This window comes from Cyclopterus lumpus, chromosome 25 (assembly GCF_009769545.1).
Source record: "Cyclopterus lumpus isolate fCycLum1 chromosome 25, fCycLum1.pri, whole genome shotgun sequence".
NCBI classification, from domain to species: domain Eukaryota; kingdom Metazoa; phylum Chordata; class Actinopteri; order Perciformes; family Cyclopteridae; genus Cyclopterus; species Cyclopterus lumpus.
Window position 1 is genome coordinate 9,603,569 of NC_046990.1, and position 240,000 is coordinate 9,843,568.

Here is a 240,000-nt window from a genome sequence, read left to right on the forward strand (position 1 = left end):
CTCTGTTTTAATGCACGTTTTCAATTAGTATTTTTACAAAAAGACGCCATCAGCTCTTGGTGGATCTATGAGGAGACTTGGAACATAAATGCCACACTTGCATCATGTCTTCTTCATTATGTTGTGTTACTTTTTAGGTTTGATAGGTCATCTCTTTGTGTGCACCACACTGTCATATTCATTGAATGTGTTGTAACTCTGTAACGCTGTGCATCTGTACACATGACATCTATTGCTTCTCTCCATCTGGGGAGAGGGATCCTCCTCTGTGAGTTTTTTCCTGATCCGATGTGGGGTCAAAGGTCAGGGATGTCGCATGTGTACAGATTGTAAAGCCCTCTGAGGCAAATTTGTGATTTTTGGGCTATACAAAATAAACTGATTTGAATTGGGTCCAGCAGCTGTTTATCTCGATGTGCTCCACGCCGTCGCATAAGAGCTTTGGATGACAATTTCCTAGTTCAGAATTTCATGAATAAGAAAAAAAGAAAGGATGGAAACTCAGCGATTATTAATGTTTCTATTGTTCTTCACACAAAATGTTCAAACTGGCCTTTACATATCAGGTAGCAGCAGCCTAGCATGCCGCTCAAGGATCAGGCCTCGACCTGTACGCCGCTGTACGCCTGTGACTGCCTGTACGCTCTGTATTTGTGGATGCTGTGTTTCTGACGATTCGGCTGCTCAGAATGAACAAGAGCGCTTCATTAGAGCGGTAAATGGGGGAAAGTGAGTGTTTATGATCCCAATTACCACCTTTTGCTTTAGTGCCTACTTTAACCATAAGCCATATCCCATATTTTCTTTCTCACTCTCCGATCACCACACAATAAAAACTGAAGAAGTTAATTTGTTCCCAACTGCCATGCAACGTGGAGATAGAGAGAGAGGGAACCACGTTTGTCACACGTTCACGGAATCTTGTGTCTGAGCTATTGTCCTTTTTTTTTCTTCTTTCTTTCTTTTTTTTTTTCTCAATTCAATACGACACAAGTTTATCTGCGGACAATATTTGGCGAGCTGTAATCGTTTCAAGGGGCTTTCCTTTTCTGAGGGCGACTCTCCGCGGACCGGCTCACACGGTCAAATAAACCTGTGGCACAAAAACCTTTCACCATGATGATCATCATTATAGTTAATCACCATTCATTTCCAGTTTCACAAGAGCCCACAAGATCAAACATGGAGTAATTTTGAGCATTTTTTTTTTCTTCTTTCTCTTCTTCTATGGCAACAAACAGTTTTGGAGTAATTGAAACAATATGCAGCCACATCAACACTCGCAGTTACCGAACCATCACCGCAGTTTTGGAGATATCGTGATAATGATGCGAACGATGTTTCCCTCCTTTGTTTTCGCTGCCACAATAGCTGGCGCCCGCAGCTAGGCCCCCCGAGTCTTATACGACACGCCGGCGACGCCATCTTGTGGCCCGGAACAGGTCGAAGCCACTCCACGGCAAACCTGAGAAATGAAGCAGGGTCAATCCCAGTGCAGTCGAACCCGTGGTAAACAAAACAGTGTTGCCCATAATAATGAAAAAAAACAAACAAAAAAAGAGTTTAAACCCTCAGATATAAATCAACAAGCAGCTAAACTACAGTTTCCACTGAAACGTTGGCTGCGATCTGATTCTGAGGTCGCATCGAATCCGACATGAAGACGTTTGCGGCCGGAGAAACCAGGAAACACTTGCTTGGACACAACAAGAGCACGGGGGCTGCCCCAGTCACTCGGAACGTCCACAATGCGTTAGCCGAAAGACGTTTCCTCTCGTCCGTGGCCAACATTTGATTTGCGGCTTTTCTCTCGGGAGACAGCGTTTTTCGCTGGATTTGCCCACATGTTCAGGTTTTCTTCTTTTTTCCTCTTTTCTTTCTTTTTCTTTCTTCTTTCTTCTTTTCCTTTTTCCTATTTCACTAACCTTTTTCATGTTGAGCGGCATGGACTGCTTGCATGGTGAGATGCGACAGTTCAAACACAACTGTGGTTCATTAAAGACATCCTGTTGGCTTCGAGGTCCCCCGAACCAGCCTCCTGCTGCTGCTCCGGTCTGCCCTCTGAACCCACACGGGGGGCCAGACCACATCAGGGCCGAAGCTGGAAATCACAGGACGGCGAGCCGCGGTCGACCCAAAACACACACAATACCATTTCCATTTGTCATGGCCTTCCTGCGCCGTTCGAATAGCCGGTACAACAGGAGCGTGGCCCCTTGCTCCGGGGGACGCCGGTGAGCCGTGCACATGGCGCCCTCTGTGATGTTTATTGTCACGTTTGTAGTGGCATGAATGTCACGGCGATACTGAATTTTGTTATTTAATGAGACAGATCGTGTTCAAAGTGAATGTAATAAGAGGGCGCAACCGCTGGCTGTAGCTAATGGCGTCAGGCAGAGGAAACGTGCATCGGAGGGAGAGTTTTTGGTTTCAATAAGTCATGTCGTAATGAGCTTGGAGGAGTCGCCACCTCGGCTGACTCATCGGAAGAAAGTTGATAGCTGAGGTCGGTGAAGAAATTGCTGGGTTCAGGGAGGAAGAGAGAGAATCCGGAGGGATCAGCGGATCAGCATCCTCGTCGTGGACAGTTAACTCTGACCTCCAACTCGGGAGCAGTGGTCACAGCTGTTGAGAAAACAAACAAACGTCTAAAGATCAATTAAATTCACATCCTTAATATATACATACATATATATATATGTATGTATATATATAAACTGTAACTCCCTTCATGTGTTGTTCAGAATCCATAGTATTTCAACACACAGTATACACTTAAATAGTCGAATCTGTAAGTATTTTAATTGTGTGGCCTTTGTTGGCTTGAATGATTAAGCCCCCCCTCTTTAATAAAATGTATTTATTTCTTATTGTTTTTTTTATATTAATATGTTCTAGTTATATTAATAGTTTAGTTCAATTTGATGTTGTGTCTCTTAGTTGTTTTTATTTATTAAAGTATTAAAGTATACAAATGCAATGGACTTTGAACTGATCAATTGTCGGGAAGATGTTTAAAGAAACGTATTAGGATACAAAAAGAAACGTTCAGTTTCAGGGTGTTTACGTCAAACTAATTATATGAGGATTTGAAGCCCCCCCCCCCCCAATGTCAGTGGTCCATTAGTAATGAACTTATTTAAAGTCTTTTTTTTTTTTCATTTCAAAATGACACTTCCACTGACGTTGGGCCCAGCAGTTGAGAAGCAACATTAACATTCATGCGGAACCGTGTTTTTCCTCCACCGTACAAATAAATCCAATATCATATAACCTCGTAGTTACTCCTTCATCCCAAATGCAATGTGCTGGTCTGCCAAATCGCTGCCAATCCTCCAACCCAATGGCTTTCTTCTGGGGTTTTTTCTTGCCTTTGCAACTTGCGCGTCCTTATTTGTTCATCATACTCTCTTCTCTGTATCTTCCATCTTCCTTTTTTCTCTCTTGTCCCTGTCCAACCACTGACAGACTGCACTGTCCAGTCCCGTGCGATGCCCATTTACAGTAAATCTGTCCGGTAGCAGCAGTCGATTGTTACCTCACATCCTCGACGCATCACCTGTCAGCGCTGTGTGAGTAAACACCAGATACGCAGCGGCGCACTCAAACAACATGAATGAGTTTGTGCTCATGCATGCATCTATGTGTGTGTGTGTGTGTGTGTGTGTGTGTGGGTTGCAATACAGTAGCTGTGTACCCGAGGCTCCCATCCAAACAGCTGGTGCCCATCTGTTTCTTCTTCTACTCCTGCGGCCTGCGGCTCGGGGAGCGAGGTGCACTGGCATGCGGTGTCTGGGTCTGGACCAGTAGTGGGGAGGTATGCGCTGCAGGAGTGTGCGTGTGTGTATGAATGTGGTTTAAGGCGAGCGAGTGCTCCTGTGTGTCTGTGTGTGTGTGTGTGTGTGTGTGTGTATGTGTGGTTTCTCACTCGACTTGTCTGTGTGTGTGTGTACTGCCATGTGTGTGGATTCTGCATGTTTGTGTGGCGCTGCATCCTGCACGCCTGCGTGGTGTGACTGTGTGTGTGTGTGTGTCTGTGTGTGTGTGTGCTTTTGGCGGTGAGTAATATCCACGTTGTGTATCCACTTTGACATTGTTGACACACAGTCGTGCGCGACAGCCAACACAAAGCGCTCTGCGGCCTGCGCAAAACTCTCCCATGATGCCGTCTGTTCCAGAGGTGACTCATTGCGGACAAGCGTTTCACTCTTTCCATTTATTGTTTATGTAAATCATATGGTGTGAACGTCACGTGTACCCCGTGGCGTGTCAGATTTCCGCCATTTACTTTATGGCTTCATTGGCGTGACGCTCGCCGAAAACTATGCGCCTTCCATCACACAAACAGATTAAAAAGAATACGAGTCGTGTGATGCCTTAAGCAGAAAGAAGGCTCCCAGTGGCTAAGGTGGTATTTCCGCTGGGTAATGGAGTAGATGCCTGGTGAATGTTAAGTGCTTGAGGGATAGGATGGACTTTAATGATTTGGCCAATGTTATGTGTGAGGCTTTGTGGATGAAACAACGTTCCTTCCAACTTGGTTTAATAAGTCTGTACTCATGAAGAATTGGTCAAATAATCAATGGCCTGCCCTGAACTCAATCCCACTTTTCAATAGAATGTTCAATATATAGAGATATAGTTTCTTTCCACTGGAGGGCAGTGTTGGTTCAGTCATAACTCGTGGTTGCTGCAGGTTCGTTTGTGTGTGTGTGTGTGTGTGTGTGTGTGTGTGTTGTCTTTGGAGATGGCAGACAGGTCACGCATCGACACACACAAAAACCGAGGTGGAGGAATTCCAATCACGTGCCTTAATTTAGACGTAGTGCACAGACTCTCAAATAAAGTATTAAGGGACTGTAGTTTATGTCTTTTTGCTGCCCCGGGACACGAGGACAGGGCCCCTGTCTGTGTGATGGACGCTCCTGGAGTTCAGATGCAGTTACAGAAGAAACGTCATCATAAGAAAGCGTTTGTACTTTCTGCAGCTCTCTGTGTGACTGCAGGCTCAAGCCACATAAACTGGTCCCACCTCAGGCCTCCACATACAATGGTTTACCATATTCTGTAAGTAAGCATTAAAGTATAAAAAGTAAAACAAATGTATAAAACTTACCCACAGTTATTTAGGATCTATATAGTTTGCCTTTCTGATTATACTGCACTCAATAATAGAATAAAATAATACACATTATACATTCATTTTAGGTTGAAAATTGCTATTATTCCCTACTATATTGTTTACAAATATGTATGTGTCAGTATCGACCCTATTGTACTGTACCGGTACATTAAATATCATCCTACTTTGAGACAAATATCACATTCAAACCTATGAAGAGGTCAACTCATGTGAAAACAAAAGTATACGAAATATTAAATAGCAGTTAATTTGCAGTGATGCACCTTGATTCACAATAACCCTAATTTATATTTCATACTGAGCGGTTCCAAAAGGCTTCTGACTGGTCAGCTGCGGAGGCTTAACATTGGCTCCACTTTGATGCTGCCAGCCGTAACTTCACACACACACACACACACACACAGTGTCATATTGCCGCATTTATGATTCAAGCAGACAGCTGACAGCGGTAAGTACAGCTGCCGCGTGAGAAAGTAGGCCATTATTTCATTCATAACCACACTTGCAGTGGCCTCTCAGCTCTGCAGTCTCTTGAGTCTCAAACCCGTGCGGCCCGTCCTGTTCCAGCTGGGTCTGTGCATGTGTGATCCCATTTTAAAAGATGCTGTCGGAGAAGGATTTATCTAAACCGCCCATACATGTATGAAGTCAGGACCACCCCCCTCCCTCCCTCCCTCCCCTCGGGCCCCTGGACGTCTGGCTGTACATGTGCTGTGTAAGCTGCACACACACCTGGCCGCGAGGGAAGAGTGAGCCATTTGTCACTGACAAGATAATTGAGTTCAGCCTGCTCGAGAGCAGAATGGTGATCCTTAAACAAGCCGGGGCTGCACGCGTGACCCTCAGCCAAATAGTTTTTTTTTTTTTTTCATGTGAATAGATGGAACAGTTAGTATTTTTTGGAGACAGGCGCATTTTTGGAAAAGAGGCATTCGCTGACGGCGTGATGTGATATCTGCAATTAAGCGTAAATGTCAAATACCTGACCTTTGCATTCGGGGTTTGATTATGATCTATGTATGACTTCCCAGGCTGCACTATTGTGCTTTATTATAATGTGCTGAGGAGGTTGTGACATTATAAGTAGCGACATCCCAGAAAGGAGTACATCACAACCCCATTCATGCAAAGAACATATATAATATATTTCATCAGTGAAGGTGATAACTAGTCACAACGGGTCGACCAATACATACTCATATTTTCTTGATGTAGATTGCATAATACAGAGCAGTCTTGGCCTTTGACCCTTTAAAACGAGGCAGCGTCAGAGTTGAGATCAGATTCGTCAAAACAGTGATTATTCCTCTGATTGTTTTTTATTATTTGCTTTTTTTAAGGATTTAAAGAGGCCTGAAGATCGTCTTAAATGTGCTATTGGTCTTTTGCTGACCACATAAGTCCATATTTACAAATGCTCCCATGAGCTCTGCAGACACCACAACGCTCAGCCCGGGACACGTACGCGCACACATAGACACACACACGGCCAGCCAGCCGGCCGGCCATCCAGCCCGGGACACACACACACAGGTACACACGGCCAGCCCAGGACACACACACACACACACGCACACACAGCCAGCCCGGCACACACACATGCATAGCCATCCCGGCACACACACATAAACACACAGCCAGCCCGGGACACACACACAGAGCCAGGCCGGCACACACACACACACACACACACACACACACACACACACACACACACACACAGCCAGCCCGGGACACACACACAGAGCCAGGCCGGCACACACAGCCAGCCCGACACACACACACATGCACACACACACAGCGATCCTGGCACACACACAGAGCCAGGCCGGGACACTCACGCGCACACACACACACACACACACACACACAGCCAGCTCGGGACACACACACAGAGCCAGGCCGGGACACACACACACGCACACAGCCAGCCCGGGACACACACACAGAGCCAGGCCGGCACATACAGTCAGCCCGACACACACACACACACACACACACACACACAGCGATCCTGGCACACACACAGAGCCAGGCCGGCACATACAGTCAGCCCGACACACACACACACACACACACACACACACACAGCGATCCTGGCACACACACAGAGCCAGGCCGGGACACACACACACGCACACACACAGCGATCCTGGCACACACACAGAGCCAGGCCGGGACACACACACACGCACACACACACACACACACACAGCGATCCTGGCACACACACACAGCCAGGCCGGCACACACACGCACACACACGGCTAGCCCGGGACACACACACACGCACATATACACGCGCGCGCGCACACACGCGCGCAGCTAGCCAGGCAAACCAATCGAGCAGCGAGCCTTGCAGCTTTTCCCCGCAGCACAAGACCCTGCTGGTGGCGTTAATTGCTCTGGATCGGTCCCGGATCAGGTCCAAGGACGCACGCTCGCCTCTTGTTGTTTTTATCGAGCAGCAAATCATGACGATCAGAAGCTTTACGTTTGTTGAGCCGGTGATTCATCTGTAAAAGGGTCGAGAAGAGAAGGAGCTGAACATCGCAGCTGACTGCGGATTCTGCGCGACGGGTCGTCTCTCCAGCCTCCTCCTCCTCCTCCTCCTCCTCCTCCTCCTCCTCCTCCAGCAGCAGCAGCAGCCCTGCATCCTGTAAAAGGAGTGGCTTACCTTGACATTACCGGCACCCGCATGCAATGCACGACTTTTATTTGTTTTCGCTGGCGATGACCTGCAGGACACGGACCGAACCGCCGGCTTTGATGGCTGTTTGACGGGCTCTTACGCACTGATCCAGCACAGCAGTAAGGTGAGCCCATACTGCTACTGTGTGTGTGTGTGTGTGCGTGTGTGTGTGTGCGCATTGGTTTGAGTCAACAGTTCAGGTAAAACTGGGTAGCTACAAACAGAAGAGTAGTGTAGTGTTAACTTGCCTTATCCCATTATTTATAGTTATATAGTGTGTGTGTGTGTGTGTCTGTGTGCGTGCATGTGCGTGTGGTTTAAGTCCTGAAAGGGGCCCCATCAACATTATGCCTCATATCAACTGCACCATAAGCCTGAATCAAAAACTGTCTCTCTTAGAGAATGTTAATCAGACTGTAGATGGCACCTTGGAATTCATAAACACACAGATTGTTAAATTGGGAATATTTTCACAACGGAGAGCGAGCTAAGGAGATCTCAAACACTCAATTAGTTGACTTGCTTTTACTGTAATCCTGCAGCACCGGTTATGAATGTGTGTGTTACCAGTGTGTGCTCTATAATGCAGCGTAATCAACAAGAACGAGTCCCAGCACCTACAGTTGCTATGGAGCCTGTTAAGTGATGACATCACGACCAAAAAACACTTAGATTTCCAAGCGTGATAACTCACACAAAAGGACTGAACTCTGGACCCGGGTCGGCTGAGACGCCATCGACACATGTCACAGGGGTGTCATGGGGTGACAGAAAGTGTCAAGAGGTGTCACCTAGAGAGAGATAGAGAGAGAGAGAGAGAGAGAGAGAGAGAGAGGTGTAAAAGTATGCTTGTGCTGTACTTTCACTATGACAATAACATTGTCAGGGTGTGTGCATCACCCCGGGCCGTGTTGGGCCTGGTCTCCACACGTGTGTTCTCTCACACACGCCTTGATGCAGGGTTGACTTAAAGGGGGAACTCAGATATTCATATGGGAAGAAAAAATGAGGTAGAGCTAACTGTGTGAATTCTGATAATTTGTGATGTCACTTGAGGCAACAAAGAAACTGGGGGCGTGGAGTTAGAAAGACGTGAGCTCACCAGACCTCTGTCGCCGTCTCCTCGTCCCTGACTGAGGTTATAGGGGCCACTGGCATAACACACCTGCGTCTGGAACTGTTGGCAGCAGTCTATAGATGCATTGTGGGTACTGTAGGTGCCATGTTTTGACATTAGACACAATATTATCACTGGTTCTGCAGCACCCCCTTCCCCCCAAAAAAACAAAGTCAGTGGAGTTATCATCTAATAATGTATCCATGCTCTCTAGAAATGTTTGACTTTTCTCTCGACTCCGGATCAAAGTCCACATGTGAGGAGCGAACTCAGCCATCTTGTGTTTTGCATGAGCGGGCGAAGGTCCACGCGGTGCTGTTATCGTGGTCGTGGAGCCCCGCCCTGCTGCGGTCAATCGCCGCGCACCGCAGAGGACAGCTCACAGGACATCGTGTGTCTCTGCCCTCCAGCAGTTTGCATTTTATGGCGCTCTGTTGTGAGTTTTATCTGGTCACACATGTCAATGGCAAACATTAACAGAGTGAGGTCACAGCAGAATCGAGATACCTGACACAACGGCTGACCCCTCCACGGCGGCTTTAGTAGAGCTTGAACGTCTCCCCCATTAGATTCACAGCTACTGCTCCACCTCCTCCGGTCTTTTTCTCAAACTCTCATCTTTTTTCATGCCAGCGGTAGGAAGGCGATGGCGAGCTGTAAAGACAGACGCAGGGACCAACCCCCGGTGGAGGAAAGCCACGGCGAGAGGAGCGGCGCGCCCTGTCCTGGAGACACCCTGCCCTGGAACCTGTCCAAGCACCAGAGGGTCAAACGCTCCAAGTCGTCCTCGGGGGAGGTCCTGGATCCCGCGGAGAGGGCTGTCATTCGTATCGCAGGTGGGACGAACACGGTGGTACTCTCACACGCGTTGTGCCATTGACCCTCATAACTGTCACACCACCCCTCTTTTGCGGAGCAGGTAATATTCAGACGGACGGACGTTTTATATTAGCGGAAAAAAAAACTACAAAGTTCATCCATCAAATGTTAACACTCGCACTTGCTGTTGCTCAATGGCTTCATCTGCGGCCCCGGAAACGATGCTTTTTTTTTTTTTCCAATTTGAATTCATGTTGACACAGGGTATGTTGGGAAATGTGTTCCCTTTTTGAAAATCAACCTTCATAATCAGAGCAGAAAGATCATTCATAATGTTGACTTTTCCACTTGCTGAAAAAGCAATTGTTGACGCATTAATTACGTCGGTGTCACCGCCTTGTTTGCATTCTGGGTAGAACTTGTCAGACAAAATGACACCAATTGGGAGCGGGCTAATTGTGCTGTGTCTTTACAATAGCAGCGAGAAGTACCTGGGTTTTGTGTACGTCAGTATTGTAAAGTAATAATTCCTGAACTTCTTTGTGGGGGTGTTGAGGACAGATTTATAGCAGGATGCTCTCTTTCTATTGTTGCCCTACTTTACATGTCGAGCCGCCTCGACGTGTCCCTCAACTTAAAAAAATGAGAGCTCACCGAGGGAACAGTTGACCTCGTCCTGAAATACTGTCGGCAGAAAGGAAGCAGAACGTTTGTGGGCAATTAACCCCCCCTGCAGACCGGGGTGTGGGTTTTTTCAGGCCCAACAGGATACACCCTTTATACATTAAGACGGGGGCCATAGTAGTAGCAGAAAGACTGTAGCGTTCCAAGTGTGAGGCGCGGTTCGTTTTGCTCAAACAATAGGCACCCTGGCCACGTCGATACATTTCATTTTCATTTTGTTACTTTATGGGTTGGCGCTGCCATGTGTTCGATCGTCAGTGAAGAGCCTCACGCATAGCTGACTGCAGCACTCCATCAAGCTTATTAGAAAGGCCTCGTCATCAGTGTGCCATAATAGTACACAAGTCCCCTTTTTAATAACTGAAATCAACCCCCGACTGATATAAACGTCACGATGGTGTCAATGCTATTAACTGTAATGGCCTATACTTCATCGCATGGCAATGCGGTGCAGTGGAGCTCAACTCAGCAGGCTGATATCATCAGGCTTTTCTCACACACACACACACACACATGCACACGCACACACACATATATATTTGCATTACATAAATTCTGTTGACGTCATTTCAAGATGGTGTTGCCATCACTGTCATAAAGGTCAGTGTAGAAAGATAGAGAAGAGATGACTGGACCATTATGATGGACATAATGCACATCGTCAGTCACTGAGACAAACATGCCCCGACACACGTCCATTTGTATGACTTCTCTCTCATTGTAATGCGCAGTACTCCCCTTTTTTTATGTTTTTTATTTTGAATAGGCCAGATTTAGCACAATAAGTCTTTTGATCGAGTTTGTTTTGGAACGCCGGGCGAAGAGGAAGTTTGGATAACTTCAGCACCTACAATAGGCCTGCGTCCACATCCTGCACTGCTCTTCCTCTATCCATCAGAAGGCCAGGTCAGGCTGTGTCAGCACCCGTGGGCGAGGCTGAGCTTTTGTTGTGGGCTCTGCTGACTGACTGACTCTTTATAGATGAGCGTGTGCTCGACGGGCATCGCAAGAGGACCGTGTGCACAGTTCTGCTGAGTGATTAGCCGCCGTGTGGCTGAGGCAGCACTCGCTGCTTCTTTAAGAGCCTTACATCCTCCCGTACGGGTCGAGAAATCCAACAGTTCTGCCATTTATCAAACGGCGTGAGCATCAACTGGACACCCGCTGAACGTCATAGACGTCGTAGTAATAAAAAAAGAAAAAGAAAAAGGCATGGCCTCTTTTGTTCTGGCTGCCATTTTGGAAACACATCCACGGCGACCACACAGGCTGATAGTTGTATGTGTTAAGGAGTCTGAAACGACTCCTCGTGGAATTCAGATGCGAAGGTAACCGTTTCGACATTGTAGGAAAAAGGCTTATTCGCTCTCTTGCCCGAGAGTTAGACGAGAAGATGTCACGCTGGTATCCACAAGGTCAATAAGAAGATAACGCCTGTAGCCGGTTAGCTTAGCTTAAAGACCTGAACGAGGGCTAAACAGCTAGCCTGGCTCCGACCGAACAGAGGTAAGAAAATCCACCTTCTAAGTTCACTAACTAATCTTATCTCCTTATGGTGGCGTTAGAAAGTTATAAATAGCAATGAGGAGACACCCTTGACGTGAGGCCTTGACAGGACCATCCAACGTAAGCATCTATATAACAAGTCTGTCTCTCACTACTCCGCTGATGAATTCCTGCTTTCTCTCTTGGGACAGGGTAGATGATTTAAAAGTGGTCAGTCGCGTTATGTTTTAACAGCCTGATTACCATATTATTAGGTTAGCTCACCACCCCATGTACCACCCCATGTACCAAGGCTGAGCACTTACAGCATCAACCCGGGTTTGAATATGACCCACGGCCTTCTCTCTCTCTCTCTCTCTCTCTCTCTCTCTCTCTCTCTCTCCCCTTTCCATTCTCTCTCTTATATAATTGAATTAATGCAAAAAGGTCAAAGATCATTTTTTATGGTTCGTCACTTTAGAGGGCATACAAGAGAGGGGTACCCAAGGACTTGCACCATGCTCTGCAAAATAACTCAACAACAAGGTCAACCACCCCACCCTGCCACCTTGTGGTTAAGTTGTACCTTTCACTGGAGGGGTACGGTACACAGAGTGTGTCAGATCTTAAAAGGGGCTGTTTGTTGTACGTTTTCATAGTTTATTCTGATCTCATCCATGGCTTTATTTTATTCAGTGATAGTGTCCCAAATAGTTTAACTTTCGTCTTCAACATACAGGGAAGAGAGCGGCAGTCTTCCACTTTGAAGTAAGGCATTGACTGATGCTCTTGTGTGTGTGTTGCGGTTACAATATTTGAAGAGTGCACCTCTGAAATGATCCAATGACGTCATCAGTGGCAATCTGTAGGTATTGAATTAGTCTGCAGGATTTGGGAATGATTCCATTATCTCCCACAGGCAATCATAATTTGTAATGCAAGTACTGAACAGCAAATAATGATGGTGCCATCATCATCATTATTTGCATTAGGCATTAGATGTAACCATTTTAAAGGCTAAAAAAAAAAAAAAAAAAGAAGTAAAATCTCATGTGGCCTTTGGGTTAATTGCGGTATTATTTCATAACCGTTCCCTAACAGTCGTGGTGTGTGTGTGTGTGTGTGTGTGCTCCAGTGTTGACCTTGACAGTCATTCTTAAACTCCTCCTAGCACCCCTGCAAAACACTCCTCAATTATTCATGATGAGGAGGCTATGATCTGATGCCGAGACGCCGCCACACAGAGGCTCTCTCACACACTGTGAGGTTTACTGTGGAAAAGAGATTAGTGGAGAGGAACAGGGGCCCTAAGTATCTCGTTTATTACACGCCGTATGGGGAATTATGCGAGTCTCTTCCTGATGTTATCAGTGCCACTGTGACAGGACCAGAGAAAGGATGCCCCCCTTTTAAGTACCACCGACGGTCACTCCTTAGACGCAGACTAAGGCACTTGCCTTGAGTGCAATAAAACACATTTAATGGAAGCATTAAAGCTGAATGCCTTCATAATGATATGCGTCGCTGTTTCTGTCTGCTGATGTGATTCACTTGCAGTGTGAAAGCCTCTCTGTGTTTCTCGTGGTACACCGGGACTGTGCTCTTTCGTTACAAACGCTGGCCTCCACCTATTCTTGGCTCTCAGCCGCAGTTCAACTACAATAGCGTATTAAGTTTTCATCTCATCGTCAACGGAGCTCCTCGCTGTCAATTTGGCCTCCAGCGGTTAGTCCAACCTTCAAACGGCAATACGCCGTTTGCCCACTAGGTGGCACCTTCCGTCAAAGAGGCCCGCAGCCTGGAAGCGTTGGTCCTCACAGCTTCTGGAAAATGTGCCTCATTTCTCGTACCCGACTCAAACTGCATTGACTGCACAGTGTGTTCCTTGTGTGCTACACTCATTAAAGGGCTCTATCAGACAGAACAGCTTTTTCTTTTCTTTTCTTTTTACAGATTTGACCTTTGCACCTTTTCTCATTACACGCTAAATCGGGGGGGGGGGGGGGGGGGGGGGGGGGGGGGAGGGATGCTGAACCTCACCTCCAGCTTTGATATTCTGTTAATGAGCCGTAGCGAAATGGGCAGACAAAAAAAAAGAAAAGAAAAGAGGAAAAGCCTCACTACTGTGCGTCTCAGTTAGACACTGTTGTGGACATCCAGTAGAGGGAGCCAGGTCTGTTTAGGGTTAGGATGACAGAATCCAGTGAGCCCCAGGCCTGGCTAACTGGTCTCAGACTGGTGATGATGAGTTGATACACTGACAAAAAAGGAATTAATGTGTTTTTAATGCAAACACACTGATTCTGGACTTTTAATGCATTTGCAATGCTATAAATCATCATCTAATGTCTGCTATTCACAATGTGTATTACAGTTTTAGTTGATTTATAGCAAGGAGAGCTTCAGTTGAAAATACAAACCATGTCTCCACGGACAAAATCACTTCCATTCCATCAAAAGGATAAGTGTTTACATGTGTGTGTGTGTGTGTGTGTGTGTGTTCACAACGTTTGTTTTCCCCCCATGTCTTTTTCCATTAGCGGTGGGCTGTGCACCAGTGACCCCCTTGACACTTTAAGCATAAAAGATGTCATGTGATCTGTGAAGACTGCGCGTCTCCTTCTCAGAACCGAACGGCGTGGAAAAACAACATTAATAACGGTAATGATGTGTCTTCCCTCGTCTTGAGAGTCGGCCCCACTAGAATATCAAACAGAGGCTGTTTACTGTAGCTTCTGTAACTGCAGGTGAATGCAATCAATGGTATGGAGGTTGCACAATGGATTTTTATAGATTGAAAATGGTAAAAGAGGGGCGACTGTGGCTCAGTGGTGAGCGGGGTCGTCCTTCAATCAGAGGATCGGTGGTTCGATCCCCGGCTCCGCTAGCCCATGTCGATGTGTCCTTGGACAAGACACTTAACCCCAAAATTGCTCCCATAGCTGTGTCTACGGTTTATGAATGTTAGTTACTGCTGATGGACAAGGTGGCACCTTAGCTCCTCCCATCAGGGTATGAATATGGGTGAATGATGTCATGCAGTGTTACAAGTACAGGTCCATTAATATATTGGAATATCCCCAAATTACATTTTTACAATGTATATTAAAGTTTTGAGAAAAAAAGGTATGTAGTATTCAAGGAAAGAAATATTGTAATAAGGCAAATTACATTATTGTTATTCCAATTAATTGCAAGATTCTTGCTATATGCTAACTAGACAAACTAGACTTAAACCAAAGGCCGTAAATATAAGAAAGCATACGTGGTTGCCGTGGCGTTTCCCATTGGTTTGTGGACTGCAGTTGTGAAGCCTCAAGTTCGCCATCTTGGTTTTTTCGGCCGTCACCATCTTTTTCTTGCAACCAGAAGTGACACGTTAAGTACAGGCATTTTTAGGCGACCAAACATTTTTTTTTTTACAATTAACTTCCAGGAGTGAAAACGCACTGTGAAAGGCTGAGGTACGAAAAAACACCGGATCGCAGATTGGACAACGCCGTTTCAGCGACCTGTCAATCACAAGGTAGCCCGTGCCCTAAAGCATACCCTGCTTTATGGTCTTTATGGGCCATAATTTACTATGTGAACATCGTGCTGTATTGAAGAAGAAACTAGCGATAATAAATCAAGTGAGAAGTAGAGTAATCTTCTCATAGATTTTTTTTTTCGCTACCGGAGGAGTCGCCCCCTGCTGGCCACGAGAAAAGATGCAACGCATCGGCTTCATTGTTTGCCGCTTGACGTTAAGTAGACAACGTTAACCGGTTAGTGGTTTCCACACACTGTATTTTATTTGTACATGCCTGGTATACAGGATGTTGAGGACATCTTTACTTTCACAACTTAAACACACACACACACACACACACTCTTTCACATACTCGTTCAGATCACGGGATCAGGCTCCGTTTGAAGCAGCAGCTTAATCCGGCTATTTCGGAGTGCGCATGAGGCTGGACCTTCGTGCCACCGCTGTGTGTGTGTGTGTGTGTGTGTGTGTGTGTGCCGAGCGTGACATGACGTGACGTGACGATGAGCTCCCGTGCGAGTGAGTGTTAACGGTAACGGCAGGGTGAGTTTTTAAAAATATCTCCCCGCTTGCATGTATCAGCCAGCAGTTTGAGACGAACTTCACACCCCACCAGGAAATGTGAGCGTGGCCTCACGTGGAATAAACCTCTGACGAGCACATCTCGCCGACGTCGTGTTCTGGTTCCAGGACACGACGGATGAGGAGTCCATTCCTCTTCGTGTACGACCGGCTTCTGTTTATAGTTCCGAGCAGTTTTTATCTGACAAGCCCGAGTCGACGCGGTGATGTCATTCTTCCGTCAGGCCTCAACCCCATTTAAAGGGACACGTAAGCATTTAGCTGATTTGACTGCAAACATGAATCACTATATGAGATTCATACATTAGCACCTCACCCTGCCGTTGACCCTCTGTGGCATTAAAAGATGATTAATAACCGTCGAGTGTGTCAACAAACAGAGACGTATATTCTGGCTTTTAAAGGATGTACAGCCGCCCACCCTTTTTTTAATAAGAGGAGGGAGCCCCAGCGTTTTATGGTGGACATGCACTGTGTCTTTTAAAAAGAATAATGTGAACAATTTGGGATGCTGAACATATATTTTATATATACACTGAATGGTGTTCCTTAGCTCTTGCGTCAAGTATTGCATCAAGTATTATTATATACTATAAAATAAAATAATAGTTATCAAATCAATATAGGAAGTAGGGCTGTCCTCAACCAAATCAATTATTGGTTGATTGCTTTGACTTGTTGATTTGAGAGACAGATATGTACAACTGAGTTTCTTCTCTATAAATCTTGTTTACTGGAGATGTAATCAGAAGTTCTTTAGGAAGTCATTCAGCATTGAAAAAAAAAAAGTCCAATCAACAATCTGAGTCGACGAAGAGGAGGAAGCCTTTCTTGTATGGAGTAAGATGTCAAAACATCTAATTACATGTAATTGAAATTGTGTCTGAACTTTGCAATTAAGAAAACATGCTTTGAGTGCCTAATTCGGTTTTTGCTTTCTAAAATGTCCTGTTGGAAGATTGTGTGTATACACACACACACACACACACACACACACACACACATACACACACACTGGAGTGGCCTTATCACGCTTCCTCTCAGGAAAGAGTCCGGGCTGATGTCAGTTCGGCCCGTGGCCAAAGACGTGTCTGATATCGGGCGGAGCTGCAGTGATTTTCCTTTTTCCTTCATCAAATCTCCGATAATTGTGCTGCGGCGGACTCTCCTCCGCAAACCAGCATTCCCACTCAGTCTCGCCGGCTTCAGCCATCAACTATGCAACAGTACGTCTCTGTTTGTTCACACACTCGACGCTCACTGTTCATTAATCGACTTTTCATGCCACAACTTGCATTGGTATTACGTTTTGACACGGCAAGAAAGCCCCTAAATTAAGATGGCCACTGACGTCTTGGCTTGTAATTCTTCTTTCAGGGCATCTGTTGAATATTCAGCGGCTCGCTACCCCAACGGTCCACGTTCCCGCAGGATGTCAAGGTCATATCTGCACTTTGAATGGATTCATCGCGCCGCATGCATCAACTTTCTCTGTGGTTGGCTGAAAAAAAACAAAAAAAACACACACAGCCACCATCTGGAGTTTGTCACTGCGGCACAGACAGGTTGGACATCTTCTTTGTTATTAGATCATGTCCCGCAGCGACTCGCTGCTTCCTTTTTAAGAACCTGATTAAATTAAGGCGTTATAACTTGGCCATAGCATCTTTTGAAATAATAAGGGACGGCTGAGTAGCCCGATTTCATTTCGCAGCGATATTATGTGTGAGTGATATTATTTCTGACAGAAACAATCCTGGGGTTCTTAGCTTTTATATATGGACGGGTTCTCTTTTTTTCATTTTTATTTTTGATATATGGCAACTTGACAGAAACGAGTAAAATCGAGGGTCAAATTGTTTTTTGCGTCTCATTCGGGGAAAATTTCCCAAAACATTTCTCGCTCTACGGGACGTGAGAAATTAATTGTCACACGGGTTAAAAGCGCCGAAGCCTTCAAACGGGTCACGATGACAAATACAAATAAAAAAAAAGTCACTTGCTGGCACCAATCAAACTTCATGTAGAGCAACTCTCATACACTTCAAAGTGCTCCACAGGGGGCTGACGAGCCAAAAATCAGACCAAACGAGTGAGGATCGTGAACTAATGGCGAATAAGATGGACGGGCTGGTACTGAGAGGGACTTCCGTACACGTAGCCTCATGACGGACTGCATCACAGAATACATCAAATTCTGTGTACGCTGCTTCCCAAACAACAACAAGCCGTGGATCTCCAGTGACCTGGAAGCACTTCTTCATAAGAAGAAAGCAGCTTTCAGGTCTGGAGACTGGGGGACGAGCTCAGTCCAGGGCAACTTGAAGTTGAAGCTCAGAGAGCTCCTAAAGGAGCTGGAGGCCAAACTCCAGCAGAACAATGTGAGGGAGGTGTGGACCGGGATGAAGCTAATAACTGGCTTCAAGGTTGCAGAGGGCCAACGAGCTAAACTGTTACAATAGGAGGACACTGAAGACATTATTGTCCATATTGTACTCTTGTTTGCTACAGCTACAAAGAAATTTCCCCCTGGGGATGAATAAAGTATATATCTATGTATCTATTTATATAATCACCCCCCCCAAAAATGTTTTCAGACAAATAATGCACACGAGATGTATAGAATTGAAATAAAAGTAGTGAAAGTAACAATCAAACAGTATAACATTTTAAGACTTAAATTCAGCAAAATGGTGAATAGTTAAAATTGTATTAGTAACTTTAACGTGTATGAAAGTTCTCACAAGGAATTGTTTTAGAGTTTTAATACGTTTTATCAATCAGCCCCACAAAAAGTACTGGACTGCCGTCATTCATTTCTTTTTTTTTTTCTATGTAGATTTATGATGGTATATTTCTGTCTTGAGCACATTGCAGGGGCACACCCAGTTGAATTGAATCTGTATTGTTTGTCTGACAGTAAGAGCAGTGTGTCTGTGCTTCGGCGGCCCGACAATCTGCTCTCCATCCATCACAGTCTAATCCAGTTGTCGCGCTACCGGAGAGCTCGACGGCACGCTGCTGCTCCGCTCGTGTCTGGCAAGCAGGCCCAGTCTGTGTATCTTTAAGAGGAGGGGCCTGACATTTATATTATTATTTCTGAGCCGGGCTATGGGAGGTTATGCGAGAGAGGAGGAGGAGATGGAGGAGGAGGAGGAGGAGGAGGCGGAGGAGGTGGAGGCGCCGGGGCTGTGGAATGAAGTTTGGAGCTGTGGAACGTTCACACACAGCTGAGAGAGAGAGAGAGAGAGAGAGTAGACGGAGGACGGCACAGGCTGCCTCGCACACATCCAGACGCATCAAGAGCTGACCCCGAAGGAGAAGAGGGAAGAGGCAGACAGGAGGAGGAGGAGGAGGAGGAGAAGAAGAAGAAGAAGACGAAGAAGAAGACGAAGAAGAAGAGGGTGAGAGCGCCAGCATGGCCACGTACGAGCCCGCCTTCCTGCCTCCGAACGCCGAGGAGCAGGACTTCATCCAGGCCTACGAGAACGTCCGAGAGAAGTACAGAGGTGGGTGAGCCTGGCGCTCACGTTACAGTGATGACAGCCACCGCACGACTCCATGTGATGAGAGGCGTCCTCTGCATGTTCGCCGGGCGGACAGGCGTTTTATTCGTCCGTCTATTTTGTGTTTTATGGACTCTGCACAGGTGCAGACACGTGACCGCCTTGTGTGTGTGTGTGTGTGTTTGTGTGTGTGTGTGGAAACGTGTGCGTCCTCTCGACTGCTGAGTGTTTTATTGACCGGCGCACATGTTCGCTGTCACTCTTCCAACGCCGCCTCCCTCGGTGTCGGAAGCTCTTCTCTTTGATATGTGCACCGCGCAAACAAAAAACGGTGACCTCTGACCCCCGGCGAGACGAACAGAGGGGTTAAGTTAAAGTCTGATTGTTATCCAGTCACAACAGAGGGGGAACAGATGACGCTGCGCGGCGGGGAAATTCATTAATTTGATGCAGGGAGCTTTCCTCAGAAAACATTCATCTCAAGGCATCCCTTTATGCGCTTGCTTGCGCTGGATTATCTTACATACTTTACTTTTTTTCGAGGGGGGGGGGGGGGGGGGGGGGGGGTCTTTGTGCAGTGCAGAAATGAATCCAGAGAGAAAGAGAGAGAGAGAGAGATGGCAATTTTGAAGGATGAGGACGAGTTAGGGGGTGAAAGCAAATCCACATCCATAGCAGAGCCAATCCATCCCATAACACATCCCTGCCCTCACTTTTGCCAGCAGCATCCTCCAGGAGCTTTCATTTCAAAGTTTTGGTTTATGTTTCATCCCCTTGTCCATATCTGGTGTTAATATTCTCTCACTCTTCCCTCCGCTAGATACCATTTTTTTTTTCCTCTTTCATGTTGCATGTGTTCTGTCGGGAAGAGGAAGAGCTCCTCTATAAATATTGCCCCAGTTTTCTGTCGTCCCCCCCCCCCTCCAGGCTCTCTCTCTCGTTGAGGATCTGGGCTTTTGCTGAATCACTGTTGCTTATTTTTCTCAGTATCAGCATGTCTGCATGGTTTTTCTTTGTCGGCGGGTCCAGCTAGTCGTGTGGATGTCTCAAATCTTTTTTTTCCTTGTCGAAGTGGATCGATTTTTTTTTTTTAAACGTCAGTTTAATGAGTGTAAACAAACAGCGCCATTGCCAGAGAGGCGGCCTCCACTGGTCTTTGCATTGCGTGGGTTGCATTTCATAGGAAATCCCGATTGTAGTAGATTGCTCTGGGACACAAACCAGGAAGAAGGCGCCCGTTATCATGTGCAAATAGCGCTTGAAGGCTTTTGGGAGGGGGAGGGGAGGGGGGGGGGGGGGGGTTTGGAGGTCGTATTGTGGAAAGACTGATAGGAAACTGCCTTCCAACACGTAGTGCAGAGGAAGGCAATCGGCAACCGGGTTTCATGGGAAATGCCATCTCGATATTTGCGATATTGATAAAACATCAGAACGCATTTGCCAGAAGTGTGCATGCTTTTCTGTTTGTGAGCGAGTGTGTGTGTGTGTGTGTGTGTGTGTGTGTGTGCGTCAGATGTCTTTGCAATGCTGTTTCTGTACCAGGAGGTAATAGGAAGCAGGAGCCGGCTCTGTGGCAGGTGTTTATGTTCCAGACGTTCTGCTGGGTTCCTCGTGTGCTCCACTGAGGTTCCGCTCTCCTTATTAAGGCACATCGATGACACAGCCAATCAGAGGGCTCATTGTACCTTTTGACTTTGTTTCTCATATATACACAAAAACATATTCCGCAGCATCCCTCTAAACCATGACACATAATCTCAGCTATATTTCTGTAGAGCATTGGACACTGTAGGTGAGTCTTATTCCTACTGTTCGGACTCTGAAGGTCTGAGTATCCATCATAATAGGCTGTGAGTGTGTGTGTGTGTGTGTGTGTGTGTGTGGATATACCTCCTGATGCTTCATAATGGAAAGCATTTGGTTCGTAAACATTCTCAAGGTGCCCAGCGGTACCAATGTCTCTGTGTTGCTCATTTGTATCCCTCCAGAATACAACCAGACTATCCTGAATACCGTGTCCTCCACATATTGCCACATACTGACAGGCAGATCGGTCAAGTTCATAACTGTTGAAGAAGTACATGTATCACATACTGGTTCAGATACAAAAACTAATATTTCTTGCTGCCGTCAGATGGCCACAGCCACTCGACTGGCTCCAGCTGCAAGCTAATATTATGTAAAACCTTTTTACTGGATGTCAGAAAGATGTCTCATGATATCTTCAACGTGCCTCAAAGTAAAGAAATCTGAAATATCTGAACAACTATCGGAGCTATTGGACCCTGGACCTTTCTCAATAATGCCACCATGAGGCTAACAATTTGTGGTTTGGAAGGAACCATTTGATGGATTTCTGCGGCGTCGATGCTGGTGATGACTTTTCATCCATCATCGGGTCAAAATGTAGATTTGTCCAATACTCAAAACAATATTTATGACCAAAAATGCTGAATCGCACATGTTTGCATGCCAACACGCTAAACTAAAGACTGTGAGCGTGAACATTGTGCTTGGGAAACATCAGCAGCGTTAGCGTTGTCATTGTGAGCATGTTAGCATGCTGACGTTAGCATTTAGCTCAACATGCTGCCTCTTTTAACCTGCTAGCATGGCGTAGTTAGCCAAGCGCACGTCAGAGTCCCGAGCTTGGGAAGTACGTATGCTTGCCACAGCCACGAGGGTTCGGTGCGGCGAGTTTTTTATCGCCTCATCCAACATCTTCCCATACATTTCTCGCAAAACAAAACATCCAACCGTTTCCTCGCCAACAGTCCGCTTCAGCTCGTGTCCGTCCTTGCGGAAGGTATAACCAAGGCTGTAAAAAAGGTTGTGAAAGGGCATTACGCAACAATTTTAAGACGACTGTAAACACAAGAAGATAAATATCATATTAGATTTAACATCAATAATTCTTTCCAAATGGGTTCAAATGCAATTATTGTCTGCTGCCCTCTAATGTTCCTCACGGCTGTTTCATTGTAGCCGGCTGGTCGCTAAAAGCCTGGCTGTCTTCCCACTGTCCTTTAGTGCAATTTGTGCAAGCAGCTGATGTCGATGTTGCCGGGCGGCCTGAGCGGGGGGGGGGATTGCCCGGCTCATGACGGGTAGACTGCTGAGGGTGCACAGACACGGCTGGAATCCATATCCCCCCCCCCCCCCCCCCCCCCCCTGCCCCCGCAGTGCTTAAAATAACCCATAAATGTAGCCGTGGCCATGTTCAGCTGGCCAATTAAAGGGTTATTTTTGTGAGGCTTAATTGCCTGCTCTCAGGGTAATTTAAATTCCAGTTTCTTCTAAGCGAGGGGAAACAAAATATATCAAACATTTGTGAATTATTAAGCTAAACCGAGCTTTGATGTGCTTAAAAGAAACTGGAGCGCATCTTTATATTTTTGCCAATGATGACTGTAAATAATAGTTTTTTCTATCGTCACCGACAGTGTATCTATATCTCTATGAATGACTGCAGTGGATTGTGTTTAACAGTAGCCTGTGTGTCATTGTGTGAGAAGTGGCGTGGGAAGCGACTCATCACACAGACTTGTGAATGAATAAATCTTTAAAAAGCCGAGAGGCGACTGAGAGTGCGTGTGTGTGTGTGTGTGTGTGTGTGATGGCATGCTTGAGCAATGTGTATTTTAAAACCGAGGTTTGTGTGTGTGTGTCTGTTTTAAAGCAGCTGGGTGAGGTTCCCATCACACGCCTGTGACTGGTCAGTGAGGTCTTTTTTCTTTTTCCCTGTCCTGCTGCTGTGCCACGAAGAATGATTACAAGTCAATAAGTCGATGTTGGCCCCCGAGCGGGCGACAGACATCTTTTAGAAGTGTGAACAGAGAGGTCGGAGAAAACGATAGAGGAGCGCCCTCGAGAAAAGCACTTGACCCGCAATAAATGTCACTCGCTCATTTTCTTATCTAGTTTCTGTTTCATCGGGATGTCAAACACAGCGTTCCCCCTCAAGTCTCCCTCACACCACTTTGAGTCCTTTCCTTACTGATAATAACAGCAGCAGGGCATTGACAACAAGAAAGAACGGGACGAAGGTACATATCTAACCAGTCTCGTGGCCGCATTGCATTATGGGTCCATAATGAGTTATCTTTGCCTGCGGCCAACCGTGCTGGATTTTGCATCCCCACTAACTGTCATTTAATGTGTAAGCTTGAGTTTAGCTCCGGCCACGAGAAGATAAACTAGACTGGGAGTCAACCGCCACGCCGGCCGCTCTGTGAGCTCTGAGCTGACGTCATTTATCGAGTTATTCAATCACCTAACACACCAACACACCTATAAGACCCTCACATAAATATGATGAGTGTTTCACTGCTGCCAGTAACATCAATACAACGCGTGCAGCTTATTTTCCTTTCCGAGCCCACTCTGCTGCTCCAAACACACAAAGTGCTGAATTCATACCGAGGTCGGGCGCACACGGACGTCGGCGCCAGGTGAAACGCTCATGGAAAGTAGGCCGTTGGTAGACAACCTGTAGATTTGTGTGGTGGTATATATGTGTGTGTGGGGGTGTGCGTGAGTGAGTCTTTATACAGTTGCAGGACATTTTTAAGACATTTCCCCCAACTGCAGGGCAGCCAAACGGTGGCCTTTTTTAGCCCGCCAGTGCAAACCCGAACAGGAAAATCTCTGCAATGGAACTTTACTGTTATTGTATCTCCATTAAATATACCAGCCCAAGTGAAGTGTTAAGCTCGTCCCTGCGTAGCATGCGTTTGTGCCTCAGAAAGTGCTTTAGCTTTGTCCTTTTTTTTTTTTTTTTTTTTGCCGTGAGCGTTTTGTTACATTTGTGTAGCCGAAAAAGGACAGTGGGTTGTTCCTGTTTCTTTATTTTGTCCGTTTTATTTAGTTTTTCACGTGTGTCAGCATCCTGCTGCCTGTGATAGATCACGGCTCAGCCCAAAGGTCACTGATAAGCCCGAGTATGCTGGGATTCCTTAGCATCCTTTTGAAAGAGAGAGAGAGAGGGAGGGGGAGAGAGGAAGAATGAAGCTCCGGTGGGATGCTCCCCCATTCTGTCGGCCTTCCCGTCAAATGCTCGACATTTTTCACAGAGCTGCAGTTCTTTTATGCTTGAATCTCTGGTGTTTTGTGACTATGTTAGTGTGTGAGTGGTGGAATGTGAGAGAAAGAGAGAGAGAGAGGAGGTGAATAAAAGGAAGGACGAGAGAATGTTAACAAGAGACAGGGAGTGACGTTGGATGCTGTTGTGTACACTACGCGATGAATACTGAGATACATAAAACGATACAAACTATACACAGAGAAGTTGTGACACTAAACCCGATTTTTAGAATACAGAAACCAAATGGAGCCTTTTTTCGTCGGTATCGGACCGACGGGGGGGCGGGGGGTGGGGTGTGTGTGTGTGGGGGGGGGGGGGGTTGGAGTTGGAGGGCGTGGCAAAGCGGAGGTATTTGATGCCCTGGGAATGAGAACGGACTGGTTTTAAACTAACTTAAAAAGAAAACAAACACTAAAATGATTACCAGCCATAGACATGTCTTCTATAACCGACTGTACCATGCTCTTATGGGCTTACGCGGTTTCTCTCTGCGATGGGGGCTTATTACCAATATTTTGGGTATGTTCATTCTCTGCTTGACCTCCAAATAAAATGATTTAGATAAGCCGACTGTTGGTCGTGCATACATCGTTTCTTCCTTCTTGCTTCATGTAGTCCTGAACCTGTACTATGGGGTTACTTCTGTGTCTTTAAAACATGTTTAATGTAAATTGAGAATCTGAAAGTGTTGCTAGCTGTTTTTATTAAAAAAATAAACGTACAAACTGAAACTCGGACCCTCTGGCTCAGATACGGCGTCACCTTCAACCTTCACGAGCTAACGTGACGCTAAAGTACTCTCGCACACATTCTGTTGGACCCTATTTTGGCTCTGACTCAGTCTTTCAGAGTCACGCTCCGGCCTGAGTGGGATGACATCGCTGAGTCAGACGCATGCATGTCTGCTCTCTCGCTGCCCATTGCCGCGCAGCGAGTCCCCTCGATGATGACGCCCGCTACCGACGGCACTGATGATCCCAGTTAATCTGACATCTTGTCTCCTTTGAACTGCAAAATAACTGCTTAACAAGCAGACTGAGTGGCAGCTTTCATTTCATTAGGCCATCGCGCATCACATTGGGCCACCAAACCTTTCAGTCTCCCAACTTGCCAGGGTCGCCCCCCCCCCACACACACACACACACACCCCTAAGGGCTGAAACATATGGCCTTGTGGTTTGAGAGGGGAAAAAAAAGTGTGGAAAATACATTTGTGTGGAAAATACTTGGGTTGTAGCACCTGGTTTGTTTCTGACACAAAGACCCTCTGTGTCTCTGCTTTGTACTGCAGGGTGCTTTATAAAGTCCAGTACTAGTCTGGCATGGTAGCTTCAAGGCTCCGTGAGCTATGACAAAGTTAATGGGGAAAACAAAAACGTCCCTACACACATAGTACAGCCACACGCACACAACTACGCACACACACACACACACACACACACTGTTGGTGCAGCATACTACTGTAGATGGAAAGGTCTTTTTAAAAGCCACCGCCTCCAAAGCTCGGAGAACATTCCCTCCTCCTCGTTTCCCACCCCAATTGGACCAAAGTGCCTGCATATGTGTGTGTGTGTGTGTGATGGGTAGATAAGGGGAGCAAGCGAGGTCATTATGTGTCAACCAAAAAGGCCGAAAGATGCCATGTGTGTGTGTGTGTTTTTTTTTTTAATGGAACAGTTTTTCATTTCGGGAAAAACTACCATGAGACGAGCAGATGGGTACCACTGTCATGCCAGACCGGTATACGCAAAGGTAGCAGGCCATTAGCTTAGCCTAGCATAAAGACTGGAGGCAGAGGGCAACAGCTAGCCTGCTTCTTTTCAAAGTAAAATAATAATAATATTCTCCCAATGAGCATCTTCAAGCTCACCTGTTAACCTGTTAAATCTCCGTTGTTTCCTCCACTGGTTCGCCTGGAAACCTCCCAGTGGCGACAGGACTCCTGAAACTCACTTAAATAACTTAAAACCATAATTCTGTTTGTATGCAGATTAAAGCAGATTATATGTGTTTAATTAGTACAATTTGAGGTACTTGTATCGGTTGGACAGAGCCAGGGGCAGCTGTGTCCCCATGCCTCCATTTGTTATGCTAAGCTAAGCTAACTTGTATATTGACCCTACACAGGCAAGTGCTAAAATATGCTGTGGTTTACACAGAACAAGATAATGTTTGCACAGTTGTTGGTGAGTTTGCAAAGATCTTACCATGGTCTGAAAAAAAATGTGACTGTAGGTGCTATTCCGATGGGTGTGACGGGCTTTATCCTGAGACTTTTGGATTCAGGAATTGAAAAAGGCATGTTTGATTCTAAACAAAAGCTGTTTTGCCAACATTTGATCCTTTTGAAAAATGTGTTTTTAAAAGTGACCTTGAATTTAATTCCGTGCCATGCCCGTATTTTGGAAATGGTGACAGTCGAGTGTTGCCTGTCACAGGGACGGTCCTGAATCCGCCTCGCCAATTTTCACGGACAAGTTTTTGAAAAGGGAGCGAGACAAAACGAGAGACGGGGTTTCTGTGAAAGCGGACAGTGCGCGGGCTGTCTGGCACTCTCGACCCAGCAATTGAAGTGTGTTCTGTTCCACAGCTCCGTCTCCGGCTGTGAAGGAGCAGCTCTGTTGAGGGGAAGACAAGAACTTATTTGATAGCCGGAGTCATTTCATTCCAATTGAAACGCGTCCATATTCTGGAAGCCGGAGCAAGTGGAAACATTTCCGCTTTATTGCCAACGGTACTGAAATAGACTTCGGAGTAATTACCATCAAAGTGAGCGACGATGGAAACACACCCCCTCCGAGGGCGCACGTTCCGACGCGGGGTGATGTGCAGTACCTGGTGACTTATTTCTTTGTCGGCCCTGTCATTTCCTGGCACCTGACGGGCAATGAGTTTATTGCTGGTCAGTGGCATTCAGGGCGACCGGGGAATGTCACAGCAGGTCACCCCACACAGCTGACAGGGAGGGGGGGGGGGGAGAATGTGCCCCACAAACACACACACACACACATAAACACACAGACAGACCCTCGGGGACTGCAAACACGCCACAAGGCTTGTTACATTCTGCTCTGTTAGCAGATCACTTAATCTCTTTGGGTCTGAGATACCAAAGACGGAGGAGTAAAGCTTGTTAGCAGCTCCGAATACCTTCCGCAGACGCATTCGCTCCGGCTTTGACGCAGTTAGTTTAAAAAAAAAAAAAACTACCCTAGATGGCGTTGCTGACTCCGTGGGTTTCCCCAAAAAGGGTTTGCGCACACCGGCGTTACATAAAGGGGATGATCTGATTGAGAAATGAAGCAGCTTCCGAGACGACGGAACAGTAAACGGGGGGGGAGGGGGGGCCCTGTCGGTGCGTTCGTGTGTCTGCTGTACGACGGGGTTCCACGGGGTTCAAACAACAAGCCTTTAAAAACTGCCTGTTGTTTGCTTTCTTATCTCGAAGTTCAAATCGGTGCTAACTCTGGCCTTCCTGTGGAGCCGTGGAGCGGCGCTGGGACACGGTCAAGCCTCGTCGCGTCGGGACATTAAGCACGAGAGCTCCAGTTGCTCCCCCGAAAACCCTTTCATCCCGTCAAGGTTGTGCGCTTTGAAAAATGAACTGGAATGAAACCAGTGTGCAATATATTACCTTGCTCTCACTTGTTACAGCTGTTATCACAGCGGAGGCCCTAATCGTTGGACTTTACATTTATTCCATGAGTTCACAGCTGAAGGCCAGGAGTGATGGATCTTGACCACGATATGAACCTACGTGGATACTGTGCCAAGAGCAATGTTGCACCGCTGAAGTACGGTGCAATCTGTCACATGTTGACACATGGGGGTTTCTAATAACCTTCACCTCCTAATAAGTGTTTTTATATCTTCTACTATAAACGAAGGATTACAGACCAAATACTTCAATCTTAACAGCAGCTCAAATTTAGAATCCGAAGCGCCAGCCCCCCCCTTCTGAGTCTTGGGCCAAGGGGCCCAGTTTAAAGAGACTTAACCTTCCTCCTCGAGTCTGACAGGCCTCAAGATCTGCTGTGGCGATATCTGCAATGTGTCAACCAGCCGTCCGGTGGAAACTCACCGTCGTGCATAGCGGAGACCGAAGAAAAAAAAGATGACGAGGCACCTCGGAGAGTGTGGGAGAGGAGGCGGACGGGATGTAGGCGGACCGGGTGCTGAAATGAAAGCGAAACGAACGAGATGTTAATTAAGAGGAGGAAAAAGCAGCGCACGTTGGAGCATCGGTCGGGGGCGTGGTTTGCAGTTTGTTTGAGACGAAGGGCCGGAGAGCTTTTATGTTTGCTTTCCAAACCTGTCAAATATATATATACTTAGTTATTAGTGGATTGAAAAGAAAATTATCAATTGATCATTTCAGTATTTTGTCAAGCAAAAACAAACAAAAACAAAAAACACTGGTTCTAGCTTCTCAAATGTGAATATGTTCCTGGTTTTCTTAGTCCTCCATGGTGGTAAGCTGAAAAAGTGACACCTTCAACTTCTTCCAGGTACGACAAAGAAAGGCCACAAATCTTCACATTCGAGAAGCTGGAGCCAGACGATGTTTTTTGCTTGGCCAAAGCAAGTAGATAATTATCAAAATAGTTGATAATTAAGTGTCTACTTGTGGCGATGGGTTTTGAAGGGGTGGGTCGTAAACTTTGGCTTTTCTTCTATTTACTGACATCCTATAAAATTGATTCATCAATACTAAAAATAATCACCTGGAGTACACCTTTTACATATTATTACTTTGTATGTATCTGCAAATATTTGCTTTAATGTCAAGATTTAAATAATTGAACATTCAATAAAAAAAAAAAGGTCCCCATTTTGGTTCTCTTCCCTCCCGGATACAGTATGAGTTTCGGGTCTCGAGGTCTCTCTCCGCCCATGCTGTCATCTTCCCATGCTGTGCCTCCAACAGTGAACACAGCCCCAGTGGCGTGCCCCACCACCAGTGTAATCCTACTGGTTTGAATGGTGACGAGAGCCCCGCGGCAGCGTCACGCCTTCCCATCCGCGCACACTGCCTGTACTTTCCCCTCCGGGCCCCACGGGAGGCATCGCTTCCAGCTTCGCGAGAGCATCCAGCTTCCAGCCCTCTGTAAGGTTCCTGCCTCTCCCTGTGGAGAGAGTATCTGATTGAACGGAAGCATTTATTAGGTATGCGTAGTATTCATAATTGATGGATGTGTATAACTACTCTTAACATTTACCGCTGCTCTTGAGGGTACTCTTGTTTGAATGAGGCATGATTAAACATTTAGTTTTCATACATTCATGATCTTTTGCGTCCAGCATCATAATATTTGGTTTTTCGTCGGCTCCTCTCAGCTCTTGAGCGTATTTGGGCTTCACATGGACCAGCACAGCCCCCAGTGGATCATTGTCCAGCAACAGACCAACACAATTAGTATTTTAAGGTAAACCTGAGGGGATAAAAAGCTTTCCAGGACATCGAGAACAGGAGTTGAAATGGATGACTATCATGTTCCGTTGCATCGCAGGCACCTTCGAGGTCTTCTCAGATCATCGTTTCATCAGAGCCTGGATTAACCTCCTCTCTTCTCCCTCAGTAGCCACGTCTAAATAAAGATGAAATGACAGCCTCTCTCCAGTGATGGTGTTGGTCCAGCTCCAAGCAACTGATTCTCAGCGAAAGCCAATAAGTCAGAGCGTGGGGTGGATGTGAGGGGGGGTGGAGGGGGACCTTTGGGGGGGGGGCTTGCTCCTTGTCCACTGGAGAAAATCTCTAAATCGCACCCTCCATATCTCCTTTCTGTGAATTGGATGTGATTCGGAGCAGAACCTTCCAGTGTCCGCCTCTCTGCTGTGATTCATAGGGAGCGACCTCACACGCAACTTAAAAAGCCCCCATGGGACCTGGTCTTGGGTCTTTTTAAGGGTAGAGCATGGGAGGAAAACCCACAGGGGTCATCTGCTCCATGCCTCGCTTCCCCTCCGTCTCAATTCCCAGAATTCCTCAGCAGTCACACTGAAAGTCAGCTCCCTGTCTGGGCTCTAAACAGCTGGATGTTAACGTGGATACATTCTTTTTCAGCTTTTGTGTACACTTAACATTACAAATAAACTGTAAAATTCCAGCGGAAATAGCTGAAACGACAACGTCTAACAAAATAGATCCACTTTCCCTTCACGGTGCACCACGTCCCTGACTGACCTATGATCTGTTGTATTCAGTCCGTCGGCTTGAATATCGTATCGCAGGCTGACACAGAGGCCGTCTCTCTCGGCGCGGAGAGGCTGGTCTCCTGCTGACTGCTGCCCGGGGCTCTAAGCCGGCCCACTGGACCCGGAGCATTGAGGAGCCGGGTGACCTCAGACAGGAGGAATGTTTCGTCTGGATGTCCACGGCGGGGCTGCCAGTCTGACGCGGACACGTAGGTGAAGATTATCAAAAAGAAGGTTTAGTATCTTTGTCCTGAACAAGAAAGAAACGGATAAAATAGAGCCAAAGTCTGAGAGGCAGCTTGTGTCCCTCGACACGCGCTATTGGTACGCTTTTAATGTTGTAGCCACTTGTAACGATTGTAAATGGACATCAAGAAAGCTTTTTGAAGTGTGTTTCATGGAGACAAATGCTGCTCTTATCTCCACCTATTCAACACAGAAACGGCCCACTCCATTTATGTGGAATGAAAGACTCTATTTGCCAGAGAAGTTAGTCGTACAGAGTGTTACAGCCAAACTGACCCGTCTGTGTAAGAGGGTTTAACTTGGTTCCCAATGACTGACTATTAAAAGTAGCTGCCAGGCTTTTACTCTGCGACTCGTTCAAAGAGTCGTCGCCAATTTGATTTTTGATGGGGACCGAAGCTGCACGTGAAAATCTTTAAAAAGTTACATTGATCACTTTGATGCTCCGTGGTGTATAGTATTTGGATTTAGCTCAGACATTAATTTGTCGAGCAAAATCCAATTGTCGATGCATCGCCGGCGCTGAGTTTTTGGATAGTCGTCTTCTTCTTCTTCTTCACGGCCTTTCCGTTGGCGCGTTGCATTTCTTGGCACGTTGCCACCACCAGCTGTTTATCAGCGGGGTAGCGTGAAACCATTAGCAGGTCAACAGTATGTGTCACGTTGTCAAGTACGCGCCGTTTGTCTACGTGAGATACTAAAGTTTACCACCTGTGATTATGCAACGTGGGTCCCATGGAAACGCCTGCTTCCCCCCCCCCCCCCCCCCCCCTGTGTTTTCTGTGAAGGTAATAAAGTACTGATTCTGGTAGTCTAGCTGTTGCGTGCTCCGCACTGATGCACTAATCACGGATGAGGCGCAAGGAGGCTTAGTCAGAAGCTGGGAGAAGATTTACCATCGCGGGCCTTAACAAATAAACCCTCAGCAACCTACTGCCCGTAAACTCTTGTGTAGATTGGCAAGTTCCACGACAAAAGCCCCCCCCCCCCCTTGCTCCTCATAACACTCATTCCTCACAAGACCCGCTTAAGAAAACGCCCCCCCCCCCCCCCCCCCGGGAGACGGAGCCTCGTAAACCTTGACCGGCCGGAGAGTTGCCGCTTGACATTGTTTGTTACGGTTGTGAGCATCTGCAGGCCTCCGGGGTTCCTTCGACACCCCCGAGGGATGTTGAGAAAAGACATCATTTCCCACATTATGTCATAGATCTGCAACAAATGTGGAGAAATCGGACCCAAAATCTGCAACCAAGACCTCCTTCTGGCTGTGCGGCAGACACAACTTGCTCACAGGTTTATTTTTTTTATTGCATCCAGCAATTATCGGTAAATCCCACGATTAGATTTCCAGTCTTCGCTGTAATGGAGGAATTTACTCGTGCAAATCGGAGGCTTTATCTGCGATTGAATATCCAGCTGCAGGCGATTACACACGAGTCGTGTTGGCAAACACGCACGCACGTTGCTCACTTCCTCGATCCATAAGAGAGTATTGTTCCCCCCTCTTTTTCAGGAGCTTAATGCTGATCGCCATCGTCACAAATACCCGCTACGTTTTTTTAAAATGTAGTTTTCTATACGCGGTGTCGTTCTTTTGTCGTTTGAGTGTGTTTTGACAAAAATGAAATCCACACACACACACACACACACACACACACAAACACACACACACACTGTCTGGCTGGCATTAATGGTACTTGTTCCAGTGACAAGAGTTGGGCACAGGTCCAGAGGGCTGCTGATGTCGGCCAAAGCAGAGCCGAGTCCATCTCTACGTGTGTGTGTGTTTGTGTGTTTGTGTGTCTTTGTGTGTGCGTGTGTCATTATGTTGTATAAGTATTGCCTGTTGTATAACAAATCCTCAAGAAGTACTTGGAATGCTCTCACAAGCAGCACTACACACACGCACACGCACACGCACGCACACACACAATGGAATTCTCCTTGATTATTTTAAGGGCCGTGCGAGAGCGCAATGATAAATAACCGCTCCGCTAACACCGAGGAGGAAGCTAACCGACTATGAGGGCGCGCATTGATTTGCCATAATGTAGCCTACGTTGTTCGATGTTGATTTCTGGCTTTGACTGCAGCCTGTGCTACTGGCCACAAGCAGGTGTGTGTGTGTGTGTGTGTGTGTGTGTGTGTGTGGGGGGGGGCTGATGTTAATGCTTAGCCAGCCACTCGCTACAAAGGGAGTAGTTTATTGACGAAGGGTAGTTTGGGATTTGTTCACACTCGGCACAGACGCGTCATTCCCTCAATTCATTCAAATAAAAGGGACGTTTTGAGCGAGCACAAGGAGGCTCGGGGCCCCCGGCAGTTTAAGCACTTCTTTAATAAATTTTGAGCGTGCCTGTGGATATGAAAATGTAAAGCCATGTTTTCATCCCCCCCCTCCGTTGGCGCTTCAGGCTTTTTGTTGCTCTTATATTTCTGATGCTTGTTTGCACAGTTGTTGTTTTTTTTCCATTTGTTCCTACTAACCCAGCGGCCGCTGTGTGGGTCTGCACTTTGTTATAGGACGGCATCAGTTATTGCAGACATATTGTGTTAAACATGTAGGGCTGGGCGATACATCCATATTACATCAATATTGTGATATGAGACTAGATATTGTTTTAGATTTTTGGATATTGTAATAAGTGTCATCTCGTGGTTTGAAAGGCTGATTTACAGTTAACTCCTATCACCTTACTCATCATTATATCCACATTATCGACGATTATTCTTCAAAACGTGTGTATGTAACGACATTCGTGTCATTTGTGTAAATATTTTAGGGAGAGCACCAACAGTCGAGTATTGTTGATTAATCAGCGCTCAGCTAGTTTGGTCTGGACTCCCTTGGATCTGGGTGTGGCACACACACATATATACAGACTCTCTCCTAATGTCATGATTGATTGACAGGTGATCCACTCATACTGTATCCTGATTGGCGGGTTTGTGTGTTTGCAACGGCAGTTTTTAGGTGGGAGAGGAGGTGGAGGGAGAACAGGAGGGGACAAGGGAGGAGCTTAGCGCTGGTCTGATGCTTGCGCACACAAAATGTTTGTGTGTGTGTGTGTGTGTGTGTGTGTGTGTGCACATGGTGTAGCACAGGAACCAAAACAGAGCAGAGTGCCGGTCAGCAGAGGAGGAAAGTGACCAAGGAGAGACTGAAAAAGAGACACAGGCATCTACTGAGACCAGTCACACATTCTGGAAGGAGACAGTGAAACATTTGTACATCCTTCACTGTCATCGTTCTTCACAAGGGGGGCCAGGAAGTGACCATGGACTACGGCAGGTCCATCCAAAACGAGATCGCGTCCCTCAAAGGTATTTCCACGTTATGAATCAAACATTTGGTGTACTTTTACTGTCTAATGGAATGAACGGGGAGGCACATTTTTGATTGTGCCTTTATAGGAAAGCAGACGGGGAGGGGTGTCCGACACAGGCATTGTTTGAAAAGCAGCGGAAGCCCCCCCCACCCCCCTCCCAAATGCTTTCACTGAGACATTTTTAAACTGGAAAACAAGGATTTGAGGTAGATACAACGAGCTGCTGCTGTCGTGTCCGTGTTGAATCCCCCGTCGACCCCCCCTTTTTGTGCTGTTGACACAGCAGAGTGTGTCACGGCCTCCCGGCTCGGAGTCGAGCGTCGCCCGGCCTTTGACCGACGCTGACGTAGGACCCCAGCCGGCCGCACATTTGTCATGCAAAACCCGCCGTGCAAATCTCAACATCATGTGACATCAGCGGTGGGGCGTCTCAGCGCCGCCGTCACTCTCCTGTACGTCTGTTTCTGCGTGACGGACGATGGGGAGGCGGGGCTCTCTTTGATGATCACATAAGACGTGGAGTAGAAGACGTTTGCACTTTTTTTTTTTGTTGCAATCTGGTTGATTCTATGTTTTTTTTGCTTTCTTCTTCTTGTTTCATCACACTCACCCCCCCAGATTGAGGTTCTACCCCACTTTCTGCCCTCTTAACGGGGGGGAATGCTAGGAGTTGCATCATCGCTGTGAACTGGCCTTGTGCTTTGCTACACTGATGCTGATGATGATGATGATGATGATGGGGGAAGAAGAGAAGAGGTGATGGGCTGAGGTTCACGTACGTTGTTCACACAACCAGGCGAATGGGCAAAGAAGCTGAAGTCAGTTTGGGGCGTGAGGAAGAGAGAGCGGAACCTCGGGAAGAGTCCATTTGAACAGAGGTGTTGCCTTCTCGGTCAGCCCGTGGTACGATACAGCAGTCCAGTGTTAGGGTGATGAGCTGAGCCCGACGTTTGTATAACAAATTGAATACAAGACCTCCCAATGAAGTCTGGAATGCTGTCGAACCAAAGCAAGATGGAATGTGATCTGATGCCACTCCCCAGCTCACAGAGGCTTGGGAGGCTTCCAGGGAGACGTAACGGTGGAGGATGGAGGTGGTTGTATTGATTTTCTTTCTTCCTGTGGCTAAATTAATGCCGACTTAGCAACGCAAGGGAGCGTGCTCGGATATGCCGGTGATATTGAGTCGCAGGAATGAATTAATCGAGAGCCGGACGGTATTGTTTACGACGGCGACGTCAGAGGAATCCGCACTAAGCGAACTCGTCAGGTCCACAATAAATCTTTCTGTAATTACAGCGCTGTCGGACGCTCTGGTCCTCTCTCTGTGTGTGTGTGTGTGTGTGTGTGTGTCTTCACGCAGTCACGCTAATAGGAAACTATTTATTGGATCCCACTACGGTGTAAAAGCTGGACATGGATCCCAGACAACAGGCCCCTTCATGTGCACTGTCAATCAACATGAAGGGGCTTTGATTGACTGTCTGTCAATCAAAGTGTGTGTAATTAAGGTGATCTCTCTCTCGCTCTCTCTCTCTCTCTCCCTCTCTCTCTGTGTGTGTGTGTGTCTCGTCCTCGGATCGATTTCAGTCTGGGTTGCACTTCCTGTGGGGGGGGGAGGGGATCTGCAGACAGATATTAAAAAGTCCCTGTGGCCTTTCCTTGTTTTACCTCCAGACAGCTCGTGTCCATCTATGCATCCGGGTGGGGGGGGGGGCAGATGTAGTTCAACAGCTGCCTGTTGATGGGAGACATTTTTTTAAGATATTGAAATAGGGACCTTTTTACTTTGTTCACAAACGGTGGCAGTAGCTGCTCTCTGCTCTTTGAATCTCTCAAGGGGGGTTTATAGTTCTGGGTTTAAGGGGTTACAGCGTAGTCACAGTTTCAGGCAAGATTGGCGTTGGTTATTAACGAGAAGCCACCTGGAGGCTCCGAGGACTGTGATTGGTCAGCTTGTGGTTTTCTTTTTGTCCTGCGAGCTTCTGATGCCCGGAAAAGAAGGAACATGGAGGAAGGGCTCAGGAATCGTCTCCTTTTTCAGCAACATCCACGAACCATCATCTGCAGGAAATCACTTTTATTATGCAGGAAATGTTCTTCGGGTTGTTTTGGAAAGAAATTGGCACCTTAAGTCAGACTTCTATTTGACCATTTGTCATCCGGCTGCTAAAACACTGCAACCATATTGTTTTTCTGAGATGAAATCATAATCACACAAATCCCCCACCGTTATCCAATGTTTCCCCTACAGTGTCGTCTTAAACCCTGATCTCTGAGTCTCTTATGCTCAATCATGTTCACTGCACACACACACACACATGCAGCATGCTTCGTACCATGCACACACACACACACACACACACACACACACTCGTCAGAGGGAATTCCCTTACCCGTGTTTAGGTATTTGGGGGAGTTCCTGTCTCCTTTCCCATGTTTCTGAGCCAGACCATTGCCTGACGGACTGCATCCCCATTTCCCACTTACGTAGATATATATATATATATTATATATATATATATATATATATATATATATATATATATATACACACAAGGAAACAAAGTCTACGTAAGTGGGAAATGGGGATGCAGTCCGTCAGGCAATGGTCTGGCTCAGAAACATGGGAAAGGAGACAGGAACTCCCCCAAATACCTAAACACGGGTAAGGGAATTCCCTCTGACGAGTGTGTGTGTGTGTGTGTGTGTGTGTGTGTGTGCATGGTACGAAGCATGCTGCATGTGTGTGTGTGTGTGCAGTGAACATGATTGAGCATAAGAGACTCAGAGATCAGGGTTTAAGACGACACTGTAGGGGAAAACATTGGATAACGGTGGGGGATTAGTGTGATTATGATTTCATATATATATATATATATATATATATATATATATATATATATATATATATATATATATATATATATATATATATATATATATATATATATATATATATATATATATATATATATATATATATATATATATATATATATATATATATATATATATATATATATATATATATATATATATATATGGGCTGCACGGTGGGTGTTAGTGGCTAGCACTGTCCTCACAGCAAGAGGGCCGCGGGGTTCGATTCCCGGTCGGAGCGGTCCTTCTGTGTGGGAGTTTGCATGTTCTCCCCGTGCAGCGTGGGTTCTCTCCGGGCTCTCCGTCTTCCTCCCACAGTCCAAAGACATGCTGCACGTTAATTGATCTCTAAATTGGCCCATAAGGTGTGAATGTGAGAGTGAATGGTTGTATGTCCCTACATGTGCCCTCGATGGACTGGCGGCCTGTCCAGGGTGTCCCCTGCCTTCGCCCTATGTCAGCTGGGATAAGCTCCAGTGCCCCCGCGACCCTAATGAGGATAAGCGGTAATTGAAAATGGATGGATGGATGGATGGATGGATGGATATATATATATATATATATATATATATATATATAAATTTATATATATACATTTTATATACATTTATTTATATATATATATATACATTTTATATACATTGATTTATATATATATATATACATTTTATATACATTGATTTATTTATATATATATATATATATATATATACATTTTATATACATTATTTTAATTAGCTGTTGGCCGAGCAGCTATTTAAGAATGACTGAGGGAGTTGCTGCTTATTAATAATGGACCAAATCTATGCTCCATGTTATTAACTGTCATTTACAGTAGCGCTTCATGTGCATTGATGAAAACAGCGCCCTCTTCCTGTTTTGCGCTGTACTGCATCCATCACATCTGAGCCGGTAACTCGAGGCTGCAGTGGGGAGATGGCTGCACGCTGCCACGGATCAATTTACGATGGATTCATGCTTCTGACTGAATGCAGTCGCAATTAAAATATGGTACTTAATTGAGTACTCACTAGTACTGTGTGAATGACGTCATACAAACTGCAGTCCAGATTGACCTCTTTACGAGCAACTGTTTCTTGTAAGCGCTGCTATGTTGGATTCACGTCTGTCGTCTAGGAAGCAGGGAGCACAAAGGAAGGAAGCAGGGAGCAAAAAGGAAGGAAGGACAAGTTGCAAGAGGTTTTTGAAGACTCAGGAGGTAAAACGTGTTATTTACCTCTAAATCTCTCTGCAGTCTTTGCAGTGGTAGAAGGAGTACTTAGAAGTAAAATAACTAAAATATGAGCATAATATTTTTTTAAAAAAGTGAATATTATTCATTACGTAGAATGGCCCAAATCAGAATAATGTACAATTTATATGATTATAAGTATGCATGCATTTATGTTCGTCTGACTTGTTGATGTTGTGGCTGTTAAATGAAAATGCATTGAAATATATTTTGTTGATTTATATTTTGTATGAATAATCTGAATCCGCCAAAGTAGCTAATCTAAAGCTTTGAAATAGTTTTAGTGGAGTCGTATGAAGTAGCACACAATGGAAATACTCAAGTGAGACATCTAAGTCATACTACCGTGTGCGTGTGTGTGTGTGTGTGTGTGTGTGTGTGTGTGTGTGTGTGTGTGTGTGTGCTCGCTCGCTCGGTGTTACAGCAGCCTGGATAACATCGAAATAATCCACCTTGGCTGCGGTTCCAAAGTGAGACGTGATGTTACTCTTTGATCGAGAGACAACCAGCTGCCAAAAATGCCAAAAAAGGCAACAAGCTGTTTGACACAAAGCTGCATGTCAGAGGAACGGAATGAGACTGGAGTTTATGAAAGCTCGGATGAGAATAAGATAAGAATGTTGGGAGGACGGTTCATTATTTGACTCTTGAAGGACCTCAAAGGAATGAAGTGTGAAGAAAAGTCAATATTATACACGTCGTTGTTTATTTACATTTTCTGATCAAAAACAGTGCCAAAACCAGCTCCCCAACTCTCCCCGATTACCAAACCCAAGATTGCAAAGTTGAATTCCCTTCAGTTAATGTCAAACATGGCTGTAGGGTCATAAACACAGAGACACAGAGGCATGTGTGATGTAGCAGAACTCGCTAAAAACTGTAAAGATGTGGATATAGGTTAGCAATCATCTTCTTTCTACGTATCTGTTCCCTAACTAATCTAACTGAATAATATCTGTAAATTCTGAGGCATTTCCTCCTGATTGGCAGTAGCCTCAAGGACTTCAGGCGATTTTATATATATATATAATAAGTGTGATGTAGTTAAAATAACTGTATTAAAGTTTCAGCCAGTGAAAAAGCAACTACACCAGAGAAGCATTAGTACCTTTTTTAAGCTGATTTCACAAACACGTGATCAAAGAGCAACATTTGAAGCTGGTTTCTGGCCACCTTTACGAATATAATTCACTCTGATTTTAGCTCTATTTTTTTTTGTCTCCTCCAACTCCCTGAGGGAAATATCTGGCTGTATGCTGCAGCATGTTCACCAATCCAAACGTTTTCGGGGTCGGGGAAAAAAAACTAAACCAAAGTCAAAGACGCTGCAAGTCTCCGTCGAAGCTGAGAGGAACTGCAGAGTCGCGTGGACCTGTGATCCAGTTCTATCGTATACATATTAATTGTTGTCGTTTTAACTAAACAAAACCATCCGTGCGAGGCCCAAGTCTGATCGTCATCCAGCTGTTGGCGTCCGTGAGGTCTGGACATTGTGGTCTGTGCTGATGGAGACATGAAGATAAGGCGCGGCATTGGATTGAACTCCCTTTTTCTCTCTCCTGGTAGTCCACCACATGGGAATTACATTTAACTTCCTGTGCTTGTTTGTTACAGCTGTCCTTCCGGTCCATTTTTATTATGGGGAAAAGTTCCACATTGTTATTCTCACTTCTGCACGAGCTCTCTATGGATCCCCGTTTCACACCCTCTGTCCCGGAGACCCTCAAGCAAGTCGTACACAATTCAGGACATTCCTGTGTGACACGGTTATCCCTACAGCCCTGAAAGGAAATGCATCATGGGTAGTTTCCCCTCTCTGTTGTTGAGCTATTTCTGGTGGTAGTGGGACCCCGGAGGGGGGGTGGGGGGGGACCTCCTCACATTAGGGTTTGGCTGACCCACAGCTGTGAGTCGACCTGTTGCGGGCGTGACCAGACGGACGCCGAGAGAAAGCCTGCCCTGTTTCACTTCCTCATATTGACTTATTTGCACAAGAAGTGAAAACTGTGTGTGTGTGTGTGTGTGTGAGAGCCTGCTGCAGCTTCGGGGGTCCTGAGCCGGTGGTGTACATTAGAATCACAGGAGCGAGCGGTGTGGAAAACGTGTTTTCACAAAGGGCAGAATCCGTTTGCCAAGTCCGAGGGCGGCACAACAAGCCGTAAAAAAAACATTATGAGGCAAACGTTCTGGCGATGCACACGTCGGTAGCCTCGCGGCGACCACCGCATTCATTTGGAGGAGCTCGTTCCCGGGGCCCTGGATGTAATTAGAATGTCCTCTCTCCTTTTCTTTTTTGTTCTCCACCGACTCCCGAGGGAGGGGGGGGGGGGATGTGGCTCCATAGCAGCTTTAGCTTCGTCGACCACCTCTGGAGAGTGCCTGCTGGGGAGGTGGCGTTACGGTGGGTTTATCTTAAAGAGTGAACCAAAGCAGGGAGCTGAGAGATGATCAAATACTTAAGTTGCACTTACCCTCAGGGCTAAAAGAACTGCAAAGTGGGGCGGATGATTCTGTGGGCTCATCATTACAATTTCATAAAACACGGCCATTTGTTACAGCTTTGAATAATGGAGCGCTTTGTCTTCTTGAAATGACAACTTGTTTCCACTTGTAATGGTATCACAGTTCCACTTGAATAGGAAGCACGGAGCTGCAGAAAAGAACTGGAGGGAGCCCAGAGACCTCCCTCGTGTTATAATAAAGGAGGACAGGTATCAAGCAATCAAGTTTGTAAGCCGTCTGTACAAAGCATCACAGTTACAGTTCAACAGAATGTGCGTCAATGTTGTATAAACCTTGTAAATGCTTGTATATGTGATATTATCTCTGTTTTTAGGTTTGTTTTGTGACATCAGGGACTGCAGATGAAAAATAGCCTCTTGGCTAACTGTTTTTATTAATGCACACTGTCCCTTATCAATTAAACCAAAGTAAAAAAAAAAAGAAAAGTAAAATGCATGTAAATATATGGTAGAACAACTAGAATGAATATTAGCCAAACACACACATAAACTCAAACTGTGCTTTACAGTCGAAATGTTTCCAGCACAAACAATGTCAAACAGGCAGGGCAGTAACAAGAACAACAAAGTCATTTACCCAAGAAGAATAAATAGCAAGAAAGTAAAAGAAAAGTAAAATGAGAAAAAAAAAACAGCTTAAAAAGAGCAAAGGGTGAAAGGGATAAAAAGGGATAAGGATAAGTAAGGGTTAGGGTTGTGTAAGAGACGGTTTGGGTGAGGTAAGAGATAAATAAGAATAAATAAGTTTAGTAAAGTGTCTTACTGAATGGACAAAACACTTAGGAAATGTTCTCAGGGACTTCACCGTACACTGTATTGTTTTCAGTGCAGCTGACACGGCTCATTAATATCCACCCTTTCAAGGTACAATGAAATCATCAAAAGCAAACATGTACGACTGGCTGTTAATGCAAAAAAATGCATTAGAGACGAGGACCGTTTCCTCTCACGCAGTACACCGTCGAAGGGACCCAAATGAAACCTTCGGAGTCAAAGAAAGGCTCCACTAGTTTTAGAACTACACCTTTTACATCCCCCCCCCCTCTCTCTCTCTCTCTCTCTCCTGGGTCCACTGGATATCTCCACGTTGGGTTAATGTGTGCGGCGCTCTGCTGCAATTTAAGAATCGTTGCTAATCATTAACCCACACATTCAGACAAACACCTGCTTGACTGGTGTTTGTACACCGCTGCCATTTACTCGGCCCGCAGGTTTATACATTATTTAGCATGTTGGACTCTCGGCGGCCGTGGAGCATCATCACTTAACGACGACCTTTAGGGAGAGACCCAGTAGGACGGCCTGATGCATTCACTATATATATATATAGAACGTTGACACTCCTCTCTGTCCAGTACATTACACAATGCTACAGTGTGTGGCACTGCAGTTAAATCTGTGATGCTTTTGTCCCTCTCTCTGTCTGAATGTCACCCAGTCCTTTTTCTCTCTCTCTGCATAGTAGGGTGAATTTGATGGTGGACATGTCTTCCTCCCACGTTGAAGCTGCACGGAACAAACCCCCGTTAACACTGAATCAAACGCCTCGTCGGCCGTTTGCAGCGGCGACACGTTTGAATTAAATTCCCTATTCGACGCCCGCGTTTGCCTTTTGTTGCAGCTTCGAAATGCGAGCTCTTTTTTTTTTTCTTCCTCTTTTTTCTTCGTCAAACACTTCAACGCTGTGCACACACACGTGCACGCACGCACGCACGCACGCACACACACACAGAAGTATTATCACGGAGGGCGGCTCTGACCTGTGAAGGCGGAGAGGGTGCGGTGGGGTGGGGTGGGGGGGGATCTGTTGATCTACCCAGTGGGATGTGTTTGAAAGAGAGAGAGAGAGAGAGTTGAGAAGGAACACAGAGAAGAGAGGGAGAGTAAGAGAGTAAGAGAGTAAAAGAGAGAGAGAGTCAGAGATCCGGCGTGACACACTTGGGAAATCAAAAAGAAGAGTGTTGGGGGTGGGGGTGGGGGGGGGGGGGGGGGGCAAAGTCGCAGCAGCAACTCTTCAGGGCTCCAAAGTTCTTCCCCGACAACGTCCAGCATGGAGACCTTCTGCTCGAGCAAAGGTAAGCCAGCCTTTGTGTGTCGCCTCGCGAGGGAACAGCAACGAAGCAGCTGAAAAGGAGAGAAAGGAGACAGGTAAAGTGATACAGGTGGAGGGGGGGGAGGGAGGGGAGGGAGGGAGGGAGGGAGGGAGGGAGGGGAGAGAGAGGGAGAGGGAGGGAGCTTTTCTCCTTTTTTCCCAGGCTGCTCAGACTGTGAAGCAGCAGCAGCAGCAAACGGGGTCGGATAACGTGACGAGTAACGGCACGTTATCCGACCCCGTGACACCGAGGGGAAGGGTCCTGGTCCCTGCGTCGGGACCAGGATGTGTTGCTCGTCAATGAGCCGGACTGGACCCCTTTTGATTCATCACGTATTCATGTTTCTGAATAAGCCATTTGGTTTATTTGGACACATGAATCTCGATTCGCCTTAAATGTCACATGCACTCAAACAGATTTTATACAGAAACGGAGGTTAAAAATGCGTAATGCGTAATGCATATATGCATATATGTGCATGTGATGGAGAATATCGGGGAAAGACGCATTTCATTAGTCACTTGGACGTTTACGTGGCTGCTAATGTCACTTTATCAGAATACAAGTCGACATAGATTATGACCTCATCAGTTGAGGGTATGTTTGAATATGATACATGCCATTATGCAACCATGCAACAATGAAGTATGTGTATCTCTTTACCGGATGGGTACGTGTGTTCAGCGGGCTCTGTCCGAGAATATATAAATAGTATAACTAGTGCTGAAACGCTTTTGCAGATCTATTTTATACCGTTAGAAATTGAATACCTCGGGTTTTAGACGGCCGGTCGGAATAAAACGAGCCATTTGACTATTTATTATCTTGGTTCTCTGAGAAGTACAAATCATAAGCCAACAAGCTACACACTAATTGATAATGAAAGTAATTGTTGCAGCCCTAAATATAACTGAATCCACCAACAAGTAGTAAGTAACATGGTAGTGAGGTCAACAAAGACCCCCGATGGAAAGAATACCATCAGAAGTGGCCAATACAGTTCTGCTCTGTATTAAGATGACTAATGGTCACACCTCTTAATTAGCATTAAGAGGTGGGTGGGGGGGGGACGACACAGGTCACATGGCCCTCGCAAACCGGGTCGTGTTTGTGTGCGGCCCGGAGGAGGCCGGTCCGTCTGGTAGTGACCGGTGATCCCAACACCGCAGAGCCGTGAGGAAAAGCCGTGGGCAGATTTGTGGGGCTGTATTGACTGGTGTCAGGTTGTTGATGGACAGGGGGTCGATTGCAGTCTGCACCCACCAGTGGGCAACCAAACTGACTATTTTACAAATACACATTCTTTTGACTTTCTGTAGTTCTATTCGGTCTGTGACGATAATCTTTTCTGAGGACTTTTGTTGTGTTTGAGAAAACTACCCTCGTGATGTCATAAGGGTTTGTTCTTCCGGATGATGTCGTCGGCGCATCTCGAGTTCCGTTTGAAACGTCGAACAAACATTTATTAGAAATCCTGAATTATACGTTGAGTGTGGGGATGGGAAGTATGATCTATTGACTGACTCTCCTGTTGAGTTGCATTGTTGGAATAGTAGTTTTTAAGCATGACACCAGGGACTAACAGTCCGGATATCTTGGCATTTGCTTCTGTGATTTGAGCGTGGAGCAGAATCCCTAAAGAATCACATCACTGAACAGAGGTCTACTTTGCACATAATGAACTGACAGCTGAATGCCAACCCGTGACAAAATACATATCTCTCTCCTGACAAAAAATAATGCTTCCCTGTCCCATGATTTTTGTCCTTGATAAATTGGTAAATGCGACCATGGGATGTTGTCCAGAGGAGAGTCTGACAGCTCTTTCAGGATGCTTCCTCTCACCTTCTTGTACTATTTTATTTTTCATTTGATGAGTCCCCCCGAGCGACACATGGCGACTTTGTTGCCTCAAAATAACGTGACATGATGTCTGTCACTACTGCCGGTTGATTGAATGAAAAGAGTTGTATGTTGCAACCCTAAGCCTCATTATGGGCTGTGAGTTCAACAGATAAACTAGTCCTGCATAGTTTTAAATATCCCTATCCGAAATACTTGTATTGGACATATAGTATGTCTGGAATGAAGGTAATTGGATTCTTGTTTATTGAGGTGTGAAATCCTGAAGACAAGACATAAAAATAAGCTGTGAAGCATGTTTTAATTCATAAAACCTTTAAAGCTGCCCACAAAAATGTCATCGTCCTCGCCATAACATAATAATTTACGACGTCAAATATTGACCACATGGATTCGCCATAAACACTCGGGACAGTCAGCTGTTCGCACAACTTCCTTTTTTTAGACCGTCAAAGTCATAAGGTGGTGATTTAAAACAGTGTTGGTTACTTAAAAGAAACCCTAGCAGGGCTGCCGGTTGGTAGCCGGTACTCATACGGGACAGGAAGCTCGTGTGGGGGATGTCCCACACGGTAGCGGGCCGCTGTGGGTGGTCCGGGTGGAATGACCCCCAGTGTGAAGGGCGGCTGTAAAATTTAAGTGTACAGTTTATTTTTCAAATGTGGTTTACCGGGTTGCATTTCTCATTTTTTCTCTCGCATTTCTCATTTTTTCTCCTCCTTTTCTCATTTCATTTTTTCTCTTGTGTAGAACATATATATATATATCTCATCGTACAGATAAAAACTTAGTCATGGAAGTATTCAGATCCTTCCCTTGTGGAAATACTCCAAACCCTTATTTAAGTAAAAGTGTTAAAGTAATATTAGCAAAAGTATTACAAATTATTTTAAATCCACAGCAATGCATCATATTCTATAATAAGTTGGTATAGCGTTGCTGTCCTGTGAGAACCACCGATCTGTAGAAAACATTCATGTTTTAAGCTAAATAAAACACTTCAAAAAGGAGGTTTTTTTCAACACACATAAAGGAACACGTCATCCACCAATTTTATCACAAATATTCATATTCATAATCACTTAATGTGGAGATTTTGCACGTTTTTCACGGAAGGGGGTGAAAAATCCTCTGAAAAGTGACTAAAGTAAACTAAAGGCCAGTATTTGGCTCTGAGATGTAGAGGAGTAAAAAGGTACCCAGGTACATTACTAGTAAATACGTACAGTATAGTATTAGTACATGTTCTTAGTTACATTCCTCTATTATAATTGATTTGTGAATATTCCGGGCTAATGTTCCTGTTACACATGTAGCAAGCCTGTGCTTGACGAATTATTATATTTTATCAATGTCTTTTTTTCCCCACGTGAATTATTCTGCAGACCATAATATTAATAGTTAATTAGTTAATTTACCATCATGCTTTGCAGCACCAAACTTGCTTTTAGTCTTTCTGTCCAGCAGATGGTGCTATTAGCCAGTTAACGGAGGTTTTTAATTCACAGCCCCAGATCTCTCCTCTCCTTTTTGTGCACACATCCCATCGACTGACGTGAACCCCTCAAGCGTGATGAATCTGTAACTCGACTCTTTGTCGGACAGCTCCGACAAAGCTGGAGCGTTCCGGAGAAAAAAATAATGCACCCATTTGACTGAAATCTTTGCAATTGTCTCCGCTGATGCAACACACTTGGACGTTTCTGCCTTGTCTAGTATTCAACCCCGCTGGCTACAGTTTAACAGATGTGTGCATGAGAGATGGAGTAACTTCACCCATATCTGTTTTCTTATATAACATATAGCGTGCGCGTATCTTTATTTACCACAGGTGTGATTGTACTAAATATGTTGTTTCTCTGTCTGTTTCTTTTCTTCTTCAGGTGAGTGCCTCTTCGTCTGTCGTTACATTAATGTCGCCGGATGGTTCCGGAACATCTGAAAATCAGCACCAATAAGTACCCGCATGAGTTTATGAAAGAGATGCTTGTTTGAGCTTTTGAGTGTCACATTTTCAGTGCGACATGGCTTCAGTTTCATAGATATTCTGTGCACCCCCCCCCCCCCCCATACACTCACAGCTCATTCTTCTTTTTTTTGTACATCTGGAAGTCTTCCTGCCCACTTTGATAAACCAGCGGACACCTGGGTGTAGCCTGTCCCCCACAACAAAGCATTAGGCCAAAGGGCAAAAGTATGTTTTCTATTATGTGTGTGTGGGGGGGGGGGGGGGGGGGGGGGGGGAGGGGGGGAGGTGTGTGCTTACATGGATATCTGCGGCGCAGTGAACGTACATACCATCAAATGTTGCTGACACCAATGTGTGGGTGTGTGATGGAGGAGTGGTGGCAAACAATGCCGGCCCAGTAACTCATCAGTTTACTCATCAAGCAAAAATGCCAAGAACGCGTGTGTGTGCGTGTGTGTGCGTGTGTGTGCGCTCGTGTGTGCGCGTGATAGGATAGTACTACATATCTCTCTGCCCTCGGGCTTCACATTTCCCCCCCCCCCCCCTCCCCTCGAGGGTGAAACTACTCGCGTCAGAACCTTGTCACACCTCAGAGTGCTCTTTAGAAAGCGTGATGGATCAAGCTGATCCAACTGGTGTGCATTTCACTTCAAAGGGCACGCCACCATTGAATCCTTTTTGGCACTCGCATCGTATCTAAAGCACGCGCGGGCCGCTGTCCGTACCTGTGTCCTGTGTCCTGTCCGTACCTGTGTCCTGTCCGTACCTGTGTACTGTCCGTACCTGTGTCCTGCGTACTGTCCATACCTGTGTCCTGTGTACTGTCCGTACCTGTGTCCTGTGTACTGTCCGTACCTGTGTCCTGTGTCCTGTCCGTACCTGTGTACTGTTTACCTCACAGCAGAAACTGTGTACCTGTTTCTGCTGTGATAGGTGTGGGGGCCGACACGACGGCCCCCACACCTATCTTTTTTTTATCGGGGCATTCGTCCGTGGATTCATTTCGGTAAAGCCTTTGAAAGCTCACACTGTAAGCATGAGAGGAGGCTGGAAAAACATCAAGCAATTGTCAGATTAGTCAGGGGAGTAATCTGATAGGCTGTTGGCTTTAGTCACTCTGCTGTGTAGTCCCCCATATGCCCTCAAGGACAAACTGTTAATGTTACCCCTCTGGGCTTTCATATAGGAGTTCATTTCGGCCTTATTTTTTTAGTAGTGCTAAATGTCTCCCCTGTATTGTTCAGTGTTGGCGCAGCTCCCGCTCACTGGCTTTCATTACAGTTCAGAAAGCCCCATAGTTTGGACTGCTATTCTCTCTGGAAGGAAGGAGTTTCATTTGGAGGTGTCACGGTGTAAAAACAGGATGCGGACTCGGCTCCGCCCGTCAGGACGAGCAAAGAGGGACAGCAAAACGCCGTCTCCTGCGGCAGCGAGGACGCTTGAACTGTCACCCGGCACACGAATAGAACAAGTCAAGTGGAACCTCGACCATGTGTCTTAGTGTAGGTGTTCTCATTGGCTCCAGGTTATCGCTCTTTGTACGCGCACTCCATAACCTGCTATTTCCTTAATCCAGCAGCAGAGCAGCTTTGGGTGTGGCGTATTCTCTCCCAGCCTGTTTGCCCTGGACCCTCGCCAGGCTCACAGACAATGCTGTGTGGAAGACAAAAGCATTCAACCTTTACGGTTATAACTGGAAATTATAATACCTCAAAGTAATCCATTGTAATCTCTCACTCCACCCACTGGGCTCCTGCATGATAAACTACCTCCTTATTGGGGTTCAGTGATGGGCACAGGCTCACACAGGGGCCATGGGGTGCATGTTTGCAGGAAATGACACGTCGGGTTCCAGCTTTCTTCGTTTCAGTACCTATACTCATTCAGACGACCGTCAGCGCTCCTGTAGTTCATGGAGTACGCGACTGTTTAGTTAAAAAGAGCAAATAATGTGTGTGTCCTTTCTGCACACGGACACTTTCTTTTCCTCGTACGGGTCTGCTATTGCATCCCTCAGGCGACAGGATTCCAGGAAGTGGGATGTCTTGCGTTTTGGCCTTGTCCTTGATGACTTTCTTGCACGTGGAAAATATTGTCAAAAGAGCAGCAGTAGTGGCATGCCGTGAGTCTTTCCCACCCGATGGAGTTACAAGAGCCCTCTTGTGGGTGGTTCGGCTCCAGTTTATGAATGTCACAGAGATTATGACGACGGTGAGTCACCGCTGTCTGAAACTGGACTCTGGAAAAAGAACATTTTTAAAAAGCATGTGGGAGAAAAGAACCTTTTCTCTTCTTAGCCACAAACAGACCAAGTGGGTTCACTGCTTCAGTCTTTCTTTAGTGAGAGGAGCAGCTCGTGCAGTCGCTTTTTACCCCCTCCCCTCTCTCCACTCTGGAGGAGAGAAAGAATGCAACGGATTCATTCCCTCCAGATGGAGCCGTTTTATGGTAGTGAGGATAATAAATCACCTATCCTGTGTGTGTGTGTGTGTGTGTGTGTGTGTGTGAACTGTATTGTGTTTGTCTGGGTGGTGCAATTAGAGGCTGATGAGCAGGATGTCTTTCTAAAAATACAGCTCATCCTCTTCAGGTTAGAAATGCAAATCCTCTCATTGTGGCAGCAATGAGGAAAGCCAAAGCCTGGATCCTGTGTCAAGTTTTGTTGTTTGATAGCTGGTTGCCCGTGGCAGCAGCAGCAGCCCACATCACCCCCTCCCCCCTGAAACCTCAACCGTGGACGGGCACATGGTATTTGACTAACCTGTGGGCTGCGTTGCTACAGCAACCAACGCCCAGCATGGCCACACCCATCATGTGTGGTTCGCAGACGCTGAGTCACCGTGCAAATAATCTTTTTTTTTTTTTCTTTCTTTCTTTTTACTCCTAAAATGTGACTTTGTTACATTGTTTTGGGACATGTTTTCGTACACAGATGTTTCCTCTATTTTCCTCTCATACGAACGCCGTTTAAAGGAAGCGTGAGCGAGCTCGCCTCCTCATGGCATACTCTGTCTGTGTGGCACTGCCAGGCCTGTTGCTCCCTTCAGCCATTTTATACCCTCCTCACCTCACTGGAGCTCCATTTTATGAAGGTCAACCTCCATCGGAGTTTGTCTTCATACAACACTCACATGTCTCTATTTGTGTCTGTTTCGGGATTATTTTGTAAACATTCTAATTCTAATAATAATAATAATTCTTCTTCTTCTTATTTTCAATCACTATTATTGATTTTAGGGACGCACTATTTTTTTGATCGCACTTTCACAAAACAGCGCACTGCTTCCAATAAGGTTCCTCTTCACCTGAATTCAGTGCATTTTACTTTTGCAAATAAATATACAGTAAATTAGTTTCCCAGTATGCATTGCAACATCGAGAATGTTTTTTGACTGGCAGCCGCTGTGTGAAAGCGCACAGCAGCATGACGCCTCCCCAACAGCGAAACCAAAACAGTTTTCCATGAGCGGAGCAGGCATTTCAAAAGTCAATATCGCTGTTGATTGTGTACCTTTTATATTAGCCGAGTCATTTTTTTTACAAAACTTTATTTTCTGTGCCTAATCTATTCTTTAAGACACTTGTGTGTGTGAAGTAACGCGTCCGTGTTTAAAATCCTCCCTCAAGTCAAGGGCCGAGGAAGGGGCCACATTGTCATTTTTGGCATAACCAGGATAATTATGCTTCTTTGACGGGGTTCAGCGCAAATTAGCTCTGAACAAAGTGTTGCAGTGTATCCTGTCAGACTTTATCTCTTGGTCGTATCCTTCAGGGTCTTTGGAACCATTGGAAACAAGCCAGCACTGATAACGACTCCGCAGTATTAGCTTTTACCTGTGATCTTGAATTATGGTTACATACATTTGCACATCGAAAGGAAATGTGCACTCGAGCTCTGCATGTTCTTTGTGGTTCCCCAATACTTGTCTCCAGTTCTGAGATTAACTCTTTAGAGTCTTTAGAGACTGGCAAAAAGCTTAATTTCTCCCCATAAACCACGGAATAAGACAAAGCCAGAGTTGTTGTTGGGTTTCTTGTGGATTTCTGAAGTCCGGCTATTTGTTCTCTGTCTTCTGTGTTTCTCCATCTAGTGTTCTTCTCCTCTCTTTTTCTCCTCTGTCCACACTTCATGTTTAATGTCAGGGGCTATAATTTGCACGGTTTTCTCGAACAAGGGGCCCAGTGTGTATCTCCCAGTTAGCCGTTGTCGGAATAATGTGTGGGCGCCTTGGGATTTATGGGACATGGGTATCCAGGGCAGCAGAGAGGATGTGTCCAGGCTGGCAGGGCCTTTTTTAAAATTGATGGTGTAGATGTTCCTCTGTATTTATGGGTCGCAGATGAAAAGATTCCCTTGTTCTTTTTCTCACAAACACCCTCCCTACCCTGAACGTACCCCCCCCACCACCATTCCTCCTCTCACTTAGACCCATCTTGCGTGCCCCGTTGTTCCGCCGGATGGGCAGCGGTTCTCACAAGGGTGGAAATAAGGAGTAGCAGTGTGGCGTTGGCCGGGGGTGGTGGATGCAGAAAGCAAGGTGTTGTGTTGTTTTATTGGAGCCACTGAGGCCTTTGTGCCATCAGATCCAAGCAGCATGGACAGAGGAGATTACCTTGGAGATCGGTTCTGGCTCAGCCCGAAGAAAGGTAAGTGGCAACCGTCGATCGGTACGGGAAAAGGAGGCCGGGTGCAGTGAGTGCGTGGTTGTCAGCATTGGTCGGATGAAGGTTTATGTCATGAAGAGGTGTGGCCACAGGCAGAAACTCATTTTTCCCACTGTGCAATCTAAATTGTGAGTTGCGGATGTCGAAGGATCCGTCTGGTTCAACAATAATTAAGCCTTTTCTAGCCCCTAAATGGTGTAATGCATCTCCTGCATGCTGATTGTGATCCCTGGCCACCGTTTAGCTGAGCTGGCGTACAGCTCTCGCCGAGGAGAAAGAACAAGAGGGTCGAGGGCTGGTTTGAATTTTCTGTGCAGATCCCACGGCTGGAACTGGTTTGCAACACAGAGCGTTTTTTGTAGTCTTGTGGTTGTTTTGCAGAAATCCCCCCCCCCCCCCCCCCCAAAAAAGAGCTGATTTCTATTACAGAAGCAAAAGAAGCGCATTTTATGTGCGGTATAAAAGATGTAGAATGTCGGGGGCGAGGAATACTTTGACATCCTCTGCATCAATCATAAGGGAACATTATCCATTATTATCCACGGACGATGCAGTTCCCAAGTGTTAGACATGGTCCATCTGTCATGTTCCTGCTCCTGCTTCAAGTCCCCCCCCTGCAGGGGGCGTCGTGAGGCTGGACACATGGAGACCCCATGCTAGCACATGACATGACAGCTTGTTAGAGAGAGAGAGAGAGAGAGAGACTTGGCAGTCCTTTTGGGTGCCCCTGCTTATTTGTGGTCGGCAAAGAGGGTGAAGGGACGCATAATCTGTGACTGCATTTCTTTCCACTCTGGAAAAGGAGAAGTCGGTGTGACCCGTGACTCGAAAGGAGTTGAGAACACAAGCGGGGTCCTGTCATATTTACCTCAAGCGCATATCAGTTTATAGATTTTCCATGTGCACTTATTGCTTATTGCTGGTGAGAGAAAAGCCAAGCGTTGGCTTCATTTTCCTCCGCTCACACAGTGGGCTGTTCTACTTGCGACGTCAATACAGCTTTATATTGCTCAGACTTTTTTTTAAAAAACTTTTACACACTTACACATACTTTGCTTTTAACGAGTCACTTATATGACTCCAAATATATTTATGGGGCAAGAAAAGAAGAAGAAAAAAAGCAGCAGGAACAGTTCCTTTAGCGCCTTGACTGATTTTAGACCATTACATTGTTTATTGTTCTTGCCCGCCCCCCCCCCCCCCCCCCCCCCCCCCCCCGCCCCTTCTACTGTAACTGGCCCCTTGTTTTTATTATCCAAGAAAGTTTATTATTTACTTTCGCAGCAGTGTGAGGAATGCCAAAGACACCTCTCAGTCTCCTTTCATGCTTTCCAGCCTCGAACACACAGTGCTTCTTTGTCTGAAGCCATTCTGTGGTGTGACACACTTCTGTGGGTTTGTGTTTGGTGAAACGGGATGAAAAGTTCTTTTCTTATTTTTTGTACTGGCCAGCCCTCAAAATGATCTCTAGTCCCTTTTGGCTATGCATGCGACTCACGGGTCCCTACAAATCACTAATGTTTAACCACTTGATCGATCCAATTACACACAGAGTGGCAAAGGACCCGACCCGTCAGTGCCGTGGGGTTAATCCCTGCAGTGGCCATCTTGCATTTCAAAGGCTACTTTCTCTGCTTGTACAAGCACTTATTGGCACTGTTGGGATTAAGGTCTCAACAAGTCACATTTATATATATATAGCTCCAAATCACATACTTGTCCCAGAGGGGTTTTTGAAACTGTACAATATGCAACAACTTAAATCTGTAGGCCTTGGACAACTCCCCAAAAAAATATTTTGTGTAAATAATATGAGAAACGTTATGAAAAATGTTGTGGATTTAGTTTTTTTTACACTGCCGACGCATTTATGAACTATGTTAGCAGCTCCTTGAGGTCCTGTACTAAATGCTAATGTCAGCATGCTTCAGTAATATTCTCCCGGACCCAAGCTGCTGCGGTTATACAATGTCAGTTATGACAGTTTAGCGTGTTAGCATGCTCTCACGTTAGCGCTAAACGTCAAGTACAGCTGAGGCTGATGGGAAATGTCTTTAGAGCTCCCAGTCAATGTTATGGTGGCACTGGAGGAAAGGCCAGGACACCAACATCAGTCCACTTCATCCTCTTGGGACCATGAATGTCTTGCAGAATGAATGACATTTTAATTATGGCATAACCAGGATGATTATGCTTTGAAGGGTTCAGTGTATCCTATCGGAGCTTTATCCCTTATTCAGGGTCATTGGAATCAAGCCAGCACTGATAACGACTCCGCAGTATTAGCTTTTACTTTTTTATCTTGAATTATGGTTCCACCATTTGCACATTGAAAGGAAAGTGCAAATGGAGCGCTACATGGCGGGACTGTTCTTTTTGGTTTCCCAATACTTATTAACTCACTGGTCTTTACTGATTTACAAAAAGCTTAATTGCTCCCCATAAAGCAAGAATATGACAAAGTCAGAGTTGTTGTTGGGTTTCTTGGAGATGCCTTGGTAGTTCTTGGCGCTCCTTGATGCTGCACAGTGGTCCTTCGAGCTAAATGCTAATGTCAGCATGCTTCAGTCTCCTATTTATACCATGTCAGTTATTTTAGTTTAGCATGTTAGCATGCTCACATTAGCGCTAAATAGTCAGCCCAACAGATGACTGGCATTGCTAAAAAAAGACTGTGTGTGTCTTACTGTGTGTTTACTCCTTGTGATATCAGTAAACAACAGTATAGATTTATTTTCTTTACATCTATCTTTTATTCAAAGCAAAAAGACAAAATGTAAATCCTCTCTTGCATATTATTTTCCACCATAGAGCTCGTTTTCTTTTATTGCCACAGTTACAGTTTATTATTGCTTCATAATTTGGTTAAAGCATCAAATTGACTATAGTCAGACAGCCGATAAAAACTGTGGTGTCGACCCGCGCCTCCATATAAAGCTGTTTACAACAATGTCTAACTTTAGCAGGTTCCTGAGGTGTTTGTGGTCCGCCCTGTGAAGGGCCACAGCTGTCTGATAGCCGCGCTATAGCCAGCCTCAAATGAATATGCTTATTGTCCAGATAAAAAGGGAACTTTCATGCATTGCAGAATGACTCGTCACTAACACAAACATGCAAGTCATGATTTGGGGGCCACCCTTCCAAAAAAAAAGATGTTAAAATCCCTTCCTGTGTTTTTACCTCATAACATGTGCCTCACTTTTTAAACCGTATTTCCAGGGCAGCGCGCAGTGCTCCAAAGCACCGTGCTAGAATCAGTTCCTCCTGCTCAGCTAGAAAGTTTCAGTGTGTCATCCGTGGCTTTAAAGGCTCACTTAAACCTCACTGTAAACCGTAACAACTTGATAGTCGTGTATGAAGCTTGAATTACACGTGTCGTTCATTAGGAGGACCCATCGTTCTGACATGGCCTTCAGGTGCGACACCCCTGGTAATGTCAGCGCACACGTTGGTGGGCAAGAAAGGCTCTGCTGACCTTTGCTTTCCCTGGAAGTGGCAGGGGGAGGGAGGGGGGGGGGGTGTCTTGGATCTGATATCAGAATGGAGGGCACAGGGTGCAAGACCAATAGACCCCGGAGCAGCAGGCCTTTACCGTGGGCCAGTCGCCAGCCACCCATCAGTGTGGTGGTGACAAGTCTATTCTGGGACTTGTGGAGGTCTGAATCATAACAGCAAAAGTGGACTCCTGACCAGGAAACTATTCTTCCCTAAAGTCTTATTACTACTTTATCTGCTTCAATCCATCAAATCATGTTTCCATTTGCAGCTGTCGGCTGCCGTTTATAGACTGAATGAAATCAGACCGTGTTGGCTCTAAAGTGAGCGTTCCCTCTTGAGAGTCTATTTCTAACGGTTTATACTATGCTGCTACCGCCAGCCTCAAACCTTCACACAGCCATTGTAACCAACCAGGTCGCTGTGAAAGGCAGCGGCACCGTGTTCAGAGCCGAGGTTCGTCAGGCCCGGGCAATACCGTATTCCTCTTGAAGCCGGGCATATTTAATATTTGGACGGCTGAAGGGGACTGGGCCTCGAGCCAGAATGCGGGTCACTGTGGGAAGTTTGGAGTTCACTGAACACTTTGTGCATAAACAGTGCATGAAATCACTCTGATATGGGGCCAGGAGATCAGAGCACCATGCATGGTGATGCAGAGTACCCCCAATTGTAACACGTCGTATCATTGGGACTGATGTATTTGGTTATTTTTCCATTTGAACAAGTTCATTATATTGTTTTGCATGACCTCTATAACTGCCAGCTATAAACATTCAGCAGTATACCAAATAGGTTGAGTAGTAAAATGCTTCAAAATCCTCCTGTCACTTCTACACACTTATTTTAGCCCAAACTTGCAGATTCACACACAGCCAGCTTGAACCAGCTGCCACCGTTGCTTCGGAATACAGAGGAATGCTTGTCTTGTACAATGCACCTGTGGACACCTTTTGTTCCCCTTCTGAATGATTGACTTCCCGGGCACCGCCACAGAAGATGTTACACCTTGGGGGATGTTTCAGAGCATTTCTGCTTTAGGTGGAGTACTCACAGGGCCCGAGGCATCACCTCACAGATGCTCAAGAACTATTGAATGACAGGACTTGTTTTTAATGACTATATTAGTAGGCTTAAGTGTCACCACAGTCCTGCCAGAAACTATTTTTCAAATATTTCATGTTTGTTTGTGGTTTTAAGCGCATACTGTGAGACTGTAATTTTGCCCTCACAACTTTTAGAATTGTCCTAGTTGCTATTGAAAGCTCGCCGATGTGCTAAATGGTTTGTTTCAGATCGCGACGTCTTTGCAAATAGCTCTGTATAGTCGGTCTGCTTATTGACGGTTTAGTCTAGCAGTCCGGGGGAGGCCTATTCGGGAACTGGCTCCCTTGCTTTGACCGTTGCCATGGCAAGCAAAAAATTTAAACAGTTTTTAGACCGGGTTTTGGATGTGTAATAGCGTGTGTGGTTTCAACCAACATGCGGAAGGCATCATTCCTTCGCCGCCACAGTTTCCCAACTGGATCGCTGTGTTCCAGCACGGCACCGTGCGCTCGCTCTACTCCTCCAGTAGTCGTTCTCCCTCTTTTCAACGGGATGAGTGGACATGTAGTCCTCCGCTCGGTCCAACAGTGCTCAGTTTTTCCCTTCCAGTTTTTGGCTTGGACACGAGAGGGCTCACTCACTGACACAGAGAGACGAACGGGAGACAGATGTACAGAAGGGAGAAGTGATCTCGGGATAGAAATCTGATATCATGTTCCTGGGAGCGCTGGAAAGGTTAGCTGTAATGTGCACCTCTTTATATAGTTGTGCAAGACACAATCTTGGTTACCAGCCGAGGCATGAAGCCTGAATGTGAGGCAGCAACACAACTTTAGGGTGCTTTACAGCCTGTTGCATCACTTTAATGAGCTGCAATGGGAAACACTTATAAGTCTATGTCATTTCCTATTCTTGGTGAATCCCCAACAAACACAGACCTGAATAGAATCTCTCTCTCTCTCTCTTTCTCTGTTAAGACTACATTTGCATGGGTCGTATCAAACTACCACTGTGAAGTTTTTTCCTGATCCCAAAATACGCTGATGATGATTTATGCTTTTTCTCTTCAAATGTCATCTTTCCCTTTGCACTTTTCAAAAGGCTCATGTGACATGGGCGCCCAAAGCCACACCTTGTGCGTAGAGTGAAAGCTCCCCGAGTGATAACTGAGCAAGGAATGTGTAAAACGACACGACACATTGGACTTGATAACCGACATAGATGCTCAGGGATAGATGCATGCCAAGTGGATGACTATCTTTTCTCTTCACTAATCCGCGTTTAGAACAGCCCATTACTGGGCGTGTGTGTGTGCGCGTGTGTGTGTGTGTCTGTGTGTCCCGGTCGTAGTGTGTGTTTAGAGGTGTGTGTACATTACGAAGGAGGCGTGTGCTCTTCGTGTGTGGTTGTGCGTCTCAGTAAAAGTCACAGAGCTACACTCAAACACACTTCATGGGTGTGTTGCTCCATTCATTTGACTTTGTGCTGATTGATTTCAAACAATTTATTGCGTACAGATTTATTTTTTTCCTTCGCTTCCTGCTGTACTATTTACTTTAGTGAAAAAATTTTTCCACGACAGTTTTTTCCTAAGAAATAGAGAGCGAAGGTAGGAGGAGCCCGACTGAGAAGTGTGTCTCTCTCTCTCTCTCTCTCTCGCTCTCTCTCTCTCTCACTCTCTCACACACACGCTCCCTCTTCCATTCTGTCATTGCCATCTCGGCAGAACGGAGTCTGTTCATTCCCAGCCACGCTGAATGTGAGGGGAGGGACAGCACACGTTTGACTTTGTTTAAGTCCAATTTCACAGAGGAATATTCTTTTTTTTCTTCACCACATCCAAAGGATCGGCAAGAACGAGGAAAACGAAAGTAAGATAAAACGATTTCAAGGATTCTTTTTCTCCAATTGAATTGAGAAGCATGTGACAGCCGGTTTTGCCGCTGGATTCTTTTAAACTATAGGACGTAAGATTGTCTTATTTATGTTCCTTTCATGTTGTGATTTTCAGTTTTGCTTTGAGAGAGCACACTGACATAAAACACAATGGTCGCTGGAATGCTGATGCCCATGCGGGAACTGAGGGCCATCTATGAGATCCTGTTTAAAGATGGTGTCATGGTGGCCAAGAAGGACAAGAGGCCTCAGACCATGCACCCTGAACTTGAAGGTGTGAGAAACCTACAAGTAATCCGTGCCATGGGGTCTCTCAAGTCTCGGGGCTATGTGAAGGAGACATTTGCCTGGAGACATTTCTACTGGTACCTGACCAATGAGGGCATTGTTCACCTGCGTGACTACCTCCGCCTGCCCCCTGAGATTGTCCCTGCATCCTTGCAAAGGATCAGGAAGCCAGCCGCCACCATGGCCATTGGCTACCGGGCTGCACAGGTCCAAACTGTGGAAGGTCCTACATCTTATGTTCCCAAGCCAGGACGCAGGGGAGAGGCAGAGAGCCAAGAGTCTCTGACTGAGCGTCACGGCTACCGCCATTCGATGATGGGTCCCGGAGAAAAAGAGAGCTCCTCTGATAGGACCCCCAGGTTTAGGGGTCGCCCGCTGGCTGCAGAACCAGTCAGGCCCAAAGCATCATGGGAGGTGGAGGACCAGCCTCAACCTCTGTTTGGTCGGGGGAACAGCTTCAGAAGTGAGGCAGCGGTGATGGAGGAGAGCAAGGTAAGAAGAGTCTCTCGTCAGCATCCTGATGTGAGCAGTGAGAAGCCAGCAGCAACATCACAGGAGAGAAGAGTGTCTGAAGTCCAAAAGGAGAGGGCACCAATGTCTGTCCAGGTTCAGAGAGCAGCTTTGAAACAGGATGCGCCGCAGACCACTCCATCATCAGTGTCCTCCAAGACAGCTCTACCATTTACCAGGGCTTCAGGTGCTGTAACATCAAAGATTCCAGCTGAACCCTGGTCTCCTAAAACAAATAAAGAGAAGCTCAAGATCGCTGATGAAAAAGCTTCCATGAAGGCGGGTTATGTTGTAACAAGCAATTCAACTACCACAACTCTTGCTGTTACAGAGATCAAAGAGGAGAAGACAAAAAAGGTGGCCATGGATCCAATTAGACCTGCAGAGGTCAAGGCGACAGCTGAAACAGCAAATTATAAAGCAAAGCCCCAAACAGTTATTACAATGGCTGCTGCTGAGAAAACCACCAGTCTCCTTACTGCCACAACACCTGCCAATAAAGATGTGAAGGAAGAGACAACTAAAAAGGTGATTGTTGATCCAGTTAAATCTGATTCAGAGATCAAAGAGGAGAAGACAAAAAAGGTGGCCATGGAGGTGGCCATGGATCCAATTAGACCTGCAGAGGTCAAGGCTTCAGCTAAAACAGCAACTGATAACATTAATGCCCAGACAGTTATCGCAATGGCTTCTGGCCCTGTCATCACAAAACTAGTCAATAAAGATTTAAATGAAGAGAAGACAAAAAAGGTGATTGCTGGTCCAGTTACATCTTCAGAGGTCAAGGCTTCAGCTAAAACAGCACCTGATGACATGAATACCAAGCCAGGTATTCCAGTGTCTGCTGCTCAGGAAACCTCCAAACTCCCTGCTGCCAATGCCACTCCCGTCCCTGTCATCACAACACTAATTGATGAAGAGAAGCCTAGAAGAGCAAAGGTTAATGAGAAACCAGTTAAACCGGCAGAACTGAAGGCCCCAGTTGAATTCAAAATGGATGTTGAGAAGGCCAAGAAAACTGTCACTCAGGAGACCACCAAACCACAGCCCAACAGTACCACCAGCAAGCCAGTAAAGGAGATGTCTAAAGTAAAGGTCACCCAGGAGCCCATTGATACCAAAGTGACTTCAGTGAATCTCTCATCAAAGCCCAAAACTGATGAAGCTCCCCAGAAAACTACTAAGGTGACTGAGTCCTCAATAATTGAAGTTAAAACTACCATTACTACCACGACTCTCTCAGCAACAATGGTCTGTTCTGAAGACGCAAAACCCGTCAAGGGGAGAGCTACAGAAACGGAGATCATTACAAAACATGAGAAAACTGATGTAAAGGTGACTCCTCATGTCCAGAAAGATGTCAAAATAGTGCCAGAAGAGGTGCTTAAAGTCTCAGTACAGGGTGTCACATCCCCTCAACACAGTCAAAATGTTGCCACCACGGAGGTGGTTATGGAAACCAAACAAATGGTTGAGGCAAGTTCTAAATCAAAAAGGAAGAAAAAGAAATCTCCAGGTGAGAGTTCCAAGATCGTCAATGCTGAGGAGCTGTCGGCCGTTAAGTTGGAGAAGGAAAAACCCTGTATAGACAAGACGCCTGAGGAGGTGGCTGAAAATACCCTCCAACCCCAACCACTTACCTCAGAGCCACTGAGCATGTGTACCAGCACAAAGACTCAGGGACCTGTAGAGGAATATACGGCTCAGGCTAAAATAGATAGCAATGGGGGGGAAATAAAGGAAGACCCTAAACAAATTCCAGGGAAGCCAATAATGGAAGTCCCAAAACAAACTGAGGACCAAAGTATTTTTGAAGTGGCGTCCCTGCCATTAGATCAGACTCCATTAGTGCCCCCAGTGGAGCGTCCCGACGGTGCACTAGTAAAAGTCAAGGTTGAGGGAAGCAGTGTCAGGAAAATAACACATGGACCGTCATGCTCCGAGGACGAGTCAAAAGCTAAATTGCCTCACATGGAGACAGTGAAATCTGAGGGAATGACTGTGACTAAAGTGGAAACTGTGACCGTGCAGAAAATAACTCAAGTGGAGCTCGTACAAGCAAGTCCCAAACCTGAGGGCAAAAGCCCTGCAACAGCGTCAGAATCTCAGAAACCCACAGTTGACACTAAGTCTCTTTTAACTACAGGGAAAGCTGAGGAATCTTCAAAGGGTAAAAAGAAAGGCAAAGGGAAGAAGCAGGCTCAGGCAACAGTATCAGACACCATGAACACAAAGCCTGTGTTTTTGCCTGAAGCCGAGGCATTAGCGTCCACTGACGTCTCATTATTGCCCAAGGGTACAGTGAAAGACAGCCGTGTCACGACCTCTGAAGTGACTGAACTGAGCGTTTCTCCAAAGAAGACCCCCGAAAGAATGTGCAATGTGCAGGAAGCCAGGCAGGCAGCAGCTGTGCTCTGTGAGGCCCCGGCAGACAAAGGGGAGGTGGAGCCATCGGGGCTCTGTGCAGAAAAAATCAAGCGGGAGGTTCCGAAACCAAAAACATCCTCCACTGCGAGGGAAGCACCCGCAGCCGGAGAATTTGAGTCAGCAGCACCAGCGGCGAGAGCAGAGGCAGCTGCAGCTCAGGCACAGGCCAGCCCCTTTGGCAAGCAAGAGGAGCCTCCCAGAGTTGCACAACGTTCAGCCCGTCAGGCAGCAGAGCGCAGCACAGAGAAAAGGCTCTCTTTCGGCGAGGCCTCGAAGCAGAAGGAAGAGAAGAAGAAGGACTTGGCGGAGGACACACCCTCTGCCACTGCCACACCCGCAGCTGCCAAGCTTGACCAGGTGCACCTAGGGGACACCTGCGAGTCCGTCAGCCCTGACGCAGACGAAGCAGCCATGAAGAGAAAAATCGTAGTGGTTGAGGAGATAGTTGAGGTGAAGCAGGTCATCAGTCCAGAGGACACTGGGGAGCAGCCCCCTCCTCCACCTGTGCAACCCGAGGAGGAGGACGAGGACGAGGAACTGGACCTGGATGTCCTGGAAGAGATTGCCATAGAGCGGGCACTTTTATCGGCGCCGCCGCCGGGGGCCTGGATGCGAGGAGCCTCACCTGAGGGAACCTGGGACCACTCACTGGACGAGCCAGAGGAGAAGACATGGCCACACTTCATTGAAGGTTTGTGTGAATGCGTGCCAATTGACCTGCTTCCTACCTGGTCCGACTCTCACTTTGCATGTGATGTAATTGCTCTTGCAGCTGGGATCCCACCTTTCTTTGAGGTGTGGGAGGTCTTAGGTTAGGTGCTTGCTGAGGGCTCTTCTGTTGCCCCTCTACATTGTTGTGTACTTAAAGCAGTTCATACTCTGAAGAACATAATTGTCTGTCTCTGACTTCTCTTCCAAAGTCTTATTTGGGGGGGATTTGATCACACTTTATGGCTTAAAGTTACACGCTACAGAGCCCAGCCTCTACTTTTGTGATGTGGACGAGAGGCTTTCTCTCTTGAGCGGTGGTTTCAGTGAGCTGGTGAGAACAGTCAGTTGAGATGTGGCTGGGATTTAATTATCCGTGTGTTTTAAAATAGACGGGGTATCGGTAACACAGCGTGTTCGAGACGCTGTCAGATTTCACACAGGCATTATCACATAATCACAGGTGAAAGTCATACTTAAAAGCCGTGTATAAAACTATACTTGGGCGCTATAAGTAACTGAATCGTACCTATAATTTACCACACCGTTTACGTGTTAAAGTGGCACCCATAATTTAACAAACTTTAACAAACCCCGGAAAATAACACTTTTTTTCCGGGTGTGGTACTGGTGATATATTGCACTCTGCACATGTGTCGGTAATCTCTGGAGCTATCCCTGACTGTTTGTCCAATGAGATTATGCAGACCTGCAGTCATTCCAACAAGGTGGGGCTGTTTGCTGAGATTCAGCCTCGCCTGTTCCCTGCAGAGAGAGTTGTGTGTGAGCTAAAGCCAGAGGCAGGGAGGCAGGAAGACAGGGAGGCAGGGAGTTGTGGTGCTTTTGGGACCATTTGTCCCCTTTGCTCCAGTAACACTGTGCTCCTGTTTTTTTCCAGGCTTGTTGCTCTTTTCAGCCTGTCTTGTGTATAGGAGATAGGCCTTGCATACCGTTATGCAATGGCATGCGTAGGATATGGGAGTCATGTAGACAATGTGATAACAGGAGCATATGATAGCCTCCTTCGCTGCATCTGGAAAATAACAGTTCCACGACTCCCTGGAAAGCGGTGCCATTTGATGCCGCGGTTGGTTCTGCTGAAGTGAAACTCGTGAATCGCGTTTCTGAATCGTTGTTCATGTGACTCTGGGGTTTTGGATGACGCCTAATATTTCCTAACTTTCTTAATAGTGATATTGCAGGGTTGTGTTGCCCAGCACGTGCATTTGGGGTGAGTGACAGGGACTTCGCATGGGCGTTGTCTTTTGTGGGTGTGACCAACGGGACAAAGAGTCAGGAAGTTTGTAAGAGCTCGCTCACAGCTCTCAGGGTGCGTTTGTTTGGTTCCACACGTGACAGAAAGATCTGGACTGAATTAGCAGCCCGGACCCCTCGGTTCAGTCTGTGGTAGGCCCCTACTCGTCAGGGAAATGCGTCCCGTCTGCACTTCGATGAAGCTTGACTCACGTGTACAGAAAAGAGCATATGCAACTAATCATATACAGAACTTCAATTAGTTGCTTCAACATAAAATAATAATAAAAAAAAAAAAACAGAATAAACAGAGCATTCACAAAGATTCAGATGTGGACACAGCAGTGCCAGTCTATCAGATGACCACAGTGTTCAGTGACCCACTGCTGACATCTGCTGTCCATTACCAACCATTGTCATCCGTCACATAGACCAAATGCTACAGCAATAATCCGTTTTCATAACGCATATTTCACATCACGTAGTGGACAAGCCTCGTTTTGCCTCTGCTTGGTTATGGAGCTTTGCATTAGCCAGCTTTTTGCATGGTTTCCTTCTGATTTGACCTCAGATATGACATTAGTCACTCCTCCTGTGTGTGGTATTCTTGGTATGTTAGCTAATCGAATAGCTGTCAGCAGACGCTGCTACACCCTGGGATATAGTCGCAGTTAGGCATGTCTGCTTTTGTCTTGCTGCAGTCCGTCTTTCTTTGCATTGGTGATGTGGAAACCAGCGAAAGAAAAGGCCAACATTTGAAAAAGCCTTGCACAGCCAAAAATATGTTTCTTTCTGTACGTGCTTTGTATAACATGGACATGGCATGAGAGGCTGTTTAAACTCCGCCCACACATGGCACCGGGGGCAATTATACTAAATCACATCCCAGACATGGCAGTGAGGCCCTCCGTGTTGTGTGTTTTCTTCTTCTTTTTTTACTCTGAAATCATGCCTGATGCATACTTGTGTGATTGGTTAAATGAGGAGCTCTAGCCTCGTGCCTTTCATTATGGCGGCTCTTCATTTTGATGTCATGACTCACCCGCATCGTTCTCTCAAATCCGAGAGCTTGTCTTATGACATTTTTGAGTTAAGAAAAAAAAAAAGAATGAATGGGGGACATAATTCATGTGCTATCTATCAATAGCCTGCGTTGTGAGTCGAGTCCGCTGCTGCCGTCTCTGCTTTTGCTGTTGACCACCAGCGATGTTTTGCTCAAAACAAAGTGAATGACCTCAGCTGCTGCTGACTCACTTAAGACGCTGTTGCTCCCACAATAGTTGGAACATATCGGCCTACCTTTCATCAACTGAGAAGGAAGCACAGCAAGCGAACTGGTTTCCAATGGAAGAGATGACGTCTGTGTGCCAGGACAGTGAGAAGGAGACGTGAGCGGGCGGCTGCATCGCTTCACTGCGTAGAAACCAAGAATCAGTCATCGGTACCTTTTTGTGATGTCGGTCTAAAAAAAAATATATAGAGATTTTTAAAGAAGCAAATGATGTAAAGTGTGCCGACATCACTGGATGGTGTAATGAGGAAGAACCAAAGCGCCGGTTGTTTGTGAGCCTTTAACTCCGGCTTTCAAGCTCCGGGCTTTAACGCCGATTGAATTGTGGTCCATGGCAACATAATGACTATAGAGGCTGGACATGACGCGGGATCAGGAATCTGCTGAAGCAATACAAACTATCTGCCGACCGAACCCTGGAAATGATATAGGGCTCGATAACATGTGGAATATATTGAGGGTTTGGTCAAGATGGTTAGGATGTTAGTCATTTCCCAGAAGACATGGTTGGCCCCATTACAGGCGCTGACAAACTCGATTTTGAGTTGGAGGAATAGCTGCAGTTCAGAATTCTGTAATCCAATTTGACTTTGATTTTTTCTCAAGAGAGACCCCGCCACCTGTTTTAGTCAAGACTGTGTTTACACCAATGGCGCCCTAGCAGTGTCATGGGTATGGATTGAGATGAGAGGTATATATTCCTCCCCCCCCCCCCCCCCCCCCCCCCCCCCCCTTTCTGGATGCAAGCTTCGAATAGCTTTTGGCTAAGTGCCTTAACGTGAATGTTGTGAGCGTGAGGCTCAGTTGGCTTCAGCAGTCTGTGAAGGCACACGAGGAGCTTCACGGGAGGAATTCCCCACGATCCTCCGTAAAGCCCCCCCTGTGTGAGTTCTCGGTACAGCCGGGCGTCCGTCTATATAGTATCCGTGTTTCATGAGGAGGAGACAATCCGAACCTCTTACTCTCCAGACACTTGGGTGGAATTGCTTTTAGCATGACTGAGCCTATATGCATGTATTAGTAAAGCCACTATATTTATATAATGTCGTGCATTGCTGTGATCCCAAAAGCAATCGGGGATGAACATTGAGAGCTGAACTCTCTTCAATCTGTCAATCACTAAACTGTGTGTGTGTGTGTGTGTGTTCCTTCAGTCCTATTTCACATTTTTTATATTTACCGGCTTCTTCGCTATTCCTAATAAACACTCTTGTTGTATGCGATGCATCGTGAGAGGACAAGTAGAACGGGATGAAACTCCTTCCTCACCAAACAAGAACCAACGTTATCAAAAATGATGGAAATCAGAAATGTATGCTACGTCACATTTCATATGCAGTTTTATCATCGAGAATATAATGCTCCGGCATATGCTGAGAATAATTAGTTTTTTTTCTGGCTGAGAGCTGTGACTTAATTTCACAGAATTAACCGCCCGTCATCATCATCCTCAAAGAGAAACGGGGGAAGGGGGGGGGATGGAGGCTTGAGTTTTGTGGAGGTTGTCTCTAGGGGGAGCGGGTGCAGCCAGAGCTCTTCCATCAGTTTCTAACTGTGACACCGTGTGATCATCTGGCTTTGGTGGGTATTTATAACCCCCAGGCAGCTCCAGCCGGCCCCCCACCCCACCCTGCCTCCCACCCCTCCCCGTGCCCGAGCCCCCGAGCCCCCCCGTGTGTCGTCCCTCCTCCCCTGGCCACGGGAGAGCGCAGGCTGACAGATCCAAGCAGCAGGCAGCAGCCTGTCAGAATCCAACACAAGGGAGAAACGAGGCGCTTCAGAGCAAACAAACAGCAGCGTCTCCCGTCCTCTTCGCTCCCCCTGCGTAAAGCTCTCCTCTTTCTTCGCCCTCGTCCTCCTCTTCCTCCCCGTGCCGCCTCTTAGATGAAGATCATACCTGGTAGGTCCACCGAGTGGGGTTGCTGTGTGTCTGTCTGTGTCGAACTGTGTGTGTCCGTCCGAGGATTTTTTAAATTTTTTTTTTTATTGGCAGAAGGCCCCCGTGTGAAGTCTTGTTGTTGTGCGTCGGGTGGGCAGACGCACACTTTTAATGACGAGCAACCTTCAGCACAGATTCTGTTCCACACTATAACATGTCTCCAACGTGACTGACTTGAATCATGGGCTCGGCTGGCTCCTATATGTTCCTTTATTTGATGGTATGTAGGTAGAAGTGGGAAAGGGCACCCCCACCCGCTTACACTCTTCAGGAGGTGTCTTTCCTGTCAATCATGACACCTGACGGGCGTCAACACCCTGGGGTGATTTACAGAGGCTTTTTTTCGACCCGCTGCGTCATCGCTTGCTGCTTCACGATATTCACTCGCGATACCGTTGGAGGGTGTTGCAATAATCCCAAAAGTCCTCGTGGGTGGACTGTATCAATACCTGTCATTGTTCCGATTGGGCTTGACCCCACTCTCCAGACGGGATGACCTGAAGTAGCTGTTGCAAGATTGAGTGAGTCACTGAGCTGCATCTGATAAGCAACACGAATACACCATGCGGGTTCTTTGTCTTCATTGATACAGAAACTAACTGAATCATTGAGAAGAGATGATAATGGCAAAGCGTGGCTCCAGATTGCTCTTTTAACGCTGTGCTTTGGAAAAGAAACCACGTATGTCCTAATGTGGGAAGTTGCTCTGAACATGAAAACAGCCATTTAGTAATACATGTAAACTTTAAATATCCCTGCTACTAAAACTCTTTCTAGTCACCCTAGTCACACGCCCACTAGTGACTAGGGTGTGGTTGAAAACAGCTGAACAATCAGGAAAAACAGACCAGACCTTCAGTAATAGCCCTGCAGACCGGAGCAGCAGGAATGCGTCCTTTATTATTATTTATTTTTTTAAATGTCCCTGCCACACCCACACGGACCCCCTCCTCGCTCCCAGTAAAGGCCCACCTGTCACCACAGCAAGGGCTCATCGCCTGATCCCCTCTTATTTAGCTCTATCTGTCCCGACAAATGCCTTCAAGCCCCCCAGGACCCACTTTCCTTGCCCTGGTGGTTCTGGGGCACTTAGTCACCCTGATTCTATTCTGGCGCTTGAGACAACACAAGAGTAAAGGTAAGAGAGGGGATTTTGTAAAGCTCCAAAAAGCAATATTTGCTTCTTCTCCCTGTCCAAACAAAGTTTGAAATGCTGATTTTGGCTCTAATACTGTGTCAGCAGGATGTCATTGTGTCCTTTTTATCAAGTTTTACGCCTGTTTCTTTATTTTAAAATTTCTTTTCATCTGTAAAGGTCATATTTCTAACGCCGAGAGGTCACACGTGGTACGTTTACCCTGTGCATCAGTCACGCTCGTGGGGGTAACCTTGAGACCGGTTCGGAGGTGCCACCGGGCCTTCTCCGCGCCACTTGTCGCAAAGTGGCTGCTCCTTTCTGGCGACTCGAGATTAGCCCCTCCATTAACGCTCGGACCGCATCGGAGGCCCTTGTCTATTTGGCCCCGGTACCGGCGGCCTGACGTGTCACAGCGCTTTGACACAAACCAGTCCAGACTCCAGCTGCACTCGGCTCAACTTTCCCATGTTGTGCTGCAGACCGGTATAGATGAGCGCTGCATGGTGTAACAATTCCTACCAAACCTGTCGAGTCAAGTTAGGTTACGGATCAAAGGCGTGTGTGTGTGTGTAGGTATGTATATGTGTAGGTATGTGTAGGTATGTGTAGGTATGTGTAGGTGTGTGTAGGTGTGTGCTTGCGGGTTGGAGTCATACAGATGGATGTCTCTCTTAGTATTGGTTTAGGACACAATCCCCAAACTGGCGGCCAGCCTTTGAACCGACAGACTTACAAAAAGAAAACAATAAGCTGTTTGATCCTTTGCATTAGTCATTGATTGCAACAGTGTTGATGTACCCAAAAGTTACTCAATGACTCACCTTGAGTGTTTTGAGTCTGCCTGCTTCTGCCTTGCTTTCGAATGAACCGTAGGAGCCATTGCCACGGGATTGTGTACAGATATTCGTGGTCCCCACAGGATGAATACTGGCTTTGGTGATCCCGTGACCAACCCTGTTAAAGTAATTACATTCCCATCAGATTTGGCGGTGTGTTTTGTGCTAATTAGCAAATGGTAGTATGCCAGTGCATTGAACTAAGATGCTGAATGTGTTTTACAGCCTCAGAACGTCATATCAAAAGAGCAGGGGAGTCACTAAGCGTTGGTATAATCTTATCTAATCTGAGATGGCCGTAAATAAGAATGAAGGCGGCTGTGGAGAAACTGGGCTGAGATCAAGTTTGTGTGACTCAACTTCCATCGTCATAATAGGATCATTGCTCACCGAGAATAGGAAGACACTACTTTAAATGTGCTATTACTAAACTACATATTCATAAAGATGCATTTTGGTTGTGCCGCTTGACGTTTTGCACACCCGTTCTTCCTAACGTGATATACTCGACATCCAAACCTGGCTGTTTCCCCGTTGGTTCCACGACCCCTGACATTACCGTGCTCTATGCGCTAATGTTTTATTCTCTTTGGATGCAGCTGCTGCTTCTGGTAATCTGTGCCTTCGGGGGCTCTTTCTGGTCTTAGCTGTCCCCTTTTCACTGGCATCCATTCAGCACAATGACAAAAACTCTGTCCTCTAGTCAACCCCTCGGCTCGGGCTATCGCATGTTACAGCGGTGAGAGAGAGAGGCGTCGGCTTCCAGTCAGATGCACCGCTCCGTGCTGTGCGTGCAGAGGTGAGAACACCCATCTGAGCATGGACCCCCGACCATGCTGGAGTCAGCTGAAAGGTCACGAGGAAGGGGGGGGGGGGGGGGGGCACAGCTGAGTTGGACTGTAAATACTCGTTGTGTCACACACAGACAAAGTGCATCACTCGGCATTCTCACGTTGAACTTTGACCTCTCTCCTGTTTGTTGTTTTGTTTGTTTGTTTGTTTGTTTTCCCTTCGTCGGGAGGGTCCAGGGGGAGGTACCAAAGGAGATTCTCTCACTCAAACTCACATTTTGTCAATTCAGGCGTTGCGGCGACATCATATACGACGTTACGTCCGCATTGAATGATCGATTTTATATTTTCGTTTTTTAGACTCTCTCTTGAGTTTTTCACACACACACGTACACGGCTGTGGAGACACACACACACACACACACACACACACACACACACACACACACACACACACACACACACACAGTGGTGGTTGGGCTCTGGCTTTGGCCTGGTTTGTGGAAAAGTCTGCATTATTCCTGGAAACAACCGCGACTCCTACTCTGGAGCAACCCAGCCACTTTATTGTACACCAGTGTTTGTGTGTGTGTGTGTGTGTGTGTGTTTTTCCAGTACTCATGAGTGTATTTGAAACAGCCTGGATGGCCTACACCACTGTGACTGGTGCTAACGGACCTATTTGTCATGAGTCACAAGATAAACAGTGAACTTATGCCCCCTAGGAACCCAAACGGGTTGTGGATACACGCCGTTTGTCCTCTGGGAATAGCCAACAAACCCAGATGAGACACATGGAGCACACATGCGTGTATTATTCATGAGCAGCACTGGGACCGTGGACACACATCCGGTCCATGTGCTGGGAGGCTGTTTAGACCTCTGGTGACCTCCATCTGGGATTTCTCAGGACTCCTTGGGGCATATGGTGCAGTACACAGTGACATCACCAGCAGTTTACTTTAAGGTGACGATGTCACTCAATGATAGTGATTAATGTACGAGTCAAATAAACAAAGCGTGATTGCAGCTACATGTTACAAGTTTCTCGAGTCATTTCTAATGACTTTGCCTCAATCCAGTGCCCCTTTCTGGAGATTTCCAATTTGGTCTGCTCACAAAACCAAAATTCTGACCTTGTTACGGTACAAAACTTTAATGCGCTCATCTTAATTTAAAGTAATAGTCTATGACATTTGCTGATTCGCTCTCTTGCTGAGAGTTAGAAGAGAAACGATTGATACCACTCTCATGTCTGCTTGTTCAATATGACGCGACAGCCAGTTAGCTTGTTAGCATACAGACTCGAAGCTGCTACCTCGCTAGTCCAAAGGAAGTAAACTGTGGGCCGGAGTCTGTGTTCTTCTTAAGTGTCGTCACCACGAAGTTTCAATCAACCGAGACTCTGCAGTCAAGAAATAGTCCTGCACATGTAGGACAGGCTAGCCGTTTCCCTCAGCCTCTATGCTAAGCTAAGCTAAGCTAAGCGGCTGCTGGCAGTATATCTTCCCTTTGAACAACAATAGTTAAGGAGTGTTGTGTCAGTCTTCTTGTCTCGCTACCAGCAAGAAGGCAAGTTAGTGTATTTATTATTATCAACATGTGAGGAGATCAGAGAGCATCCCGTAGGGTCCTGGGTCAGAGGTCAGCGTCCTGTAAGAAGAGATCAGGTCACTTTCACTTTTCAATGTAACCTAGGAAGAGCTCGGCCGTTTCCTGTCGTAAATTGCCACATGCTGGAGTTGACAGCTAGCGACACGAGGGACTGCACCTTTGACCCCACGCAAAACCCTGACTTTCTGATCGTAACGGTCAGGGTTTATTGTTTTGTGTTTCTATAAAAATACTGATACTCTAATATCAGTAGAGAATTGTATCTGTTGCTACAGGGCTCCATCGAAACCTGCCAAGTCAAATACGCCAACACACCCTGAGGATTTACATAAACTCCTTTTTACTGCCAGTGTATGCAAAAATCATAAACATTGATTAGAGGTTAAAACAGTACAACATTTTTTTTTTTTGTATAATAGTAATTATTGTAAGTATCCATCAATGGATAACTGCAATGTTGCTGTTGTTTATTCCACAGCCTGTGAATATGCAACACGCTTCCTGTTTATGGAGGATGCCACTTTTACCGTAAGCGTATCAAAGGACACAGAACATTAGCAATGGGAAACTAATGTGGAGAACCTGCGGGGCCGAGCCCACGTCTGTTAGAAAGTGGTTCCTGTTTCTTTGTTAAGTCCCACAACACCAACTGGCACAGTGCGTCTGGATCTCCTGTCGGAGCCCTAAATGGCCACATTTTGGGATTGTGAGCGAGGGAATTACCTGCATGAAGGAAGCAGATATTTGTACAGCAAGATGTGTTGTGCAGGTGAGTGGAGAGGCCTGACGTACGTTATTAACTGGAGAGGTTAAACGATTTTTGGGTGAATCTACTTTATTGTATTCTAGTATTTCAGTTGTATTATACTTGTATAGTTGTTAACTTGTATAATATTACTACTACTACTACTAACTAACTACTGCTAATTATAATAATAATAGTAATAATGTATTATTATTGAAACCATTTTTTATTTTTTATTATTATCATCATTACTAGTATAATTATAATATAAGCTATACTTACACTCGGGGTATTTCCTGTATTTAAATGCAATTATATCGGCCTCATAACGATATTTGTGAAATTATTTATTCATATTTACAAAAAGTCACAAATATGTCACAAAAGAATAAGACATGCTCTGTAAATCGCTGTATCATTGGAAGACTAAAGACTAAAACGCTTGCAAACGTGGGTGTTTGGATTCAGAGAACACACACCAGTGTTTTTAGACTCCACACTGACGGCCTTGAGGGCTCTTTATTTTTCTCACGTTTCCATTGTGGACACAACACAATGTCTGTGTGTCACCCGAGATATGAAAAAATGAATTAAAATAATGGGTACATAAAATCAAACATACATAAGTGGTACCTTTCTTTTTTTAATGGCACATTTTAGAACAACAAAAAAAGAAGAAATAAAAGGATGAGGGAGCTAATTGTTAATTTGAAAGAAGAAGGGCCATCAAATATACTTTTGTACACACACATACACATAAACACAAATATGGAGAGCAGCCTCTTTTTCAAATACAATATAAAGGAATATTTTTCCTGTGTTTTCAGATGAAAATAAAAGCCACATAACTCTTTTCTTTTCTCATAAAATGAGATTTGCCTCCGGCTGCTGCTGCTGCAGTAAATCCCACAGTATATTTAAACTGCATCTCCCTCAATGTTATCATAACACAGGTGTCACTTTGGCACACCTGTGTTATGATGGTGGGGTGGCGACATACCTTTTCACAACTGCCTCTCTAAAGCCCCACTTTGAGGTGTGGTAACACGTCTGAAGATAACAAAGTGGGTGTGTAACGCCAAAGAAATTCAGTCATTTTAATGGCTCATATCTTGTTGTCAATGAGTAACTGGAATAGATATGAAGAGGTTGTTATGGTCAGCATTATCTTTATTAACTAGATAAAAAGCGGCATGCCCAACACGCAGGATGGCGACGGCTTTTATCTTGAGAACAATGCGTTCATCTGCTGCATAACCAACAGTCAAATTATGACTGATAATAATAATAATAATGCATTTAATTTACATAGTGCTTTTCGTGATACTCAAAGACACTTTAAATAACATAATTATAACATCCTAAAAGCAAAAAAAATAAGAATAACTAAAATTACAGGTAAAACAAATAGGGACTTTCTCAGTTGCTCGGACCCTAATAAATAAAAATAACAAGAACATAGAGCAAACAATCACACATTAAAAGCAGTTCTGAACAGGTGGGTTTTGATTTGCGATTTAAATATGGAAAGATCAGTACAGTCCCGGATGAGTTTGGGGATCATGATAACATAAACACTATCTTTCTTACATCTATATTTCAGACTTATATTATGCTACTATAGGGAGTGACAGGACATCAGTGTGTGAGTAATTCATTACTTTTTTAATCAGAAAGTCCTCCTGAAAGCCAATTGTTGCGTGGCTGGTTAACATAATGTCCTATTTATTTTATTTCTGAAGGTTTTGCTATATTTTGATCATTTAATTGATATAGTACAGACCTTTTTTTTCCTCTTAGTTCATAGCTTCATTGTTGCAGGGTCTACTGGGGAAGAACTTGGGGTTTGTGCTCTGGCGCCATCCAGTGGTCAGAACCATGTATTGCCTCGTGCCAGTCGGGTGGAAGATGGTGTTTCCCTTTCCACGTTAAATCGGTCGGTTACGGGAGACTCCCGTGTCTAAAAATACAGCTCTGAGTCAGAGTCAGTCACAGCTCCCCCTGCACATGCTTCTGTGTGTTTATAGCTGTTGTCATAGAAACAGGCTCAAGTTCCCCCTTTTTTTTCACAGTAAAATGGCATATGGAAATACCGCGTGTCATAATGATGGATTCATTCCACACAGGAGAAAAGGGGAACCTGCAATATTCAGCTTTCAGTTCGTTAAACGGTCTCCGAGCTTCTTTTAATTCAACAGTTATACATGAAAACGAATAAATAAGTTGCCTTTTTTCACGTATTATTTGAAGTCTGCAACTTTGCCTCTCTCACCAGCAGAGGGAGACACATGCAGCTGTAAAGGTTTCCCTCTGAGCCACCTCGGCTATTTCCCCCATCACTTTGCCCAACTTTAACATTTCCCACTGACACGAACCCGAGATGTTCGGTCTTTCCACAGAGGCCTCCAAAAGGGCAGCGCTGAGCTATTTTGAACCTCGGCTGATCCGGAGGCCTGTTTCAGGTCCTACTTCAGCTGGGTTTGCAGCTTCTTAGCTCGTAGATCGAACTCTGGCAACATTATCTAGAGTCCGCTGACAGGCGGGGAGATCCTTCTGGATAATAACTGGACATCGCATCATGACCCCAGTTATGACACGCATCCCATTACAGAACAGGATGAGAAATGCATTTGACCCGATGCATTAAACATTAGCGTATGTAATGGCTCATTAGCTTAGCACGACCGAAAAACAGAGGCCTTGTGGTTTTCAATATAATCAATTATTTCTTGCACATTTTTTTTTTTAAAAAGGGCTTTAAAAACATTTTTTGAATTCGGTGCGCCACATGCCAGAGTGTTTGAGTCACATCGCAGCGTTTGATTTTGATCTTTACGAACCCTCACTTATAAAAAGACAGTGGCCAAGGACCGGTTTGTGCTCAGCTGACTTTGTATTGAAAGCGTAGCAGAAATTCGATCCGGGCGTGCATTGTGATTCAGGTGGCAGCTATCCTGCCCCTCCTCCTGCCCCTCCTCCTGCCCCCCCCCCCTCCTCCAGAACAACTGAGGTGATAATCCAGGGTGTGTTTAGGCTGCTCCTAGTTTTATTAACATTCTGTTCCCTGCGGGGTGTGGCGGCCCGATATCGCGGTAAATACTCACACTTTCACCTGGATTGACCAAGAGAGAGAGAGAGACTGTGAGATTAAAGGGAGGAATAGGGGGGGGAAAAAAAAGAAGAGAGGTCGAGCAAATCCTTTCTCCGCTGAAAGGTGTTGTCCATCCTCCCTCTGTCTAAAGCCATGATGACATACTCGTAGAATTCTTTTGTCCTGTAACGTGTTTTTGCTCAGTTTGGGAATCGAGTCCCCGGTTCTTAAATGCAGGTTGCCGGCTCAGCCCTGTGTTGGTCAGTATGAGAGACACAATGCACTTACTGTTTCATGTAGATCGATGCTAAAGGTTAGTTAAATAAAGTGACTTCAGACGCATGTGAGGTTACTTTTACACAAAACAAAAATGGCGACACCAAAATGGCTCACGGGGAACTGTGGCTTTCTGGAATTGTGGATAGAACCAACCCGTTTATCTGTTTATGCTAATTAAACCGAACCATTTCCCCAACGGTACGCTACCCCGTTTGGTAACGAGAGCCGGCGGCGGTCTCTGCAGCGGCATAGTTCATGCACAGCGGCGCTCTGAGCTAACGAGCTAAATGCTAACGTCTGCGAGCTAACGTGCTCACAAAGACACACGGTGTGATGCAGGGTTTCGGTTGCTAGTCCGCACAAAGTAGAGCCGTTCTGCAGGTGTTGAACCAAAGTAGTAGACAAATAGACTTTTTGACCTGATGACCTGTATCAAAGAAGTCTCTTTGATACAGATCCATCTGTGGAGCTCGGTAAATTAGACTTATAAAAACATTAAAGTCCCCATTTAGCCGACCTTCGGAGCCAGCGAGCATGTAAATAGACAGTGCGGGACGAGGGAAACCCAACTTCCACGTCACTTCCATCAAACCTCAAACTCGTCATCGAGAAAGGAAAATACGTTCTCCTCTTAGGCTACTTTCACCGAGCTCATCTAATAAAAAAAACAAAACATAAAAAGCCCAAAGGGTTCCATCTGGTTTTGATGAAGCCGTCGGAGGCAGCAGTGCAACAAGCATGGCGAGACCTTAATGATATGCCTCCGTTTTCGGTGGAAACATCTCTTGACTAAGATGTTCCACACTTCTTTCCTTCTCGCCTGTTTCCCAGTGAGGTTTAGAGAGCTCGAGCTTGTGTTTCGGTTACCGTCTATTCTGTTGCCCCCCCCCCCTGCATCTCAGATAACCCGGGATAACACGTGGCGTTCTTTCCACGACCTCCTATCCTATTCTCCGCTCTACGTCGTTAATGAAGAAGAGCCTTTAATCGACCTTTCGCTGCTCTCATCCCTCAAAGCCTGATCTGCTACAACCTTTTTCCGATTTTCAAATCGCGTGTACAGTTTCAGGCTGCGAAGGATAAATGAAAGTTTCGCCAATGAATTGTGTGTCTGGGTTCGAGTCCTTTCCTTTTTTTTTAATTGCGTACCGACATACCGCTCCTTCATTCCTCAGCCTGCCTGGACATCGTATGGGGCTACAAAAGGCGTGTCTCCGAAATCTGCTAACGTGGCGCTGAAATGACTCACACAACCCACACGGGCACGTGAAGCACCTTCGTGCTCCGACAGGTCGCGTTCAGCAAGCGCCCGGTCGAAGAAAGAGTGGTTTTGGATGCCTGATGAGGCGATGTCAGTCAGGGGAGGGGGGGGAATGGGATATAGTATTATTAGTGCCAGAGGGGCGGGACACACCCCTGCCCTCAAGCTTGAGCTGTCAGCACGAGCCATACAGGGGACCATTATGGAAACCGCACCCCAAACCTTTAAAGTGAGGAAAAAATGTTTGAAAATGAGAAACTTCTACTATATGTACGCATACATTGCTGTGTGTAATGTGGCATCGCTGACTCACTGCCAACAAAACGTCTAGTCAGGCTGAGGAACAATGAGCTGTAAGGAGCTGCAGGGACCACAACTTCATTCAAAGGGCAAAACACACCTTACAGAGATGGAGATGCACTTCTATGAAGACGTGAGAAATGCTTTACAAGGACAACTCTACCGTGTGTGTGTGTGTGTTGATTTATGAGAACAGTCTTTATGCACATTCATAAGCGTGCTCAAACACTGAACTATAAGCTGCTGTATTTCTCTGTAAATCAGTGATGTTCTGGGTGTGGTCATTCATCCAAATCAGCCCTTCCCAGAACTATCTCATCCCGCATCTCTTCACTTCTCCTTTTTTTTTTTTGTCTACTTCATTTTCGTTTCCCTGGTCACAGGGATTAACTCCTGATGTGAGACGCCGGAGGAATGCTGTGAATAAGACACGATGTGCGTTTGTGCGCAATTAACTTGTGACTTTTTCAGGCTCTTGTTTTATGTCTTTCTGGCAGTCGATTGTATATTATTCATCAATGCGCTATTTAGTGCAATATAAATTCAGAAAAAAGCAGTTAGCACAGACTTTTATGATTTTTTTATTTTTTATTACACCTTGAGACTGTGTGTGTGTGTGTGTGTGTGCGTGTGTGTGCGCAAATAAAAGTGATTAGGTGTCCACGCAGCTAGGTTACCACACCTCGTCCTTGTCCTCAGTGAGGCAAGAGGAAGGGGCGTGTTTAGAGCCCTGCCCACCGTGTCCTACACACACACACACACACACACACTAAATACACACTCACCGCACACAAGGACAGGCCCAGACATCATAGCCCACAGGCACAGTTTGCTATGAAAGGGATAGAGTGAGTGGTAGGAAAAAAAAAAGGAAAGGAGGAGGAGAGAGAGAGAAAAAAGAAAAGAAGGGCAGAGTCAAACCCAATGAGGGAGTGAGGAGTTTGAGAGGCAAGACTGGGAGAGAAATCCTCGGTTAGTGGAGTGCTGAGTGGATTGTGGCCACAGGACCGTGTACTCTGGGACGAACCCGCCAGCCAGAGGGACAGAGAGACGCGAGATAAGCAGGAGTCAAGGGGGGGGAAAAGCCGGCGAGGATATTTTATCGTTAGGAATATTGTTGCCAAACCGTGACAATGAACTCTCAGCAGCAGAGGTACAGGAATTTCTCTTCTGACAGCGCGGGCAGGGAGAGGGTGGCCTCTGACGATGGCTATAACCGGGCGATGCTGAAGGCCACGGACGGCAGGAAAGGTACCAGTGTGGTGGCAGTTGATGGGGGATCTTGATCGTGACGTATCTCTTCCTGTGTGTGTGTGTGTGTGTGAGATGTGAAGTGTGTGTTTTTTTCTTCTTCCGTGAAGAGGTGAAAGGGTTGTGGTGTTCAGGTTTTAGGCGTTTCTGTCTGTCAGGGCCACGTGATGCGGCTTCGATTGAGCTGGCGTGCTGTTTGTTGGATGGTTTTGGGACATGGAGCTCATCGGTCAAAGGCACGTTTGGATGTCAAAGCCGTGAATGCGGCCAGCGTTTCTCCATCCCTGTGACTGTGCAGGAGGAGAGTCCCCTTCTCTAATGCATCAGCCCCTTCACAAGTTGTGTTGTGAAGCATGCAGGTGTTTTGAGGGGCAATGAGTCTTAACTTGTGCCGGAGACAAGATGAATGGTGTGTTACATTAGTTTCCCTTTTTTTCCGCCCCATCAGTTTGTTCCTTTTTCTTTCTTCCCCCACCCAAAAAAAAAGAAAGCCCTGTTTAACCATGCAGTGGAATACATACGTTCTCCTAATCGAGACACTTTGATTCTGCCATTAGCAGTGGTGGACAACGTGTTTTGGGTTTTAGTAGGAATCAAACCATAAAAAAATACTCTGTTTCAATTAAAAGTGGTAAATACGTCCTCCTCACACAGGGAAAATGGACTTGTGCTCTATTGTGGTTGACCGCATTACTATGACAACGGTGTTGGGTCAAGGTGGAGCTAACTTGATTCCATTGATAACATTCAATTGTGCTTCACACGTTTATTGCGCGGCGTGTTCGACGTGTACAATCTCAATCTGCGTGGCCAGCTAAGCCGAGTGTAAAAACTTGCCACTGACCCTTTTTTTTTTTTCCTCTCGCTGTTTTGGGCCGTCGACTCCACACCTCACCGAAAACTGTGTGTGTGTGTGTGTGTCTGGTCACACGCGATCCTTGAAGTTCACTCAGCCCCTATCCGCTCGCTAATACCCTTCACAAAGAGTAGTTTGAACCAGGATTAGGTGAACAGAACGCAGAGTTCAAAGGTGCAAAGTGTGTCACCAATCGCCACTCTCCCACCGTGACAGGAAGTAGAACCTCGGAGGTCACGCAGTTCATAAGCTCAGCTTTGGTTTGAGTGATAAATTAGGTGGTTAAAGGGCTGCGGTGTATATACGCACGGTTGCCCTGGAAACGTAGTTCCATAACACTCTTGCCGAAGTCATGCTGTCCTGAGAAAGCAAAACGCAGCAAAAGGTTGCTGGGCGTGTCGCTGTACGGTCGACCGTTCGCTGATAAGAGACGGAGGACTTTGTGTCGGTGTGCACAGTTCATTCCGGCTCAATGTGGATGGCATTATTGGCTGTGTGAGTCAGTGATGGGGGGGGGGGGGGGGGGGGGGGGGGGGGGGTGGAGGGGTCAGAGAGAATGCATGGCTGAAATTCCTAAATGTCTCCGATTGGCGCCTTTTTTAAACTGGTCATCCCGTGACCCGTTAAGATCAACTGGCTTCACGTGGCCGATCCATCCACCGTGTCCACACAAGGAATGTGTTGCCTGAACTCCAATAGGAATTGGGTGGACGCAGGGCTCGGTTGTCTCAGTGGGCGTGTGCTCCCTCGCCAAGATCTTGTCGTTTCTTGTCGGAACATTGCACTCTCTAATAGCTAAAGACATGTCACGGTGGAATCACGCAAAACACTATCTCGACACATCCGTCCTTTTAGCAGTGGAACCCTTTCATGAACGTTTGTGTCCAAGAGCACAGCTGGCGGCGTTGTCATAGTGACCGATGTGACCCCCGCAAATACAAAGTTTCCCCAGACAATAGGGGGGTGGGGCAGGGCGGGGGTTCTGCCGACAATGACTGCGATCTGACGCGGTCTGACTCAGGTGCAGGCGTGCAGAGTCAAGTTTTTTTTTTTTTTTTTTTTTTTTACCTGGTGATGAATTTTTTGTCATGCAGATCCAACCAGTCGGGTATTTTGGGTATTTCCTCTTTCCCTTTGCTGCTTTTTCTGCCAACTAAATGGAGCGTCGGACCGCTGTCCGTCCGTCATCACAAAGCTACAGCACGCGTTTGAGGCTACATTCACAAAAAGTACATTTTTATTGCTTTCCACGCGGTGACTAACGCCGCGGTCGTCTCTGTTTTGCAGATGAACGAGATCGAGTGCAGAAAAAGACCTTCACGAAATGGGTGAACAAGCACCTGATGAAGGTAAGGACCCGTCCTCGACTCTCACTCAAAGCTCTCTCTACGATGCCACGATGTCACTGTTGCAAAGCATATGGCCACCAAAGTTAAAGTTAAAACACCCATGCACTTTAATTACAGGTAAAGGCGTTTCAGTATAAAAGCAGACCGACATTCACTTCATGCAAACGTTTCACGACTGCATCATATTCCCCAGATTTCTTTTGCAATGGTTATCCTGATCTGTGCATTACCTGTGCATTGGAACTGACAGTGTGGAAATGATTACCACACACACACACACACACACCCTCATTAGCCTGGCAGTTGTTCTCTCACACTTTGTCTTTAACGTTGCGCCGCAATGGGGGGGGGGAGGCGGGCCAGACGTCCTGTCCGTCATCAGCCGGGAGACTGTGTAAACCGTCCACGTTATTTGAACATTCACATTACCCAGTACCAGGGGCCATTCTTTTATTTATTTATTTTTAATGGAAAGAAAGAGGGGAGGGGGGGGGGGGGGCGCCCAAGAGAGTGTTTTCCTTTCCGTGAATGTGCAGTGTGAGAACATTGTGTCGTTCCTCCTGAGGAGCAGACATCTGGACTCACTTAGCTCCTTCTGAAAAAAGGCAAATGCTGGTTCTCGACCCAGAGCCCACGGTGGTTAGGGCCAACCGGTAGCACATGTGCTGCACGTACATACCTGCGTTCATGCCCGGACGCTGCATGGATTACACGTATTCGCATCAATAAGAATATATCCGCTTTGAGAACCAACTAACGTAAAGCGCGAGATTTGTTTTGTTCTCAAAAAAGTCGAAAAAGGATTGAAAAAATGTCACTTTTAACTTAAAAAATGTCACTTTTAACTTAAGAAGAGCAACGGGGTAACAAGAAAAAAGGATCATCATCTCCTTTGGTGAAGAAAGACTTCTCCTCTGAGGTTAATGGCTCAAGGGTTGGCTTGACAAGGGCAGACTAGAGGGAGGGCGCAGCAGTGAAGGGCCACCGGGTGGTTTCCCCAGCGCGGTAAATCTTTTAATCCTGTGGAACGTCACGCCAGCTGCAGAGCAGGAATCTGCCTCCAGCGTGATCTTACATCTGATTAGGTAAAAAGAAGAAAAATGAACCTTTTCCCTCGCTGTTATTGAAAGTATCACCTTGGGAGTTTAGAGGAAACATTCAGAGTTCATTACGTTGAAGCCGAAGCGCGCTAAGTGCTTGTTTCCACGCGGAGGGACCAGGACGAGATGCTGTCTGCCATGTGCACTAATGATAATCACCGTGACAAGTTTACAGAGCAGCTTTTTTTCTGTCTTTCTTTTTCATCCGAGAGGGCAGATTTGGAGGATAACACCCGCACCTTTTCAGCTGCAGCGGTGTGTGCGGACCACACCAATTGAAGGGGCGCTGACAGCTGGCTCTTGAATACACACTAGATAAAAATACGCCGCCAAGATAATCCCCAACACATTCTCTATCATTTGAAACAAAGAATTTGGAAACGGTACTGTTTGATTTTAAAGATGCTCAAAGTCTTATATAATCGTGTGCAGCTCACGATTATATAAGACTTAATAAGGATATTTCTGCCACAGCAAGTTGACCAAACAGTGCTTTTAAAAGCGTAGACAGTGACCCCTAGTGGCGGCAGTGATGGCTGCCTTCACCTTCACACTCGTATCCAGATGGGTTCATCTCGGCTCTGCCGGAAGGGAGGAGCATCACGAGAACAGTGTTGAAACTGTTGTGACTTGCAAGGGAGATGCGATTTCATTCCATTCGAGGGCCGAGGCCTCCTCCACCCACAGGGGCGGACGCACCCGGATGACGGATGTTTATAACTACTCTGTGTGTCATCCGTCTGTCTCGTATGCCATCATCCAAGTCCGTTGCTCTTGTTTTTAATGTCTATTTATTTCTGCTTTTCTCCCCTTCTCTCTCTCTCTCTCTCTCTCTCTTCTCTCCGTTTTCTCCATTGCTCATCCATCTGTTCCCATTCCTCCATCTTTCATCCCTCTCCACCCAGCATCGGAGGGCAGAGGTAGGTACTAATAAATGTGTCTGCATGGAGACCTCCCTTGCTTTTTTAAATTGTATTCCCCCCCCCCCCACTATCCTATCTTGTGTTTTCTCGCATCGTCCCTCAGTGTCGGGTTACAAGTACACCACACCTCGCTTTCATAACCAGGCACTGCACTTCTGACTGGTGATCCAAAAGTTTCATGTGTTTTATTTTATGGGGGGGTTTTTTTGTGTGTGTTTGTGTTATTTATTATTATTTTATTTTTTTTACCTCACTGCTCTGGCTTTTATGCGGCCCCATATATCATTTTCCAGGGTTGACAGCTGACATTTGGAGTTGGAGTCAAGCTGCTTACGGCGATGCATTCCTGACCTGTCGAATTATTATGATCTCAAATCAGTGCAAAGCACTTCTATTAAAGCTGAACGTCAGTGCATGTTGTTGCCGTCCATCTAGGTTAAAGGCCACTAAGTCCACCAGCAACAACATTTGCAAAAGAGAAACCAGTATTGTGATTTGATGGAGGACAATCTAAAATGTGTCACAGAAACACATGTACCAGCTGTTAGCCCTGAATAGCCGTCCCTGTATGTAGCGGAGGGCTTTGCTGGTGTTGTTCACGGTGCTCGCCTCTCCAAAATTCCTCGTGACGCTCTCTTTCCCTTCTGTGTCCCGGCAGTCGCAGCATCACGTGACGGACCTGTATGAAGACCTCCGAGATGGACACAACCTGATCTCGCTGTTGGAGGTCCTCTCCGGGGACACGCTGGTGAGTATTTCTTGATCAGGGCGACGAATCTGCCCCCGAGCTCTGCATCCATCACCCATCAGACCTAATCCAGACTAATTACACAAGACCTGAAACGTCACCCCTGTGGCAACAAGTCGTAACCGGCCGCAGCCGCGTCGTCAGCCAAAGGCTGAACCCCCGAGCTGAACGTTGCTCCACAAAGACTCATCCACTCCTCTTGAGTCCCTTTCTCTCTTTCCCGACTATCTCTCTACTTTGTATTCACGCGTGACCCCTCATGCGCCCTCTAGCCTTCCTGTGTCTTTGCCAACCGGAATCCTTCGTGCTGACACACCGGCCCTGCTGCCGTCGTTCACCGCTCCCCCTCACCAGCTCCGGCTCTGCTCATCTTCTGAACGCCTCCGTAGCCTTGACACATTAACCCCACGTTGGCCTGTGTGCGCGCGCGTGTGTGTGTGTGTGTATGTACTATACTCCTATCTGACGCACTGTTCTCCTCCTCCTCGCCTCCTGTTTTCCTCCCTGTAACCTCTGTCTGTGTGTGCTGGTCTTTGCCGTCTGGCCTTGGCTTCCTCTCTTTGCATTGCTCTCGCTGGGGCTAGCCGAGGGAGAGAGACGTGGCCAGGAGCGCTCGGTTGGTGAGTGGGGTCGATAACTTAACGTAGACGTCCTGTGTTTTTATTTTTATTTTTTTTTTATTACAATTATTATCACCAGTATCCATCTGCTCTTTGTCAGTGCATGGTGTCGCCGTATTTCCTTTTCTTTCATTCATTTGACACGCTTTGCTTTGAGCATTTGGCTGCTGGACACCTTGTTTTTGCGCAGCAGTTTATATTTGTATTTGTTTAGGGACTTTTAATATTTTTCTTACCTGTCAGTGGATTTAAATAATATAAAAGCGCTGCTGTATTTCCTGCTGTATTTAGTATTCTAAAGTGTGGTGACGAACGACGAAAATCAAAAGAATTACTCACTTAAAAATTGTCGGAAAAAATATCCCAGATTCACCAATTATTACTACATTTATTCTTTCTGTTTAAATTGTTGTTGTATATTCCATCCAATTTTCAGTTTTTTCCTTCTGTGTTTCGATGCTTATCGTTCTCCTTCACCACGATTATACCCAAAGGCTCGTCTCTGACAGTCTGGTGTCCGTCATGTAACCAAACGACTCGTTTATCTCGTCCTCTTCAGCCCAGAGAGAAGGGCCGCATGCGATTCCACAAACTGCAGAATGTACAGATAGCGCTGGACTTCCTCAGACACCGCCAGGTACGACACCTTGAACCTGCCCCCTGTTACAAGTCACCTTTTTGTGTGTGTGTGTGTGTGTGTGTGTGTGTAATCATGAAAATAACCTCACTTTTATAATGATATTTTTGTCCCGTCAGGTCAAGCTGGTGAACATCAGAAACGATGACATAGCGGATGGGAACCCCAAGCTCACCCTGGGGTTAATATGGACCATCATCCTGCACTTCCAGGTCTCCTCATCTGTCAGTGCTGTGTTTCACTACATTATCGCTCTCTACCTCTGTCTCTGGGATCTGCTTCTGCCGTCTCCTGGAACCAATCGGAATGGATTCCGCTCTCCAAAATTCCCTCGCTCTAATCGAAACAGAACACGTCTTTTTACAGCTCCGTAATGAACACAGTGTTTCTGGCTGATCTGATCTAATATCTAATGTCAAAACGATTCAAGGTTTCGGGTTTGCAAAAAGCAGAGCGTGGGAAATAACGGAGACATTGGTGGTGAGAGCGGTGATCTGGTGAAGGTCCCCGTAGATAATAACACACAATGAGTCGTTATGCTTTTATAGAATAGAGAGGGAACATAGCTGGGTCGTGGCAGCGGGTGAGTCATGGAGACCAGAGGGAGGCTCGGGGTGGGGGGGGGGCATTCCAGTCTCATCAAGTAATGTTAAGTTAAATCTCACAAACAGGAGTATCCTCAATTGATTTAATTGGAGGAAATAAGTCATTGTAAGCTCTAAAGTAAATAAGTGTCACTCTAACATCGACACGATCAAATCCATCCAGATGAGTGGTAGTCGACACATGCTTTTCATTTAAGAAGGTCAAAAAATATATATATATTTAAAAAAAATCTGCAAAAGGGGTGGCATCACATCCCATTATTTCTAAAGGAACAGGTTGCAGATTTGCAGGTGAGTGTGTCAGAGGAGTTGGATTTGAATGGCGCAAACACATAGCTATTTACACACACACACACACACACACACACTTAAAATGGTCAATTATGACACTGATTTTTCAAATTTAAAACTTATAATATTTAACAACCAGGATAAAAAGGTGCTAATTATTTTTTTCTCTCTATAATTAACTACGGGTGTCTGGTGATTCCGTTCAAATGACACCTTATGGTTTCCACTAATGACTTGTGTCTTCCACATTCCTTCAATTTGGATTTTTGAACACAACATCCACCTTTTTCTAACGTGTGCATTTCTGTACGTCTCAGATCTCAGACATTCAGATCAACGGCCAGTCGGAGGACATGACGGCCAAGGAGAAGCTGCTGCTCTGGTCCCAGAGGATGACGGACGGCTACCAGGCCATCCGCTGCGACAACTTCACCACCAGCTGGAGGGACGGCAAGCTCTTCAACGCCGTCATCCACAAACACCAGTGAGTGGGCTGGATTGTGAAATGATAACAGCGATACGGCCAAGTATAAACTTTAATCTAATTTTAGTTTAACCTAATATATCGAGTGCATTGGACCAGGAGTGGGACCTTTTGTCAGGCTTTCAAATGTCAAATTACACTACCATTACATTTTAGACATGATAACCATGGCGTGAATAATTGTATTATATCTTGTTTATTTCATTAGAAAGTCAATTAGCAGTGTGCAGAGCCTCCGTGTTTTTACATTCCTCTTCCTTTTAAAATGTCTTCTGTTGACCTATTTGCTACTGACTTATCACAAGCTGTATTAATGGCTCTCCATGAACGTTTCAGGCCTTTAGACTATGAATAACACTAGCAGGCGTCGGCCGCCAGTAAGATGATAATCCCTCTATTAAACACGATTAGCTTACAAGATTGTTTAGCAAACCTCGGTATTAAAAAGTAAGATCTCAAGCCTGTGCTGTCGACAACCACATAGGGCCAATATTCCCCCTGAAGTTGTTGTGTGTCTTTACGGTGGAATTAGTGGTTACGGAGCCGCTTTGTGTGGGAGCGTCCTGGGAAATGAACGCTCGTTTCTTTCTCAGGAAGATTTGTGAATGCCATTTGCTCATTGGTCGGTTTCCTTTTAGACGCTTCGACAAAGGGATTCTTGAAGAAGAGCAAAGTGGTATTAGATGAGGTAAAGTTAAACGCGGAGCACATGAGAGCCATTATGCACTGAAAGAAAGGGATGCCTGCAGGGACAAGTTTTCTTGAACTGGAGTGTGAGGCTGTATAGTGCCACCTCTCATAACAGTCAGGGGTGTGGTGTGTGTGGGTGTAACTGTGGCGCTCTGTGGCTGCTACATGAAGACTGTGGCGCCGCTCGGTGTGTGTCGGCACAGTGCAGGGCGTCCCGGTGCAGAACGTGCCTGAAGAGTTCTCCAGGAGGGTTTAAGTAGTAGGCGTGTGAAGGGGTTACTTTTTAAAATTCACAAAGCCACAACAGTCGAATTCTAGGCGTCATGTGGAGAAGACAAAAAGCTGTGGGCGGGCTGTACCACTAGGAGGCCTTTTTCATCTCAGCAACCCTGCAGAAGGATTAATGTTGCTCTTCGCATGATGACGGACGCCTGAGACAATGCATTGGATCGATTGAGCCACCGACAGCAAGCAAACCGAAGCAAAATGCTCACCTTGAGGAAGAAGTCCAAGAAGAAGAAGGGAAGCATCGGCTTCGCTCGCGGCGTGTCGACGTCCGTCGGCGGCGTGGACCACCGGGTGGTCATGTTGTGCGAGGACATCCCATCGGAGGGACCCTCCTGGGACTCGGGCCGGGGTTCCCAGAGCTCAGGGGCTCGTTTCGCCGGCGAGGAACTGTGCCAGGGATGCAGGTCCCGGGGCTTTCATGTGAGAGGGCGACGACGAGACATCCGCCCCGTGGAGGCTTCTCCTGCTCGTGGACAGGACGCGCGGCGCATCAGAGAGCTGTATGAGCCTGCTCCATCTGTTACTGGTTGCACATATTGGATTTGCTTACTAAATATCAGAATCAATACCTGCGGGAGGATAATGCATTTTGTGGATTTGGTAATACCGTTTAGGATATTATGATCATAAGCTCGGTAATAGTCGAGATGAGGTTGTGTGATGCTCTGCACCGTGAAGACATTTTTTTTGTTTGGTCGTGGATGAACTGCATACTTTGATTACGTTGGCTGCACTATAAATTACATTCCAGCTATAGAGGCTCTGACATCTTCCAGGGAGAGACACACACATGCTCATCCAGGTCTGTCAGAAAGTTGGATTCAGCCATTGTCAGAAGGCCTTAAAAAAATGAAACATGTATTCGTGTTAATTTTATTGCCATTTAGACCTCCACAATACGTTTTACACAACTCGTGCGCACAGAAGCCAGCGGGTGGCCTTCGACCTTTTAATCGCAGCTTGACAGTTGCTCTCATACGTTGCGACTCAAAAAGCATGTCCTACTGTTAAACTCGACCTAGACCACCTCTGAAGATTGACTATAATGTATCAGCGGGTGATTAACTGCCCACGTTTGTGTTCCCCTAGTCCCAGACTCATCGACATGAACAAAGTGCACCAACAGACCAACCTGCAGAACCTGGAACAGGCCTTCACTGTGGCAGAGAGCGACCTGGGGGTGACCCGCCTACTGGACCCTGAGGGTAAGGCTGGCCCCCGAAGGCCATCTGGTCTTGTCATTATATGGCGTGGTGCGCTGCGGTGTTTCTCTGTTGCTTTGCAACGTGAAACAATTGAGATGTCCTTACAGATGTCGATGTCCCACACCCCGATGAGAAGTCCATCATCACCTACGTGTCATCCCTGTATGACGCCATGCCTCGGATGGATGTAGGCAGAGCCAACGTGAGTAGAAAAAATGAATGAAAGCTATTATTTATGAATTTATTCATGTATGTGTTACTTTATTCATTTGCTATTTCCAACATAAAAAGCAAAACAAAAATAACAAATAAAATGCTAAAAAAAACTGTAAAAGTATAGCAAATTAAAAAAAAATAAAATAGAAATGGTCATGAACGAGATAAATCAACAATGTCAATAAATACGACATAGGAATAAGTTCACGCTTACATGACCTTACCCCTTCGCCATGATCATCATCATATACACAACTCATAATGCCAATATGTTCAGACCAAATATCCACCCATTGGCAATCGGATCTGACTTACCCAGCCGACCCCTCCTCATCCCTACACCTCCCTTTACCTCTTGAAAGATCTTCTTTGGACTATGCTTGACTTCTATGTCCGAGCCATTCCACCAATTTAAACACACAACACTCTTCATAGTTTTACGAACACGAGGCTTCTTTAAATTCAACTCTCCTGCTGCTGTCTGTCTGTCTTCCCCCACCCTCCACCCTCCACCCTCTGCCCCCTTCCTCCACCCTCTGCCTCCTCGTCCACTCACACAAGACCCCGGATTGTTTGGTACCTAATTGAGTTTAGAGGGGGGTGAATAAGCGCCCTCCTTGTCTGCCTGTCTGTTGTTGCTGCTGTTAAAATGAACCATCTTTTTCTGCTGTGCTGGCTGCAGGAGCTGGAGCTGCGCTGGCAGGAGTACTACGAGCTGGTGACTCTTATAATCCAGTGGATCCGCCACCATGTCATGATCTTCGAGGAGAGGAAGTTCCCGGCCAGCTACGAGGAGATCGAGGTGAGATGATGTGCAGGTGTCATGCCTCTCCGCCGGAGATTTGTCGCTTTGCTGCGATTGCGGCCTCGAGCGGACACCTCGAGAGCACAAATATACTTTGTGTTTAATGTCATTCGTGATGAACGGGTTCAAACGGGGTGCGGGCCTTTTTTCAGGAACTCAAGCATTGTGAAAAAAAAAACGAGCGTCACGCGTCTCACTGCAGGGGCCCAATTATTGGAAGTAACTGTGTTCCCAGACATTGTTGTGCTGCAGGTGGGGTACGATACGCAGCAGCCACAAAGCAGATAATAATGCTGCACCTAATCCTGAGAAGCACAGGGCCACTCCCTGTCGGCGCTGCGGAACACAAAAGCGTAGCGTGACTTCAGTTATTTGTTTTTATTCTCTCTAAATTGAGAGCGAGGGATCCTCCTCTGTTGCTCTCCTGAAGGTTTCTTCCCTTTTTTCCCTGTGTTTTTGGGGGAGTTTTTTCCTGATCCGATGTGAGGTCCTGGGACAGGGATGTCGTATGTGTACAGATTGTAAAGCCCTCTGAGGCAAATTTGAAGTAGCATGGGGTTTTGGCTGCGCCTGTTTTATAAAATGTTTTTTTCCTTCAGTAATGCATGGCGTTGAGGTTATTTGAGTCATTACGTGAGTTCAACTCACTTAACGGAGGACAGCGGCCCATTGTGTCCAGACTCCTACAACGGTAGCGTGACGTGTTTTAAATGTGCTGACTGCAATTTGGGTGAATTAGGATTTTAAATCCATTTCGACGTGCAAAACATTATGTCATTCCAGACCTAAATCAAATGAAGATGTATGGATTACTAATTTAAGTCTATTTTTTCCCCTTCTTCTTCTTCCTTTTAGCTCCTTTGGCGCCAGTTCCTGAAGTTCAAAGAGACGGAGCTGCCAGCGAAAGAGGGCGACAAGAACCGGTCCAAGCACATATACCAGTCCTTCGAGGCGAGCCGACCCTGACTTTTCTATCTGATTTGGTATCGTAGTGTGTGCTCTTGTTCTCTTGAGCGCCGGCTCACACGTTTTGCTCACGCCTGCCCCCCCCCCACCCGCAGAGTGCCGTGCATGCCGGCCAGGTGAAGGTCCCCCCGGGCTACCATCCCATTGACGTGGAGAAGGAGTGGGGTCGACTTCACGTGGCCATCCTGGAAAGAGAACGTCTGCTCAGGATCGAGTTTGAGCGGTGAGTTTCATTGTACCGCCAGAGCTCAAATAAGTTACTCCTTTTATCAAAAAGGTGTTTCGCCGTCGTCGTGTCATTTTTCTCGTTGTATTGCATCACCTGGACAAACCGGTGGAAGACGTTTTGCCTCAAAAAAACGAGAGCGTCCCCCTCGCAAAACGTCGAGCGGGCGTCACGGCCGGAGAATGTGTTTACGGTTCTGGAGATGAGGAATGAATCGGAGGAGCAGACAGGATGCCTTTTGTCAGAGGACGTTCTCGTGTCACCCTGCCCTGAGTATGTAACAGAAGACCCGATGAGAACCGACTCTCTCTCGCAGCGCGACGTGTCCTCTTTCTAAAAGGGGTTGAGGAATGGCATTCGTGGGTGACCCGCATAAATTGGAGTATTTGCTGCGACGCAGGTGGCCGTCAGTTGTGGTTTTAGGCTTCTGTCGGTCTGAATGCGATGCGGTTGTCTAATTGAATGTCTTGTTTTTTATTGATCTCGTCTCATCCAGACTCGAGAGGCTTCAGAGGATTGTCAGTAAAGTCCAGATGGAGTCGGCGTCGAGCGACAGCCAACTCAGCCACCTGGAGACCCTGCTGCAGACGGTGAGTGCTATTCAGGTCCAACATTAGAGGTACTACTCTACGGGGTGTGTTCACGGAGCAGAAAGAGTCCAGAGGACGGTTCAAGAGGCCCGTGTGACTTTTGTTCATTTCATTGGGATTTTAAGTGTTTCCATATTGTCACCTTCCTAAAAATAATGGCTCAAGTAATTCTTTTAACTTAATAAAATGGCTCAAGTCACACTCTTGACATAGGCCATTGTTCTACAGGGGTAGAATCGCATGATCCGTTCAACGGAGGATGGGGAGATGATTTAGGCAATAAAACAATTTTAGTCCAAAAAAGCCATTTTTTAGGAAGGTGACGATGATACATAGCGATTTCTAAATATGGTCTCATTGATTCCAAAGTACAGACTTGTTAAGCTTCTTTCAGGCTATTTAGTTAACACACACTTTGGACATCCTTCCAATCAGACATTTAAAAAAAAATATTGCACAAATATATCATGCAAAGTAAGTTTCCTTCAGGCAGAGCAATGACTGCTTGTATGTCAAACACCGTCACAAGCCTTTATATTCCTCTCTAAGTCGTTGGCATTTGAAAAGTAGATACAAAAAAAAAAAATACATATATATATATATTCTACTTGTCTCTCACCCCTTCAGGACATCCGTCTGATGAGCGCGGGGAAACCAGCTCAGCACACGGCAGAATTGGAGCGGGAGCTGGACAAGGCCGACAACATGATCCGCCTGCTCTTCAACGATGTGCAGATACTCAAGGACGGGCGCCACCCTCAGGCTGAACAGACGTACCGCAGGTGAGTGAACCTTTGACGTAACGCACCGTGTTGCAAAGCGGTTGAAAGACGCGGGTCTGAATCCAAAGCACGCCCCCCTCCCCCCTCCAGCGTTATGAAAGTGCTCCTCTTCTGATCTCCACAGGGTTTACCGGCTCCACGAGCGCTTGGTGAACTTGCGCACCGATTACAACCTGCGCCTGAAGAACACCGTGACGATGAGCAAGGTTACCATGACGCAGCAGAGCTCCGGGAGGATTCGGCCCGAGATGGATGACGTGACCATCCGCTACGTCAAAGACCTCCTGGCCTGGGTGGAGGAGAACCAGCTCCGCATCGACGAGGCGGAGTGGGGCTCTGATCTGCCCTCTGTGGAGTCCCAGCTGGGCAGCCACCGGGGCCTGCACCAAACGGTGGAGGACTTCCGATCCAAGATCGAACGGGCCAGGGCCGACGAGGTACGCCACCGCCATCGCACGCTGGATCGATGTCGTGCCGTTGACTTTAAAAGTAACCTCTGTTGCATCTTTCATTGACTGCAGAGCCAGCTGTCTCCTATCGGCAAGGGCTCGTACAGAGAATACATGGGTAAACTGGACCTGCAGTACGCCAAGCTACTGGTGAATACTTTTCCTATTTAAAACTGCACACATTGGCATTAAGTTATAGTTGTAGGTATTTGGATGTATTTTTTTTTAACTGCTTGTATTTTCTTTTGTGTCTTTTTCAGAACTCTTCCAAGTCCCGCCTGAAGAACTTGGATTCACTCCACGCCTTCATCGGCGCTGCCACTAAGGAGATGATGTGGTTGAATGACAAAGAGGAGGAGGAGGTCAACTTTGACTGGAGCGACAGGAACACCAACATGGCGGCTAAGAAAGACAACTACTCGGTGCGTTTTAGGACTGGACTTCCAATTGTGTGTTACATTTTTTGCCTCCCCATTAAGATAATTGCCATTCACTGTTTTTAATTTTTGTTATTATTCAGGGTCTCATGCGAGAGCTGGAGCTGAGGGAGAAGAAAGTCAATGATCTCCAGGTCATGGGAGACAAACTTGTCCGGGATGGACATCCCGGCAAGAAGACGGTTGAAGTAATTACTCTAATACGCCCAGCTGAACAGTCCGAATCCACATGCTGTATTATCCACATGCGACTGAGTCATCATGTCTTCTTTGTCCCTTTCAGGCCTTCACAGCCGCCCTGCAGACTCAGTGGAGCTGGATCCTCCAGCTGTGCTGCTGTATCGAGGCTCATCTCAAAGAAAACACAGCCTACTACCAGGTATGGGACCGCTACATGACATCCAATAACCCTGTGGATCCGTCAACATTCAGTGAGCAAAGAATCACATGTTCCTCCCCCTTCCCTTTGCAGTTCTTTGCCGATGTGAAAGAGGCTCAGGACAAGATGAAGAAAATGCAAGAGAACATGAAAAAGAAGTACAGCTGCGACCGCTCCACCACGACCACGCGGCTGGAGGACCTGCTGCAGGACGCCGTGGTGAGTGAGGACTGCTGACATCGAGCTGCACATGCACACGGTCTTGCCAGATGAGCTTCTTTGATTCAGGAGATTTCACTTTTTCAATTTTTTAATGTTCCCCCCTCAGGAGGAGCGAGAGCAGCTGAATGAATACAAGACCCTTGCGACCGGCCTGAACAAGAGAGCCAAGTCCATCATCCAGCTGAAACCACGCAACCCCACCACCTCCATCAAAGGCAAACTGCCCATTCAGGCCATCTGCGACTTCAAGCAGCAGGAGGTCAGTGATTCCTCCAGAGCCCAGAGTGGTCAAACGCGTCGCCCAGAGCCTCAGCTGCCCCCCTTTCCTCGACGTCCGTGTAATGTACCAATCCTGGATTGTGTTTCAGATCACCGTCCATAAAGGAGACGAGTGCGCGCTCCTCAACAACTCGCAGCCCTTCAAGTGGAAGGTGCTGAACCACTCGGGACACGAGTCGGTGGTGCCCTCCGTCTGCTTCATGGTGCCTCCGGTCAACAAGGAGGCCGTGGACGGCGTGTCCAGGTGAGGACGAGCTGCAGGGTTTATGGGAAATGCTTCTTTCTTCTCTTTTTTTTGAACCGGTAACCGATTTAAGAAGGCAATTCTGAGTTGAGTTTAAAACTAAACTTCAAATCTCTGGGGCGCTGTCAGTTTCCTAATTGTTGCTGCGTTCCTCCCCGACTTCAGCCTGGATTCAGGTTATCAGCAGATGGTGACCATGTGGCAGACGTTCCATATAGACATGAAGAGCTTGCTGTCGTGGCAGTACCTGATGAGGGACTACACGCAGATACGCACCTGGAACATCACCATGGTGAGCGTGAACACTTGTATACACAAAATGTACGTTCAAATAAAAAAAACAGAAGAGTTGTTATTAATAGGTGTGAAACTTTATTCACGAGCTGACCTGTATGTGCACTTTTTTTAAATACAAAAAGCATATTATTAGACTTTATTTAACCTAATTAATGAATCTCATTCAGTTACTTTAGGATCATTTTATATGCTAGCTTTAACACAATTAACAACGACGCCGTCTTGTTAGTGCTTTCATGACCGTCTATTCCAGTCCAAAAAAAAACAGCATTAAATGAAATTACAGCGCCAACCTCTTCAGAATACGTAGAATACACCTTCTAATCCCTCCCCCCCGTTCTTCTCCACCCTTTGCAGTTGAGGACCATGAAACAGGAGGAGTACAGGCTGATGATGAGGAACCTGGAGCTCCACTACCAGGACTACATGCGCGACAGCCAGGACTCGCAGCTCTTTGGCCCCGACGACCGCATGCAGGTCGAGGAGGACTACACCAAGTCCACAAAGCATTTCGAACACCTGCTCCGCTCCATGGAGAAAGGTAACGTTTTTTTTCTTTTTTTCGTTTTGTTCCCCTCCAAACAACACAAACGATTCACGCATGTATAAAGGGAATATGCAATAAGTGACGAGCAGCTTTACAGAATGTAATTGTTCACCTTTTCAGGGATAATGGTTGCTAGGCTCAAAGGTGAGTGAAGTCAAGCCGGTCGAAGCTGCAGCTCACCAAGCAAATGGACACGCTTTGAAGCTTTGGATGAGATGCTCAAAGATAACCATTAGTGTGATTAGAGTCCTGAGTGACTGCATGTCGGTTTGGTCCCCACGTTGCTTCCATATTCTGTGAGCTGGCTACAGCGGGTTTGGCTTAATGTCACGCGGCGTTCTCACCGAATGGTATGATCGCTTGTGAGAACACTTGCCATATGCTGTACGTCACGCCTGTAGTTTCCTATGGAGCCGCGTGTGCGTCGTAGTAGTTGCACATCATCAACACCAGATTGTGCTGTGCCATGTACACAAAACTCGTATTCGAGTTCCGCGACAGTAATTGTGTTTTATCTACCGTAATAAATATGTTCTTAACCCTCGAGTGCATTTAAAACACACTTCTTGTCCTTTCGACTTGATCACTCTCTCATGTTGCTGCTCTAAAGTTCTACATGTGCTGCTACACAGGTCAACAGGATGAAACTCTGTGCATGAACTACATCTCTGAGATCAAGGACCTGCGCGTGAGCATCGAGGACTGCGAGACGGGGACCGTGGCTCGCATACGCAAACCTATGGAGAAGGAACCTCTGAAAGAATGTGTTCAGAAGACAGCAGACCAGCAGGTACCGTACATGGCAACGTGGCCATATGAATGACACTACATTACCACGTTAATTAGACATCAGTGCCTATGGGTTTTGAGTCAGATGGCCTAGATGATTATCTCAAGGGCTAAGTTATTCTTACTTGAGAGGATGAAGTAGAAACGCGTGCGTCATCTTTGCAATAGTACACATGTCTCAATGTCGGTAGAGATGCAAACATGTTGGCTGAGATTGTGCACATTTGCATGACCCCCCGTGACACTATTTGAGTGTCATTTGCTTGGTTAGTTTTCAAATAAGCCAGATGGCAACATGTATGGAAATACAGTAAGCCAACAACTCTTGTTGTCTTCCTCTGTTGTGCAGAAAGTCCAGGTGAAGCTTAAGGGCCTCAAGAAGGACCTTGACAACGTGTCTGTGAGGACAAAAGAGGTCTTGGCCTCCCCTCAGCAGTCTGCCTCGGCTCCTGTCCTGCGCTCAGAGCTTGAACTCACCGTGCAGAAGATGGATCATGCCAGCATGCTCTCCACGGTTTATCTCGATAAGTAAGTGAAATGAGAATGAGGGGCGGGGGGGGGGGGGGATGCACTGATGCACTGATGCACTGATGCACTGATGCCTAATGTATGTACTTATTGTTTCTTGTCCCAGGCTGAAGACTGTGGAAATGGTCATCCGTAACACACAGGGTGCTGAGGGAGTTCTCAAGCAGTATGAGGACTGTCTGCGTGAGGTTCACACCGTGCCCAGCGATGGCAAGGAAGTAGAGGCTTACAGAACAACGCTTAAGGTAAACGGCAAATTTTCTATTTTCATCAGACCAATTGGGAACTGTTGCCATGAAGCGGTTCGGCCTAACCGGTGATCTCGACCTTTCTCTCCGCATGACATCGGCAGAAAATGCGAGTGGAGGCCGAGGGTGAACAGCCAGTGTTTGACTCTCTGGAAGAAGAGCTGAAGAAGGCCACCGCCGCGAGCAACAAGATGTCCCGCGTGCACAGCGAGCGGGACGTCGAGCTGGACCACTACCGCCAGCTGCTGTCTGGTCTTCAGGACCGCTGGAAGGCCGTGTTCGCCCAGATGGACATCCGCCAGAGAGAGCTGGATCAGCTCGGCCGCCAGCTGGGCTACTATCGCGAGAGCTACGACTGGCTGATCCGCTGGATTTCTGACGCCAAGGAAAGGCAGGAGAAGATCCAGGCCGTGTCCATCACCGACAGCAAAACTCTCAATGAGCAACTGACTCAGGAGAAGGTACCTTGAGCACCGCCTTTTTGTCTCATTCATTTCCCACGTGAAACAAGCGAGCTCAACTAATAAATGAAAACCTTTTTTAAACAGAACCTGCTGGAGGAGATTGAGAATAACAAAGACAAAGTTGACGAGTGTCAAACATATGCTAAAGGTTACATTAATACTATCAAGGTGAGCGTAAACAACAACAGCTTTCATTCATTATTGTAAATATTGTAATTTGCAGCATTACTAATATACGAAGGATTTTCTTTTCTTCCAATCAGGACTATGAACTCCAGCTGGTTGCCTACAAAGCTCATATGGATCCTCTTGCTTCTCCCTTGAAGAAGACCAAACTGGATTCTGCCTCTGACGACATCATTCAGGAGGTTTGTTTCCGAGAACCCGAGTTGTATGCGTCTTCTAGAAAATCGTTTCGATGAAGGACATCGTAACCATTGAACTCATTTGACTGTAAATGACACCGACGCTTTGTTTGTCTCTCCCCGTATCAGTATGTAACGCTGAGGACCCGGTACAGTGAGCTGATGACTCTGACTAGTCAGTACATCAAGTTCATCACCGACACGCAGCGCCGCCTGGAGGACGAGGAGGTGCGTGACAACTGGCTGAGGATTCCCAAACAAAACTAAATTCTAACATTAATCCAACCGACCGACCAAATAATCGGCCAACCGACCAACAAACGAGATTAGCCACCGATTACCGATACACATGCATGCGCTGCACTGTGTGTCACACACACACACACGTACACACAAACATTAATGTGCGGGCGACAAAACGGTTCCTTTGCACCGGTTTACGCTTGAAACGTTGGCATGCTGTAGCTGATCCATATGCTAGAGAAGCACATTATTGTTTGCCTTCAGTAGTGATTCAAGACGCTGAGGAAAAATATCACTAAATTAAATTAAGAACAGATATGAGGCATTAGGTTTGAGTGTGTTTTACATTCAAGTGAATCCAGTATTTTATTTGATTATTGAGACATTAACATTGATTCTCAACGTCAGCCTAAAACTAGACTAAATACACACAGCGCACTGTGTGTTCGTACTAGCTACCTCATCTCCATTCATTGTGCGTACTGTGATGTAGATTTAGAGTTAGGGGTTCTTTCTTTCACTACGACTCTCCTTTCCTTTCTTATCCTTCTGGCCACTTCATTTCTTTGGGGGTTAAAATCAAAGTGTTTCAGCCTGATTATCTCCAGCCCTCCTTCTGCTCCCTAAATTAACACACAAGTTCATTAGTTTTACATTATTTTTCTAACCCTAATGTTTTGTTTGTTTCTTTGCTTCTCTTAACTGCTTGCCAGTGCTTTGCCACGATGAATGCTTAACTTGTTTGAGCGTTAAAAGAGGTAAATTATTCACAGTGGTTCTCCTGTTCCGTATAATCTCCATTCCCATCCTAACATCTGCGTCTCTCTCAAACTGCACTTTGGCTTTTCGTGGCATATTTATTTCCTTGCTTTGACTGCAGCCTTTTATAGGATTACAGTAGCTATCCACACTTTCTTACTCGCACTATGCACTCGGTGTTCTTTTAAACCCACGTCACGCTGCTTCTTATACTTCCTGCATCTATAAACAGGTTTTCGTCATCTGAACCTGTTATCCTTGACTTTGCCTTTCCTTTCCATTCCATTTTGCGGCAAATAGTGATTTAAAGAACCCAGAGTGCATTGATTAAAAGCTAGTTTAAGTAAATGGTGTGATGGATTTAGTTGAAATTATTGAGTGAAAATATAACCACCTAAAAACATATCAATAGTGTCAGAAATGCCCTTAAATACATATGAATGGCTTTTCCTCCCATCAATGTGCAATAAATATAGAAAGAAAAAATGTCAACAAACAATCTTTAACAATTTGTTGAGAATTAAAGCTAAATTGTAGACGTACAATTTTATATTGCAATCACCATTATGAGGCAGTTTTGAAAGTTAGAAACAGCTACAGTTGCATGCCATGTGGTTTTCTCGCTGTGTTGTGAAGTGATATTTTGTTTCCATACATTGATTCGTTCATCCCCGTCATCCATTTATTTCCCGTATTGCCTTGTCATTAATTTTTTGATTGCATCGTGAATTTAACATCACTTTAATGAATGTGCATCTAATTTGTGTCCAGTGAATGATCTTTGACTTGACCTTTAAGCTAACATTAACATTAACTCGGTAATACAGTACATTAAATTGCTCATATTCCGGTGGGATTAGGCTGTGATTACTCTAGTTATCTAAATTTTAATCCACACCGTTTTGAGCTGGTTAATGTACAGTGCTACCTGTAACATGTCATGCTTGATTATAACCCTTTCTTTACCATTTGCCTCCACTAATGCAGAAAGTTGCAAAGAAACTCAAAGCAGAAGAGCAGAAAAAAATGGCCGAGATGCAGGCTGAGTTAGACAAACAGAAGCAGTTAGCTGCAGCGCACGCAAAGGCCATTGCCAAAGCTGAGAAAGAGGCTCAAGAGCTGAAGCTCAAAATGCAGGAAGAAGTTAGCAGGAGAGAGATTGCTGCTGTAGATGCAGAGAAGCAAAAGCACAACATCCAGCTGGAACTGCATGAGCTCAAAAATCTATCTGAGCAACAGATCAAGGACAAAAGCAACCTGGTGGATGAGGCTCTTCACAGCAGGACCAAGATTGAGGAGGAAATCCACATCATCAGGATCCAACTCGAGACGACAGTAAAACAAAAGTCTTCCGCGGAATCCGAGCTCAAGCAACTTCGTGTAAGAGCAGCCGAAGCGGAGAAACTCAGAAAGGCCGCCCAGGAGGAAGCTGAGAAGCTCCACAAACAGGTCAATGAGGAGACCCAGAAAAAGCGCGTGGCAGAGGACGAACTCAAACGCAAATCCGAGGCAGAGAAAGAAGCTGCTAAGCAAAAGCAAAAAGCTCTGGAAGACCTGGACAATCTCAAGATGCAGGCCGAGGAGGCTGAAAGGCAAGTGAAGCAAGCCGAGATCGAAAAGGAGAGACAAATCAAGGTCGCACACGTGGCAGCCCAGAAGAGTGCCGCGGCTGAGCTCCAGAGCAAACAGATCTCCTTTGTGGAAAAGACCTCGAAGTTGGAGGCATCCCTCAAACAAGAGCATGGCGCTGTCCTTCAGCTGCAACAGGAAGCGGCACATCTCAAGAAACAACAGGAGGATGCGATAAATGCCAGAGAGGAGGCAGAAAGGGAGCTTGAGAAGTGGAGGCAAAAAGCTAATGAGGCCCTCCGTCTCAGACTCCAGGCTGAGGAAGAAGCTCACAAAAAGAGCCTCGCTCAAGAAGATGCTGAGAAACAAAAGGAGGAGGCTGAGCGTGAGGCTAAAAAGAGAACCAAAGCTGAAGAGTCGGCCCTGAAGCAGAAAGAGATGGCCGAGAAAGAGCTCGACAGGCAGCGGAAGGTAGCTGAGAGCACAGCTCAGCAGAAACTCACCGCGGAACAGGAACTGATACGACTTCGGGCCGACTTTGACAACGCAGAACAGCAGAGGTCCCTCCTTGAAGATGAACTGTACCGCCTGAAGAATGAAGTCGTCGCAGCGCAACAACAAAGGAAGCAGCTGGAGGATGAGCTGGCCAAAGTGCGGAGTGAAATGGATATCCTCATTCAACTGAAGTTCAAGGCAGAAAAGGAGACCATGTCCAACACGGAGAAGAGCAAACAACTTCTTGAGGCTGAAGCCAGCAAGATGAGGGACGTGGCGGAGGAAGCCAGCAAGCTTCGAGCCATCGCAGAGGAGGCCAAGCATCAGAGGCAAGTTGCTGAGGAAGAGGCAGCTCGTCAGAGAGCGGAGGCTGAGAGGATTCTCAAAGAGAAGCTGGCTGCAATCAGCGACGCCACTCGTTCCAAAACAGAGGCCGAAATCGCCCTGAAAGAGAAAGAGGCTGAAAACGAAAGACTCCGCCGTCAAGCAGAGGATGAGTCGTACCAGAGGAAAGCTCTTGAAGACCAGGCTAACCAGCACAAGCAAGAGATTGAGGAAAAGATCGTCCTACTCAAAAAATCCTCTGAGGCTGAAATGGATCGACAGAAAGCAATAGTGGACGACACTCTGAAACAGAGGCGAGTCGTCGAAGAAGAAATCCGAATTCTGAAGCTCAACTTTGAAAAGGCCTCATCTGGAAAACTTGATCTGGAGCTGGAACTGAACAAGCTCAAGAACATTGCGGAGGAGACTCAACAGAGCAAACTAAGAACTGAGGAAGAGGCGGAGAAACTAAGGAAGCTTGCCCTTGAGGAGGAGAAGAGGAGGAGGGAAGCGGAGGAGAAGGTTAGGAAGATCACCGCTGCAGAGGAAGAGGCAGCCAGACAGTGCAAGGCCGCCCAAGAAGAGCTCGCTCGTCTGAAAAAGAAAGCCGAAGAGGCCAGGAAGCAGAAAGACGTGGCCGACATCGAAGCAGAAAAACAGATTGTTGCAGCCGAACAAGCAGCCCTGAAATGCAATGCAGCTGAGCATCAAGCCCAAAGTGTCCTCGCCCAACAGAAGGAAGACAGCATCATGAAGAAGAAGCTTCAGGCAGAGTACGAGAAAGCCAAGAAGCTAGCCAAGGAGGCAGAGGCCGCCAGGGAGAAGGCAGAGAGGGAGGCGGCTCTGTTTCGCCAACAAGCAGAGGAAGCAGAGCGGCAGAAGGCCGCGGCCGAGCAAGAGGCTGCAAACCAGGCCAAAGCTCAGGAGGATGCGGAAAGGTTGCGGAAGGAGGCTGAATTTGAAGCTGCCAAACGAGCACAAGCAGAAACTTCAGCACTCAAGCAGAAGCACCAGGCCGACGCTGAGATGGCAAAGCACAAAAAACTGGCAGAGCAAACATTGAAACAGAAGTTCCAAGTGGAGCAAGAGCTCACAAAGGTTAAACTGAAGCTTGACGATACCGATAAACAGAAATCCGTCCTGGATGAAGAGCTGCAGCGCTTGAAGGATGAGGTTGATGACGCTGTCAAACAAAGGGGCCAGGTAGAGGAGGAGCTCTTCAAGGTCAAGGTTCAGATGGAGGAGCTGCTCAAACTGAAAATCAGAATTGAGGAGGAAAATCAACGCCTCATCAAGAAGGACAAAGACAACTCTCAGAAATTCCTTGCCGACGAGGCTGACATTATGAAAAGGCTCGCTGAGGACGCCGCCAGACTTAGTGTTGAATCCCAAGAGGCTGCACGCCTGAGACAGATTGCAGAAGAAGACCTCAATCAGCAACGAGCTCTTGCAGAGAAAATGCTCAAAGAGAAAATGCAGGCCATACAGGAGGCATCTCGACTTCGAGCTGAGGCGGAGATGCTCCAAAGACAGAAGGACTTGGCTCAGCAGCAGGCACAACAGCTGCTAGAGGATAAACAACTAATGCAACAGCGTCTGGAAGAAGAGACGGAGGAATACCAGAAGTCACTTGGAGCGGAGAGGAAAAGGCAGTTGGAGATTGTAGCTGAAGCCGAAAAACTCAAACTCCAAGTTTCTCAGCTCAGCGAAGCCCAGGCCAGAGCCGAGGAGGAGGCCAAAAGATTCAAGAAGCAAGCTGATAATATTGCTACCCGCCTTCATGAGACGGAGATAGCCACCAAAGAAAAAATGACTGCAGTGAAAAAAATGGAAGACGAGAGAGTCAATACCAGCAAAGAGGCTGGCGATTTACGCGACGCAATCGCAGACCTAGAGAGGGAGAAGGCTAGACTGAAAAAAGAAGCAGAAGAACTTCAAAATAAGTCTAAAGAGGTATTGTGTCAAAAATGGCATAACCGAGCAGCTTATGTCATTGTTAACTCTTTCTGAAAACTAACACACTTCTTTAAATTTCCTCTATTCCTTTCTCTCACTATACTAATCATGAAACCATATCTTTGATTTTTAATATCATTTTGATTACTTTTTTTTTTTACAGTGCACTGTGCTCATGCAGATCCTGAATGTCCCCTCATATCCTGGAATGTTTCTTCATTTTGAGACACGCATCACATTTCTTTTTCAAAACTGAAATCAATAGAAATATGATAGCAATTTAGCCAAAAATGTTAAACTTAAGTGTGATTTAGAGAGATAGCCTTGCATTACACTACATCCACATTTACAAGAACCACTGCTCAATGAGTTTTAAAGGAATGTCCCACCGCATTTATCATGCATGGTAGCCATATCTTGAATATTGACTGTATTTGCAGGATGAAAAGACCAACACATTAGTGGCTAAGAAAATGTTACCTTCAGTAACCGTCCCATTTGTAACAATGCCCAGCTTTCATGGTGAATGCTGTTAAGATATGCAGACATCTCCACCCCAACTGATTGATGTATTTGTACTTGTCAGGCAAGCAAAACTATGTCACCAACATAGACATGCTAAAACATTTACCAGAGAACTCACCATACCTATTGTCTGACAAGTATATGTTGGCGTCATCCACATCCCCCACCCCTCTGTTTATCCATCACCTCTAGAGGAAGAGGAGGGAATTGCTATGTCTATACCATGCACTAAACTGGGAGATGTGTTAATGTGATGATTATAATCATTAGAATACAGAGATGTTAAAAGGACACTATCCAAGATCCTTGCCAACTGCTTATCCTAAACTAATTATATGATGAATTATCTTGAATTCTGATCCTTGCCATTTAATTCAAGTAATATATATGGTGAATATGTGTGTAACACCTAAGAATGCTACACACAATTTCTGATATGAAGTTAGCAGTAAATTATTATGCAACAAAATGTATTCACTGTTGCAACACATTGAATAATACAACAAATCTAAACAAGTGAGAGCACTCTGACATTTGCCAATTCATGGTTACTATAATTTGGCAGAAGTCAGGATTTTTTGTGTTGTTTTAACATTGAGATCGCAAAATTCAGATGTTATTGCAGTTTACTGCTGTTAACCTGGTGTTTGCCTTTATCTTATTATTAGCCTGCTAATTCAAATAATGTAACAAAATACACACAATTATGTTACCTGGCTAAAGTTATTTTCAGAATTGTCACAAAGTAAAGTTTAAGGACTAAAATAAATGGAAATTGTTTAATTATTGGTTAGACAAAATAACCAAAACATGTTTTTCTTAATTTACAGTGTGTTGAGCTTTCATAGTCACTGTAGTCACTTTTTTTTTTTTTTTTTAAACATTCAGGGTCCTTTGTAATTGTATTTTAGTACAGTGTGACCTCTTAATAAGCAGTGTCATCCTACAAATAGGAATGTCATGTTTTTTTCTAACTTTAATTACTTTGAAATTATATTATATGAGGTTACACACTCTCTAGGCATAAGCAGAGTGCATTGTACAAATTATATCCTTGACAAATGAAATATACAAAAATATCAATTTCGATGAAGAAAATATGTTCAAAATATATGTGCCTCACCCATATACCATTTGTAACTTTTTCTATTTCTTTTCATCAGATGGCTGATGCACAGCAGAAACAAATTGAACATGAGAAGACGGTGCTCCAGCAGACATTCCTGACAGAGAAGGAGATGCTTTTGAAGAAGGAGAAGCTAATTGAAGATGAGAAAAAGAGGCTGGAGAGCCAGTTTGAAGAAGAAGTCAAAAAGGCCAAAGCTCTCAAAGACGAACAGGACCGCCAGAGACAGCAGATGGAGGAGGAGAAGAAGAAACTCCACGCTACCATGGATGAGGCCCTCAATAAACAAAAAGAGGCTGAGAAAGATATGCTTAACAAGCAAAAAGAAATGCTGGAACTGGAGAAGAAGAGACTCGAGCAGGAAAAGATTCTTGCAGAAGAGAACCAGAACTTGCGCCAGAAGCTGCAGCAGCTTGAGGAAGCACAACACACTAACAAAGAACAGCTCGTCGGTGTTACAACTGTTGAAATAACAAAGACTATTTACAATGGACAAAATGCCAGTGATGTGGTAGACAGTGTGGAGAATAGACCAGATCCCTTGGCTTTTGACGGCATACGTGAGAAGGTACCTGCAAGCAGACTTCATGAGGTTGGCCTTTTATCCAAGAAGGAGTTTGACAAGCTAAAAAAAGGCAAAACAACTGTTCAAGAGCTTGGTGAGACTGCAAAACTTAAAACAACTCTTCGAGGAAAGAATTGCATTGCTGGAGTTTTGACACCATCTAATCAAAAAATGTCAATCTATCAAGCATCAAAAGAGAAGAAGATTACTCCTGGCACAGCCATGATCCTTCTTGAAGCTCAAGCAGCTACAGGTTACATGTTAGATCCTATTAAGAACCAGAAGCTTTCTGTTAATGAGGCTGTCAAGGAAGACTTGATTGGCCCTGAACTGCACAACAAAATGCTTTCAGCAGAGAGGGCAGTTATTGGCTACAAAGATCCATACACTGGTGGAAAGATCTGTGTCTTTGAAGCCATGAAGAAGGGTCTGATCGAACGTGATCATGCCATCAGAGTCCTTGAGGCTCAGCTTGCAACTGGTGGCATCGTCGATCCTATCAATAGTCACCGTGTACCCAATGAAATTGCCTACAAACAGGGACAATATGATGTTGAAATGAATAAGATTATGGAGAAACCTTCAGATGACACAAAGGGATACTTTGACCCCAGCACTCAGGAACCATTGACATATTCTGAGCTAATGACAAGATGCACTACAGACCCTGACACCAATCTGCTACTCCTGCCAATCACGGACAAAGCTGCTCAGTGCTCAAGTATATACACAGAGGAGGAGACCAAGGATCTGTTCAGCAACACAACTGTGGCTGTGCCATTCGGACGATTCAAGGGGAAGACTGTCACCATTTGGGAAATAATCAATTCTGAGTACTTCACTGAGGACCAGAAGAAGGACCTTCTCCGTCAATACAAGACAGGCAAAATCACCATCGAAAAAATCATTAAGATTGTCATTACTGTGGCAGAGGACAAAGAGAAGAAGAATGAGATTACTTTTGATGGTTTGAGAGCACCTGTACCTGCCACTGAACTCCTGGAATCCAAAATCATTGACAAAGACCTCTACAACAAATTGCACAAGGGCAATAAGACAGTAAAAGAAGTGTCTGAAATGGAGCCTGTCCACAAAGCACTGAAGGGTACAAACTGCATTGCAGGTGTAATGATTGACTCATGCAAGGAGACAATGTCCTTCTATCAAGCTATGAAGAAAGACATGATGAGGGCAGGGCCTGCCCTTAATATGCTTGAAGCCCAAGCAGGAACAGGCTACGTGGTTGACCCTGTTCATAATCAGAAGTACACTGTTGATGAAGCTGTCAAAGCAGGTGTTGTTGGTCCTGAGCTGCATGAAAAACTCCTCTCTGCAGAGCGAGCTGTTACAGGTTACAAGGATCCTTACACTGGCAAGACAGTGTCTCTGTTCCAGGCAATGAAAAAAGATCTCATCCCTAAAGAACAAGGAATCCGACTGCTTGATGCCCAGATGACCACTGGTGGTATCATTGATCCAGGAAAGAGCCATCACATTCCTCATGATGTGGCCTGCAAGAGAAGTTATTTTGATGATGAAATGAAACAAATTCTTAACAGTCCCACTGATGAAACTAAGTGCTTCTTTGACCCCAACACAAAAGAAAACGTCACATACTCTCAGCTCTTCAAGAGATGTGTCACTGATGAGAAAACTGGCCTCCAGCTTCTGCCTCTTTCTGATGAAGCAATTCATGCAAACGAGGAGCCAACATACAGTGACGCCCAGACAAAAGAGGCTATGACTCAGGCAACTGTGGAGCTTGACTCTGGACCATTTAAGGGCAGGAAGATGACCATCTGGGACATCATCAACTCCGAATATCTCACTGAGGAACAAAGGCTTGACCTGCTCAGACAGTTTAGGTCAGGAAAGATTACAATTGAAAGGTTAATCACAATTGTCATCACAATTGTAGATGAGAAAGAGACCAAGATACGAGAACAGTCCAGCTTCAAGGGCCTGAGAGCTCCGGTTGCAGCAGCCTCTCTGTATGACTCCAAAATCATTGACAAACCAACCTTTGACCTCCTTCAACAAGGCAAAACAACACCTAAACAAGTCAGTGAGAATCCTAATGTCAATAAATATCTCCAGGGCTCTGATAGCATCGCTGGCATCTATCTGGAGCCAACCAAAGAGAAAATAAGCATTTATCAGGCTATGAAGAAAAAGCTCCTCAGACACAACACAGGTCTTTCACTTCTTGAGGCCCAGGCTGCCACTGGGTTTCTTGTAGATCCAGTGAGGAATCAGTGCCTGACAGTAGACGAGGCAGTGAAGTCAGGACTTGTTGGTCCAGAGCTACATGAAAAACTTCTTTCTGCAGAAAAAGCTGTCACTGGCTATAAAGATCCATTCACGGGTAACAAAATCTCCCTCTTTGAAGCAGTGCAAAAAGATCTCATCCTGAAAGAACATGCCATGCCTTTGATTGAGGCACAGATGGTTAGTGGAGGAATCATTGACCCTGTAAAGAGCCACCGTGTCCCAACAGATGTTGCATATCAGAAGAACATTTTCAGCAAAGAAATTGCTCAGACCCTATCTGAACCATCTGATGACAACAAGGCTTTCTCAGACCCAGAAACCGATGAGAATGTTACTTACAGACAGCTTAAAGACAAGTGCCACAGAGATCCGGAGACAGGCCTGTACATCCTTCCACTCTCCAAGCCTCAGTCTCCAACTGTTGTGGAGAAGACATACCTCTACACAGAGGAACAAACACAGAGTGACCTGACAGACACCCAGATTGAAATTCCAATCGAGGGCCTTGCTGACACACCAGTGAACCTGTGGGAAATTATGAACTCAAATTTGCTTCCAGAGCAAGAGAGGCAGAAGCTCATGGATGAATATCGCTCTGGTAGAATCACTAAAGAGCGGATGATCATCATTATTATTGAGATCATGGAGCAGAGAGAGATCATCATAAATGATAATCCACTGTCATATAAGACTATAAGGAGACGGATAACGGTTGAGGAGCTCTACAATGCCCGCATCATTGACTTGGAGACGTACAACCTCCTTAAACAGGGCAAGAGGGACATCCGTGACATAATGGAGATGACCAATGTGAAACAGTATCTCTATGGCACAGGCTGTGTTGCTGGGGTCACAACAGACTCAAGCTCCAAGATAAGCATATACCAAGCAATGAAGAGAGGTTTTATCAAGCCAGAACTAGCCCTCAGCCTCCTTGAAGCACAAGCTGCAACTGGATTCATTGTCGATCCAGTTAAAAATGAAACACTCACGGTTGACGAAGCTGTGCGTAAGGGTGTTGTTGGCCCTGAGATCCACGATAAACTTCTTTCAGCTGAGAGAGCAGTCACTGGATACAAAGATCCATACAGTGGGAAAATCATATCTCTTTTCCAGGCCATGAAAAAGGATCTTGTTCCAGAGGATTATGCTCTAAAAATGTTAGAGGCACAAACCGCCACTGGTGGTATTATTGATCCAGAATTCCAGTTCCACCTGCCAGCAGACATTGCCATGCAAAGAGGTTACATCAACAAGGAAACCAACGAGAAGCTGACTGACCGTGTTAAGGGATTCATTGACCCTGTCAATGATGAAGACCTGTCATATGCACAGCTGCTCAAGAGATGCAAGTTAGATGGTGGGTTGCGCCTACTCTCCATGGGAGACAAGAGACTGATGTTCAAGGGTCTGAGGAAACAGATCACAATGGAAGAGCTGATCCGCTCACAAATTATTGACCAGCAGACTGTCACTGAACTGAATGAAGGTCTTATTTCAGTGGAGGAGGTTAGCAGTAGACTAGCGAGGTACCTTGAGGGCACAAGCTGTATTGCTGGTGTATTTTTAGAGTCCTCAAAGGATCGTCTATCAATTTACCAGGCCATGAAAAAGAATATGATTAGGCCAGGCACAGCATTTGAACTCCTTGAGGCACAGGCATCCACAGGATATGTTATTGATCCCATCAAAAACCTTAAACTGACTGTCAATGATGCAGTGAAAATGGGTATTGTAGGACCCGAATTCAAAGACAAGCTCCTCTCTGCTGAACGTGCAGTCACCGGATATAGAGATCCTTATTCAGGCAAGACAATCTCCCTGTTCCAGGCCATGAAAAAGGGGCTCATCTTGAAAGATCATGGAATCCGTCTCCTTGAAGCCCAGATTGCCACTGGTGGAATCATTGACCCAGAGGAAAGTCACCGTCTGCCAGTTGAGATGGCATACAAACGTGGCTTCTTTGATGAGGAAATGAATGAGATCTTGACAGATCCATCTGATGACACTAAAGGCTTCTTTGACCCCAACACTGAAGAAAACCTAACCTACCTCCAGCTCATGGAGAGGTGCATCACTGATCCTGACACTGGGCTGGTGCTCCTGCTTTTGAAGGAAAAGAAGCAGGAAAGGAAGACCTCCTCAAAATCCTCCGTTCGTAAACGCAGAGTTGTCATCGTAGACCCTGAGTCTGGTAAAGAAATGACTGTGTATGAGGCCTACAGGAAGGGACTTATTGACCATCAAACATACCTGGAACTTGCTGAGCAGGAGTGTGAATGGGAAGAGATCACAATTACTTCCTCTGATGGTACTGTCAAATCAGTTATTATTGACAGAAGGTCTGGCAGACAGTACGATGTTGATGATGCTCTTTCACGTGGCCTCATTGACCAGAATGCCCTTGATTTATACCGATCTGGAAACCTGGCCATCACAGAATTTGCTGATATGCTTTCTGGCAACATGGGAGGCTTCCGCTCACGCACATCCTCCTTTGGTTCCACCACTGGTTCTACCTACTCCTCTCCCATGAGCCCCATACCCACCATTAAACCACCTGCAGTCATATGGAATGACCCGGCAGAGGAGACTGGCCCTGTAGCTGGAATGTTGGACATAGACACACTGGAGAAGGTGTCTATTACTGAGGCCATACACAGAAACCTGGTAGACAACATCACTGGCCAAAGATTGTTGGAGGCCCAAGCCTGCACAGGAGGAATAATTGAGCCCACAACTGGAGAGAGATTCTCAATCGCTGATGCAACAGAAAAAGGCCTTGTGGATAAAATCATGGTTGATCGCCTGAGCCTGGCTCAAAAAGCATTCAGTGGATTTGAAGACCCCAGGACTAAAATAAAGATGTCTGCCTCCCAGGCTCTTAAGAAAGGCTGGTTGTATTATGAAGCTGGACAGCGTTTCCTTGAGGTCCAATATCTGACTGGTGGACTTATTGAGCCTGATGTCGAGGGCAGAGTGACACTAGATGAATCTATCAGGAAGGGCACAATTGATGCCCGCACTGCCCAGAAACTGAGAGATGTCGGTGCTTATTCTAAATATCTAACATGTCCAAAAACCAAACTGAAAATCTCCTACAAAGATGCAATGGACAAGAGCATGGTCGAAGAAGAAACAAGCCTGAGACTTCTGGAGGCCTCCTCACAATCCAGCAAAGGCCTCTACAGTCCCTACAATGTCAGTAACCCTGGATCTGCCTATGGCTCCCGGACTGGCTCAAGGACCGGATCCCGAACAGGCTCCAGAAGAGGCAGCATTGATGCTGGCTTTAGCACGAACATCTCCTCCTCCTCCTTCACATCCTCTTCAAGTGGCTTTAGCCGCAGATTCTGATTCGCTAGTTCTGTTCCTAACAATAGTCCTAGCGTCTAAGAATTAACAATAATAATGCACTCTACAATTGCATTTTTCATATTAAAAAGAATAGTTAAAGAAAATATTATTTATTTATTCTGCCCTCAAGAATTGACAAGGCTTTTTTTTTCATATAACAATTGGGTAAACATGTGCCTCATATATGGAGACACAAACAAACATTGCTAGATATATATTATGCTTTTTTTCTTTAGTACTAATTACTAAGTCAGTTTATATTTTTCAAAGCAAAGCATGACATTTCTGTGACTTCATAGTTTTCATTTTACACTTGTTAAAAAGTTGTATACTTGTGCTTTCTGAAACTAATATATACAGAGATATTTTTCCAGTAGTCCTTTGAAATTCAAGGATATTTGTCTATTTTTTATCTTTTTCGACACCACTTAATGAGATCTACGTCGACATAGTTTCTAATGTTTTTAACAGATTCTAAAATACATAGATGCCTTTCTGAATGTTTGTATAGAGTTATGGAAAAATGATGCGTGTTAAATGTTGTCTGGGTAACTAAATAATATACCCAGTAAGAATACACCTGTGAGACGCTGCAAAATGGGACACTACAATATATTTTAAAAAAACGTGCCAGAATTAAAATTATGCAGACTTTTCTGAAACCAGTTTCACATCCGTCATTATTTTTTAACTCATGCCCATTTATATTTAGAGGATATTTTTGCATCCTTTGGGTTCATTATTTGACACACTCCAAGTTTTAGATTTTATATATCAGTCAAGTGTTCCTGGTTAATCCCAAGATGATGTCAGATCCCCCATACAGACCTGCGTCCAGTTCTTTTGGTTCTTGTAAGTTGAATTATTATTATTTTTTCTCATGTTTTCTTTTGTTGTCTTATTTTTTCATTTGATTTTGATCGCATCTCAGAGCCTAGATAATGCAATTTATTTATGCCATTTCTTTCCCTATCGCACACGTGGTAATATCACTAGTGAACTATTACTATTCAAAGTTCTCATTACTGCTGATTGACAGTTTTTTTTGTCATTCTGTTTATCCAGTATATGAACACAGATACCGAGTCGGCCGCAGCAAACAATCCTCTCAACTTGGATGGCTTTGTGAGTCCATGTCACCCTCACGCAGTTACACAGGTACAGTGTATAACTGTTTTTGAAGACATTGTCATTTTCATTTAATTTGCAAAAGATGAAGCTCAGTTTCATCCAGACTTGTTTGGCAATATTTCTGTTTTTCCCGCTGCATGGTATTTGTTTATTTTGATTTTAATTTGTAGCTATTTTCTTTCATTTGTAGATCTTCCATTTGAGTACATCCTTTCTTCCATTGCACATCCCATTTGAAGAGAGCTGAGGCCGAGTCAACCTGAAACCATCTTGGGATACCTTTCTAGGAACACTTTTCATTCATTACCTTTTTTCATATATGTATTACTTGAATGCTATTAGTGATAGCTGTGTGGTCATATCCAGATTTTTTTTTATAAGAACACTCCCAAACCATACACACATCTGCATGTGTATTATTTCTTTTAAATTGGCATTTACTGTCATGGTAGAGCAGCACATCTTCATTTAGCTGCTCTTAATTCCACTGAGTATATTTTTGTATTTTCTCTCTGTGAATCCAATCCTACCAAAGTGCTCAAAAGATGCATCGACATGTTTGATACAGCACCAATTTTGCATGAATGTATGTATTGTATCAAATTATCAGTTGACATTTGCCACTGATTTTCTTTGCAAACTGAAAAAGAGCTTGATGCTTTATTTTGCCTATAGTTATTTTTCCACAACAAGTATTTCTGTTCTGTATATCTCTAAAGTGTTTTACCTATGTACATCTTTTTAATTTGTTTGCATCACGTTCTTTTGATATATCATGAATTTGCCTTGCATGTTTTGCCAACCGTACAGAGGATTTTTGGGGATAATGCTAATGTAAAATAAAGACAACAACGACTGTGCTGATTAAATTCGTTAGCAATATTTCATTTTACAAACTAACTGGTTTGTTTTGCCTTTGGGTTTTGCTTTGAATGATGTGGTGAGTGGATTATGTTGTAAGTTCTGACCAGTAACACTATGTTGTAAATAAATATGCTCTGACCAGGCCCTCTTGTCATTCATACATTAATATCCAATGCATCTGAAGCTATTTTTAGAATTGAAAATTTAGTAGAATATGCTTTTGAGCGCTACTTATGACATATAGGAGCACTAATGACACACTAGAAAAAAAAAAAGTAAGACACTTATTTCCCATCCCTCCATAGTAAATATGGAGCCAATATTAGAGCACAACAATGACAATGGTTTTAAATGTGTGCTGGCATTGTTGAGAGTTGGATTATTATGAATGGGAAGCCGGGATCTAACTATGTGAGTCAACTGGCTAACGGCCCTTTTTAAAAAAAAAAAAGTACTTTGCTACCCTTTAAAAATGGATTAACATTTGTACCATTAGCGGTAGCTCACAGGGAAGTTGATTAGCACCGTTAATAACTCTTAGCAAAGGGGCTAACCTAAAGTATGGTGGGACGAACGGATAAGAGTCTGAGGCAATTCATATTTCCAGCAGACTCAACACTAGAGTGGGAACCCTACGTTATTATAGGAGAAATATGCAGAGAAAAGTAATATTGCTCTCTTTTAGAGGATGAATTTAAAGGGTAAAACATGATCTTATGTTTACCTTATTTACTCCGTCTGTTTAGTGGTATGAATTATCCCTCTGACCACAAGAGGGCAGTGTTGGACCAACCAGCACACATCCCTGAGGGGGCCAGTGAATCAGGTCAGACCCGATGGTCAGACCCTAGTCCATCACCTGCTACTCAGGTGATCACATTATTAACCCACTGAGGTGGATCGTTATTTTTGTGATTAAGTATGTGTCTGATTAATGAGGCTCTGACTAGGTTTTAAAAGCTGATGATACAAACTGGTTTTAGCTTCTCGCAAAATTACACATTTCCCCCCCCCAAAATGTAATCTGATCAGGGTTTAAAAGAAACGCCATTTAGATACCGATTAGAAATCCCCTTTCCATTGGACAACACCGGTGCATGTAGATGTACAGCCATTTCCTTTAGATCAGATGCATACATGTTTTTTTGCTCTCTATGTGCCAACATTAGCCAATGGGTTTGATGGAGGAGCCTGCCAACAGAAGAAATGGGGCATTCACCTCCCAGAATTCTTCACTCAGCTCCCTTGACTACTCTGATCTGACCCTGTCCCTCCCAGCTCTCCCGGCGTCGGAGGCTGGAGACGGGGAGGTAAGAACACACGGACGAGTGTACGAACACTTGCATCGTCATATCTCGTATCCAGTAAATTAACCGCTGAATGGTCAGCGTCAGCTCAAGCTGCTGGATATGCTATACAAATAAGCAAAACACAAGATCAAGGATCATTTTGTGTCATTTTCTCCTACGCAGGTTAAAGGGAGTGCTTTGTTTGGACCGCTAACACCTACATCACAGGATCAGAGACACGGGTAGGCTAGTGTCTGACATTGTCATTCATCCTTGCCACAATTTTGGGTTACTTGCATCCATGATTACTTAACAATGTATAACATTTGTAAGTTTAATTGCCAACCATAAAGAAATATAAAATTATGTCCAATATAAGCAATACTGGCCAATCTCACATGTACAGTAGATACTTGTGAATTAAACCGATTTTTAAGCATATATTGTAATCCAATCTTGATTTGGAAGTGGCCACCAACAGTCCGATTAAAAGAAAACGTTCAGCCTGTGACGACCGTCAATTGTATCGGCTTTGTAGACCGGTGCGTCTGCCAGCGGCACAAAGACATAGCTCATATGAATTGTGACGTGAGCAAACTGTGTAAAACATCTAATTGAAACATACTGAAACAAGAAAACTAAAGTTCCTGCCCAGTGGACAGAGAGAGAGAGCAGATGCCTCCCTAATGAGATATTTTGTAATAATTCTTGGAGGCTTTCTTTCTCCTCCTACCGCCGCTGGTCTTGGCTTTGCTGTTTTGTCTGTTTCCCCAATGTTGTGCTTCCTGTCATTACAATCTTACACAATTCAAGGAGGCATTTGATTTCAGTGTCCAGTTATTCTACAAATACACCGTATAGCTTGAGACAGTACAACATATATACATTACAGAAAAAGCTATTTAAAATAATATGGTGATGATTATAATTAGTTTGGCTTGACTTAGATCATCCTCGTTTCATTGAATACATTTGATTGTAAAAGATGATCAACATACTTACACTCGTCTCTGTTTTTGCAGGAGCGTGGAGGACTTGAGTCAATGGCAGTGTGAGTTCAGGGGTCAAATCGTAGCAATGAGAGAGTGGCTGAAGAGCATGGAGATGAGGCTGCCTCCTCTGGACCCACGGGTTAGTTGAGTTCACTGCCTTCCTGTTATTCTATTTCACCGGATCCTATGTTAAAGTTCCCATTTGGAACAGCATGTAAAATCTGAGCCAATCTAACAAGATCATTTATATTTTCAGGCTGTGGAGTGCAAATGAGAACTAAATGTTTCATTCGAGGATTAAAGGATAGTTTATTGTCATTCGGGAAATGCCGTTGCCTAAGCCATACAATGCTGCAGTAACAGACATGAAAAGAAGATAAATTAAAACAGAAATGTAGCAAAGTTCGTGGGAACTTCTGGCCACCATTGCCATCAGTGCTTGTCCCCTGATTTATACACCAGAGTCCTCCGAGCTTCCTCCTTTTGTTTGTTGAGAGCGTCGTCCATCTTTTCCAGCGTCCTATTGAACCGTCTTAAACTTAAAGGAGCTCTCTAACTCTTTTGAGCGAGCCTCACACTCTTTGGTGTCTTTGACCTGCAGCCTCGGGAAGTGAACAGTGGTCTCCGGGTTACATGCGACCACGACACCGGAGTCTTTTTCAGCACGGTGCTCTGACTTGATGGCATCCACCTCTTTTTGATGGGCCTCTTCTTCTGCCTTTATCTTCTCCAATTTGACTTGAAGGTCGTTGGTTTTAGAGGTCTCTCTGAGCTTTCCGCAACACCGGGTAGATCTTTCCCAACTGGGAGTTCAGGTAGTCTGTTTCCTTGGTTCAGGTAGTCTGTTTCCCTGGTTCAGGTGGTCTGTTTCCGTGGTTCAGGTGGTCTGTTTCCGTGGTTCAGGTGGTCTGTTTCCTTGGTTCAGGTAGTCTGTTTCCCTGGTTCAGGTGGTCTGTTTCCCTGGTTCAGGTGGTCTGTTTCCCTGGTTCAGGTGGTCTGTTTCCGTGGTTCAGGTGGTCTGTTTCCCTGGTTCAGGTAGTCTGTTTCCCTGGTTCAGGTGGTCTGTTTCCTTGGTTCAGGAAGTCTGTTTCCCTGGTTCAGGTGGTCTGTTTCCTTGGTTCAGGTAGTCTGTTTCCCTGGTTCAGGTGGACTGTTTCCCTGGTTCAGGTAGTCTGTTTCCCTGGTTCAGGTAGTCTGTTTCCCTGGTTCAGGTGGTCTGTTTCCCTGGTTCAGGTAGTCTGTTTCCTTGGTTCAGGTAGTCTGTTTCCCTGGTTCAGGTGGTCTGTTTCCCTGGTTCAGGTAGTCTGTTTCCCTGGTTAAGGTAGTCTGTTTCCCTGGTTCAGGTAGTCTGTTTCCTTGGTTCAGGTGGTCTGTTTCCCTGGTTCAGGTAGTCTGTTTCCCTGGTTCAGGTGGTCTGTTTCCCTGGTTCAGGTAGTCTGTTTCCTTGGTTCAGGTGGTCTGTTTCCCTGGTTCAGGTAGTCTGTTTCCCTGGTTCAGGTGGTCTGTTTCCCTGGTTCAGGTGGTCTGTTTCCCTGGTTCAGGTAGTCTGTTTCCTTTTATGAGCAATAATCAATCAGCTAAAATCAGACTTTTAGTAATGCAAACATTTCTCACAAGCAGAACTGCTTTGGAAAAGACATCATCTGATTGGTTGAGTTCAACCTGATGGGAGGAGCCTGAGCACAACAGGTTTAATAATCCATTAGAAAAGGTGACTGGCATTAGCAATGCAGGTTAACTTGTTAGCCGAGTGACCACGAACCACATCAATATTAGTCAGTTTGATCAAAGTTAAGTACTTAGACCTTCCTAAAATTGCCCAGAGATTTCTTTCACCCAGCTGGGAGCATAGTGTCTGGCTGCAGCTTGGACTGACACATCTTTGTTCAAATATTGCTATAAATGGTACATGACTAAATCTAAAGTTAGCGATCAATAAATGCCTTCATCAATCATACTTTCCCTGTGGAGATCAATGCAGATTGTCATCAGGAGTAAAACAGGCCCCTGTAAAGAATCTTAGAGTAGATGTGGGTTAACGAGGAAAGAGGAAATCAATGAGTCATGCTGGTCAGGACACAAACACTTAAGTTAATTGAGCATTACGGAAAAGAGGAAAGGGACTGTGGAGGTTTTTCAAAGTCCGACATATTCAAACGAATACTGAGGTGGTCCTCCTTCACTCATGCAGGGAGACTTCTTTAGACCACAGAGGGGCTTTTGGAATCAGGCTCCATTGTGCCTGGCCTGGACAGCCGGGCTACAGAAGGGCTTGGCACTGGAGGCCCCCCTGCACACATGAGCACACACGCTGAAAAGACATTAGACTCAGATGGGTGGAAGGGCCAACAGGGCAGAAAAAAAGACAAGCAGGATCTTTGTGGAGAGACTCTGATGTGAGTATGGAGGCCTTTATTGATCGCTAACTTTAGATTTAGTCATGTACCATTTATACCAATATTTGAACAAAGATGTGTCAGTCCAAGCTGCAGCCAGACACTATGCTCCCAGCTGGGTGAAAGAAATCTCTGGGCAATTTTGATCAAAGTACTTAACTTTGATCAAACTGACTAATATTGATGTGGTTCGTGGTCACTCGGCTAACAAGTTAACCTGCATTGCTAATGCCAGTCACCTTTTCTAATGGATTATTAAACCTGTTGTGCTCAGGCTCCTCCCATCAGGTTGAACTCAACCAATCAGATGATGTCTTTTCCAAAGCAGTTCTGCTTGTGAGAAATGTTTGCATCGCTAAAAGTCTGATTTTAGCTGATTGATTATTGCTCAATCAATACAATGAAACGGGAACATTATGTCTTGTCCTGTGAAAACATTTGAAACACGAAACATTTCATTGAACTTAATCTATTGTCATCATTTCGAGCACAACAACATCAACATGTTACATCTCCGTAGTGCAGCGAGAAGGTGCGGTAATCATGTATTTAAATATCCTGAGTGAGAAGGGGGACTGCGCCTTCCTCAATGAGCTGGGAATCCATTCACATAAGGAGCAAGGGTTTAATGTTTTTATTGTGCTAGTAAAAATGAGTTTTTTGTTGACTTATTTATATGGTCCATTGAAGTAGATGCGTTCAATTGTCCTCACAGAATGTGTGTGCCCCTCATTGATTTCCGTGGTTTAAAAGGACAAAATAGGATCTGTGTTTGAAGCCGAATGACCTGAGAAGGAACTTACTTATCGCCATCTCAGCAAAAAAAAAAAAAAAAAAAAGAAAAGTCCAGTTTGAATAAAGCCACTGTTTCCCATGGGCACCGATGTGTAAGATGCGCAGGCATGTCGTATCACGTCATGAAAGCTCCAAATGCTTTGGAGAGCTTGAGTCTGACACCCCTCCCCCCCCCCCCCCCCCCCGCGATGAGAGTTTGTGAAATATGGGGGTGTCTTTATGGCATCTCTACCATGCCTTTATCGTACTGCATCCGACCACAGATCTTTGTCATGGTAATGCTCTGATTCCGCTGCGCTGCTGGTTTCAGTCTGGGCCTGAGGGACTCGTTAGTTAGCTGCATGAATGAGGACGTCCCCCCCCCCCGCCCCCCCCCCCCCCCCGCCCCCCCCCCCCCCCCCCCTCATACTCAGACGGGTCTACAATACACAGGAGAGAGACGCACACCTGCTCCTTAACACAAGATGTACACCACATCACACACAAACTTTGTTTTCCCCCATCAACCCTGGGACACATGTGTGATCCTTGTCAAGCATGTCAAATGGTAATACTTTTCAATTGGAGAAGTTCCTTATGGACCAGGCAAGCCTAAATATGAAGAAGAACATGATTATTAAGAGGCCAACAAATCGTCACTTCACCAAATATCCATTGTTGCATGATTTGCTTAACTAACTATGTACTGGCTCTGTGGCACTCTGAGATTCTTGGACGAAGAGTGCCTTACAAATAGAATGCATTATTATTATTATTATAACTGTGAAGCAAACTTATACTAACTCCATATTAGATGGATAATACTGGATATTTTAGTTGATATCACAGTATATCACCACAAGGTCCCTGCAGCAGCTGCTCTGGAGCTTTCGATGGTATCACACCATCTACCACCAGCTGATGGAGTTGTCCTTGAAGGGTTTATTTAAAGAAGGACTTCTTAAGGAAGATCATGTGATGCAATCAAAAGGGCCAAAACAGCTACTGAAACAATGTTGTAGTGAGTAGCTGTTGTCAACGGCTACAGTTTCCCATGCGAAACATACATTTACGATCTCAACTGTAGAGATAAATATCTTAACGTCAGTACCTGGTGGCTGACAACATCTTATTTGGCCAATGATTAGATTATTATTAGAGGGTGGTCACAAAACTGTCTGAAACCACAAGTGCATCCTTGATTTAGCCGATGACGTCCATACGTTTTTCTTTTTTTTTTGCATATGATGCCTGCTGTTTAATCTAAAATAGGAACAATCGAATCAGACTGAGGTGTGCTCACACCTTGCCATAAGCAAGACTCCACTGCCAATCATTTGTAAACTTAACTACATATGTTTGTCATGCACCCGCTAGTTTTGGTGGAAATAGAGGTATAACAATGTCATTCAGTCCTTTGAACAATAGTCCATCATATACCTGGCGAATAGTAAATGTAGGAAGCCTAAATTCCATCTCTTCACTCTGACAGTCAGTTTGACTTCTTCCTGTTTCCCTGCCCCCCTGCTGGAGAGGCTCTTCTGGATAAAGGCTCTCTGTGTCTTAAAGGTCTCTGGTTTCCCTGAGCTCGTGGCAGATGCTGCATCCCAAATACGTCTTGTACACACAAGTCGAAAAAAACAGGCCCGGCAGGAGGGGTGAGAGACCACAGCCGATTATCCTCTCCTCTCTGTTTCTGACAGCCAGCAAACAGCATCTCCATCATAACCTTCAGGGGAGAAAACAAAAGGGGGTCTTATTTCCATTGCTGTGAATCACCTTACGAGACAAATGAATAATGAAGGATGCCAAGATGGCGGTAAAGTCAACTTGTTCATTGTGCACCCTCAACTTGAGATGACGTCTTACGTCTGGTGGACTGTTTTTCTCTAATTCGACGTGTCAAATTGATTTTCATTCTCATAGCGCTTCAGGAAATCTCTCCCATAAGAGACATTTTGATTCACGTGGGGCCTCTTCCTTTATTGCCCCGTGGCTTCCTGTGCTCAACAGAAAAGTGTGGACCTTGGGCAGTAAATCCTCTCTTCCTGGGAGCGGTTGAATCAGACGCGGTGCTGATGATGAGCCGAGCACCTCGGTCCCTAAATCCTCGTCTCACGCATGACTGTGATTTCCAGCATCCAGGCAGCCCAGCAGGGCCCGGGCAACCCAGCGGGGGAAGCCCATCAGCCTTTCATCCACTTTTCTTGGAAGCAACCTCTGTTGGTGATAAATGACTGTGTGCATTCTGAATGGTGCTTCTGGTTTGACCCTAAAAGGGGACCCCGTCTTTTTTTCTCCCATTTCTCATGAAGAGGGCTAATTACCACGCTCTGCAGAGGAGCCATTGAGGTCTTATTTAATTTGAAGGCAGCAGAGAGGTTGAGATAGCAGAGGAGGGGGGGGGGGGGGGGGGGGGGGGGAGAACAAGTCGGCAAAATGAATCTTGTTTTTTTTCTTCTTTCGGCACATGGGAATTGTGATCAAATTTACGCGGCCATTGGACGCTAATTTGGAATCACATTAATTTTGGAGACTCCCCTTTATCCTGCGTCCACCCCATTAATGCATGCGTTGTGGAAGGATAATGAGGGCTGCTGACAGGAAGATGAGCTTTCTTTCTTGCCACCGGTAGCTGCTTATTGCATCGCCGCATAGCTCAGCGTGCCAGCTGCTCTTTAACCACATCTTCTTCAGAACTGTGTGCAGGCTCTATGTGCAACCACCGTGAAATGGAGAGGGGAGATTTTTTGGCAAAATCGTTTCATTAGTACAGAGGGAACTGGAGTTTTGCTGAAAGCCGGGATCAGGTGTCGTGGTTTGACAACAATGTCTTCCTGGAAAAGTAGTACCTCGTCACTGCCAGCGCCCTTTAGATGAGGGGGGGGGGGGGGGGGGGGGGGGGGGGGGGGGGAATGCAGGCCTTCCTCGCTCATTAAGCAGCTAAAGACATTAATTAGCTCTCCGAGTGACCTGAAGAAACTATGGTTGAGTTTGTGCAGTTCTATTTTATTTTTTTACACTTAAACTGTCTGAGCTGTGTCTTGTCAGCTAACTGTGCTCCTAATACTATTATTATCATCATGATTATAATATACTATTACTGGGCTTATTACTGGGTGGGATTGTATTATTTCTGGTGGGACTGTGAGATACAGGACATCTTTAGTGGTATGATTAAGGAGTGACTGGGAACCCTTGCATCAGCACTGGCGTACTCAGGGGTTAAATAACTTGACCCCACAGGGGTCATTCTTTTCAATGCTCTCTCTCTCTCTCTCTCTCTCTCTCTTTCTCTCTCTCGTCAGCCATGGTTGCAGAAATTTTCAGTTTTCTTTCTTCTTTGCCTTTTTTTTTTAAAATCACTATTTGCACAAATTAAGGCTGGAGGAGGGTTGGGGAGTCTGAAAATGGAACTGTAACAAAAAGGGTTGTTGAGGATCGCTCCGGCAGAATACACTGAACTTCACACTAATGGAGTTATGACCCAAACCAAATAAATCAGGACTCTGCACACATCTCATGATGAATAAACCGGGTTTGCATTGACATTTCCCCTCACATGTAACACAGAAGGCACTTTACACTGGAGGAACTGGTATGGATTTTGTGATATTGCATGATGTGATATATGCGCTCGCAGAAAGGCACGTGAACATTCCTCCTAGAAGATATAATTGCTAATAGACTAAAGACAGGCAAATGATATATTTTATTCATGTTCATTATTTTCTGTATATTTATGTATTACTTTACGTTTTGGCTACATTGTCCTCGTTACATTAATTTGGATTTATTATATACACTTATATTTTATTTATTATTATTATTTTATTTTAAAAAGCGTACAAATGTGAAATAGACGTGTCGTTTATTAAAGAGTCAACAGTTTGTCCTCCACACGCGATGAGTGACCTTGTGGATTAGGGAGGAGGCTGAATGGCTGGTGTCTGCATGCGTGTGTGTGTGTGTGTGTGTGTGTTTATTGTCGAGACCGTGTGAGAGAGAGTGTGTGGGTGTGTGTACTGTACGTGCATGCACGCACTTGGAGGTTCAGTCGATTGGTTGATTATTTGGATGGCTTGAGAAAGACAAGAGGGAACGGACCAAAGAGGGCAGGATTTGGAGCGTAAAAAACTCTCTTTGTGAGACAGTCACCTGTACGCACGTCGGCTTTTGGTGCACCTGCACGTCGCGACATCTCCAAAGACATATTTATGCCGTAATAAAACTAGTCAATTACACATCGCATGTCTAAATAGACCATTTCAAATCATTTCAAACGCCAAGGAATGTGAGTAAATGTTGCTGTGATGGTATTTACACACAGAACATTTGGTGTTCTGCATCTCCAAGACAAATATTGTGACGTATTGAAACCGGGCATGATAGAATTTCACCATAGGGGTCCTTCCTTTGCTTTCCCCTGCCAAGACTGTATTATCTTCCCATTGCTCTCTATCAGTGTGTGTGTGTGTGTGTGTGTGTCTTGCAGCCTCTTTGTTTATGCATGGGCTGGAGTTGCAGTGGCTGGAACCGAGTTGAAAAGTAATCTGAGATGTTTTACAGTAATTAGTCGTCTTTGTTGCCTCTGTGGAGACTGCTGCACTGACTCTGAATGGGAAAAATGGGGCGGGGGGGGGGGATTGGGGGTGAATGTGTGAGTGGGTGGGTAGTAGCAGGGTGGGTGTGGGTCCCTTCTTTTGTAACCTGCACTTCTCTCCCTCGCCATCGCGAGAGTGAACGGACTGAGGCAGCTGTCACTTAACATGTGAATGTTCCGAGGGCGGCCCCGGGGGTCTTTAGAAAAACTCTCCCTTTTTTGCCCCCCCGACTCATCCCATTTTTCAAGCAGAAGCAGCATGGAGTTTCTGAGCCCCAGTCAAACCCAGAGGAGGGGCTTTGTTGGGTGAGAAGGGGCGAGAGAGTGAGGGGGAAAAAGCCTGGGGAAGGTAAAGGGGGCCGCCTCGCTGCCTGGTACAGGAGCAACCTGAGCAGCAGCAGCAGCAGCGGAGCCGGGGAGGATGCCACCGCCTTGCCGTTACATGGAACCGGCTCAATCTGACCTCCATGTGAAAACTGCTCTTGGCTGGGAACTGTGGGAGATCAACTGAGCCGTTGGAATACATTGTCTCCATCTGGGCGCGCTATCCCATCGGCGGCGGCGTTAACAAGGAAGGAATTCCTCTATCACAGCTCCCACAACAAAGGAGAAAGGGAGAGGAGCGGAGCTGGTGGGAGGAGAAGTGAAGTGAGGGAAGGGGAGGGGTGGGGTGCGCTGTGAGGGGAGAGGAGGACATTGTTTGCCTGTGACTGTGGGCAACGGAAAAAAAAGCATGAGTTATCAGGGCATGTGTGAGTGTGTTTAGAAAGTGTGTTTGTTTGTGGGCATGTGTGAATGAGTGGACTTGATTGAGGGTGCGTAGGAGGGAGCATGCGTGTGTGTGTGTGTGAGCGTTCATGTTTGGGATGTTGGAGCTGGGAGGCCGTTCAAAGGATGCTCAAACAAAGCTGGATTCTTTTTTTTTTCTCTCTCTCTTTTTTTTTGAATGGTGATTGAGGACTGGCTGGATTCCTTTACTCACGCTGGTTTGGCCTCAACTGTGCTTCTGGGTAAGTGTGGTTCACGTAAGCTTCAAACCGCCAAAACTGCCAGTAACCCAGGATTGGCTCAGAGAGAGAGAGAGAGAGAGAGAGAGAGAGAGAGTTTGGTTTTGGACTTTGTGCTTCAGGGAGCCATGTGACGGTGGATGAGTTGTGACTTTCTTCACTTATTCAAAGCAAATGCAAATTACAAGTGCGGCAGGCCATGCAATATTCCAGTAGAGGCAGTGTGAATGGGTCATTGTGATGTAAGTATATTTCACTCACTTTGTAAATAGTCTCTCAGCTGCTTGGATTTCATGAAAGGATTCAGAATTCTGATCCAACATCTTAAGAGTAGCTACTTTTTTCGGGAGCTACTCCTTGGTGCCAAAGCCATGCTGATTTGATCCTACGCAGTAGCTTTGTGTTGCATGTTTTGAGGACTGCCTTTGAGATGAACGCGTGACCTTGTACAATATCCACCCTGAGATGTTATGAGTCTCATGGGTGAATGCACAGCTGCCATCCTTGATTAGGGACCACTACCATTATTACTACTTCAGGACCTCCCTGGAAAGAGGCAGACACACACACACACAGTGACACAACATTATGCCGCTCCACTGTTGTGATTGATGATTATTGTTCCGCTTCTAATTACTAAACCCGCCCATTTGCTGCTTCTTGTGTCCTATTAATGGGTCGATTGATGCAATAAATGAGACGGACATCCGATCTTTTGTATCGCCGGTGAGGTGTTGTTCCAAAAAAAAAACATTACCCGTGTTGAGATTGAGATAAGAATTGGGCATGCAATGTGAAACTGAGGTATTTGCAAACAACAGTGGTTGTGTTGTTTCTCGTGTGTAGTTTGCGCGTGGAACCCCCCTCGCACTATGGTTAGAATCTAATTCATCAGGAAATGGTCCGTGGTCATGTATCATAAATCACTGTTGAGAGCAGAGAAAGAACCGGTCAGAATTAAGGGCCATTCCCAAATAGGTTAAGTAATGGGATGGGGAGGTCATCCGCAATATGAGTTATATGGTAGAGTGGTTCCCTGGTTCTCTTTCTAGTAACATTATCCTAGAGAGCGAGAGGTGCATATCAGATACAGGCTCGAGGCATTGGTTTGCTTTGGTCGTAGAATAATGTAGGTCATTGTACTCTTATAGTATTTTATAGGAGGGCTACAAAAATGATTCATGTGAATATTAGAAACAAAATGTATGTCAGCGTCTGTGGCCCAGTCTAGACTAGATAGAATAAAACAAGATATCTGCGTATTCATTTTAATAACATATTCCTAGTACTACTCAGTATATCCTCACATACTCTGTGTTGCTGCGAGAGCACGGTGAAGGTGATATTTAGGATACGACCACACATGCACGCTGCAGTAACCAGACACACCCTCTGCCTTGAATTGTTAACCCTTATGAACACGGCCACAGACGCACTCTGTGCCCTCCTCTGGAGACCGCTGGGCAGTGATCTGAGCTAACTGGGTAATCATTGATCTCAAGGCCGGGTCTTTGTCTGGGCACCTCTCTCTGATCTGACTGTGTTCTCCCCTGTGGATCCACTGACTGCATCATCTGCTCTGCGGAGACTTGCATGATGTTGGTAATCACTTGCCTAATGCACATTGAGCCAGCATATCAAACTAGGTCATTTCCAGATTCTCATTTAGTTAAAAGCCGTGATGTATCTTAATTATGATTGTCTTGGGGGACACATGCAAATGAGAATTGATAAAGATTTGACGTGGATATTGACAGGAGCGCAAAGTTCTCCTCTGATGCTGACCGCCTTTGTGTCTAACCTCTGGTAAAGATAAGAAAGATGCATATTCAGCATACTCTTGTCAGTCTACAGCATGACTGTAACATAGTTACCATCCAGCATCATAAATCCACCTCTTCTGCTTTTTTTTTCAAACCAGAAAAAGAATAAATCCCTCTCAGTAGTTGGTGTAGCCAACTTCCAAATTTCCCCTTTGTTGACCCATATTGCCCCCCCCCCCCACACACACAGATCTTTAGTCACCATGCATGACCTGAGGTGACCTGTATAATTCTGAATTGACCAGTCCAACCCCGCCTGCAGAGAAAGGACCCTGTCTCGACAGGAACCTTGTGATCTCCTGATGGGCTCACCTCAGATCCTCTAGACCAAGATAATTACATTCCCCTTTAACCCTGCAGTCAAAACAATGAAGGCACTGAGCTGACGGGGAAGCAGACGGGCTGACACAGTTTGAAAATATCACAGCCAATGAGTGACTTTTTGGAAATATACTAATTCAGGTCAAACAATATGTTGACGATATCAAAATGGTCATTCAGTCATGTGTGGTTGATTGGTACTGTTTTCCTAACTACCCCCCACTGCCCCCAATCCACTCGGTGTTCCTAATCCCCCGTCTTATTGTCGCCCCTGTGAAATGAGGCGATGTATGCGTTTTTTATGGCTGTCATATTTTATTATTGATCAGATACTCAACGGGTTTCCCAGGACTGGTCCAGGCGGAGCTAGAGAAAGAGCTGGCCGCCTGCCACCGGTTCGGCGTGCCAGGCTCGACAGTGGGATCCTCGACAAGCCTGTCACATTGATTTCTAAGCCCAGAATATTTTGGTTGGTGATGTGAGATAGATGGGGAGCATGTGTGTATGTGGTCTCAAGGAAGACAAAGAAAGGGACAGCACATATCCAGGCCAAGTATCTCTGTGGTCTTTCAGTGCCAAGAAAAGGGCAACATTGGCACAGATATGAAGCATTTAAAGGATGCGAGAGACTTGTTCATTTTGTCTCATGGCAGTTTTCTGAAGACGTTAGCTGTGGCAAGCAGTACTTAGTGACTTTAGAGCAGGGAAGTTGTGCTTTTAAAGAAACAAGATCAGCGGTATGTTTTTCTTTGATTTACACAATGAGCACTTGTTCACTGTATGATGACCCAGAGCCCCCTTGTCTTATTTTAGGTAGCTGAAGGATCTTCCGCATGCATGGCCCAGAGGCCTTCCCTTACCTATTACCTCACTAGCCTGTGGGCTGAAGGATTATGGGTAACCTCATCAGCCGGCCCAGCTGCCTCGGCCAGAAGTCCAAGCATCTGAGGTCAGACCAGGACTTCCTGAAGGAGTGCTACCAACGACGAAGAGAGCGGCAGCCCCCGGAGCAACATGGGGAGGCCAAACTAGAGGTGGCGGTCAAAGACGGAGCAGGAGAGGATGTACACAAGGAAGGAGAGGTGGAGAGCGACAAGGAGGCCCAGGAAATTGATTATATGAGGGAGGAGGGGGCTCATACTCCCATTTCGGACAAACCCCTCCGCAGCTCTCCCACCTCCACAATCAGGAGCAGCAGTACGCTGGACAATGCCTGGCACAGCAGCCCTTCTTCGATAAAAACATCCCGAAATGGGACACTAACAAGAAGGACCGTCCCTCCGGAGTATACCCGTTCCCCTTTGGCTCACCCGGACAGGACGTCTGCTGAGAGGAGGGCCAGCCTCCAGAGGAGAGACTCCAGAGAAGGGAGCCCCTGGTCCTGGAAGACTCTGGCGTCACGCGAGGTCACAGAGGTGACGGAGGTGACGGAGACGGTCGTGACCGAAATTCTGGAAGTGACAGAGTATCCGTCTGGAGATAAAGGAGGGGATCCCATTGTCACCAGAACCGTTAGAGTCCTGAATGGTGTCGCAGAGGAACTCGCTGAGGTTGATAACAAAAAAAAATACAATTTCAAACACAAAAAATCTCACCTGTGTTCCATTTCATCCTTCCTTCTTCTCATCTGGACTTAATAATATCACCTATTATCACCTTGGCTCTTTCTTTAACATTAATGTTTTGTCTCTTCAACATCGGGGTGGGTCTTTTTAAAACATATATTTTGTCAATTGAAACAATATGTCCGCTTTCTTTATTTTCAAGCTCCAAAGTGATGGACACTCAAGCTCAGATCAGGATTCCAGCCTGGATAGATGGAGGGTATGTTTTACCCTTAACTCTTTTCTCCTTGTGTCACACTAGTACAACCTATCATGCTTCTTGCTGTCAGTATTTTCAATAAGCTAATAATTTGTTATGGACTCTCTCTCAAGGGAACACGATCTCCGTTGGCTCTGAGGGACATGTCAACAGATTCTGAGACATTTCTCCAAAATCTGGAATCTTTGCTCACATGGGTCAGTGAGATAGAGGAGCTCACAGCCAATCAGAAACCCCCATCCTCGGAGGTCAAAGTGGTGAAAGCACAGCTCCAAGAACAAAAGGTCTGTTATCACCAATGTCGCGTCAACTCATTTTCTTGTTACAGAAAAACATCTTTGAAGTACACTCAGAGTGTGAATACACCTGAAAGGTTTACCTACAAAAAGGTGTGCCGAGGTCATGAAAAAATGCCTTTACAACATGAATTTGGTTATATTCGGTGGTGAATGGGTGGTGTTCGTAGCCACAATGAGTTTCACTGAGTCGTTGTGAACATTTCATGGGGGTATGAAAAAAGCAGGGAAGTCTCTCACCTTTCAGCTGTAATCTCACCCATTGTAAGCCTTTTGGATGAGGTGAAACCTGCCTGACTCTTGACAATGTAGGCTTGACACACGAGACAGGGCTTCCTTCACACTGACCCAAAGGCTGAATAAACAAGAATGGGGCATTCATGAATGTTAATTCTTACTGGAAGCAATGCCATTTCCCTGAAATGAAACCTCAAGTATAACACAAACATCTTCCATGATACTGAGAACTGATTTGATTCGATACAGAAGGAGGGCTTCGAAATGATTGTCCTTATTCTTGAATCGTCTGTCTGTCTGGAAATGGGAGTAAATATTATTCCTCCATCTGTAATGTTCTTTTACAGCTACTGCAGCGCCTCCTAACAGATCGAAGGCGTGGTATGGACTCCATGATGTTGGAGGGCCCTCGAATTGTTGAGGCCCACCCAGGAGAGGAGGGGGAGCAGGAAAAAGTCAAGCTCGCCACTCTCAAACAGAAGTGGGAGGCCTTGCAGCTCGGGGCGGAGAAAAGGTCAGCTTGCCTTTACTGGCAATGCCACACTCACATGTTGGCAAGGCCTACTGCATGAATCACATAACCATCATTGTAACAAGGTGCCATCATTGTAACATTATCCAGAAGTACAATCTCATGACCTTTGACAGCTTTGTGTGTCTTGCTAGTTTAGTGCACAGGTTGATCAGTGATCTGGCTCCTCCATTAAAAGAGTGCATATCACGGTGGTCAAATAATAAATCACCACCAACGGAGGTGATTTACTGAGTTTGGCAGGTCAGCCTCCTCTTCTGGAGGCGTTCATTACTAAATTATAGAAGAGAGTGCTGCAACCTTACTAATTTAAAATTCAAGACGAAATAATGGCTCAAATCAACTCGCATGAACACAAATACTTGATGTGTTTAATGTGGTGAAAGCTTCTGGTTGTTGTTGTTGTTGTGCTGCCTTAATGATGTTGTTGTGTTGCTGCTGATGTTGTTACTGCACAGTGAATATATACTGTCTTGTAATTGTGTTTCGTACCACAGCTTTAATTTTCTGAACAGAGATGTTGTTTTATGTTTCCTGCCCAGGAACTGCAGCTAGTTAGCTTCTAGCTAGCTTCTAGCTAACTAGCTGTGCACTGTCCCTGTTAAATAAACACATGAATGACACACTTGGTAACATTTCGTTGTTGGTAGGAGAGCGTGGCTGGAGCTCATTCTGCCCAGGGCCAAGCTCTTCCAGGAAGGAGTAGACAGCCTGCAGCATTGGCTCATATCAGTGGAACAGGCTCTAGCTGAACTACGCAATGCAGAGAGAGTGATGCTGCACGTCTCAGAGGCCACAGACAGGGCCAAGGTTGGAAATCTACCATGTATGGTTCAACTGCATGTGCAGTATAGTAAGTGTGGATTGTGCTGTTTGGGTAAATAATTATAACTTGTTACTTTCTTTTAGGCTGTTGTCGAAGAGATTCAAGTCAAAACTGCTGAGCTAGGGAAAATACAAAAGTCGGGACATGTTCTGATGGAAGCAATTTCAGGTAATATTTACTGCCTATGGCAAAATCTAATGGGCCTAGTATGGTCATTGAGGTTATACAAATACACTTGTTTTTCTTCTTCTAAAACAACCAGAAACATAAGCACACCATTTCACTACAAAATGTCAAAATATATTGATAATAATATTAACACACACTCCTGCTTTTGGTTTTGTGTGAAATCTGATTAAAATGTCAAAACAGTAGGCTACAACCAATCCTGATCAAATCTCCAGCAGATCTGGTAGTAAACCAATGCAATATGTCCAAATGTTGGCGGTTTGTCCTCCGTTTCAGAGGAGGAAGCCCAGCAGGTGCAGGAGAAGATGGATGCTCTGCGTATCCGCTGCTCTGTGTTGAGTCTAAGCAGTCTGGATGTGCTGCAGAGGCTGGAGCAGGCCCTGGAGGCCTCCAGCCGCTGTACCTCCAGCCAGGAGGACCTCCACCTGTGGCTGGGCCGCATCGAGAGGGAGCTGCTGGGGGCAGCAGGAGCGCAGACACACGCTGGAGATGCAGTACTATGTGCCGCTGAGAGACAGAGGGTAATGTAATCCCACACTAGTGTGCATTGAACACAGATGATTCTGCAGTGTTGTTCATTCAATGGAGCTGAAGCTCGAAAGGGGCGCTTGATGTCGCAAAACTACGTCACGCCAAACTTAACTTAATAAATATATATATATATAAAAATGGGGTAGGTTATTATTAAGTGTATACTTCTCCCTCCTCCTTGTAGAACATATAATATACATTTATGTAGATTTTGCTGTATTATGTTTACTGCTCATTGCATTTGTTACTGTTGTTTGATTTTCTTATTATTTATTACATGTTCAAAGATAAATATATGCAAAGGATTGCTAGATACTTAGCTTGCTATAAAAGGTATATTCAATGGAACATTGTTGACTAGTGAAGTTAACAAGTTACTAAACGCTCCAAACTAGTAGATGTGTCTCTTTTTTTATTATGCGATGGCGAAATGGGACGCAGTCGCATGAATTGTCTGGTGCCCGCTTTTATTGTTCTTTTGTAATTCAGCTGCAAACCATCTAATGTTAACACGGCAAAAATGTTGACATGCCATGAGGTGTAATGAATGTAAATACAGGGAGTGTGATAGTCCTGTCTTTTTTTAACTAGAAACTGTCAGTATTTGTTGCCAAGTAGTATTAGATTTTAGAAATGTTAGGATGATATATATTATGACATTCTGTTATATGTTATTATTGCTATACTAACATACAGTATATGCTAATCAGCTGGAACAGGCAGTGGTGAAGGAGATGGCTTGGTTCAGAGACACAGCGCTGAGTCTTGAAAAGCTGAAGACCATTCATCTCTATCCAGAGCTCATAGCAGAACAACTCTATGAACAGAAGGTTGGGAAATTATACACATATCTGTCTAACTAATAAACTGTATTTTCCCACTTTAAGTTTAAAAAATGTATTTCAATGATGTTTAGTCAGTGAATTGAATGTCTTATCTCCTGAATAGATTCTGTCAGTGGAGATTCTCCAACACAGGTTCAACATTGAGAAGATGGTGAAGATCGCTGAAATCCTGCTGACGTACAGCGATGAAGGAGATACATGCGATTTGCAGGTGTTTGGCTCAACTCATTTCTATTTAACTCACATTTACTGAAAATGTGAACAAATGGTAACGTTAAGGTGTGTATATTTGACATGTGCATATTTCGTCTGCCCCCTCTCCCACGCAGACCCCACTCGAGGCCTTACAGGAACAATGCAACACCACCACCGCCACCAATTCCCACGTGGTCCTGCAGCTTGAGCACGCTCAGTCGCTTCTTCTCCAGTTCTCTGAGGGCATCGGTGAGGTTTCGCCCTGGCTTGAAGAAACTCAAACCCTAATTGGCCAGCTTTCCATGAGCACAATTAGCTATGAGGCATTTCGGGAACAACAGGACCTTTTACAGGTAGAAGAAAGCCGCCCCTCCACATTAGAATGACAGCTTTTCTCTCTTTTGTCGTAATACCTTTCTTTGGCCAGTTCGACAAAGAAGTCCTTTTATGCTTCACAGTCCTCCTGTCGGTGAATGAGCTGATCTGTTCAAGTACTGTTCATTAATGTCATCTCCTTCCCAAGAGGGTGACTTTTCCACCTGTGCACGATAATGGCATTTCAGTTTTATCCAACTTCCTCTATCCATTTAAGGGACTAAACTCAAATCAGGTTCTTTCTGAAAAGAAAAGTATGCTCTATATAACGAAATTACACCTTTGCTTTGTATGTTTTCTCTCCTAAGGGTCTGAGGGAGTCCATAGCAGAGCACAGACCCTTGATTGCACGATTATGCTCTCTGGCGAAGCGCTTGTCAGAACTGAACCCCATTCAGGGGGATGAGTTCTGTCGAAAGGCGACCGAGGCCGAGGAGCAGCACAGAACCATCAGAGACCGGGTCAGGGAGACCGCTAGTATACTCGAGGAATCATTGCCTCGATTCACGCAGGTAGGACTGCTGGGTTCATGCAACAAAACAAAAAAAACGACTACTTTTTGCAATGTAATCCACAATCACAGAACATATCTTTTCTTGCATCTCCAGCTGAATGAGAGGATGACCCTCATCAGAGAGAGTCTTGACCGTCTGCGCAGTCGCATACAGACTCACACCTCTCTTCAAGGCCTCACCCCAAGGATCCAGGAGCAGCTGCAGGACAACAAGCACACCCGGGCCGAGCTGTCCAAGCTGGAGCTGGACCTTGGCAGTGTGAAGACACAGGCAGATGAACTGCTGGCCAACACGCAGGCAGCTGGTGATGGATCCGTCGGAACGGGTAGCAATCTTCTCAGTAATTATATTGTTTGTATACACATGGGAGGTTGTCCTAGTACACATGGGCCTTCAAGTAGTTTGAAGCAATATCCCTGTTATTTCCTTGTGGTCGTAGCAATCCAAGAGCGTGTGTCCAGCCTGTCCCAGCTGTGGGATGAGACGCACGCTCAGGCCCAGGAGAGGGAAAGCTGGCTGCTTAAACTCTTGGATCTGGCCTTGAAGTTCTGGAGTGACATCAGCGATGTCGCGGCCGCTCTCGGTGATGCTCAACAGGCAGTCTTGGATCTCAATGCTAGTCGGACAGACTCGGAAACAATCCGCCAGAGCCTTGAAACCATGCAGGTTTGTCTGGAAGCTCTCAAAGGAATCACGTGTGAGAAGGCCTCACTGTTCAATAAAAGACACAATATAACTTGGTTCTATCTTTTCAACTCGTAGACTCTCAGAGAGGATATTGACAGTTTGCAGGGAGATCTGGACACCCTGGGTGTGTTGGGAATGGATCTGATGTCATCGTGTGGCGATATCGACAAACCAGATGTCACAAAGAGCCTGGACGAAGTATGAAATACGTGTGAATACAAATAAGTTTGGACTCATGATGTTATGTTGACTAACTTAAGACCTTGTCTCTTCGCTGTCCTGAAGCTTTATTGCACGTGGAACAACTTGAGCAAACTGTGGAACGAAAGTCACAAAAAGCTGGAGGAGTCCTTGCAGATGGCACTACACTATCAGGACACTATGCAGGTGTGTATCTTCATACTTTACACTAACACATATTTCACGGTCAGTATCTAGTCATATTAAACGGGACGCTTTGGCCACCCATGCCTCACCCAGGCAGTGCTGTGGCATCCTGCCAAGGACATAGCTAGTCTTTTATTCTGTTACAATAGCAACATTCAGACTCTTACTCCCTGTAGCTTTATATTCTAGCGGCTGACGGATCGTGTGGCCCTCTGCCAAAGGCAAATGAGTTTAATGGTGCAAACTGCGTCAATGTGAAATATATGCAGCTGTATTTACCGATATGGGTTACATGTTTTGTTGAGAAAAATGTCTTCGATCACACAACATGGCAGGAATTCGGGGCTACATTATATCAGTCATTGTGCTTTATTGCTATTGTCCTGCTAATAGGGTCTTTTTGAGTGGTTGAAGTCAGCTGAGCTGAGGTCTACTGAAGAGTTCATGGTAGGAACTGACCTGGAATCCGTCAAAGAGCAGCTACGTGATCTCAAGGTGAGTTCCAATGTAACCAGCAATGATCAAAGTTCTTTCTCATTTATATATACAGTAGTATTTATAGTGTATTTGTTCTCATATGCTACAAAGACAGTGCTTTTGCCTTTGTGTGTGTGTATTTTATGAAAACAGAAAACATATGTGATGATAATAGCTAATTTCCAACCATATGTTGTGTCTTTAATCTTTCTCTCAGGAGTTTAAGCGAGAACTTTACCAGAAGAAAATAGAGATAGAAAGCCTGAACCATCGCTTCGTGTGCCGGCTGTCTCCAGGCTCGGAGCGTCCGGGCTCCGTCTCACCGCTGTGCGACTTCAGGCAGCGCTGGGACAACTTGGAGTCAGAGACAGTCAGCAGACAGGTGAGAATATGCAATCCGATATCATTATGTGATATTGATATTACCACGCACCTATAATCCATTATAAGCACAATGTCATCATGCTATCCACTACGTTGTTTGTCATTTCAACAGCAGACAGTTAACCCTGTAGAAACTACATTCAGCTAAAAATGTTTTTGGAAATATATATATTTCTCTTTTTCCTGTGGTGACATCAGCATCAGCTGGAGTGTGCTCTGCTGGGTCTGGGTCAGTTCCAGAACACACTGGATGAGCTGCACACGTGGCTCTCCCGAACAGCTGAGCAACTGCAGGGCAGCCGGCCAATCAGCATCGACCTGCAGGCCTGTGAAATAGAGCTGGCCAAACACAAGGTTGGTGGCGGCCTAAATACTATGCTCTAAGTATAACAGAGCTCCTTCATACGTTACCAACAATACACACTGATGGAATCGTCTGACAACATTGCACGTCTTCTTCAAAACTCTTCTGGTCTCCTCAAAAGCAATACCTTTGAATCCCACTCGTCCCCTTTTGCTTCTTCCTCCTACAAGGTGTTGCGTAATGACGTCATGTCCCACGTTCGCACCGTGAAGTCCCTGAACCAGGCAGGCAGGGGCCTGCTGGAGGTCGGTTCCGGGGACAGCCCGCATGGTCTGCAGTCACAGCTGGAGCAACTCAATGACAGCTGGGAGTTTGTCCGCTGTGAGACTGAACGCAGGCAGCTGGAGTTAGAGAACAGACTGAGTCAGGTGAAGAGAGGAAAAAACAAATGTTATTTTATTAAGCCTAACATAAGTCACGTAATCATGTAGTATAGAACAACAATAACTACATATATGTATCAATGACATTGTTACGCTCTTTATGCAGATTATGCTTTTTATGTGTTGTTTTTTTATCTTGCGCCCTCTTGTGGTGATTGTAAAAGTTACATGAAAATGTGTCGAGGCAAATCCGATTTAAATTGGGGGCTTTTATTTTGAAATGTAATCCGTATCTACAAATAGAAATGCTTTCTAATAACAAAATACTATTTTATCAGTTTGCAGTCATTGCTCCACTCATCTAAATCAAATATAATACAAAGGTTCATGACCTTTTAATTGAGACTTTGCATTCATTCTGTGGTTATGTTTTTCTGCAGGTACAAGATGTTACAATGGAGATTCAGGATCTCCTGCAGTGGCTGGAGAACACAGATCTGAGACTGTCCTCCTCCAAAACCGTATGGGGTATGCCGGACTCCGCCAGTGAAAGGCTCAGTGCGCATTTGGTAAAACAGACTTTTGACTGTACAAATAAAGAGATACACAAGAAATACCCAGTAAGAAAATTAAATAAAAATGGTATTCTTCTTACCCAAAAAAAGGAGTTGTGCAACGAGATGGAGTCAAAGCTCCACGCCTACACAGATGTGAAGAACGCCATCCACAGGATGCTGGAGAGCAGCTACGTCGTGCGGGGATCAAGCACCGAGCACAGCTTATCAATTCTTGAACAGAAATGGGCATCCGTCCACGGCAAAGTCCAGGAGCGAAAGGTTATTCAACGCTTCCGCATGTCATCCGTTGGATTTACTACTAAATTGAGTGTATCATTGAATACGATTGTCGCGCTGTTCCCACAGGCACGGCTTACAGAAGGACTGAGTCTGGCCAAGGAGTTCCACAGCAACGTCCAGGAACTTCTCACTAAAATGAGCAAGTGTGAAGAGTCGATTGGGTTTCTTCCTGCTCCGAGCTTTGCTCTGGATCGAGTTTGTACTCAACTGCAGGAACACAGAGTAGGTCTTTTTACATCTGCTGTCGTCGTTCTACGTCCGCTCCAGATCCTCCAGAGTATACGTGTTTGTGAGTATTAGTTTTGCTTCACAACATACCTTTTATTTGCACAGACACTGGTGAATGAGGTGAACGGTTACGGTGAGAAGAAGACCACCATGGAGGGCACAGCCCGCAGACTAATAGAACTGAGCAGGAAGGAAGACTGCGATGTCATTCATAACCTAATCATGACCGTCCAGGATCGCCACAAAAAGCTCCAGCAGCGTGCTTCAGAGAGAGGAAGAGCGCTGGAGGAGGTCAAAAAGAGTGCCAGACAGGTATCCCGCTATAGAAGCTCCGATAGAAAATGGCTGACCTTCTCCGTCTCTCTCACAACCATTCACTTGTGCTTCTGTTTAATATCGGTCTGTGTTTCTCATTCTTCAGTTTAATGAGTCGTGGCGCCTGCTAGTGGACTGGATGACGGAGGTAGAGCAGATATTGGACACGCATAAAGAGATTGCTGTGACCCACGAGGAGATCAAACAACAGCTGACCGAGCAGAAGGTGCGGTAGGCATCGAAAATGAATACGATTTGGTTATGTGCGATATGTTCACGAATGCCTTCGCCGATCTCTTATTTCGCCATCAGGGGTTCCAGAAACTGCTTCGGTCAAAGAGGCCCATGTACGAGGCGACATCAAAGAGTGGACGCTGCCTTCACGAAAGAGCTCAAACCGGCCACGACAGACAACATCTGGAGAATCTCATGGCTGAGCTCAAGGACACCTGGGACACCATTAGTGGCAAGTCTATGGAAAGGTATGGCTCCGTCTCCTCCGATGGCACATTCAGTAAATAAAGAAAAATCCTGATATCCCGATATTGTGGTTCGCTTCTCTCAGACAACACAAGCTGGAGGAAGCGCTGCTGTTCTCGGGCAGATTCACCGATGCCCTCCAGGCACTGAACGACTGGCTGTACAGAGCCGAGCCCCAACTAGCCGAGGACGTCCCTGTTGGTGGAGACAAAGACTTGGTCAACAACCTGATCGACAAACACAAGGTACAGCACCCGGCGTGCATTTTAACGTGTGGCCCTCAATAATCGACAATGCTAAACAGATTGTCATGAAAACAGCAGAGTTACGTGTCATAGCTACAATAAAAACAACGGGGTCCATGCTAACGTGTGTAGAATGTGAAAGTAACCTTGGTATAACCTCTGTCGGTGAATACGGTGGATTGAATGGTGGTCTAATTAGTTTAAAGTGACTATTCCATTAAGCTGGTAATGATTTCTTGATATTAAGTTGCCAAATTACTGTCATTGCATGGCATATTTTGAGGTAGTTTCTCCGTCTTCCTTTCCTCAGGCCTTCCAGAAGGAGTTAGGGAAGCGGGCCGGATGCATCCGGACCCTGAAGCGCTCCGTGAGGGATCTGACCAGGAGCAGCACAGCCGACGCCCACTGGCTGCAGGTGCAGATGGACGAGCTGGAGGGCCGCTGGGAGGCCGTGTGCAAGCTGTCCGTCAGCAAGCAAGACCGACTGGAGGCGGCACTTCAGCAGGTAGTTCTCACAGATCATCAAGGTGAACGATGACGGAGCTTTTAGATTCTGATTGGCACTCCCATTTGTTGTTGTGTTCCACTCAGAATGCTGTCTCCTGATAAGAAATTACGCCCACTCATCAATAAAATCCAGGTTGTGGTCATGGGCAAAACTATATGAGATCAGGAATGAATAACAGTTGATTGGCTGGTATCTGACCATTAATACAAATTGAGAAGTTGGGTTGACTCTGAAAAGATTTGTCTACCAGGACGTCTCGGGCTCAAGGAAATTCAGGATTCAATTTATTAAAGTTTAACACTATTTAATGGCAAAAGTTGATAGACAATTAACGTTCCCGGTACAAATCCTGCTTTATTTAATAATCAGTCACTCCTCTAACACCTCAAAAGTTAGTAATTCGCTGGTTTAAACAAAGCAACAATTTGGTTGGCTAACGGTCACATCCAAGATGGCGGGGTCAAACGTCACATTCTGGTCAAGGACAGGAAGTTCCTTCAGAATAAAACTTCTTATGTTGCCTTCAGAATAAAGGTAGCGTCTCCGGTTTCCGCCGGCATCCATTTTAACTATCATCTCTAAGCAATAAAATATCATTCATTCTCATGCATCACACAATTAATTGTTACATTTGTCATCACATAGAGTTACAATAATAAAACAGTGTCTTCCTCTCATGCTTTACAATACATTCATCTTAATATTCGTCATAATATTCCCTATAAATGATCATAACCTTCTTAATGCATTGTACTGTAGACATAAGACTTCCTTTATGTACATGTGCAAATCTAAATAACCTTTTACAACTCCCTACTCCGTTCTTTTTAGGCTGCAGGGTTTGATGGCCTTGTCCACTCTTTCATGGAGCGCCTCACTGAGGCAGAGAGGACCCTGAAATATGGGGCGATACCAGAGGAGGAAGAAGGCCTGCTTGCTTTCCGCAAACAACACGAGGTCAGTATAACGTGATACTTTATCACTCCCTATAGAGAAATACATTCCTGCTTCAGGCGAGGTCAAAGGTCAGGTTTTTTTTTGGTATTTTCAAGGGTTGTTAAGCAGGATATTTGCAGACTCTCATGCTTGAACCCATTCAGGCGGTTGAAGGACGGACACTCTGACCATTAGTCGGTACCAAAACACTTTCAACGTTCAAAGAAATGTTTAAAACGCTGAATACATCCCTTTTTTTTCCCCTCTAAAAAGGTATCAATGGGTGCCTTGCGGACTCAGGCGGTGGAGTTGCAGAACATCCAGTGTATGGGTGAGGAGATCCTGGCCTCCTGCCACCCAGATTCCATAATCACCCTCAAGTCTTGGATCAGTGTCACCAAGACCCGCTATGAGGAGGTGAGTGCTTTTGTGCCCAAAATGATAAGCAGTAGCAACGTTTCCAGAGGGATTAGATTTATGATAAATAACTAATTATTTAGGAAACCATTAGTTGCTGTCAGTAAGGTCAATTTTAAGATAGAGGGATGCGGCTTTGGCAATCTCTAAACTGTAAACTGTCATTTGATTGGATCTGGTGTCACACCCCCCTCTACTTGTTTTCCGAGTCAGGTTCAGACCTGGGCTCAGCAGCAGGGCCAGAAGATCCAGGCCAGCTTGGCAGCACTGGAGTCACAGAGAGAGGAAGTCCAGAGGCTACTGGACTGGATCTCCTCAGCGGAGGAAGCCCTGAACCTCAGAGACCAAGAGCCTCCGCCTGAGACCACAGAGCAGAACCAAGAACTGCTTGACCAGCACACAGTATGATTCTGCTCTGTTCTATGAGCCATACCTTCTTACTGATGTTAATACTTTACCATTAAGTGATCAAATATGTGCTTATTGTTATTCAATCAACACCTCAACATTGGAACTCCTTGAAATATTTGTGTTCCAGGGACTTTCCACCACAATCAATACTTTGCTCTACCGTGTCATCACTGATCATTCCCCTCTGTAGGTATTCATGGAGGAGTTGAATAAAAAGTTCCCAGAGGTCGAACATGCCACAAAGTCGTGCAAACTCAAGAGCATTTCCAAACGGCAAGGTTCCCCCAGCAAGCGGCCACTCACGAGTAAGCCAGTATAAAAAGAGGATAGTTCAAGCCATTGTTCTATGAGATGTTTTGACAGCTCGATGATGACCTCACTGCTCATAAAGCATAAACGAGTTGCCCAAAGCTGATGCCAGACTCACATGTTGCTGTTTCTCCATCCAGAGAGGAGGAGCACTCTGAAGCTGCAGCCTGCTGCACCTATTCCCCTGGAGCACCTTGACCCCCAGACCCCACAGCTCGGTCAGCTGGTCAGTCAGTGGCAGAAACTTTGGCTCCTGGCGGCGGCGAGACAAACCAGCCTGGAGCAACAACAGCAAACACTCAAAGAGGTTATTGTGCTTTTTTAAAAATGTATATATTTTAAGAGGTTATGGTGCCATAGGAGTTCAAATGGGGGGGGGGAGGGGGTCACTTAATTTCAACCTACTCCCAACCCAGATGTGGTGACGTTTTTATCATTTCAGATGGAAGAATTTGCGAACTTCGACTTCAATCTTTGGCGAAAGCGTTACATGGTGTGGATTAGTCATTTGAAGTCACGGATCTTAGACGTGTTTCGCAACATTGACAGGGACCAGGATGGACGAATCAGCCAGAAGGAGTTTGTTGATTACGTCCTGGCCTCCAGTAAGTTGCCATATATGCATCCGCTCAGTGTTTAAAACCCATATACATCAAAATTATAACCGATCATGCTGAAACATGAATCAAACCCTATTGCCGTCATTTGATGTCGTTCGTGCAATGACGACATTCACTCTTCTGAAACAAAGAATGGCTTTACGCCTCTCTGTTGTAGAATTTCCCACCAACTCTCTGGAGATGAACGCAGTGGCGAACATCTTCGACATGAACAGCGACGGCTTCATCGACTATTATGAGTTTGTGAGCGCCCTTCACCCGAGCAGAGATCCCTACAGGAGAACGCTGGACGCAGATCAAATCAACGAGGAGGTACGAACCGCACGCGAGCACTAGAGGACACGTAGATGCTGTCGCGGTTTATTCATCTGTGACACTGCACACTGTTATACTCTCGCCCTCTTTAGGTGAGTCGACAGGTATCGCAGTGTAACTGCCCCAAGAGGTTCCAAGTGGAGCAAATAAGTGCCAACAGGTACAGGGTGAGTCATTTTTTTTTATAGACAATGAAGACGCTATCAAATTTGGTCCTCTGATTTCCAGCGGCCCCACACAGGAAGTGATGGTGTGGCGACGTCTTGCCGAAAATGCGATGTGAAGCTTCTGCGACATGCGCCTGAAAAGATTTAACTTTCAATATGTATTTCTTTTCCTGCAGTTTGGAGACTCCCAACAGTTGCGGATGGTTCGTATCCTACGTAGCACGTTGATGGTGAGGGTGGGAGGAGGCTGGACGGCTCTAGATGAGTTCCTGGTCAAGAATGACCCCTGCAGAGGTCAGCACACGACTCTAATCGTTCCACTCATGCCTGCAAAATCTTCTTAAAAGAAAAACACCTTTAACTTCAATGTGACGGGTGAACAGGTTGACGTTCGACATAAAACAACAGTATAGGTATGATAGATATGTCAGATATTCATTTTGTATATTTAGCAGTTTCATATAATAAAACATGCACGCATTTACATAAAAATGAAGAAAGAAAAGTCCGTTTTTAATCATTTATACATTGTTCTGATGTTTTTCATCCTGACTTTTAACCGCCGATGATGCTTCCATTATTTATGTGTACAGTTGTCTGCTGGCTTGTATTAAAAAGAGTGGCTATAAATGTAAACACGTGTTTACAGCATTCCGTTTAACGCCCCTGCTGTGTCACCAACAGTGAAAGGCAGGACCAACGTGAAGATCAAGGAGAAGTACTTGTCTCCTGCAGGAAGCACTTCTAAGGGTCTGACTGTCAGCAGGTCGAACTCGAGCCTCAGCCTCTACAGCAGCGCCTCGGCCCCCACCAGCCCCATGACACGCAAGGCGAGGCAAAAAGCTCGATTTCGATGACCACACTAGTTTTGAGACTTCATTTGAACACATTTGTCATACGTTTGCAGCCTTTACTGACACACGCAAGACACTGTCTTTCATATTCACCTCTTTTTAGTTTCAAGTAAGACACATAATCCAGTTCCTGCATTTCCACTCTTTCTTTTTTTCCTCTTACTTTGTAGCACCATTTATCAATCCAGATTGCTTTTGTGGAAGTTGCCCAGTGTTTGAGATACCGGCCGTAGAGATGTCTGCCAATCTCTTCAATGTAATGGGACTTAATGGAACTCGGCCATGGAAGGAACCATTTTTTTCTACACCGGCTAGCCGTATCACTGCATGCGTCTACTTATGGACGAGGGGCTCGTAGACTACCGGCTAACGTTACAGCTCAGATCAACATCCTTTAAACTGAGTTTTCTTGAATGTGCTTTCTGATCTTTGACCTCATCTTACTCTAATTAGTCCAACTTGTCTTGCTTTTAGGCGTTACTTCGCAGAAGTTTCTCAGGCGACCGCTGCATTCGTCCCAGAAGCTCCATCGCTGCTTTGGGGTCTGACCTCCAGTTCACCACAACAGGGGACGACAATTCTCCCTCTCCGTCAGGTCAGTCAATCGACCTCAGTTGTTTTTAAAGGACATTTGCTTTTGTCATGCATCCATTCACAATTCTCTCTGGATACACAAACATGAAAAGATCGTATAACTTGAGATGGTGAGTTAACCCCCCCCCCCCCCCCTTTCTGTTTTCATTCTTGTGCACCGTGTAGACGAAGCAGAGAGCTTACCCACATGATTATCTCTGCCTCTGAGAACCATGTGTGTTTGCCGCAGTGTGTGAACCCAAACACCGCCTCGGGGGGGGGGGGGGGCCCGAAACAGAGAGATATAAGTGGGAAGCAAGGTGATAAAGGGGCCACGAAAAAAAAAACAATGCATCGGTCACATCTGAAGAGCAGACTCTGGCAGGAGATGTGCAGCGAAGGTCACCAGATGTGATGGTGTACGCACACGGCTTTGAGAAGTCTCGTGTGAAGATCATGTGTGGATTACGAGGAGGTCAGCAGATGCAAGAAGCCTGTTGCATTGCATACAGTAGTATCTGATTAGGGAGTAGGAATTGAAAAGTTCCGCATGGATGCTTATTGCATGATAGCCAGAGCCTTGATTGAATCCGATATATATATATAGTTTTTTTTCCGGAGCTTGTTATTTAGAATTCTTTTTGTAAAGATAAACAAAAGTCAGACGGTACCTGAATCTGACAATAATGTTCTGTCTTGGGCAGTAATGTGGCGTAAGGGCTTTAAAAAGGGACTTACAGCTAGGACACATTTGTTTATGGGATGTTAAGGTGTTGCGCTGTCTGACTGCCCCTACTAGCCTCCAAAAAAAACACATATACCAAAACCATAAGTACGCTGTCCTTCAACTTTGTGATATTATTATTTTATATTTCACTCCATGGAGATGACATTGTTGGCAGGGCCACACCGTTTTTTTTTGTTTTTTTTGTCTTTTACCTTTTTTTGACATTGTGATTTTCAAATAATGATGTATTTTTGTATTGTTCTTTATTGTAAGGATGTTTTAAACACTGGATATTGTGTGAAGAACAATGCACTGAAGTACAACAGGTCATTGTTGCTTTGTAGAGATTATTTTCTCAGGATTAGTTATTGCCTTTGGATGTATGTATTTCTATGGAACATTACTGTGAAAATGTAGACGTGTTGTTTTCTTTATTACAGTGTACTTCCTGGGAATGTTTTGTTTAGCACATTCTTTTCATAAAAAAATGCACTTTTTCTGTGTCCTACTACTGTAGATAGGTTGTTTTACTTATTGGAAAATATGTCAGTTGTCATGAGTAAGTGAATTAATTTGTCACTGGGTAGTTATTTTAGTCAAATCTACCTTTTGGTTTCCTCGCTGTTCCTTTCCAGCCTCTTTTTACCAAAAGAAATACAGAATATTTGTAATTTTCTGTATTTCTGTCTCGCTTTTCTGACCTCCAGTCCATTCGGAAGTGTTCACAACTGACTTCATTTTATTAATCTACCTTCAAAATGTGTTTAAGAAACATGTACGCCACTACATCTTGTTTCCTCCAAAGTTCCCCCATGACCCTGAAGATACCAGTATGCATTGTTTCAGCAGAAGACACTGAAAACCATTTTCTCTGAGAGAGAAGCATCTGCAGCGCCACCATCAGGCTGTTTCAGTGTGGCACTGTGCCTGGCTTTTCCTCTGATTCTATTATCAAGCAGTTACTTCACAATATGTAATCAGCAGTGGAAAGTTACTATATTTGTATGTGCACCTTTGTACTAGATATACCTGAGGTTGAAGACAGTAATTTATGTATCTAAATTGCATTTGGTCTATGCAGTTGTCAAAATGACTTTTTTTAAAGTAAAAAAAAAACAAGTTTCTACATGATAAACGACCTTTTCCTCTTGTCCTTAGCGTGATAATATTGGAGAAGGTTGAACTGTTACTGTACTGTAAAAAAAACCCACAATAGCCAGATTTCTCTTCTATTGCTATGCACCCTAATCTTTCTGTACTGTAAATGTTTATATACCCAGCACTCATTCTAATGTCTAATTTAGGGAAACTGTTGATTAATGTCACTAATAATTTGATGTCCACTTGTATAAAAAAAAAAAAAAAAATCTTTTTGTTAGAAAAATAAAAAATATTTGCAATGATCATTCCCTCATTGATATTATACAGTGCTGCATTTGTGTGATATTGGATGGGCAACTAATATATATATATATATATATATATATATATATAATTTATTTTGTTATGTTATTTAGTTAATTGCAAAATCAAACGGGTCATCCCACGTAACAGGCAGCAGGGCTACATGACGTCACTGAGGGCACCACAGCTGGAGGCACTTAATGCTCAGCGTGCTGTTCGCCCCACAGCAGCTCGTTTGTAAGTTGTACCTTCGCCGCATGTCCTCTGCCCGGCTCCGGCTCCGTGTCCGTGTCCGTGTCCGTGGCCTCAGGTGAGGTTGTCCTTTCATTCGCTTTTAAGGCAACACGTGCAACAGCGCGTGAAGCACCGACACCGGCACCGTTTCCCTCAAAGTGTCGATGCCTCGGGAGTTACGTCATATTTCGGTCGGTCAGCCCTGTGTTGCACACGTGCATAACCGACATTAGTGTGTGTGACATTACATTTTAAGAAAAGCACTGATTTGCATCATTTTGAATGAATTTGCATTCATTTTGTCTAATATATCCAAATAATAGCATGAATAAGTTTACTTACTAATTACCAAAAAAGTGGTATATATTTAAAATCGGTATTTATCGATTTTTTTTGTATATTTCAAAATGTATGTATACAAAAAATCAATTCAAAGAAGTACATTTGTGATTGCACATAACTTACACTTAAAATATTTTTTTCTTATAATATATTTCTTCAAAGTATGCTACAGTACAATTATTTTAAAGTGTGTTTTTAAAAGTTGTATTTTTAAAATGGGTGAAAGCGTGACTTTTGTATACTTTTTAAAAATCTATTTGCAGAAGGTACAATTCTTTAATAGTGTATTTGCGACGTACTAAAAAATATCAGTATATTTTAAAAAGAATAAAGTACATATTTCTTTCGCCTGTGGACCAAAAAAAACAAACACGTTAAGAATAACAACCAATTCAACAGCCATTTTACAAAGCCTAACAAGTGAATCTTTCAGACTCACACCGACATATTTGTTCACACACACACAGGCCGGCAGCTTTGGGAAAGAAAGCAAAGTATTGTACTTCTACGCAAATACCCGGCATGTCACTCCTGAGGTCGTATCATAACAACACCGCCCCGTGACTGGCCCTCGGTGTGTTTTGCTCACAGTGGAGCGGCGCGAAGAGGTGACGCAATCGGGGTATATAATACGAACGGTCACCGGGTAACGCAAACATCCTGCTGTTGCAGTGGGAGACCCTCTGTGGAGACCACGTTTCATCATTTACACTCGTGACGTTACTAAAAACTCAAAGGCCAATTTGCAGATGACAAAAACAACTGAATCGAAGCAGTAATTTTAATTTGGATTGTTAAACGGCCGCATTATTGGGGTGACATCCACGAAAGCTCAAATCCTCTTTTTATTGACTGTATCAAAAGCAATTCCCCATGGAAAGAAACGGTATTACTCAAGGAGGGGAACAGCCAGTGAGTGCAGGAGGTGGCGGGCGCGAGGGCTCTCGAAATGTAACGCCATGACGTTAGCGCCCCGACAGGGGTCATTCATTTGGCCTGGAATTTGGGCTGAACAAAAGCCCGACTGACCCCGACCAAACACCCACCCAGAAGGCCCAGGGTGTCGTCCAACGGCTTCTTCTGGTTGGCTAATCCAGCTTCCCTCTGCAAAATAAAAGAAAACAAATGCATGTCTACGACTCCATCAGATTACGTCCGTTCCTCGTTCCCTATTTTCTTGCTCAACATTCCTCTGTCGATCCATCCTCTGTCGTTCTTCCCTCCCTCTGCCCCCCTTATCCCCTTATCCCCCCCCCCCCCCCCCCCCCCTTTGCTCGGCTCGCCTCGGTCACCTGACACGGACTCAGAGATCCAGAGTAGTAAAGCGCTCTTGTGCAGAAGGCCACCGTGTTGTTGCACCTCTCAACAGAGTAACTCCTTTCCCACGAGCAGGTAGGTGGTATCTTGTCTCACGTATGATGAACAGAGGTGATTTTTTTAAAAGTATTGGATGGAGTCCAGACCAGTGTATTGTGTGTTTTTTGTTTTTACGTCGTGTCATCGTTAAACGAGTCACATGACGAAAAATGGTCCTGTTTAAAAGTTTTGGACGCAAACGCACGCACAAATAAAACTTTTTAACAATCAAAGTAAACTCTGGCACGTTTTCCACTGCACATTTTTGTTTGCTTGTCCTTAGCAACTGTCCTCATCTAATGCAGCTATATGGGATTAAATTGTATGCAGTATTTATTTTTGATGCTACTTAAAAATTCCGGGATGCTAAAAAAGCCAAACACTCTAAAGCAGTTTTTTTTTAAATTATTATAGTACTATACAGGTAAATCGGTTTGTCATGTGTGTAATTGCAATACAAGACAGTGGCAACATAATCTCAGTGTCAATGCACAATAGTCACTATTTTCAAATCATACTGCATTGGCTATATAACTCCTTAGCAGTCTGTTACATAACCGTCTTCTACATTCTCAGCCTCGATCCTGATGTTTCTTTAGCTGACGACCTTGACAAAAGGCGCTTTGATTGTCTGTAGACCATATTATCACGTGTGTGTCTTCATGTTTCTAAGTGATTTATAAATGTATTTTTAAAAAAAAACAAAGTTGACGTGATGATGATGCTACATGAAAAACATGAAAGTTAAGAAGGGAGAGACATGGATGGGTGCGGCACATTTTGTGGCATTTATTCCAAAAGCTGTCAGGACCTTTTCACTAGAAAGAGGAACAGTAAGCCCACAGGATTCATCTGTATCCTGCAGGCTGGGCTCCTCCCTTACATACTTTCCATGAATGAAGGCGTCCGTGCTTGCTGCGATGTCAGGAGGCTCATCGGCAGCAGTCCGGGTAGCCGGCGGACAGACGAGACGGCTAGAACCATGCAGTTGATTCTGAAAGAGATGCAACATCGTGGCCTGAACAAAAAACAACTGCAGGCACAGGGAGAAGCCGATGGAGGCGAACAGGCCATAATACATCCAAACCGAGGCAGGGACAATGTGTCATATGGCGTGCTTCACTTTCATCGAGTGTGAAACCAAAAGCCGGTTCATTCTTCTCACACACACACACCCACATGAACTGCAGCCAGTGTGTTTTAAAGGAGGGCAGGCCACAAGGTCGCATGCTGGTTGGGGGGGAGGAGTGAAAAGGAAAAGGAAAAGGAGGAGCTCCTCTCCCGTGACTCTCTTCCTCCTCCCCTTGTTGATCTCCCCGGCACACAGAGCACATGGCTGCATGGTTTTGAAAGCGCCCTCCAATAGGAGGAGAGAAGTGTGATTTCAGGACATTGTGCGCCTGCGCCGCCCATGCAGCACAGACACGGAAGCAAGCCTGTGTTTGTGTGTATGTGTGTGTGTGTGTGGGGGGAGGGTATGCAAGCACACACACACGCGTGGCTAATGTAACAGAAAAAAGAGCTGTGATCACAATGGAGTGAGTGTTTCTGAAGGGAAAGAGGGAAGAGGAGAGCTTCCTGGTTATGTTCTGACCGAGGTAAGATGAGTTATGAGATGTTCTCTTTGTCCACATATTTAAAGGCACGGAAAGGAACCAGGATATTATATTTTATATGATATCTGAGCATTAATGAAGATGCATAACAGTGATGTTTGTTGATAGTCTCCTATTTAAGGACCTTTTTGTGTCGGTAACAATATGCAAAAGTGTCTGGTGTAAATGAGTTTACTATTTTGTTTATGGTTTTAAGTACAGCAAGTCCTTCCCAATGACAGTGGCGATGTAGATTTATTGCACAGCTTCACAATATTGTCCCTTTTTTAATATGTCTTGTTTATGTCACAACCAACCACATGGGGCTCTTTTTATGGGAGCAGTGTGTCAGTGTGTGAAAGGTCAGGCCTTACCGAATAGCACATGAGGCAGGGATGGAGTTAGAGGCAGAGCAAGGGGAGACTGGGAAGGTCAATCCCAGCCCCATGGGGACGTGCTTTTGTTCTCAGTGACACCATGTGACATTCAGCTCTGCTTATTCACTGAAAACATTATTGTTTTTTTTAAAATTTTGCTGGCTTTAGGGGTGCAATGTTGTTTTAGGTCTAGACTGAAATGTCTCGACAACTATTTGGTGGATTGCTGTAAAACTAACACGTCCATGTCACTCAGAATGTACAACTCAGCCAGCGCTTTCATTATGTCCGAATTAAGAAGTGTTTTGTTTGTGACTAAACGCCTACAGAACTGTAGTTGCATTCCCATCAGCTTCAGCTGTACCTCCCACGTTTTAGTGCTGAAACGCAAATGGTAAACATTACTTTGTCATTGAGAGCATGTTAGCAAGCTGGTGTTAGCTTAAAGCTCTGCTCCCTCTAAGTAGGCAACAGACTCGGAGGTGTCTCTAGCGAGCGTGGGCTGTGGATTCTCGGTCTTGTTTATGACCCACACACATTACACCAATCCCAAACGACTCCAGGTAGTAGTAGTTACATTTTGAGTGGATGCTACTTTAGCCAGTGTTCTTGCCATTTGTTATTATAGAGGCCTATACACTCTAGAGCACTTTGGAAAAAGTATTCATCCAACGTAGTCCCTCTCTCCAACAACATCTCTAATACACAATAACTGTAAATGTTTGTACACAACATCGAGTTGTCGATGAAAAGTAAAAAGCTCATATTCCCTTTTTTTTTTTCTTTTTTGTTGAAACCATTAGCTTCAATTTAAAAACATGCAATTATCTACAGTTGTTTTCTAGATGTTGGTGACGTTGATGCAACTATCTTATCTTGCGTCTGTATTTCAGATTGTGCGCCGTCTCCATTTCCTCATTGACATCATTCCGGCCTCCGTCATGTCGCTGCTGACTCACGTACTGGCGTGCCTGTTCGGTATGGGCTCCTGGGTGGCCATCAACGGGATGTGGGTGGAGCTTCCCCTGGTCGTACCGGAGATCCCAGAGGGCTGGTATCTGCCATCGTACCTCACGGTCATCATCCAGATGGCCAACATCGGTCCCCTCGTCATCACTCTGATGCACCGCTTCCGCCCCGGGGTGCTGAATGAGCGGCTGATCATCTACTCCATTGTGGGGCTGGGGATCGTTGCCACATTCCTGCTGGCTTTCTTCTGGAGGCACACTGTGACGATAGAGGGCTCCTTGCACAGTGTGCCACTGCTGGTGTTGAGCTTCCTGCTCTCTGTGGTGGACTGCACCTCCTCTGTTACATTTCTGCCGTTCATGATGCAGCTGCGTCCGCAGTACCTCACCACGTACTTCGTCGGCGAAGGCCTCAGCGGTCTGGTGCCCGCACTGGTGGCTCTGATTCAAGGTGTTGGCGTAGTCCACTGTCAGAATGCTACTTTGGCCGACGCCGCCAGCGAAATAGCCATTAACGCTACTGTTGGCAGTGGAGAGCTACAAGCTGTCTACCAGCCAGCTAAATTCTCAGCCCAGGTCTTCTTCGTGTTCCTCAGTGCCATGATGGTTGTGTGCCTTGTAGCCTTCATCCTACTCAACCATCACCCAGCTTTGGCTCGAGAGAGAAAGAACGACTTGTACTTCAGTGGCGATCTGGCCTCTGGGAAGAGAGAGGAAGGTCTGTCCATGCACGCCCAGACACCGGAGCAGAAGCCTATGATCAGCCCACTGGAAGCCGGCAGGAGGAAGCCCAAGAGCTCCTTTGGGAGGGGGACGTATAGCAATCTGGAGGCGATGTTCATCTTTGTTGTACTGGCCTGGGTCAATGCTCTGACCAACGCAGTGCTGCCCTCAGTCCAGTCCTACTCCTGTCTGCCCTACGGGAACAAGGCCTACCATCTAGCTGCCACCATGGCAGCTGTTGCCAACCCAGTGGCCTGCTGCATCGCCATGTTTGTGCCGATTCGGTACGTATGATTACTGGAACCGTCTCTTATAAAGATTCTCTGTCTCCTCCAAACGCATACAATTCAAATAATTACAACTCCTGCAGGTGACCTGAAATTGTCTGTTTGAAGTACTTAAATCATTGTACACTCTCACTTCTGTGTGTGTTCATGAAGCGGTTCAGTGTAACAAATGCTCAGAAAATACATACATTTTGTTTCTAGGTCTCTCATCTTGATGGGTTTCTTGGCCATGGTCGGGACTGGATTTGGGGCCTACATCATGGCCATGGCTGCCCTTAGTCCCTGCCCCCTTTTGGTCCACAGTGACTCTGGAACTGCAGTCATAGTAAGACTTCTTTCTTCTAATGAATTTGAACATTAAAATGTATGTTCAGTGTTGTGGGATTGGCAGGTCTTAAATTCAAGTTTGTCAACTCCGTCTCCGACCTGATTGAGACAATACTGTCAAACCATGTTTGAACCAACTTCATGAACACGCCAAGGTTTTCCCATTCGTGCGTACATTAGCTCGTGCTTGTGTATTATCACCGTCACCCCTTTTTGCGAGCGATGAGTTTTGTCAGCGTAATAAAACTTGAAGCATGATTTGAAGAAACATCATGCTGCTCTCTAACTGCTAAAAAAGGTCAATGGGCTCACACATGTATAGTTGAGAAAGACACGCTTAAGAATACCTTAAGGAAATAATGGCAAGTGAGCAGGGTTAGGCCCAAGACGGTGGGAAAGAGGAAAACATCGGTAAAAAAAAGAGACTCTTTGGCTGATTTTGACCCAAAGAACTTTTGAAAGTCAACTTTTCTTCGGTTTGGCTTCAACCAAACAAATTGGAAAATATTTGTTTTCCCTCTGGATGTATCTTGTGATCAGTTTCTCCATGTTTGATATATACGTATATACTATAACACCCTACAAAGTGCTTAACAGTAAATAAGGAAAACAATAAACGATGCTCAAATCCAAAATGAGTGGAATGCAGGAAGTTCAATAACTACCAAAAACAATGATTTGTTATAACGGTATTCATGATCTGATAACTGTAGCCAGCAGCTATTTATTTATTTTATTTTTTTTGAGAAGAGGAGCTGGTAAACGGAGTCAGTTTTGGAGCCCCTGAGTTGGACACTTTGCATATTTTAATCTGAATAACAAGGACCGGGTGTCAGATCGTTGTAATGTATAACATCGATCTCTTTCTGTGATGCAGGTGCTGGCCTGGGTCCTGTTTGTCCTCTCCCTGTCCTACGTCAAGGTCATCATTGGGGTGATTCTGAGGGACGAGGGCCACAGTGCCCTCGTGTGGTGTGGAGCAGTAGTGCAGTTGGGCTCCATGGTTGGGGCCGTGTCCATGTTCCCATTGGTCAGTGTATATGGACTTTTCAGGTCAGGTGACGCTTGCAACACCAAGTGTCCAATGTAGTGAATAAAATATGTTTCAGTGACACACTGCTGTACAAAACTGAAAAAAAAACAATGCGCTTAATTTAGATGCACTGAACTCATTGCAGTCGTGAGCTTTACATATTCCTATTGTTACAGTCTGGAGCTGTTCACCTACTACCAACAGTATCACTCCCTGATGTTGTTTAACTGATTGGCTGAGTCACGTGGTGTATGTTCCATGCAGAAATCTGTATGTATTGACTAACGGAGCACAAGGATGAAAAAGACCTCAACATTATAAACGCGTTGTCACTTTGTTGTTCCTTCTCAATTCAGAGGTCAAAGCCAGTTTACTTGAATTGTTAATATGGTGTGAAAGTATAATTGATGGATGTTTCTTTTGTAAGAACATATGGTACTTTTGGCTTTAAAATGTGCCTTAATTTTGAGGCAGATTTGCGCTTGCTTTTGGTGTACATGGTTGTACATCCTGTTTGTTACTTGTGTGGAGAAACTGTTCAACAATACCAAATAAATGTTGTCTTGTTGCCTAAAATCTTGCATCGTACTGCAAAGTCTATAAAAATTCCTCCAAACACACAGTCTAGACCCCCCCCTCCCCCCCATGTGATGTGAGTCCCAATGATCTGCTAATTTAGAGGTCATACTACATGCAAAATAATTGACATTGAGGGGCTATATCTGCCAAAAGATTTATGTTTACAAAGGGTAAACATTGGAATTTGATGCATTTTGATGGATGTTATGGTTTGATTGTGACTGTCTAAAACATTTAACTATATTTTCTATTAGTAGTCCGCCCATATAAATACAGGCACATCTAGTTATATTGTCAATATGTACTATAAAACAAATGATCATGTAATAATAGTCTACTGGCTACCGCCCATTAACACTGCTTTGAACGTCATAAGCAAGTATTGGCTCAATATGTAATGTAATTTAATTCAATTCAGTTTATTTTGTATAGCCCAAAATCTGACCTGACCTTTGACCTCACATCAGATCAGGAAAAACTCCCCAAAATCTTTTTAAAAACCTTTTTATGGGGAAAAAAGTTCAGGAGGGCAACAGAGGAGGATCCCTCTCCCCGGATGGACAGAAGCAATAGATGTCATGTGTACAGAGTTACAACACATTCAATGAATATGACAGAAATGTATGAATAATTAGTAGGCATGGATGGTAATATGCATACAATCTAAAATATAATGCGCACTGAACAATTCCTGAGCATCGGTTGCCTGCACGCCTCTAAAACCAACACTAGATGTCACCGTATGATTAAAAGAGCCTCAAGAGGAACTGAGGCGCTCACCTTTAGTAGCACAACATTCTAACCCTGACCCAGGAATAAAGTAAACAAAAGGACTCCGATGATGTGTTGGATCAAGTCACATGCTTAATGCTTAATTGATCATGGAGAAAAGGTTGTGCTTAAATACATGGCTCTTGGATGTCCTTTTTGGATTATACAAAACCTTAAACTCAATGCGGTTGAAAACCGGAGCGTGTTCATTAATTTCTTGGGTCCCTTTGCCTTCATATTAGGTTTTCAAAAGCATCAGTTTAGGAGGAGTGATGCATGTTTCTGGTCATTTCTGCATCATATCCTCCTCACATTAAATCAGAAGTGTCTTCGCCATGTGTGTGTGTGTGTGTGTGTGTGTGTGTGTTTTGATCCTTCCTCCAGTCCACAGGGACGAACAGGAATGAGGAAGCTCAAGTCAGAGTCTGATTCAGATCCCAGTGGTTCCTCATCGAACATCTGGGGTCATCATCTCCTGTGTCTCCCCCTTCTCCCCCTTTATTTCTCCTTATCTCTTCCAGTAATTTTCTATGACTTATGATGTGCTGAGTTCAAAAGCTGCAGACCTGTTTGGAAAGGATTTGGGGAATGAATACTACACCGTATGTTTTCTCCGAAAAAAATAAATAATGAAATGGTCCCTTTTTTTTAAGAATAATGCCATGATGCAAATAAACTGAGATCCCAGACAGGTGGCCAGGATGACACCAGTAACATAATGAGAGGAAGTGAGAGTCCTGCCTCTCTCTTTCTCTCCTTCAATCCAACTATTCCGATATCTCTTTTCTCCCTCCCAAGCTCCTCGTCTTCCTCGGCTTCACGCACACGGCAGACTTTGTGACCCTTAATTTCAATTTAAAACACATGAGGGGAAATCCTAGCTCTGGCTGCTCTTTAATAGGCCGTCATGGGATCGGAGTATGCGGAGAATGATTGAATTTTGTGAGAAGGCCAGGAACGATCACGTCTCGCCTTCCGTTATGCAATCGACCATTCCCCTCTCACAACGCGACGTCTGGTAAAAACTAGAGGGGGGGGGGGGACTGGAAACCTCAACGTCTAGACCAAACGACAGAAGAAATATTTGTTCTTCTAAATGACTCGAGACGATATAAAAAGAGAAACTCGGCTATCGTATATATGAAAAAGAGCCCGATGAGATGTGAGCCACCACATCAAAGGCGGCGATGTTGAATTGGGCCGCTTTTTAATGGTGGCAAATGAGTCATTTTACACTGTAACGCATGACTTCCCATATGTCCTCACAGACCGAAACATATGGATCCCATACATAGCCCGTCATACTGTTGTATTTATATGATCGTGTCACGTCTGTTTTCTCCCATGACTCGCTCCACCATGCTCAACCCACTACTTTGTTCACACCCCGCTGTGTTGGATTACACCACCGCGATGTATATCCTTTAAATGAAGCAAGAGAGACTACCTTTCCCGTTAAGTCCATTATATTCAAATGGGCCGGGCCTTTTTCTTTTCTTTTTTTTTTCTCGTCTTCACAACAAGGCATAAAGTAATCAAAAGTTAAAAGCAAACACTCAAGGAGGCACTTAGCAAAAAAGAAAAGCTTTTATGATAAAACATTCATATATAGTGCAGGAGACAGGTAATCTTTTGAGGATGATAGGGTTGTCTTGTGGTCAGTTTCAGTATAGTATGGCTTGGGGAGCCTTGTAGATGAATGCTCCTAATAACATCCCCGCCCACCCATCACCCAGCGGAGCATCCAGGCAGAAGAACTAATACCTGAGTGTATTTCTTCAGTGGTGTGAAGTAGGCCTTAAAGAGCTGTTGGAGGCTGCAGTAAAGTAGGGTTCATTACCTTGACAGACTGATGACAGCTAAGATTGGCTGGGATGCGCAGATATAGGCTACATAAATACCAAAGTGAAGGCTAAATAATCTGCAATCAGTGCTCAGTGTATACGCACACACAGCATGACTTTATTTATCAAACAGAACACCTTAGCTGCAGCATGAAAGAAAGGGAAAAAAAAGGAAATGCATCAATGTTTCCTGGGGCTCTAAAATGTAAGATCACTTTCTCCAAAGTCCTTTTGAAAGTCGTTTGCCCGAGGCATCCAAATCAATATGTGATAAACATGCTCGCGGGTGCCAGATAACATATCTGTATTGGGAAAGGGTTTCGAAAGAATAATTCAACGTTGTGTGAAACGCTTGCTCGTTTTTTTTTTGCTTTCTCTTGCCGACGGGCCGGAAGGAACTGTGTGCGCGGTAAATGTGAAGCTGGAGCATCACACGCAGGGCTGTAACCAAGGGGAGGCAGCGAGAGGGACTCTGTTTAAAGGTAGAACATGAAATCCATGCAAAAATCAAAGAGTGAAAACAAGTAAATGGTTTTTTTTTAAGGCTGGTTGTGCACCGGAGTATTTCGTGGTCGGACGCAGTGACCTCCCGCGACCTTTACTGCAATAATATAATGTATCTAACTCTTTTTTTACATTTCCCGTCTTTATGTCGAGCTAAGCTCACGTTTCCTGCTGTAGCTTCATACTTATCCAAAGGCAGTACAAATCTGTATTATTTTGGCCGGGCGCAGTGACCTAAGGAAGTTACATAACCCCTCATAATAAACCCATCTCGCTTTCAGACTCACTTTTTTGTGCTAATTAGTGCGCTTTAGAGGTGATTTTGTCCGTCTGTTAACTCCTGTTTAAAGTCTTTACTCTAGGCTTTGCTAACTGGCTGCTTTAATATTGTGATATTTACCTTATAGAAAGGAGAGTGCTATTGATCTTCTTCTAACTCTTGGCTGGACATCAATGAAAATGTAAACTATTGCTTTTACAATTTGAGTTAAAACACATTCCCAAAATCAAGTGACAGTGACTTAGCTACTGTGCTAAATCAACAATAGACCACATGGTGTTTGGGGTCAGACATTATGTATTATAATCCCTACTCCTATTTGGACAAAACATAACCACACCACTAACAAGAGAGAAATAACTAAAGCAGCAAACTCTCACTCCTTAATGTCGGGAAGTCAGTTCATAGGGGGTCAGCTTGAGGTCATACTGGGCATCCATTAGTGGCCTTATTTAGAGTCTGATTCCTTTAAGAGGAGTGATTGGCCAGCAAAGACAAAGAATCATTACCTTTGCCCGCCCCCTCCCTGCCAGCAGTCAATAATGAGAGATCATTAAAATGAATAGATGGACATTCCCCTTTTCTCCGGATCCTTATTGCAAAATCAGTGTCAGGGGAAATGAAGATTGAGCTCGGAGAAGGCGTCTAAAAGCCTCACAGTGATTGTCGTGAACTCATCTCCAGTGCCAGGCTCCTTTATCTACTGTAAGAGTCTGCACCTGCCTGAACTCTTGACTAGCAAGGGCTTTTACTGTAGCCCATTAGAGCATCCCTAATGTGCGCTACAACGTACTTCAACATAAACATTCTGCGTATGTGCCGAAACATTTACAGCAAACAGTGGAAGAACGATTGCTTCGGATGTCTTGGAGGGGCGTTTATTTTTTTTTCGACGTAGAAATAGAGCTGGGGATGTTGAAGACATTGACTTTGATGGGGAGAGAATGGAGAACTGACATGTTGCGATCATGTAAACGGACTCTCTAAAAGGTACAATGTGTAATGTCTAGAGCTCTAAAGAAATAGGGGGCAGCACTTCACCACTGCAACCCCTAATAACTTTAATTTACAGCCACCAGTGGCTTTAGGAGACTTAACCCCAACACAAATACAGCTACTGTGGCACAAACCCACAAGCTCCGGGAGTGACAGCAGTCTGGTGGAGTGCTGGGTTTTCCCTGTGGCTGAATTTGACCAAACTGCTAACTGGAGGTCTGTCTGTCACCCGGAGCCGCCGCCCCCTCTACTCCCGGGAAAGCAGCTTTCAGGCGGCAGGGAGGACTATTTTTTTTCTGGTTTGTGCCACTTGACTTAATCCAATTAACACACTATCAAAACATACACCAGCCATGCATGTATTATTGACGAAAGGGCGGGGGCTAGCTGGTTAGCACGCTCACTTCAGCAGATATCTCTGCAACACTAAACATAGACGTCTTTGACAACGCTGTCAACTCTGCAACCTCTTCACGCTTACTTTTTTACTTTTTTTTAAAACCAAAAATCTGTTCGTGTCTCACACATTGGCGCCTTTTTAAAGATAGCTCTCACGTCCGTCTGCTTTCAAACATCTGTTCCGCTAAATTTGAATAAATCCCTGCACAACATTTCACGCATCACAAAAGAGAGAGCGATTCAAGCTGAATGATTGCAGATGGAGAATAAAAGACTGCACAGGATTTTCCAGGCCCCATCTGGTTGCCTTTTCGGAGCGTCTCTTAAAGTGTCTTTTAAAAAGGTGATTTGTCTGTGGGTCCGCAACGATGTGACCATGTCAGCAGGTCATCTGCTGGTCCTGTCACATGTGAAACGGGCCCATGAAATGGGTCGGTGTACACCTGTGGAGCCCCCCCCCCCCAAAAAAAACCCTCCCTAAACAGATTTAAAAAACACATGTAAACACATGCTTAAATGCACACACATGTGGTCCTCATCTTCTTTCTTTATCATCCATAAGGTAATTGATAAGACGGTCTGTTTATAGTCATCTGACAGACCTCAGAAAGAATTTAAAAAAAACACAAAGGGAATGAAAAAAAGTCCAATGTAGGACTGGCTTATGGGACAAAACTATCAAAGGTCCCTAAGTATGGTCAAGCAATCATCTCTTTAAGCATCTCTTAAAGCCACCCCCATGGTTCTCTCAACATGCCCTTCATAACAGAGGTATACTCAGGATTTACTGCTTTCAGATGGCCGACGAGAGACAAGGGCAGCAGCTCCAGCGCTGTGCCTATGCACTCACTTTATAAAAGTCAGAATCAAGGTCTCTGTGGGAATACAATGGGGGAGGAAGCAGGGCCGTAAAGACGCTATAAATCCATACAATGAAACTTCTAAGTCATGCCCTCTGCCAGGTGCTGTGTGCATGTGGACTCTGGGGAGAAAATGGCACGCGCTGCAACCATCATGATCACGGAATGCTTCTTGCATGCCTGTGTTGTGATGCTGCGGCCATCGGTTGGCAGTCACCAAATGCTGCCATAGAGCTAAACTGTGATTATCAGTCTTAGACTAAAAACAAATAATGACTCTCACTGCAACACAATCATCCAAGCTCTTGTTTATTCAGCACCTCTGAAGGGAATAGACTTGACTTATATTACTCTCTTGCCAACAGTTTGATCAAAAGGTTGATGCAACTTTTTGATGTTGCGTCCATTCAATTTGAGGCTACAGACAGGAGACAGTTAGCCAAGCTGAGCATAATAGAAACAAGAGGGAACAGCTAGCCTCCGAACAATGTGGTCTCATCTCCACTCGTCATGTTTTGCCACTTGTTCTTGCCTTTTGCGTAGTATATTGACACTGAAAGTTTGCACGTGATTAGCAGTGTGAAACAGTCCTAGTTAACGTTGCAATACGATGGTGAGCGTTGTCAAATGGTGGTGGTTAACATTGTAACTCAATGGTTAGCGTTGTCAAATGGTGGTGGTTAATGTTGTAACACGATGGTTAGCGTTGTCAAATGGTGGTGGTTAACATTGTAACACGATGGTTAGCGTTGTCAAATGGTGGTGGTTAACGTAACACGATGGTTAGCGTTGTCAAATGGTGGTGGTTAACGTAACACGATGGTTAGCGTTGTCAAATGGTCGTGGTTAACATTGTAACACGATGGTTAGCGTTGTCAAATGGTGGTGGTTAACATTGTAACACGATGGTTAGCGTTGTCAAATGGTGGTGGTTAACATTGTAACACGATGGTTAGCGTTGTCAAATGGTGGTGGTTAACGTAACACGATGGTTAGCGTTGTCAAATGGTCGTGGTTAACATTGTAACACGATGGTTAGCGTTGTCAAATGGTGGTGGTTAACATTGTAACACGTGGTGGTTAACATTGTAACACGATGGTTAGCGTTGTGAAATGGTGGTGGTTAATGTTGTAACACGATGGTTAGCGTTGTCAAATGGTGGTGGTTAACATTGTAACACGATGGTTAGCGTTTTCAAATGGTGGTGGTTAACATTGTAACACGATGGTTAGCGTTGTCAAATGGTGGTGGTTAACATTGTAACACGATGGTTAGCGTTGTCAAATGGTGGTGGTTAACGTAACACGATGGTTAGCGTTGTCAAATGGTGGTGGTTAACATTGTAACACCATGGTTAGCGTTGTCAAATGGTGGTGGTTAACGTAACACGATGGTTAGCGTTGTCAAATGGTGGCGGTTAACGTTGTAACATGATGGTTAGCGGTGTGAAATGGTGGTGGTTAATGTTGTAACACGATGGTTAGCGTTGTCAAATGGTGGTGGTTAACATTGTAACACGATGGTTAGCGTTGTCAAATGGTGGTGGTTAACATTGTAACACCATGGTTAGCGTTGTCAAATGGTGGTGGTTAACGTAACACGATGGTTAGCGTTGTCAAATGGTGGCGGTTAACGTTGTAACATGATGGTTAGCGGTGTGAAATGGTGGTGGTTAATGTTGTAACACGATGGTTAGCGTTGTCAAATGGTGGTGGTTAACATTGTAACACGATGGTTAGCGTTGTCAAATGGTGGTGGTTAACCTAACACGATGGTTAGCGTTGTCAAATGGTGGTGGTTAATGTTGTAACACGATGGTTAGCATTGTCAAATGGTGGTGGTTAACCTAACACGATGGTTAGCGTTGTCAAATGGTGGTGGTTAATGTTGTAACACGATGGTTAGCGTTGTCAAATGGTGGTGGTTAACATTGTAACACGATGGTTAGCGTTGTCAAATGGTGGTGGTTAACCTAACACAATGGTTAGCATTGTCAAATGGTGGTGGTTAACGTAACACGATGGTTAGCGTTGTCAAATGGTGGCGGTTAACCTAACACAATGGTTAGCATTGTCAAATGGTGGTGGTTAACGTAACACGATGGTTAGCGTTGTCAAATGGTGGTGGTTAACCTAACACAATGGTTAGCATTGTCAAATGGTGGTGGTTAATGTTGTAACACGATGGTTAGCATTGTCAAATGGTGGTGGTTAACCTAACACGATGGTTAGCGTTGTCAAATGGTGGTGGTTAATGTTGTAACACGATGGTTAGCGTTGTCAAATGGTGGTGGTTAACATTGTAACACGATGGTTAGCGTTGTCAAATGGTGGTGGTTAACCTAACACAATGGTTAGCATTGTCAAATGGTGGTGGTTAACGTAACACGATGGTTAGCGTTGTCAAATGGTGGTGGTTAACCTAACACAATGGTTAGCATTGTCAAATGGTGGTGGTTAATGTTGTAACACGATGGTTAGCATTGTCAAATGGTGGTGGTTAACCTAACACGATGGTTAGCGTTGTCAAATGGTGGTGGTTAATGTTGTAACACGATGGTTAGCGTTGTCAAATGGTGGTGGTTAACATTGTAACACGATGGTTAGCGTTGTCAAATGGTGGTGGTTAACCTAACACAATGGTTAGCATTGTCAAATGGTGGTGGTTAACGTAACACGATGGTTAGCGTTGTCAAATGGTGGTGGTTAACCTAACACAATGGTTAGCATTGTCAAATGGTGGTGGTTAATGTTGTAACACGATGGTTAGCATTGTCAAATGGTGGTGGTTAACCTAACACGATGGTTAGCGTTGTCAAATGGTGGTGGATAATGTTGTAACACGATGGTTAATGGTGTCAAATGGTGGTTAACGATAACGACGCCCAGTGTGTCTCATCTGGTGCAAAAGGGTGCCTTGTGCATCGGTATCGAGACCTTTTCCCAAGAGCCAGTATTTGACGGGTGAGACCTGGCGGGTCCAAAACAAACTAAATCTGCCAATCAGCACCTCTGTAGCTCACTAATAAACACACTGTATCTCATTATATCCTGCAATGAAAGTCAAATTTTGTTGTCCCTTTTGTATCGTTAGTAGTTTTTTTTTGTAAAAGGAAGTCTTTCGTCTCAGCCGGCAGGAGAAGGAGAGACAAACAAATGTGAGTTGTAGTTTACATGTTATGGGCAGACGGCGTGTTGTTAGTGATATTGAGGAGTACGGAGCACAGCAGCATCTAACCGGACCCAAGTGATATTTGCAGGTATGTTTATATGCAATTTAGTGGACTGCAGCTGAGGAGTTAATTAGCTATCTAGCCTACAAGCTGAGGTTGGCAGTGTGCTTTCGCCCGGTGAATGTTTGACAAGTGATTCAAAGAGCAGATGTGTAAGTTGAAGTAAAAAGAAAAGAAGAACAAAAGCAATTTAAATTCAGTTGAACTTTAATAGTCTAGCTAGCACATGCATAATTCAGTTCACTCTTACAACTGAAAGATTATGAACAAAATCTAATGAAATGATGTCAAAAAAAATTCTGCACTTTTGATCATCAAAGAGTAGATGCAGGTCTTTCAACAAGGGCTCAATAGATTTTGAAGCCCCATTTGAGTTCATATCATGGATATTCCACTGCTTCAGTTATGCTCTCTCTGCTGCCTCGGTGGAAACTATGGCCCGGAGTCCTCTCTCCACTGTGTCAAACGGCGTCATCAGAGGAAGACAAAGGTAAGAAGGACAGGGTGCCAGGAAAAAGGGGCGTGACTGCATCTGTAAATAGTGGGGCTATTTCGGGCCTGCCACGGTCGTACAGGGGAGCAGCGCCTAGGCCTGCCTTCTGTCTCTATAGGGATGGGCGCTCCATAACTTTTTGCTGGATGGAAAAAGTCTGGAGGACTGGCAGCTGGTACACAGGAGCTCCCATGGCACTGTGCTGTTTTACACATAACTACCCGCCGCTAACAATTCTCACCGGAAAAACACGCAGGCCTCTGCTTGCGCTTGGCAGATAAGCAGCTTGTTGCATTTCATCCCTGCTAAAGTGCAGCGGTAGGTTTGTTTGTGTTTCACGTTGAAACAAAAGTGGAAGGCCAAATGCCATCTGTTGATGGATTTAAGTGCCCTCTTTGCTGGAAATCCCATCGGAAACAAATTGTAAGATGTAAACAAGAGTGCCTGCAACAATTTTGTATCAATTGGAATGGCAATAAAGTAAAATAGATAAATACATGTAAATATTCACTCCAAAAAAAGGTTTATATATATATATATAAAAAAAAAGTTTTTCCCTACTCTTGTCAATGTCAAAATGTCTCTACTTCAGGCTTTATTAGGGATATAGGTACAGGTTGGAACAGCCAGAGGTTTACTAAGGTCAAGCCATATAACAAAAGAAAATCACACAGCCAAGTTAAAGTGAAGGCCTTAAAACTAAAGCACAGCCATATGGGCCATACGTGTAATAGTCAAAGAATGCTTTTAGAGGAAAAGTACTGAATCCATTACCAACTGATTCACCAATTTTTTTAAACATGTATAATCTCAGATGCATAGAACTAGCTACATTTTTTGCAAATAATGTACTCCAAACGTGTAAACATATTTAAAGAATTTTTAAATACAAAAAAACAAAAAAAAAAACATAAAAAGTATTGTTAAAAGGCCTTAATCATTAATGCACTTGCTCATACGTAAACACAACACCAAAGTGATTGAGAACTTAGGCTATGTATGGTCACCATTATGCCATTTATTAATGAATTGTCGAGAACACATTAAATGCACTTAAAACACATTTCATTTTTCATAAATATTTCATATTAAAGAGAAATATGTTTCACCTTGTGCCTACAGAGAAAAAGCATTATAGAGTTGCAACTATCTTGTAGCCAAGAAAGAGAGTAAGGCACAAAATAGAAACCTTATTCATACAGTTTAGTCATGCTATTATACTATATGTCCGGAAAAGTATTAGGAAGCTATACTGTAAGCTACTGTCAGCTAAATGATCCCCAACATTAGTACACTGTGCATGCTCCAAAGGACAGATAACATGGAAAAGACTGCAGCTGTGTGAAAGAAGAGTTGACGAAGATATGTTTGTGACACGACGTCGGAAATCAATCTACAATATTTGGTCTGGAAGCAAGGAAACCTGCTCTGTGTCTACGGTAAAGTGCATCATGTTTTTGTCTTTTTTTTTTTTTTGTACGGGGAACCGCTCTACGCTAAAGTCTCCGACAGAAAAAGGAAACTTGGACAATAATTTCACCAAAGATAAAAATCCTTTGGTTAAAGCACATCAATTATTGCCCGCTGTAAGTAACAGTCCTGCCGACTCCTCAGTGGAATCGACCGAATGAGTAAAAGTGAGCCTGCCGCACGCTTAGATTATCCCTATGCCTATTTACATGCAAACCTGCAGTGCAAGAAGTAACACACAAATATCTATATTGTCCCGGAGTATTCTCATCTATATTCTGCAGGTAAGCATACCGTTGTTCTACTATCTTATAGCTGGGGGGAGAAGATAACTGATACCTGCCTTCATAAGCCCGTGCATCCAGCGACTGCTAGGATATGTACTATATATTTCTCTGATTGTCTGTGCATCATTATGTCATGGTCTGGGTGGGAGGGCTGGAAGACGGGGGCAGGTGGATTAAAAAAAATTTAAAAAATAAATGAGAAAGAAGAAAAAGGCACTAAGGTGAAAAGCATAATGCAGGGTAGTAGAAATGGTCATATCAGGGGGAAGACAAATTGAACAAAAATTTAAACGCTAAATAGCAAAACTGCATGATATAAGCATAAGGCATACATAAGTACATTTTCAAATACATGTTTGTACAAAAGAATATCATACAGTAACATTCAGTATAAATGAACAATGAGATAATAATGAGGAAGCGAGAGAAAAAAGAAAGAAAAAAAGACATTTCTAATCTATTCACAGATTCCATACACATTTTCCAGCCTTTTATTCAGTTTCCCTGTAAACAAATCATTGAAATGATACAAAAAAGTCATATAAAAATGTCCACTCTGGGTGACAATGAACCATTTGCATTTGTGTCACGGCCGCTGTTGACTGCTGTCAATATCGCTGCTGTAAGGCACCAATTCGGTTGTTGGCGGACGGACGGCACGAACAAAACGAACCAAAGTGATGACGCACGACACGCGTTGTCCCGTTAGCTCGTCCGCGCGTTAACATACAGATCACACTGGATATGAAGATTGTCATTTGTGTCAACGATGGGGAGTGTTTCAGTCTCTTTGAGCTGTTTGGTCCGCTAAACAACATCGGCTGTGAATTAAGGCAAGTGCACAGTCGTATACGTTGCCCCTGATTTCACTTCCCTTTTTTTGTTTTTGTTGTTGTTGTAAATATAACATTCATCTGTTTGTTCAAATGGAGCTTTGCCAAGCGATTGTCATTGTGGATCTGCAGCGAACTGGGGATGATGGTCAGGTGGGAGATCCTGGTCTAAAAAGGTATTCTTCATCATCTGGATCTCAAGTTGTTGGTTTGTGTGTGTGTTTGTGTGTTTATCTGTGTGTGTGTGTGTGTGCTGCTGCTGAAGAAGACGTCTGAAGTCGTCTATGCGGTGTGCACGGAGATGCTGGAGAGGTCGTTCCTGATGATCTCGTTAACTGTGGAAAGAAGAGAGAAATTGCGAATCATTATCGACTTGTCACGTTGAATGGCCGATCATTCCACGACACGATTGCATTTGGTGGAGAGGCCGAGAAGTTATCGAGGGTCAGGTCACAAATGCGTTTTTCTTTACAGCGAACACTTGAAACTTGGACCGAAGGACGGTGTTACTCGATTGCAGCCTGCGTGAAACAATGTCACACGAGGCAAGTTGAAAAATACCGGATGCGAGTCGCTGCAATCCAAACATATCGCCGTGGTTACCAGCCTATCTGCCCCGTACACACATCTCTGTTTTGAAGTCGTCGCCGTCTTGTCTTTCCTGCACCAGTTCCTGTGCCCGCGCCTTTCCCACAGTCGGGCAGACGCAGATCTGTCCCCCTGCCTTTATCTGCTCTGTGTTCTTTGGCATAGCAGAGGGAAGTGGCTGTGAAGATGGCGAGGACCTCTGCAGCCCTGTGGCTCGGCGCAAACAAGAAGCTCCTCAGACGTAAAGCTTGCCGAGATAGTGGGGCCGATGCAGAGAGAGAGAGAGAGAGAGTCTGGTGAAACCACCGTCGGCGGTGGGGAGCCAAGACAGGAAGTCCACCCACTCTGAGGCCCACAGTTTGTTTTCACTAGATACTGTTCGACGATTGGCGAAGCGTCGCTCAATACTCGTGAACGGCGTATTGAGCGGTTCTGGTGACTCTTCTTTCACAACAATGTTGCTGAGCTGAACTGACCGATGGGAAAAATGAAGTGCAGACCCCCCCCCCCCCCCCCCCCCCCCACACCCTACGCATAATGTACACTCATTAACAAGGATGGAGACAGAAATGCACATAATAAAAAAATATTTTTTTAAAGAAGTAGGCCACACACACACACACACCTATAATAGCTTGCCCCCCCCCCCCCCCCCCCCCCCCCCCACCCCTCCCACACACACAAACAAACAGATTGGGACTCACCTCCCTAAACAGGAGGAACTCCCATTGGAAAAATCCCACCTGTGCCAACACTGCTGGGTGTTTTCAACTCCATTCCGCTCCGGGCCAAACGTGCATTTACACGCTGAGGTTATTTTTAGCTCTGCCATCGCAGGGCATGAAGGAGGTGCAAGCGAGCACATGTACAAATTAAGACGATTAAGACTTTTAATTTCGCTCCTCTGTCAGCCGAGGTGAGGAAACAAGCTCCAGGTCATTTTTTTCGAAGAAGGGAACAGCTCGGTAACAATTATTTGATTTTTTTTCTCAGAAGGAAAGCAGTGGCTTCCTTTCTTCTTTTTAGTCATTGTAAAAAAAAAAAAAAAATGGTGACGTCTCCTCCGCCCACATATAAGCTGCGGTGTTATTCTGCTGCGCGTTATCAACTAATATTTTCCGTCGGCCGTGCTCGATGATGTTCCATACCTGAAGAACCTCTGGCCTTCATGTTCTCTTGTCAGAAATGTGAGAATCTCAGAAACAGGATGTGGCCAACTGTTCTACCGCAAGACAACACCAAGCTGCTATTTATAGTTCAGAAGGGTAGCTCGCCTCTTTGACTTGCACCGACTTCTGGGAAACCAAGAAATTGGTTGAGGCAACCTGAATGTGCACATGCACACAACAAACGGATAATGTGTTACATTACAAACCCGTCAGATTGGTTTTGGCGATCCAAATGCATTTTAATTTTAATTTTGTACAAAAAAAAGATGGAAAACTGAATTGAATAGATGCAGGTCAAATGTTTTGATTATATTGTGAAACAAAAATGAAGAAAATCAGGTGTCACAGTTCTGCCAATGAATATTTTCCCATTTTTTCCTTTTTGAAGTCAAACTTTTTGAAGTGACTAGATAACCACAACTATGCAGCATGAGAGAAGACAGGAAGACATGCTCGGGAACATTTTGTCCAGAGTGGAAATTGCTAGATGATCTCCGTAAACAGCCGCAACTAGCAGGTCGCAGTGTTAAAAAAACATGACGGATCATTATTTATTTATTTATAACAAAGAACGCTTTGTGATGTTACCCAAACGATATGTTTGCTTTCAGATACGTACATGAATGAACTCTCTGTGGCCTGGCATCCTTCTCAACTGCATTGGAAACTTTATTTATTCATTTTTACCCAGTTGCCCAGGTTAATAACGGGAAAAGCTGTAACTGGGAGGACGCCCTCTCACGACTAAACATTAAACCACAAATATTCCACTGAAAGAAGATGAATCGCTGAAAATATCTGAAAAAAATGGGCAGCCGCTCCGAAACCCAATCCGAACTAGCAAAAACATGTTCACGATGACAAGAAGTTACTTTGTGCTTTTTGTAAGAAAAACGTGCAAAATGCGAGGTATTTTGGACCGATATTAGAAAACAAAGAGTTTACGGTGCGACGGATTTGGCCTCAGTAATCCAGGCGTGGGCGTTGTGACCTCATCGGTCTGCTCTGAGAGTTCAGTGTGAACCTGACCTGTGCTTGGGGATTCAGTTAGCATTGTTAGAGGAGAGTGCTGTGCAATCGGGGGTTCGATAACAGCCGGGGCTTCCTCAGAGAACAGAGGATGCCCTATGTGGTCGGGTGAGAAGCGGAGCCTCGAGGCCTGAGAGCCGCTCCGTGGTTCCTGCCGTCGTAACACAATCTCCTTCGGCCAAATCAGGCCAGACTGGCAATGACCTGGCAGAGAGTGACTTCACTCCCCCCCCCCCCCTCCCCCCCCGGCTTCCCTCAGCTGACCATCAAAAACACGACCTCTGAACTCCAGTTTGTAACAAAGGCTTCCTGCCAGGGACTCCTGTTCTCACTCGGAGTCTCTTGACACCAAAGTAGCAGGAGGGCACCTTCCTGAGCTTCCCTCACTTTCACTACATGAACAAGCGGCAGCTGCGCGAGGGTCAAGGACCTTCTCACTGTAGCGAAGGGGGGGGGTTGGGGGTTTGGTTTCCTATGCTTACTTGTAGTAGCACATCATGGTTTGTGAGAAAGAGGAGGTCGCTTCCGTCTATTGTGGCACTCGCAGCATCTTAATGAGGAGATAAGTCTGAGTCACGGATAAACACGGAGAGCAAAGAGGGGAGACGGGCTGAGAGTTCAGCATGTGATTTGGTGGGGAAGTCAAACTGAAGCTCAATTGTCTTGCTTGGAGAGAGACAATTGAATTTCCTGGTCCATATTACTTTTGTTTCCCCACTACATCAAATCTTCTCTCGGCCTCAGCAGAAACACTAAATGGACAATTTGCTGCCTCCCACGCACGGCTCAAGCCGCTGGACGCAGAGAGAGGCTCAGACAGCGTCCCTTATCTTGTGGCGATATAACGGGCAGCGTCAATTATAGGGAGGGGGGGGTCAAAGGTCGGAACACACACATGACACGACACAGAGGGAGATGAAGATGGAGAGACTGAGAGAGAGAGAGTGGACAAGCGAAATGGACGGAGACGATCATTATTCTCACGGATAAACACAAATGGAAAGAGACGGAGTGTTCCACTAATGCTTCATCATGATAAAGTGCTTCATAAATTCATCTGAGCATCGCAGGTAGACAGCTTCTAATCCATCGCAGGGATCCCTTTGGGCCTAATGATGTGATGATATGTACAGGCAGCATATTTCATCCCCACAGCTAGGCGGATGTGTGAAGCCATGGGCTTTCCCATGTGGAACCACTCCATCTCTGACACAGGAAGAAGAAGAAGAAGAAGAAGAAGAAGAAGAAGAAGAAGAAGAAGAAGAAGAAGAAGAAGAAGAAGAAGAAGAAGAAGAAGGGGTTGTTTGGGGTAGCATGTGGCCTGACATGTATACCTGCAGACGCCCTTGTGGAGTCTAGTCTAGAGTCTAGTGTTCGTCTCATGGTTGTTAAAGGTCTGATTGTATAGAAGTCTATGAGAAAATTACCCTATTTCTCATTTGATTTATTCCCTCAGTAAACATTGTAAACATGAGTTTATGGTCTCATTCCCTCGTTTCATGTCTTCTTCAATACTGCACGATGTTCATTTAGTACATTATGGTCCCATTTAGCGTAAAATACACTATAAAGCAAGGGTGTGGCTACCTCTTGATTGACAGGTCGCTACCACAGTGTTTTTTGTCTTCAAACTTTAACCCTTTCACGGTGTTCATGTTGCTCGTGAGAGTTGAATGTGACGTTTTAGTCGCCAACTCAGCATTTTTGGTTGCACTTAGCTCCCCCACCCCCCCTCCCCCTTGGCAGGTCCACAAACCAATGGGTGACGAAGAGGATGAGGCGGCACCGATATCACTAAACACTAACGGCGATGCTGTCAAACATGCACTATCATTGATAAACACAGACGAGATTAAAATGTACTTTAAAGAGCTCTCTCTCTCTCTCTCTCTCTCTCCCTCTCTAACACTCGCAGAGCTGGGATACCAAAAGAGGAGTGATACAAACGCTTCTTTTGGAGAGCCGGAGAGAAAAAGAGAAAATACAGCGTAAACAATAAGTGCTCTGATGTCACTGAGGAGATTTCCAATCAATATGTCTGCTGCTGTTTTTAGTCGAGGGCTCCTGGGCTCAGTTGGATAAGAGAGCCGGAGCAGCAGCAATGACACACTCATGCTTGATAGACGAGCCCTGACCCTGGAGGAATGAGGGTGTCTGCCTCGTCCAGACCCGGATCACTCAGAGAACACTCGCATAGCAGTTGCGAGAAATGCCGGGCTCGAGAACCATAAAATAAGCAGTATCCCAAATTAGAAGTCTAAAGACAACAACTTTTACCGAAAGCCCCGCCGGTGACGCGCTTATGTTGGCCACGGCGGCGCGCGGCCTTTGTCTTTGATCTCGCACGGTGTGCTGCGCCCTCTCGCCATCTCACCTCACTCCGTCTCTCTTTGTGAGCCTGCTACTTCCCTCTCCTCCACCTCCTCCTCCACCTACTCCTCTCATTTCCTCCCGGGGACCCAGGAGGCCACGGGTGTGCTCACTCGAGGCCGGTCTCCTGGGAGGATGAGGGGGAGGTGTTTACATGGTTGGAGCTGCTCTCCAGTGCCCTCATCACGGACTCCTCTGTAATCACTGTGCAGTCGGTTTGTGTCGCATAACAAAATGAAAAAAAGATAGACATTAACAGTCCAGACACTATGAAATTAAAAAAATACATGTCTTTTCTTTATCCATTTCAACTTGTGACCCATATATATATATATATATATATATATACTTTTTACTACAGAAAAAGAAAACGGATGCCACAGCACCGCCCACTCAGAGATCTTTGATTACACGTTTCGGGGCTTCGATTGCGTCGAGTCGTATTTATTTAGCTGCAAGCGGAGGAAGAGCGGCGGGCCGCGACTCCACAATCAAAGTGTTCGTCATGAAAGCTCGCATGAAAAAAGAGCCGACGACATGCAGCGTGCACGGGCGACTTCAGGGGGCGGGGGGGGGGGGGGGGGGGGGGGACGACGAAACCAAAACGCACAGTTTAACACGACGAGCGAAGCGGAACCGGGGGGTCGCTTGGCCAAAAAAAAAAAAACGCCGAGTGCCTGAAAACAAACCAAACGGAGTGAGAGGCGGACATTTTTTATTTCTTTTTTTTTTTTGCGATTGAGATATGAAAAGGAGACGGATTAAAAAAAACCTTTGCGCGGCTCATTACCGATGGGTCGATGGTAAAATAACTCTAGCCATCTGATTAAACGTAGGGTCCCCGCCGCGGCTCTGACATTTCACTGTGAAATGGAACACGAGCACATTGAAGCAATCATACTTCGGTGGGTCGCGGCCGTCTTGAGTGCGAAGTTGGCTGCGCAGCATGCGGCACGCGGATACGATTTACAACCGCGCTTCTTTAAATCACCTGTTTGCCTGTGGGACTCTTTTCTAGATTAGTTGTCTTTTTATTCACATGCGGAGAAAACGTGCTCTCCGTGAACCCCCCCCCCCCCCCCCAAAAAAAAAATGACCCAACATCTTGGCTCTCTGAATTGCAGGATGCATTACATAGCATACTAAAGGTAAGTAAATCTTAAAAGGCCTCTCTCTCTCTCTCTCTCTCCAACACCCCCGCTGAGCTCTCGTGCTCTGTATTGAAGCCGAGTGTGATCTGATTAACACCCCCGTCTGCTGACCCCCAGAGCAGGCCGTCAACTTTAAATCCTGGGGCGCCCGCGGAGAGGGGTGGGGTGGGGGGGGGGGGATTCAAAGACTCAGAGGAGGAGACGGCCTCGGGGGCACATCGTGGATCTATTCAAGCACACCGGTCTGGAGGCGGGACTAAGGGCGATCTTGGCAAAGGTTCCCCCTTATCTCCTTTCCATCGACCTCGCCTTTGATTTTCCCAGACAGAAGAACTTTCAATCCATCTGGAAACTGTATAGTTTTCAAGAGGGAGACGGGGGGGGGGGGCTATGAGGGGATTGTAGGTGAGGCCGACACGTTTGCTGTCTCCTGTAAATCACAGAAGTGCATTTTTCACCTGCTTCTGTCCGCGCCGTTTCAAATCACACAGGTTTTTCTTTACAGTTGCCGGGTCTCAGGGTCTCAGGGAGAGAACCTGCACCTTCAAGAACCTTCGCAGGAACAAGAGCCTGTTGTTCCACTCTGTGACGCAGTATATCGAGCTCATTTCATTAAAATGTACATTTCTGTTCACGTGGTGTTTGTGGGGGGGAGTGTTCCAACTTCAAGCTCCCTGATGATGTGAAACGATGGATTTGCATCATTCAGAGGGGAAGATTGTGTCGTCTTCTGGTCCTGGAAACAATACGATGTTGAATGATACCCTCTGTCCAAGTAAGGCACCTTTTATTAAAGTGTTTATAATTGTAAGGCCATTCTAATTGTTAGTAAGTAACTTCTGAACGTTTTGTTTATTAATAAATACCAAACACCCTAAAAGTTGTTGTTATTAATGACTTAAAAAGTTTAAGCATTAGTAAATGATTTATAAAAAACACAGTTTGGACACTTAACTTTAGCATTATTATTATTATCAGTATATCTATATATACATATATATGTATATATATAGATATACCTGATCAATAGTTCATAGCAGGACATATTAAGGACAACAGACTCATTCAAAGGCGGTTTTCAATAAATGTGATCAGAAGATTAATAATAATAATAATAAAAAAATTCAGTTTGATGATACATTTTCAACTCAAGGCCCACTAGCTAGATTTCTACCGGGGCTTTCAGCTGCATCTCATGACCTTCACATGCAACTATAAAAGTATGCCAATATGTACTACTCGAAGACTTCATCATATCATAAATGAAGATTACCACTATATTATATAGTCTCCATCTTATCACGCTGTGAACCTTCATCTATCTCACAGGAGGTATTATTGTTGACAGATGCATAAACACTTCAAATGTCCTGAGTCAGGGATGTGGGAGTCGGGTCGGTGGGTTGGTTCAAATAAAGAGCCACCTTGTAGGTCTAACCACCGCACAGGCGCTCATTAAAAGCCCCTTGGCCTTTACTTGAGCTGAAGACGTTAATGGTGAGGTTTGCGCAGCGCCCCCTGTAGCCTTTCATCGCTTAATAGCTCAATGCTTAACGCTCTAAAATAAAAGTAAAATAAAAAAGGCTCACTGAGCGTGAAAGGATTTCCCTGTTTGTTAGCACGTTGCTTTGAGAGGAACCGAGCTGGGCCGAGTACAATCGGGAGAGTCGGGGGACCCGTTGAGGTTTATAACTGCCATGGGTCATATGTCAACAGTAGGATACTTACAGTTCAGTGGTTATGATCGTGCCCCCCCCCCCCCCGAAGGAAACCCTGGCACCCACTGCTTGGTAAGTCTCGGCGCTACAAGCAGCCAGCGGTGGGGAGAGGAAGAAAATGTGATTTTTAACTCCGCCGGTGTTTATCTTTCTTTGACCTTTAGGGTTTTAACGGTCGGAGCCGTGAAAGGAACCGTGTGTGTGTGTGTGTGTGTGTGTGTGTGTGTGTGTGTGTGTGTGTGTGTGTGTGTGTGTGTGTGTGTGTGTGTGTGTGTGTGTGTGTGTGTGTGTGTGTGTGTGGAACAGGGACAGTGGGAGAAGTTACCAGGGATTTTTTTTCTTTTTTTAAAAATCACCAAAATCGCGTGCTACTTTCTTCCCCCTCAGATTTTCCCCTCTTCCTCCCCGTCCGTCTGCGTTGTGTGTGTGTGTGTCTCCTTTTATTCCTGTGGCTGACCTGATTCTCCTCATGCTCGCTGAATATTCCTGGATGTGAGGAGATGATGAGTGTCTTCTGACCCCGAAATCCCGAAACACCAAAAAAAAAAAAACCCCACTAAAAATAGAACTGTTGGCTGTGCCTCCATTCGAGGCCCCATAAGTCAGACACTGACATTTTATTTTTTTTTAAATCACGGACGCCGTGATCCTAACCGCTTTTGACAAATTCAGTACTTTGACAGTTGCGTTTTACGTTGGCCTGCCAGCGTTTAGAATGATTCGTCAATGGACTGTGACACAAAAACAGGGTTTATTGCCCTGTGACAGATTCTACTGGGACTCTCAGTTTATATCTGCATCTGTATCCCCCCCCCCCTCCCCTCATCCCCCCTTTCTTTATGACTGACTGGCTCTCCCACCCTCTTCTTTCTGAGGTATCCACACGGAGGAGACGGCGAACTCTGCCAAGAGTTGCGAAACCCGACGGCTTTCCCCAACGCCCGCCGGCTGGATCAGACTTCTCTGTTGACATCCGTCGCTACAGGATACTATTTCACTGAGCTAACGGATTTCAGATGAGGGGCTGTTATTAAGTGGTCTGGGATGGAGACCTGCTCCTGTTTACTGTTGCCGCAGGTATTTACATCCCTAAAGTACGGAAACACTGAAATCTGAGGGATGTTGTCCAGGAGCTGATCCTGACCCCTGGACCTCCCTGTGGAGAGCCAACAAATAATAAAAATAAAAAAAACGTGTTTTTCTGCAAATAAATTCTGCTTGTTGGTGGTTTAGTGTGTTCCCCCGGACCGTATGAGTTTTCCATGTGCTCATATTTCTAATGCCAGAAAGGAAATATCCAAGATTTGAGGCTAATTTATGGTTTATGTGACTGCGCAGCGCTTGTGGTGTTCGCAGCAATATCAGTTATTTCCACAGAGGAACGGGGTTTTATGGTAAATGCACTAGTGGTTTAATGTTTGCGGGGATTACAGAATGTTCTTCTGATCACAAACACACCGACATATCATCAAACCATAAACCTCAGAGTTATGCATATACCACGGGGGGGGGGGGCTTTCCCCCCCCCGGTGAGCACCTGACCAGAGAAGCTCTCAGAAATACATGACGTCTGATGAGCTGAAGTAATATAACTTTAATGAATGGACTCAAACTTGTGTGGAGAAGAAAGCCCCGTGGCTTGTAACCGGGCTATATTTGATTGTATACTTCACTGAAGTCCATTCGATGCCATGTAACTGACTTCCAAGTTCAATATTGTGCGCTTTGTTTTTTTTGTTTTTTTACACATGGGTGGAACAAAATAAGACACAAATCCTTGCAGTAGCACATCTTGCGAATCTGCTTCACACATTTCTGACATTAAACACGGAACCCATTAAAAAAAATCAAAAATCTCCCATCTAAATGTGCGCATGTGTCTTCATCAGAGACCCATGGTTTATACTGCCAGATGTGTCATAAATAAGTCTAAATTAAACAAATTGTTTGACGACAACAAAAGGTTAGCTTCAAATCTGTTGAGATGTTTGGAAACATCGGTGCGATCAGTTTTATAATGTATTCTATACTTTTGTTTTCATTTTCATACAAGTAGTTTGGATAAGTGCCGATAATCAAATAATTGGTTGTATAATCAATTCGTCTATCAATATACTTTCATGTGACGAGCGGTTTGGTACATGAATGTAAAGTAAGCTTAATAAAAAAAAAAGTAAAACTTGATGCAGTATGAAAGTACTCTGCATCTGAGTATAATTCCACCTGCACATCAGCAGCAACTAACATTCACACACTGATGGTGGGCTGCTGTGCTCAAGGACACTGCGACATGCAACTACCGGGGAGAGCGGGGATCGAACCGGGAACCTTCTGCTTCTAGGACGACTACTAATCCTAATCAGCTACAGCCGCACTCCCATTGTGAGTTGATTTTGCAACCATTAATAATCAAATGAAATCAGCACAGATGGTGGACCAAATTGTTGCAAAATCTACTCACAATGTATCTGTGGCTGTAGCTCATGGGGATGAGTGGTCGTCCCGTAACCAGAAGGTACCCGGTTCGATCCCCGCTCTCCCCACAGTCCATGTCGAAGTGTCCTTGAGCAAGGCACTGAATCCCCTGTTGCTCCCTGGGCGCTTATAAAATGTGGATGTCGACTAATGTCAGTTCCATCTCAACACAAGACATTATGATACTTATCTCCTTCACCGCAAGTAAACTGGTTTAACCCCATTTCAAAATGGTTGTCCTTCAATCAGAGGATCAAACCACCCATCCTCTAATTAAGACACTTAACCCCTAAATGTGGGGTTAAGTGTCTTGTTCGAGCCGCCGCACATTTAGTGGTTAAGTGTCTTAATCTGAGGATCCGGCGGTTCGATCCCCGGCTCTGCCGGGGATCGAACCGCCGGATCCTCAGATTGAAGGACCACCATGGTTGCGGTGAAGGAGATGTAAGTATCATAATGCCTTATGTTGAGATGGAACTGACATTAGTCTACGTCCACATTTTATAAGCGCCGCCCGGGGAGTGACTGGGGGTCAGTGACTTGCTCAAGGACACTTCGACATGAACTTTGGGGAGAGCAGGGATCGAACCAGGACCCTTCGGGTTGCGTGACAACCACTCATCCCCATGAGCTACAGCAGCAGATACATCAAGATTTGATTTTGCAACATTTTGTTCATCCATCTGTGCTGATTTCATTTGATTATTAATGGTCGCAAAATCAATTCACAATGCCAATCATGAACTGTGGGGAGAGCGGGGATTGAACCAGGAACCTTCTGGTTACAGGACGACCACTCATCCCCATGAGCTACAGCCACAGTTACATTGTAATATCATTTTGCAACATTTTGTTCATTCATCTGTGCTGATTTCATTTGATTATTAATGGTTGCAAAATCAATTCACAATGCCAATCATGAACTGTGGGGAGAGCGGGGATTGAACCAGGAACCTTCTGGTTACAGGACAACCACTCATCCCCATGAGCTACAGCCACAGTTACATTGTAATTTTATTTTGCAATAATTTGTTTAAACATCTGTGCTGATTTCATTTGATTATTAATGGTTTTAAAATCAAACCACAATCTAACTGCGACTGTGGCTCATGGGGATGAGTGGTTGGACCGTAACCAGAAGGTACCCGGTTCGATCCCCGCTCTCCCCATTAGTTGCATGTCAAAGTGTCCTTGAGCAAGGCACTAAATCCCCAGTTGCTAGGCCCTTCACAGCTAAATGCAGAGGGCACATTTCATATATGTATAATATGTCAATAAAATAAGTTAAATGGAGCTGCAAATTAAACTACTTGGTTTTTAACGATAAACTGTTCATACCTCTAGAATTTAAAAACACACTTTTTATATGTCTGAACATAACTCACCAAGTGTTTTCTTCCCAAATGACCTTTGACCCTGGAAGTACTATCAAGCTTTTCTTGCCCAGAATTATAGGTACTGTCGTAAAAAGAAACCCAATTTGTTTAGATAATTTAGCTGCAGTTTTTTTAGCAGACACATTCTTTCTCAGTGACTGTGGATATTATGACAGAGCGACTGAAACCAGACCAGATCCTCTGGCTAGCACGCACACACATAAAAGCCAAGCACACTGCGGTGGCGAATGCACTGAACTCTTTCAGATTCATTATCGCCGCGCTTATCAAAACTAATAATGTTCCCGATGGTTTAACGAAGAGCTCAAATACTGGGACCCCTTTGCCACTGTCATATGTAACCACTTAGATCCAATTATTTTGCTAAACTCCAAGCAATCTGGGACATTAGTGTCTATAATTTATTGAGTTTCATAATATGTGTTGCAATAAAAAAAACTAAAAAAAAAACTGATCACAACCAGGAATCTAAAGGCTCTTATGTTCAGCCAATGGGGATAGAGATACAAGAGATGTAAGAGGAAACAGAGGGTGCTAAGATAATCCAGAGGACTTCCACTCAACTGCATAGGTATTCATCTTCTCTTAAACATTTCTCTGGCTTTAATTACTCCCACTGCTTTAAAAAATCCCTTCGAGTTTCCTGTGTGCGGCTTTTAAACCACCCCTTTTGGCTCCTCTCTACCCCAATGCCACACGACTACCATTAAGACGTTTGTAAGAGTCGTATAAGCAAATTGATCAATTGTTATCACGCACAACCTCGACGACGACACATATCTTCACGTTTGCCGCTGAGCACACCCCCCTTCCAAGTATTCGGTGAGGTCTGTTAATATCCGGTAATGGGTAATAAGAGCCGTAGCAGCTCTACTTGCACAGTAAAAGTAATGGTTTTGGATCCTAACGAGAAGAAATCTTGCGGATCCCAAAAGTGTAGTTGTTGCTCCATTGATAGGTGGTCAATGATTCTTAAAAGACAAACCCTGAAGAGCAGCCGACCTCTTCATCTTTCCTACGACGCTAAAAAGCCGCAACGCCCGAACTTTGACTGAAACCCTCGAACATCGCGTCGAGAGCTACCAGGAAAGCAGGATCCCGAATACTTCACGAGAACGCGTGCAATGACAGCAAGAGTAAAAACAACAACAACAACAACAACAACAACAACAACACATCCTCTTTGTGGTCATAAATAATAAAAAAGCCATCACCCTTCCCCTTGCACCCGTCGATAGCAATATGTCTAGAAGGAGACTATGTTCTTGGCATTGCACTTAACCACAAGACAGCCTTTCTTTCTGTGCACTATTAGCTTGAGCTTGACCTGCCCCTAAAAAGGCCAGGTGGGGGGCGAGGGGGGGGAGAGGGGGGTCAGAGGTGGAGTGTTGTGAAAGCACCGGCGGTCAGCGCTTCCACGACTAAACATACAGGAGCAGCTCTGCTTTAGTGAGTCCCATTAGACACTTCAAACCTCCACTTTAATGAACACCACGCCCCCTCCCCTCCGAAATCCTCTCTCTCTCTCTCTCTCTCTCTCTCTCTCTCTCTCTCTCTCTCTCCTTCGCCTCTGCCCCCCTCCAATCCCAAAGCCAGCCTTGCGGCACACTCCGATGTTAGCGACTCAGCATGTTTTTCAGCGCGGTGCGGACGCGCTCTCAATCATCATTAGGGGTTTTTGCGGAGTCCTGGGGTCTGGGAAACTTGCCAGAATGTGTAAAAGTTTCCATGAGGAAAGCCTCGAGTTGCCTTCGGAGGCATCCGTGGTGGACGGAGATCCTCAGGAAGGTTAGAAGAAGGAGGAAAAGAGGGGGGGGGGGGGGGGTCGACAAACAATTGTGTTTTCATTTGGTGAAAAACAAGCCGAGGAGAGTTTTTAAATGCATCGAGCCTCGAATTGGGGAGGAAACAATCACAAGGAAAACGACCCAGAAACACGAGGCAATCAGAGCACACGTGTCAAATGTCAGAAAATCGACGGAGGCTGCGTTGCACTCCGTGTTTTTCTTATTTTGGAGGAATAAGGGCCCTCTGTTTCCCAGAGAGGCAGCTGGTAGAAATCGGGGGCCCCTGATTAGCACTAGTTCATCAGCTGCCCTTCATGATATCACCCGTCGCAGCAGCCGCTAACGAGACAGGACACACGGCAGCAGCCTCACGGGCCCAAACTCAGCCGGCAGACGCACACACATCTGCAGCAAAATACCTATAAACACCGGGAATAGAGCTCCAAGCGAAGGGAACGTTCCCAAATAGTTTGTGTAAAAGCAAAAAGGAAAGAAAAGAAGAGGAAAAAAAAGCCACGTCTAAAGATCAAATGCGTGTTCGTGTGTGTGTGTGTGTGTGTTTGTGTAAATGTGGACCGACATGTGTGTCGGTGGTTCGTTGGAGACATATGATGTCACCAGACGTGTGACAAAGCAATGTCGTCATTTTTGCGTTCTTTTTTTTTCTTCTTCTCGGGGCCTAATTAGCGCGGCTGACACGGCAAACTCAGACCGCGCTTTTTTTCATCAATTCCACCGACGTCACTTGAACGGCATTCTGCTCGCAGTCACTTTCCTCGTAAAAAAAAAAAAAAAAAAAAAAAAGTGCGGAGGGGCGGATCGGTCGGCTGGGAGAAGGCATGAAATGTCTTCCTCGCCCTTTTGCGCTCGCTTCTCTTCTCTCGAAGCGCCCGCTTTCAGCCCAGCGATGAGAACTGAAACAGGTGTGAGTCGACGTGCCACTCGAGTGAAAAAACAACTTCTCCCACGTAGACGCCGACCGGCCAACTGGATTCTTCCCCATAAAATCTCATTGCAGACACCCCCGAATCGTTGCCTCGTGTCTCGCCTGCCGCAGCTAGCGAGCTTCTATCGCAGCAGAGGGAAGAGTTTAGCAGATTACAATGGAGACTGTGTACGGCAGTCAGGAGGAGGAGGAGGGGGGGGTCCTACATCCCAGACTCCCTCCATGCTAACCAAGCTCCTTGCGGTACAGTAGCTCACCGTTGATAAGTTGAGTGATTTCTCAGGGGCTGAGTAAAATCCGAGGCCTGGCCAGAGAGACACATTTCCTCTGGCTGACGAGAGCCGGAGGCCTCAGCGTTGGAGCGTGGGAGGCGCTGCGCTCTCGGGGAAGATCAAGTGTGCTCCCGCAGACTCCAAATCACCGGGCCCCCAATTGCTGGGGAGGAACGCTGCTCTACATTGCTGGCGTTAAATCACCGCCGCTGTGGTGAGGTCATCCACTTGTCCCCCACCCCCCCCACCCCCTACACACACACACACTCCTCTAATGGAGCGCTCAGCTCGGACGGGGAGCCGGGCTGCTCCTGCCTTTCCGATCTTATTTATTTTAGCTTAGGGCTCATTTGAGAGGGTTTGGCAATCGGGCCGGGCCCGGGAGCAGTAGATGCCTTTTTTTGGTGTGTGTGTGTGTGGGGGTGGGGGTGCTGTTACCACCGCACACTTACAGGGACTCCGCGAGCTCACCGCGGATGCTCGCGCAGACGTTAGGTGATGCAAACCGGCAGCGCGCCGAGGTTTTTTTCTTTTCTTTTTCAAGGCTCCGCTTCGCTGTCCTCGGGTTGATCAATACGCATTCCTGCACGTCCCCTAATGCAACTGTAATCACTGGGCTGGATGCATTTGGCCACCGGGTCGGAGAGCGATCGAGCCTCCTAAAGTGACAGCGGATGGAGTAGTTGGGAGGAGAAACGAGATTACACGATTTTCACCTCGGCGCCCGCGCTGTCCGTTTGGTCTGTCTTCCGTACTGTTGGTGTAAAAGGACCCCTTTCCAACCTTATTACGGAACGCTAAATAGAGCTACGGTTTCACTTCATCCGATCGCAGCTGAAATGTAAAGCGTTCGGCCCGCCGTGACTTATTGAAAACAGCCAGAATTTCAAATGAAGCAGTTTTGTTGCAAATTGGATTTCCAGAGCCGTGAACCCCCCCCCCCCCCCCCCCCACACACAAAAAAAGGAGGCAAGAGAAAAGAACGTGGGAGGAAAGCAGGAGAGAGCAAAAGTTGGATATCAGTTTATAGAGCTGATAACAGAGAGACATCTCCCCCCCATCCCCCCCCCTGTGTTGTCTGTTTATGAGGTGAGCACTAATGGGACTCATCAAGGCTGACAGATTTGCTGACAACTGCAATTCAACTCAATTACAGTTCCACAGCAAAAACTCCCCTGGTCCCCTCATGCCTATCACCCCTCTACTTCCAGAGCTGTTGATTGAACACACACACACACACACACACACACACACACACACACACACACACACACACACACTTAAAAAAAAGGTGCACAGGAAGTGTGATATTCCTGACTTCAGTGTGGGGCTGTGGGGCGGGGTGGGGGTTAACATTTCAAACTGGCACAATGGCATTGATGTGCTCTATGAATATACGTCATAACAACGAGTGGAGCCTCTGCCGACCCAGATAACAGGTTGACACACCGTGGAGATGGACGCGCGCGCGGGGGGGGGGGGGGGGGGGCAATGAACTCGGCCACGTGGTCCCTCGGGTGTGACTGGTTTCATTACCGAGGGAGACCAGTGACCCCCACCACGGGCTCCCCTGATGACGACAGCCGCGGAGTGTCGACTCCGTGGGGAAAAGACGGGAAAACAAAGCCTCTGCCCTTCCGCCTGCCAGCATCCCTCCCAGAGAGATGGGGGTAGGGGCTTGGGGGGGGGGTCTCAGTTCAGGAAACCCCTACCCATTGTTTTGCTTCCCTCATTAGTCGTTGTGTCAACAGTTTGCTTGGCCACGCGTGTGCCACTGTTTTAGTTCTGCTGCGACCCGACTGACCTCGCCGCTCTCGTGTTTTGACAGATTGTTTCAAAACCCCATCAAGGTAATTTTAGTGTTTTACAGTGAAGCCGCCGCTTGGACAACATAAGCCAGGACTGGCACGTTTTTCAACCAAAAGCAAATAAAGCTGCCGGGGGTCTAAAATTAAACAAATGTGACGTGAATCTGCTGCCAGCGTTCCATCAGGAAATACGGAGGGGTGCGGCAATGTGTGGGGGCTCGTAGATAAGCAAGAGGTGTTAGATAAGTGCAGTGCGCTACATAAACAGCCATTTTTTTTTTTTATTGGCATTGGACAGAGAGCTCATAAAGAGAAGCTTTCATGTTGGAAAACAAAATGCCTCCCGTTAGACAAATTGTTATAAAATGGAAACTTGCAGTCTACGTCACCTTGTTTCTCTTAACTCACCATCATCTAGGTACATCTGGTCCAGTTCCTGGGGCTCCTGTTTGACGGTGATGGCCATCGAAGGGGGGCTGGCGTCTTCGGGTAACAGGCTGGGTGAGCTCCCTCCGGCCCGGGCTGAGCCGGCTGCTGCCTGAGCCTGACCGGGGCTGTAGGCCTGAACGAACGGGCTCTCCACAGTCCCCCCAGGAGTGGATGGGTGGGATTCCGGGGAGGATGAGGGACTGCTGTTGGCATAGATAGGATGGTAACCATGGGGCCCTGGGCTGTTGAGGTGGATGGGGCTGCCTTGGGAATGAAGCATCCCTAGGGGAGAGTTGTGGTCTGGCGATGCTGGGTGGGCGAGGTTGGGGTGGCCAGGGCTCTCCTGGATTGGGGGCACTACAGGGCCTGGCGGTGCCGCATGGGTGGGGCTGTATGCCACGGGGGACAGGTCATGCAGGGTGGGGCTGGAGCTGGGGGACGACGATGGCATGGCAGCATGGTGAGGCGGGCAGGGAGGGTAGCCACCAACCAGGCAGGCATCAGGGTCGGCTACAGGCACGATGGGAGTGAGCCTGGGTCGGCTGTAATAGGGCTTTGAATGCACGGGCAGTCTCGCAATCCCCAGAGAATCATATTCATCATTGGGTTCTGTCTTTATTATCGGCGCTGGGGGGGAAAAAGTAGAAAGAAAGGTGGAGATATTAAAATAAAACGTGCAGGGAATCCACGTGGCGCAAATGAGTGCACGAGTGAGGCTGAGTAAAGCAGTGAGCAAGCACAGTTCCTCCTTAATCCAAACAAACAACCACCAGTGGATATGGGCTCGGTGTCAACTTGGCTGAGCTCTCTAACAGAGAAACCCTCACGCCTCCCCGACCGCCACCCCTCTTTACCGCATCATGAAGAGAAAAAAGAATAGGGGGGGAAAAGAAAAATGGATGAGTCATCAGTGTGGAAAGCCACAGCTGGCTCTAATAATGAATAAGACCTATTTTCTTTGGACTGTCTTCCAGCTCTGATATCCAATAAAATATTACTTTAAAGCACTGGGCTGCTGCTGCTGCTGCTGCACAAGGAGCCCAGGACCCCAATGTTTCCTCCACACTCTAGAAGTAATTGTTTCTCTCAGGACCAAAAGAGAGAAGGAGAGGGTGAAAAAAAAAAAGGAGATGATTTGATTTTGATTAGGGCCGCGTGAGCTCCCTAAGAGGCTGAGGAGCCGCGCCTGTGGTTTCAGGATCTTCAGCCCCCCCCCCCCCCCCTAATGGAGGAGAGTGCAGTGACCCCACTTGATCATCCTGCTCTCCTCTCTTTCTAATTTCAAATCCAGAGCGGGCCGTCTGCACAGTTTCCTGATTGCTTCTGACGGACAGGTATCGCATGCTTCCTGCTCGCTGTCAAGAGCAGTTATCGAAAACAACTTTCTATTAATTGCGCAAAAAAAAAAAAAATGTCAGAACGGAACTACGCGGGCCCGGGTTGAGAGATGGAGAGGGATCCACGTTAACAAGCTCACTGCTGAGTTGTTATACAAGTCCATATGCACAGAACTGTGCCAGCGCGAAACTAATAGGGCAGTGTTAAGACACCCAGATGCATAGCAAAGGCCTCTGAGTCACAATGGGAACACTGTTTCTAGTTCTACATATTGTTAAAATGCCTTAACGGGCGTGGCGAGCGGCTTGATGCCAACCGTTAAAGAGTTTTTGGTTCCAAGTGGCATTTACATAGGAGTGCAAATGTCAATATGAATAAGCTGTCTGTCTAAACTGTGCGTTTGCATTGGTACACAATAGGACCTTTGAGCAATAGTCAAAAAAGCAAAGGGCGCAATGTGCAATGTCTTATGAAACGCTGTTTTTCTTTTCACCGCGTCGGAGTTTGACGTGACATTATAATCACACTCGCAGCCTCTGAGGGCGGCGCGATGGCGCAGCGGGCGAGCACATTTACGTCAGCCCGGGTCTGCGTTCAGAGCCCAGGGACCTGGGCCTGGGGCGAAAGTCCCATGATGCCCTCCACCACAGGTCACATGGCTCCACACGACATCCTACAGCCTCAGTGACTCTCTGAGAAGAAGCTGATGTGTGATGCCAGAGTTGCATCAGCTAAATGGGTGAAAATTGGGTCATTTTTTTTTTTCTCCTAAGAACGTCAAAGTTACCGGTCCATCGTGGTTCATGATTTACTTATTTATTCATTTATTTTGCAGGGACAATGCACAACAATCAACAGTTGGACTGTAAGTGAGCCAGAGTTAGCCAGAGAGGCTAATTTCCATCTGCTGTCCCTGGCCAGATGTTTTTAAGGCAGCCTAAAATAACAAAATCTCAAAATAAAAATGGAAATAAAATTCAAATGATGATTTACACCAATGGGATGACAGAGGCAGATTGCCTAGCGCTGATGTCTGTATCTTACTCTGGATGCCCTTTTTTAAGATTGATCAAATCTGATAGCACGTCACAAGATGACCCACACGACAAAACCCACACGACAATTTAATCAAGGGGGAATCAGCAGCATCTCCGAAGTGACGGGATGCTGTTGACCTTTGCGGGGCCCCACTTTGTAATCCTAACGTTGTGTATTTTTTAAAGAGCAGTCGAGTTTTTTACAAACTTAAAGTTCTCAAAATCCATTGAGGTAATTTGTCAACATTATTTTTTCCTGTATGCCTCTCTGATTATGAACAAGACTGGTGAAACGGGCAATTAAATAACGTCGGACTGATGGCCCTTCTTTCAACTTTCAAAACTATTCCCCCCCCGATATTCTCTCCCTCCTCTGCTACAGATATAAACAGAGGTGTCCCCCCGCCCCCCACACTCCCCCTGCTCCATCCATCTGTGTGTCTCCTTCCCACATTGAGCTGAGAAAACAGATTCACCAGGCGAGTCCCAACTTCAGCTGGCTTCTATTTCCTCCCAACCTGTGGGTTATGGCCCACAGACAGTTGATGTTCTGCACATGGTTTTCTCTCCATCTCTGGCAGTCCCCCCCCCCCCTGTCTGCTCATATTAAACTGATCGAGCCTGATCTGGGTATTTTATTGAGCACTCGTTTCCTCTCAAGGGGAATGGGAATTGGGACATAGATGTGCGTATCATTGTATTTGATTACGACGGACCAGCAAACAGAGCTCATGGAGACACCCTCACTACTTGTAGCCATAGAGCAAGTGTGTGTGTGTATGTGTGTGTGTGTGTGTGTGTGTGTGTGTGTGTGTGTGTGGGTGGGGCGGTTGGTTGGGCTGTGACGATGTCGGACCACTGCGCAGAAAGCAAAAATAAAAAAATGTGTCGTGTTGCAGAAATGCTGAAGTCATCGTGTTCTAAAAGTGAAGGTGGTGGGGGGGGAGGGGGGGGGGGGGGGGGGGGGGGGGGGCACAAGCTGCAGCGACACTCGACGTGGAGCAGGTGGTAGTTCACTCCCAAAGGTACCTGGTGCCCCATGTCCCACTGTGGAGGCAATCTGGTCACCCTGCACACTGCTGGCCCACGTGTGCTGCAGGTATGTCTGACGAAGCACCAACGCCCTAGACATGACAGACGCAGTTCAGCGGTGGCATGACATGTGCAAATATTTACACGTGAAAAAAAAAGAAGAAAAAGAACAATGTGTGGTTCATTAACTTTTCCTGTCCGTGTCATACGACGTGCTTCTGACGTTCCTCCCTTCCAGCTCCAAACCACACAAACCAACAACGCGGCGGAGGGAGTGTCGGCACCCGTTTGCCTTAAGAATAGAACTTTACAGAGGAATCTTTTTTTTTGGAGGCCGTTTCCTGTTTAATGTGATTGGTGCAAAAAAAAAAAGAAGAAGAAATTGTTATTTGAAGAGCGTCACGTCACGTCCTCGAAGGTGGGAGCATGGAAAAGAGGGGACTCATCACCGGGAACCAGACGAGGACGCTTGTAATGGGTTAACGGTGTTAATCAACAGCTGAAGGCCGCTTTCGCTCGTGTTCCAAAAACAAAAAAAGATATGCGATCGGCTGATTTCTCACGATCGGCTTTTTACGCGTTTCTTTCTACGCGTTTTCATTTGAATACGTGACTTTTTTTTCCCCTTTGAAGCCCGACTGGAAGACATTCGAGCCCGTGTGCTCGCTGACATGCTGCACAGTGCTAAAGACACATTTCAAAGAGGCTGTTTCTGAGCGTCTCTAACCCATGCTTTAACATTCCCAATGCATCAACAGGTCCACAGCAACCCCTCCACTCAAAGCACTGAGGCATATCTTGGCCTGTCAGCGAGAGTAAGAGCAGGCTGCGTCTGATAATATGTTCTTCATTTTGCACGTTTTGGAGACGGGGAGGGACGGGGGGGGGGGGGGGGGGGGGGGGGGGGGGGGCGAGGTCGACAGACGATGAGGATCTGATTTCACGTGTGAAAACAATACAGTCTCCACTGAAGTCATCTTCTCATTTGAGGGGAACACACGGCATAGTGAAACTAGGCATCGGTGTTAAAGCCACAGCTATGGGTGCCGGCGGCATTTGCATTAAAGAACAACAAGGTGGTCACATGACCTGAATGGAAAATAAAAGGTGTTTTTTTCACTAGCATCTGTGTCCCAGAGTGTTTGCTTCATCCTGCCGCAGTTTCAAACAAGTGAGGCTATTTAAAGGGTCGGCTTTGCCTTTTTATAGATGAGCAGACACCAGAGTGTGAAAGAAATGTTCTCTCTAAACAACGTCAGTGACCACAACTGTGCTTGAAGTGAGACAGCCGGGCCGGAAGAGTCTTTTCATACGAGCGAGCAAAAAAGTGTTGACAACAGTTTGTCTCTGAGTGTGTGTGTGTGTGTGTGTGTGTGTGTGTGTGTGCACGTGTGTGTGTGTGTGTGTGAAAGAGTCCTCCTCCGCAGCCCACCCCGAGTACCTGGCCAGTGTTGGATGTTTCTCTCAGTGTTGACACACATGCATACACATTCACACCTACACACACACACACACACACGCGAGCGCACACACACACTTGCACACACAGACTGAAACCTTCAAAAGCAAACGGCTTCATGAGGATTACCTCATTCTTTGTTGCAGTATTGAAAGCGTCAATGTGTATTGAAAGCGTCAATGTGAGGGTCTGTGTACACCGATTATGACCTTTATACAGAATTCTCTGGAAATGCTTTTTAAATAGGAGAGCGCTGCTGGTATCATAAAGAAGAAAATAAATGTTTTGCCATTCAATATTTCTATCTACATTTTCTAATCACAACTATTGCTCTCAAAGCCATTCAAATGTCATTGACAACGTATCCTCAGTGTCAATAATGTGAGTTTTTTCCCCTCAATGAAATCATCCAGCACGGTTGCAATATCACACTCTAGATTCCCTCTCTGATTGAAATATGGAATAGTTGTTTTTACAAATGTTATCCATTTCAATGTGGGCTTTCAAAAGATCTCCAAATAGAGCTCAATAGCATGCGATCTGAGGCCCCCTTTTGGCTGTAACACTTGTGAGTTAATTACGCTCCTCAGAGAAGACATTGGCCCCGCTTGTGTGGTCCACACTGTACTTGTGGTTTACTTGGCAACAAAAGAGAGAGCACAACAAGTCATCTTTTAATTAGAGCCGTGTTTATGCTCAGGGAAATGACTTAGAGATGCGTAGCGGAGGCTGATAAGCCTCTACATCTCCGCCCTTCCCTCTCCCAAGTACAGTTTGTGAAATGGATCTGCTATACAAGGACACCGTTCGTCAGCCCCGACGCTGGTCCAGTTACCCACAATGAACTCGCTCGTCATATAATCAGGCATCTCCAAATACGGGCCTTGCTCAACCTTCTCTCAGAGCCTGGTCCAACAAAAAGCCCAAACACTTATCTCCCGTGGCCATAAACACATCTGCTGATAATCTAAATGTCACATCGCGTTAACTTACAATGCAAGTTCTCCCAGCAGCATTAGACCCATTAGACAGCTGATCGATGAATGCGAGGGAACATTGTTTTTTTTTGGTGGTTTTTTTGGATCGAGTGGACGCAGGTCTCGTCAAAGGTGAGGTTGCTGGTTGGAATCCTCGAAGAAACTATTGCTCGAAAAGCCGACATTGGAAAGGGACTCCGGGCCCTGTAAATGTGAGGCATTGTTCCTCTGAAAGGAGAGCGGGGCGCGACTCGTCAACCTCCTCTGAACACATAAAAGACGCAATAAACAAGTATTGAAAGTGACGACCGAAAGGCCGACAGTTCACCTGCGGGCCCCCGTTGGGAAGAGTCGAGAGCTGAACTCTTCTCTAAACTCTCGGCGATACATTCTCCGAATTCCGACGTGAAAGCCATCTGTAAACACTGAGTGAGGCCAGGGACACGTGATGAGCACAGGGAGAGAGGGATTCCTGGGTTTTCAGGTTGCTACATGAAGGACAGGGCAAAGCACTGCCTGGTAGATGCATTTGTGTGTGTGTGTGTGTGTGCGTGTGTGTGTGTGTGTGGGCATTTTTGTGAGGGGAGGGGGGGGGATTGACTTCTCTTCATCAACAGCGCTCGGAGGCTCTGTCACTCAGCAGGTACACCTCATCGCTGGGGAACGCCGTCTCACTCCTGAGTAAACACACCTCACATCTCCTGCGCTCACTCACGGGGCTCACGGCACAAGCGGTACCAGGTGTAACGTCCAAAAAAACTCCCCCCCCCCCCCCCCCCCCGAAAAAAAAAAAGAAAGGCCCCACATTTTCCCATGGCATGTTGCCTGCCGCGATAAAAATACAGCGGACTGACCTGGAGAAATACTCTATATGTGTGATATGTGCAGCACAAGTAGCGAAATCAATATTTCTGATGATTACCGTTAGGAGGCAGGTAGGTGAAGCGCTGGTACTGGCTCCTCTTCCTCTTGCCGTTGCAGACGTAGAAGTTAACCTGCACCGGGCTGGATATTCTCTGGTTCCTGTACGGCGGGATCTCCACAACAACAGTACTCTAAATTACAAACAAGATACCGTGAGACGTTTCAACTTCATGAGTTAAGACAGCTGGCCATCAAAAAAAATAACATTCATCAGCTTGTATTTACACATCAGATTTCACTCCCCCCGCCCACACCCCACACCCCCCAACACACCCCAACTCTGAGTTTGCAGTGCAACTTCCTGCAGCCTATTAATCAACGGCTGTGTTTATTTGACTTCATTTAGGGGTACTGGTTTCAAGGGGCTGGACTGGGAACTGATCTGAATGAGCTCGTCTGGACTGTGTAGCCGCGGCAGCAGCGCCCAGGAGGCTGGTCCGGTGCCCGGGTTTGGTTCTGAGGGAAAACCCCCCCCAGGGCTTTTTGAGTTTTGGCTTTTTGGTGTTTGGGCTTTTTGGCGTTTGTCCAGCACGAGAGGAGAGAGGTGGCTCGGGCGTATTTTGTTTGCACAGCCATGCCTCCCTGTGGAGAGGCTCGCCTGTCTGTCCCCCCCCCCCAGGCCAGACCTCGGCAAGTCTGGGCGGATGTGAACTTGCGACTGCTGTCTCTCTGACAGGGGAACATGGAGGGAATTTGTCTGCGTTTTTTTGTGCCTAATTCCTGCTGTCACTCTCGTCGGGGTGCAAACAGGCCAGAATGACAGGAAGCAGGCTTTCTGTAGGTCATCGCTGTGGATGGGGTGAGGGAAGGCCCTCTGTCTGCCCTCCAGATGACGACAAAGAAGACATGCAGGTGGCTTATTGAGTGTGTTCAGTGTGTGTGTGTGTGTGTGTGTGTGTGTGTATGTGTGTGTGCGCGCGCATGGCTTTTCCCCTCTCCATCCGAACCAGTGAAAGCTAGCACGCTCTGGAAGGCAATAAAAACACTGTCGGGCAGGCAGTCTGGAGCACTTTAGGGTCGTCTGGTGGCAACTGACATAAGAGGAAGGCCAGGGCACCTCTTGCCGTCTCTCGCTTGTTTGTTAGATCTACAAATAAACACGCATTAGTATCTGTCTTTCATCGACCTCGCCGCCCCCGCCGCCCCCGGCCGAGCCTTGCACGCCCCGCTAATTTTCCAACATCTGGGACCCCGGCCATGGCGCATGAGCAGCCCTACAGGCCAATTAGACATCAGTCCATATTTACCCTCCTGACGCAACCAAAGTAATTTACCTGAGTGAAATAGCAACAACAACAACAACAAGAAGAAGAAAAACACCCTCAAGTTGCAGCATTTAGAGGCGTGTGGGTTATTTCAGACCCCGTGTGAGTGTAAATTGCCTTGGTTAGTTTACACAAATGAAAGGGGGGTGGGGGGGAGGGGGGGGGGGGGGGGGGGGTGGGGGGGGGTCGCCGATGAAAGGCCTCGGCAATGCAAAACACACACTGTCATCACGCACACGCGAGCACGCTTTCGCAGATCCTGTACTCTCCTCTCCACACTGGAGTCCTGATTGATTCCAGAGCGCGAACGGTGACACGTAGAACAACACTCGCTTCGCCCCCCCCCCCCCCCCCCCCCCCCGGTTCGTATTAACACAACTCCCAATGTGTGGCTGAGCCTCAGTGAAACAACTGGACTGGTTTATTTTCTCATTACGGCTCTCGTGAAAAGCAGCAGCAGGTAAAAAGCGGGTGTTCAAGTCCGTTTCACCACAGCGCAGCTAAACGTCTGGCCACGGTGGGAGGACTGTGGCGTGTGTGTGTGTGTGTGTGTGTGTGTGTGTGTGTGTGTGTGCGTTTTTGTTTTGTCTCGTGTTTACTCCGTAAGGGTCGAGAGATTTTGTGAAAATTCCATTCAGGATTGCATGGGCTAATCATATTCATATGTCGCAACTTGTAATGCCTGAGCAAAGGTTACATCATTAAAGGGGACAGATGAGGAAAAGGGGAAAGTGTCGAGGGAGGGTGGGACTGAAGAGCGTTACCAACGAGTCTTTGAGGCGCACTCACATTTTTGACGGAGTCCTTGTCAACTTTGGCTTCTGTCTCCCACAGATGGTGCCCATCTATTGGCAAAAAGAATACAAAATATATACATTTAGTGTCATGCCACGAACAAGAAAGAACTTGGATGGAGGGTGGCTGTAACTTGCAGATGTGATCAGTGAAGAGATGTGTGCTCTGCCGTTGGGTTAGGGGATTAGGTGTGTGTCCCTGTTGCTCAGTGCCATGATTTAATTAGCTGATTCAACAATTCGTCAATAATTTGGTAATTGATTAAAAGCCATTAATCCATTTGGCTGGTTTCAACTTTTTGAAAATTAAAAAAATGTTGTTCCCACATTTATCCTATCTCCTTCCGTATGTATTTCTTTTGTCAAATATCTACCGGTATTCATATGTTTTTCTATTTTTTATTCTTTATCAATTCGGGTTTTTTGGGTCTATACTACTTTGTTATTGCCAGGGTGTGTCCTAAAAAAAAAAACAATCCAATTTAGATCTCTAAAAAAAAAAAGGGAAAAGAACATTGAAAACCTGTCGCTCTCAGACAAAACAAAGGGGAGATATATAGTTCTAGGTTTTATGCTAGGAAATTTGTCAATATTGTACACAAAAATTCAGTTCAGCATTAACTTCAGCCCCGGGTCAGATCTTCAACTGGCAACGCCCACTTTCTTACTCAGTTTCCATCTCCATTAAATGTGTCACTATTTTTAATCCCTTCATTAAATCCTTGATTAGATTTTTTTGTTCTTCTTCTATCCTCCTCCCTGATTTCTATTCTTAGCTCCGCTCTTTTCTTTCTTCTCTTTCTTCTCATCTCCGTCTTGTTGTGGTAAGGAGGTTCCCCTTGCTGCCATGCAATAAAAGGCCTGTGAGCTACTGCAGCTGTTGGAAGCCTGCAGAAGCTCAGCTCACATTCTTTTGGGGGTTTTTTCTCCGTGATTTCATGCCACACCTTAGCGGACAAGACTCTCGGGGCTCTGCTTGGGCAATCAGCACCGACCACACTGCATTTCTTTGCTTCCTTTTTTTTCTTCACAACCCGATGACTCATTAGGGCCGTCAGAAATAGACGTGACACAGAACAGTCTGTGTGTCAGTGGCACGCCATGCGAGGCAATACTATGGGCACTGTGAGCTGGGCTTCGCTTCTGGGACAGGAAGCCATCAGATAAGACAATCAGTTGGTTTCCAAAGAACTGATAGCAGAAGTCCAGCAGCTCTGGAATATGTGAAACCCATTGTCTTAAGAATGATGTTTTTCACATCATGCAGCAAGTGAAAGGATAAAAGATCCCAGCCACGGTTGGTTTATTATTGGTGAGCTGTGGTAGTGGGGGCTGGTGGTCAGCTTTACTATTCAGAGGGTGAACATCAAGAGATATCGCTTTCCAAAAATGGCCATATTAAAACTCAGGGAAGGAGAAAAACAGACGGCGGCTGGATCAGATAAGGGTTTTCTATTTGAACTCGGGGAAATCAGAGGTACATATGGAGAAATGTGCCTTCGGCTGTAACGGAGATGACGTGGATGGGAATAGAAGCGGGGGTCCTATGGTACTGCCGCGAGGGCACCGCAAATTGCACAATTGTGTTCCTCGTGATTGATAGGCCGAAAAAAGAACGAGAGGCTGCAAAGTGGCTCAGGGTATGGGAGGGCAATTAGAGTGAGCACAGACAGGGAGAAGGTCAGTGAAAGGCAGAGAGACAGAGACAAACAGAGATGAGCGTTCCTCATGTTACGTCTAGGGGAACCAAAGGGGGGGGGGAATCTCACCCGCCTCCGCTCTGGGAGACACTCCAAGAAGGGAAACCTTAGACCACGAACGTCAATCCCAACCTCCACGAGTAAACATGTTTTTCAAACTTTTTTCTCGTCCTTCCACTCCCTCCACTTTTCTTCTCGATCTTGCCACTTTGTTCCTCCGAACCTCCGTCAGAACGTCAGCGGATCTGAAACGGGGACAGGAACTAGGACGGAGCCACATGTGGCACACCTTTTGCGATTCGGAGAGCGTGCCGTACGACTGATAACCCCAGGACTTTTCCGTTCACTCCTTCTTCCCTGCAACATCTGCAAAATGCTTCTGTTCCCGACAACACCTCCGCCTTCACGCAGCCTCCACCCACACGAAGCCACGGTATCCTCTACCTTTTGTTCTGGCCCGCGACTTGTATGATAAGAGTTGGACAGCACATACAATATGGGGGATGAGTCCCGGAGACTCACAGGCAAGTAGAAACACTGTCTCTCGAAAGGTAATCCATCTGCTTATTGCTCTACGTGACTCACTCGATATCCACAAAGACAAAACACCTACACAAGAGAACCAGGACAGCACACACTCGTCACCAGACAAATTAGTCTGCTTGCAGGGTAAGGCGTCTTCTTCCAATTCTTGACAACGCATAATGTTGTGTACATGGTCAAATCCTCTCGTTTCATGGCCTTAACGTTATGATAAAGATGTGTGTCCTCCATCTGGGGGTCATCAAAAAGGCACCAACTATATTTGTAGGCAAATCATATTCCTTGGGTTCACCAAAGCTAAAGATAGCCAAGAGTAAGAGCATCTCTGTCCTCATAATGACCTTTTTGGCTTTCCACAGGTAAGAAAGTGTTGTGTAATGCACAACAACTTCCACTGACTAAAGAGAATAGTTTTTGAGAATGGAAAATATGATTCACATTCTTAATTTCTGAGGTTTTTTTTTTTTTTTTTCGTGAAACAACCCAGATGTATTTTGCAGCGACGGGAGCCCGATGTCTCTTTTCCAGAGAGTATTTTTCTCTCTTCCCTGTTTACTGACATCGAGTTTATATTCCGCCGTTAGTGCCGTTCTGCTGTTGCTACCCAGATGGAAAATACTTCAGTAGTTTTACACATATTTTCACATCAATTACTTTGTTGTCCAATGAGGAGCGATGCCAAAAGGCCAACAAAAAAAGGGTCCCCACCATGAATGATCCCAGAGGCGCAGCTGCTTTTCCCTTCTGAAGCACCTGACCTCTGCCAATCTCCAAAGTGGTGAAACTGGAGAAATGTGGGGCTGCTTCAAATTGAGAGGCTTCCGTATAAATCAAGACCTGACAGTAGAATCCGTGATGGGTTTATAGTCAGGAAGTGAGTTATTCTGGGTGTAAAACAGGGAAAGCGTGAGCTGACTTGACCCGTGGGGTGCAGGCTGAGGAGGCCAGTGGAGACGGACCCTTTTTCCCTTTTATCAAGACTCCAGCTGTGTGGCAATGAGTCTGAAAAAGAGCTGTAGACTAGAGAGGGATGGCTGGAACATCATCCATACATTTACATTTGTATAATATGTGTGTCCACGTGGAAGCCATCAAGGTCGGTTGCACACTATACTGAAGGTATAGGTCTGTTTTTTTGTGCAGGGTCTCTTCAAGGGTGCTCTATACAACATTCAGGTCATTAATATAGCAGTTAACAAATATATAATGGAGTAATGTCTATCTCTGTGTGGGCTGTTATTCCCGAGCTTCTCTGTGCGCATGCCTTTTAGTGCATGTGGCTACCTCATGGACGCCGGTTACAGCTGATACCGATGGCGTCGTTGTGGAAGCGCCCCACGGTTCCCCCTCAGTTAAACACTGTTAGCTGCCAGCAGAGTTGCAGCTGGTTAGCTGCTCTGAACTATCTGCAGACAAAGTGAACCCGGAGTGCCGTGCACTGAGCGATGTTTTTATCGAGATGTATAACTATACTTATTCTTTTTTTTTTCAGCCCTGGCCCAGAAAGGCAAGTGGAAACAATTGTCTCTCTCTGATCTGAACCCCTTCTGTAGCTACGACATGTTCAGAGAAGTTTGAAGAAAGGGTGGAGGCCACAGGACGACCTCGACGTCTTTCTGGCACTGGCACGATCCCTTTGAAGTATGGACGTGCTAAAAACAACGGGATTCCACGATGGTCCACTGGGCTGACGCTGATGAAACCTAACGCCATGAAAGAAATACATTTGAATGAGCCAGAGGCTTTGAGAGGCAAACCGTCAGTACTATTTCTCAATGTGTATAATACGGGCCAAGCTAGCCAATCGAGCTCAACACTGCTCTCATGTGGCGCTCGCAGCTGATTAATAGCCGTCTCGACCCTTCGGTCCGCTCGCCTTCCAGGTAAACCCTCCAATACTGTACGTCACGGTTCGCCCCTTTTGGGGTAGCGACCCATCCACACAGCTTTGGACCCGCAGTAGTTAATCTATGCTTTATGTGGGATGGCAAAGGAGCATGAGAGGTGAATTCCCTCCAGCTCTGTTAGAGGGCTCCTCTTGGAACTACAATTATTACACATAATCATTGATTTTGGTGCAGTATACCGTCCTAATTAGACAGGAAACTGTAACTCACGCTCCTCTAATCTCTAGCCTGCAGCAGGGGTGGAGGCTGACCTTACACTGCCATCAAATTGGGAGTCATGATTATTATGCAGGTTATCCCAGCCTGAAGCCAAAGGGCAGTCTAGACATACCGCTAGAAGTACAATACATCGACCGATTAGTCTGGTGTTTGTACTTGTCCACGCTAGAAGTGTTCAACCAAGTATAAACAGCCTATGAATGAACTCCAACAGTGTCGCAGACAGTGAGGCCTGCGTTCCTCGAATTGGAAAGGAGGACCCAAATGGTTCAGGCGGTACTGCTGTGGACTCTTCTGTCCTGATGTTACGGATTAAACTGTAGCTCAGACTTCTCTTAGTCTTGGCTGTTCGACCAGCTCGACCAGCCAGAAGCAGAGGTGGAGAAGACCAGACTTCTCCCTGCTGCAGTCCAGGCGTGTGTGTGTGTGTGTGTGTGTGTGTGTGTGTGTGTGTGTGTGTGTGGTGCTGCCGAGCTCCAGGCAACGCTCCAATCCGACCAGATGTAAAAACCATCCAGCTCACCAGGGAATTCCCTTACCGGCCCTGTGAGTCAGAGTGTAGGCTTTCCCCAGCCCTCTCTCCCTCTGTCTGTCTCTCTTTTCCCTGCCTCCAGCACTCATTCCATCCATGGAAAGCGGGGCGAGCCAGAACGCACACTGCAATAGGTGCGCCAGGTATGTCCTCCAACCCCTGTGCCAAAAGAGCGTTTTTGGGGCAAAGCGAAACACTGACACGACCGCAACACACACACACACACACACACACACACACACACACACACACATGATAATAAAAACAAGGACGAAAAAGGAAAGTTTCATAAATCACCCACATTGTGGCTAGGTGCAACTCTCCACCTCAGAGAAAGAAGAAGAAGAAAAAAAAAAAAGATACGGCCTATTAAAAAAATAGATGTCAACAATAATTACCGTTGAAAAAGAATGTTTACATTACAGCGGAAACAAAAATGTGGACTCGAGACTTTCTCGAGTCTATCATTATCCAGCTAATACAGTCTCTCTCTGTATGTGTGGTCTGTGATGAACTCGGGAGAGCAGCTGTATTGATTCATCCATTGAAGGAATACATAAAGTGTATTTACTGTACACAAGTCACATGGCCCTCCTCCTGGCATTCGTTCACTAAACAAGTCAACATGTGGGCAGCATGTGACCACTTTTACTCCCCGACGTCGGGACTACTAAGGACGCCGTGTCTTTTATTATTATTTGTTTTCCTCCCCTCATCCTCTTCCTCGTCCTCTTCCTCCCCTCTCTTTCTCATCTCTCTGAGGGTCTCGCCTTTTTCCGCTTCACCCCTCCTCGGGGAAGCCCTCGCGGATGACTCACTGAAAACACTTCCTACTGAACAAACGCAAACAGGCCCGCAGGCGAAACAGCGAGAGTGCGCGCGCCCACGTACACAACAAACACACACACACACACACACACACACACACACACACACACACACACACACACACCGTTTGCATCAGTTACCCTGCGGGTGACAGAGTGGCGCATCGGGGATGCACGTGGCATTTGAAAAGTAGAAGTAACAGACGACAACAGTGAGTGAGGGAGAGAAGGAATTAAGTGGCAGTGAAAGACAGGATTTAACTGAACAGCCGGTTCAAAGAAAACATGTACGCAGCTTTTTTCAGAAGGATCTGCCAACGATCCGCTTTTCCCATAAAGAGACAGGAATTATTTATTCATTATGTCCACACCAAATTATTATATTAGGCCAATGAAGTAAATCTTACTTTAAACATTTAATTTAACCTACTTTTAGATGTAATCGAGTTTACTAATTGCCGTTTCATTGATTTATTTCTCGCTTTTTCATGAATTCTATCATCATTTTTCTGGCGTCCCTGTTCTCACCGCTTAACCAGAAACTGTTAATGGGACAATCTCCTCAAATGTTGATGTCATCCATTATTTAAGAGTCTAGTAATGAATTGGCATCTGCTCCTGTTGTTTTCAAAGCAGCCGATTCCAAAACAGCCATCTGGGTATGTTTCTGCTAAAAGCAGCTACATCCCTGAGTGTGTGAAAGCAAATGGAAACAGTTAAAGAAATACATGTATTTATGATTCATGGCTGTCTCATTTGTCTAATAGGCTCTTGTGCTGTGTGTGATCTCCCTCTGACTCAACCTCGGTGATTCAAACATCGACAAGACTTGGATCGGGACACTTGAAAACCGTCCCTTGCGCCTCAGGATTTGTGGAATTTTCTGGGAGGTGTTTATTGGAGTCAATTTTGGAAAATGAGCAGCCGTCCTGATCTTTAATGGCAGCAACAGCAACGGCTGTCACCGCTGTGGCAAAAGAAGTGATTGGCGTCGTGCCGTACAAAAAAGCTTGCGCGTGTGCGTGTCCCACTGTGTGTGTGTGTGTGTGTGTGTGTGTGTGTGTGTGTGTGGTGTGTAGAAGCACATGTCTGCGAGTTGCAATCACTGCGGCGCAATGCTCCGTATTTCACGGGTCCATTTAGTCAGGAACTTTTCCAAAGGAAAATAGGACCAAAGTAATATAATTACAATTTTATTGGCTTCTTCTTTTTCATCCCCTCCCCCCCCCATTCCCCCCATTCCCCCCCCCCCCCCCCCCCCCCCCCCCCCCCCCCCCCCCCCCCCCCCCTCATTCCAGTCTGGTCCTTCTAAATCAACAAGAGGAATGCTAGGTCTGAGAAACCATCATGAAACAGCGGGATTCTCTGATTAAAATGCCAAAAGACAATATTTTGCAGTATATTTGGGAGATAAGTACTTTTCCACACTCATACTTGCTCGTAGATAGTTGCCATTAGTGAGTGATGTACGCATTCCAGTGTGCGTGTGCATGTGTGTAGTGTGTTGCTCTGTCTGTAATGGGCTTTTTGACTTCGGAGACCCTGGAAGTGGTGGGTCATTAACGTTTACATAAAAGCAGACTAAGTAGCAGACAGACAACCAATCTTTCGATCTCTCTCTCTCTCTCTCTCTCTCTCTCTCTCTATATCTATATCTCTCTCTCTCTCTCTCTCTCTCTCTCACCACAGAGACGAAAAACAAACCACTGAAATGTCGATGGCAGGCGCGAGTGTGGGGGGGATCCCGCGAGCACAGAGCTCCACGCCGGCTAATGTCTTTAACGGGTATCGAGGATAGAGGTACGAAGAATTGGAGGACCAGGCAGTGAAAGGAGAGAATAAGAGGAAACGGAGAGCCCACAGTAGGCGGCTGGTGGCGGCGGCAGGGGGGGGGGGGGGGGGTGAAGAAAAGGGTGACACAACCTTGAAGGGGTCATGAATCTCAAATAGCAGGGAGTGGAGAGGCGGAGGTGTTGTGTACGTATGGGCTTTCCTCTCCAGGGGATCCCCCTCCATGACTAAATAAAGCCAGGAGGAGGGAGACCCCCACATTACCAAGTTCATCCACCTCCCCTCACCCCGTCTCCACCTACCCCTGAACCCCTTTAAGGCGCTCAGGAGTGTGCGAGTGCTTTAGCTCGTCTTATTTTGAAAGTCACTGAAGGACATTTATTATTTTCACTTAGGTTATCTTCTGATATTAGGGGGATGTTTTGTCCGTCTTTTTATTTCACTGCCCTGACCAAAAACCTCTTTATGACCTTGAAAGAGGAAAAACAAAATTTCAATTATTCTTCCCAGGAAATTATGACATCAACGCTTCATCAATTTGGTGGATATTATCGCCGATGCCTCCCACATACTTGTTGCTCATCCACATTGTGTTTCGACGTGGCCTTTGCTTCGATTTAGTGGGTGCAATAGAGGAAACAATCATTCGCTTGCAACGTTGCGCTGCACCGTGAGTATCCGGCAGAATGGGAGAGGAAGAAGGAGCCACGGTATAGTGAGAGTGAGCGAGGCGGTTAGATGTCAAAAAAGCAAGGGAGTCGGGGAGGGAGAGGAGCGAGGGAAAGTGAGAGAAAGAGACGTTGCACATGCCCCGGTTGTGATTCATTCCTTAACTTGTGGCGAGCACCAGCGAAACAGGCAATGGAAACTTCAGCAAATGTAAATAGGCATTGGTTAAAAATATAGTGGCTTAACGCACACCACATGTGGCTCTCTGGCGGGGGCCTGCTCTATTTTGACGGGAGGAGAGACGGAGGAAATGGGACGGAGGGAGAGAGAGACATTCGAAAAAAGAAGAGGTATCGAGAGGCGGTGGACATGGCCTGGTGACGGCAGCTTACCCTGGGCCTTCTCCACGAACACCACCTTGGAGTCGGGGAGGAAGTTGAGGCCACTCAGGAGCATCATTTTGCCTCCGGTGGCAGGGTAACTATCCACACTCTGCTTCTCCACCAACGGAAGCTCCTGAGCTGAGCGCTGGGCTGCGGGAGGGGACACACATGTCAATACAGTGTGTGTGTGTGTGTGTGTGTGTGTGTCAGCACACATAAGCTCACTGGGCGATCTTCATCCACTCCAAGAAGCACGAGGACGGCACGCAGCCAGTTAGACGGCAGTAGAAACAGACTTATCAACTTTATTATGATGATTTCATGACCGTCTCGCGAGGAGGTTTTTTTCGGCCAACTGCTGCACTTTAAATGACATCGGAAAAGGTCGGACGACTGATCAAAACAACATCATCGTGATGTGAGCCTGAAGTCACTATTTTCCATTGAGAGGCCTATCGCCAACCACCTGTTTTCTGTAACTGTGGCTAGCGAGTCAGCTTCAGCCGCTGTGATTGGGCGATCGGATTCACAGCCAGTCACATATGTTCATAAGCACATACATTTGAAATCTATTATCCCGCTGCATCGACTTTTAAATGGGAACTCACCAAAGCGCTCACGAAATCTTAAATTCGCAGAATAAAACCTTCTTAGTAATGATGAACCAGCTACATTTGACTATACATTATAATGCCCTCTCAACTCTGGACTTTAATTGGCACACCTTTATACAAAAATGAATGACAAAGAAACAAGAGGTTTCTTTCAATGCGCTCATTCAACCGTGCCAAAAACTGGAAGCTGGCAAATGACCTTTGTGGAACCCGTGCTAATGGGGTAGTCTCACCACAATAACGTGTGTGCATTCAGTCATAAAATGTGAAGTTAAAATAGATGACACGTGTGTCTGGCATCACACGTTTAATACATCTTATTGCCTTGGCAAATTGCTTTGATCACATACAGCTTATTGGCTGCGGGGCCACTGAATTTGCTCCAGCAGGTAATAAAGCAGCAGCTCAGTTTATTGGATTACAACAATAGATGCCACCTCTCGCTTAAGTGGGCGAGCCAGTTTATTTTCTGCGCAACTCACAGCATTCGATGGGGTTGGAAGCAGCCTGCAGGGACAACGTCCTGCCGTTGGGCTGGTTGATGTGCACACGGAACACCAGTCGGACGCGCGTGTTCTTGCGTCCGATGTCCGTTTCTCCTTTGCGAAGCTCGATGTCCGAGTTGCGCAGCTTCAGGATCCCTGCGCAGTCGATTCTGGGAGAAGAGTGTGTGTGTGTGTGTGTGTGTGTGGGGGGGGGAAGGAAGGGGTAGAATTCAACACCGTGTTTCAAAAATGACATTTTATATTCAAGATAATAGTGGAAAGCGAAGTTGTTTTTGTCATGCAGGATATTTAAAACAGAAACGTGTGGACAAAGAGGTCAAATGGGACGACTCTGCTGGTTCACACCGGTGGGCCGAGTATAGCGGCACATTAAAGAACAGCAGAGACGACAATGGTGTTACAGATCACGCACTGAAAAAAATCCACTGTGTCGATATTAATACAGCATGTCATCAAAGACCGAGTTGGACATTAATGACTTCACATCACAGTTTTAAAGGGTCACGGTGGTCCAAGAATTAGCAGCCCTCTGGAGGAATCCTCGGGACCATGAGCGCGCCATTCAAATCAGCTGCAGCCGCTATACACAAAGTCACTTTATTGCTATCTGAGCGCACCGAGCCTCTCCGGTCCCTTCACACCATCGGAGCCTTACGCTTCATATGTTTAGGGTTAAAAAAAAAAAAAAAAGAACCTCTGTTAATCATTGCCACGTGTGGCGTTAGACTCTTTTTTTTTGAGCTGTCTGTCTTTATTTCATTTCAACATTTTGGAAGGGAAAGGGGTGAATTTACTTTCCCTTTTCTTAGTGGAAAAAAAGGCATTAATTTTCAGACATGGCCTTTCATGAATTTAAATAAAAACTAGTGTGGCTGGTAAAAAAAAAAAAAAAAAAGAAAGAAAAGTGAGCGAATACGAATGGGATAGGGTTTGGCACTTCTATTATTTTACATGGTAGCTTTTTTTGTTGGCACTATTCCTGGAACAGGGTAAATGTCAGGTTTTATACCAGTCCATTTCTCCCATTGGCTTTGGTTTGGACCACTTTGAATAAATGAGAAGAACATTAGATGCGACGCGGGCTACCTCACTCTTTATCAAGTGTTGGGTGGTGCATGTGGTGTCTAAAACAAACACGGGATGAATCTCCAGCAAGGAAATGTTTAGACTAGTTTTTTTTTAATCTGCCTGCAAGACACGGTCAAAAAAAACGTATGATAAGCATCACCAAAAGTGATTAGTTTACGTGTGTTTATGATCACACGGTGTGATATTAGTTTCTAGAAGCACACGCATTACTTTAAATTTAAAAGTATGTATGTGTTTGTGTATGAGGGTGAATTTCCCCTCGAATAGGAAAGAAAGGCAGATTGAAACTGTCTGTGAGTTTGATCGCTGTTCTCGACTGTCTGCATCCCACACAGCGAGCAATGATTGCTGGCACGAGAGAGGCGAGACGGATGGTGCGTTATCAAGACGACTGTTAAACAGCTCAGTGGAAAAGAGACAGTTCAAGGCTTCTCTCTGACCTTTCAGAGAGTCGGAGGGGAGAAAGAGTGAACCTTCACTCCTCTTCTTGTGTGCTGACGACAAAGAGGAACAGAAACTTCCCCGTGAATATATTTTCAATATCGTATTCAACCCCCGGAGAGACATTAAGTCAAATGGGTGATACAAAATAAGGGATATTGCGGTATTGTTGGAAATGATATTGTAAGTCAGTGTGGATGTGAAAAAAAATCACCCAATGCTCAGCCAAACGAAGGCTTTTATGTCCTATAAATATATTCATAATCTCCTGTATTTCAACGAAACATGAAACAAATGTCCCAAGAAAATAAAGATTCATTAAATTTTTATTTTTTTTTACAAAATAATGTAAGTAAGAGGTAACGGTCTTATGTAACCTATGTTTTGGATGAAGCGGTTTGATCCATAACCCAGAGCCGTGGGCCGCAGTCCAACTAAATCCACTGGAGCCTAAATGGAGCCCCAGGAGCTGGACTCACTGAGCACAGACCCCTCCTGCAGGTCTGGAGGAAGGGTGAGACAGGCCAAGGCTGATTTACCTCAGCCTAGAAACCGTTTTTAAAGGTAGACTAAGGTCGTATTTAAGAGAGGTAAGAAGTAAAATGTGTCCGTTCATTTCTGTTTGAGCTCACAGACCACAACGGAAATTTATGAAGAAGTATCTTGAAGAAGGAATCAAAAGATTGATAGGCGACTTGTGAAGGTCTTAGGGCACTCACATGGCTCTCATGTTGTTTTCAGGCAGCAGAGGGATCTCCAGAACTTTGGTGTTGGATTGCATGACTTCATGGCTGGCGGTGGAGACGGTTTTGCCAGTGATGCGGTGAACCTGGTAGAAGGCATGTGGTCGCAGGAGGCGGTCGTCTGCGGTCCCTATGAACAGCTGCAGGGTGAGCGGCTCGCTTTCCATGTAGCCATAAAGCTGGCGGGAGAACAAAGAGACCCAGGTGAGAGGCAACGTCAGGTTTTTAAGACCTCCATCTCAGGCAACCCCTCATTTAGGAAATAAGAGATTGAATGCACATCGGCTACTCATAGTTAAAGGGGCTTTTAATGATAGCTGGACCACTAGAGGGGCTGTAAAAATAAGCCCCTTGTCTTTGTTTGTTTTTTTGGTTGGGTTGGAGACCTTTTTTCAGTGGTCTTTGCTGTCCTTTTTTTTTTTAGCTACATTCCTTGAGGGGTGGATGAAGAAAAACGTTTTTGGGGTAGAGATCTCCTCTTTACAGAGACATGGAAGCTGATGGAGAGGCCGGCTTTCGAGAACTTCACCGATCTTTTAAAAATGGTAGGAAGAGCCAAGCAGTTGAAAGTGACTCCATGGAAATTGACCTTACAGAAACAAAATAAGACACCAGGTCAATCATCTCCGGTCTGCCTCAAGAAGAGATGCTCAAAGTCTATAAAGTTTGAACTTTAAAATGAAACTAAAGAGATTGACAACCAGTACTTAAAGATAATTGGTGGACATAAAATGTAAGTCAAAATGCACGTGTGTTAAACAATTCTTTCTCTGACAATTACCAACATTCATTTAACGTAGAATACATGTGTCTATATAGGTAGTCGCAGATTCAGCAAACTATACACCTAAGTTTAATAACACCAAAACACTTCGTGGGGCTTGGCATGCAGATGGGATCCAGCCCTTTACCTTTGGGCAGTTATGAACATGCATTATGATTTCCATTAAAGCTCAGAGACTGTGTCCCACTGTGATGAAAGAGACTCCTGTATCAGAACCACCACTTCAAACAACTACCACTTCCTCTAGAAGGCCTCCATTAGCCGCTACCGCTCAAGTAATAAAAAGATCAAATCTTTTAAAAAAAAGAGAAGAAAAGCTCCATACGTAGTTTGAAAAGCACTGTTGCCTTTTTGGGGTCAACGTCACTTCAAATATTGACTGCCAAATTTACATTCAGCATCACTGGATCATTTTCTGTGTCTAAAGTAACATTATTTGATGATTTAACCAAGTGTATAATGGCTCAAAAACCGAGGCAGGGTTCCAAAGTGTGGTGAAGGACAACTGATACGTCATGAGTGATTTCTGACCAGAATAATTTGGCAAACCAAGTGTGGATTTCTGGTGAAACTGAGTCTTGCACTGCAGACCTCCCAGGATACACTTGCTCTGTGAAGCGCAAAGTGGTCATATGGTCAAATGTGCGACAGTGAGGGCTTAAAGTCTCTTAAAGAAAACTGCAAAATCCATCTGCCGAGCGACATCCGAGAGGACCGACTTCTCATCAGGTGGACCTCTTTGGATCCGCCCAGGTGGCTACTTGACCGCATATGACATTTACTGCGAGGGATCACTTACAGGAGACCAGTGCTCACTAAGCCATGGCCATCTAAACAAACAAAAAAAAAAAATCCCACAAATTGGTCAATTACCCCCAGCGCATCGCTTCTGACCAATTTTCCTTGAGCTCCATTCGAGTGAAAGCAGTGGACGCGTCGGATGATACAAAAGACTCCTGTTGTTTATCTAAGACACTGAGTCATATAACAAAATGCAAACCACATGTAACCTATGACATAATCTGATTAATGGGTTTATAATCACCTTTGTGAGGGCGGTCAGAGATGGGGCCGTGAGGAAGATTGGTGGAGGACTGAAGAGCTACGTCATTAGTAGTAATTAATGCTTCGGTGTCATGAACACCTAATGTCTTTGGTTAGAGAGCTAATTTGTCTGGATACTGTATTAAACGTTGTCTGGCCTGATAATAAACATGGCGTTTAAACGCCTTTGGTCTGTACTTGGCGACAGATCCCTTGGATTTGGGATAAGGCAGATGATCTTCACTATTAATTATGTTGAACAAGAAGCGTATATGGCGAAGGCATATCCATATGTCTCAATATTCTCAGCGGACGGTGGCTATCGTGCTTTGCTTTTAATTCCGATATCACGGAAGCGCAAAAGAGGGAGCGGTGAAGCTAAAGCCGTTGTCCATCTCCACTTCCAACCATCCGATTTTTCGCTTCGGCTCCACATAGTGTCTCTAGCAGCTGGCTTGACCTGCGAGCTAGTCACACATGCTAGTCATCAGTGAGTTAGGCCGAGGTCAGGGGCTTCTTGAAGTCTTGGCGTCCCGAGGGACCACTTCATCTATGCGCTGATCTCACCGGCAGACCCCGCTCTGCTTGTTATATTTTACTTATGGTGTCACTAGTGGTAATTATCCATAGCCACACATGCTACCAGTTACCCGTGTATTGACTCGTGAGAGCGCTACGGTGGAGCATGAGGTACAAATCGGAGACGCCGGAGCGTTAAATTGCATGACGTTGCCTTAAGATTTAATAAAACGCAGGCAGCACGCGCTACAAAGCCGTGTCGTCTGTCCCTTTAGCCTCAGTGGGCTTCTTTGGATGTCTCGGTGACCTCCAACCATTACATCAGCTGCCACGTGGCTGTAAGGAGGCCCACAAGAGAGGCACGAGGCAGGGGTGGGTGTCTTTATCCCTTCACTCGTCTTGCGGTAGCGCGCGATGACGGTGGGCTGCACAAAGCCGTAGTGACCTCATGCAGGAGAGGAAGTGATTAATGAGGTCAGGTAATCCTCCTGGTGACGCCGGTCTTCCCAGCGAGCAAAGGAAGGCGGTCTAGTTCCCCCTGGGCGACCTCCCCCGATGCCTTTACCATGTGTGCTCCTCTGACCCTGTCCCTAAGACCCCCTTTGCTTCTGTGGTGCGTTCCTCAAATGCACACCACAAGCGGAGCGCACAACTTACTTCTTCATTTTATTCTCTAAGGGGGAATGAGACGGGGGGGAAAGGTCGATATAGTGTCGTAAACTTTGAGTGTGGGCTGACACACACACACACACACACACACACACACACACACACACACACCTGTGACCTCGGCTTTGTATTTGTGTCTATAATGCAGCCTGCGAGGTTGGCCCAGAGCGCAGCTAATTTTGTCCAGATGAGCTTTCCGAGCTGTGACTGCAGCCTATCTGGCACGCGTACTGTATATTTATTTTGAGATAATCTAAACCGAGTTTTGAATCCGGGCTTGATTTGCAGCTGTTTCAGGGGTGCCAACTTCTGCCACTGTGTCAGCTACAACCATTTACACCTCCCACCGCAGGCCGCCTTCTGCACGAGCCATTTCTGATAGCTGAGGCTGAAGTGAAAACATTGTGGACATGGCAGATGATGCATTAATTGCGTAATTGTATGCAGCTGTATTGTCTCGGTCAGTGGTGAGGACACGAACGGGGGTGTCGAGCTGAAAAGTGAGGTGGGTGCATCCCGTGCACATTCCACCGTTCATCTCCCTTTTTTTCTTCTCCTTTATTCTCTTCGCTTCACTCAACGAAAATCAAATAATGACAGAGGGCGTGTCTTCAATGCTGCCGACACCGGGCCTCATCAAAGACAGGATTTCAACACTGCTTAATAATGACTTGCCGGTAAATTAGATGTGTCTGGCCCGGCTAAAGATTGAGTGTGAATAAACTCCACAGGCCCGCAGTGGGCCGCCTGCTATCCCTCCTCAGTGATTTCATCACCGCCTGGAGAAATGTCATGACTCGTAGAGGTCCACGTGGCGCAGAGAAAGGGGAGAGGAGAAGCAGAAGAAGACTGGAAGCAGCAGAGGAGGGTGTGTAGGTGGGGTGGGGGCTGAAGCAAGGGAGGAGAAATACAACAGCAGATTCAGCCCCCCCCCCCCTCCCTTTCAAGTGCTGACAGTCCCACTGCCAGCCTTTGCTGTATCCAATTAAATGTACACTCGTCCAAGTTGTCTGTCCTTCCAGACTTTACTCCATCACACCTCCTGCCCCCGCCGATGTCTCCAGTGCCTCACATTGAACGCATAAGGCGACGTATGCAAACCTTTAATGCGCCGCGTATTCATATAGCTCTGAAAGCTGCTCCTTTTTATAAGCAACCGGGCAGCTAACTTTTTTTTTTTTAAAGCGAGACACTCCGGTGTTATGTCATTGAGGGCATAGTTTCAAGCTGTAGCCCACGTCTAGACCAACGAGGGCCCAAATTCCACATTAAAAGAATGGCTACGTGACCAACACAGCCTGCCAATGGAAGTATCACCCAAACCTACAGAGAAGTTGCGTAAGATGATGGACGGATGAGTGCCAACCGCACGACTACCCACCAGTGTCTTACTTCGTAAATCTGCGGGTTGACTGGTTATCACCTCAAACCAGTGAAAACGATGCACATTTTGCCCCCCAAATGTTTTTTTTTCCATGTGCTATTAACTGTTAATTAGCGGTAGCCCAATACCAGTGTAAGGCAAGCCCCGCAGATGGAGAACCACAATTTAAAAGTGGCATAAATACCCCTTTGGGCAACGAATAACGGCCCTGACTAAGCTCTAACAGGACTACAGGGTACGCCGAGGCTTTTGCATATCAAATAAGAGGCGGCCGTAGATTTAACGAGCAATTAGCAACAGTATAGGATGCTGCCGATCGGGGGGGTGCTTCTTTTTCCTTTTTTTTCTCTTCTCGTCGAGACATTACGCAGCCAGGAACCCCAAGGTGAAACCGCACATGCGGAAAAAAAAGACCCGAGCACATGTTCGCCGAGGTCTTTCATGTTGCCGTGGCGGAAACATACGGCAAATTTGATATGCATTACATACAGTTGCAGAGGAAGGGAGATGGGTATTAAGTCATGCACACGGTAATAGGGACGATGGCCACATCCTGTTGAAGTTAAACCATGTCTGTTGCTGCTTTAGACTTAATGAGAGACTGAGTGTGTGTGTGTGTGTGTGTGTGTGTGTGTGCGTGAGGGGTAAAGCCCTATAGGCCAGTCATTATCCTATACGAACTATCCATATGGAGGACTTTGCTTGCGCCGCCGTGCGATAGGTTTAATTCTCCACAGGTGTTGCTGTCTGATGTTACTGAAGGTCTGGTAGATGTCTGTGTGTTTCCTGACTGACGTTGAACCGGAAAGCCTTTTGCAACGTCTTCAGCAAAAAAAACAAACAAAAAAAACAAATATTCGGCACATTTAACACCTTTTCCACGAAGTTCTCTTCGTTTGGCATAGCTGTGGTGAGAGAAAGGATAGTCTGGAACAGTGTGAGAGGAGCCCGATAGAGTAGACCAGATCCCCTTAATGGCGCTGTGGTCTGCTGCAGTAAATAAAGTGGAAAAGCAGCCGCGGGGAGGGGGGTCACAAAGTGGACCAATCGGGAGAGAGGAGGTTAAAAGGCTTGCGGATGTGGAGGAGGGCGAGAGAGGGCGGTGTTCTGAATAAATGACGGGAGATTTGGAGCAGGAAGCGCAGGGGGAACCGGCGCAAGCGGCAGAGGGGGGTAATGTAGTCGAGGTAACCCACGATCTCGAAGGGTTTTTCATCGGCCTGTGTGGCTGCGGGCTCAGACGCTCCGTTGCCCTCGGCCCACAGTGGGAGCCGAGCGCACTGGTTTGCGGCCGACCGCTTAGGGTGATGTCAGGCCGTACAGATGCTAAACGTTCCTGTGTGTTTGTCAGGCAAACACCTCTGCTTGTTATCGAAGGAGCAAGACAACAACAGTAATTGAGCAGTTGGGCATCTTGGTTTGATTATCTGCCGCTTGCCGTCTCTCTCTCTCTCTCTCCGGGAGGGGGGGGGGGGGGGGGGAGGGGGGGGGGGTGACCGTTAAACTGCAGAAACAATGTGTCCCTTCATGTTTTTTTTCTTCGTCTTGCTGTTTTTTTCCCCCCTCCGCTGTTGCTTTTCCAACACACATGTCACCGCCACTCACAGCGCACACGTCTGATCATCCGTGAGCTTAAGAAAACAGAGCTGTGGATGACTGGGCTTCAACCGAGGGAGGCCTGCTGGTGTGGGTTTGGGAGATGGTTGAAGGATGAGCGGATCACCCGGAGTGACATCCGCGGGCCCTCCGGGGGGGAGGGAAGGGAAGGGAGGCACCGGTGCATGGAAAAGGGGAGGTGGCGTCCGATAGGTGCCAGGATTCTGACTCCTATCCACCTCCCCCCCCCCCGCCACCGCTATGCTCAGCCAACCTCGGTGCCACCGAGGCCCTAATCAGCAGGATGCAGAGCATCTCCTGGGGCAGCCCGGCCAGGCCCCAGCTGCCTGGTGGCTCCCTCTGCCCCTCTCTCTCTACTCACTCCAGTCTTAAGCACAAACACACACACACACTTCCTTCGCTGCTTCCTACACCCGCATCCTTGTGTTTATTATTGACTCATTCTCCTTAACTGCACCTCACCCATCCAGCGCCTGCCACCCATTACCACAGGGCACCTGGGGGACCACGGCGCGCTGTGTCCTCCACGACAACGCAATTTCTCCCCGACGCTACAACAAAGAATCAGAGAGCGCCGTGAGAGCCGAGTCAGATTCGTGACGTGCAAACTGTGCAAGAGCTCCCCGAAGATACGGCACAACGCTCTCCTTCTACTTCGACAATATACCCTCTAGCATGTACACATGATTGCGTAATCACGGTAGATGTGACTCTCCACCAGCTGCCACGCTGCCAGCGGTTTCAGCCCTCGTGAAAACCCTGCAGATATTCCGATTGACTGCACATGCAATATCCAGCGCATAAATCACTCCTCGCCGAAAAAAAGTACAAGTAGAGCTGTGCGAGAGCAGGGGAAGGTGTGACGGCAAAGCAGCTGTTATCATACTTCCTCCATGACGAGTACTCCCCAATAATTTGGACGACGGTACACTTGACAAACTGGCGGCCGCGCGCCGCCGACGTGAATGTGGACAACAGGGCGGTTTGCGAAGACTCACAGGATGCTTCCTCACGACTTATTTTTACTCCGGCTCTCGGAGAGAGTGAGTCAGAAAGCGGTGGGAACTAAATCAGAACCAGCCTCACCTGCCACAGCTGTGCACGGCAAGCGGACTCTGTTCAGCCTCATCGGGGTGGGGGGGGGGAGGCGCGAGGGAGCGATGTTGATTCACCCGCATGTGGACAAAAGGCTTGTAATGAAAGGGAATAATTACCTGTGTGCACAGAGGCAGGCCTGTTTATAAGACCGAGTCGGGCCCAACAGCTGTCAAGTTTGACGGCGAGCAGACCGGGATGTGCTGACAACATCGTTTTTTATTTTGAACGAAATAGCTACGACGAGTCACGCGAGGCGCGTGACAAGGACCGACCGGCCAACCGCGGGTGTTTTGCTTTGGCCGCACGATAATATACGACATCTGCTTCCCCCGAAGTCTTTCAATCCAGTCTGCAACGAAATCAATAAAAATGCCCCCCCCCCCCCCTTGGATATCATCGGCGACGCATGCAGTGTCGATGCAGGATGGACGACAGCGAGAGGGGCGGATTGACGCTCGACCTTTCAGGACGACACACACACACACACACACACACACACACACACCATCGCCTCGAGTGCGGAGAAGAGGAGCCCTGTGCTGCGCCGCTGTGGCGCTGTGGCGAGGCTGGACGCGTGTCGGCCAAGCACAATAGAGAGAGGCGATGGTCCCGCTCCATGCTAATCGAGTCAGCATGCAGCGCTGCTGGTCAGAGCGACCTTTCTGCAGCGGCAGATTGACTCACGGCTTCGGGGAACATTAATAAAACGGCATGCGAGAACATACAGGAGCATATGGACAAGGGTGTTGCACACGTACGCAGTCCAAATTCTCAGAAGCGGCATGAGGGCTTAATTTGCCTGACAAGTTTGCGACGCTAATTAAATGGGATGTTGAATATTCCTTATTGAATAATCCCTTACTTCTAATCTTCCGGTGCAAACTTTAATAGATGAAGACAGCAGCATATCCGTTTACTCTTATGTTCTGGTCCGTTATTCCATTCTGCAGATGAGTTTTTGCAGATCATATTGATTTGAAAAGGACATCACATAATTCAGAAATAAACTAAAACTGACCACTCGAGTCTGATTGAAATCTTTCTTTGGTTTGAATTTTTTTTAAATAAAAAATTTAAAAAAGCAAGAGAATGTCAGTGTCTGGACTAATGAAAGAAAGCTCACGGCTGCTCTGAGACTACATGCTGTCATAAAGCTTGTTGTTGGACAGCAAAAGAAAGCCCCCCCATTAATCACTCATGACTGCACGGTAATGACAGGAAATGATTAAACACAAAGCTGACCTTGTCTCTCGATAAACACAAGCGTGCCACAGTGAATCTACAAACCAGAGCTGGTTGACATACCTGCACGACAGGGTGGCTCCCACATACCGCCTTCACCGCCCCCCGGCTGCCCTCGGTCTCGTAGTGGGCCCTGTGGTGGGACTTTGGCTGCACCTCGATCTGTAGGTTGTACGGGCCGGAGCAGGACGGAAGCTGCCAGTCGAGAGCTGGCAGAGATGGACTGCAATAACAAAATTACAATACACAATTTAGTTTTTTATACTCTACCGCTGATTGATACAATTTATTTCTATGGGAAATATTGACACTCCCTTCACTCCGCTGAAAAACAGGAAGTGCTGCAATATGCATATCCAGGTTTGTTACAATACAAAAAAATTATTTATATTTATTTTATCCTATTGGATTTGCCAAAGTACGAATTGCGATGGTTACATTATTTTCCACGGTTTCCATCACTGGAATCCCAAAGTTCAAAACTTGCTTTAAATTAGCCTCAAATTAGGACACTGTCATCCAACTGGCTTGGTCCTTTTTGTTCATCATGGTCTGAAATCGAATCCATTGAAGTAAGTCGTTGACATGCGTAATTCCTCTGCCCTTTTATTGGAAAAATAAGCGAGGGGCGAATGTGCCCCGGTTAGAGAGCAATGTGTTTTGTATTATGGCGTGACTGATGGAAGTTAAGAAAATGACAGTGGGAGGAAAGACATTTCTAGGGCACGCAAACTAATCTCAGACGAAATCAGCCTGTCCTTTGATACAATTATCAATTCCAAATTGATTGCTGCATAATCCGAAAGAACGGCCACAGTCGCTGTGAGACAATAGATGGAGTTACACCATGGAATAAGGTCAGCAGTACACCCTGCATGATATCTCTTTCTCAGAGCCGCAGCTGGCCTCCCTTAACGTCATTGTTCTCGAGATGGAGAGTCAGAGCTTCCCATGTGAACACCGTGGAGATATCTAAACCAAAACAAACATGTGCAAGACAATATTTCGCTCTGCCGGATGCCTGGTAAACGCAAAGCCCTGACCCGAAGGGTGGCTCAACTGAAAACAATCTCTGGCATCTTTGTGGAACTTGCGGGCTGTTTGTTGACCCAAAACGAACTGATTTCCCCCCACGGGGCTTTATCTGCCCTGTCAGGGCATGACATCAGGTTAGCCACACAGAGAGAGATGGGCCGATGGCGCGACGGCGCGCAGCAGCCAGCCGGCTGATTAACCCACAGACTGCTTCCCCTTCAGTCAGGCCTGTCACCATTACTTCCTGTTGCTCACTATCTTAATCAAACACTTGATTTCCGACCAGGAGACTCAGGCTATTGGCTTGGGAGAAATGCCACGACGGACACAATTGAAAATGAAAAAGCATGTTTTGCTCAAAAGTCAAAATCAATGATATAGTCGAGTGCACACTTGTGTGTATTCGTGCGATTGTGTCTGTTTGAGTTCTCATGTTTGCGCGAAGGGTGCTATGGCAACAGTGCCACGCACATGCTGGGCAACTCCACCATGTGAAATATGATTTATGAAATAGTTTTGATCTTCAAAGAGAACTCCTTTTGGAAGTGAAGGGCATGCAACTTTGGGATTTCTTGCTTTTGATATGGCCTTTGAAGATTCAAAACTAAAACTCAAATCTCATCCTTGCAATGAGTTAGCAACGCCGAATGGAAACGAAAATGCAAAAAACGGGGCAACGTGATGGCATTATTGGACAAATTGGTTTTAAAAATGTGTGTCTAAATAAGTAAGCACCAGTGTGCGTTTTATTGTCTCCTCAAGGCAACTTAGAGACTCTTGGGTGGGTTTTCACATTGACCGGTTTGTATGCTTTAACTTTGTTGCATTAACACTGAGTTGCTCGACCGGTTCCACCTACCTGAGGTAAGGCTTGGGTTTGGACCAGGAGTACGGATGCTGGGGCACATCCAGGAACCCTCCACAGTAGCTCTCCTTCTTGAGGGCCAGACGGGAGGGGTAGTCCTCATGGCAGAGCTCCCCATCGGGGTCCAACTTCAGGCTCATGGAGTGGTCCAGCATGGTCTTCCGCGTCTTGATTGGGATCCCCTCCCCAATGTCCACTACTCCATCTGTGGTTAGAGCGTTGATGGCGGCCACGATGGCAGAATTGGTGTACTGGTTGGTGTTGGCCTGCCAGTTCTCATCCGTGATGCTGACCCTGGGGGAGCCATGTGGGGATGGGTTGGGCGACTGGTTGGGTGAGCAGGATGTCTGACGGTAGGTGGTGCCATTTAAGCTGTACTTTCTCTTCCCCATGCTGCCGTTGTTGACTCCGCCGCCTCCACTGTAGGAGGGGGAGTTAGGCCGGGAGCCACGGGGTTGCGCCGGCCAGCCTTCCTCGGCCACGGCTCCTATCTGAGGAGAGGTGGAGGGTGAATGGTGAGGGGAAGCCACAGGACCGCTGGCATGTGGGCAAGACATGAGCGAAGAGGAGCCTTTGGGGGAAACACAGGGAGACTGCCAGGGAGAGTTCTGTGGGGAGTTTTCGTAGTTGTAGAAGCCCGACTCGTAAGAGGACGCCTCTGAGTTACAGCTGCGAGAGGAAATGCTACTTGCTGGGCTGAGGCAGCTGGGGTCACGGTAGCCGTCGGCATTGGGCAGCGTCAGAGTCACGATGGAGTTGACGCCTCGCTTGATGATGTGGTCCTCACTGTTGCTCTCTTCTACCTCGTCCTCGGGATACTGGCTGTAGGCCGTGATCTCGATACGGGGGCTTTCCAAAGCCGGGGACCCATTGGGTCTCAGCCCGTGGGGCAGGTAATAGCCGGACGCTGCATGGTTATCATTTTGGAGGCTGTAGCCTGTCTGGTGGCAAGACGAAACCGAGATGACCGGGCTGGACTGTAAAGTGTGGTACTGGGTGGCCAGACAGGGGTTGCCCATCCCCAGTGGAAGGGACAAACTGACGTTTGGTGTGTAGCTGTATGCATCTGGAAGAAAAAGAAGCACATTGTAAGTATATGGAGGTATAGTATATAACAACAAACCACTGAAAAAGCTCAGAGCCATTACTTTATGGTGGTAATTAACTATGATTGCATTTTAGAACAATACCCCCACACAAATGTTACCAATGTGCCCTGCAGCGAACGAGTGCCTCCCTTCTTCGTAAACATCTGGAGAAGCTTAGCAATCATCTCCAAGCATTTACTGTATGTGGTTGCTGTGTAGTCGCAAGTTGCGTTGCCAGTCTGTTTGTTTGATCAGTTCATCTAAGGCTCTATTTGGCACTCCCTGCTGTCATATGTACTCTACACAAATTCCTCCAGCAGCGCTGATGGATGCCTTATTTGATTGATTGCATCACTCACTGAGTGAATTAGGCCCTCCCCGGTGGAAAACTGACAGCACTCTCGCATCGCTCTGAGCTTGTGATTAAGTCAAAGGGAGTTTGCTGCAGCGTTGCACACAGATGCGCGGCGGTACACACACACACACACACACACAAACAAAGGGCACGCACAAGCAAGGAGAGACCGCCGGCAGACAAGTGCCACTGACATACAAACTCGGGTCACAGGAAGCAGACGCAGCCCAGCAGGTACACGCCTCTTCCGTCGGCCTTGTGCGGCGGCTGCGTCACGAGTTGTAAACCGAATGTCAGCCTTTTAATTGAGAAAGTCAATGAGGGTAAACGTGGTCAAAGAATGACAACCGTTCAAGTCTGAAACCCAGCGAGGGGGCATTACCCCTTCATGCGACATGCTATATTTGTTTACCACAACGCTGCGCATCACATGAAATGATGAATCGGTCACACACACCACATAATGTGCGGGTAGGCAGTCTGAAAGGACTTTATGATATTCTATTTTCAGAGGCGATTACGCGCCGTGCATCAGACGAGCTCGATACGCCACAAGTCGAGTGAGGCCTCGGGCACTTTTCATATGTATCCCTGTGCCCCAGTCACTTTTAAGACAGAGAAAACAATATCATTCTAATAAAACTGGTATGCTTTTTTTGGCTAAACGCAATCTCTTTTCAGCATTTTTGTTTTGTTTTGTTTTGTTTACATTCAAGATAAAATTTCTGATGAGTGAGATACAAAAAATAAAAAACACCCTCCACTGTACCCACCTCTCTCAGGTGCATTCTGGACACCTTGGCTGTACTCAAACACATAGCTGAAATCAAACTCTTGCCCTTCATGCTGGAAACTCATCTCCGCCCGAGTGATTACACGCCAAGTCTCAACATAAAAACTTGCCTCCAGCTCGGTCTCCTCTGATGCTCTTCTGCTCTGGTTTGCCCTCTTCTAGTGCTGAACCGATGATAATGCCCTGCCCACTCCACCCGGTGGGACACACCTCCTTAATTAAGGCCTCGCTGACTTCGCTTGAGAGCTCATGCTGTTGTTGTTCTTTCTTTTTTCTTCTTTCGAATGTGCGTGTGACCAGCGCGCCACGCCGCAACACACTTGACTTCTCCTCCCACCCACTCAAACAGGCACTGGGGCTTTCACTCCTGTGTGCTTCAAGATCTTGAAACTGGGCTTTTTTCTTCTTCTCCGGCACACACACACACACACACACACACACACACACACACACACACACACACACGCACTGCTGAACTAACAACATTATAGCAGATCATCATTTGTGGGGCGAAACAAATGAAAGAAGAAAGAAAAGGAGTCACTCTTGCACTCAAAGCAGAGCGCGTGAGTTAATTTGAAAAACACTGACTATCACACAGATTACAGCGTGCTCACTCTATCCTCCACCAATTTTTTCTCAATCATGCTATCACGATCAAAATGCTCTCTCCCCACAACCGAGGCCCCGTAGACTAAAGCATGTCTGTGGTCTCGGCTAGGCTCAGACTGACGGGACCTCAGGGAGAGATAGGTGGTCGCCCACAGAAGTCATCTGCAGCCTCTGGAACCAAGAACCCAGGGGCCACTTATCATGCATGGCTGACTATGGGCTATGGCAAAACACCAGTAAAGTGTGTGTGTGTGTGTGTGTGTGCTTGCATCTGCACGTCTATGCGTCTGAGTTTATGTATGTGATAATAAAGCAGCCCTCGGCATATTGCTGAAGCTGCACGTGGTTGCGCACGTCTCATTGTCAAAAGCTACCCGGAATCCCTGAACGCACATATCTCAGCATTCTCTCTCTCTCATGCGCGCACACACACACACACACGCACACACATCTGTTACCAATTATAGGGCTTAGGACTGAGGGACTGAAATGAATATTAATACAGCCCGCAACCGTCTGTCTGAAACCTCAAAGACAAAATTAAATGACCAAAATCCACAAAAAAAGCCAGTTACATCAGCGCTGGGAGACGCTGTGAATTATGACAAGGCAGACTATCGATGACTTCTGATGGACCAAATCTAGCCTTCAAAAACAGAAAGAAAAGAACTAATGGTAAACCAAGGCTGACTCATCCTCCAAGCTGAAGCATCTCCAAACAAGGCACAGAAGCTCAAGCTATACCCCCTGATGGTCGCTGAGCTGCGGCTGACCTCTGACCTCCTTGTGCATTGGGAAAACAGAAAACTTGTCATATTATGTATAAAAGAAAAGTAGTCGGACCTCACATCGTGAGGAGTTCTGGTGACGGCAACAGTGCATGCTTCTTTGCACACACTGAGAAGCACCTGCAAAAAGACACCTCGGGGTGTGGATGGAACGTTGCTGCCTGTGACTCAAATATATTTGTGGACTTGAGAAAATAAACAAATTAATAAAAGAAAACAAAAAAACACATGAGAGGATCATTCAAAAGTGTTTCCTCAAAAACAAAAAAACAAAAAAAGTGTATTCATATTTTTCATTTATCAAACAGCAATAGTTAGGATCGATCTTAGCATGCATTCAAAACCACAATGAATCTGCAGCTCACCAACACATGACAGCTCTGTTTGCAACCAGGTGTGAACACATCTTTAAGCCACGACAGCACGCTTCGTATAGCCGAGCGTCACGTGCACGTTACCTTCTTCTGCAGACTTCATCTCGAGAGAGGTGAGAAGCTGGACTCCTCGCTCTTTACCGGCTGTCGCTCCAAAGCCGAACTTGGAATTGACGCTCGGCCAGAAGGTATCCTGCATTCAACCGGGCGACGGGCAACTTTTCTATCCGGTTGCGACGCTGGGCAACGGCCGACGGACACTGTTGCGCGGAGCTAAATCGCGAAATCACACGCGGCGAGAGAAGAAGCGCATCATCCGGAGCGGAGCGACGTGCGCAAAACCCTGGAGCCACGGAGCGCGCGCCTGGAGAGAGAGAGAGAGAGAGAGAGAGAGAGAGATCCGGTGCCGTCGTGGAGAACGGCTGCCTGCCGGTGGGGGGGGGGGGGGGGGGTAAGGGGAGGGGGGGATCGGTTTGCGGGATGAGGTGAGCTTGACTGTCTTGCAGCCCAGTGAAGCTCTTTCAAGAGTCTCCCCAGGTCGATGACGCAGCGTGGTTTTTGTCAGAGGGGCCGGCTCCGGTGCTTTTTAAAGCTGGAAAACACCCTCCGTCCTCCCCCGTCAGTGCGCCGCCCATCCAGAGATGACGCGACCGGGGTCCGATGATGTGTCTTCTGCGACCGGGATCCCATCGGTGGAGGTGGGAGGTGTGTGTGTGTGTGTGTGTGTGTGTGTGTGCGAGAGAGAGAGAAAAAGAGAGAGAGACCCAGCTGCCCCAAAGTTTACTCTCCGGTTGCAATATTCTTTTCTTTTTACATCACCTATGCATTGGCTTACGATGCTCTGTAAAGATACTACTACAACTGGCCAAAGTGCAAATATCCAGCCTTTCGACTACAATCACATTCAAATGCTAAAATGATGTACAGAATCACAACAGATGAGAAATGCCCCATATTTGCTGGTTACACATTTCTACATACAGTATATCACATTTCTACCATAAGTTAATTTAAATCAATCACACTTTTATTTCAGACTCAAATGTCCAGATATTACACAACATTAAATAGAACAAAATACATACAAAAGTAAAATACATAGAACTACGAATGCCTTATAAATAGACAGCTGTACCAATGTCTCCACAGCTGGAACTGGTAGGGCGTATAAACTTATATATTAAAAAACAATCAAAAGAGATGTTTGATTGTTCACTTTTGGCTCAGATGTTGACACATAATTGGCATTTTATGATTTACAATTAAATGTCACAATGATGGTCCACCTGGATTATTATTAAAGCTGTTGTAATACCAGCATTATTGTGAGTTTGCCTGCTATATAAACTTACTATAGCTCAGTGGCAGCTACTGTATATAATTAGGATACTTTCCCCCGTGTTTTTCAGTAGCTGACCCTGACCTTTGACTTCCCTACAGAGGAAGGGGAGGAGGAGGAGGAGGAGGAGGAGGAGGAGGAGGAGGAGGGGGTTCTCCTACACCAACAACAGAGTATCACATTGCAGTATTCTTCTCCTGATATGACTATAATGTCCTTCCTCCTAAATGGCGCAGATGGTGTTATTATATCACACATACGCAAACATGTCCCGTGTCCCCACGGTGAAACTAAAGAAAACACAGAAAAGCGATCGAATTTCACTCCCAAGCGCGCTTTTCCTCGCGTTTGGGGGCTGAATACGGTTTCACAGATTCGGCCCAAAAATAACTATAACCCCGAACCGCGGAGCGCACAGACACGCCGTGTTCCTCGTCTCGCCTTTCCACTTTATATCAAGTCACGTCCCTCGTGGATCCGCGCGGGCCACAATGCCTCCTGCTTTGGCCTGCGCATGGGGGGAAAATAGCGGGCTTCACTTTTCAGCTTGACCCCCCTTAATAGCGCTCCGATAACCATTTATCAAAGTAATCGTTCCCGTTAGAGGACCCTGTTGTTAACTTCTGGGGTCACAAACGGATCAAACTCGTGGGAAAAGTAAGTTCACAACACACGGAGGTGTTGTTGGATATGGCTGACGCGTGTTTTTTTGGTCATTTAAAATAACATGCACGCATTGTAAGACTGAGCCTCAAATGAGCCGCTCATCCTCGGGCTGGCAACGCGCGGGGGGGGGGGGGGTCTTCCTTCCTAACAGGAACACGGAAGCATGTTGGCAGAATAACGGACGGTGTGAGCCCATACGTTGATAAATGAACTTTTAATTTGTAATGATAATGTGTCATTATGATGCTTGATGGGGCTTTTAAAAATGAACAGAGTTGAATGCATGTCTTTTGGCACTAAATATAGAGTCTCCATTATGTGGTAGCATGGAAATGCTAATGAAAAGTACCGAAAAAAAGAAAAAAAATGCACATAATAAGTAGAACAGGAGTATCACTGAGTGCTGGTAGCTGCCATGAGTGCAATTAACAGTGGCTTAGACAAGCTACAATGTAATTCTTTTTGAAAGGGGGCCAGATTTAAAGAGAAAAATGACTCCCGCGAGTCTGAAATGTAGCTGGCAAGCTTGAGGATGATCACACATAATCAGAAGCAGACCGGCTTTCGGGGGGGGGGGGGGCGGGCGGGGGGGGGGGGGGGGGGGGGGGGGGGGGGGGGGGGGGGGGGCAAGCGTGAGCAGACTGCGCGCTGGGGGGAAAAGTAATAGTACCGCTGTGTTTTCTTTGCCTACAGTAGCGCGCCGGCGTCAGCTGCGGCTTGGCCCGACGCGCCGAGCCTGTGAGCTCAAAGATGAAGCAGTGGCATCACATACTTTGGGAGATGAATTATGATACACACTAGTGGTAGGGGGAAGAAGAAGAAGAAGAAGAAGAAGAAGAAGAAGAAGAAGAAGAAGAAGAAGAAAAAAATAGAAGCAAACTGATTGGCACTGTCAGTGGGATGGGCTTACACAAGTTGTTGAACAACTTTAAAGCCCTGTGGTGTGGCATGGGGTCAATGGCAGTCTGAAGGCTTATCTTGATGGATTCTGTGCTACTGAGTAGAGGCCCATTAGAGCGCAGTGGCCGTCAACAACAGTCAGAGCGCTTCAGACCGTCTCTGCAGTGACAGACGTCAGGTCCGTCAAGCAGCTCATCACAGAGATGTGTGTAACTTAAAAAAAAAACGATGCGTGCAACGCTTCTCATGATGTAAAGTACAGCTTCACCTCTTCCTCGGGATCAGCTCATGAATCTGTTTCTCACAAGTGCGATTCAGGCTCTGGTTTACTACACATGAGGTAAGAATTTTTTTTCTTTTTTTCTTTCTTCTTCTTTTTTTTTTTATGTGAAGAACACCTATACTGAGACTGCGTTGATTTGCCAACATACACCCCACAGAGTTGGACACTTCTGTACTTGCGCTCAAGGTCCAAATCGCAACTTCCAAATCCAAAGTGTCTCCTAAACAGCAGCGAGCGAGACAGCCGTGAGGTGTTTTTACTTTTCTCTTTCCTCGTTGCAAAGTTGCCACAGATGTGCATAAGCGCGCTGTGTGCGATTTGTTAGACGCTTCTTCATGTAATGTGAGTTTTAAAAGCTACCTGAGTAGCAGCTACCTAGTAGCACCTAAGTTGCAGCTACCTGAGTAGCAGCTACAGCTACCTAGTAGCAGCTACAGCTACCTAGTAGCAGCTACCCGAGTAGCAGCTACCTGAGTAGGAGCTACCTAGTAGCAGCTACCTGAGTAGGAGCTACCAAGGAGCAGCTACATGAGTAGAGGCTACCTAGGAGCAGCTACCTGAGTAGCAGCTACCTGAGTAAGAGCTACCTAGTAGCAGCTACCTGAGTAGGAGCTACCTAGGAGCAGCTACATGAGTAGAAGCTACCTAGGAGCAGCTACATGAGTAGAAGCTACCTAGGAGCAGCTACATGAGTAGAAGCTACCTAGGAGCAGCTACATGAGTAGAAGCTACCTAGGAGCAGCTACATGAGTAGAAGCTACCGAGGAGCAGCTACATGAGTAGAAGCTACCTAGGAGCAGCTACCTGAGTAGGAGCTACCTAGTAGCAGCTACCTAGGAGCAGCTACATGAGTAGAAGCTACCTAGTAGCAGGTACCTGAGTAGCACCTGAGTTGCAGCTACCTGATGAAGCAGTTTTTAATGAACGCATTACAATGTTTAATGCATGATACGGCTGCAAGTCTCTTGTTATGTCCTCTTTGACAGCAGGTCTATCTGACTTGGTTAAATTCTTTGATTAGCTTCGACATTCTAAAGCTGCAACATTTCTTCGTTATGTCAGAATATTATTTTTTCCGCGATTTTGATATGAGCGTTCTTTAAATATGTGCATGACTGCTTGCCAGAACACGTGTGCTCATCGTGACTGATTTGCTGTCTTTGTCTATGTACAAAGTGAGACTCAAGAGTACTTTGATGTCAAAAACGATTTAGTATTGAATTATTTAGGCCTCAATCTTCCTTTTTCCAGCTTACAAAAAATAAAATGTATCCCATATCTATATCTGTACTCTGCACTGTACATTTGATTTTGTTGTAGTTTCAACAGAGTGCTGTTTTTTTCTCTCTTCCATCAACAGTACTTTCCTGCAGGTAAGAGCAAAATGAAGGCTGGTTACGAAGATGGGCGTGGCGGGAGCAAGGGCACCGGAAGCCGGGGGGGGGGGGGGGGGGGGGGGGGGGGGGGGGGGGGGGGGGGGGGGGGGTGTTTGCCTTCGTGGTAGGTGTGATGCCATGGCAAGATTTTTTCCTCACATACATAAAACATAAAACCTCCAAACAGGGCCGCATTCGGCATCCGGAAAGCGCTCGCGTCCACCATGAGCAATGCACGATTCTAACTACATCTGGCCCCGTGGCAGCGCACGTACTCACTGGCCACAACATGTCTGCGGAGAGCATTAGAGGCGAATACTATGTCCTGCTCTCAGATTTACGAGCGAAATTGCTCCTCGCTCGCTCGCTCCACAGAAAATGATCGTTGCTCGTGTCTTGTAAACAGACGCATGCTGCTTTTACATTTGCGGCGATTGAGATGTGGCCGCAATGTGTTTGGTTCCGTTCTTTTTTCCTCTTCATGTTCCATTCCACGAAGCAAAGCGCTTTGTGACACACACACACACACACACACACACACATCATAATGTGCATTAATGGTGATCAAGAGTGTCCAGCGCGGGGGGCTTCCTTCGCTGCTGTTTCCTTCACATCGTCCCCCTGCTTCCTGTCGTCGGTGCGACGCTCTGATGCCGAGGGACGGGAACGCTTTGCTGATGATATGATAAATGACAAGAGTAGGCTTTTTTCAGTATGAGTCCTGGCCTTAATGCCAGTTTCTAGAACGTTTTTACTACCAGTGGTTTTGGCCCAGGAGGCAGGCCACATCTTGGCATGGTCGGAAAAAACGTTTCTTGGAACTCTTATGTAAAAAAAGAAATGACACGCAACATGACGAACCAAAAGTTGACAGGTTTAAATCATCACATCCAAGAATCTCCGAGCTGTGGGCTTAGTCTTGTCGTATTTTGTTTGTCTACACACCAGGAATGCTGCCATTTGGGGATAAAAAGAGAAGAAGTCGATATCAATATGGACATGGACACTAACGAGACACCTAAACCGAGAGACGTGCAGCTAACTCACGGTGAATCCCCGCGATACATAAAATTCAAGGCTGCAAACCCGAGCTCTTCCCTCAGAGCTGCGCAGTTAATCCCCTCCTTTTACAACATATAATTCACGTTTGACATATCCGGGGAAATGTGCACAACTGGCATCTTGAGTTCCCTTACCCAGTTATTATTTATACTTTTTTTTTTTTTTTTTTCGTTGCTCTATGAGCCATAACTTGAACCAGGCAGCTCGAAATAGCTGATTTGCGTTGATACAAGTTTGTGCTGCGCGGCGGGCCTTGAACCCTGCAGGCGTCGGTGGCCGCCGCCGTAGCTACAGACGTGGTTGCCGCTCATCCCCCTTTTTTGTTGTTGTCGTGATCGCGGCCTAATGCGGTGTCTGCAGCTTTAAATGAAGGCCGGTTGTGAACAGCGCCCGCACACGCACAGCCGGTGGTACGCGCCGCTCCCCCACTTCCCCTTTTCCCTTTTTGTTAGCATCCAGACGCGCGCGGAGGCGCATACTTGAGCGCTCACAATGGAGAACTGCCCGCAGCTATCTTAGGCATGTCTGGACACTGCTGTATGTTTAGCTGCCGAGATTCCTCTTCTGAACAGGAAGTAGCGTACATGTCTGGCCGTCATCGTCACACGGCCATAGACTAAGATTCTGAGCTGGCGGAAAATAGGGAAGGGGCGGCGTGAGTCTGCCGCTTTGTCACGGTTGTTTACATGCTGCACTCCAGATAGATCTTTTTTTTGTTCAACACGTGTCTGGCGTCTGGTCTTTTTGTATATAATAAGTGAGATTAATATCACACTTAAAGCTATTGCTTCACACTTCCAGTTGATATCCTGCGACTGCTCTCGATCATAAAGCAAATTCAAGAAGCCGTATCACTTTAAAACATTTTTTTTAAAGAAGTAAAAAGAAAAGAATTACGGGAGGACACATTGTAAATCCAGAATGCAGATAACCCTGAAACACGAGCGAGCAGCAGCTACGAGAGAAAACTAAATCATAAAAGTATGATAATGCTCTCTTGTTTGTTATTGTCTAGATTTAATGCAGCCCCGCAGGGTTGAAATGTGCACGTTGTTTCTTTAACTAACGACCCATTATTGCACCCTGTCAGAGGGGTTTTCTCTCCGACTATGGTTTTTGCTGACAGTGTGAGATGCGATAACGGCTCCACCATGGGCACTGTATCTTACCCACAGGTGTAGCCAATTCAAAACCCGTGGCCAATAACGGCTTCTATAGGTCAAAGACGTACGACCTACGAGACAATTTTTCCGACATCACTTCTAACGCAGATAATTACTCAGGCAAGACATCTGAGGTGGGCCATATTGTCAGTTTCAAACAAAACAGTGTGATATAAACTCTCCCCCCACATCCACCAAAATGTCTATCCATTCAGTTTTGTTGCAATCCAAGTAATGGTTATGGGATTATGAGGGCGGATGGTTTCATTTTTCTAGCCTATGACTGTCACATCCAGGTCCATTATGGTGATTTAAACCCAAGCATATATGCCAAGGCCATTTTTACTGCAGGGCTCTCTAGTGTGGCTGCTCCACATTAAAACACATTCATGTAGTTCAGGTTCCTGGTTATGCGAAAGGGGTCACTCACAAATCGGAGCTCGATCTCCCGGCGTCTTGAATAATTTTTTGTCGACGAAATACTAAGATTTGATTTGTTTCCATCGCTGGTTTACCTGACGACAAGATGACAGGAGGATTAGTGATGTATATTATATTTCAAGGAAGAAAAAAAAAAAAAAGGCACTCAGCGAGCTTAAGAATTAGCCAGGAGAATGCATTGCTTAACTCAATAACTGGTGAGGGGTCAAACAATTCTTAATGACATCACCGATCGGACATCGATCTGACTCAAAGAAACAATTCAGGTAAAAGTTTTTGGGAAACGTGCTCATTTGCTTCCCGGCTGACAGTGAGATGATGACGTTGATGCCACTCTTGTTGCTTTAGATTCTGAAACTTGAGCCAGGAGGCCGTTAGCTTAGCTTAGCATGACGCCCGTCTCCCTCCAAGAAATCTGCCTCAAGCGGACTAATTACCATGTTGAACGTTGATACTTTAATCCGCACAAAGCCTCTGCAACATTACAGTAACAAGACTCCAGGTAGTTACCGCTCCCGGCCAAGAAATAGTCAGACTCATGAATCCTAATGAAACGGCTAAATTGTGTTATTTTTCACTTTGGTTTTAGTGCAAAAAATTATAATAATAGTTGTAAGTTTACAGTGCCCGAGCTCCTGCTTCATAACAGGGCAGCTATTAAACTGGTAACAAACATCTCACCTCCACAAGTAACGTCATCTCATCCTCACTCTGGTCATGTGGCCTCCTTAATAACCAGTAAAAGTGTGCATGATATTGGTAGCAGCCAGGTGTACTTCACATCTGGCTCTGGAGCAATCGGTGTGTAATACATTATGTTCCCCCAAAAGACTTCTTCACATGTCACTGTTATTAGTACTTCTGTCTGGATTCTGTGGCCGACGGTCTACGCCCCTTTAAAAATTGAAATGTTACATCATTTTTTGATCTGATTGGCATGGCATTCGCCGCGTGCACTGAATATCCAACAAAAAGGAGTCTGTATTGGTGACTCCGTGACCTTTCTTTGACTGGCATCGTATCAAGCCAACCTTTTTTCAAATTAATATCTCCTGAGTCTCCGGTCATAAAAACGCAGAATATTTGCTGTGTGCTTCCCTGCTCCCAATATGGAGGGAACCTGTTGATTTTGGCCAAAACGTTGGCCGCTCTGAAGCGTCAATACGTCGCAGCGCCGACTGTGAAAGTCTCAGCTAACTGGGCTGATCTTGAAGGTCTTGTCGGAGCCCTCCGCCTCCAACTTGCAGACAACTGAAGCGCTGCCTTTGCGTTTCTCCTCCGGACCGTCAAGAGGAGCAGCTTGCCAGACAGGTATAGGACACTGCACCAGATTTACAGTCGAGGGACGAGTTGGTACAAGACGGCCGTCCATCAGCGGCATTCTTGAACCACTTTAGTTTCAAGTTTGACAGCAGAAATATATATAGTTCGTGGAAAAAAGAAAGAAAGTGTGACAGCGGATTGGCAGGAGGAAGATATCAATTAAATGTAGTCATCCTCCTGAGATGATTTGCAGAGGCCTTTCATGTACAGGCCCAAAGAAAAACCACGAGGCAGGCTCTTACTGGGATTCTGTCCATGGAGTTGGTATCGACATAAAAAGATTAGAAATAGCTCCACCCTGGCTTACAGTGCTGCAGCGAGTCACGGTTCTGACTGAGGAGCCGAAGGAAAATAACCCCTGTTGGGCTTTTTTTGTGGAGGGGAGGGGGTCAAATGAAGGGCCAAACCCTGTCTCCTTCCTCTTTTCTTCTCCCCTCTTCCTGTCTCTATACCACGCCTTCCTTTTTTTTCTCGCGGCCCCTCTGATGGGATCCCCTCTTCTGTTTCCTGCTGTTTGTGTCGAGTTGCTTGGAAACCGTGGCAGCTTTCCAGTTGGGAGGGATGACATTTTTTGTTTTACTGGTGTGACTGGGGGTGGAGGTTGAGAGGTTACGAGGTCAGCGTATGGGTGGTATGCGTTGCAGTTTTTTACGTTGGCATTTTGATATATGGACAAAAGTAATGCCGCGTTCCACTAAACTGGTTCGTCCCCCTCTTTGACCTTCAAATTATTTTTTTACATTGTCAAATTGATTCAAGTTAGACAATAAAGGAATTTGGACAAATAGATTATAACTTTTAAAAAGACAATTCATTTTTTGTTTATATTAGTGGCTGCTTAACTTATTATTATCAGCTGTTCCTACTTCATCGTATGTGACTCTACATCACTGCTTTTCCTTTTCCTTAAAGTTGCACCAAATATTCTTACTGTAAGTGAATCCATATAAAAAATTTTAAAAAAGTGAATCCACCACCATGAGAAATTGAAATTGTTATGATGTTAAGAACTTTTAAAGACAATTAATTAGTTGGAATACAAAGAACTACATGATGAAATGTACCACCGCAGCAGCGTTGTGCCATCGTAACTTGGTTTCGTCGATATCCATCATATCTTTCAATGCTCTCTTCTAATATCATTTTTTTCAAACTTTTTCTCTGTGATCTCTGCCGTCTAAAAACATCCACACTTTCTGGTCCTCCCTGTCCCGCTGTCTTTATAGGTCCTGAGCCTGGGATGCTTCTCCACGGTGGTCCGGGGCTAATGGGGAAATAGTGTTCTTGAAAGGCCCAGTGTGTAGCATTTTGGGGGAAAGGGCAAATAATATTCATAACAATGTTTTTATTGCTGTATAATCACATGAAACTAAGAATGTGTGTGTTTTCGTTAGTTTAGAATAAGCATTTTATAAGAGGCGGGGCCTTATGAAGTTTTTATGGCGAAGTGAGCAGAGGGGTATTTAGTTGGATGGAATTCATCTTTAACCACACTAATAGATTATTTGTATTCTAACATCCTTATCCAAAGATAAGGAGACACCATAAGGCACTGCTCCAAGGCAGTTTTTTTTAGTGTTTTGTGTTTTTGCAATTGTAAATGTGTTGTTGTTTTTTTAGAGAAAAGTTGATATTATCCGTTGACTTAAAAAATCCGCAACCTAAAAAGTGATGATATTTCACATTGAATTTGTATTTGCAGACTGCTCGAGTGCCATAGAGACAAACAATTAGTCCAGGTTTAACCCAGAAATCCCATTTTCCCGTTAGTATATTGTATATATTAGATTAGATTAGATTAGATTCAACTTTATTGTCATTGCACATGTACTAGTACAGAGCAACAAAATGCAGTTTGGCATCTGACCAGATGTGCAAAAGAGAGTATAACGATATATACAGATTATAAAATACAAATACATAGTGCTGATACTTAAACTGCCGTGTAAGTAACAACCCTTCTCTTTTCAACATGTGCACACGGAGACGGCAGACACAAACCCGTGTTAAAGAATGTTGTGATTCACACTGTGTTATTATAACCCTCTCTCTTTGATTCATCCCCATCTGGCAGTGATACGGCCGGCCGAGGATGCATCACATGAGGAGGAAGCCACGGAGTGTGACGCTCAGAGGCCGCCGTCCCTCACACCGCCTGAGCCCGGGTACCGCACTGTGTTCTGCTTTTCAAGGCCTTTTTTTTTCTTCTTCTCCTCCCCTCTTTTAAATTTTTCGTTTTTTTTTTACGAGGTTCAACAGCAACCACACGTGCATGTTTAAAAGCATGTGTTCATTGTGGCCGACACACACACACACACACACGCGCGCACACACACACGGACCAAACGAGTGAATTCCACAAACTCGCATATGCACGCACACGTCAACCCGGTTTTTTTTTCTCCCTTTTTTTTTTCTCCGCAGTTCATTTTACGCCATTAAAAGCACTGTTGAGATGAATCCAGACATAATAAAGTGCTGCTCCGCGGGGAGAGAACAACGCTGCCCCGCTGTGGATCCATCTCGAGTCCCAGCTTCAACCCCCCCCGGCAGCCTTAAGCGGCTCCTCAGTCTCTGGAAAGCTGATCCGGCGGTGTGTTTTTCACTTGAATCCGTCAGCCGGTGTTCCTGACCTCAGACAGCGATCCCAATCAGGAGGAATACCCTGATGCTGCAGTTTGGAACCCTTCTGCACTGAAACCAAATAGCATAATCGCGTAATGAGGGATCCCTCCTCGGGAAACACACTCAAGTAGGAAAACTGGCTACTGCTCCAATGCTGACATTTTGCATGGTTTATTTAAAAAAAAAAATTTTTTTTAAAAAGCATAATTCCAGTAAGTAATAGTCTCAATTTACAAATGACCATTTTGTACTCAGCGACTGTTGGGATCTGGCATTCATTCTTTCGCCGTTCCCCCAGTTGTGGCTGGCAGTGGTACCGTCCTATTTGCTGCCCGCAGCACAGATCAGCATTTTACAGGATCAACAGTGTCATATTATGACTCGGAAATGTGATGAATCATTGAATTCCAATTCTCCTCCGACGGGGTAAACACTGACCGCAGCCCCGACGTGGATTGTGCCGCGGCGGTGCGGATGTTGTGTAATTAATAAAACATTCGAAGGGAGGGAGAGATATGAAATGGATGGCGTTGCGCACTTCTGAGCCTTCAGACAATAAACAGGATGCTCTCCTCCAGGTCCTCCTGTGTGATCTGGCGAGTGTATCCAGGATTAGCCTCGGGGTTGCGTGCCCACCTACCGGGGGCCGCCCGCTGGGCGTTTCTCTGTTGACACGACGGCCACAAGTTGTGTGCCGTCGTGCAGGTTTTTTCTTCACGCCGTGTTTTCTAACAGGGCACGGCTGTTGAAGTTGAAGTCACCCGTGTGTACACAGAGATGTCGAGTTGCACAGCGTGACGCTCGCTGTATTTATCCAGAGAGCACCAGTTGGGATGTGCAGTTTAATATCTGAGGAAGCACGTTTTTTTTTTTGTTTTTCTTTTGCGCTCCGGTGGGTTAATCAATGGTGTAAGGCGTCCTTACTGCGTAGGGGACCTACATGCGTGATGGATTCTGGGATGCTGACGCATCCCCCCCCCCCCCCTCCTGTAGTGAAAGTTATGAGATTGCCTGCGTGACTTCATGGTTTGCGAGCTTGTGAGCTCTGGCAGCAGGAGGCAGTGTTACTCAGCAGCTCCCATGTGTCACGAACCCACCGCCATCCACGTAAACCGCTACGGCTTCTGGGAAAAGCGCCTGCAGGGCCCATCGTCGTCATCGTCATCATCATCATCGCGGTCCGGTAAAGAGGAGATGAACGCTGGCCAAAAGAAGAGAAAAAAATAATACAAATAAATGCACGTACGTACGCAGAGAGTTCTACTGAAGAAAGGTTTGTTACCGAATATAAAGTGTCTTCTCTTTTAATTGTGGCTGCATCTGGACAGTATATTTTCACACACACACACACACACACACACACAACCCCTTCCCCATTCCCTCCGTAAAAAAATAAAGCCCAGGTCTTGTCAGAGGGAATCCCTGCTACCCCAGCTGAGAATACACACTCCGCCATACTTCTCCAGTCTGAAACCCCGACCCACCGTCTGCAGTGACTCAATGCCTCGGCTTCCCGCACTTCCCAGGAAGCCTTGCCAGGCCATGAGCACGGAGACCTCCAGACGCATGAGATTTCACAATTTTGCCCTCAATTGCTCCCCCATCGGAACACATTAGTAGTGGGTCTGTCTCTGTGTGTGTGTGTGTGTGTGTGTGTGTGTGTGTGTGTGTGTGTGCTCCGAGATCCTTAAAGGTGGAAAATGTGCCCTGAAAGTATTTACATATCATCATATGAACCAGATCTGCGCGTCCTCGCTTCACATTAGCGCTGACTGGCTGCCATGCTTTCTTTTTTTTTTCTCTTCTTCATTTTTTCATTTCTATTTTTTTTTTTTTAAGCAACCAGACGGTTACGAAATTCACGGAGCAACACGATTATTATGTCTCAGTTATGGTTTCATGATGTGGTTTTCGGAGGGCTACGTCTCCTAAAATTCTCATGTCGTGGGGGGGGGGGGGGGGGGGGGGGGGGGGTTGGTCCGGTCGAGCCAGAAAGGACCACTTCCCTTTGAGAGGAGCAATAGAGGACATTCAGAGCACTAATGTGGCAGCAAACAACTACATGTAAAGATATAGTGGCGTTGTTCTCCCAGTGTGTGTGTGTGTGTGTGTGTGTGTGTGTGTGTGTGTGTGTGTTGCGAGACCCACAAGACTGGAGGTTTTCAGATTGCTGCTGTAGTTTCTTTTGCTGTGATTCATTCGGATTGCGGAGGCCTCTCTGGATGTCTGCAGGTGGAGCTGTTGTACACGCTGCAGGTGGAGCTGAAGGCCATTTTGTAAATCTTCACAGAGACTTGTTTCCCGTGAAGGAGCAGCTCTGCATCGGTTCACTGGGTATCGGACGGGGTCATCTGGACATATTCGGAAGTGGTGTCAGTCCACCGATAGAGAGCAAGAAGACGCCACCTGGACACCACCACATTGTTTCAAAAGTTTTGAGTTTTTTCCTCTGGTATATGAATCTGGCAAATCTGACACAGGTGTCCATCAACAGGGCCGGCATACAAAGACTTCTCATCACTCTCATACACATGCAGCTCACCTGCCATCACGGTCTTTACCGTCAGAGTACAGTATGGAATATTAATAATTCAGAGGAGCTGTCACTTAATGGATTGCCCGGCGTGGCAAATGCACCGACGGAGCGGATCGAGCGTGACGAATTCAAGTTGCCCGTCTTCAGGTAGCTGGTTTGAGTTAATGCATCGTGGCCTTTACATTACAGGGGGCGTGTCGCGGGGGGGGGGGGGGGGGGGGGGGGGGGGGGGGGGGGGGGGGGGGGGGGGCGTGTCACCTTGTGGGAATCTGCAGAGAGCCTCTCTTTTCTCTCCCAGCGCGGGTTCATGTGTTGTCGCTGCCATCTGCTGGCTCGCTGACGCACTGCAGTCTCTGTACTTTGCATGCCATGAAATATATATTTGTGAAAAATAAAGCAAAAATAAACAAACAAACAAATAAAAACGTTATGTTATTTTTTCGAATCCGTGAGAGCAATACATCAAAGAACATACATCTGGTATGTTTAAGAATATATTCACAAGACCACCAGTCTGATACAGTGTACAGTATTATTACTGCATATTCTTTATTATCAGTCCCTATAGGAATATTAGATTATGTGAAGTTATTCAAGTTTGAGGTTAAAACAAAAGACTTGCCTCAAGAAATGTATATATTCATAAAAAAGGGATTTACATTAAAAGGAAGGAAACTTTGCCCCATCTGGTGGAGAGCGCCGGTTATCACCGCTCACTTTCATATTTCCAAATGGCTTTCATGCACTGTCAATTTAGAGATTATGGACTATTTTAGCTTCCATAACGCATCTTCTTACGGACTAGTGTAAAGAAAAAAATATTCGTTATTTCTCCTACTTTGTCTATTTTTCTTAAACTCAGCAAGAAGTTAGATCAAATCAATAGCAATGTAAATGTAATAGAACAAATTACTCATCGGGAAGTTGACAGCCATACATTTATGTTTTTCACCTTATTGTCAACCTGCAGTGTCTGTTGCGTCATCCGGAGTTTCACATCCATTCCTTTTCTCTAAATTAGGTATTTGTGACACTTCACTAAACTTTCCAGTTCCACTTCTGAAAGTTTTACACGTTCATATATCGTCCACACATGTGATTCATTGAATTGAATAAGACAATGCCTCATTTGCATATTTAGACGCACATCAAATAAAATGATTGTCTTATTGTAAGTAATCAAATGGGGACATTTCATTCCTATATATATATATATATATATATATATATATATATATATATATATATATATATATATATATATATATATATATATATTACTATATTATTATTATTATAATATATATATTATATTTCCTTTTCTAGTAGTTTTCTGATTTCCTACCTCTGAGTTCCTCTGTGCTTCTGTTGGTGACGCCGTCAACGTCCCCCTCGCTGCACACTGAGCCCTCTTGTGTGAAAAGTGCAGACCCCCCCCCCCCCCCCCCCCCCTCCTGCTCCCAGGGCCCGGTCCCACCATCGGGGGGGATGCAGCAGTGTGGCACATTCCGCGGACGCAGCCCTGTGTGAAATAAGGGAAACGTAATAGTGACTGGAAATTCAAATATTTCGCTCATATTTCTCATGCCAACTGACAATTCCTGTCTTTTTTTTTTTCTTCTTTTTTTAATTAAAAGCAGACGCGGTGATGTCACGCGTAGGGGGGGGGGGGGGGGGGGGGGGCGAGAGAGAGAGAGACGGAGCAGGCCTGCCTCCTCCCCCCCCCTCCCACACACACACACACACACACACACACACACACACACACACACAGACACAGATGTCAAAAGGTGAAGGAAAACAGAGGAAAGTACTGGAAGTCCTAATGCCATCTTAGTGAGGATGGACAGCCACGGCACGATTGCCAAAAAAAAAATCAGATATCTGCAACGTAGAAAAAGAGGGACGTGTGTTACTTATGCAGATGCGAGGTAACCTAACCCACTGAGAACATACCTGGAGAGCCGGGTAAAACAACGGACAGGGGACATTATTATTAGTCAAAACTCTCACGGGAACATTCTCCACCGTTAGCACAATATACCTATTATACTGCACAGTGGCCCGGCCGGGAGCAGCTCTCCGGTCCTCTCATGCAGTCAACCATCATTTCTATTCAAGCTCAACTCATGCCTGCGTCAGGAGGCCTGTTTGGCCCCGGAGTGGTGACCCTCACGGGGCGCAGATTGGTCTCTTCTGGGGCGACACTAACTGGTTAATGAGCATCCGCGTCCATCAGCCATCGCTCGTCTGATACGTGGCTGATAAACATGCAGCGGGGGGGGGGGTTATTTAAAGGCTCGGAGATGGAGGCGTCGGGAGGGAAGAGGGTCTTTTTCTTGTCCCCGTGTCACTCCGCGTCAGCCACGTCGGCAGCATTCATTAGCATGGGTCAGATCAGCGCCGTCAAACATGTGATGGCACACACACACACACACACGCACACACACGTTCTGACACGTCTGGTGTCTCTGCTGCCACCATGTGGATAAGATGTGACATGTCTCCCTCTGGAAGCAGAAATGGGATTCTGGTGGTCCATACAGAGCTGGGGAATTTAGGTCGGAGACTTCTTTCTATTGGATAGAACAACTTTTAAAGGCGCTAGAAATACTTATAAATACTTTATTTTTTGTTGTACACCAGAGATTTATGTATGTGGAATAAAGAGGAACTGCTAAGAAGACTATTTGACCATGAGCCTTGTACAATAAAAAATAAAAAAAACATTTAAAAAAACATTACTTCTACACAGACATCAGAACATTTCTTTTAGTTTCAGTTTAGTTTTTCATACATTGTCATCTTCAATATTTCATGCTTCGATAACAATCAGTGGTGGGTGGGGGACTCCCATCCGTTACTAAAGTAAAAGTACCAGCAGGTACCACCGTGTACATGAGCTTTGCCTGAGCAGGTCGAATCAGCCAAAGTGAGTGAGAACACCTGTGATGGTCCTTTCAATAATTATAATGAATAATGACCATATGTTTTGCATGGCGAGTTCAAAGTAAATAGTAACCTTTGTTTTACCTCTAACATTTAGAGGAGTAGAAGTATAAAGGAACATAACACCTTTGATTACAAGACATAAATATAAATATATATTTACACACGGCATTATTAGCACCACCACGACAAAAGTCATGTAATGCAGTTACAAATGATGAAAAGTCAACCATGACAATCTGAACTGCAACAGAAAACATGTGTAATTTCCATTTGAGGCCCGAACATAAACCTGAATGACGAAAGGTCAAGAAGAAATTGTTCTTGAATACAATCGGGCACGTTTAACATTTTAATTGTAAATTTTAGTCTTGAGGGTGTCATTTATCACGATGGTGTATTTGTATTCTTTCCTTATTTTAATACAAAACACATTTATATGTAAAGTGTGTCTAAATAACATTCCCAAATTAATTATTTTTGCTACGCGATGGGCGCTCGGTTTGCGGTTTAATCCTTAATTTATAACAAAGAACAACACAAACATGAACCGCACTCATTATTATTTATTTACCTTTATTTTTTTTGAGAAAGTGACTAAATGTCAAGTTTGCTTTGATTAGGATAATTAATCATTAAGTCTTTACAACATGACAGAGAAAATATATTTATATATTGAGTTTTTTCTTTTTTTTCTTCCAGCATGTTTTCAGGAGATATGAATATGGGAGCCCTAGGGTGCCATGTGTCACAAATCAACACAGGGTTTCTATTTATTTCTAATAGGAAAGAAGAAAAGGAAAAAAAAGTTGAAGTGTCTTTTTTTTCTTCTTTCTTCTCCTTCTATTCCAGTATTCATTTTTCATTCCGTTTACAATTTGTCAAAACCCGATAAAATCAACACCGCAGGCACCGCGGGAAATCACATCGGCGCACAATAATTTACCAGAACGATTAGCGATGACAAACCACAGAAGGGATATTACTTTGACCTGTTCATAATTTGCACCGTTGTTATGATCGTGACATATAGTCTGTACTTACTCCAGGGAAGGCGGTCTAATCAGGCTACTAGTGTAATTAAATCAACCTGCCCGGGGCTCTTATTGACTCGCTAATATGGCCGATATAATATGACTGCTATGACCTGCCGCTCTCAGACATCCATCCATACATGTTAGCCCAGCAATAATTGCCTGAGTGGAAATAGACCGAAATGTATGGAGCAGCCTGATAGTGAGGAAGCAGGGGTTGGAAGGAAGTTCCATACACACACGCACACACACACACACACACACACACGCACATGTTGTCATACATACAGTAATTAAATGGATTAAAGGGAAACACTGCGAATGCATCACCTGTATTTAGCATCAGAAAAGAAGACAGTAATTACTGTACTCCTGCATGCACGCCGTGTAATTTCCACCGCCGATATCTCAATGCACAACGATGCCTGAAAACTCATAATCCCTTTTAGCGGGCTTATTAAAAAGCACACATGCTGGAAGCGTGTTGCCGAGGAAACCCGCCGCAGAGTCGCGCCGCCGCCGCCGATTACCGCGCGACGCCAACATTCTGAATCGACTATATTTATAGCGAGGACAGTCTTCTTATAGCGAGGACAGTCTTCTTAGAGCAAAGACAGTGTTATTAGAGCCAGGAAAGTCTTTTTATAGCGAGGACAGTCTTCTTAGAGCAAAGACAGTGTTATTAGAGCCAGGAAAGTCTTTTTATAGCGAGGACAGTCTTCTTAGAGCAAAGACAGTGTTATTAGAGCCAGGAAAGTCTTTTTAGAGCAAAGACAGTGTTATTATAGCGAGGACAGTCTTCTTATAGCGAGGACAGTGTTATTAGAGCCAGGAAAGTCTTCTTATAGCGAGGACAGTCTTCTTAGAGCGAAGACAGTGTTATTAGAGCCAGGAAAGTCTTCTTATAGCGAGGACAGTCTTCTTGGAGCAAAGACAGTGTTATTAGAGCCAGGAAAGTCTTTTTATAGCGAGGACAGTGTTATTAGAGCAAAGACAGTGTTATTATACTGAGGACAGTGTTATTAGAGCCAGGAAAGTCTTTTTATAGCGAGGACAGTCTTCTTATAGCGAGGACAGTGTTATTAGAGCCAGGACAGTCTTCTTATAGCGAGGACAGTCTTCTTAGAGCGAAGACAGTGTTATTAGAGCCAGGAAAGTCTTTTTATAGCGAGGACAGTCTTCTTGGAGCAAAGACAGTGTTATTATACTGAGGACAGTGTTATTAGAGCCAGGAATGTCTTCTTATAGCGAGGACAGTCTTCTTATAGTAACGACAGTTTTATAGCGAGGGCAGTGTTCTTATAGGAGGACACATATATATATATATATATATATATATATATATATATATATATATATATATATATATATATATATATATATATATATATATATATATTCAGGCTTACCTTAAACCATTTGACATCAAAATGAAATATATATATATATATATATATATATATATATATATATATATATATATATAAATATTACTTGCATTACACGTGTGCTTGTCCGCGCGGTGGCGTCGCTATCGCCCGTCGTTTAGAGTGACACTGAGCTTCTTATTTCACACACAAACACACTGGATGCTGTTACGGGATCTCTGCCGGACGGGACAATAGCCGTATTCTGACTGGATATGGACTGAGGGGATAATTGTGCTGTGGAGCTCAGCAGCTGCTCTGGCGACCCACTGTTGCATTAACAAGCGCACCCCCCCCCCCCCCCCCCCCCCCCCCCCCCCCCCCCCCCCCCCCTCCAGTGTTGTACATCATCTGGAAAGCGAGGTTAGTTATATGCAAAAAGGCGTTTTTTTTATAATATTCACAGTGAGCCGACCTGCAGAACTGTGGTAAAGTTCTGTTTAACGGGGCCCTCTTTCACCCTGTGTATACCTATTGCTTCTATTCGATGGATTGTCATACGCTGATAGATGATTTCATACGCCTCTCTGAAAAATACCATGTTGTCATTAATTAATTCAAAGTGCATTGAAATTAAAAAATAGCGTTTGATTCTCGCTCGTACATTTGAAGCCGAACGCATCGCATCCTGTCTTGATCGTGATTGGCTCCCGTCACTAAAGAATCAATAGAGCATTTGAATGGGAACAAAAAACCCAAAATGAACCTTTGTGAATGCGAGCATAGTCGCCCGCCCACTGAGTACTGGAGGCTCTTGTAATTCATCGACACCTTATGAAATAAAATGTGTAAATCATAATGATGTGCCTCAGGCTTACCTTGAGCCATTTGACACAAAAATGAAATATATATATTCTGACGTTCAGAATAAGGGATATTAAATACACCTTCATGTACTTACAGATAGAAAATGAAGTGCCTTTAACACACACACACACACACACACACACACACACACACACACACACACACACACACACAGAGACTGGGATGACCCTCGGCTGGGATGATACTTCTAAGGAGCATGACCCTCGCTCTTGTTTTACACAATAGCCTCTCACAACTGTAAAAGAGCCCCTCTGTGTGGCCAACGCAGCACTCCTCTCCCTCTTCCCTGAGTGTGTGTGTGTGTGTCTGTCTGTGTGTGTGTGTGTGTGTGTGTGTGTTGCAGGGGGAGAGAGACAGCGAGAGCGAGGGAGAGAATGCCCGTATGAGACGGATGGAAAGCAAAAGTGACAAAAAGGAAAGAAGCAGGAGGAGAGAGAGATTTTTCTCCCCTGAAACTCCTCGACATGAGATGGGGGGGGGGGGGCGGACATGCAGCGCAGCACAGTGCTTATAAGATAATCCCCAAATGATTTAATTGGTAACATGATTAACCGTGGGGAAATTTTGAAATAATCTGGTTGCACTCAGAAACAACTCGACAGTCTTAATCATTACGGGAAAAAATGTGTGTGTGTGTGTGTGTGTGTGTGTGTGTGGGGGGGGGGCTGTAACCGTGACGTTTTTTTTTTCCTTCCTCGTCTCTCTGACCTTTACGACGCGGGGGGTCAAATGTCAGACATGGCTCCTATGGCTGACGCAGGATTCGTTAGATACATACATTTAGATAATGTCCCCGTCCATTAATCTATTCGGAGCCGCTCCGCTCTTCGCCCCCCAGGACCCTCAAGGCACTCCAATGTATTTATGGTCAATAATTAAAAGGGAAAAGCGTGCATTAAAACCGGTCTCTACTTAACAGATCTTAACTAATGAGATTAGGATAATGAATAGGCCACTTTACCGGCCCGGCCCGGTACAGTGGCCTTTTTTCGCTGACAGCTGCTGAATATGACAAGGTTAGCATCATAAGCCGGTTCCTGCAGAGGGGGTTTAGGGCCATGGATTAACAGTGCAAGGAGGCCAGCCTATTTGTATAAATGCATTAATCCAGGGGAGAAAATACACTGGACCTTGACTCATTTTGTTTTTCGGGATTCAATAATTCGAAGGGAAAATGAGCGCCTTTGCGAAACAAAATGCCACTCGAATTATGGAATACCAAAAACAGCTCTCAAAACCGTGCGGACGCAGAGAAAAAAAAAAGGTTGCTTGATTATTGATCAGCGAGCGCGCTTAACAGGCTTATGAAACAAAAACGTAAGAACGTGGACAGGCTGCAGAACTCGAACCCAACAGGCAATAAATATGATCACCCCCCCCCCCCCCCCCCCCCCCCCCCCCCTTCAGCTTCTTTTGCTTACGGCGGAAAAAAAAAAAAAAGAAGGAAAAAAATGCCCGCTGAGCATGTACGACATCAGCTGTGAACGATTCAGTTGCACCAGAGGTTAATTTTCAATTTGCACAGTGAAGGGTTCCCATTACATTTTGACCTGCAAATTGTATCTCCCCTTTAATAACCCCATCATTTCATTTTGGGGTCCCCTTTGTAGTTTTGGACCGGGGCCGGCTATATTTGGTTGCGGCCATCTGTTTATTATTTAGCTGGTGCTTGGATGTGCAGCCTGACTGCATTAGAGAGTTAGAGGGGTAGCAGAGGAGCGCCACTACCTGGTCCTGGTAGGGTCTTTACCGGTCTCCCCGGACCCATTAAAATCCTGTTAACTTTGATAATCCCTGGCAAGAAACCTGGCCTCCGTGGACCACTGAGCAGGAGAGGAATACTTTAAAGTGCCACTGTTTAAGAGGTCATAACATGTTGTAAAGCTGTGTGTGGCTGTGAGGGTCACTTAATGACGCCGGAGACCAAAAGGGCAAGTTGTGCAGCATTAAATATGATTTAATGTACCTGTTTTTTTAAGGGAAATTCTCCTTTCTCTCCGTGGTTAGGGTTTGAGTCAACTGTTCCCCCTGGGTCAAATTTAATTAATATTTTGCCCCCGTTTTTTGACCCTTCTCATAGACTGTGAGAAATCATAGTGCTGAAGTAGCAGTAGCATTATTTATATATTTTATTATCGTTTTGTGTCAGACACAGACTAAATTAATACTGATACTTTATGGATGAGTGTTATAATTAGTTGTCCAATCACAATCTCAACTTCTTATATATATATATATATATATATATATATATATATATATATATATTTGCAGCACGCCAAATTTAAAATGCCTCCTTCCTCCTCCTCCTCTTTTCTTTCCTCCCCTGATGTTTACCCTCATATTAGATAAGACTACTTGACATTTGTAAATGTCACTTTATATGAAGAAAATACAGCATTTAGAATCAAGCGTGACTCTTCGTGGTCACGCAAATTGTGAAAGAAAGTAATAACTGATGCTGTTGTTTTATAGCGAGGACAGTGTTATTATACAGAGGACATTGTTCTTATAGAGAGGACAGTCTTCTTATAGAGAGGACAGTCTTCTTATAGAGAGGACAGTCTTCTTATAGAGAGGACAGTCTTCTTATAGCGAGGACAGTCTTCTTATAGCGAGGACAGTCTTCTTATAGAGAGGACAGTCTTCTTATAGCGAGGACAGTCTTCTTATAGAGAGGACAGTCTTCTTATAGCGAGGACAGTCTTCTTATAGAGAGGATAGTCTTCTTATAGCGAGGACAGTCTTCTTATAGAGAGGACAGTCTTCTTATAGAGAGGACAGTCTTCTTATAGCGAGGACAGTCTTCTTATAGCGAGGACAGTCTTCTTATAGAGAGGACATTGTTCTTATAGAGAGGACATTGTTATTATAGGGAGCACAGTCTTTTTATAGCGAGAACAGTCTTCTTATAGAGAGGACAGTCTTCTTATAGCGAGGACAGTCTTCTTATAGCGAGAACAGTCTTCTTATAGAGAGGACAGTCTTCTTATAGAGAGGACAGTCTTCTTATAGCGAGGACAGTCTTCTTATAGAGAGGACATTGTTCTTATAGAGAGGACATTGTTATTATAGGGAGCACAGTCTTTTTATAGCGAGAACAGTCTTCTTATAGGACAGTTGTCGTATATCAAGGACAGTCCCCTTATAGCGAAGACAGTCTTCTTATAGCGAGGACAGTCTTCTTATATATATATATATATGTATATATATAATAAACTCCAGTAATATGAGCTGTTTTGGATGGTAAAGACACACTATCCAGAACGCTGTCCTGACACTTTAGTACTTTAGTATTTAATTCCGAGCAATCAAATTAAAGAAACTGCCGATGTTACTGCAGGAAATAAAACCAGAATTCCAATTCCTTCCCCGCTTTAATAACACAAAACTTTTAAAAACGTTTTAAACTGTCTGTATGGCTTCCCTTGTAATGATTCGATAGATGACTACATGTCTCGGTGAGCGTCCGTACAGGTCGGTTAAGCCCGGTGAGCAGACGTCTGTCCGGATGCTGAAGCTGGCCCCTAACAGGTGTTATGAGGGCTCCGGATTAACACCAACACCTGGTCCGAAGCCCCCCAGAGACCACATGGTGCACAACACTATTAGTCAGCTATGTGGATCACAGATAGACAAGAGCTAACACCGGGCGCTGCCACTTCACAGAGAGTGAGAGGCCTATAAAAGAATAGCCCTTCCCTCTCTATTCCTGCCCTCCTGATAACATTTTATCACTCGATTTCAAAGGTTATTTCAAAGCGAGCCAGACTATTCTGGGACGGGGACAACTTTGCGAGAGTAATTTCTCCTCGCTGCGTATGAAAATTTAAATTCCTACACCGCCCAATGGGAAGCAGAGGTTCGAAAACGAGCCGGAGACCGCCAGCATGTGCTGAGAAATTCCTTCATCCTTATGGTGGCGATTACCAGGACCGGCAGAGGAGAGGGGGGGGGGGGGGGGCATAATGAGAGGCGCGGTGGCACTGCCCTCTATCTGGAGAGAGCCTCGATGGCCTGCAGTCAAAACTATCAGCCCCCTTTCATGATCATCTAGTGCGCAGCAGCACTGATAATGCAGGCAGCAGAACGAGGATGCTTTCTTTCTTTTATTTGTATTTTTTTTTTTAAAGTAACTGCGAGAATGTGTTCAATCCACTGAGAGCCATTTAACATTCCTCTGTGAAATGGCATCGGAAAGGAAAAGAAGAAGAAAAAAAAAGACCCTTCTTTTCTTTTTCTTTTTTTTTTCCAGAAACACGTGTTTCATCCTTTGATGCCTAAAGTGAGCTCAGACTCTTGATTTGTATCGAAACGATTTTAAAGCCATTTAACGTAAACAAAGATTGCAGAGTGTAACATCAATTATGTCCAGACCAAGAAAAAAAAAAGAAGAAAAAGTACAGGAGAGATTCCGTTTTGTGCACTTTAAATCAAAGACGCACAGGGTGAATTACAACAGGGCTCAAGGGTCAAGATAATAACGGCTTATGTCAGCGACGACGATACGCTCGTTTTCAAAAAAGACATCGACAAAAAAAAAAACACATGATTAGTTGAACCTGACGAAGCAGTTGGCTTTTAATGGCAGGGCCAGGCCTCCGGTTTCTCATCTTCAAACAAAGAGCTCATCCTTTATTTTCTCCCACGCGGTTTTAGCGCATCCAAAATCTTCAAACGGTTGCCAGCAGATACAGATGGAGACATATAGAAATCATATTGAACACATCTTTCCCATTGTGCTCCTCCTCCTGTGCTTATGAGGCTCGACCTCCCAGTCTCCAAAGTGAAAAATTATCCATTGATTAGGCTGCTCAGTCATTACAGGGCACATCCACGCACTGGGCGATGACCATATGGGATCAAAA

General features: G+C 45.7%; 3 protein-coding genes across 15 annotated transcripts; 2 read left to right on the forward strand and 1 right to left on the reverse strand.

Moving 5' to 3' along the window:
- The first annotated feature begins 19,363 nt into the window (after nucleotides 1–19,363).
- LOC117728001 (plectin-like) lies at nucleotides 19,364–111,778 on the forward strand. Of its 13 annotated transcripts, none has more exons than XM_034528610.1 (37): nucleotides 57,727–58,073; nucleotides 58,214–62,014; nucleotides 69,193–69,288; nucleotides 79,965–80,026; nucleotides 82,032–82,046; nucleotides 82,708–82,797; nucleotides 83,977–84,054; nucleotides 84,174–84,278; nucleotides 85,268–85,434; nucleotides 87,502–87,617; nucleotides 87,725–87,819; nucleotides 88,516–88,635; nucleotides 89,494–89,589; nucleotides 89,700–89,827; nucleotides 90,327–90,420; nucleotides 91,048–91,202; nucleotides 91,327–91,639; nucleotides 91,724–91,801; nucleotides 91,912–92,073; nucleotides 92,172–92,276; nucleotides 92,372–92,467; nucleotides 92,561–92,686; nucleotides 92,796–92,948; nucleotides 93,058–93,212; nucleotides 93,378–93,504; nucleotides 93,867–94,050; nucleotides 94,689–94,846; nucleotides 95,195–95,373; nucleotides 95,480–95,618; nucleotides 95,726–96,082; nucleotides 96,170–96,253; nucleotides 96,349–96,453; nucleotides 96,580–96,678; nucleotides 98,440–101,793; nucleotides 103,485–110,492; nucleotides 110,706–110,798; nucleotides 110,962–111,778. In XM_034528610.1, the coding sequence occupies exons 2-35, from the start codon at nucleotides 58,249–58,251 to the stop codon at nucleotides 109,638–109,640; spliced, it is 17,313 nt and encodes a 5,770-aa protein (XP_034384501.1). In that variant the 5' UTR covers nucleotides 57,727–58,073; nucleotides 58,214–58,248; the 3' UTR covers nucleotides 109,641–110,492; nucleotides 110,706–110,798; nucleotides 110,962–111,778. The 13 variants fall into 13 exon arrangements, with proteins under 13 accessions (XP_034384514.1, XP_034384501.1, XP_034384504.1 ...); XM_034528611.1 differs by having other exon boundaries at nucleotides 57,728–58,073; nucleotides 84,174–84,266; XM_034528613.1 differs by lacking the exon at nucleotides 82,032–82,046.
- Nucleotides 111,779–146,479: 34,701 nt separating this feature from the next.
- On the forward strand, nucleotides 146,480–151,007 carry LOC117728255 (riboflavin transporter 2-like). Its single transcript, XM_034529062.1, has 4 exons — nucleotides 146,480–146,723; nucleotides 147,991–149,072; nucleotides 149,277–149,400; nucleotides 150,280–151,007. Exons 2-4 carry the CDS (start codon nucleotides 148,039–148,041, stop codon nucleotides 150,490–150,492), a joined length of 1,371 nt encoding a protein of 456 aa, XP_034384953.1. The 5' UTR covers nucleotides 146,480–146,723; nucleotides 147,991–148,038; the 3' UTR covers nucleotides 150,493–151,007.
- A 10,385-nt stretch (nucleotides 151,008–161,392) lies between these two features.
- Nucleotides 161,393–215,379, reverse strand: LOC117728254 (nuclear factor of activated T-cells, cytoplasmic 1-like). The gene is made up of 10 exons (XM_034529061.1): nucleotides 215,265–215,379; nucleotides 211,165–212,236; nucleotides 209,334–209,493; nucleotides 200,890–201,092; nucleotides 198,617–198,789; nucleotides 197,530–197,670; nucleotides 188,945–189,000; nucleotides 186,889–187,021; nucleotides 180,103–180,750; nucleotides 161,393–163,319 (listed from the first exon to the last, which is right to left on the reverse strand). Exons 1-10 carry the CDS (start codon nucleotides 215,377–215,379, stop codon nucleotides 163,267–163,269), a joined length of 2,754 nt encoding a protein of 917 aa, XP_034384952.1. The 3' UTR covers nucleotides 161,393–163,266.
- Between the last annotated feature and the right edge of the window lie 24,621 nt (nucleotides 215,380–240,000).

Excerpts from the sequence above, each read along its gene's own strand:
- LOC117728255 (XM_034529062.1), top strand. The coding sequence starts at position 148,039 with ATGTCGCTGCTGACTCACGTACTGGCGTGCCTGTTCGGTATGGGCTCC. Across the intron at positions 149,073-149,276 it reads GCCATGTTTGTGCCGATTCG|GTCTCTCATCTTGATGGGTT; the intron begins GTACGTATGATT and ends TTTTGTTTCTAG. Across the intron at positions 149,401-150,279 it reads ACTCTGGAACTGCAGTCATA|GTGCTGGCCTGGGTCCTGTT; the intron begins GTAAGACTTCTT and ends TCTGTGATGCAG.
- LOC117728254 (XM_034529061.1), bottom strand. The coding sequence starts at position 215,379 with ATGCAGGATACCTTCTGGCCGAGCGTCAATTCCAAGTTCGGCTTTGGA. Across the intron at positions 201,093-209,333 it reads GGAGCCACCCTGTCGTGCAG|CTTTATGGCTACATGGAAAG; the intron begins GTATGTCAACCA and ends TTCTCCCGCCAG. Across the intron at positions 163,320-180,102 it reads CCAGATGTACCTAGATGATG|TTAACGAGATCATCAGGAAC; the intron begins GTGAGTTAAGAG and ends TTCTTTCCACAG.
- LOC117728001 (XM_034528610.1), top strand. The coding sequence starts at position 58,249 with ATGGTCGCTGGAATGCTGATGCCCATGCGGGAACTGAGGGCCATCTAT. Across the intron at positions 88,636-89,493 it reads CCAGCTACGAGGAGATCGAG|CTCCTTTGGCGCCAGTTCCT; the intron begins GTGAGATGATGT and ends TCTTCCTTTTAG. Across the intron at positions 95,619-95,725 it reads CTTACAGAACAACGCTTAAG|AAAATGCGAGTGGAGGCCGA; the intron begins GTAAACGGCAAA and ends TGACATCGGCAG.